The 205097-nt window shown below is 47.9% G+C and overlaps 5 protein-coding genes across 10 annotated transcripts; 3 read left to right on the top strand and 2 right to left on the bottom strand.

Annotated features, from left to right (window-relative positions):
* Window positions 1-3006: 3006 nt before the first annotated feature.
* Window positions 3007-8028, bottom strand: LOC122371527 (galactosylgalactosylxylosylprotein 3-beta-glucuronosyltransferase 1-like; the record flags this gene model as incomplete). The annotated part of the gene is made up of 3 exons (XM_043347905.1): window positions 7890-8028; window positions 4647-5018; window positions 3007-3173 (listed from the first exon to the last, which is right to left on the bottom strand). Coding segments are annotated over exons 2-3 (537 nt in total), but the record flags the coding sequence as incomplete, so codon positions are not given.
* Window positions 8029-8307: 279 nt separating this feature from the next.
* On the top strand, window positions 8308-33194 carry LOC122371526 (chondroitin sulfate N-acetylgalactosaminyltransferase 1-like). Of its 2 annotated transcripts, none has more exons than XM_043347903.1 (4): window positions 8308-8427; window positions 28188-28275; window positions 30493-30595; window positions 31185-33194. In XM_043347903.1, exons 2-4 carry the CDS (start codon window positions 28191-28193, stop codon window positions 32371-32373), a joined length of 1377 nt encoding a protein of 458 aa, XP_043203838.1. In that variant the 5' UTR covers window positions 8308-8427; window positions 28188-28190; the 3' UTR covers window positions 32374-33194. The 2 variants fall into 2 exon arrangements, with proteins under 2 accessions (XP_043203838.1, XP_043203837.1); XM_043347902.1 differs by lacking the exon at window positions 8308-8427 and adding an exon at window positions 22570-23111.
* A 2521-nt stretch (window positions 33195-35715) lies between these two features.
* LOC122371528 (protein FAM13A-like) lies at window positions 35716-182045 on the top strand. 5 transcript variants are annotated; one of them, XM_043347907.1, is made up of 20 exons: window positions 35716-36030; window positions 70219-71384; window positions 74583-74664; window positions 76305-76449; window positions 76928-77034; window positions 78307-78409; window positions 86336-86459; window positions 87478-87625; window positions 89914-89966; window positions 91349-91408; window positions 147287-147487; window positions 160373-160538; window positions 166016-166135; window positions 167780-167905; window positions 168820-168975; window positions 179223-179395; window positions 179666-179957; window positions 180326-180541; window positions 180778-181068; window positions 181377-182045. In XM_043347907.1, the coding sequence occupies exons 3-20, from the start codon at window positions 74593-74595 to the stop codon at window positions 181497-181499; spliced, it is 2676 nt and encodes an 891-aa protein (XP_043203842.1). In that variant the 5' UTR covers window positions 35716-36030; window positions 70219-71384; window positions 74583-74592; the 3' UTR covers window positions 181500-182045. The 5 variants fall into 5 exon arrangements, with proteins under 5 accessions (XP_043203842.1, XP_043203841.1, XP_043203843.1 ...); XM_043347906.1 differs by lacking the exon at window positions 35716-36030 and adding an exon at window positions 66474-66741; XM_043347908.1 differs by lacking the exon at window positions 35716-36030 and adding an exon at window positions 66498-66741 and having other exon boundaries at window positions 91352-91408.
* Window positions 40118-41062, bottom strand: LOC122371529 (galactoside alpha-(1,2)-fucosyltransferase 1-like). Its single transcript, XM_043347912.1, has one exon. It carries the CDS (start codon window positions 40994-40996, stop codon window positions 40166-40168), a length of 831 nt encoding a protein of 276 aa, XP_043203847.1. The 5' UTR covers window positions 40997-41062; the 3' UTR covers window positions 40118-40165.
* On the top strand, window positions 169897-175126 carry LOC122371530 (histidine-rich glycoprotein-like). Its single transcript, XM_043347913.1, has 2 exons — window positions 169897-170312; window positions 174327-175126. The coding sequence occupies exon 2, from the start codon at window positions 174335-174337 to the stop codon at window positions 174722-174724; it is 390 nt and encodes a 129-aa protein (XP_043203848.1). The 5' UTR covers window positions 169897-170312; window positions 174327-174334; the 3' UTR covers window positions 174725-175126.
* Window positions 182046-205097: the final 23052 nt, after the last annotated feature.

The raw sequence follows: 205097 nt of genomic DNA on the forward strand, positions 1-205097 counted from the left end.
GAGAGAGGAGAGGAGTCAAGTCCGAGCTAGGGTAAAACGGGCACAAGAATGGCATACGTCCTCGGTTTCTATGCAAGATTACTTTACTAATAGTCTTATGCACTTGTCCAGAGAAAGGAAGACAAATAGCAACAAGTAAAAACTAGCATGCACGTAACTTGTACGTGCGCACATAAAAGGGTAGGCCAATTGTTACGATGTTATCGAACTAGTTCGTATCTCCTGACAAATTTCGAATGATGTATTTACGACAGCGAGGCAGTGAATTTTAAATAAACAGCAAATGTGATATTCTGATTAGTATAACCATGGATGAGATAATAATGGATTGGTGTCTTCGCAGTTTTTGGCGACATTGAGCTCAGGCCTGCCATCTAGCGGGAGAATTATCGTAAGTTAGGAGCAAGCCGAGTGAACGCCGCTGATTAGCATTGTGACACACGGGAGTGTCGTGTAGTAGCAGGCTTGTTTTGCAATTTTTCAAAAGGTTATGTCTTTATATGTCAGCAAAAGCGAAGAAATTAGTAGATTTATGTGCAGGGTCAGTAATAAGATAAGCAGTTCCATGTTATTTCATCATTAAATCGTGAAACAGGGAGTTATTGGAGGCTTCGCCAGCACGTGTCGTTTTCGCTATTTTTCACATGAGTCTTTACTTGGCCTAAATCAAACAAATTGTCCGATCAAAGAACAAAATGAACGTAAGTACTATCTATAAGCCTAAGGAAAAAGTTAAACGGAATTGCTAACGTCATTGCCGCTCAATATGTCACTCAAGACGCTCTATGAAAAGGACCCAACCAGTGCTGCGTAGTCGATGAAATTTCAGTGACTTTGGCTCCAACTCCGACTCCGGTATCCAAATATCGACTCCGACTCCTTCGGGCAGAACTGTCGATTCACACAGACTCCGACTCTGACTCCGACTCTGCAGCCCTATAGTAAGTCTGTGGAGTCGATGACTTTTCGGTGATGTTCGACTCATACTCCGACTACAGTTTTTGATAATCAACCGACTCCGAGTCGGAACAGAACCGCTGGCTCTGACTACAACTCCGCAGCCCTGGCCCAAGATAGCCGCCAACAACTTTGATGTGTGATCTTCTTCGTACATTGTGAATGTTATTTTAAACAAGGAGTGGAAAAGGGAGACGAAGCCTTCACAAACAAGGATCTCCTGTTGCGGATCAATCAGCTGCTGGAACAGAAAGGCATAAACACCACGCATCTCATTTCATCGTTTTCCTAACGACTCCAATGTCAGCACTGATCAATGCAGGTGCGAGCATCGATGTGACATTTGTGTACCAAGTTTGAGTGTTATCCGCCCAGCCGTTCTTGAGATATGGAAGCGGCACCTCGCACGTGCGCACGTGCAGTAGCACCCCCATAGTGACACATTGAAATGCATTGGCCACTGGGTGCCTAACTATTGACGAAGTTTTACTGTAATGGGCCCAGCCATTGCGGAGTTACTTTATGTGGAACAATTTCGACACCCCTAAGTTGGCACGTGACACGTGCCGTAACATTAACTAAGATGAAGAAAATCGGGCGAAATTCGGAGAAGAAGGAATAAGCCTACCAAATGTGTATGACATATTGTCAAACTGCTGTATACCATTGTGAGTAAATGGCCATATAAAAGCTCGTACAAGCCGATGGGACTGGGCGTTTCAATACACACCGTCTTACGCATTTTATTTTCGTTATTACCTAAAGGCTGCTTGACGTTTTTGGCTTTCAAGCATTTAAGACATTTTTTTGTCGTCTCAGGTCCAGTAAGATTACCTCCAACTCGTGGGAATATGCACTTCGAGCCAACTAACACACCACACCCACGTGTGCCATAATGCTGAGAGATGGCGTTCACTCGGCTTGCTCCTAACTTACGATAATTCTCTCGCTAGATGGCAGGCCTGATCCCAATGTCGCGGATCCCAATGTTAATTTCCACGAGACACCAATCCAGTGTTATATCATCCATGGTATAACTGCATGCGCAGGAATAACAGTACACAGACACAGATCATTGTGGCATTTTGGCATATATCCTGCATCATACCGGGCTTCAGGACAGAAATGCCTGTGTAAGTCATATAATCAGGCAATAATGCAATAAATCAGTGCAATAAATCAGGCTCATCGTTCCATAAACCGGGTCGAATGGGCATAAATCAGGATAGAATCACGATTTCACCAGCACAGCGTGCCGGTCGTATTGAATGGACTGCAGGGACCCCATTGCGTTTTTAGCAAACTAAAGTTCTTATATTTTTGGTAGTGTTTTCAGCCGTGATGATTGTACTTAGCAATTGAAAATAGTCATTTGAAACGTCACACTTCTTTTCACACGTTTTCACACGTCACACTTCACGTCACCTGACCGAATCAATGTTTCCGCGTGCTCCCCATTGAATGCAGGCCGCTGAACTCCTGCAGTGACCCGGTTACTCCCAGTCACCCGGTTACTCCCAGTGACCCCGCGATTGTCTGGGGGGGGGGGGGGTTGGATTCGACATTCTCTCTATTTTTTTCTTGAATGACTCATGAACGACCGTTGTTTCTTGATATAACAGGGGAGGGGGTCGGATCCGACCCCGCAAACGGTCATGGGTACGGAAATAAATAGCCCTGGCGGTACCGGGGCAACACATAGATTCCCCACTGATCGTTAAGCTGACCCCATTGACCGACCCTGGCCGGCGTCATTGTTTTTCTTTCACTGTTTTGAGTTATATTTATTTATATTTGTTTATGACAGTTGTAAACGTTTTATTGTTTGATGGCGTCCGGATTTATCTCTATTTTAACAAAAACAGTTAAACTATTTAAAATACTACTTGACCTTTAACTAGTTGGTTTTATCATACTAAAATATGTCTTACGTTTAAAAAAAATTATAATATACGGAAGCTAAGCTTACCAATCCAAGTGCCTCACGCTGACCTCATCACAAAGTCACTGACCTCGACACACTCTGACATCGCCCTGACCTCCACTCACCTCTCTGAAGAGTCGTATGTCGTACGTATTATCATCGTCAGCAAAATAAACTACGCCGCTGGCGGCGTATTTTCGCAACCACCTCAGGCCAGTGTTGCGATTAGTGACGCCTCGCGGGATTCGGCCCCAGAAACGGGGCTTCTTGGCCGGAACGGGCGCTGGCTCGCCTGTGGAGAGACGTCAGAAAGACAGGTGAGAAAAAATGTGATAAAGTAGGTGACGATGTGAGCAAATGTGAGCTGCACGGTGAGATGCGTATAGCTTATACGCGGAGATAAGTAGGTACTTCAGGGGATAGAGGGTAGAGGGAGATTTAAGTATGCGTGGAGGCAAAAAAAAACATGATCACATATGTAGGTCTGTTGAGCAATATGTAAGTGTATTACCTGATGAGAGAACGGTACCTGCAAGGTCTATGCTTCTAATATCTAAACATGAATAAAAAGAAGTAGAACGTACAATTTCCTATACGGCTGTGTTTGTTGTGACTTTCTACATTCTATGGCAGCTTGGTAGTGACAGGGATGGTAGCACAATTGAATACTAAGTAGGGCTGAACTGAGAGGACAGATTCCTACATAACATACGTCACATGACCCTGGAAGTCTTCCTTATTGCCACTTATTGTATTCTTATTGCCATTAGTGAATGCTCGCTTATGTTTATTTTTATTGTGTTGTTTGGCGTTTTGATGTGCTGATGCTGAACATGTGTTGGACTTTACATCCGTGAACCGACTGATTTATTACCGAGGCGTTGACACTTACGTATAGTGGTGAGTGTGCCACCATGCACCACTCCCACAGGAGCTATGTCTATGTCCTACTATTGTCTATAATGGTCCATGGAGCTTCCTACACTGCCTGCGCTCTGCATTAATTTCATGGGGCTGTTACCTAAGTCTTACGATAACAGGTTCTAAGAGCCCGCTTGCAGTCGGCCATTTGCAGAGTGGGTTCGGCGTTTTACCATGCGCCGAGGTATGCCCACAGCATTAGCCCGAGCGTGTGATAAAAGCTTTGATTGAAATATATATTTATTACTACATATCTGAGGTGGGTGTGTCTGTCGTCTGTCCGTAATCGAGGTCACGACTATTTCACTGTGGTCCCGACATGGTGACGTTTAACGCAGGATACACAAGCCATGTAATATAAGATGATTTTAAATCCCTCGACCTCCGATCTCGTGCAGCAAACTCAACAAATTCCTCGGTCCTGAATGAAACTTACTACCGGCCTCGTGTGATATTAAATACGCTATTATCCCGCACCGTTTACAGCGTTTACAATTGCTTCACGTGATATGAGAGAAAATTATCAGATGTCGTGTAACTGATTCGTTAAACGTCTAGACGAATAACAAAGTGTTAAACGTCTAGAAGACATTTTTGCCATTTGACTGCCTCCAGTTATTTTCAGCAGTATGCGCAGTGAAACGCAATAAAACATCACTTTCTGTTTCTTTTTTAATTGTTTTTGGGACTTGTATACCGTAGACAATGTAGCACACTAGGGTACACTCGTTTCGTCAGTATTCGTCTTCAAGCACCCATCAAAGCCACCCACCACAAGTCCACACCACAAATACCACATCAAATCCTTCAAACCCAACCCCCTCAAATCCAAGTCCTTCCTTACCGAGTAGGTGAACATGACGCAGTCCTGACCGTTTCAGCAGCTGTGCCACCGCCGGGGTCCTCTTCGGCGCATCTTCCACCACAATCCAGTAGAGGAACGGCTTTGCGTGCATCAGGGTCTGAGACAACCTCACGAGATCGGCCTCCTGTTCCGGCCGTGGATAGGTCGCTGTGATGACATACACGGTACGAGAGTCGGGCTCTGGTTGTGAGACCTCCCGACGCACCCGACCGGCGTGGGGGCCCTCGATTGTGGCGGCGGCCTCGTCTTGAGGTGTATTCAGGCGGAAGATAGTTAGAGCTGATATAATCAGAAGCAGTAAAAGGAGGATGTTGAGTTGAATGTCCCGTCGTACGAGTCGCCGCCACATATCTGTGGAAAGGAAGCAGCAGAATGAGTCGGTTTATCAAAGAGCAAGTATTTATTAGCAATACGAAGGTATGAATGCTTTCAGAATAGTTAGCCCAGAATAACATGGTGGTTTGGATCGCAACAATTATATGGTCAACGTGTTCTAGAAGCAATATGCCATTGTGTGCTGTATCAGAGTAAAAGTTCACTCGGGCTCATGCAACTGTTGTGCTTTGTAAACAGATGAAATATGTCAGAAATTACCTGAAAAAAAAGAAGAACAAAGAGGTGAGGATGTCAATGTGGTGAGGGAGACGATACAAATTAATAATTATCCGACAGTTCTTGTCTCCCTGAGTGAAAGGTAATTTAATTTCGACAAAACCGATACAAAATAACCCGAAGAATAGTTATATGATCGATATTTCGCACGCGAAAATCATAACGCAAGATGCGCAACGCTGCACAGTCCACACCTGCCCTTGCCTGGTGTGGCAGCAATAAACTAAAGGTAAGCCAACCACCAAAACACAAAGACTTCCCTTACGTATATTTTCGCAGCCATTGCCACGCCTTCTCGAACTTTATGCAAAAGATAATTCCGAAATGAGAATATCTGCTACGCCGTGAGACCAGGGCTGTAATTAACAAGATAGCAAGCGTAGCGAGCGAAGGAGTTTGTATGTGGTTTATCGGACAAATCGGAGTATGAGCGGCCCGACCCGGCACGGCCCGGCCCAGCCCGTGATGCCTTTGAGAGGCTTATGCTCGTAACTCAGCAACCGCTCGACCAATCGACAAGCAGTCTTCTGCATCAGATAGGTCCACCCTTTAAACCATGAACTCAATTCCTTTCAGTGCATTTGGGTGGCTAGCACAGCACGTGCCACGTGCCAAGTCAGGGGTGTCAAAATTGCTCCGCTTGCGTATCGTTCCTGAGAGATCAGCAACCGCTAGGCCGATTGGTTTGCATTTTTTTTGCAGGATAGCCTCGTCCCTTCCACCAAATATCGGACTGCTGTCGATGCGTATGGCTGACTATCACTGCACGTGCCACGTGCAACATTAAGGGGTGTTAAGTTTGTGTCGATTACAATAGCTCGGCAATTCCTGGGCCGATTGTGCTGAAACTCCGCGTGTGGAAGGCTCCACCGGGTTATGCATATCCATGTATCATGTTTGGGGTGCTGCTGTACGTGCGTACGTGCAGGGGTCGCTTTGAGATCCCGAGAACGGCTGGGCCGACTGCGGTCAAGTTTGATACACTATGAGGGACCAGTTAAATGTTAATCCTCGCCGGCGGAGGGGGATGTAACCCCCTTAGGTTTTTCGCTAATAACTCGTGTAAAAAGCGGTTGATCGCAACAAAACTTTAAGCACCCTCGAGTTGGTCAATTCTACATCTACCCTGAAAATTGCATGATCCTGACCCAAATGGCCTTTGACCTGTGTTCCACTTTCCGAGACCATGTTTGGCCGGGAATCGCGATTCGGCGTATGTCGGCTCGCATTAGCCGCGCGTTTGCAGTCTTTTCGTGGTTTCAAGCGTTCAAACATGTGATTTGATGTGGCTCCCATGCATTAGGGTGTATGTCAGGGTCACTTGAAGGTCTGGACAGGTCATTGACCTTTGATGACCTCGGTTCACTTTTTCGAGTTTTAAATGTTTCCAGGCTAGTTTTTGGAGCTGCATTCGAATTTGGAACCATTTGAACATTTACGAAGTAGTTTTGGTGCCTCGTATCATGTTACGAAGTTGTCAGAGGCGGTTTGACACGTATTACGAATACCCGGCAAAACCCTTACTGGTTGACCTGACCTGACCTGACCCGACTTGGCCTAAATGCATGAAGACATCATCTGTGATCAAAAGTAACATGATATTTGTGATCAGCACCCCGAAAAAAACATAGCAGCCACACTTTACGACGTTCAAACAGGCCCCGATTTTCCCGACTTTAAGGTCAATGACCTGGCCTGGAAGATCAAGCAATGACCTAGGACCTTAAAATTGGGTATCATTGGCTTCCTCCAGTGACGGGCAACATGCTCGTTTATTTCGCGAAGCTCTAGCTCGATCAGGGGCCAAACGCAAGGGGGGTCGTACCCCCCTTGTGCCGTCGAAGGACGCGAAATGGCCTGTGCCGGCGAGGGTTATGGTGCCTCGCACAAGTCATTTGGCTCACGTTTGGCCCCTTCACACTTTTGCACCTGCAATGCTCACTGTCTCGCTCGCTCGCTTATCGCCACAAAAGTCGTCTTACCGGTATGTAAGCATGTAATTAAAGAAACGCTGATCGATAGTCGATACGGAACATTGTGATATGCCCACGGAAAATCAATATCGATTATTTCGATATAATTACTGGGATATACGGAGACACTATATAAAAAAGATAAGGAACGTTTCATATTGCCTCACGCATTTTGGTCCATGTCAATTCCAAGATGTTAGGAAAACCACAGCGACCTGATACCGATTGTCCGATTACCTATTTGAACCGTGACTTATGGTTTGCCTTATGGCCCGAAACGACTCTTTCAGTACAGCAACAGTAATTGCTTCTGACATAATGCCATCCGTAGAAATGTGGCCTGTTTGATGGTACGACATTACTGGCTACGCCTTCATTGCGAACATTATTTACATGTGCGGTTTCGTTGAGGGTATATTCACACGTGATTTGCGTAATCACTTGTCATGTTGTAGAATGTTGATTTATCATGTCATGGTCATGTATTCAAGTTATGATCCTTCCTCTCCTGTTATGAACTTAAACCGAAAAAGTTCAATGCTTTCTTCAACAATAAACAGTTAACTACCACTTACGAGAAAATTCAAAGCGAAACGATTTACTGCAAAATGCCAGAAAGCAACACGCGCTCACCTACCTTCCTTTCACTCCCTCTTCTTCTCTTCTCCGCACTTTCTGTCTCTCTGGTTCCCCGCTACCACCTTTCCGCCGTTCCCACCACTGCTCAACACTCGATTGATGGTTCCGTACCTGGCCCGTTCCGGCCGGGCTGCGCCTGTACGGCCAGACTGCCCCGCCGAGCCGCCGCGCCACCGCCGCGCCGCCACCGCTACCGTCGCTGCCGCCGCCGCCGCCGCCGCCGCCGCCGCCACCGCCGAGCCGCCGCCGCCGCCGCCGCCGCCGCCGCCGCCGCCGCCGCCGCCGCCGCCGCCGCCGCCGCCGCCGCCGCCGCCGCCGCCGCCGCCGCCGCCGCCGCCGCCGCCGCCGCCGCCGCCGCCGCCGCTGCCGCCGCCGCTGCTGCCGCCAACAGGTAGCCTTCGCTCAGGGTAGGAGGAGCCAAATTAAAACATGACGTCTGTGACGTATGCTGGAGGACAGAGGACAGGATGCAGAGTTGTGACTTGTGATGTGGTGATTGGAAGAGGAGGGAGAGACGTTTGGGACATGATGTTTCGGTAAGTTGGATATGCATGCAAAGTGCAAGCATTAATTTCTCCCTTATCCCGCGCCCGGGTGGGCCTCTCAGCCAACTTCGCCATGGTGGTGGTCGTGGTGTGTATGTGGGGGGGGGGGGCTTTTTGGCCACACCAGGTTATCTCGAAAAGTAAGCAAGCTAGAAAGACCCAGTAAAAAGCAGTAGATAGTTCGTTACAAGCTCTTCCAGAATTATAAAGGTCATTTTTATCAAGTCATCACTGAAGTCACTGGAGGTCACCAAAGGGATTTTTTACGATTTTTTGTTCCCGATTTTGACAACTTTTCACAAATTAGAGCATAATTCGGGAGGCAAAAGAGCTACAGCGTTGGGGAAAAGCGCATTCGATAGCTCTTTTAACCCGCGCCCGGCTTTTTTTCAACAATGTAACGTCTGTTTTACGTGTAGCATTTTCCAATTTCCTACAATGCAATATGCAAACAGCAAAATATTGAACAGCCGTGAGCCGTTTGTAAGTAAACCATGGAGGACCTATAGGGCACTTGTGGCATTTGCCCCTCCCGTAATGCTTGACATCGTCAATTATTTGCCTTTTTTGTATGAAAAGAAAACTTGTCAATGCTCAATAACTATACAGCACGTTTGCTCAAAGACGTACGCTCAGAGTAAAGCACGAGAGAGCGAAATGCGACGAGTGCTCGGAAATTAGAAGACGTTTTAAGAAATATGCCCTTGAGGCGTCTCAAACATCATTTCTACATCCGTCAGCGGGATTATACAATACACAGCCTCTTTTATATGCAAAGACGTCTCAGTTTTCACTCGTCACTCTGCAGTAATAAAACACGACAAAACTTCCACAGGCAATGCAAATACACATACACACTTCCGCATCCTGACCACAAAGGTCGTTTATTGATTAACACCTCAAAGCAACGCACACTCCAAAGCTAATGAATCACGTAAGCAGTCGGGTGTTTGCGTTATATACTCAAACATTTCCCTGCGGTTGTCTTTCTTCTTAGATCGTAAGCTTCTAGCTCTCTATGTGGAAGGAACGCTGTCTCTGATGTTTGCCCGCGTATGACGTGTGCGGGATTTTAGCGCTAGACTGTGGCATTGGATGCGCAGCTTACATGGTCCGTGCGCCGGCAAAGGAGCTCGGCATCTTTTGAAAGTGTTGGAGAGAGAGAGAGAGAGAGAGAGAGAGAGAGAGAGAGAGAGAGAGAGAGAGAGAGAGAGAGAGAGAGAGACCGAGCGACGACAGACAGACAGGCAGGCAGACAGAGACAGAGACAAAGAAATGTAGTGTAGTCAGAGTCGAACTGAGCGAAGAAATGAGTCAAGTACTTTCAAAAGCACTGGGTCCGGCATAAGTTTTGTCCTTTATAAGAAAAAAGTGCTTCGTAAGTTGCTATATAAAGGGTAGCGACTCTTTTATCATTCAATGTATTTCCCACGAACAGGGAGTTACGAACAAATGCAATTAGGTATGCTGGCAACATTCAACAAGGCTGCATTTACACAGGCACAGGTACATTGTACGGCACAGGTGGCTTGATTTTCGCCGGGCGCCGAGGCTGGTCGCCGCCTTCTGTTTGTCCAGGTCCTGCTGGACGACAACCCACAGCTCTTCGACCAGGATTAGGTCTAGATAGTAGCCTGCTAACACATCTTTTCTGCAGAAGTCCGTCAAGTTTGATTTGCACCACCGCTGGGCCTTGGCATAGCGATGAGCTGGCGCGCCGTCCTGCATGAAAATGCATGTCGACCTGTCATCGACCATGCGTCGACCCAGAACTGAGCCGCTGGAGGCGAAGTTGGCTACAACAATCACCCAGGAGCGAGTTTAAATATATACAGTAGTGCAGCATAAACTATCTTTGAGAGTCTCGAGATATTCACTAGATATCTGAGCAGGGATCATGAGGACTGAAGAGTCTTCCACACAAGCGTGTTTTAGCATTTGCGGCGTATTTTGATCTGAGAAGAGACCAGCATGATCTTCAGTGTATTTATTCAGTATGCCGACGGTGCGTCTGAGAAAATGCAATCGATTGATCTAAGACAAGGCAACTATGGTCCTCAGTAGGGCATGGCACCGCTGGGACTCTGAAATCAGAACTAGTGTTCTCTGTATAGGAGATATGGCGGGTCTAACGCACGCTTTACCTACTTTTAGTCTATACTGTACATACGTATATGTGCATGACAGGGCATTCTCGAAGAGGCTAACGGCGGGAGCATATTCACCCACGGAGCAGTAGTTTGTTGTTGGGAAGCGGATGTTTCATCATCAGTCATCACTAGGTATACTTTTAGCGTGTCTCAGCCAAAGCTGCATAAAAGCTAAATATTTCGATATGGTCAGCTTGTAAAATGTTTCACCATTTTCAGAAACCAACAACGTTTGTAACCATTCTCGTCAAAGGAAAAACGGAAGCCATCCCATGGAACAGACCTACCACAGAATGAGCAGTCGCCGCCACGCGGCTCAGGTTTTCACACTTGGGTGAGAATATGATCGTGATTTAAACGACAAACGTTTACTTGGTGGTCGGACATGATGTTTACTCGACCAGCTCAGCTGCGGAATATAACGGTGATAACGTCACTCTCACGCCGCTGAAATGGGACACAGGACTACCAGTGTGCTGATGTCTTACTGCGACATTGTCAGTCTTTGGAGTGTAATTGGTGTCATTTATCATAGTGTGTGCGCTTATTTATGCATATGATCAGTATCGCTAGTACGGCGCAAAATAAGAGACGCGCTGGGACAGTAATGGCGCGTCTGCGGCGCTGCTTTACTGTTCACCGCGTCACTGAGCGAACAAATAATAGATGTTCATTTCAGTGCATTTTATATAGGCCTCCCGTCGCGCTGCAGCTTTTGTTGCAACTGGGTCAATAACTTGCTTCGATGCCGCATGGTTGGATAGCTTAGCGGGATAGCTTGCAAGCTTTTGATGATTGTCATTTTTCCATCAGCTGCCAGAAGTTTTGTTCCGGCTCATATGTACTCTACCCTCGCTCTCTCCCCCAATCCAACAATCCCCTCCCCATCGGCCTCGCTAGGATTAAATGTGTTATTTATTTTACATCCCGTTTCACGTAAACGGCAATGACCCATGCATTGAAAAAATACAATTGGCCGTTGACATCTATGTGGGCACTGAATTACATGCAGGGCGTACATTATACAGTAGGTATAATATGCTACTGCGTTCACTATTCAACAGGTGTCTATGATCTAGTGCATTATTCATATATGAGGACTTTGAGGAGCCTTGGACAATGCCTCGGAATTATGTTAATCTTAAAGGGACTATCCCACCTTTAACATGGGGTTTGAGTTGAGATAGCCAAGTTTGCGGCGAGGTTCAGAAACCACTATCTATCTAGGTTGCAGCCCCCGCGGCCTCTTGGTGTTGAAGAAATTCGTTCCCTTCATTTGAAAATGGGCCTTGTACAAGGCCCTATCTTCAACATGGAGCGACCGTTAGTGTGACGTCACCTCGTTTAGTCATTCTGATTTAAATGGGTTTGTTCGTTGAAAAATCGCTTAAAACTTGGTCTGAACTTTGTTGTGGTGCCTACAGAGTAAAAAGAATCAGCTTTATGACAGTAATGTGGCCTGGGGAAGGAGGTAATTTTGGGCTGTGACGTCACATATTTGAAAGTTTGTGTTTGGAATATGGGAAGCCTAAGATGTTTAATGAAAAATAAATGCCAGAACCGTGTTTCTGGTCATCCAATCTATAAAGTCGGGCACAATTTAACTGGTTTTAACAACATTTTAGAAGGTAGGATAGTCCCTTTAAACGGCAGATCACTGAAACGGCATTAATATTATTTACCCAGTATCCATACCAATATTCTTTTTTTCCTCTATATACTAGTTATATCTGCTATCTGGTGCTCACGTGTCAAAATCTGTTTGATATTCGTGAATGTACCTACGACTAAACCATCTGTTGTGTCTCTGCTAAGTTTAGGGCTGCGACAGTAGGTAGCCAAGGCGTCTCACAGGGTCGAAAAGAAGAAGGAGAAGAAGAAGAAGAAGAAGAAGAAAAAGAAGAAGAAGAAGAAGATGAAGAGAGAGAGAGAGAGAAAGAGAAGAGAGAGAGGAGAGAGAGAGGAGAGAGAGAAGGAGAGAGAGAGAGAGAGAGAGAGAGAGAGAGAGAGAGAGAGAGAGAGAGAGAGAGAGAGAGAGAGAGAGGAGAGAGAGAGAGAGAGAGAGAGCTCAGTGTTGCTCCTGGGTGAAGAGTCGCATAGTTTTAGTGCTGATTGGGCGGTATTGAAACTGACCGACCCGCTGTTCGGCATTAACTCCGACCGCGCACTATCTTCTATCTATATTGATAGTGAGTGAGGAGAGGTGAGGAGGTGGTTATTGGGGCGACTCAGGCTACGGCAGCGGACGGCGGGCCACGCGGGCCGGTCCCTCGGCGGTGGGCGTTACATGGGCATCGTTTGGAGGTCGCCGGGCCCCTGTGGACAATCAATGGGGCGGCCGGGGTGACGTGTGTTACCGGCCACTGCTAGGAGACGGCTGCCGGCCCCGGACGCACCCCGGCCGCCACCAGCACAGTGAAGCCTCAGCACCGGGCGCACGAGCTGCAGGTGGGTCTGCCCACTCCCCGACCGGGCCGGCCCCCAACGGACCGGTGCAGGCCCGGACACAGCACCGGGTTGAATCTAGAACATATTATCGCCATCCCGTGTTATAGACGAATCCCAGTGAGATCACTCGATCCAGACTGGGATTTCCCGATAAGTTGTCATCATCGCGTGTGTCATGCCTCATGTTTCTCAAAGCGCCGGAACGGCGCCGCGTATCGACGTGAAATTTAGTGACCACAAACTTTGGGTAGGGCGGACCATCGTATCAAAAGATGGGCGCAATCACGGGCGTAGGAACGTCATGAAAAGTGGGTGGGCCACCTTGTCAAGGGGCCTCCTTTTCCAGGGGGACTCTTATTTTCAGGGGCCTCCAACTTTTGCCTCGTCCTGCTGGCTGCTTACAAGTATGACCTTCAAATCTAGCTTCTGAGATCGGGCAGATGTAAGTACCCAGGGGCGTAACCGCTTAAGCGAACATGGGAAAGTCCGCACCATTTTTAAAACTTATTTTCCCTCCAATTTTTTTTTTAGAATCTCTTTGCCGCAAACGGCGCATGACCCCTGAAAACCCTTACACAAATGTCTTCCTCGTTTCCCAGGTGCCCCCATTAGCTTCATAGGCGCCCGCTTTGGCATATAAGCGCCCTATGTATAGTCATCAGAGACATCCCTAAATGTCCCACAGTCCCACAGTTGTCGCATACAATGTGCGCTTATCATAGGCGTCTCTCTTTTATGGACACTTGAAGGCGCCTCTCTTTGCCATGCTGGCGCCCCTGTTTCTTATGGGTGTACCCCCATGGCATTGATCATAGACCCCTTTAAACATGGACTGTGCACTGGCTTAGCCTAATCGACATTTGAGGCAAAATTTTGCCTCCTATGTAAACAATGAATCTAGCATTACGTTTCTCAGTGCTTGTGCGAGGATCATATTAAAGCATTTTGATTAATCATTAATCAAAATCTAGCATTACATTCGATTCGGTGCTTTTTGTTGCGCTTTAGATATTTCATAATCACAATAGCTTTAAAAGAAACACAACTAACTTATTCTAAGGGACATGGCCAACGGAGAGGTCAGGGCGAGGGGGGCGACCCCTGCACTTTAATGATCGGGGATCGACTCCCGCATAAAGTTGCGTTTTCCTCGAAACTTGACGCTTAGTTAAACATCCCACCTTTCAAACGAAAACTATCAAATAATGCTGCGAGTAGTTTATTTTGTATTGTGCAAAAATACACATGCATGCCTTCCTATTTACTTCTCTCAGTAGTTTCCCACCCAACTCTGACCCGAAGTCTGAATGTACAGTCCACAGCAGAAGTAATGTGCGGTTTCAGTCATGGGTATGTTCTGCTTCTGAAGCTTAGGAACGATTAGCCAGACTACATTGAAACTTTGAATGTAGCTTATATGTATCGTCACCCTTGCAGCTGCAACTTTAGCTATTGACATCTTCTTTTCGATCACTCCGCATTAAACAATCGCCAGTCAAAGCCAACCGTTGAGATTGGTAAAACCCTACATTACTTTAGCGGTGGGCTGTACCTGAGAACCTGAGATCAGGTACCGGAGAACGTAGGCGTTCAAATGTTCACTCATTTCGATCCAGTCAGCTTTCGGATCTTGTCGGAATCCGAGTTTCTTCGACCAGCGCGTCCCTGTGCTTGCTTTGGCCTCTTCGGCGTGTGCTAGGCTGTTCAGGTCCTTGGCATGATTGGAGACGCAAGCGTTGAACAGCGCCCCCGCCATGGTGGGCAAGATGAGTTTGCTGAGTTTGTGACCAGCCGCGCACTCCAGCTGGGAGCCTTCTTTTTCTTCCAAGAGGTTCAGCGAGATCTCCTTAAACACTCTCCTGGGGTTTGTGCACCCAAACAAAGTGGCGCGGGTTTTAGTCTCAACTCTCAGGGACCTGAAGATGGAGCATATGTCCTCAGTGATTTTGAGACAAGTGGCAGATGGCTGGAGCCGGATGTCCGTGTGCCGCCGGTCGGTTGAGTACTGTCGAGGCGAACTCGCGGAACGAGCGCTGCCTGGCCTCCACCTCAGCGTCCGCAGCTCTCCGCTTCTTCTCCTTCCAGAGAGCCTGGTTCTCCGGAGTCGGGTCCACCTGGACGGCTGTTGACGGCTGTCGGACTTGGCAGTTGTGGCGGTATCTCCGGTTCTTGGCGCGCCGGCTGTTGCCGCCCCGGGGCACCCTCGGGCCACGGTCTCGCAGACCCCCGCCGTCGGGCCTCACGACGGGGGTGTCCGGCCTCACTTATCTACGCGGGCCGGGCCACGCCGGTGCCACACGGCGCGCCCGAACCCGCGGAGATGTGTAGATGATGGTGGTCTGGCAGGTGGGTGACGACGGCACCAGGGGGTTGCCAGTCCCCCGGCGCCACCGGAACGGCTGCGAGACGGCGGGGCCGCAGGGCGCCAGCACCACGGCATCCCGCACGTCGCGGGCAGTTCGGACTCCATTTGGTTTGCTTGTGCGGCTTGCGGGCCGCACATGCCTGGGGTCGGCCATGGCTGGCCTTCCCCCCACCGTCCACCGCGGGGAGGCGGAGTCCTCTGGACGGCTTGGAGAAGTTCGTTACGATTACTTAACATATTTTGAGGAAATGGTAGTTTCTCACATAAAAAATATAGTCAGGCACTTACTTGATGGGAAGCGTATATAGGTATGCTTGGAATTGCATCTGGTCTCAAACGCAGATTTTTTCGGTCAGTTCTTCTGGCTGTTAGTGCTTCCTCGCAAAAACTCTCCGTCGAGAAATGCAGCTCACACACTCCACTGTAGTCCAGAGATATTGGCTTCAGGGGCTTTAGTACCTCTATCCACTTATGACGACGGGTTTTCTCCACAGCGAATTTGAAAACAGACTTTTTCTGTTTATAACCAGATCTACACTTAAGAGCAGCACATTTACGTGCCATTTTAAAAATGTATGCCTACTTAAATCTACATATCAGCGAAGTGTTAACAATTAAAACATGAATAAACTTCCAATACACTTCAAAAACTGACAGATGGACAGCAAGATGGACAGAGATGTCCTTCGATGTGCATAACAACCATGTGATAGATTTTATTTTCCAAAATTTCGCTGCATGTCGCGTCACGTTTGTCGTCTTAAGTGACACTTCCGTTCGGTTGCATATTTTAATCCTGCAGTTGCGATAGAGAACAGAGTCTACAAAAGATCAATTTTATCCAAAAATATTTAATTGTTTATGATTATAGAACTTTCATTCAAAAGATGAAGGCCAGACGAATCTGTAGATAAATTTTCGCGGCCATTCTACCAATTTAAAGTGATTTAAGAAGCTTGTAAAATTTTGCCTCAAATGTCGATTAGGCTAAGCCAGTGCACAGTCCATGTTTAAAGGGGTCTATGCATTGATCAATTGCAATTTGCAGACCTCGATTGCATGTGGACGCCCATATATGTAGGCCTCAGAGGCGCCCCTCTTTCGCATTGAGGCTTCATATGGGCTTCATAGGCGCCCCTCTATTGCACGTAGGTGCCCTACTGTCTCAGAACCGCTCCCCTTTGGCATGCAGACGCCCATCTTTCGAACGGAGGAGCCGCTGTGGTTCTTAGAGACGGTGTGGTGCTCCCAGACGCAGATGCGGCTCTCGGAGTCGACAGTGTGGGACCTTCAGTCGCTGATGGGTGCCCGCCAGATGTGGACCCTCGGAGACGCCGATATGGGGCCCTCAGAGATGCCGGTATGTGGCCCTTAGAGACACCGGTGTGGAACCCTCAGATACTTTAGTGTGAAGCCCTTCCGAGGGCTTCCCATGGACTGCGACCTCACATTTTGAGCTATTTAGTTCCAGGCCGAGCTCTTGTAGCGTGCTGTTTTCGAATTCCCCTCGGCAAGATGTGATTTCCGTCGGTGCTTGTCGTCAAAGGTTCAATGGCCTGCCTGCCGAAGCCACCGATCGCATTTTGTCGAAAAATACCTGTAACGTTAACAAAACACGGTCGTATGCTTGAGTCATTTTCACAAAAGTTTATTGACTCTCCGATAATATTTTGGATGGATATTGGTCAGAAAAGAATGCTCTTTCCGAATATGTATAGGTTTCATAGCCAATGATCAGCGTTTTCAATACGTTTTGATGTTGTAAAAGACAACGCGCTCCGCGCGAGTGAAATTTTCAAATAAAAGTTTCATTATTAAGGAAATGGTACGGATCATCACTTTTTATCTGCTTTCCTCTGAGGCCTGTTTCACTAAAAACTTGCGATTACAAGTGTTTGAACATTACAATTCATAAGTATTTTTGCAAACTATGTAAAATCGGATTTCACTAAACTTCATCACCAGCGGCACCTCCGATAAAAAGAGTTGGTAAATAAACTTGTAAACAGTAAAATTGTTTTTAATCAAGAACTATAACATGTTACAGATGTTGCTTCTTTTTATCAACCTATGTCTAGTTTTCATGTCAGAAATTGCAGGAATAAATTAAAAATAATTATGCTGTTTCTGAATGGTATAAATGATAGTTCACAATATCTTATTATTGAAAGAAAATAGCACGTAAAGCATTTGACAGCAGAAGACTGTTGAATGCAATTATGGCGCGCGAATGACAAAACATGACGATATTTATTTATTGCTCGTAGCTGGTTTGTAGGGAATGTGCTAAGTGAAAAAGAGCATATAACGACTCAGCATATCATATTTGTTTTAAATAATTGATTGCTTTGCATCATTGCACAAAAAGTAATAAAATTCCAAGCGTAAGGGCCACTGGAATTTCGGGTTTGTAAGTACAACATTTTCTTTCAAGTTTTTGGTCTTCGTGAAACAGAAAGTTTGCGATTTCGAAGTTTCTTACAAACTTTTTTCTTGTAAAAAAGTTGGTAAATTTTAAACTCAAAATTCATGCCCGAAGGTTTCGTGAAATCCAAATTTCAAATGTTGGTAATTATTTCTTTTAAACTCAAGTTTTTTCTTCGTAATTACACACTTTATTTGTTAGTGAAACAGGCCTCTGATTGCACGTACATTTGCCTGCAAAATGGCACCACACCGATTTCATTCCGTCTAGCCGTTTTCCAGCGGCATCGGTTTTCTTCCCACAATTCACGAAATCGGTCATTTTTTTACAACCGGGGGTGCTGTCTTGCACGTGGCGCGTGCTATACTATGAAACCATATCAATACGCTAGTTCCATCTCTCCTCTATCCGGTGGTGACAACCGCTTCTCGCTGCGACACTCCGTTGCCGATTTATACAGCCGGGAAGCGGGCGCCGCAGGCCGGTTTTCGCCCGATCGTCGATTTGGCCGTTTCCCGTGTAAACCCTATGGCGCACGCGAGCGCGTGCTGACGGCGCACCCCCCGGTTGATCACCACTAAATTTTAATACCAAGGCCCCCCACGCCCACAGATTTGGCATGCCAAGTTTCACGCCGATACGCGGCGTTGTTCCGGCGCATTAAGACACATAAGGCATGACAGTCGCAGGCACGCACGGACAACTTATTGAATACCTGACCGGACAATTTGACTGAATAAACATGAATGACTGAATGAACATTTGCACTGAATTAACATAAAAAGCTGACCGCAAGGTAGCCTGGCAGAAAATAATAATGTTACATATCGGTCTGTGCTCATAATCGTATACAACATGCACTAATTTGTTGGAAAGATAAGTGTATTTCCTAGGCATTCTATAGAATGCCTGGTGGCTCAGGCAATCTAAATAATACCTAGAAATTCTATAGAATGCCTGGTCGGTCAGGCATTCTATAGAATGCCTATGCATTCTATAGAATGCATGATTCCACACATTGCCCGTAACATATACACCTATCTAACTATCAGCACGCAATATGTCCTGTATGAAGTAACATCTGGCATGAAGAACACAACCTAGTGAAAAATGGTAAGCTTAGGTTTCATTAGGTTAAGTAAGCTGGGATTAGGTTGGGCTAGGTGATGCTTTTTCACGACCATGCTCTTTTTATACTACATTTTAACATACGCCCTCCGCACTTAAAACCCGCGCCCCGTAGGGGGGGGGGGGGGCGAAACGCCCCCTGTCCTTTTCCGTCGATATCTCCTAAACGGCTGGATATATCGCCACCAAACTTTCAGGACCCCTCCGGACATCAATTTTACACATTGTGATCAATTTTTTTCCAAAGGCTATGATAGGTTGGCCACAAGTGACGTCAGAATGACGTCATGTTCTGTCATTTTCGACCGAAAAAGACCTTCGCGAGAATACCTGTCAGGCCTACAGCTTTAAAGATACAGAAAAATGATTGAACATAAATGGTGTAGAATTGACAGGGCTATAAAACTACCATCTCGGATTTTTGAAATTTTTGAGTTTTGACCCCCAAAAATCAAAAAAGATTTTCTTATATATTAGCCAAAAAATTCAAAAAGTTTTTTGAGTTTCGAAAAAAACGGAATATATGTGATAGTACCTACCGTCTTCTATCTACATACCAAATTTCAGATCGATCCCTCGTTTTTTTGCCAAGTTATAGCGAAAAAAAATATTCAAAAATGATGACGTCAAATTTTCAAACTCAATTTTTGGCAATTCTAGACCACGTACGGCAAAACAAAGACCACCATTAGACTCCCCGTGACGAGCTGCATCGCATCGATACCCATTTTATGCAAAAATATCAACTTAGAAATTTGACCTAATTTGACCTGACGTTGAACTGACCAAGATCCTGATCACGTTCACCTGATCACGTTCTTCACCAAAACGTGACCTAGGCTGGCCCCAAAGACTGCCTAACCCACATAATCGCATTTGTCATGTAAAATGGACCATAAAACATGCATCACACGACACTTTCATATTGTGACCCCCGGTGACCTGACCTCGCTGTGACCTGCCCTGGTATCAGTGACCTCAGATAGCAAAGTATGTGTTTGACGAACAATGTACCATCGATGGTTTTTAATAAATTACCAATTTACTCGATTTCACAACACATTTCTTGAAATGCCTGTGAACGGTGAAAATCCGGCCTTTGACCTGAGCTGTGACGTCATCAGTTTGACCTAGGTCAATGAAATTCGGTCACAAGGTAGTTCCCCGCTGGGGCTATCGAACGCCGTTTGAATTTTAAAAATCGGCCGATAAATTTCTGAGATCTTAGGGGGGCCGAAACGCCCCCCCCCCCTACGGATGGTAGGGTCCGCCGATAGCCCTACGGGGCGCGGGTTAATTATGACCCCAGGGAGTGGCCTCGCCAGGGAGAGTCTGTATTTGTTAGAAGTACGTACACTGATATGCCCCAGAGAAGGCTCAGTCTGGTAATCACCTCCTCAGCCCCGCCCGTTGCTTTCATGCACGATGCATCTCCCGACTTATGTGCCGTTTGTTGTTGTTGTTTGTTGCAGTTTGTGCCCGTCATGCTGTACCATTCTGTGTGGCCTACGACCGGAGAGGAGAGAAAGAGAGAGAGAGAGAGAGAGAGAGAGAGAGAGAGAGAGAGAGGGGGGAGGAACAGAGGCGCGACTGGCACCGCCATCTCCGGCTGGTTCTTCCCCGCTGATGATTGGACCCTTTGTTGAACAGAGTTGGTCTATTCTGAGACACCAGACGGTGGACGGCGATGACCAATACAAAAATGGAGATGAGAAGGTGATTGATGAATTGCTCTCATCCGTGACATCCATCGCCAAACGAATTGTTGTGCTTGTTATGTGACAGCTAAAGCAATGATGATATTTGATTCGTCTAACGTTGTGTCTAAATGTACTATTTTATATTCCAAATGGCTTCCTAAGGTGCGTCTGTCATAGGCGTCTGTTGCTTGCAAATTTTCCTGTGCCTCTGAGTTCTCAGTTCGTCATCCACTTGTATGACGTCATAGGTTCAACTTTCCTCACTGAGCCAGCGTTCTTTCCTTCAATCACAGCCCGTGATTGCGTTATATCCACATGCCTTCTGCAATGACTTCCCCGCTCGGCTAAAGATGCATCTCGTCATGCACAATTTTTCCTCCTGACTGAATTGCCAACTCATGTTCTGATAAAGAAGTAGAGGTCCCATGCTTCTGTCTAAATATAGACTATAATTACTACACGGGTTGTGAACGTCATGATGGACAGTTAGGTATTCCTAAGAAGTTGTACGTTCCTTTTTTACATACACGAAACACAGAAGTAACGTGGAAGTTATATTTCCTGTGAGCTGTTAGAAATGTCATATGCCCATCACTTTATTATATAACACGATTACATGCTCCAACTGATGCATAACATCCAATGAAATCTCTGTGGGGTATTAAAAAAGAATGAAAACAAATTTGGTTGTCGTCGACGACAAATTTGCAGACCTCCAGCTGCTCGGTACACCATGCTCTCAGCATTCGGAAGTAACTCCAGTGCCACCGATATTGTCACTTTACATACGAAGAAGCTGCTTACGATTCTCGAGTCGCACTGCTGGCTCACTCCGCCCGAATTTGTCCAACACCGGCCCTGTCACGACAGCATGCGTGATAATGCCTAGCTACAGCTGAAGTTGGTCAGGACGCTGCTTTGACAGGAATGCTATCATCATACCGGCAAGCGGGTCAGTGTGCCCGCGAAACAAAAGTCGATATACCTGAATGGGTGTGTTGCGATCCAGTTTGCATGGTGAAACTCACGGACTTGTGGCATGGTAGCCGTGACACGGCAAGCTCCCCTACCGTCTATCTACCGTTGTCGTACCGTACCGTCTACGTACCGTCCACCGTTGGTCTGTCGTTCTTTTTTTTATTCAGGCCTCCCTCCAACGGGCACTTGTAGCCTATTTACAGGAGGGCTCCTCCTCCTCCTGGCCCTTCTTCCCCCACCCCTCCAGGCTACGGCTGAAGTGGGAGCCTACCCCACACCTGGTGACACAGCCGGGGACGACGCCCGCGGAACGGGCGGAACCGGGAGTCGAACCCGAATCCGGCACCGCCCGCACCGCGGGTCGACGCCTTAACCGACTGCGCCACCAGGGCCGCCAATTCTTTTTGATCGTTCTTTTTGATCGTTAGACTTTTTGTAAATTCACCTTTCACGCATAATACCTTTTTGGGTGACTGGCGGCTTATTTTAAGCGAATTAGTTTTTCCGCGTTGCCTTTCGGCTGCTTACTTCATTCCGCACTCGCCAAATAGATCTTCGGTGTAGCGTCTGTAATGCTAATTATGTTTAAAATACCGAGAACAAATATAAAAACACACCTCTCCATATCTCCTGATCCTTGCGGTATGCCTTTTGCACTTGGCGAAACTCCTAGATTCAGCTCGCTGGATGATTTTTTTTCAGCCTCGCTGTGGAATAATGCCTGTCCTCTTCCTCGAATATAACCTCCTAAAGCTTTTTCACATCTGTTGTTGCATCTTCTATCGTATGTATGTCAGTGGCTAACCAATCACCAAACTCACTGTAGCTCCGCCTCAGACGAGCGGTGAAAAGCGCGCTTCATTGGCTGGTAAGTAGGTCTCTGGAATATGCACGCAGGAGCCGCCAGTATCGGGTAGCGGGGGCCGGTTGACCCGGTGCATGTTGACAGTGTGCGGCTGTAGGGACACCAGGCAGCTGCGAGACAGACAGACAGACAGACAGACAGACAGACCGACAGACCGACAGACCGACAGACCGACAGACCGACAGACCGACAGACCGACAGACAGACAGACAGACAGACAGACAGACAGACAGACAGACAGACAGACAGACAGACAGACAGACAGACAGACAGACAGACAGACAGACAGAGTTATGCATAAATAACACAGCCGGACAAGCAAGCCAGCTATCGTGACTTGACCTCTGCACCCTGGCATCTGGTGATCTGCCATGACCTCTGCCGATCTCTGACGAAGACTCTGGTGACCTCTGGCGACCTTTGACGACCTTTGACGACCTCTGAAGACTCTGGTGACCTCTGGCGACCTCTGAAGGCCTCTGACGTGACATCTGGGGACATCTGAAGACTTCTGGTGACCTCTAACGACATCTGGCGACCTCTAGTGAACTCTCGTGACCTCTCCGTCTGGTCACCGCCCATGCTTTTGCCGCTCAGCCGGCGCCGGGCTATTCAGGTAAGACGAATGATTTCTGACCGTTGGCCGCACCCTGTGACTGTTTGTTCTCTATACCCGGTCACAGGAGAGAGGGGGTGGGGTCGGTTCACGGGGCACGCCGTGACGAGGCAGAGAGCGCCATGGGTTCGTGATATTACAAATGGCACCTTGCTGATAGAGTATTCATGGCTCGAAGGGAGGTCGATGGTGGGGGATGGGTGCGTTGAGGACGGGAGAGGGGGTACGGTTAGTTCACGGAGGGCGAGAGAGGGGGTGGGATAGAAAGAAAGTAGAGAGAGAGAGAGAGAGAGAGAGAGAGAGAGAGAGAGAGAGAGAGAGAGAGGGAGAGAGAGAGAGAGGAGTGGATCGGGAGAGGGGGAAGGGATGTTCATTTTTCATCGGCCATCCGGCGATCAGTGGTGCCTAATGAGTGCAAGTTGTGGCCGGGTGCAGTGTTGGGTGTTGGCTGCGGCGACCAGTGCAGTGCTATGAAGAGTGCTGTGTTCTGGATGCATTGATGGACTGTGTGTGGAATACTTTGGTGATGTTTATGCATGAGCGCATCTTCTGTGGGTAGCGGTGTCACTTGTGTATTCATGCATCCATACTTTCTGTTACTCTGCACCGTCAGAAGGCATACCATTTGCTTGCAAGGCACGTACCATGACAAAGTGATTGATTGTTTGTCCTACAACCTATTTACTATATGCAGTTGACTGTTTTTCCCTGTTCGTTCCCAGTCACCGCAAATGCAATGCATAATAGGAAGGTATGCCAACAACATCTCAAGACTGTCTCTGCAAGCTCTATAAACTATCGATAGCTTTACATATTCGGTTGACACGAAAATGGCATTAAGTGCTGCAGCAATATTCGTAGGAATCACTTATATTTTTTAGGCTGCCACATGTCAGTGGCACCGGACACATAAAAATTACATAGACCGTAGAGGTAAGGCCTGCGACCGAAATCGCTTGTTCTTAGAATTCTAGAATGCTTATCTATATAGGTTTCCCCAGACTAACTAGGCACGTTGTGTATGTGCTTGATAACCTTTTAGAAATCACGCAAGGTTCTTGCTATCAGATGAAGCATGCCATGTTTGTGTTTGTAAATTGTGATAATTGGAAGGGTCAACTTCAGATGTAGCTAGCGCTAGCCGTCAGTCACCACACAATTGCCAAATGCACCTCAATTTACCAACTTGTGACGCTTCGATGGCGCCAAAATTATAATGAATCTGTTAGGAAAAGCTCATGCTAATCCGATGAGGACATAATAAGCTTCAACACAAGATTGAAAGCAGTAATTTTTCCTTCCTAATTGCATGTCTCTGATAATGAAGATGCTGATTGCTTCTAAATATAGCCATGATACTCTGATCAACTCATTGCTCGTGATGCAATACACAGTACACACACAGTCAGTAGAGGTGGGCGTTAGGGATAAATATAGTGCAATACATAATATTTACCTTTCCCGTCCTTCATGGCCACGGCTAAGGAATTTTGACTACCGGGACATCACAATGTGTCGTTTTCCAAGAATAAGGCAACCGAAGTGAAAGCATCGTTTGCGTAAGATGCATATTTCGTCCAGTTATATGTATCAACATTGTGACCAAGAGGATTGTGACAAAAGAAAACCGACTAAGGTGATGAAAATCGAAAATCACATCAGTCTTAACATTTAAATTTTGAACAGTGCGATCTTTTAGCCACCTTGGAAGTCCCTTTTTTGTTGGTGAGGGGTCTAAGAAATCAGCGTGGGCCCGACAGTCTTTTGGAGGCTCTCAGAGCTCATCGTTCCCCATCGTTTCAGGAGAGCCCTTAAAAGCTGAAGTAGAGGCCCCAGGAGCCCATGTTAGGCCAAAAGAGCCGAGCTGCGCGGCCGGAATGAATGAAGGGTATGATGATGATGGTATGAGTTTTAGGATGCCTCGGCGACAAGGGCCATTTGGCGTCCACAACTTCGTGTCCAATATCATAACTAGAAAAATAGTTGGCAGTAAGAAAATCAGTGAAGTTCATGCAGAAGAGAAAATATTCGATCAAGCTACGGGCTCAGAGCCAAGTAAGCCACTTTGGCGAGTCGGCGACGTTAGTCTCCAGAGAGTGCATAGACGGAATGGAGAGTAGCGATATCATGCAAGCGATATCATAATAGCTCCATTTTTTCAGTCCTTTGACCTTAACTTTGACGTTAAAATTTGACGTTGGCTAAAACGGTTCTCGATGAGTGGCTAGAACGTTGCACGGGCTACGTGTTGACTGCTGATGTCAAAATTTTAAAAATCTTGGGGCACTTTTGCCGCTCCCCGTCATTTGACCTTGACTTTGACCCTAAAATTTGATTTTGAGGGAAACGGATTTCGATGCCAAATCGCACTAAACGTGACCAAATGTGTGCCAAGTAACCTTCGGGAAACGACTATAGCCTAATTTTTAAGCCTGTCTAATCGTTTAAAGCGCTCTAATGAAAAGCCAACGCGAAACCTCCATGCCTTTGTTACTGGCCAGCTGAAAATTTCATCTAAATCTTGATTTTCTTTTGACTCTATTTCTTGCCATAGCTTGACCCGAGCCCTACTTATTTGTGCAATTAAAGCGACGAGACAGGCTTTAAAAAATCCTACTGTAATAAACCTATTGTGAAGCGGATCCATTCCGCTAATTCATTAGCTTAATCAAATGCGATCCTCTGCCATGCCTCCAGCTGTGCTGCTCCCGATGCAAACTTAAATAAAGCTTGCAAATCTACTTCCTCGTTCAATCTGTGACTACCAATGCCTACACTATTTGTTTCGACCTAACAAATGGCAACCACTGCCTACACCCCAGCCTCCGTGTCTCGAGTCGACACAAACTCGCGTGTCACTCCGAAGGTGACCTGACTGGTGTGTTATCCGCAATCCCGCCCTGGTCCCTGAGTCCACCGAGCCACTGACCTCAGGGGCGCTAGCTTGCGGACCTCGCCACCTTTACAGGTCATGCATCTCAAGATCAGTTTAGCATGATCGATCGTTGCTTCATGACGCTCTTCTCTAAGGCGCCGGGTCATAGGGTAGTCGGCTCGATAGGGCGTGTATGTTGATTAGAGGTCAGCACGGATGCGCTGACCCCTGGGGAGGGGGGGGGGGGGTCAGCTGAGTCTGACGGCCGAGTTCATACCTACGCCATTTTGTTGTGGATCCAATGACAGGTGCATTTTTATGCTGAGAAAATGTATGCTACACAGCAGCGCCGGCGACGTGGTTTTGCACGGAGCTGTGCACATGTCAAAGTATTGATCAGTGATCACACTGATCAGTGATAAAGTCAACCGAAGAGTGCTCTGCACTTTCCATGTGAGAGGAGGAAACATGACACATGCGACTAACGAAATATACGATGCGGGGTTTCCAGGTTTTCGGCGTTACATGCATGGCTATATATGCGGTCTAGCTGGTCTATGGCTCATATTTCTTATTGTGGTGATGTATCCGGGAGGTTGAATTTGAGGACATTCCAGAGAGACTGGGACTTGGGAGTGCTCAAACCAAGGATAACTTTCATGTCACTTTGTTTGGTTATCAGAGGCAAATAACAATAAATGTATGCGCCGAGTGGCTTATGATAAATAAAAGACGCAGCAGCTCCCACCTGGGTCCTTAACCCTTGCCCGCACACGGGGGGGGGGGGGGGTGGTTGCCACCCCAGGTAGTTTTTATGCTCTGCACTCAACATTTTTAGAGCTAGAAGCCTGATTTTTCGTATAGCTGCTCCTCTATGCTTTCTTGATGTCCACTGAAAATGTCAAGTTTCTGTGGTTTTTGGTTTCGGAGATATGGCCTTGTTTTTTCAGGTCATGTCATGACCCAAATGACCAAGTCTCAACATCTTTCGTTGGCTATGTGCCTTGTGAGCTTTTGACACCTTGATTTCGGCCTTTTTGCCAGTCTTAACTCTTATCTCCCACCTATCATGGAACATGTTGTTCGACGATGTACAGATGTCAAGGTCAGGGTCAAGGTCAACCTAGGTCATCTAAAATAATTGCGTTTTAGGCAAGCTTAATTTACTTTTCGTAAGGTTTTTTGACTGCATTTTTGGTAAAAGCTTCTCAGATCATGATTTCATGTAATATGAACACCTAAACAATCGGTGCACACATCAGTATACACACAGAAACACACAGACATACAAACACATATCATTGACCTTGACCTAACTTAACCTGAAATGACCTCAGCAGCAAAAACCTGGTCGGGTAGTGTGACAAAGAGGTTCTAGCTGGCTTGGCACCAGAAAACGGCATCGTCATCGGTATGTGATAAGCAGCGCACTTCATATCCAACGGTGACCCCAAAACAGCAACAATTTTTAGTTTGACCTGACCTGGAAGGTCAATGACTGACCTGAGAAGGTAAAACTGGGTATCATTGGATTCCTTCCCAAAGAATCTTTTTGGTCGTTACCGCGAAGCTCTATCTCCAACAGGAACGAAATGGCGGGGGTGGCAACCCCCCCCCCCCATGTGCGTTCTAGGATGGGAAAATGGCATGTGCGGGCGAGGGTTCAGTTAATCATGGATTAATTAGACAGTTTCTAGCTCTACAGATGTCGATCCATCGGCATCCACAAGCATCACCCACTGACGAAATGCGACTCATTTCAATCCTTATCGCCGAATGAGGTATGCACCTTGGTGATCATAAGGTTAGACACCCTGCTCCGACCGAGAGGTCAGCAGGTTTTGCGGGCCATCTGATCTGGGTGCATTGGGATGATGCTACCGTTGCGGTTAACTCTGGTGTAATGTGACTGTAGCAGAAATCTGATGCTAAGTGTTGTTTATTAGCTGTAAGTGTTCCTATTGTTATTTATTAGAAACTGGAAGCTATAGGCTCTCATAATGCTGTCACTCGAAAGCCTAGGTAGCCCTTCCTATATCTCTCCGAAGATACTTTTTGGCAGATTTCACTTTTGTTGCAATCATAGCCGCTATTCACACAAGAATGTGTGTGTCGGTGTTGTTGTTTTTTTTGTGTGTGTTTATCGTGACCATCGTTGGATTCACTGTTTATTGACTTGTTTTTTTGGTCTTTTGTTCCAGACTATGAAATATTCGAAGCACATTGTTGTATGGCTGGCTCTCATCACGCTCATAAAGATCCACGTTAGTTCGGAAACACCACACAAAGGTCAGAAAAAGTTCCAGATAACCTAAAATAACAACTGGCTTTTCCACACAGAAATGACCCGGGAATTGAACTCCGGCAGGTTTAGGGGTACGGACCTGCTCTGCTCCTTCCTTTCTTCGATTCGTTGATATACTCGAGGGTACAGCTTCACTTCATGTCCCGTAGCAGTTTGAGCCCTCCGACTCAACGGGCCCTCCGACCATAGGCGTCGCCAGAGATTTTCGGTTGGGGGGGCAAAATCAACTTTTGTGTTAAATCTTGCCTTCCTCCAGTCGTTACTCATTCATTTTACATATCATTCAACGCGCAATGGTACGAGGAATACGATGGTGACAAGGTTTTCCTTGTAGCTATGACTTGCCATTTTTTTTTTTAAAGAAAATTCATTTTCTTTTTAAATTTTTGAACAAAAACGACCGGTAGAATCACAATGGCTGCGCTTGCCGACGCACTCTGGAGAGCCCCTGTGCAGACGCTCGTCGCTCATGATCATAAAAAAGGTTAAACGCTCAGCTTAATCGAATCACCTTGCTGAAACTTTCATTCACGCATGCATGCAGAGGTTCTACGTAAAATGCATAGGGCTTATCCCAGCCGCCGATTGAAGCTAAGTTGGGCTTTCGGCGGAGAGTGAATGTCGAAAGTGTGAATCGGAGGTACCTACCTAATTCATCTTTGCTCCAGTGAGAGGAGGTATTTTGTTCACACGAGAGTGTGAACAAAAAGTTTCTCGTTTTTCGTGTGTAGGGAAGCGCTGCAAATGCGAAGAAAAGATGTTAAACGGAACCAAAATTTCGCACGGCATAGCGGCAAAGGACCCCTTGGCGACAGGCTTGGGACTTCCAGGCCATTTTAGGCCACTCAGGGTCAGTGTGAGCTCTCAGAGGCCTGCTTAGATTCCTGAAGATCGGTGTTGGTCACCCCAAATAGTTACGTGTATGTGGTGCTTTAGGGCTTTCCGAGCCCAAGGTGGGGCCCTCAGAAGCCAGTGTGGGCGGCGCCGCGGGCGCTAAGAGACCAGGCCTAGGGTGAGCAGGGAGCCCTCAAATAGCAGTGTGAACCTGGAGGTCTGTGTCGAATCCCTAAGGACCCTACATAGGGACATAAGAAACATGTGCTGGGACCCTCAGAGGCACACCTGAGTCGTGGCCCCTAAGCTGCAGGCTTGGGCTCAGCAAAATCTGTCGCCTAAAAAACTCGGCTGAGCTATCAGAGGCCTAAGGTTCTCAGAAATATTTGAAAGTATCCTCAAAGATCCGTGTGGCCCTTCAGAGGTCCACGCATGTGTAAGGTCCTCAAAGATCCCTGTATGGGCCCTCAGAGAATATGAACACCAGTGGGACTCTCAGAGGCTTTGGGCCCTCTGATGGCTTCTTAGAGCTCAGTGGAGCTCCTTCGGAGCCTGTGTGAAAAGCAAGCAGTCATGAGCCCTGTGGCACTTGAACGGTACTTGAGTCTGTCGCAGACATTTGACGAGAGTTGAGAAAGGCCCGAAGATTGTGTCACGCTTTGAACGCAAATTTTGTATCAGCACTTCAAAAGTTATGAAAATCAGCTATAAAATGTAATAAACAACCAACGAGGAACATGAAATGAATCACAGTATTGACACTTCCGAGTCTGGAGTCGGTGTCTTGACGATGTTGGCGACTGCGACTCCGACTCTGGCTTGAACGAGTCTGACCTCACAGGCATTCTCAGAAAGGTACCCCCACCCATTTTTCCCGACTCCAAAATCTCATCGGATCTGTATCGATCTCAGGGGGTGCCCGGTCCGAGGTTGGGGGGGGGGGGGCAAGCTGCCCCGCTTGCCCCCCCGTGGCGACGCTAATGCCTCCGACTCACCGGGACCGAGAAATCGGGATAGAAGCAGTGCACCAGTGCCACCTGGGGACTGTTGTAGGAAGCGCACAGTCGAGACTGTCCCGCTTGGCTAAAAACGCGGTGTACTGTGGGTATAGGCATTTTGTAGCGTGTACTGGCTACTGACTTCTGTTAGACTGCTTTGTTTATAAATTATAAGTGTAGTAGTGTTGGCAAAACCACGGTGTGCGTGTGTCCGCTCTTAACGATAAAAAGTCGTCTCGGACACAAACAATTACGAAGTGTAGGTAGGCATTGTGTAATTGTACTCATTTGGGCCATGAAACAAGGAAAACTTTGGGCTCCTTCGGAAGCTATCTGCTATCATGACATGTGTGTATCGTTTTTCTTCAGCTGCTCTCGTTTGGGACTATGAACGCACCACGAAATCGGTGGTTTCGACCACCACGACTACAACGACTCGGCAAACGACCACACCTTGGGCCGGCGAAGAAGCGTGAGTAAGAACGTCGTGCCGTTCTCTGTGATTCTGTCCAGTTAAGATGAGAATCACGAGGCATGTAACTTCATCTGTGGTCCTCAGACTTCGGCCAACAGCCCTCCCCATTATCCTTCAACCATAAATGGTTCATTTTGAGTCATTAAAACCTCTGTCCTGCGTAGGCGCTTGAACTTTGTTGTCGTCCAGACTGGCTATACGATTCCTTTACTTTAGTGAAAGCCAATTTTATCTTGATGTCTCATAGGCCGGCGAAATAAATAGAGGCGATTTCAATCAAATTCTCATGATTTGGTAACGTATGTCGTATACCAATTTTTAATATTTTTTCCGAGTGATATTGGTATTTTGTTGGGAGAATTCACTATTAAGCCTCATTTGTGTCAGGATGCTTTGAATTTGGCACAAAGGTGGTTTTAACTTTTATCTGCATCTTTCAAAACGGCCTTGCTTTTTATCATATTACCCTGGCTTTGGTTGGTAGTTTAGTTTCATGTCGGGACAGTGTTCCCATTTGTGTATAATCAAGATCACTGGTGCGAAGTCTATGCTCTGATTCGTTTTGCTTGTTCTCTTCTGTCCCCAGTCCGGAGCTGATTCCCTGGCAGCTGTTCAACTCCCGATCTCTCTGGGACATTGGACACCAGTCTCCTCAACAGACCCTCTCCGGTCCCCTTCTCTACGACGTCCGCTCCGCCGTGGATGCTGCCATCGCCCGACTGAACCAGGGGCTCTCGACGCCAGTCAGTCATGAAAATCGCAAACCCTACACGAGGGCTGACTTACTGGACGGAAGGCACAGATATCTGCCCGGTCTCGGGTCCGAGTATGTGATCAACTTCGTCGGCAGGGGGTCGGCGAGAACGGAGACAGTACGACTGAAGCGGCCGGTGGGTCAGCTGATGTCTACGAAATCGAAGAGCGGCTCTGGGGAGGTTATAAGACTTGTTGTACCCTACTATCACGAGCCGAAGACTTTCGGCGCGTTCTTGGCTAACCTGGCGCACCTGATTTTAGAAAAGAACGAACCCCTTGAGCTGCTCCTCATCTTTTACTGGCGTGGATCTCCGGCAGCAGAAGCCTCTGAAGTCTTGCGCGACAGGAAACGCGTCGGGGCGGCTCTCGACAAACTGAACCACCACGCCGGCCGCACTGTGGCGCGTTTGGTCGACGAAAAGAGACTATTCTCTCGCGGCCATGCCCTGCTGCGAGGCGCCGAACAGCCCGGTGCTAACGGAGGTGACGTCCTGCTCTTCTTCTGTGACGTCGATATGTTCATCAGTACTGACACGCTGCGACGCTGTCGCACCAACGCCATACCGGGAAAGAGTGTGTACTACCCAATCGTCTTCAGCACGTATAACCCGTCGCTGCGCGCCATGGCCTGGGACAAACCTCTCGAATCTCCCTGGAAGTATCATCCCGTCACACGAGATGTAGGTTTCTGGAGAGACTTTGGATACGGCATGACGTGCCAGTATCGCTCCGATTTCCGTCGCGCGGCAGGGAAATATCTCATCTCTAACACATGGGGTGGTGAAGATGTGCACCTCTTCAAACACCACCGCCGAACGGGGATCGAGGTGGTGCGTGCACCAGACCCCGGACTGGTGCACGTGCACCATCGTGCCAGGTGTGACATCAGTCTGACACCAGGTGGTGCGGGATGGTGCGGCGGCTCGCAACTACTCACCGAGGCCTCGTCGGGCACATGGGCACGATGGGTACACAAAATGCAACAGGGACGTATGAGTCTGGTAGTGCCTGAGGAGTAAATGTCGCTGAATAAAAGGAGATTGATGCTTGTCCTGTAATGCGAGTTTCAATCGTTGAAATTCGCACGTTGACGAGTGGTTTCATGCAACTCCGTCAGATGCTATCTGCTTTATATGAAACCGTCACATTGCTTTGTTGAAGCCTGACATTGTACAGGATAAAGCTTTGAAAAAGTATAATATTTGTTATGACCTTTTCCTCGAATTAAGAAATGTGAAAATTCGAAAGTGACGTAGGTATTCTAATGGTTGAAATTTCGCCCACAGGGCATCGTCAGAGACAAGCAAATAGCATCGTGCAAACATGTACAAATCAAATATCTTGCAATTGCCGAGCCATAAATGTCACATAAATGGCTCGGCAACAGCAAGATATTTGATTTGCACATGTTTCCTCAATGCTATTTGCTTGTCTGACGATGTCCTGTGGGCGAAAATTCACCCAACCAATAGAATACGTCACTTTCGACTTTTTACATTTCTTAATTCGAGGAAAAGGTCATAACAAATATTATACTTTATTATAACAAGATGTTACTCGCGAGAGCACTCAACAACCTATCAGGGTAAAGCTTATATAACTCTAATAAAATCCGTTGGTATGTGTCAAAAAGGCTGTATTTTCAATAGATCATGCGATGCGCGATACGATACGATGCTTTGTTGTAACTAAATACCCCAGTCTTTTTTGTGGTTGCTACTTGTTATTGTTGTTGTTGTAGCTTCTTTTCAAGGTGGCACACGCAGTAAGGTGATATTTCACGTCTTTGCTGCTGTGTTGCTTCGTGATATTACTAATAATATATTTCAATGGATGCTGGTGGGATCATTTTCTCTTTACGTTACTTTGCAGCGCGTAGCATGTCTGCAGTTGATTTTCGACGCCTAACACGTGTGGCAGGTTTTTTTTTTCAAATAAGGAAAGGTATTTATTGCAAATTTTCATTTGCGCGTGTCTGTACTGTTTCTATTTCCATCGTGACGTATCAGATTCAGACTGCTATCTGACGAAAGTGTTCCCCATAATATGCTGCATTGTCTGCTCAATAACACGCATCTGCATGCTCACTTGTGTAGGTATCCGCAACACGCACAACACTCGCGGAGCAGAACACTTCACTCTTCCTCGCATCAGAACAGAGTCCTACCTCTGCTACCGCGGTGTGATGTGGCTGAACAAGTCGCGCATACCTGTCGGTGACAGGCATTTTCGTCGGAAACTTAAGCGACACATATTGTCCAGGCGTTGAGTGAGTGTGCGTGTGTTGTATGCATTATGTATCACGTGCTGACTGAGATGTGGTGAGCGAATGTGCGTGAGCTGTATGCATGCATGATGTGCGTATGGACACGACACATGCATTAGTCGATTTAATAGCCTACCCATGTACATGACGTGCAAATGAGAATAGCCACCTAGTTTGTGGACATATTGCGAAATATATCTGAATCTGAATCTGAATCTATCCTACGATTAGGTACCAAATATGTGATCGAATAGATACCCTTTGTTCTCGTGTGATGCCTTCACAATAAACGTTGAAAATGTTTCCCTACAATAAAGGGAACATAAATTATATCAAATACCACTGTTATTTTTGATGCTGCAACTGGGGAAACACTTTGGAAACACTGCAAAAATACAACTAGGGAAAGACCAAAATCTCCATATTAGTAGAAGAAGTATAGTAAGTGGCAGCATTGCGGCATTCAGTAAGAAGGGGGCAGTCATTTCGCTTTACCATGAATGTTTTGGTAACATATTACATCGTAACGATAAATGATAATATGCACGTAAGTAGTACATATAAGGCCTTGGGTTGGTATGTTTTCATGTCGCACTCGCAAAAGGTCATCACATACCTATGCCAATTAATCATTTTAATGCTAAGAAACAACAATGCGACATTGGTAAAGACAGGACAAACAATAACATTCACTTTTCACTGAACTGAAGGCAGCGGACGCTGAATTCAGGCAGAAGGGCAGCACAATTTCCCTCGATTTAGGTCTAGAGCTGTGCACTACCTACGCAGGACCACGAACCTGATACCGATGTCCACCTATCCGCTTGTCCATTCGCAAATCACGCTTGTCCCCGGACCAATGTTTTGGTTAATACGACATATAGGAAGCTGCAGTTTCTTCAGGCCTTTTCTTTATCCCAGTTCGAAACCTGATGTTAAAGGTAGTGTGCCACCTTTGAAAGATTTCCCGTTTTATTTTTCCTAGGATAAGAAGCTTCTGTTTTTACCTAATATCGCAAAAAAAATCAAAAATGGGCCTGGAATAGTGCCTTTTTCGCCTAAAAGTTTATCGGTTTTTAGATATGTATAACAACTGTAGTGGGCTCACCTGCAAACAGGCGTCGGGCAACAATCGCGAATGCGGCGCACTTGTGACAATAAGCAAAGGTCATTATAGTGTTACGACCATACGACGTACGGGAATGAGTTATCAGCTGACTAATCGTAGACAACACAATGTCGAGCCTTAAACTGTAAGCCTGTATTGGTATTGTTTCTTAAATTTGGCTGTCGAACATTAATTTGTGGTTTGAAATATGATTTTATGTAAAATAATTGATATGAAACAGCCGTCTCTTAAGTTATGACCCCATTACACCACACGCAAGTGGCAGAAATGACAATGATCAGCTGACGCATTTTTCTTGGCCGAAGTCAGAGCGCGCGGCCCGACGCACCACGCGTATTTGGAAATTCCGACCTCGACGAGCATCAGAAGCCACCTAACAGGCGTGTTCGAAACCGCAGGAGATGATGATGAACGGGTTTATCGAAACTTGATTGGATGAGCCTATCGGTAATAGCGATTTTAGTGTGTGCATTTATTGTTCATAGTGGTGTGAAATGTGGTTGGGGTACGACCGACAACCCGTCGGGGCGAATTTCGCACTGGGGTACTCAAAATTTGAAGAATTTAAGACGTTTCCATAAGTTTTGAAGGTATGGATAAGTTCTAAAAATCCGGTTCTCCTTATCCGGGTCATTAACTCCATATGGTCCAAGAAAGCTGGCACACTACCTTTAAAAGAATATTCCATTGACGTTCATTGATACATTTATTAATTTGGCTCATAATGATAAGCTAGCCGAGGCGCCCCTCAATATACATTGAGGCGCTCCGCCCCTCCCCCTCCCCCCACGCAGCCCGCGGCATCTGCCCACCCCCTTCCCCTACCACCCCCTCCCCCCCATCAGGCACGCGCTCGAGAGGCACAGACGCCCGACTCGAACCAATCAGAAGCTAGGACACAGACGGCGTACGCGTTATCTCCCAATCAGCACGACCCTTACAGAATACACTTGATTCTGCGTCAAATCAAAATGCAGAGCACCGAAACGAAAGTTGTTGATTGTTGCGTGATTGTTGAATCCGTGTGAGGTGACTGGTTGTAGCAAGTGACATTTATCTTTTAGTGAAATTACAATATTGGAAGACACAACGTACATCGGTGTTCACGCCTTACCGTAACAGTGCAAGTGGGACTCATTCTAATTTGCGCTTTTTGTGTGACGCTAGCACGATCCGGTGAGCCAAACATGGCTGCCCTGAGGCAGCGGCCTTCTCGTCTTGTATGCCAAAGCCAGACACTCAGCTGCATGGTCTCGGTACGGGTCGGCCACCCAGCATTTGGTGAGTACCAACCGCGGGCCTCAGAGGAATAGCCGGGAATATTGTCATATTTGCTCTTATCATTTCATCTGAACCCTGAGTTTGAGTTGACCCTCCGCGACTTCCCCTTTCCCTGCCCCCCTCCCCCACACACCCCAAGTGAGCGCCCCGCAAACCGTCAGCAGTCGGGTGACGGCCGGTTTACGTCGGTTCGTTCGTTGTTAAATGTTCCTACAGGTGACGCTACCATGCTCAGATGCCCAATGACAAGATGGCGCTGGTGTGAGTGACGGCTCTCACCTTTTGGCTCTCACAAACAGGATTGTAGTTTTATGATTGTTTCAAGAAGCCCTTTGACCTGGGTATCGCTGTTTTTCGCTTCGATATAAACACAGCATACGACGACTTTGATGCTTTGGAAGGTAACCAACCCTCAATAAATACTTATGTATCCGTGTTGATTAAAGGGACTATCCCACCTTTAACAAAAGGTAGTGTGCCAGCTTTCTTGGACCGTATGGAGTTAATGGCCCAGATAAGGAGAACCGGATTTTTAGAACTTATCCATACCTTCAAAACTCATGGAAACGTCTTAAATTCTTCAAATTTTGAGTACCCCAGTGCGAAATTCGCCCCGACGGGTTGTCGGTCGTACCCCAACCACATTTCACACCACTATGAACAATAAATGCACACACTGAAATCGCTATTACCGATATGCTCATCCAATCAAGTTTCGATAAACCCGTTCATCATCAGCTCCTGCGGTTTCGAACACGCCTGTTAGGTGGTGCGGTAGACCACGCCCAAAGCCAGGGCCCCGGTAACGTGAGGTAGCCGAGTCAGGGCAGCGTGCGCTGACCCAAGCCGGAGCCGCGCGTCCTCCCGGTGTCATGTGATAGCCCGGGGCTGCCCGCGGGGATGCGGTAGACCGCGCCCAAAGCTGCGGCCCCGGCTTGGGTCAGCGCACGCTGCCTCGACTCGGCTACCTCACGTTACCGGGGCCCTGGCTTTGGGCGCGGCTTCTGCTCATACTTTGTGGTGCAGTGGTGGTGCGTCGGGCTGCGCGCTCTGACTTCGGCCAAGAAAAATGCGTCAGCTGATCATTGTCATTTCTGCCACTTGCGTGTGGTGAAATGGGGTCATAACTTATAAGACGGCTTTTTCATATCAATTATTTTACATAAAATCATATTTCAAACCATAAATAATGTTCGACAGCCAAATAAAAGAAACAATACCAATACGGGCTTACAGTTTAAGGCTCGACATTGTGTTGTCTACGATTAGACAGCTGATAACTCATTCCCGTACGTCGTATGGTCGTAACACTATAATGACCTTTGCTTATTGTCACAAGTGCGCCGCATTCGCGATTGTTGCCCGACGCCTGTTTGCAGGTGAGCCCACTACATTTGTTATACATATCTAAAAACCGATAAACTTTTAGGCGAAAAAGGCACTATTCCAGGCCCATTTTTGATTTTTTTTTGCGATATTAGGTAAAAAAAGAAGCTTCTTATCCTAGGAAAAATAAAATGGGAAATCTTTCAAAGGTGGCACACTACCTTTAAGTTGAGATAGCCAAGTTTGCGGCGAGGTTCAGAAACCACTATTTATCTAGGTTGCAACCCCCGCGGCCTCTTGGTGTTGAAGAAATTCGTTCCCTTCATTTGAAAATGGGCCTTGTACAAGGCCCTATCTTCAACACGGAGCGACCGTTAGTGTGACGTCACCTCGTTTAGTCATTCTGATTTAAATGGGTTTGTTCGTTGAAAAATCGCTTAAAACTTGGTCTCAACTTTGTTGTGGTCAGGGGCGGATCCAGAAAATCTCCAAGGGAGGGGCCATTAGAAACCAGGAGGCCCCCCCCCATAATCCCACCTGTTGGAGGCCCCATCTTCCCACTTGTTGGGCCCCCCCCCAAAAAAAACTGCGTCTATTGAGCTTATCTAGCTGTTCAGGCAACATCTCAACATCTGTGCAGGCTTGGAGGCCCTCTGTGCAGGTTAGGAGGCCCTGTAAAAGTGGTCATCTCTGTGAGTATAAGAGACCTCCAAGTTATGAAAAGCTTTACCAATCTTCTAACAAAGAAGTCTTCTCAGCTAGTCTTCTAAGAAATAACTAAGTGGGTAGGTTAAAAAAAAAACTCATCGGATTTCGGCCACTTTATTTTCAGGAGGCCCCCTTTTCAGCTTTTTAACTTTTTAACTTTTTATTTTATTTTTGAAAAAAAATCGGCCAAGGGGGGGTCATGGCCCCCATGGCCCCCCCCCCTTGTATCCGCGCCTGGTTGTGGTGCCTACAGAGTAAAAAGAATCAGCTTTATGACAGTAATGTGGCCTGGGGAAGGAGGTAATTTTGGGCTGTGACGTCACATATTTGAATGTTTGCGTTTGGAATATGAGAAGCCTAAGATGTTAAATGAAAAATAAATGCCAGAACCGTGTTCCTGGTCATCCAATCTATAAAGTCGGGCACAATTTAACTGGTTTTAACAACATTTTAGAAGGTGGGATAGTCCTCAAATGATTTACACGTATTTGCATTGCCGGGAATAAGGGATGAATAATGTAGGTACAGAACGAGACATGATGCATCTATGTATAATACATAGTTATATAAGTAAGTTTGTGGCACATACGTTATGAAAAAAATGCATTTATGGGTAAGAATTCTGAATGGCGATCTATACCCATTTATTTATACGTAACGCCGCGCAAGGTAAGTGTAACGAGCTGAGAGGATGGAGCGTCTACATTCGCATCTATAGATGGCCTTGATTCACAATTCCTTTCTAGATGGCAGCTCAGCGAATGGATCTGACAATTCACCATTAGATCACCACAGCAGCGATCGGTGGGGGTTGTAGAGATGCCGCTAGCATGGGGCCTGCAGATGGCTGCTTATTTGTTAGCTTCGCTGGCAGCGAGCTCCATTGGCCATTGCAGTGCCATAGGTGATATGATGGGATGGGACTATATGATATCACACGGGGCCGGTAAAATGTTTCATTCAGGACCAGGTGAGCCTTTTGCGTTAGACAATGATCCGTCCGTATGCCATTTTAGATCAAATGAGGTCATGACGGGCAGCGCTCGTGATATTCCAATGGTGACCTTAAACAGTAACAGTTTTTAGTTTCACTTGATGACCTGAGGAGTTAAAATTGGGCACCATTAGATTTGTCTTTTACCAATGAGTCTGATTTTTGTTGTAAATCCCTATCGCCACCAGAAACCTACTAGGCACGGCTGGTGAAGGAGGTAGTACCCCCGAGAGCTATCGAATTCATATAAACATTAATGGTGCCAGGAATTGTTTTCAATATAATCCAACATATTCGAGTACAATAATTTTATATTAAAGATACCAACGGTAGTGTAAACAACAACAACAATAACGATAACAATTCATGATAGATAATAACAACAACAAACCATTCCCTAGCGTAACATGTTTCGCCCGTTTCATTTAGCAATCTGTAAAATGATTTAAAGCAATCGCTGGCAAGCGCATTGCGCATAATTAATTTGTAACTGTTTGTGTAAGTAAGTAATTATAGGTACCCATACCTTCGTGGTTGTTTTTTTTAACGCAATATACGCGATTTCAGATAATAAACCTCTTGTAGTAAAGAGCAAGTAGCATACGAATATATTCAAGTAGCAATTACATATAAATACGCGTATTTATATGTAATTGCTACTTGAATATATTCGTATGCTACTTGCTCTTTACTACATACCTGTCCAATATATCTACAAATAAACCTCTTGTTGAACCTATTTTATGTTGGGAACATACGTTTGCTAAAAGTTATTTAATTTCCCTCTGTCCTTTTTTAGTTTCTATGTGTGCTTAGCTGAGCACACTCCATGAGCAACTGCGCCTTTTCACATCGATTGAATCAGATTCACAGCCAATGCTTAATTAAAACAAGATTGATTCAATTAATGATAAACCAATTTTACCTTAGAAAGTGCAGCCTTTTTTATCGCATAACAGCATTTAAGACAGACAGGAAACCTTTGGTAATACATTACTTTGAAGTCTTTTGTTAAAGACTAAATACGACTTTTCTATGAGAGATTCCCTTGCTTTGAACTATCGTAAAAACAAGCACTTCGCGTATTATTTTCGTCTATAGAATAGATCACGAAGTCATTCTCCTGAGCCCGTTCACACGTACGACCTTCGTGGTCGGCGGAGCAGTGAAGGCCGGTATTCTCGTCCAGTTGAGGCCGGCTTTACCGACATTAGTCTCCACACCAGTCCTCCGTTTTCCGTACTGTGTGGGTGCCACCACCTCACCTCCCGCCATATAGGCCCCCCAGAACCCAAACGTGCCGTGTGTGAGTATAGTGTGATTACAGGCAGCCAACAGAGCCAGATCCGTGCCCGGTTTAGATTGGACACCGTCACCAGCCAGAACGATATCAGTAGAGTTGGATCGGGATATCAGTTCGTTTTTACACCACTCCAGGTCGTCGGAAACAACCACGAATAATGCGTCGCGGTGGCGACTTCGCATCAGTGCCAGAGCACGCTCTAAGTAGTCCCTGTCCACCAGCCGACCCTCGACCATTTTAGGCAGCCACGTGGCATAGTCGGTGCGACGCACGTGCACGCCAATGAAGGTCGGTGAGGTCACGTTAGCCCGACGGGCCAGTTCGGTCAGCCGCCGGTCAGCAGACAGGGTCAGCTCGGATCGGAAGGTGAGCTCCCGCAGCACCCGGTCACGAATTGGGTGAAAGAAATGCACCGCCGTCGGGTAGCCACCGATAAGGTAATCCCGATCCTCTTTTGCGTCTTTGATTAGCGCATCCACGCTAATCTCGGTCCAGTTGTAGTTACATCCAACGGGTAGCGGGCGTGTTGATAGTGGTTCGAAGTACTCCTCGAGGGTTTCGGCCATCTTTGGTAGCAGCCAGACTGGTCGATGAAGGATGTGACTGGCCCCCAGCAGCGTGGCGTATTCAAACATGATGTTACCGAGTCGACCACCCTTTGCGGCAGAGAGTAGGCGTCCCGACGGTGGGCAGTTCAGAACTGCGGGCCTCTCCGCCGGTGGAACACTCTCGGGCCTGGAGATCCTCTCAGGTGGAACCCTCTCCGACTGGGCCATCTCAGAGTGTGGAATCCTCTCCGGCAGTTGGGTCCTCTCCGATATGACTCTCTCCGATGTGACCCTCTCCGGCTGGAACTTCGGGTGCGGGACCCTCGCCGGGGGGTCGCAAGGCTCTCCGCGAGGCCGGAGCTGACCCCTGGAGTTGACGAGCAGCAGTAGTAGTGTGAAACAGCATATCGACACCAGGAATGTTGAAAGAGCTCTGTGTGAAAAGCTGGCCTGCCAGCGCAATGTCCGGAGTCCGGCGGTCATGGGATCCGGACCTCCGGGCCCACGAGGGTGGAGCAGTACCAGCAGTCTGAAAAGAAAAAAAATGGCCAGTAGTCATGATCAATAGCAATGATGATCAGTAATCATTGTGTTGACCAAAAAGCAATGATGATCAGTAATCATTGTGTTGACCAAAAAGCAATGATGATCAGTAATCATTGTGTTGACCAAAAAGCAATGATGATCAGTAATCATTGTGTTGACCAAAAACCAGTACCAACGCTGTGTATTCATTATCTATGTCGTAGATCGTATTGTATTCGTAAAGGTAGGTTAGGTACTGTGGTAATCTTAATGTAATGCATGACAATATCAAGCATCAAATACAACCGACATGTAGAGCGTGATATCTTCGACACTTCGTTCACTTGGGCCTTTAATTTGAATACGCTCAATTGTGGCCTCCCACTTGTCACAAATTAACTGTCACATGACCTTATAAATATAATTCAGATGCCAAAGTTGTTTCGAATGCGCCTCGGCTAGACCTTTCAGACGCCGCCTCGTGCGCCTTGATACAGTGTTGTGCCCCGTTTGACAACCGTTATTCCTCATTATATTTACATATATAAAAATCAAAACGTCCGTATGTATGTATGTATGTATGTATGTATGTATGTATGTATGTGACGCGTCAGTCACACTTGGCGGGCTATTGCTCCGGAACGGTGCGGGCTACGGGGGTGAAATTTTGGGCGCAAGTCGGACGCGTGCATCTGTTTGTCGTATCAACTTTTCGAGGGGGTGCGCTCGCCGGTTTGCACGTGGCGGGCGCATCTTTGCGGGATTTTGGGCCGCGGTCGGCTTCGAGCAGAGAACACGCGCATTATCCTCAGTTTCTTCGCTTGCAAAACTGAGCGAAATCAGAGCCGGAAGGTCACTGACCTTTGGCAATGAACACCGGCGCAAGGCACCACCGGCCAAGAGGAGACGTCAAATTTATTCTGGCAATAACTCGGCCACTACTGGGCCGATTTTAAAGAAAATTAATTTATTACGCTGCGCGTAATGCTGTCCCTCTAGTCATGCATTAAAAAAAAAATGCAGCTCCCGAATATTTGGAAAAAGTGGGCACAAACATTGTCAAGCCTTCTGAAGGGCAAGGTGGCCCACAACGTGATCTGAAGACTGCTCCGTTTCAGTATGGAAGAGACTAATTACATATAATATTGTAGAGCATGTGTGCACCGTGCATACAGCGAATAGGCGCAAAGTACATGGGGCAGTTCATGGAAGAACATACAGCTTCTCACCCCTGGTATCACGCATGGGCATAAATGCAGTCATGGGAATGGAGTGGTGGGTAAATTTAGAACATTTGCCTTGCGCTTGCAGTCAGAACAGCATAGTTTGCGAGCAACAAATAACCGATGCGGTAGCTTGTGAAATGATAGCTATCAACACTTAAACGGCTGCACTGTTCCGGTTGAGTGCCGCAAAATGTCGTTAATGTCTCGAGAAAGGGATTCATGTATGGGAGGTTTCCTGTGAGGGATACGTAAACACCGCGCATTAATTTCACAAAAAGCTGCGCTTCGCTTGACCGCGATCTCTGGCCGCTCCAAACATTTGTGATGTCTCTTGACAGAACATTTGTGAAGTCTCTTGATAGCTTACGTTAGCAGCGAGGACACGGGATGAAACGGTGATGTTCATCAGTAGTCATGATGCGTAGGCTGTACGATTTCAGTTGCATAGAATCAGCATCGCATTGTTTTCGAGCGGGCGCTCATATTATGTAAATGCTAACAATGTTGAATAATTTATTGTAGTATATGCCGAAGTCCTGCCACATATCTGATATCTTAGTTGATGAAGAGTTGGATTCCCAACAGCGAGGGGAGTCTTATCGATTCGAGCTCCATATATGAGACTCCTAACGGCTAACGGGAATGGTCCGCGGTTAGTGAGAGCATCCGCGGCCAGTTGAAGTCGGTCGCTTTGACCATGCTTTGACGAGCACGCTTGGCATTTACACATATTTTTCAGTTACTCGGAATTTCAGTATGGGACGGTAAAAGTCGGGGCTTATACAACGAGAGCTGCTTGGCGTGGGCTCTAGTTTTGTCAGTCCGTCCATTCAAACATGCGAGCTTAATTTATTTAAAAAGGCTGCTAAAATTTTGGAGAGCGCTGTTTGCGGTTGTCTGTAGATGGTCAGTGACACGTTATCTCACGTGAGTCCGGCTTGTCACAATTGAAACCAGGGCTGCGGAGTCGGTGGTTTTTCGGGGACTGACCTTCACTCCGACTCCGGCTTTCAAAGATCGACTCCGAATCCGGATAAAACTGTCGACTCCGAACGACTCCGGCTACGACTTCGCAGCCTGGCAGGTCTGCAGAGTCCATGCATTTTTGGTGACTCCGACTCCCACTCCAACTTCGGCTTCCAAAAATCAACTCCAATACCGACTCCAACTAAAAAAAACTGTCGACTCTGACCGACTCCGACTCCGACTCCGCAGCCCTGATTGAAACAGCGATGAGCGATCTCCTCCCCTCCCGCGATAGATAGATTTCCCGCCGATAGATTTCGTCGTAATATTGTTTATAGATGATGGATACACTAGATGCCTAATGTAAAGCTCAGGTCATGACCGAGTTTCACCTCTACGCTGCTCACTGCTCATTCTTATATAATTGAACAGGTGATGTCTAAAACCCTTATAAACATTGCTGAGTCGGAGCGAAGACAGCTTGATCAACTCCGACTCTTGGCTCGTTGCGACATCTGGAAACTTCGGCTGTGAGGGTGGAACGAAACTCCGCTCGGCTTTTCGCGAATAACTCGTGCAAAAAAAAGCTGCCGTTTCGTGATAACATTTTCAGTACCCTTGACTTGATCAATTTTGCATCTACCCTTAACATTTCATAACCCTGGTTCGAATGACGTTTGACATGTGACCTGTTTCTTTAGATAATGTCAGGTCGGAATTTCGCGATTCGGCATATATTAGCTCACATTTTCCAACATGTGAAATGTGTTTGTCCCATGTATTATGGTGGGTGGCAAGGTCACATTAAGGGAAAATCCGTTGACCTAAGATGAATGTGGTTGATTTATTGAGCTTTGCATGTTGTCAGGGCAGTTTTTGGAGCTGATTTCTAATTAAACACCCATTTGAATATTTGAGTGGTTTTGGTGCCTATGTAACATGCTATGAAGCTGTCAGTGGTTGTTAACACCTATACTTTGGGTAGCCGGCAAGATGCTTACTGGCTGACCTGACCTGACCTGACCTGCCCTGCCATCACCTGACCTGACCTGACCTACCCAAATGCATCAATACATCATCGTTGATGGAGATTTGCATGAAATCTGTAATCAGAACCCCGAAAAAAAACCATAACATTTCTTTACGAAGTGCTAGGAGTTCCCGATTTCCCCGAATTTTGGGTCATTGGCCTAGCCTGGGAGGTCAGCCAATGGCCTAGGACCTGAAAATGGGGTATCATCGGCTTCCGCGCGTCACGGGCTACGGCTTGTTATTCCGCGAAGATCTAGCTCCACCAGGGGCCAGACGGCTGTGGGGTCCTGCTGATCCCCTCTTCTACGGTAGGCATACGCTGTAAAAAGGCAAATCCGGGCGAGGTTTGGGATAACACTTGTTTTCATGCACGATATGACGCAAAAACACATGGCTATGAAACGGTTGTTTTGGATACAGAAACGTTTCGAAGTTGTTGAAAGTATAAATATTTAAATTGCATAATATAATTTTGCTTTTCTACCCTAATATTTTGGTTTTTGGAGAGATAAAAACATGTGTGATAGCCTTTTCACTAGGCCGACTAGGCTATTGTACAATTTCCACTGGAAAAATTTCCACCGTTACGAATAGTTGATTGCGATTTTCAGAAACTTCTTGACGTTCCACATAAAAATTGTATCATGCAATTTATGAAGTCAAGCTGCATTTATTAAACACTTTTTGCGAATATTCCTACATTTGAAGCTACATGTTTTACCTGGATGTGACCCGTCCCTAATTGCAAACTATTCAAAATGACCTCGGACGGCATATCTTTTTTTATTCTACAGCGTGTCACGTACGTACTTGGGGGTGTGATCTGACTTGACCTGACCCGACCCGACCCGACTAACCCGACCCCACTGCACTGGCATGACTTGACTGGACGTGACTTGACCTGAACGAACCCGACTCGGCACCACACATTATCTGACCTGACCCGGCCCAAACTTGCCCCCACCTGACTTTTCACGACCTGACCCGATCCGCCCACTATTCAAAAGCCGTTTTCACGACGGCCATCTGATACACATTTGGGGCGGATAAGGAGCAGATTTGGTGCAGATTTGGTGAAATTAGGCTCATTTTCTTAACCCTCGCCCGTATTGGGGGGGGGCGAAGATCCCCTTCGTTTTTTCTCCAATAACTCGCGTAAAAAGCGGCCGATTGCAACGAAACCTAGAGTATCCTCGCGATGAGCAATTTTACACCTACCCTGAAAATTTCTGATCATGACCCAAATGACCTTTAGCCTATGACCTACTTTTCCGAGACCATGTTTGACCGGAATCGCGATTCGGCGTATGTCGGCTCGCATTTGCCGCGCGTTTGCACTCTTTTCGTGGTTTCAAGCGTTCAGACATGTGATATGATGCTGGTACCATGTATTAGGGTCGGTGCCAAGGTCACCTGAAGGCCAGGTCAGGTCATTGACCTTTGATGACCTCGGTTCATTTTTTTCGAGTTTTACATGTTTCTAGACTAGTTTTTTTGTTTAGCTGAATTCGAATTTAGAAACCCTTTGAACATTTACGAAGTAGTTTTGGCGCCTTCGTAACATGTTACGAAGCTGTCAGAGGCGGTTGACACATACTACGAATATCCGGCAGGACCCCTACTGGTTGACCTGACCTAACCTGATCCGACCTGGCCTAAATGCATGGAGACATCATATGTGATATAAAATAACATGATATTCATGATTGGCACTCCGAAAACCCCATAGCAGCCACACTTTACGACGTTCTAACAGGTCTCGATTTTCCCGACTTTTGGATCATTGACCTGACCTGGAAGGTCAACCAATTACCTAGGACCTTAAAATTGGGTATCATCGGCTTCCTCTTGTCACGGGCAACATGCTTGTTTTTTTCCGCGAAGCTCTGGCTCGATCAGGGGCGAAACGGCACGGGGGGGGGTCCAACGGACCCCCGCTGATACGTTCGCGGCTGGCCAAATACCAATACTGGCGACTGGCGAGGATGACAAGTTGCCAGTTTGGGTTGTACAGATGTTTGTGGACGTCATTGGCCAAATTATCAATATTATTTTCGATTAAAACTTTGAAATAAATTCAGAATATGAAGATATTTGTTGTAAAAGATATTTGGTGTTGAGTTGTAATGTGACGATTATTTCATAAATATGCAAGATATTACAACAAAAATTACCCGACGTTTCGTTTATTATAATATATGACTCCGGCAACCCCGGAGTTACCCTTGAAAAAGTTATAATAAACGAAACGTCGGGTAATTTTTGTTGTAATATTTGGTGTTGATTTTGTCAAAGTAGGTGCATATACTGTATAGTGTATACGCCAGATAGCCCGTCGTGAAAATGGCTAATAATAGCCAGAATACTAATATGTGGATCAGTAGACACTTGCCGTTTTCACGATAGGTTATCTGGCAACTGCACGAAAATTGACCAAATCTGCACCAAGTCGAAGTCTGAATCCCACAAGAGAATGCATAGGACATGTTTTCAGTTTATGAATTTATTTCAATGGGATAAAAGGAAATAATAGCCGTTTTCACGACGGCCATCCGGTACACATTTGGTGCATATCTGGTGCAGATTAGGCGCAGATTTGGTCAAATCAGGTTCAGTGTGTCTCTTATTAGCTACCAGCTAGGGTTGCACTATTTGCTTATTTGCCTGGTTTGTCATATTATCAGATAGTATCATCGATTAACCCGCGCGGGGCTGGGGGGTAAATTTTACCCACCCTCGCGAATTTTTGCAATAACTCAAAAACGGCGGCGCGCAGCGCCGCCAAACTTTCAGTACCTTTTCTTACATCAATTTGACACGTACCCTGAAAATTTGAGCGAAATCCGTCGGATTTTTTTTTGAGAAATTGACGTTTTAGTGACGTTATGTTCGCCATTTTCGCCTAAAAAACGGCAAAATTTCAAACGCCGCTAACATCTTCATTTTTAAAGGAATCAAGACGTAACAAAAAAGGTTATACGTAATTCTACTTTGTCTATCAAATGGCCATCTCGGTTTTTTGAAAATTTTGGATTTTCGCCAAACTTTTCAAAAAACTGACTTTTTTGGGAAAATAATTATAAAATCAAAAATTTTGAGTGTATCGAAAAAACCGGAATTTATGTCAGAGACGTGGTCTATGTGCACCTACATACCAATTTTTAGAAGAATCGGTTCAAAAATGTGGGAGTTATTAGAAATTTCATGACGTCACGACACACAAAAATTTTGAAAAATGAATTTTTGGGAAGTTCTAGACCTCGTACGGAAACAAAAATAGCACCATTCGATTCGCCGTGAAAAACTGCATCAGATAGACACCTTTTTAGGCCTTAACAACCAACTTCAAAATTTGACCTTACTTGACCTGACCTTGACCTGACCTCGACCTAAAATTCATCCAGATGTGGTCCATATCACCTATTGAGTGTGCCCATTGAATTCTATGAATAAAATGACCCATAAAGCATGTGTCGCACATGCCCTTTTCTATATTTTGTTTTTGGTGACCTGACCTGACCTGACCTGACCTTGACCTTGACCTCTGAATGATATTGTATGCAGCGAATATTGTCTTGGTAGCCTAAGAACACGTTTTGGGCAATCAGTCTCAGTCCATTCTTCGGCAACTACGGTGCAAGGCCGATACTGTAGAAACTTGCAATTTGTACCCTTGACCTGACCTTGACCTTGACCTCAAGGCTCAAACTTTAAATTAAGTACATGTTTTTAGTTGTTCGTGATGAGATCTTTCGATTGGCGTTTGAATTTTCCAAATCGGACCATTAGTTCGGGAGATAACAGGGGGGGGGGGGTAAAATTTACCCACCCCCAGCCCCGCGCGTTCGGCTGGAGACCCCAGCCCCGCGCGGGTTAAAACACTGAAATAAATTCACAAAATAAAGATATTTGCTGTAAAAGAGATTAGGTGCAGATTTGGTCAAATTAGGTGCACTCGCCGGATAGCCCGTCGTGAAAACGGCTAGAATCAACTATGAACCTATTTTACCAAACCGCACCCGGCACCAAGTGTGAACCAATTAAAAAATGTGAATCAAAGATATGTCCGATTTAACCGTCGTGAAAACGGCTCATACTATCCACACTACACAGCACATATACCCAAGGCCGTATAAGAGCATATACCTATACATAGTGCGGTCTGACCTACCGTACCGCGCGGCTGCCGCTGACTTCTCGCGTGCTGCCGCTGGACTCCCTGCCTTTATAGACTCGGGTCTCGCGGGTACTGAGCGGTGTGCTCTGTTCCACTGACCGGGCCAGGTTGGCCGGCGCTGGGAGGGATGCGTTGAAATGTGTAGCGCCTCAGATGTGTGTTGCATTGTTTATATTTGCTATATAACGAGGGTGCTGGTAGGTCATGCAAGGAAATGGCTTGGTGCGTTGGAGTTTGGATGTCAGAAGTAGAGATGTCCATTGGATACCAACTTTGTGGTATACCGATACCATGGGATACCAAACCGATACAAACTTGGTATTTGGTATTTGAAACCTGATGCATTTGGTATTTTGATAGTATTATGAGGCATCACTATTGTATGAGATCCTCCATTTGGTAAAAACTTGGTATTTCTATTCATTTTACAAGTTAGTTTGTTTTTAGGTATATTTTCTCATTGTGTTAGTTGGTATTTGGTTTGGTATCGGTTTCAAAATTTTCTCTATTCGACATCATTAGTCAGAAGTCTCGCGTGTGCTGTCGGTTGAGGAATGGTATCGTCACTCGGATGCCGTATTACATTCACATTTTACGGTTACTGGGAGGTCTGACACTGCACATTAAATAGATTCCACAGTAGTTCCTTACTCAATTTTAAAGCCATAGGGATGTAAATAATTAACGGATTAGTACAGATCAAACATATTCAAAAACACACATGTGTTTATGAAAATATTTGAGTTGTACTAATTGGTTTATTACATGGTCTATAGATCATGATCTATAGATCATGAGGGATCTATAGTTTCATGAGGGATCTATAGATTCATGAGGGATCTATAGATTCATGAGGGATCTATAGATCCCTCACTAGGGATCTATAAATCCTTCCAGGCACTATAGTGCCCGGAAATGTTGGGGTCATGGTCCAGCCCGACCAAGAATCTGGCCCGCGGTGGCCCCCTGTCTGCACGATTAGGCGATTTGTGATGGAATCAGCCACCATTCGTTATGGGATATTCTACTTCGTGATTTGTTAACTGAGTTACAAGGTGGGAGAATCGTATGCTCGGCTGTAACCAACCAGCAATTTGCACGCTTGTGCAAGAAAATGAACAGGCAGGTTTGAGGGAGGTTATACGTTTTATTAGTTTTATCCAGTCTTGTGATGCTATTATCTACGATTACTGAAGAACTGTATCAATAGATATCAACCGATATATTAGCAATTTATAAACCGACATGACATAAACATAATACGTATAATGAACGGTGTGAAGTCGGAATTAATTACGGAAATATTAACCACTCTAAGAAGAAGAATAAAAAACACTGGGGACTTGCCACCAAAGCGGAAAAGTCACGGCTAAGGATTATTATGATTGTGTCAATATGTCTATATGTCGTCGTAAATTGCCACCTTCTGTTGCTGACATGACAAAACATTTGTCGATCGGTCGAAACACCGAATCAGCGAATCAGCTGTTCAATTAGTTTCGTTAATGTAATTTGGCTATAAGTTTCTGTATTTCGTCCAGTGTATATTGCTTGTTTGTTAAGTTTGGTTCGGCTCGTTTAGTCCGTTGGTTTCGTAAAGTTCCGTACGGTTCGGAAGTTAATCTCGTTTGTATAGTTCGGTTCATTCGTATAATTTGGTTCGTTCGCATACCTCGGTTCCTAGAGTATATAGATTGGCTTGGTTCGTAGTTTGCTTCGCTGAACGTTTCGGGCATAGATAACATGAATCATGGACCCAATCTTACCAAATGCCTTGAATGCGCATTCACGGCATTTGGTAACACTCATAATTGTTCAACCATTCATTTATTCATTCAGGCAATATTCATAATCGTTCACGCCATTAACCTCATTCGGCGAGACTACCTGGACGTACGTCATACATGAAAATAAAACATTTCATATTATTTGTTGGAGGTGAGCTATGGTTAGTTTGAGCATAATTATGAATATTATGCTAGAAAATGACCTTATGCTCATGATTCAAAGAAATGATAGTGAAATAAGTCAAAAAAGTAGAATAAAGTAAAAAGTATTTTCTAACATCATAATATTTCATATTATTGGCGGTAACTCCGGCCATTGTTGCCAAATCCTATTCACGGCATTGATAAGATGGTTTCTATCGCTCGTGTAATTCAGTTCGTAACGTATTTCATCCGTAAAAATAGGCTGGTTTATATAGTAGTTTGCCTCTCTATATAGTAGTTTGCAACTCTAGTTTCGCATAGTCACTCTGTGCCGAACTCTTGGAAGCTGGCCTTAGTGCATCCTATTCAGAAGACGCCGAAATCTACCGATGTGTCCAATTTTAGACCAATCTCTATTCTGCCAACCATCGCCAAAGCCACTGAACGGGTCATGTATGAACACTGAACAGCTTTTTAGTTACTTCACCACACATCACTTATTTTCATCTATGTCAGCATGGTTTTAGGTATCACTCCACTGACACCGCTCTTCTTACTGTAACAGATAGAATATTTGAGGCCATGGACAACAGAGAGATCAGCATTTTATACCTGTTAGACCTGTCTAAATGTTTCAACGTTGTTTCGCACGATGGTCTGTTGAAAAAGCTCAAGGCTTACAACGTGGACACTCGGTGGTTTGCCAGCTACCTTGCTGATCACTATCAGCAGGTCGTCATTCAAGGCCAGAGTGGCTAGCGCGCCCTTTCTGCGCCACTTCCAAACCCTATCGGTTCTTACCAGGGGTCAGTGCTCGGGCCGCTGTTGTACAGCATTTATGCGAATGACCTTCCGCTACATGCTGATGACTCGTGTATCGTTCAGTACGCAGACGACACTCAGTTTCTCGTGAATGGGAGGCCCGGAGACATTGGCGTCCTTATTAAAGGGACCCTCCCACCTTCAAAAAAGTTTATGAATTGGCATGAAAGTGATGTCGCTCGGTTCAGAAAGAGCGAAAACGAATATCTACCAAATTTCACCGAAAAATATTCACCGGTTTTCAAGATATTAGACTTTTACTTTTGTTTACTTTTTTGGGATCTCCGCTGTTTCTAGCGACTTTATTTTAGAAGTGCGGCGTTTGCGGCAGATGTTGTGCGCAAATAGCATATACCACCGCGTGCTACAAAACGTTTTAATCAAACATTTAAAAATCGTTAGATATCTGCGCTGACGTCACACATTCAGAGGGGTATTCCTAAGCATTAGCCCCTCTGAATCAAAATGCTGCAATTTTGAAATTCAATATTTCCGATTTAAGACATTTCTCGATGTTGTGAGTGCCGAAACCGGTAATTGTGAGCCAGGGACCCCATTTTGGCTATCTCAACTCAAATATAATGTTATGGTGGGAGGGTCCCTTTAAGTTCCATGGAACGAAATTTAACTGAAATTTTCTCACTGGTTCGGCAAAAAAAATGACATGAAAATCAACGCTAAAAAAGATAACCTATAGCTCTCGGTACCCGGCAAAATCTTCGACAGCTACCAACCATTTTCATCAAATTCATGGGCGCCACTGTCTCCGGTTCTCTCACGGTGCGAAACCTGGGTGTCGTATTTGACCAATGCATGACTTTTGCCGCCCACACTGATAATGTAGTATGGCGCTGCACTGGTATTTTAATTGGTTTGAGTCACTGCCGTCATAGTTTACCTCGTGCGACACTCACAACACTAGTCCAAGCGCTCTAGTCATATCACTCATCCGTTACTGTATAAGCATTTACGGAACAGGCAAGCCACACAAACTGGGCGACTCCAGAATGTGTTAATTTTTGCCACACTGCTCGGGGCGTCGTAAATTTGATCGCTTGAGTGAGGTCCTTCGTGAACTTGAGTGGCTTTCAGCCCACAACTTGCATGTCTTTCACGCTCTGACATTGTTGAAGCGCACGCTATCCACTGCACAACCCGGACGCTCTCCGCCAGCCTTGTGCAGAGGGGCCATGTCCGTCAGCGTACAACACGACAGGATGATATGCTGAATGTTCCCACCATTCGGAACGGAATCAGGCAGGAGGCACTTTTTATATTCCGCTGTAACAGCTTTTAGTGATATGCCACAAATCATTCGTGACAAGAACACACGGTTATTCAAAGGAGAGCTGCGGAGTTATACAGGGTGGGGCAGAAAGATTTACCTGTTTGTTTTCAGCCCATTGCTCAAAAAGTTTTGGACGGATTTTAGTGAAATTTTGCATGCGGTTCCCAACTGACTCGTGTATAATTTTTATGATCGTTTTTAATTTCGTCATGGTTGTTGATGAGCTATGGCGGAGATTGCAAGAAGAGCCCAAATTGCGGCGCCGATGCAGGCTGGCCAAAGCGTCCGAAGCGTTCCCAAACAGCTAGGTGTTGCCATAACAACTGCTAACAGTATAAAGAAATGCCTTAAAGGGACAGGTACGGTGTCGAGGAAGCCCATCCCAGGCAGAACAAGACATGTCCGCGCCAAAGAGCTGGTTGATATCGTGCACAAGATGGTGGCTCGAACTCCTTGGCGAAACATGCGCAAACTGGCAAAGGACCTCGATTTTTCGCCTAAAACGATCAGGAGAATCATAAACGACGATTTGGGCCTTGAGTCATACACGATGGAACGTCGACACCTAATTTCGGCGGCATCCAAGGAGAAGCGGCTTCACATGGCCCAAAAGATATTGGAGGAAATCAGAAGCACCGGTAGCAGGGTCTTCCTCTGATCTGATAAAAAGATTTCCACGGTTGAGCCCCAGATGAGCTCTTAAGGCGTCAGAATCTTGGCAGATGGTACATCCAGCATTGATCCTGCTATCCAGGCCAGTTTTGGTCGCTAAAGCCCTGCTGGTGTCATGGTTTGAGCTGCCGTCGCATCCGACGGCTCAAAAGGACCCTTGATCTTCATCGAAGCGGGTGTGAAAGTCAGTTCACACGTTAATGTCCATCTGCTGGAGTAACATGCTCTGCCTTGGATCACTCAGTCGTTCTGAGACGGATACGTCGTCGTCCAGGACGTTGCGTCGTCTCAGACGGCCAACTTCACTCAACAGTGGTGCAAGACCCACATGCCTGGATTCTGGGACAAGGACATGTGGCCACCATCAAGTCCAGACCTGAACCCGATGGACTTCACCACCTGGGCCATCCTGGAGAGGGAGAAGTGTGCAACACCACACAGCAGCATCGCCGCTCTGAAGCTGGCACTCGAGACGGCATGGTCGAATTTCGACGAGGACACCGTGCGGCGCTCGTGCCACTCCGCAGGGAGAGGTTTCGGGGCAGGGGTGAAGACCAAAGGTGGTCAAATTGGTTCATAATGCCGTTGCTGAGATGTGTACATGCTACTGAATACGTGTACCAAAAATCATTTGAATATCTTCGTTCTGGACCGAAATATTTTCAAAAATCAAGAGGTAAATCTTTCTGCCCCACCCTGTATGCTCCAGCGGCAGCTGCCTGCCAGTGGCGTCGGCTCGTGACGACCCCATTTCTGGGGGCGTGTGATTGAGTCTGTGCTGGTGCGTGTGCTTTTACGTAAGTAATCACTCGATACGCTTTTTAATGTGACTCTGGTCCTGGAATAGCCACACCTGTGTGGATGGGACCTCTAACGAGAAATAAGTAAATAAATAAATAGTTCGATGGTATATTTCAGTTCGTTTGTATAGTTCGATTGGTTCGTGTAATTCGGTTCGGGTCGATCCATCGGAGATGTCCGGCAGTTTTTATTGCAGGCAGAACCGCTTACGGCAGAGTCGGTGAAGTTGCATCAGTGTCATGCACAATGATGCGACAGCATTGTGCACTGCAACACTCGAGACGCACTCAATTGGCTTTATGTATCTGTATGTACATATCTCTGTGGACTTAGCCTGTATAGGTAGGACCAAAAAGACCTGTTTGATTTGCCAATGCGGATGTGCATTGTGATGAGAGACGATCATAGATGATCTTACATCGAATGATGTTTTAATGCTGTTTTCAAATTATTTTGATGCCCTACCACTCTGTGCCCCGCCATTGCACGAGTTCAGTATTTCGCCATTAAATGTCATTGCAGCGATTGCTTTTAAACTTTGTGAAAGGTCATGACATTTGCAAAAGGTCATGACAGCACTCTATATATTTGTTGATGCAGTACAGCTCAGTTCACGAGGCTGAGGGCAGCGTAAAAAATGCCGACTGACGGCTGATCTGAGCCTGGTATGGCCGATGATTGGTGCTTGCTCCCGCTCAAGTAAATTGTTTGACTTTGAACCGTGTGTTTACTGTTTACTCGCTCCTCCATCAAAGTGCCCATTTGCCTTTGTCCAGACTAAAGAAACGGTGCGCCGAGCATTGGTAATGATGACGAAAATCATGCACAGGGATGTTTTTTATGTCTTTTAAAAATCAAATTGCACAGAAAATAGTATATTTAATAAAGTGCCCACTACCCACGATGCAAAAACAGAGTTCACCCGCGCCGTGCTGGGGGAGGCGTTTTTTTACGCCCCCTCAGGTTTTTCGCAAATATCTCAATAACGGCAGCGCGCAAGTTTTTGGTACGCCTGTTCCTGCATCTTTTCCGCACACGTTTTTAAATTTTAGACCCCGGTCATTTAAGGTCAGGTCACCAGGTTACGTCAAGTGACCTTACCTCAGAAAAAGTTCAACGGCTTTCTGTAGGTAGATCGACTAAACGATCGATTTGGAACTTTCAGCGATTGATAAGGGTAACAGTATGTATGAATTTTGTACCTCGGAATTTTGATATTTGTGACCTAAGGTCAAGTCAATTTTGCGACCTCTCCATTAAAGGTCAATGGGAGTAAATTGAAATGCGCCTCTTTTGGACAAATGCCGTTCTAAATCCTCTCACACATCGGTTCATAGGTAAACATGACCCAGTGAATAGGAAAATTGCACTTGTGACCCCTCTGTGTGCCCCTGAGGTCATCTCAGGTCATGAAAGGTCTTCAGCAGTTTTTTTACCAAAACCTTTGACAAAGAGGCGCTAGAGCGGTGAAAACACGTCAGATGTGTTCAACTTGATGATACGGATCGACTGATATGCAACATGACCCTTTCCGGTCAGGTCATGACCTTGACCTGAGGTCAAATTTTCGAAATGACCTTTCAAGGTCAAATTAGAGTTCATTCGACGCATCTTGACGAGGTGAATACAATACGATGCTGGCAAAAGTAATGTCGTGGCTCTCCCGAGTCAAAAGTTATTAAAAAAACATTTTTCGTGAAAAGGGGCTATTTTTAGGGTTTTTGCCCTCTGGAGGCTAAACTGTTGATCTGAGGTCAATTCTGAGGACATGATTGCGAAAGAGGCGTTAAAAGAGCTATCTAAAATAATAAAGAGCTATACGGTGGTATTTTATGTTGTTTTATTTTATATTGTATATTGTACAGGTATATGTTTATATTGTTACGGGGTTTATTCAGCGATATTTTCGGCCAGCCCGAAGCATCATTGCACCCGAGTTTCGCCCTCAAACATCAACAACATCCTCTCCTACATCTTCTTCAGCTTGACCAGCTCTCTGCTCATACCATCAGAAAGTACGAGCCCAGTACATACAGAGCAACCACTGCCACCTCAGCCACGAAGGCCAGCGTCTGACCGCCGACTGTGTTGCACAGATCTGTTGTGCAGTAGCAGACCGTGTTGTGGCACTCATCCTTATCCAGAATGAAGCAGGTTCTGACCCGATTGGTTGGATCCTCAGGATCGGCGATGTCAGCGCAGGAGCGATCATACGCTGCGCAGGTCTGCTTGAACTTATCTGACGGCCCCTCCTTTTCCATGACGTCACAGGTCGGGAACTTGGCCAGTTTCTGAAGCATATGCGGCGCCAGAACCACACCCTGGATGTCTCTGTTCATGCGACAGGCGTAGCACTCGAGCGCTGATGACGGTACGCTGACGACCATCAGCGTCAGCATCAGCACGGCGGCGGCGGCGACACGCATTCTGATGATAAACTCGCGAGGCGGTGATATCACGGATGGAATCACGGATGTCCTCGTGAACCTCTTCAAGAACTTCCTTTACGAGAAGAGCACCGCGATTCAGAAGGACAGGCTAAGTCCCAAAGCAGGCGGGGGCCGACCTAACGCCGGCGGCGGAGGATGAGCAACTGGCTACAAGATGACCCTCCCTGGGTTGTATCAAAACCCGGCTGATTCTGGATTGTATCAAAACCCGGCCGATCAGATGTCAGAGTGGGCGGAGTCTATAGTGTTTCGAGAATGACGTCACAGATCGGCAGGAGCTACTCCCCAAAGACCAATCAATCTGGGACTGTTTGGACGACTTTAGAACCGTGGCAGTGGCTGGTGCTGAATCGATATGTGCTTGTGGATCTGTGCGACTAGCATCTCTGCCTATCGCTCTACTTATGCATCGATATCGCCCCTGGATCTCGAACAAACGTTTTTTAATCGATAATGCATGTACTTTGATCAATATGAGAGCTGTCACATGCTGTACCTATGCCTATGCCTATGCCACATGGCAATCGGTCTGGCGTTTCTCGAGAAATCCAGTTTCCGGGGGGACCGAATGCCCCCCCCCCCGCCCTGTATGTCAACGTTTAATATTGACCCGGTTTCCATGTTCCATGTTCCGTGGGTGGCTCTCTCAGGAGCTGCGGTGCGCTCCAAGGAAGCAGCCCGCATGGGATAAAACTGCCTGTCCATGGGATAAAACTGCCTGTCCAGCCCGGAACAGGGTTGGGGCGTGGGAAAAGGGATTTCAGTATTTTGAGGATAGATACGACGGAACGGATGTTGTAAGCCCTTACCTTGTACCGGTTTTTGTAACCTGGTAAGTTGGTAACCTGTCCTGTAAGTAATGACTGTGACGTGAACTTTTCAGGTGATGTGCCATTGTACCAAAAGGATGCCCCAGAGTTGTACGGTATTTACGAAAAGTTTAGGGGTTGAGGGTCTGGGGGTGTCAATCAACCCCCCCCCCCCTCCCCGTCGCCGGACGATGGATAATGGTTTGCATTTTGCAATACATTCAGCAATTAGCTGGTATAATGTAGCCCATGCAATCTTGGCCCATATGACCAACTCGCTTCGCTGCGATCGAAGCGCCACGGGTACTGTAGCGGCAGCTGTCGAAAGCTGAGCTACCTGACTCCGACTGGTGTTCGAGTGACGAGATATAGCTTACGGCGCGCTCGCTAGGTGTCGTACGTATCGACTTAATTTCGTGCTGATGGTGAGGATGCATAAGCATTGCGACTTCGGACTTGCGGACTTGGGGAATATAGTGTTTGACCTGGATGCTCGCCCGATCGCGGGGAGCGTGTCTAGGGATATTGCATGTTCTCGTCCAAAGATTCGAAATTGTCAAAGAGTCAATCAAAGATCCCAAAGAGTCAAAGACTCCTAAATCAATTTTGTATTTGTTATAGATATTTAGACTGGAACCCTCACCTATCCGTGCTTCTATCCTCAGAATACTGAAATCCTTCTCCTCCACGCCACAACCCCCTTCCGGGCTGGACAGGCAACTTTATCTCATGCGGGCTGCTCCCTTGGAGCGGCACCGTTGCTCCCGAGGGAGCGCACCCCGTAGCCGGGTGCAGTGAGTGCCTTGGGGCGGGGTGGCCTGTTCTCTGGACGGGCTCAGCCCCGGCGACTCACTAGGGTGCCTGCCCAGACCAATGTCTCCCCCTAATTCCTATCATCCTTCCGGCTCTGCAATGGTCTTGTCGACCGAAAGGGCCTAACCCAACAAAACAAACAAACAAACAAACTGGAACCCTCACCTTTCCGTGCTTCTATCCTCAGGATACAGAAATCCTTCTCCTCCACGCCACAACCCCCTTCCGGGTTGGGCAGGCAACTTTATCTCATGCGGGCTGCTCCCTTGGAGCGGCACCGCTGCTCCCGAGGGAGCGCACCCCGTAGCCGGGTGGCGGGTGCAGTGAGTGCCTTGGGGCTGGGTGGCCTGTCCTTTGGACGGGCTCAGCCCCGGCGACTCACTAGGATGCCTGCCCAGACCAATGTCTCCCCCTATATCCTATCATCCTCCCGGCTCTGAAATGGTCTTGTCAGACCGAAAGGGCCTAACCCAACAAAACAAACAAACTGGAACCCTCCACAGTCCACAGTCCACAGACCACAGGTCAGGCACGTAGCCAGAATTTTGCTGAGGGAGAGGCCACACGTCGCGGTCTAGTGTCGTACCTACTCCCTCCAAAAAGGAAAACTTCTCGGATTTGGCCCACTATAGGTATTTGGGGGTGTTTGCGCACCAATTATATTCATTTTTATTTCTTATTTTATTTCATTTTATTTTCTTTTTTTATTTTATTTTTTTATTTTATTTTATTTTATTTTATTTTATTTTATTTTATTTTATTTTTCGCCGTCATGGGGGGGGGGGGCATGGCCCCGTGGCCCCCTTGGCTACGTCCCTGCTACAGGCTGCTATTATGGGTCCAACATGGCAAGACATTGGGAACACAAGCCAACACACATTTGCATACTCACAATATGACATACGAGTAGACACGTACAGGAGTTATTACGCCTGTTCTCATGAGATCGTCGTGTCTTATTATCATAAGACACGACGGCCTCAGCCCCGGCAACGTACCAGGGTTGCCACCCAGACTAATGCCTCCCTTTATCTTTATCATCATTCCCGTCTCTACTTAGTTCTTTGATCTTTCCAAACACTATCATAGATGTAATATTATAAGCCAGGCATTTTGTTGAGTTCATGTGTCTTAATAGGAAATCATGACTGAAGCATCTGAATCAGGATCCCAATGAGCTCCTGCAGCCGTCTGTGTTCTTATGGATGATATCCACCAGTATAACGCCTTTTGGGGCGACTAACGGAGCGAGCGAGAGGGTGAGCCTTGCACGTGCGAAATTTCGAGGGGGTACCTCCAACTGACTTGTGCACGGCACCCTACTAACCGGTCTCTAGCGATGTGCCAAATTTGAGCACAATCGGCCCAGCCGTTCTCGAGATCTGGAAGCGGCACCCTGCACGTGCGCACGTGCAAAATGGGTCCCAACTGACTTGTGCACGGCACCCTACTAACCGGTCCCTAACCGTGTACCAAATTTGAGCGCCATCGGTCCAGCCGTTCTCGAGATCTGGAATCGACCCCTGCACGTGCGCACGTGCAGCAGCACCCCAACTCTGGCACATGGATATGCAGTGCCTAGTGGGTGCCTACCTACATGCCAACTTTCAGCGCAATCGGCCAAGTAGTTACCGAGATATTGCAACAATTACAAAAGTGACACCTCTTCGTTTTGCACGTGGCACGTGCACGTGCATAAGGGGTCATCCACATGCATCGGGAATAGTCCAATACTTGGTAGAAGGAATGATGCTACCCTACAAAAATTACCGCATGTAAATCGGTCAAGTGGTTGCTGAGATATAAGCGTCGCAGAATCGTGACCACGGCCGGCCGGCCGGCCGGCGCACACTGGTCGGAAACGCTCCAGCGAGAGGCCAGCGGCCTTTCCGCAAAAGTTTTTTGCTTGTTATTCCACAACTAGTGAAGCAAACTTCATAAAACTTTGCATACCTTCTCTGTCATATGTAAGCTATCATTTGGATGTCAAGCACTAAATATATAACGTCAATCTGTTAAGTTATGACGTCATAATTGAGTATAATACAGGATCTAGCACCACTTTAAGTCAACAAGGGAAATTGGGAGCTGCTATTCGAGCACCGGGAATGGTTTCATGCACTCCTTGCAAGGTCCAGTGCTTCACTTAAACATTGTTGACTTTGCGTGACGTCATTTATGACGTCACTAAGGCCATATAAGTTTTTCGTCAATAACTCCTGATCAGATGGAGCTAGAGAGTCGGGAAAGCCGCCATTGGACTCAGGAAGACCTGCCAAATCGAATGAATGCGATATGACCTCCTTCAACCATTTTCGTGACCTGAGGGGCTCCGACCCGACCTGACCTTGACCCGAGGTTAACACCTTAAGTTGACTTCACCCGAACACCAAGTATAGCATTCAACGCGCCTGAGCTAGACAAACACGATGATGCCAAAATCGCGGCAGTGCGACCATTTCTGGCAAAGTAATTAACCTAAAACCGAGCCCGTGCCTTGTGGCACTTACCTGACCTAAGAGGTCACTGGCTGACCTAAGACCTTAAAATCGGGTAGTACCTAATTGTTGCGTCTTATAACGGCACACAAGCTCGTTTTTTTCGCAAGGCTCTAGCTCATTTAGAGGCGAAACGGCGAGGGAGTTGTACCAACCCTCCCCGGTCAATATAAAAAACCAATCGGTCCGGCCAGGGTTAAATACCGGAATTGTGATCTAATGTAAAAAGACGGCCCAAGGTAACCCGACGTCAGTGACAGGTGTCCTATATTTGCAGCGTCTTATATTCACGAAGGTTTTAATTTCCACTTTCTTCAGCCGAGTGATGGTTGTCAATAGGGGCATTCCACGATAGATCGTACCAGGCCCGTCACCCTCATCTCTCAGATTTTAATGAAAATCGGTCCTAGGGGTAAACATAGGCCCCAAAGACGCCTGGCAAAATATCAGACTTCTCAGATCAAAACTTTTTGAGTTATATTGCATTACATTTTTTTAACTTCGGTATGTAACGGTGAGTTTGATGGCTTATAACTCAAAAACGGGTTAAGCAACCAACAAAAAGTAAACAACACTAAGCTTGCGATGAATCAAAAATTAATATTACTATTTAAAAATTCCAAAGAAAAAATTTCATTGTTGAGCAAAAACCTTAATCTTTTTTCATTTGTCTCTAATGATTTTTGGAACCAAAATTTTTCACATTTTTATTTTTTCAAAATAAACTTCATGTCATTGCAAATCGACATGCAAAAAATTAGAAAGGTGTTCTTTCTATAAGTTCCTCATTTTCCCGCAAACAAAATGGGTTTCGGAGGGGTTGATACGACCCCAGCACGCCGTTTCGCTTCTAATAGAGCTAGAGCCTCGCGGAAAAAACGAGCGTGTGTGCCGTTACAAGTCGCAGCGATTGGTACCCGATTTTAAGGTCTCAGGTTAACCGGTAGCGTCTGAGGTCAGGTCACGTGACTGAAGTTACGGGTTCGGTTTTTAGTAAATAACTTTGCAAAAAATAGCCGCAGAGCCGCGATTTTGGCATCATTGTGTTCGCCTAGATCAGGTGCATCGAATGGTATACTTTTTGCTAGGGTGAGGTCAACTTAAGTAGTTGACCTCGGGTCAAGGTCAGGTCAGAGCCCCTCAGGTCACGAAGCTGGGCAAAGGATGTCATATGGCATATCATTCGATTCGGAAGGTCTTCCCGAGTCCATTGGTGGCTTTCCCGACTCTCTAGCTCCATTTGATCGGGAGTTATTGACGAAAAACTCGTACGACCCTAGTGACGTCATAAATGACGTCACGCAAGGTTAACAATGCAAAAGTAAAGCATTGGACTTTGCGAGGAGTGCATGAAATCACGATACCATGTACGTGGGATAGTTTTAGATCATTTTCGGCGCCAAAATAACAGTTTTTATATTATCCCATTGATTTGTAACAGTGATGTCACGTGACTGACCTGACCTCGTGTAACCTTGAAAAATTCCCAGATATACAAGTTGTGAGACCTCTGGAGGACACCATGTATGCGTCCTGTAACTTTTATCTCGGACAGCTATGGTCATTGGCGTCCAAAACAATGTCAGAACCAAACAGCCTTTTTCACCCTCGCGCTTATAGGAAAGAGGGTTGGATGAACCCTCTTTTCACTTTTTTTCAGATGACTCAGACTTAAATTGAACTTTCAGTAACCCGTGATGTCACTAGGCAGCTTTACCACGCCATTTGTAAGCTCCCCTCCCGAAATCACTATTCTAAACCGTTATCGTGACGTAAAATAAATACATTTATAGAAAGAACACCTTCCTAATTTTTTGCTTACTTCTTAACAATGAGCCAAATATTTTTTTAAAGAAATAAAAATTCAAAAAAATTTGGTCCCAAAGTCCAAAAAATACAAATGAAAGAAAACTCGATATGTCATATATCAAAAATAGCGTATTTTTCGAAATTTCAAAAATACATATTAATCTCTGTTTCATTGCAAGTTCAATGTTATATAACATTTGGCATTTGAATAATCCGTCTTAGAGTTACAGCCCGCCAAACTTAGCGCTGCAAAGCAAGATCCAAAAAATGTTATACACCATAACTCAAAAAACACTTATCTGATAAGCCTGAAATTGTTACAGGTGGATTCAGAGCCCCTGATTACCCCTGAGACCAATTCTCATCAAATTCCGAGAGATGAGGGTGTCAAATTGGAAAAAAGTGGTACGATCTATCGTGGAATGCCCCAATAGCAAGGCTCTCTAAATGCAAGCCGTAATCGCCACGCAATATGTGGAAGGCTTTTGATGTCAATACATACATAAATGCATACATAAAACGCGCTTTTCACAAAATTCATAAACTCAAGCGCATCTGTTTTTAATGATCAGTCAACTACGCATGGATGCGTGCAGGCCACACAGGTCAGCGTAAGCCGGGCGCGGCGGCCGAGCCGAAACTGGGGCGGGGCGGGCGGTAGTTGGGTAGGAAGAGCGGCTCCTGCAAATTTTGCGCAAATATGCGCAGTTAGCTTTTATGTTGCCCTGGTGTAAATTTAAATCCTGCTTCATCTCACAAAAAATCAGAGTGGAACTAGATGGGACTACCTGTTGTTTCCTTACCTAAACTTTGCAGTTATATTCCAGAATCACTGTAGGAGAGCCTTCATAAAAAAGCTACAGTAAATCTTAGTTAGGGAAAAAGCATACCAAAAATTTTGCACTGACCAGTCGGCAACTTCATAACGAACATTTTGATGCATAATATGTGGGATTTCAATTTGGTGTCTATCAGCAATAAGACTGAATATCCGGCTCAAGAAACCACTTGCTCCGCGTCAGTTTCCGAGTTCTGGGATACCCCATCTTCGGGGGCTGATTACAGTTATTTTTGGCCACCCGGATTAGTTTTTTTTTGGCCTAAGTATAATAATTTGATCAATTTCAAATCGATCTATATAAAAAATAATCCAAAACTCCGGAATCGCCCGTGGCCTCTCGTGAGGGCGTTTCCGACCAGTGTGCGGCGGGCCGCTCATACTCAGAAATTTCCGTTATTCTACGTAAGACTCCGCTCGCTTCGCTCGCTCCGTAATGAGTATTGCGATTCGAACGCAGCGTGCATTGATCAGATTGAGAAAAATTGATTATTGCGGGTAAAGAAAAGAATGGAACTTGTCGTGTTCCTTATCCGATCTTTTCATTCGTTGACGGTAGATTATTGCTTTAATGGGCATGTCGACTGTCCAGGTCATCCGGTTTGTGATAGCTACACTACAATGGTAATAAATTAGATCTCTTGGGGCGCATCAGCTTACGAGACTATGCAACTATTTTATATTGTTTTCTAGCAAGCTATCATTATGAAGATCATTGTTTTCCATCATGAACGCTGCAACCTGACCAATAGAGGCTTCTATGACTACTGAATACTGATGGCTGATGCACTGTTCCTTGTTTATCACATGCAGAACAACAGAATATCACTATCACCTCTATCGCCTTTCCGCGGGCACCACCGGTGGACCCGGTATGTTTTAGGGCCTTAGGTTGACCCACTCCCCCGGGCCCAACGGCTTGTTGCCAGGTGATCATTTGCACGTTGCCACAAGACCTTGAGCGGTCCGACAGTGACCTAGGGGAGGAGGTCGTTCGGTAGTTGCTATGGCAATATGTCGTGGGTGGAGGCATTGTAGCATGCTGTGCCCAAGGCAGCTCCTTGAAGTATATAAATACTGAGAACACCGGTGTGCTTGAAGAATGGATTCCAACGGTAATGTATCGATGGAATGGTAGGATAATGATAGATATTTTATCCATCAATCCAAATAGATGATAATTCCAAATGGATCACTCACACGCTATTTCTGGGCAGTTGCTTCTAATTTTTTTATGTGTGCTCCGCGTTAAGTTTATCCTCGCGGGCCCGGGGTTGGGGGGGGGGCGTTTTTGCCCACCCCTCTGGCGAATATTGGCGATAGCTCCCGAACGATTAGGTATAGGAAAGCGAAACATTCAATACCTTTTCCCCCATCAATTTGACATCTTCTGAGCTAAAAGTTTTTAACAGCTCCTTTGATCACGTCACAGGGTCGATTTTTTATAGATTTTCACAGCACAGCACAGCACAGCACAGCACAGCAAACTTCGGCGCCAGAGACGTGAACTCCAAACAGGTGCCAAAAATATAGTTTTAAAGATAAAGGCAAATTACGAGCATGGTTGTGTAGTGTTTGACCTAGGAATATTACAAGGAATAGTTTTGATGATCTGAGTTCAGAGGTCAGGTCAGCGACCCCAAGCTGGGGTTTTATCGCAAATAACTCATCTACAAAAATGGTCCTGTCCTGGAGCTACAACGGCGCGGTGGTACTATCGCATTCTTCTTGTCAAGCCGCGTCGAATGATATGTATTTTGTTTGGAAAAGGCCAAGTTTTATGTTCACCTCATGTAACCTCGAATGACCTTTGGTTGACCTTGACACATGAAAGGTCATGTAAGATAGACTCGTAGCTGCTGATCACAAATTTTGCATCCATTTTGCTCTAACCATTCATTTAGAGCCTCAGGATGGCAGAAATGTGTTGATTGTTATGTCCGACTTGAATCAGTGAAATAGCCTCTAACAAGGATACTCTTCCGTGACTTTGACCTTGGAGCAGCCTTGTATCGTAAGGTAAACCAAAAGTAGGGACCTGGCAAGCTTCAAAACATTTCAAAACATCTTGAAATTTACTATATAAGATATACGAAAAAGTGAAAAGTTTGAGGTCAATTTTGAGCGTGAGCTGGACTTTGACCTTGAATGTTGGGCACGTCATTAGAATCCTCAGATTCTCTTCTTTTGTTTAACACCCATTTTTGCCGTTTTATGCATCCCTCCGTCCTCTGAAAGACTTGCTTTGATATCACTACACATATGCTGTTTTTTGCCTTTGACCTTTATCTCTGACCTTGAAAATCGACCTGAGGTCGACAATTATGTGTGCTTTACAATCGCCTCGTAAAGACCTTTCGGTTGGTACCACTTTTATCTTCGTAGCTCCCTTCTTATGGAGTTAGACGGTGGGGGGGGGGGGGGACGCCGCCCCCTGAGCTGCGGTGTTGGGGATTACCCCCGGGCCCGGCCGAAGTGTCGATGTTTTTGGAGGACGGGAATTGGGAAGCTTGAATGAACGAAGCGTAAGAGGGTAACTCCTTAGCTTATTAGCTACGAACCAATTGAAAGCGCCTTTGCTACCATACATCAGACGACCGACGCGATGGCTGTCAGCACACCTCTCCCGTCCCAACCCATGACAACAAACTCACATCGGCCAATTGTTTTACCTCCTTGGACTGCCACCAACATTGAGCGCCTTCTCCCATGGGAGCCGACCCGAGTCGTCCGACTCTGAGACGGCTGGGGACTGCCGCCCAGCTGCGCTAAGCACCAAGCGGCCCCGAGCTGCGCCCCGCGCTGCGCAAAGCTCGCCCCGAGCTTCGCCCGAGCTGCGCGCCGCGCTGCGCAGAGCTGCGGGGCGGCGCGAGCAGCCAACTCCGTCGGCGGCGGCGCGGCGGTGCCAGCCCGGGGCGGGGCGGGGCGGGCGGGGAGGAGGGAGGGCGACCTACACCGGCCAGTCGGCCGTCGGAGCGGGGCCGGGCGGGAGCTGCCGCCGCTCACCGCACCAGTCATCTCCGTCCCTCTGTCTGTCTCCCTCTCTTCCTCTCTCCTTCTGACCGCTCCGCCCGTGTAGTGGTCGCTGAGGGGAGTGGTGGGCGCGTGGTGCGGCGCGGCGGGTGCAAGGAGGCGCGCTACTGCGTTGTTGTGCTCTTATCGAACACCGGAAAGGGTAAGAGAGTGATAATTGTGCATGTTACATGTCGTGATAACTTTGGGGTTTTCCTGAGCCTGCCAGGAGTTGTTTATGCAAGTGTTTGGCGTGGAACTGTTGAGTGGTGCTGCTAATTTTTACTAGTCTTCCTTCCCGCTGTTCGTAATGGCGAATCCACGGGATGGGCGGGGCATATTGGAGTAACCTGTCTCTCCCCATGGTGCTTGATGCTGCGAAAACGTGCTCTCCTCTGCATAGAACGATGGATGTCTCCTGTAATGGAGGAATGCTGATTTTGAATGACGCATTAGGTATGGAATGATACAAAGGCAAACTATGACTGGTGAAACGTTTTTGGAGCGGTGCCTCTCAGTTCTCCCGCTGCTTCCGATGGTCTCTTCGGATATTTGCACGTGCACTCGGGGTCATTCGAGTTCCGACACGTGATCCTGAAGTCGCAATGGCTCTCATAAGCAGGACCATGAGCTTCAATGCCTTCTAATTTCGAATTTGCATATCCCTCCAACATCAGCTAATGTTATTCTGTGTCGTGTCTGTGTGCGAAGACTCTCGACAGTGATAAATGCATGTGACAACACTATCTTCAGCGTACTCAGCGCCGCATGGGACATTTCTGGTGCATTTATAACACCGGAGCTTGCAGTTCAAACAGCGATGGTTGTCATATCAACCTTCGGAGATTGTGAGAATGTGAGATTCTCCATCATCTTAAGAAGTTTGTAAAGCATCTCCTCCTGGGATCAAATGTGAAAGGAGACCTTTCACGTTCATTAGCCACTACGTGGAAGAATTCTAATAAACGCTTATGGCTTATGGCTATGGCATCAAAGTTCTTGACCTATTTAAGACTCGGTTTCGTTTATATTCGCCATCCTAAAACTATCTACCGGCGGGCGAATTAGTTTCTTCCTGTCCAGTGTCCATCTGACCCACTGTTAAACCCAGCCATCCGGCTCTGCAGCTCCCGGCACCATTATTTCAGCCATATATCTGCCGGTGGCGGAAGTCCATTGCCGTTTGTGAGGCGCCCCTGTCAGCCCTGGATAACTATTAACTATAGCGTGGTCACGTGTCTTTTATGACCACCTTACAGTGGAGGCGTCACCCGCAGCCTTGTTTGTCACGTGACTGGCCATTTTTCAGTGGAGGTGTCTCCGGCAGGCCGGGATAACAGACTATGGTGGATCACGTGCCTCTTCTCGCTGTTCTCCTGTGGAGATGTCTCCGACAGCCCTGGATAGCCATAGCTGGGTCACGTGTCTCTTATACTGACCCTGTCACGAAGCGCTGGCCAAGTATATCGTTGTCACGTGACCAGTATCTTGTTGATCAATTGTCGGCGATGCATCAGTACCTGGGTGATTTGTATAGGGATGATGTAAGTCGTAGGCTAGACACACAGGGTGCCTATGGAAGATGAAGACCGTCACAGTTCACATGCATTGGGAATCTGGGCTTATTATGTGATATTTTACGGTGTGTAGTGGGTTTCGTTTTGGAAGGAACCAACATATCACCCACATCCTTCTCATTTCGCCGACGTAACGCTTCCTTCCCTCCACTCCCATATCCTCTATCCTCACCGACAGAGAAGTGTTTGCCCCTCATTTACTTACCAATCAGTCCCCAAAGCCCCTCAGGAAGCTGCAATGTGTCTTACTCATTTCATCCTTCCCGGCGTCCTTCATCTCCCCATGTAGACCCAGAAGAAGCGGGCAAACTGATCTGAATGCCAGGGGACGTTTGGGGGAGATCATTGTCTTCGTGAGCAGACTTCCTGCTTTGCCCACGCTTGTGGAGCACGTTACGATGGCGTGCCGCTCTCAAGGGTGTGGTTGGGTTGGATGGTTGTAGGACGCTTCGTAACGATCTCGCCTCGTGGGACTCGTGGTGGCTCTAACTCTTGCCGAGTATGCGATTGTTCTGAAGCTTAGAAGCTGTTCGTGCTCGCTTGGTATTCGTCATTCGGGATGGTTCTAGAACCCTGCTGAACTCTCGGGATCGACTGCCCCGGAAATTTCTGTGGCTATGGCGTATCTGAACTGTGTCGTCATCAGAGCACCCAGATGACTGAGGCGCGAGTTAAGGCGCGAGTCTTATCAAATGTGGGGCTGCCGGCCGGCGGATGCGTCACCAAGGGTCACATCACGTGCTTCTGACACCGGACTCCTCAGGATGCCGGGGGGCTCGGTACGGGAGCTTCCAGACGGAGCCCCAGGGGCGGGGGGAGTTTGGGTCAGGTGACCGAGGGAGGGGGATTTGGGTCGATTGGCCGCGGGAATCGGCGAAGAGGGAAGGGAAGACTGGTTAGTTGTGTCAGTCAGCGGCGAAGGTGATTAGATGGTGGGTCTATAACGAAACTATTCAAAAGTTAGGAAAACAAAAACTTAGGGACTAAATGGTATGAGTAGTTCGAGATCGTTGATGTTGCGATCTCCCCCGCCGAAATGTTTAACAAAGCTACACTTGCCAGTTGTAGTCATGTGATTATTCTCTAGGGCACTGGTGGATCCGAGGGATTTCATCAAAGACGGCTAAGTACCTATGCCTAATGGAATCAGTCTTGTTGAGCTAATTCTGAACTAGTTATCAGTGCCAGAAATGCAGAATTAGCGAGAATCTCGTCTCACTGAAGATCTCCTTGATGTAGTTTCCGCTAATTTATTTAGAATCCTCTGTGAAGGACTTCCCAAGAATCCCTTTCATCCCACTGAAGATCAACTTGGTGCAGCTTTCGGCAATCGATTTAGGCTCTCGAAAGACTCCAAGAATCCCTCTCGGCTAATTACGAACTCACTGGGCGCAGCAAGACCGCCAGCTCTGACCACCTCTCATTGTGGCGGTTGGTCGGTGGAACGCTCAATTGGTTCCATTGTCGAGACCGGCGCCAGGACCAATCAGTGGCGGTCGTTGATAAGAGCGCTGCCTCCGGCCATTGATCCGGTCCTCTGTGGTATTAGGTGGAAGCTCTCGGCAGAGCACCGGTTGACCAACTATCCGGGAGCGGGTCAATAGCAAACTCCGTTCTAGAATGCTGCTACGAAAAAGATCTTGGTCGGCATTGCTTTTTAACTTTACCTAAACCTTACCTTAAGCAGTTGATGTTTTTGATAACTAGATAACGTTTCCTGTTTTTTTTTTTTTTTGTATCTTCATTGGTTCTAATTGGCGTCTGAATTATTAGCTTAACCTCACTGTGGCAAGCTAGTGCAACCACACCTCTGACCTCCCCCTTCGCGGTATGGCTTTTCTTCCTCCTTCGGCATATGCCCCTCATATCTAGCCTTTTCTGCTGCCCTTCTTACTCCACATCCTCATGTGCTAACGCCTCGCCTTTCCAGGTGGAGATGTGGGGTGCGGATGAGTGCGTACCCCCACTTGCGGATCTTCACTTGCGGATCCCCTGTGGATCCTCCACGTGATTATCCCCTTCTCACCGACATGGCCCACGCTGACCTCCCCCTCTCCCGACAGGGTTTCGTCTTCGCCCCTCGGATGTCGGGCCGCGACAGGCTCTCAGCCCAATGTTGACATGGCAGATCATCTCCACGAGGTCCCTGAAGCAGCCATAGTCTATCTGTGAACGTCAACCATGTACCGCCAGCGTGACTTCAATCCGCGCACCCAGCGCCCGGCACCTTCGTAAACGCAAAAGCGCTAGTTTCGGGGACGCTACGTGCTTCAGTGCTGTCTGCGAGACTTTGTCGTGGTTGAACTGGGGACGTGGTGTCGTGGTTGACGTAAGAAGGACCTGACTTGGTGAGGAATTTGGATCGTGACACAAACTAAGTCGGTTTTGGACAACCGTTTGCCCAATGAACGGTCATTGCTGTTGACCCGTATTTGTATTTTAACTGTGGCGTATTTATGGCTAAGTGACAGCTGAATTTTGACGTACGTTGGTGTACCTTAAGCTAAGAGCGGATTAAGTTAAGCGCAGTAAGCTGGACCTGATATAACTCAACCGCGCACTGCGCTCGCGAGAATCCTTTTGTTTGTGCCCTGTCAGTACCTGTCTAGCGGCTAGTGTTAGCTTGCCTCCAGATCAAAGCAAGGCCAGTGCAAGCCAGTACCAAGCCTGGCGGATAAGTTCAGTGCTTAAACTGCTTGGCCAAGACCTGGTCAGTACCTGAAAGAGCTCAGGACTCTATCGATGTCCCGCGATTGTGGGCGTCTTGCTAAGTGCTCAAGACGAAGTGCTTAATTAGGAGTTAGGACATCCTGACCAGCAAGTTACCGCGACTCACCTTTCATCTGGTTTCGTTGTGGAAAAAGCTGTGACGGTTTGATGTTGGCAAAGTGACGGTGGCCGCGGCCGCCCTGTGACGACTTTCGTTACGGCTTCCGTGACGAAGCCGGCTATAGACGCTCTGCGTTGGAACTGGGGGCATTGTGGACAGAACAGTGGTGGGCCCCATAAGCGTAAGACCGAAACCACCTTCTCACTGAGAAGGTAACTGAAGTCCTCATCAGTGAGGATACGAGAAGGACGCCGAAACTTCTCGGAAGCGCGAAGAGACTTCTTCAGGAAGCTAATCGAGAGTCGAAGAGGAGGACAGGACCTTGCAGAAGCGAAGACGCTTTCTGGAGGTCGAATAATCTACGAGATCACACACAGTGAGCCGACCGATACATCAAAGGTGAGTGGACATGGGGTGTTTGGGAACGAGCTGCTGGGAGTTTTAGTTTAATAGGACTTTTGATGTTACTATTGTTTCTGTTTGAAGTTGTATTACCAGTTCAGCGCGTTGCTTTTTGGCTCATTTCCATCATTTTGGTGAATCATTAGTGAGGTAAATTTAGAAAGGAGCTACATTTTTGTGGATTACTTGTTACAATTCCCTGACTGCGCATTTGGAATCGCAATTTGTTGAGTTTGATTCTTCCTACAATGCTGCTAGGCATTGTGTTGCAGTTTGACTTATTCGTTTCCAATATAGGTAGCTTTTACGCTCGTATTCGTCCAATCGCTATGCATTTTCTTAAAAAAACATCTCATACAATGTTACCGCCTCATGTAAAACTTAACTAACACATGGACCAAGCGGTTGCCAGCAAGGCCAAGTTATAAGTTTTTTTTTGTGGCATGCCTCCACCCATGAATTTTATGTGACCTTCGGGACAAGATGATATCAGGAAAATAACAGACGTTTAGCAATATCTGCGGAAGAAAATCAGCGTTCAAGCTAGAAATGGTATGGTGCTCTGGTCCCGATCACCTATCTTCAGACTGACGAGAAAATTGCAGTTCGGTTCAAATGCGAAGGTTCCAAGTCGTTTGACAGTTGACCTGTTAGATCGGCACGTTATTTCAGCATTAATTCGATAAGAAGGCTGAAGCGACCCATTTTAAGGCAGGACACGTTTTAATATAGTTGAACATCCCTCATCGGGGCCCATACGCCTGCTTTGTTGATGAATGTCTGCGAGGAATTTGGGAAATATTTCGTTTATTGTCATACCGATGGGTTTTCATATTCCCTTGCAATTTTCTGGAAAAGCTATTATCGCGGAATTGCGTGCAATGATTGAAGGCATGTGCCTGAAGGAATTCGGTATTGCATTCTAACCTCCTCATTTCAAGATCGGATGCAATTGCATTGATGTAGTGCGATGTTTATGTTTTATACTCATTCCACGCGGTACTACGCTGTACGCATCGGACATATCGCGGTCTACCGCTCAGCCACTTAACATACCATTCCGTCCCAGCTCTACAGCCTAAGGAACACTTGGCTATATCCCTCTTCCTCCCCTCCCCTCTGCTCTCTTCCCTGAAGGCTACACAAACCTTCAATCAGGACCGTCCAATTGTCTAGTCTCCAAGTTTCTACTCTCGCTTAGTGATGTGGGGTTGATCCCCCCTCCCCCTCCCCCTCACTGCTTGAGCCTGAGCGGTTGGACTTCGCTGTAGGTTGCCCGTTTCGGGCCCCGGGGGGCCCAGAGAAATTGCGTCGCATCGTGGTGGGTAGGGGGTGGGGATGGGGTGGGGCGAGGGGCATCCGACCTTGCCGGGGGCGACTCATTGTCTGAGCGGGGATGGGGGGGGGGGCTCTGGAATGGCACTCCGGCTGGGGCATTGTACTTGAAGTGGGGGAGATTCCATACGACGGTCGAACAAACTTCATATAATTGGAATGGATGGAGTGTGAATATTTTGGATAATGTAGGTATTTTGGTAGTCATTATTTTTTTTTTGTTGAGGATATGGAGGACTAAAAGTGAAAAAAGCATTCGCTATGATTGAACAAAGGGCAGGACGAGAGAAATCATGATTTCAGGCATCACCATGCCAGCAGACGGTAGGCTATCGCTATCGTACCGATGAGGTAGCGGATTCATCTGGCTGAGTCTGTCTGCTCTAAAATGCCCTAGCTTCGTAGTTCCTGGTTTGGTTTTCATTAAAAACGTCTAACGAGGCACTGGCGCCCACTAATGTGCTTGGTTTTTAATTTTGGGCAATGCACTTGTCGAGGAACCTTGTATATTCGTGGACCCCTTCATGCTCAATTAATCTGATGTCTTGAAGAATTATGAAACCTAAATTCACCAAATTTAACATGACATCTGAATGCGACGCAATTTTCCTCCGTTCGTCCAGTGAAAACACGTAAGTGCCAGACACGTCAGCCTGGGACACTAATCTATCGATTCTGGCAGCGGCTCCAGCCATTATTGATTAGGACTGGCTGAGTCAGATCTGGTGATTTCTGACCCATCGTCGATCAGTCCTGACCAGAGGGTTGGACAAACTGTTGGAGCCGTGCCCTCACACGGTTAGCGGCGTCTTACTTCCCATGTGATGCGACACATATTCATCTCGATATGCTCGTGTCTCAATATGTTCTCGATATGTTCGATATGTTCATTTTCTGATTCGAATAAGTTATGTTTTGCGAGCGAATATTCAATAGTACGTAGCTTTTAAAGGGTTTACACAGACTAGGTAGTAGATACTAAAGATCTATTTCAAAAGCCAATTTTTTATGTAAAGTTTGTTATTTCTTTGAGTGTTTTGTTTTGATTTATTTGGTTATATATGCTCTTAATGGGTTTATTTTTGGCGCTGTGGCATCATCGTTCAGCATCGCGGTCATCGCAGCCCATTAAATGACTAATATCTTCAAAACTGCTAAAGTCAACCCGGGACAAATAGTATATTTGGAAATTAACCAAAATATACCAGGGCCAAACATAACGTCCCGGGACTATTGAATCTAAACATATGACCCCCACACGACCGCTAACCCGTGACCGTTCAGTGACCTTGAAAATAATCCCCCACGCTTCGCCCGCTGAACATCTCACTTCCATGGACGTCTTTTTCCATTATTCCCCTGATAGCTCACTGATGGATGGGCGTTGGGAGCGCCCGCGTGATGTGATAATCACCAATGAGCCGCTCAGAAGGCCCGTGGTGTGAACGGGCGGCGATAGACTCTGGCAGAAGGTGGAAAAGAGTAGTAAAGTAATCTTGGAAAAACCTTCTGTTTTATGGCCTCTGGTTATATTTTTTGGACGTGTGTTTGGGGGGGGGGGGCGAGGGAGTTGAATGAAAATGATGCATGTATTATTTCATACAGTTTCCCGCATTGTCTCTTGATTTATTTACATTTTACTATTATTTTGACAAAATAAATGTGAAAGCACCACGGCAAGATATTTTGCCTTAGTCATGAGGTTTATGCACCAGTAAAGAAATTGCTTTGTTTTCTACATTTCTTTAAAAATGATTTATGAACCTTACTGAATAAACTTCGTATTTGCACCGGTCACGTCCCTCTACATAGCGCATAATTCGCCATAACACCGCGTTACAGCCTAGTTTGTGCCTCCAGGTTTGGAGCAATGGGACATCAGGAGTCTCCCTTCTCACCGTTCGCCGAGGCACCTCCGTCTAGGAAGGAAACATCCAAAAAGGTGGGTTGTGGTAACTACAAGTACACACTAAACAGATGCTAATCTGAGGCGGTGTCCGTTGTGGCACGCACTTCCGCGTGGAGTTTTCGAGGAAGCCAAGGTCAAGGTGCTTTTGTTCAGGTCGTAACTGATCACAGCCCCGAGGGCATTTGGTGATCTTTCGACCGTATTTGATTTGCTACTCATTGGCAGTGTCTTATCATCTAAGCATGTTATGCTTTGAAGTTGTTGGAGCTTCATTTTCTATTTCTTTTTCTGTTTTTTTTTTCTTCAAACATTGGCTAACAAGCAACAAGCAAAACGAAGCAGCTCGCCGAAGCCACATGTGTGGTAAAGTGGCGCGCCACTTTAAAGCATTAGCCAGCTAAGAAATCCTCCTTTTATCGGACTTGTAAAGGCCTCTGGCGACCTCGCATGACTTCCTTTCGACTGCACGAAACGATGTTATTCATAGGAAATGGCCTGGTGTCAACCTGTGAGAGGCCTCTTCCGTATCGCGGGAGACGCCACCACTAGGTCACGTTCTTGGCTTAGTGCCAGTCAAGCCTGACATTCTATTAGTTTCCTTGAAATGATAAACGTCAAAGAACTCTCAGCATTTTGTTTCCGACGAATTTAGCGCAGATATAACGCATTAACGAACTATTCTGTTTTATTTATCGAATTTCTTCAAATTGACTAAATTCTGAGTCGCCAACTTCCTATATCTTCCTGAGAATTCTCGATCAGCATCCCTAATCACCCATCTAAAAACATAATCAAGTCGAAAAAACCTCAACCACGTACACATCCGAGCGCAATCGAAGACGACAACACGCTCCGCGAAGTTCCAAGCAGGTGCCCCAGTCTCCTGAGTCGCGATGCGGTCTCCTTGCTCGGTGAAGGTCAGTGCTACTTCCTGCTTATATCGCCAGCTGGCGACCTCGCCCTGGCCACCACCGCGTGAGAGAGCACAGCTGTTTGAAGAGCCGCCACGGGGTACCTATGGGTATGCTTGGAGCCCTGCCATGCTTGTCGATGTCGATAGGTGGATGAAAACAATATCGGTTTGTTGTGATCGAATGTTGGCACGCTAGATATTTTAACTGCAGTCATGTGCGCAGAAACCGCGGGGAGGTGTTTTTCACATTTTAGCTGAACCTTTCGCTAAGGTCCACGTTTTCAAGGGTCTTTTGAAGGCTGGAAACAGCGCTATGTAACACGACACATTTAGACAAACTCACACAATACATATAATCACTCCGCATTATCGCAGGACAGCATAACGATGTCTACTGATTTATCCACTGTCTTACGCGTCTAGGCAGTGTCCAAAATCACTCTAGAAATAGCTTCTGGTAACGATACCATACGGTGTTCGTAAGTGCCAGAAAATATTCTGTAAAATGACTGAGTTCCACTGTGGCGCTAAATGCCTCTTTGTGTCTGTTAGAGTGCGTCTATGAGGACTTACATCCCTGAGTGTCTTAATGAGTGCCCTATGAATGGCTACATATGACCTGTGTGCGTCCTTATACCTACGTACTCGTACCTCCTTGAGTGCCTTTCATATTGCTCCTATGAGTGCCTGCATGATGTGGCCTATGAGTGAGTCAGAGTGCCTCTATAAGATGACCGACATCCCCTCCACACTTCCACAGTCTGGCGCTCAATACAGCCGCGACAGTGTACCCGTAACGGGCGCCAAACGGGTGTACGGAGTGCCTCTGGAACAGCTGGTCATCGCCGGACACTCCGGAGTGCCCCGAGTGGTCGCCCGACTCTGCCACTTCATAGAGAGACATGGTGAGTGCTCACGGACGAAGGGAGTGTTGGGTTGGTATTTTAGTGGCGGAATGGGTGTCTTCACTGCTCAACAAGTCTTGTTTAAACTAAAGTTGGTGGTGTACTGCGATATTTTTATCAGTTTCTTTTTAATGGTATGTCTCAGCGCACCATTTACAAAACTGGAAACATGTCTCGGCATTAAATAAATGTTCATCGCAAATGTATTACACCACTATCATGGATACACTCCTTGTCGTAAAGTAAATAGACAAATAATAAATATTATTTATTCTACACCGAGCTCGATCACAAAATTGCTGTTCGCGTTGTTCCAGCCAGTTACGACCGCCGTTACGAGTCCCCGAGTCCCGCACGCTACAGGTCAAACCCACGCGGGCTCGCGAATGCTTCCTTACTAGCTCAAACCAACCCCTCGAGAGACCCATTCGGGGCCTGCTTCGACCGCAATCTGACTTCGTTGTGTATTTGTCTGCAGGAATGCAGACGGATGGGCTATTCAGGACACCGGGAAACCAGCGTTCGATTGCCAAAATCCGAGCGGATTTTGACATGTATGGAGACAGCAACCTGGAAAGATATAAGGTAATTGGAAAGATCATGGAGGGGATTGCTGGAAAGATCATAGAGGGGATATCGGAGTGAGCGCGTTTGTAAAAAAGCATACCTATCATGCTGATGTTTTAGTCCTTCTTAGATAAATGACATTTCTGCCTCTCATAAGTGACGTTGAGGAAGAAGCACTTGCGCAAATTTATTTTGGGTGTGGCATTGGGTCTATGCATTTTCGTCAGACTTCTCGCTTCGTGAGCTCTTAAATGCTCAGGATAGCGCCTAAACGCCAGCACTTGCTGCTTGTGTTATGCAGATGAAGTGGTTAAGTTTGGAAGCACTTTGGGATGTTCTCTGTGACTTTATTCTCCTGACGTCACAAAGATCCGTGTGGATTTTAGACAAGGATGACGCTGTTTCTGGAGTACCCGAGGGCTGCTAAAGTGTTCGGTGCAGTCCGGTATTGTTAGGGGTTGTGTCAGTTTGCGTGTACGTTCTTCGAACTGCGTAATTGAGATTCAGTTGATCACTCGTTTTTGTAACCAACGCAGCTTTTTATTGCAACTAACAACAAATGAGTTTTTCATAACCAAAGCTCAACAACAGCTATTTATTCCTCTATTTCATTCAAGACCCTTGGTAATAACTACTATGCTGTATTCGCTATTTCATTTATATTATATTCATGAGAACGTTTAAATCATCACTTCAATTTTCCAACGCTGTCACATTTCAGAGAGCAGGCTGAGACTGTGGATTTATGAGGTCATTCCGTCGACTACTTTTGGCTCTCCTGTCTCCACGGCCAAATGACACACCCACGTCACCATGGCTGTCGCCAAAACTGAGCCAAGAAATGTCACTTTATATTTGGTGTCGATTTATGTACGCTGATGGACTAGTAGGATGAGTGTTGCATGCTTTGTGGATTTACTTTCCAAAGATCTTTACCTTTCTCAGACTAATGGGTGACTTGACTATGACATGCCTTGAATGTGACTGACTCGAATATGACAGACTCGAATATGACAGACTCGAATATGACAGACTCGAATATGACAGACTCGAATATGACAGACTTGGATATGACAGACTCGAATATGACAGACTCGAATATGACAGACTTGAATGTGACTGACTCGAATATGACAGACTTGGATATGACTGACTTTGATACGTCTGACTTATACGACAGAATTGAATACACCTTAGTTGAGACAATACCTGACCATGGCTAGCAACATCTGTCTGCGATCATCCAACCAATACCATGTCTGACCTGACATCACATGTTCTCTCTCACAGGACGTGGCGGCGGCGGCCGGATGTCTGAAGATGTTCCTCCGCGAACTGCCAGAGGCGGTCGTTCCTACTCGCTTCACTGAAGACTTCGTAGCTGCCCTGCGTGGTAAGTGGCCGCTGGGTGAATAAGAAATTCGTAGGTGCATAAACCTCTGTATATTGCTATGCGAGACAGTTTACAGTTCACGATAAAAAAGACCGTTCTGGTTTTTAACAACACCTTACACCCAATATCACAAATCACGATAGGCCGCTGGCTAGAGTTGTCCGTGCAGAATGTGCGCCGGCCGGTGTGACTACACAGGGCCCGAACCTCACACAGGAACATAAGGGACACAGGAACCTCATAAGGGACACAGGAACCTCTGTAGGCATACCGTCTATCTATGGCTGATGGTAATTAAAAGTCTAGGGGAGTGGAGTTTTGAAGGCTTGGAGTTTCCCATCAGTATATGGAGGGCCGGTTGAATTGTTGGAGGGACTGGAGACTGACCAAAGCTGCTTACGAGTATGCGTGCCTTTCCATGCGCTTTTAAGGCTAAGTGCTGGAAATATTGGGGGCGGGCGACCTCTTCGTCCTTTCCTCGAATTTACAACTGCAGTGTGGAGACTGACCTGTGCAAAAGCTCTGACCACCGCGGCTTTCGCTGACCTTATGGGTAGCCAGCTGCAATGGTTCTACAACTGTGACATTTCTCTTCTCTGGAGTCTTATTGCATGGTCGGCGCAAGTTTTAGACGATGGGTATTTTTTTTTTTTGCTTCTGAACGCAAACAGTCTTATATCCACGCATCAGTATAGCAATTTCATTCCCACAGCGTAAATAAAATTGGATACAATTATTTTCGCATGAAAAACTCTAAACGCCATACAAGCTTATCAAAACCGTCGCCCTAAAACACAACATTCATAAACACAGCTGTCAGCTACCTACCTAGTTAGAATGTCAGGAACACAGTTCCTTGCCCAGACTACACACAAGACGTGTTCAGACTGTCACAAACAGTTTATCCATCCCGCTCCCCGCCAGCAGTGACGTCTTTTTCTGAGAACTGTGTTTGACACAACCTAACCCCTGCGGCGGTTGTCAAGGTCACGTCACGACAGGGTCGGGCCGCTGCCATGCTTACTTCAAATTCGATCCTTGTGTTGGCTTACCGCCAGGACTGGGGGGAGGGGAGGGGAGGGGCGCCTCTCACGCTCTCCCACAACGTCAGAGGCTATTTCGAGATCGAGTTGGGGTCCGTGACCTTGACCTGACCTCTAGCCGGGAGCGGCGGCGGCGCCCGGCGCCTCGTGCGATGGCCCGGGCGAGCTGAACTTGTTGCAGCCTGAACTGCCGTCGTTGGCTGTGTGGGGTTGGTTTGGAGGCCTGGGACGGATCGATCATGACTGGGGGTGGGGGGGGGAAGGGGGGTCACGTGCCCGGGGGGAGGGTCATGGGCCGAGCGGTGGAGAGAGTGATGGAGGGGAGAGAGGGGCTAGCAACAACGATAGAGGTGGCGAAGTGTGGCCAGGTGAGGTCTGTGTGGGCGGAAGGAGGGGAACTGGGAAAGCGACAGAACAATGGAGGAATGGAGAGAGGAGAAAAGAGAGAAGAATGAAGAAGGATGCGTGTGTCTATGGAAAAAAGGAGGATGAGTTCGTGATTCATTCAAGCTCTTACTGCTAAGAATAATTACCAATTTGTTAATGATGACCCATTAGTGGATACTTAATGGTAAATTATATCGCTGTGTGCTAAGTAAATTATGAAAACTATATTCGGATCGTTAAGGGTTTCATCATCCGATCGCTTCCATGACTTGATCGATTAAACTACGGGCTTCTCATCATGAAAGATATTTCTAGCGCCATGATGCCTTGGGCCGATAACCTCAGAAATAATCTTGCTGCCATCATTTGACTGTTGAAGTTGTTCTTCAAAGTCAATGAATATTCGACTCAGTTTTGGTATTGTGCCGCGATATTTCATCTAGACTTTCGACTTTCCAAAAGTCTTATATGATGTTAAGTAGCCTTATCGCTCTTTTGTTAAGTTGCTAATTCAATAGCTTTTCCAGTGTCAAAGAGCATACGGATTTTCCTGAAACCCATCACGTTTTGTGGTATTCAATGACTTTATTTTCTGCCACTTTGGTAGTCCTCATGATTTTGTTCGCCTTCAAGTTATTTGCACGAAATGCTTTCAGTTCCACTGTGCAAACAGGCGAATGTGCTTCCATCCCTCCTCTCTTAAACTGCCTCTTCACTACTGCAAACCCCGACCGGAAAACACCGTTTGAGGTGCTGTGATCTGCACCGAGCTGCGATCTATGCCTAGCTGCGATCTGCGAGCTACGATCTCGAGCTGCGATCCGCCGAGCTGCGATCTGCTGCGATCTGTGTCACGACCCAGCGGCTGCGATCTGCCCCGCCTCCAGCCGCCGCCACCGCGATAACATGCCTGGCCACGGCGACGGCGGCGGCGGGATCGATCCTCCTGACTGTGCCTCCCACCCCCAGCTCCCAGCCCCGCCCCACCCGACGACCGGCGCGCCGCCCCCTCCCTCCCCACTGCACGGCGCCGCCGCCTGGCTGCCCCGCCCCCTTACCCAGTCGGCTGCCCCACCCCCCTTACGGCCAGGAGCGAACCTCTGTATGGGCCGGGTAGGGGGGAGGGGTAGCAGATCAAGGCATGGGTTGGGTGGATTCCACAATCCACAGCTTTGCAAGCTATCTCAATTGAGGTCCAACGGCTCACGTCAGGGGCTGGGTGGATTCCACACTCCACAGCTCTTTCGAAACAACCACAATTCAGGCTTGGGAGGGTCGAGCAGCTCAAGGCACGAGGTAGGCAGATTCCACAGCTTGCAAGGGGAAGAGGGTGGTCAGGACTCCGGAGTAAGAGCCGAGGTGTTCATTAGGTCGTCTTTTGCGCATACAGGCTTGGGGAAGCTACTGGGGGTTTGCGAGATGTGCATGATAAAAATGAGGTTGGGTCTGGTAATTTAGTTTTCATCAAATGTGGTTTATTTATGAATTTTGCGTGAAACAGTTCGGGGTGGGGGGGATGAAGGCATCGGCTCTAAGTCTTATTTCTTGGGGTTTAGAGTTGTTGGGAGTTAGTTGAACGAGCTTGTGTAAAGTGTATTTTAGATGGAAAGACAGTCGCTTCTATACCGTGCAAAGTCGAAGTTCACCCGTTAACTTTTTCCCAATAATGGTTTGTACACAGAGGCTACACACGGTTCTTTTAAAGCACGTTTGCTATACATTTTCCGTGATCATTTGTTCAGCCGGAAATTTGAATGCATCATTTCCTTCATTTATTTCTTTCTTCCTTCCATCCAACGTTTTCCTATTTGTCGTAATGTTCATGTGCGCTTCCTCCGCTTTTCAGAGAAATCCGTCTTTAGGTCATGTCCGGTCGTAAGGTGGTTGCCGAACTTATCTACATGTCAATGATGTCATTTGTAAATGGCGTATATTTCAGAGGAAATACATTTGCTATTGCCAGTCATGAATCGATGCGAGCGTGGGATATGAAAAGCTCTATGTCCGGTTGCATCATAGTCCACAGGAGATGTATTGCGCGGTTTCTATTTTGGTATAAGAAACATTCCATCAACGATTGAATGCACAAACTGCATGGAGTGCCTCATTCCGAGCGAGCATTGCAGACCAGTGCAGGGGAGATGCATTAAATGTTGTGGCCCTAAAAAGCATGCTCCGGTGTAAAACTGCCGGTGGGATTCTGAAAAAAATCCGTATACTACAGATTCTCATGCTTTACGTTAACGTTTTTGCTGGGGAACGAGCGCGTGCCCTTGGTAGCCGGTTTCATGTTATGCTCATCGCATTGTAGCTGTCTGCCACTACCACTGCCTGCCACTGCCTAACTGCCACTGTCTAACTGCCACTGCCTGCCTGTCAATGCCTACCTGCCATTGCCTGCCTGTCACTTCCGCTATCCTTGCTGCGTTCTGTTCTGGTTCGTATATGTTTTTTTTTCTGGCCAATCAGGGCTCTGCCATTCGCGGATCGTTATCCACGCTTAGCCTCTGATGTCTGGCTGCACGCTAGGCGGGCATTACTGACCGGAGATGTTAGCTGATTGGTCACGGTCTTCCTACCTGTGTGTGCGTGACCCGTGTTCTCAAGCAGACGCCAAGGCTAAAAGCACTATATTTTTTGGGAAATTTGGCCAATGAAGTTTGGTCATGTTGATGGCGTTTTTTTAATTTATGGAACTTATTCGGCTGATCCTATTCTGTATTTTCTGCCATTTTTCTATTATTCATTTCATCCCATTTATTGATAGAAATAAGGAATTTTTGCTCGGTTTCGTAGATTGAATTTAAACGAATTTGAAGGATTTGTTCTGATAGAATTAGATAAAATTTCCCACGAATTATGACAGCGGTATAGCGACCTTTGGGCCGTAACTTGGCTACCCCACCTAGCTACCTAGAACGCAGTCGTGGGCTGAACATTCTAGAGAGCAAAACAATGCCAAACAATTTGAAGGCCGTTATCTGACCCATCAACCAGACCGTGCCGTGACGCTGAACCCCGCCACCTGACGTCACAGTGACGTCACGCAGACCCACGTCACGGCGCTCTCGACTGGGACGGCTGGCCGTCAGCGGTCAGCCATAGGTCAGCGGTCAGCCCGGTCAGCTGATATTCCGCTGACACGGGCCGCCCGGTGCCAGCATATCTGACAGTGCCGATGTTATTACCATCGCACCACGCCAGCGGACGGCCAAAGCCAAAGGTCGTGAATATTTTCGTGTTTGTGGAAACGAAATAAATAACCAACAAAACCAAGGAAATAGTAAAAGGAACCACCAATGAAGCAGTTTGAGTTCGAATGTTATTTTGCTGGTGGGAAGGATCTTTTAGTTATCTACATGAGCTAACTTACAATCAACGCAAACTATCACTGCTTACATCAACTGATACTGTTGACTTTTTGTGGTTGCGTATTGCGTAACACAAGTTTTGTATTGTGTGAGGACGTAGTCATAAATTACTGATTCCCATAAGATATTCTTTCTGAAAGCCCTGTTGAGCTATCAAACATCTGCATGTTAGGTAAGCTTCTGAAAATTTAAAGGTTTCGTGCGGCGCTGTCCTACATAGAAGGAATGTCACTGGCGCTACTGAGAGACTTTGTAGTGCCTTTAATATCGAACGAATTCCTGTTAGTAGCGACTTCGGAAGTGAACTACCAATAAAAATTAACCTAGCTGCTGGAATATTTACTCAAACTCAAGGAAATATCAACACACATTGCTGAGTTATCTATGACTTCCAGATACACACACACACTGAAGTCTGATCATTACCTGGCATATCCTTTGCTTTCATCGTTTATCTTTCCCAATATCCCCCAATATTGTAAAACATGCCTTCACACATGTATCCCGCGGTATATAACTACCAATGGTCGACACTCGTAAGCGTCGTACCCCGTCTTCTCCCTCATTATCTGCCTCTGTTTATTCATCCATGACTGAGTTATGCGTCTCCTTTCATTTCTATACCCACACCTATCCTGAACCGGACTCCACCTGTCGCGTCCTCTCCTAATTCTTCATAATCTTCCTCCGATCTCCCCTAATCCGACAGGGTGGGACCGATTTGAATCGTAGGGTGGCCAAACTGGTTTCAGAAGCGACCGAGCACGTGCCAAAACACGTGACTTGGCCTGGTGGGAGCAGCTTAGTGGGATCAGTCATAACGGATGTCTATGTTTTCAGGTTTTTTTGTGTGTGTATTTCATCAGCGTAGGGGACCTGCCAGCGTGGGTTTTTATTTGATATTTAGTGATGGAATGATGGATGCTGTTCTTGTTCTTCAGCTTTTTTCTTTTGCTTAGTTCTAACAGATTGCGCTTTGGGCTTCCTAGCAAATGTCTACCGGATATGATAGAAATGCCCCTCGCTTCCAGGCGACCAGGCGTTATTCTTTCCACGCCCCTCCCCCTCCCCCATCTACCTTGATTATTGCGTCACGTAGTGACTAATGGTCAGTGACACTCAGAAGGTCAGCATCGCCTCACCCACACCCGGCTGCGTTGGCCCGATGGACGGAGCCGTGAATAGCTGGAACTGTACACTGGTGACTCGGCACTCGGCAGTCGCACGGCGCTGGAAGTGTCTTGTCAGCACCACTGTGCACATTTTGGGAGGGTCGTGTGTTCAGCCTGGTGACCAAGCCCATCACCACGTGGCCAGAAGTGTTTAGTTTGGTGAGATGGTGAAACACCAGACTTCCCTGCTGTTTTGGATCCGGCCAGAGTTGGTATTCGGCTCGAATGGGGTCGGTCTGAATGTCCTTAGGACGCGCTTGTGGACTGAGTTGTGATAGCGATTCCTTTTGAGATGAATGGAATTTTGCTACTCTCGGCCCCATGACCGATAGCTCCGCTACCTTGAGTTCCACCGCCACTAATGACTTTGCTACCCCCGGTTTCACCGCCAAACGGCTTTGCTTTCTTTAGCCGCACATTCCCTCTAAGGCTCCATAGTCCACACTCCACGGCCGTTGGCTGTGCTGCTTGGCTCTTCAGCTGATGATTCTGCTGAACCCAGTTTACCCTTAAGAGCTTACTGAGAGATGCTATCCGATACATCCGGTCAGTCTTCACAGATCACTCTAGCTGTATCGACCTGCTCCCGACTTTTCCTTTTTCGTCTTAAGTTATTCGTCTTTCCGTCCTTGTGATCAGCCTGTCCTGCCTCTATGATCTATCCGTTGCAATTCATTTTTGTTTATCTGTCATTACAACGTTGACCGATTCGTCCCACGGAAATCTGTCCGAACCGATGAACTGTCTTCCCGTCGGTCACGGTTGTCAATGGTCGATCAAGAGCCAGCAGTGTTCAGGCTCACTCCCAATACGTGTGGTTGCATCACATGACATTCCCTATAGCCCCAAACAATGACACTTATGACGAAGTTCTGTGTCGAGTCGGGTCGGAGCTGCAGGATGACCTTTGACATTCAGCCTTTAGCACGTAGGACAAAGAGGCTCCTCACGTGACCTTGACTCTCGGATCGATGACCTTACAACGTCACACTTGTAATGTCGACCAAAGTTGGTGTTCGTATTTAAACTGACAGGCAAGGCGATCGTATATGAGGTAGGAAGACCGGTGTTTTTGAATGGCGTCTGCGTATCCACGCTCTCCCCCCCCCCCCCCCCCCCGCCTCTATAGGTTTTCCACAAAAAGTGGTATACCGACCGGTAAACTCATGAGAACGAGTGGGGAGGGCGGGAGTGCGATGGTTTTTTAGTGAGGATTAGGAAGCTTCGCATACCTGGCTAGTGAAGAAAACCTTGCCATGCGGAAGTTATTCCTTGGAAAAGGTTGAATGTATGAGGGTTGTTATAACGCCGTGCAAAAATGCAACGTGGTGATAATGTGTGCTATGGCTCATAACTGATTTTTTTCTGACCTAACGACTGTGGTTAACAGTGGCACCATACTGGCTCATTACTTTTTTCACTGGTGTTATCTCGTTACCCATCGCGTCGCCGTATCCCATTCCTCATTATCTTTCCGTCCGCGGCGTCTGTTGCCGCCACATTCTGCCCATAATGATCATTTGATCCGTAAAGGTGGACAGAATCTCGGAAAACTAACTGGCGTCATACACCTGGACGAGGTGTCAAATGAACGCTAGGTAGATAGGCTGTCTTTGGTCTGGCGCGTAGGCTTACTTTTCTGTAACGATAGTGTATCGAACCACTGAGGATTTTGTTTCACTCTTGGCGTTTCGTATTCATCAAATTGTAATAAATGTGCTGGCTCGAATAACGTGTGTCGTTCAACAATGCGCTAATTTGTCACTTGGTGATCAATATAATGTCCTATGTAGAAATGTGTAATATTTGACATCAGGCATGTTGGTAAAATTAAATGCCTGTCTTGATGGACTGTGTTACCTGTGTCTGATTCGCTCGCTGGCCACTCACTCACTCACTCACTCACTCACTCACCCCCTCACTCACCGTTACCCCGCCTCTCTCCGTTTACAGAGGAGGGGAGCCCGCCCCGGCGCTGTGAGCTGCTCTCTGCGCTAGTTCACTCTCTCCCGCCGGCTCACTACGCTCTGCTCCGGTTCCTCTGCTCTTTCCTGCGCCGGGTCACCAACTTCCACAGGTGGGTAGAGTAGGGAGGTGAGAGGATAGGTCAGAGGTCAGGGTCAGAGGTTGTGGTTTTTGCTGGGGGAGTAGGTATCTCTTACCTGTAGAAGATCGTGAGATCAATTACTAGCAACCATATCACGCCAGAGTAAATATTAGATCAAAGGTGCTGGACGTGTTTCTTTTTTTGTAAGACAGGTGAAAGAGTGCGAGGTCTGAGTTAGAGCCGAATGTAGATTATCCAAGCAGCTTTTTTGCAAAGGCTTTTATGCCGTGTTTTATGTGCGAGCTGCCAGTTTCCTTCGGTGACTGAGATACCTACAACTTACATTGCATGAAGAGGCCAATCTACGATTCAACATCCGAGCATTGCAGGTGCTCGCATGCAGCACCTGTGCCCCGTTGCTATCAATGTGACTCATCTTATCACCGGATCAATATTGGCCGGGAACGTGCGATGGGCAGGGTTAGCTTTACGAGCGCTGAGCTCCACCCGGGAGGCTAGCGTTGTCCGGTGCTGACACCTATCGACATAGCTGGAATCTCGGCTGTGTGGTCGCATGTAGGTGTCGCTGGGCGGCCATAGCGTAGGACGGTCTGAAAACGCAGAGGGATTGGCGATTGCAACATTGCAACAACATTTTGCAACCAACTTTGTGATGGTGGGCGGTGGTTGGTAGTATTGCTTCGTACTCTTGGTGGCTGCTCTAAATTTTGTGACTGATTTGGTGCTCATATAGCGTGTTGTAGCGTGTTAATGATCGCCCGTATTAGGTTACTTTGCATCTTATCGTTAGCGAGTTGCCAGTTCTCCCTTCCTATCGCGCCATTGGCAAAGTAGAATTAAAAGGGGCAGTTTATCATATATAGCAATTGGAAACCAATGTTTCGTCGGTCGGAATAATCGGATACCAATTTGTCGTGTACCTTATCAAGCTTAGAATGCTTGATGCTTTATTGTTATATGTCCTCCCGTGATTTTTCTGAGTTTCTGCCCTTTCTCATCCCCCTCTCCTTCCCCTGTATCGTTGCAGCGCTGTCCATATGTCAGCCGACACACTGGGCATCATATTCGCCCCCAATGTGTTTCGTCTCTCTGCAAGGGAAGGGGGCGCCCCCTGTCTGGAGCAACAGGCTGCCATCAACCGAATACTGGCCCAGCTCATACACAACTACGACAGAGTAAGTACGACTCGACAGAGTGAGTACGATAAGATGATCAGCATTTTGTGAGGGTGCCCCATGCCTAAAGCAACACGTCATACTGATATACCATGCCACTTATATACCTGGCCCATCTCATACACACATACGACGGAAGAAGTACGGCTAATTTTTGAATGTTCAATGTGCATTCACTGGCCCCTGCATGTAGCAAAGCATTGTGTTGTCAGCATTACGGCAGCTGGCATCGTTATAGAGAAAAAACTTATGCAATGGCGACGTTGCCGCTTGACATATGTCTATGATGTGAATAGGATTGTGTGTAGTGTGCATTAATGCGATTTGCAACTACATATAAAGTCGAACAGACAATCCTACACAAAGACACAGGTAGACTGACAATTACGCAGACATACATACAAACTACAGACACAGAGACACACAGGCATTAACGCGGCGCTGCAGCGGAACTATCACTGGATCTTTACAGAGCGGCTTTCATTCCGTCAATGTCACCGAGCCTGTATTTCACCCGTGAAAGGATCGCCTGCGTCAGTGGGCCCCTTGTAATCTGAACTGAAGCCTTTTTCTCTTGGGGCGTCTTTTTTCCATACCAAACACATTGAGTGAGCTTGGCCATGAGTCTGAGCCATGTTAAACGTTACTTTCGAATATGTGTTTAACGTGAATTCCTCCGACCTTGCCCGAAATTCCCTAACCGTTACACAATCCGCTTGTCGTGCTTACCTTATTTCTTGTTCTTTTTATGACAAGGACATGCATCTTGATATGTTTTTAAGTGTAATGGACGAAGTGGCTTGGTTACTTTCACGTTATGTTAGAGACTGTAGTGTATATTTGACCAATTTTATGTGTGTTGTGCTAAAATATGACACATGCCCTCACAAGATATGTTGTGGAAGATTCGGAGTGGAATGAGCAATTAGAAGAGAGAAACCTCGCGCACTTTGTAGTTTGCGAAGCTACTTCTTAATACAATTATTCTATACAATATTCTAAATATTTTGATTCCTAATATACATTATAACGACTTTGCGCCGTTCACGCATGTTAAAAAAGTATGGTTAAATCTTGATAGCACAAGTATTTTTCGCAGCATCGGAGGACTGTCTCTAAACGCGCGCGTGATTTCAGTTTTTTAAGTAAAACGTCGGTATAACAGAAATTAATCCCGGGAATAATATTGTTAATCATACTTTTTCTTTCCGTGGTGGAGCCCGAATGGTTTCACAAGAATGGTTTCAAGCTGCTCGCTGAAAAAAAGAATATTGGCCTGCATTGAGATTGAATGTTAAGTGCACCGAAGGCAACACAGAGCTAAATCAAATTCAGAGAGAGCTTTGAGACGCCTTCTTAACTTTTTTTTATAATCTGATAGGCCCACTGCTTTGTCCGATCACTCAAAGGTGGTGCTCGTAATGCAGAAAATGGATACGAATGGTACAGACAGCGAGAAAAAAACTGCAGTTTGCTCTCCCAAGAGCTGGCGAACAGAGAAGCAGAAGGTGTTCCAACCAACACAAGGAAGACCCAGAATGGGCTGTAGCCACTTATCGTGATAGGAGCAGCGCAGGCCAAGTGTCTGATTGGTATACCCAGGCACACATGATACAGAGATGATGGAATAGATCAGAGCTTGTAAATACGCGTTTTCAGAATAAGGTTCTCACAGAAGGCGGCCCTGGGTGCTTAAGTTCTTTACAAGTGCTGCAAGAGGGCCTGCATATGAATATAAGAGACTGACCGAGACATTGCAGTCCACTTATTCCACTATTGCATTTCCTAATTGGCGCTATTAATATGATTAATTAGTACACACTTCGTTATTAACAAATGTTCCCCGAAAACAAAACCAAGCCCCGTTTCTTTTCCCAATCCCTCAATGTAGCCCTTTTAAATAGACGAGCTGAGCAACGAACGGCGCAAAGTCGTTATAATAAATGTAATCGGACCGCCTCCTCGGTACACCAGGCATTATTCGGTGTGCCTTGCCAAGAGTGTTTATATTTAATGCACTCGCAGGCTCGTGCATTAAATACAAAAATAACACTCATTTCATTCGTGTTATTTTTGAAAATATTAACCTCACTTCGTTCGGTTAATATTTTAGAAAAAATAACGCCCTCACTCCGTTCGGGCATTATTTAAAACACCCTTGGCTAGGCACACCGAATAATACCTGGTATATCGAGGAGGCGGTCCGATTAAATATATAGTATTCAGCCACAGTCTGTCTCGTTTACCTATAGTTTCCACCTTATTATCACCGTTGTGTTTTGTTTCAGATCTTTAACGACCTCGGACAGCGTCATCGGCCGGGCTCCAGCGAACCCCCCAGGTAAGGCCTCCCCCCCCCTGATTCGGGTGGCGACCCTTCCCCCAGGTAAGGTCGGGTCGCTCAGAAAACCACCTATTTCAGCCCTCCTTCCCCGGTTCAAGCACCCAAATGAGGCACCGATCGGTACATGTTATGGTCGTGGAATGTGCGGAATGTGGAATAAATTGCACACTTTCGATATATAAGAATCACGCCATTCTGAAGAAAAACAACAAGAACCCGAGATATAAAGGACACTAATGTATGATCAAACATAATTAAGGATGAATAACAGTGTTGATAATTTGCTTCTCTTAGCTTCATGTCCGTGCCATTTCCCTCTACCGTTCAAGGCGTGGCTAGCGGGACGCACAATGGTTCCACTGCTTGACCAATGTCCACACATTCTTCACACTCTTATTTGTCCCGATAAGAGACAGTTACGTCTGGGTAAGTGTCTAATGACGTCAGTACTGAGTTTGCTCATCCATCGACCAGCACTTACCTGCACTTGAGTCGGTTTCTTATACTAGAGTCGGCCAGGCCTCTTGCACTTGGTGTGGCCACTCCCGTCATTGTCGTAGTGCTTATCAAGAGGGGCCCCTCTTGTCCTCTTGACCGCTGGAGGAGGGGGACAGAGGTCTCGGTGATCGCTGCCACCATTCAATCTTTCATCAGCTCCCATACTATTTAAGTTTTTGGGTGTTTTAGGAACATTTTTGTTTATAACTCTTTCAATTATCGTTCACCATTTATATACATCCGGCTTTGATTTATTTTTATATGAAGTTGGGATGTTGTCTGGTTAAAAAAGTACATGCAAGCAATGGGATGATGGCATTCGGGTTGCGGGCTCACCTTTGACGTTTCGCCCATGACTTTCTCGCACCCCGTCCTTGGCGTGCATCTTTCCCCCATTGCCAATGCCGGAATGCCAATCGCCATACCAAATTGTCGCCGGGCTGGGCCCCACACACGGGCTTTTGACGTCCGGGAAACTCGGGCACCAGACACCGTGACACTGAAATGGCATGTGATGACGGAACTCATATCGACTGCGACACGACGGGGTTTGGTGCGGATTTTTAGTCGGTGATGGGTGATTGGGGAATGGGTGGGGCCAGGTGAAGGCTATAGGAGCTGATCAGAGTGAACTTGTGTAACCTTGAAGTGAGACTGCGTCGTGTATTCATTGAAAGTTGTGCGCCTTTTCACCTTTTAAAAGCTTTCAACTTCTGAAATCTAAAAAAAGATGCTTCTTATGTCTTTATTTCCACTTGTTCGATGCTCATGTTCAACGTATTCTTACTCCCAAGTTTTCAACACAAACTAAGCTTTAGTCAATAGCCATCGAGCTGACCGCTGCATGTTTGTATCTTCATTTATTTCTATCCGCTTTTCAGCAGCGGCAGAGAGCGTGGCGACGAGAGCGACGCCAGCGCCCCTAGCGGAGACATCCAGAAGTGAGTACCGAACCGCCTCGAGGCGTGCTGTGCGTTGTCCATGTGCGTGTTTTCAGTTTTGGATTGAATTTTACACACCGGATTCCTAACTAGTAGTGTTAGAATGGAACACCTGCAAAAGGTGGCAAGGAAATCGACAAACTTTTTTCATGTTTTTAGTTTTATCGTGAGGAGGCTTCGGCAGTGGAACGCCTGGCAACATTTGTTCGTCTTTTATGTAATTCAGTTATTATGGCTAAATTCACCTTATCAGAGGCCATTGCACTCTCAAATGCATTGGTTAACAGCAAAAACTCGCAGTTACCGGGACAATTAACCGGAAAATTAACGCACAAAGTAAGTTGACGCCTGTAGTCAGCTGTAAAATGAATGAACAAACGATGACTTATAAGGTCAAATAAAATTCTCCAAATCCACACGACTAATTTGTGACGCTTGTAAGAGCGTGAGCGCCTGCCTCCTGTTCATATTTCCTGCTGCTACCCTTGACAACGATGGTGTAAGACCCATGAAAGACAGCTCGCCAAAGGTGCCTCACACGGATGCTTGAACATTTTTGGATTGACACAGACTGCTATCTGCGTTGTTTCGACGAGTTTTGTCGTAGTGGGAGACCTGGCAACACCGCCTCACGTGACAGATTTTGTCGTCATCGTTCGCCGGTTTGGAAGCTGCTTTTTACCAGTTTGTGTCACGAGCGATGGTTCGCTGCTTTTATGGCAGTGGGTTAGGTCTTTAGAAGGATCTGATGCGACGTTGATTGTCGGACTTGTCCAGGGCCTGATTGTCTGTTACTGGGCTGAACTAGTTTGATCAATTATTTTGTTAATGTTAGTGGAATCATTGGTTTAAAAAAACTTATTTCTTAGACACTTTTTGTCATTTGTTGATATTTTGTCATTAGCCATGCTGCTTTTGCGTAGCGTTCTTGTCATGCAAAAATGGTCTAACTGTCAAATCCGAAACGTTTTTGATTTTGCATAAATTATCTTTCAAAAGGGCTCACTTATGACATTTGGATGTCGTGAATAGGTACATGGGAATTATATGAAAAGCGACATTCACCATTCAGTCAGTTATAGCCTTCCATGCGTTCGGCCCTGTCCTATACACGCAGGAGTAGAGCAATGAAATGTTTAATATCGGTCAAGGTACTCCCGTGTCTGATTTTAAGTCACCCCGCATATAATGTGCATCTCTCTTGTAGTCACGCAACTCACACAGATGTGTCATGGCCGCTGCGAATTATAAACTGCGTCACACAGCTTTTACACATAAACCCAGACTCCACACACTAACAATATCCGCTGTACGCCACGGCTAATCCATTTCCTGTCTGGCAGGTCCCATGAACATTGTGCGTTGAACTGGTAAAATCCGGTTAGAGCCAGAACAGCTGACGATTAGCTGGCAAACAGCTGACCAGTGGCTAAGTGTAATCCCTGGGGTCACGGCCGAGCATTGGTGCAGCTTTTCCCATGGTTTGTTGTATGGTTGCCAGTTTTAAAAGGCTCAGTCTGTCTGGCGCCATAGGTGTTTTGGTTTCTATGGTAACGAAGCATGATGAAAGGATCGGTCATTGGTCAAATTAAGGGCTTCTTATCAACTACAAATACGAATACAAATATGTTTTGTGCACCTCACGATGATGCTTTGTGTTGAGACGCTTTACTCCGTTTTAGACCAGTCGGGAGGCAACCGGGTTACCGGTGCTGCTTTGAATTTTACGCCCAGTTGGTTGCTTGCCTGTGTGGTGGACAAGCCTTAGAAACATACGCTAGGTAATAATCGTTTTCTTGCTAAAAACATTTCAAAAACGTATTCCATCATAATTTTTTATCTCGATGACTTATCAATATACAAGGTTTTAGGACAAACAGTAATCAGCGTGCATTGCATACTGCGAAGTGCGTATACTTAGCGTTAGTGAGATCTATATTACTATTTGAGGAGGGTGCGTCTGTCCGTTACCGAGGTCCCGACTTGGTGGTGCTTTGCGTGGACTACAGGCCAGACCGTTGCACCTAGCCCGGTGAAATTTGCACAACTTATAGATCAAGGATGCGCGACGTGCCTTTGAGGGGTCTCAGCTCGATCGGATTGATAGGGAGCGCGTAGCGCGTGCTCAAAAAGTGCAAATTCACGTCATAGACTTTACATGTATAAATCGGCGTGCGAAATCGGGCGAAAACGGCTAATTTTGGCCGACACGGGTCCAGTTCCCGTGCAATATCTTGGTGACCAGGGGTCCGACCGGCACGGGGAAAACAGCATCGTGTACAGAATTGAACGGGCTATTGAATGGTGTGCAATGCAGAGGATAGCTCGCGTCACGTGCACCGGAGAGGGCACTTTTATTTGAAAAATTGCGGTTTTTGAGGGATTTTGGAATTAATTTTATTTTTAGGTGACCGTTAAATGGAGCGAGTTGAATCAACGCCTATTTGCAAGAGGAAGGTACCGCCTCTCATATAAAAATTGTGAAAAGCTGATTGATCCAAATCAAGGTGGTGCAAATCACAGGAGAAAATGGTGTTTGTCAATTTTGTGCCACTTTGTTAATCACACGGGGTTTGCTGCATAACCTGATACCTTTGGCAATTGAATATGGTACCATTGGATAGAGCATTCAATTCTGTCCAATATTCACTCTTCATTTTTGCATGATTAGCAACAGTATCCTTAAAAATGTAAATGTTCCAAACCATTACATTGTCATTTTTAGCGAAATTCATCGATGGCCCTCAAAAGACTTCACGCCAGTTTTCGAATCATTCTAAAGTAGAACGCATGATAATACGACACGGGCACCTCGATGCGATGTATCTTTTTGTTTTCTTACAAAATGCTTGGCCGTCAAAAAGCAATCGAACGAAATGGATATCTACCAACCAAATCGACACAGACCAACCCAATACCCGCGGGTCAAAAAATCCCCCCTTCGCGTTGCGGAGCACGCGGGTAACCCTAGTTCTGAACCATGCACGTTGATTATGACTTTGCGGTTTATTATCTTTCCGGATCTGTAGGTATTGATACGACTGCATTATCTTAGCGTACTACTTACTGGATAGATACGGCAATCTGGAGAATCCCAGCTTAATGTGAGGTGATGTTTTGAACCTGGGACAGCCTCAGTATTTCATTTTCGCTGCGTAGGTAAGGGAATCGGCACTTTGCAGTGCGCCCCTGCAATAGAATTAATCCTGTTACATGATTGCTCCTACTTCAGACTGAAACCTGAGTAGCTACTCGAGTGAGCTTGCGACAGCAAGAGCACTGTTATCCACTTTACTCAGCCACTCGACTGAACTGCGTTTCGCCGTTTCACGTAACGATGTGGACTGTGGAGCGCTTGGTTCGAGTGCTTGACACAAACACCCAACAAAGGATTGTGTCCATCAACCAGCCTTATATCAGCTTCATTCCATAATGATATGTATACTCCTTTTTACTCACGTATTTTGAATGTGGAATGAGGCATCAGAGAACACAAACTTTTCCGTCAAGTGCTTGAACCATGCTGCACATATAACCATGGCCGATATTACCTCGCTGTCGACTGGCTCTAAAACTCCAACAAACAAGCTGCAACCCTCGCCGATATTACCGATTTCTAATAACTGACATGCTATCGATATGGTAACAGTTTATGGTGATCGTAGTTAGCAAATGACAAACACGTGCGTCGCAGAATCATCTCATCATTCGCTCCGCTTCCTTGTTTGTGGGCGATGACTGGTGACCTGACCTGTCACCTGTCACCTCAGCTGTCAAAAAGGCTGACAATTGACTTGCCACGACCACAAGTTGTAATTGGTGTGACATTTTCTGGCACACGTGGTGTCGAGCTGTTGGTCTGGACTGCCTCTGCCTCTTGTTGCTGCCTGCCTCTAATGCCTTTTCTAGAGACGTAGCCTTTCCGTAATGCATATGCTATGTAATGTATTCTGGTATGCTGAATGTTTGTTTGGAAAAGGGTGTTCCACTATCGTCTAAGTTCTCCAAGTTTGTCCTTCATCTATCTAATGTCTGCCGATCGAAGCGTTTGTTTCCGGCATTGATGCCTCTCTCACCTGTTTTCCTATCGTCTCCGCTGGAAGTAGGGTAAGGTGCCTAATTAGCGACCCTTTCCGATTTGCGACCTACCTCCCTTCAGAAAAACTGGCAGGAGAAAACGGGGTAAAAACATCGTCAAAAGGTCAGCCATACTTTGGTTGTCAAATTAAATTATTTTCCGGTTGTCGATGTTTCTGGTGGGACGTTTCAGGTGAGTTTAGATAAAAATGACGAATTTCTTATCCAAAATGTGTGTGTTTGGGCCCTCTCTGATGAAAAGCGATGCACATTAGGATGATGCACCTTTTTTATTCTGAATCGACATTCCTTTCTTAATTGATTGCCGTTTTCCCATAGTGAATCGCTCAACTGTGCACAGCATGGCGGTCAAAAATGTGTCGCAACTCATATTTCCTATTTGCGCCTGACATGGTCGCAAATAGCTCAAGAAGGGAAAGAAAGGGGAAAAGAGAGAAATGAAAATGAGGTGTTGCTGAAGCTTGCAATGTGTGGCAGGGGATGCCAAATGTCGTCACCGACTGCAGGGGTACCGAATTCAGCGCGGACCTCAAATACCATACAAGATAGCCCGCAAAATTAGGGTTTCCGCCTTCTTTTCGCCTTCGGTGCATCACGTGATCAGTTTTTACTTACGTAAATGTGTTGAATAAACGTTCCTGTTCGAGGGATTAAGTGCTTTGCGTAATAGGTTGCCTTTTTGAGATCATATTTCATCTTTTCAGGCATCGCATTTTTTGCCATTTTTAATATGGGGAAACCCATAGACTTATTAGCGACCCTCCCCGGTAGCTAATGGGGACGAGTTCCCTATTAGCGTTTTTTGCAAGGGTTTGCCAAAATGCTCAGTGCAAACAAATTAGTGGGTATTGGGGCAGAAAATGAATGGATTTTAATAGAAAAATGAACGATCTCTCCGAAAATCAAGCCAGTAACACAGTGGCACCCACAGAGCGTGAGCAATGACGGTTCAAATTAAGTGGGTCGCTAATTAGGCACCTTACCCTAATCACCGGAAATGCTTGTTTCCGGTGTCAATAAAACTCAGCAGACGTCCGCCAGCGCGCTGATCACGCAGCGGAAATCAGCTGGAAACTGTCTGATTGGAAACAAGTTGAGAACAGACCGGGTGGAAGTTCAAAAGCTTCTTAGGTCAAGTTTATGTGCTCCAAGTTTGATTGTTTGGTGGCTGACGGAACTAAGTTTAACCACGGTGGAATACGGTTGGGACTGTGTTCTACTAATAACTTGGATCTTGGTAGTAAAATGAGTTTAAAGGCACAAAACTGTAAGATAAAAGGTGATCTGCATGTCGCTAGCTGATCTGAGATCTGTTACAATATGACATTTTTGTGCTTGACAAATATTAACGGCAAGTGAATCAGCTATGGCAATAGCCAATCCTCAGCCATTTTTGCACCCTTTTCATAAAGATAATGAATAGGCAAAAGGTGTAGCCACTTGCATACACATGGCTATTCACTTTGATCCTGAATGTCGCGTTGTCTTATGATACCTTGGGACGATTGTCTGTCGACCTCCGGCTACCCTCTCCGTCCAGCGCACGTGGCGCGATGGGGCTGGACGGCACTGGGCGGGGATTGGTCTGTCTGTGCCCATGGCAGCGCGGGCCCATTCCACGCCCACATAGCCCGCCAGTGAGTGACCGTTTTCTGGGCCAGCAGGGCCGGCGACCTGTGGTTACTTTCACTGACTGCAGTCCGCCGCCGCGGGCTCTGGCCTTCCGTTTAGTGACGCCCCCTGGCAGCCCAGAGAGACTTGGAGGCATAGGCGGGAGCCGGATGTCCATAACCAATGTTGTAGGTTTTGTTTCATAAAACGCAAGTAGAAACCTCGTCCTGTGGTCAAGCAACGGCTAGTGATCGTGTTCTGACCGACATTCAAGGACGAATGAAATAATGCTCAAGTTTTTTTTTCTCTGAAAATATGTGTCTTTGTATGTTTTTGTTTCCGTCCCACCCATATTATCAAAATCCAATATTTTCCACTAACTTCTACCTAGGTAATAATAATTAAATCCATCCTGTCACTTTTTTTGTTAAATTGCACTGGCAATGCCAACTTACCCTCTGTATTTTGCTTTTCCTTGTGAGCAAATACAGCGTTTCGTTCCTACAAACCCAGTTCGTCTCCGCAGCAGTCTTGCCGCGTTTGGCGCCCTCTCCATTCGTTGAAGCGGCTCGGTCCCAGTCACGTGATCGCCCCAGGGGAGTGGCACGATCGTTTCTCATCTCTGATTGGTCACCTCTGGATGCTTTGCTGGACTGGCAACCTCAGGGTCCGACGCGTCGAAATGGACTCTGAAGTCTGATGACGACGTGGGAATTTGGAAGGATGTTTGGGCCGGGTGGACAGAATATCCGGTGACTTGTCGATGGTTTATTGTAGGTGTTGAATTCAGGGTCGAATGTCTGCCGAGTTGAGATGCATCGCTTGGATTGCGACTGTGGTTATCCATAGAGGCTGAGGACGTAACTGATTTAACGGAGTAATTAACCTGAAATTAGGCTTGTTTCATTTCTTGTGTGATGTATAATTAAGCAAGCAGTTTTGCTTGAAACTTGTTAAGCCGTCTAGAAAGACGCAAGCATAATGCATATCGCAGAAGACGCATATTTATCAACAATCCACCATACTTCCTCGAATTATTCAAACGTCCATGTCCTTTGCTCCAAGTTCTTTTTTCGACTTGTTACTAACGGGCGCATGAAACGACCGGCGCTATCGGATGGGATACCCATTGAAAATCCTGAACGGTAGCGCTGCATGTTCTCACACTGATTCTGCATATACTTGGCACAGGTGTGTGACGTTAGTGTATTTGCTTGAATGAAATTTCTGGTTTATTTTGTTTATTTTGGCGCGAGCGTTTCCGGACGGGCGATTTACATCGGCCTTACATTTATCTCATGTATTGTGGAGAGGACCCACCACGCTGCATAAATATAAATAACCCCACGGCAGGAGTGTACCCTTTGACCCCGTGTCCTCCCGCCACTCTCGCTCTCTCTCTCTCTCTCTCCCCTCTCCCTCTCGCCGCCAGCTTTCCGTCACTAACATATGAGTCACCGCCCACCATTTGGCATTCCTACCGGGTGCTTCACGGCAGTAACCCGTTCTTCTGCGCAGTTACGCTTCCGTCTGGGCTGGGTAACGATTTCGATGACAAAATCAGTGAACAGGCCCTGGGTCTGATGGCCACCGGAAAGAATCGGGGAGGGGGGAGGGAAGGGGGAATGGTCACCCGGGGGAGGGTCAGCAGGGGGGGGGGGCAGGGGGTCAATATCGCCGGAAATGGCAGGGAGCTCAATGGAAATAATGGAATGAAAGGGTCCTTTTATCGGTCGGACAATGAATGGTGTCAATAGTGGAAGGAAGTCTGGTACTTGAGCAAATGGGGAATAGGTGGCGGTGGTGGTAGGCTGGTTTTTCATCTTCCTGTGCTGCTGCATGCCACCAGCAGGATATTGGTGGAATAAATGTGAACCCAGCGCAGACAAAAGACCGAGATGTTTATGATGAAATTTGCCTTAGTGCTTCGATGTGTTAGCCTCATATTGTATTGTATGCTGGCTTAACATTCTATATAAAATCGTTTTTATTTAGTTTTTAATTGAAGTTGATATTAAAGCTAGTTAATAGTTATTTTCTAATTGTGTAAGTTTATTATCTATCTTTTACTAAAACTATTTATATGACAGTATGCTACTTTCAACTATACGATTTACTCGATATCTTTCAGCTAAATTTTATTGTTTGTGTTGCTGTTTTCCCATTACCTATTTTTAGCCACGGAAAATCAATCGTTTTTCATCCGACTTTTCTCTGCATCACTGAAATCCAAACAAGTTCCACGGCTGACCTCTCCCAAGAAATAAGTGTAAATGTTATTAAACGATCTGTTTGTTTGGTCTGGTATTTCGGCACCATTCCATAGCAGATTGGAGCTGGACAGACACGTGGTTTGGATATTCAGCTCAAATAACAGATGTAGATCGGTTTCACTGAAAACTAAAATGATTCCGGGGGGGTGATATTAGGAGAATGGTCTAAAACGAAACCCCAATTATTCCCGTAATATACTTCAAGTAGCACCTTTTTGGCCTGAGATACTCCCAATATCCCAACATTATTACCCTAATATGCCTGTTGGATGGCTAAGTGGAATCAAAATGATTATCTGGTTATGCCTCCATTATTCTTACGAAATGCCTAATGTATTCCCCCCTGATTCTCCTCTATGCCCCTTTGATGCCCCCTAGCATAGTTCGGATGCTCCGTCTAAACCCGATCTATGCTCCTTTGATGCTATCTATATACCCCATTGATGCTCCTTTGATGCTTGCCATAAACCCCATTGATGCTCCTTTGATGCTCTCTATATACCCCATTGATGCTCCTTTGATGCTCTCTACATACCCCATTGATGCTCTCTATATACTCCATTGATGCTGATTTGATGCTCTCTATACACCACACTGATGCTCCTTTGATGCTCTCTATATACCCCATTGATGCTTCGTTCCGCAGTGGCGGATCAAGGGATGGGCTCGCGGGGTCATGCTATTCATCGTGAGATCCCCATGAGATACCTAGCGCACTGATTTTTTTTCCCACACAAAGGTAAGAGACCCCATTTATGTAACCACCTTCGCCCTTCCTCTGAATTTCCTGGATCAGCCCATGCCATCGACGCTCAGCCACACCAACAGCAACCACGATACGCTTGTGTGTATAAGAAAAACGTACTGTATTGATTGGAAAGACAACTGCCTCTGCATTCATTTCAAAATCACAGCTTCCTAGTTGCCAAGAGACATTCAATTTGTACTATCCATATTAAACATACGTCACGCACACGCCTCATATAACAAATGCCATATCACACGTTGAGATCCAGGCTGTAAAAAACACATGACACACGAGAAGCGCCGCTGGCTCTTCTACGATGACCGTTCCCTCTTACGAAGGAGTCGCAAAACAGCCGGTGCCCCTTCAAATGACGTGGTCTTTCCCACCTTTGCTACACAACGAAAGTTGAGCGTGTGGCTCCTACGAGTTCCCCTCCCTGACCTCAAGAAAGTCCGACAACGTAGCCCAGGGGCTGCCACAGGATGTCAACAGGCCCGCCCATGCCGCTTGTGACCCCTTTCCCTGTGGGGCGGGCCATCACGTCCGTCTCCATCATCTCCGTCCATCACTCCGTCTCCACTCCGCCCCTGGGCTTACCTCACTGCGCGGGCACACTATGCTGTCAGCACCGACAGATTTTTCAGCGCGTCCGCCGTCGCTGTTGACTCTGCCGGCAGCCCCATGATGTCGTGGACGATGAACCACATCGTGGAGCGCGATGCACGGGACACTTTCTGGCTGAAGACGTAGTTGGCAACCCCGAAGAGAAGAGATCCAAGCATTTCATCGTCATATGAGTTCCTGCTAAGGATGGTACTCACCCTCAATAAGGCTCAATTCCAGCCTAAAAATGGCACCACTCGCAACCATACAGCACCCAACACCGCTCTTCACTGATCACCGGAAATGGCGGAGAAAATGGCGGACCTTTGGCGCGTTCCTGATGCTTCCAACGAAGAATCATTGAGGAATAATATGGTTCTACTCGGGTGATATCAAGAGTATTTTGAAAGAATCAGGCAAAGGAAGCATAACAGAAGAATATGAAAGCATCTCAAGGGAATATGAGCCTCCCTGTGATTCCGGCAAGATACCCTCTGGGCAATGAAAGGGTATATTGCAAGAATAGATAGAGAATCATAAAGGCATAACTATCAGCGACTGGGGTATCAACAGCATCCTATACGCGCGGAATCATGCAGAATCATTTGGGGTATCAATAGCATAATATGGTTCTCACAGGGTGATATCAAGAGCTTATTAAGAGAATCAATAATTCATGGAGGACGAGGGAATATCATGGGAATATGAAGCCAATTGCGATTCCATGAATATACCCCATAGGTATAATGAAGAGATCAAAAGGGAATAATTGGGGTATAGACTTCAATGATCAGGGCATCAGGAGATTCATTTTGGTTTTCAGTGTTATAGATCGGTGTCTGTAGTCCGCAATCCGCATCCTGTTACTGCATTCATTTGTACGCAATGTGAGTGTGAGATGTTTCACATTCTTTAGACGCTGTTGAAAGAACTCCACGAAGTGACCTGTTTGAACCGCAAAATGTGCCTCAGGAGTCAGGACTTTTTACAGTGCTGCTTTTAGCGTCTTTGGAAAAGGCTAGCCTATAATTGACATAGCAAAGGTTTTAAAGGGCCTCAAGAATTTTCACTGCGTGTTTTAGTGAGTGGATTTTGAGAACGCATCTGCTCTTCGCTTCTCCCATTCAAGTCGAGAACTATCTGACAGTGTTTCCGTTCAGAATGTCTAATGATGTTTTTTTTCTAATGCGGAAAACCGCGAAATGCTGTCAATTTAGGGCGCTGCGGTGGGAATATATTGCCCTAGATCTCCCATTGGAACCACCAGTATGCATAACAATGGCTTGTATGCCTCTTTTACACTGCGATAACTTGGTTCTCAGCTGTACCAATGTCCTTGCACCCACAAAGAAAATTTCACATTCCGCAGTGAAGCTTCTCAAGGTGCACTGACTGTTCCACTCTCACTGCTTGCAGCCTTGCAGTGCAGTGTTTTGACAAAACGCACAGCTGCGTACTTCCGTGCACGTACTGCGTAGTTCTGCTCATCGTCCTCTTTGTAAAAGAGTCAGACTGGCAGGCATGCGTGATTGCGTTACTCTCCATTGCTCAGTGCTCGTTTGCAGCGGCCTTCCGTTAAACAGAGAGAAGAGAGGTCATTGTGTGGTGAGTCAGCGGCGGCGTCTTATCACGATGGACGGTGGAAACGTACGGTCAGCAGATTTCTGCGTGACGTGGAAAACGGGAGTACTTACTTACTCCACTTCGCAGAGTACGGGAGAACCACTCAGTGTTGAAGTGAGAGGTTTCCGGGAATGTCTGCGGCGAATTTTTACTGCGTATGTTTCACTTTAGGACAGGTGATCAGGCGATGCGTCTCGGTTTGAAATTGTCAGAAATAATTACTCAATGGTGGTAAAAAGGACAGAGACCGACACCGCTAAACTTCGAGCATCCCTCGCTTTGGTTTTTCGGTTTTGGGTATGACGTTTTGTTTTCATTAAACGTTGGTGCATGTTAAGTTTTACTTATTCATCTGACAATCTGGATATTTTTCAATAATTTCTCTTCCTGATTCCTTTGCGTCTATTTTCACAAAATCGTATAAACGAAGTCACGTTTTCTATCTCCCTGCATAAACACGGCCGAAATGACCTGGATCCCCGCGGGTCTGTTTCTCTTCACTGCGCTCTGTCTCTCGTCCCGTCCCTGGTGTCCAGGGACTCTTCCCTGACAAATTCCACCGCCTTCGGCCGTGCAGTCGGCGACTAAACACAGCCTCTCTCCGGCTCCCAAGCCGGCTCCCCGAGGACAAAGGTCATCGGGTACGTCAGGCCGGTTTGCCAGACAGCCCGGCTCCGTGGGCGTCGGAGGATATACAGTGATACTTCAAGCCCCCCCCCCCCGAACCCCCGGGGGCTGACACCGCCCACCGACCTCGAACCCTCCCTCTCCTCTCCTTACCCGACCCCACCTCTGCCCACTCCCCGACTGCACGATCTCGTTCTATTTTACGGCGTTTGACCTCGCAGACCCCCCTGGTCGCCGAGTGGCCCTCATGATTTGACCGAGACGGCACGACTGAAGTTAGTGGGGGGCACAGGGGGTTTCGAGTGATTATGGTGATTCGGGAAAAGAGTGTGTTGTGTGCTGGTCGCTGGACAGTGGACAGTCTGTCCAATTAACAGTGGACACTCGGGCGGATTGCAGTGGATACTGGACACTGAACAGCCTGTAGAATCCTAGGTATTTTGGTTAGATGGAATGTCATCTGGTCGGCGTACTGGCATGTGCGAAGTGTCTGACAGGACTGAGCCATGTTAGAGGGAGAGGCAGAGGGAGAGAGAGGTAGAGAGGGAGAGGGGGGACCGAGACGGATGACATACCGCCTGTCTGGCCGTAGACAGCGCGGCGCCAGTAGGTATTTGGGACAGCCGTCGTCTCATGTCTGCTGGGTCACTCAGTCCTCTGCACCGACGACGGTGTCTGATGTGTCTGATTGATGGATTGTCTGAACGTCGTAAATCGGCGTTTTTCCAATGCATTTTCAGTACAGGTGTATTTGTGCCTACACAAAATTGTAACGCCATATTGTTTGACATTGACGCTGACCGCATGAATGCTTTCAGGCTTCGACGAAAATTTACATATTTATTTCTGTTTTGAATTGGTAATGCTGTAAATTACCACATATTTCTCTCCTGACTTAACCCGTTCCCATTCCCCCATCGTTATCCAGAACCTGCTGCGTATGACGCCCCGGCTATAACCCTGCCTGTTGCACAACTCGCTACCCTTGCTGCGCCTCTGGGAGTTTCCATGCTGCGCCGTGTAACCCGGGTCGGAGTCCCGGCGCTACGCCGTGCTGACACGGTCATACATGGAACGGAACTCGTGATCACGGGCTGCCAGATGGTGCCAGAGTGCTGCCAACTGGCGGTCGGCACGTGCCAGAAAGAGGGGGAGGGGTACATTGAGATGGTCAGGTGGAGATTTGCACAAGTGTGGGAGGCTTTGTGGATGAATTTGTTTTATGGAGTCGGTTATTGGAAGATGTGGGTTCATCTACCTTCAGGACTTTACCACCACAAGAATTTGTGTGCTCCCAGTGTTTAGATTGTATCTGTTTTCCTCTGTAGGATTTGGGAAGGGTGTTCCCAACACACATCTGTTGATGTCATATTTCACAAAACATGCATGACAGGGCACCAATAACTGTTTGCAAGTTCAAACTGAAGAGGGCTTGGCTAGTGAAGTCAATTCATTTGGATGACTTTCCTCTCAAATGTTTGCTCTCTGATATTTTTCAGAGTGTTGATTTGTGGGGTTGGTGATCCGAAGCTTTATCTCAGGTGTTGATTCTCTGACGTCCGCTGACCGCTATGCTGTTGAGTGTGATACCTACTCCTTGTCTGCTTCTTGATGAACGCTCTCTGTTTTACTCCCTGATTTCTGAAGCTCCTTGTCTCTGATGTCTGCTCTCTGATGAATTCCTTCTTCGGTCTTCTTCAGACGTCTCCCTCAACTATCAGTTCTCTGGCTGATCTCTGACTGATCAGCGATGGCGTTGATCAACACTTGATGACGATATCCTGACGACTTGAGATGTCAATCAGATGCCAATTTTTTGGTATCTTACCGATACCCCACCGATATTGATGGTATTATGAATCCTCACTAACGTGCAATAGGTTGTGAGTTTGGTAAAAAGTTGACTTTTCCCTGATATTCTCAAGTTAGCTCGGTTACGGTATTTTTCCGTGGTTTCGGTCGGTATTTGGTCTGGCATTGGTATCCCGATTTTATGTAATTGGCATCACTACTGACGGCACTTCCGTGACTGGCCCTACCAGTGTCCCGCCCCTGTGACTCATCTCTGTCCAGCAACTCGCCCAGTCAAACCAGAGACCGCTATCTGCGTCTAATGCGGTCCAGCCGACCCGAACTCTCACTCACAACTGCGCAGCGCACGGCCAGACTGCATGTCTGCAGCGGCCCGCGGCTTCAAGCAGACCCTTCACCACAACTGACTCATCCCTAAGAAACGTGCACAGTGGAATATTCCAACATAGATGACTGACCGGGCTGGGTTAATCGGTAGAGTTGAGGTTTCTGCGTCGCTGTCGGACCCTCAGGTCATGAACGAACGATGCGGGGCCGGTCGGCGTCCGGTCATGGCCTAGTCAGAGGTCAGTGTCGGCGACCCAGGCTGACGGCGAGGTACTGCGTTGTTTCGTGATAGTTGTGCGCGGTCAGTGACGTGGAAAGTATCCGGTGTGTGCCGGTACGGTGAACGGGTGTAGCCGTGACCCAGACTGCAGCGAACTGTCGGCACTTTCGACGTCGAAGGATGTGCGTTGTAACTTGAAGATGTGGTAGAATGATCTAGAGAAGGGAACTTGGAACTATGCCGAAAGTAAATATTGAATTTGCACCGTAAATAGTCATGATAATAGTGAATGATTAGGAACTTAATTATTTTTTAGGCATAACGAAAAAAATGTTTCGTTTTCAAGATAATCTTGAAAACGATAGGAAATAACCATCTGAAGGCTTTTTGATTCTTAACCTCAGTCAGTCTCGGTAAGTAAAATTTGGTCTACCTTTTTATGAAATATGCTGAAATTTTATTACCTATTTTTTTTCTGTTTTTCATTCTTTGTCATTATTTTTGTTCTATTACTTTGTTTTATTATTTTGTTTCAAATTAATTAAAGTTCCCTGGTTCTTCTCACGGTCAAAAGTTGAATTTGTAGCTCACGTAAGCCCTAGGCACAACATCGGCCTTTTCATGACTGAAAACTTATGGAAAATTGTCATGCTGTGATTATCCGGTTATGATAACCAACAAAATAATACGCTGACCAGCTCAGTGTTGTCATGAATAGTGCTGCGATTTTGGATTTTTTTTTTTTTGTCAGCAGCAGATAACGTTACTATAAATGTACACAAAAAGAATGGTCGCACTGATTAACTTCCTGCGTGGATAACTTTTCGCTTCGTTGTTTGGAAAAAGTCATAGATGCTCACCAGAAAGTCCATCAAATGTCGCTCTGCTAACATCATGAAATCATTCATGCCTGATTTCCTGGCCACCGCATCTGCGGAAATTTTCCACTGTGCCGCGGCGGCGGAGTGTTCCTGGAAATATGCTGGTGAGACGGCACTCTGTCCAGCCAGACAGCTCTCCCCTCCCTCTCCTCTCCTCCCCGCCCCTCGCCATTCCTCCGTGCACCGGATGGGGGCGGTCCCAATGGAAGGCTTGACCGAGGTCAAACTATTGCGCAGCGAAAACCGGTGAAGCCATCGGTTATATAACCTAATGACACTTTCTCATGAGTCAATTTATGGATATTGTTTGGAAGAAGAAATTTTACAGTTTTTCCTTCCATTTCCGTTTCCAAAAGCATTGTTGTCCTAAACAATGTTTTGCAGTTTCTGGATTTCGCTTTCTTGAAATACTGACCTGGAAACGATTTCGGGAATAAGCAGTTTTGCCTTTCGTTGGATTGGGCGGAAAACGCAGGCGGGGATTTCTTCCCGTCTGTTCAAGTGCAGGCAGTTTGTCAGCTTCAGACAACTGCGCATATCTGTTCAGACCAGCACCTGTCCACCTTTGAAGCCGCCGCCGCCACCGGTGGCTGATCTGGATTCCGTATTACCATAACCCGGTGTGACCCGGCCCTAATCCCAGTCAGCGACCGCGCGAGTGGAGCGCGTGTCAGAAGGTGGAATTTTACCACGGAGAGGCGGAGGAGCCTTGAACTCGACGCCGCGAGGACGAGTCGTCCATTCACTTTCCTGTTGCTCTGTGCAGCTCTGTGTTTGTTTTGCTTGATTTCCGGCTATTGTGTGATCTGAGCAGGCAAATATTTGCGAATGTAATGCACCCGATTAGTTTAATGGCAGATTGATAAAATCGCTTCATATTTTTTGGCTTTATTATTGATTATCTTTGTATTTTAGGCATTTGGTTTTATATTTTTCGGGGCGATAAAGCTGCTTTGTGCTAATTAAAATGGTTGTTATAAACCTTTTGAAGCTGGGTTGGGTACAAAACGCCTTCAATTCCCCTAGACTGACCATGGGCACACATCTTTGCAACTCAGCGGGCACTTGCCACAACAAGCCTGACCAGCTTGCTTTGATACATTTCTACACTGAAGTCTTCACTTGACGAATTTTCATCAGCGCTGCATTGCAGTTTGTCCAAGTTAAAATATTACTTTCCAAAGACGCCATTGCTGAGTCATTTGGTCGTGTCCCGTCTGGTATTGATTGATATTTGACCTCAGACGCCATCGACTCCCTTTTAGTGCATTGCTGCAGGCTATGTCGTCAGCCCATGGCCACCCAAGCGGAATGTTCAGAGCTCGCCAAAGACGCACGCCGTGTCATTCTTGGCAGTCCTTAGTACGCAGTTAATCTTTTCACCAAACATTTTATCACTGTAGCAGGCCTGTCATGCTTCGTGCGTTTCTTTGCCAGCGTTTCCTGGCTACAGCATTTCTGGCCCGGCTATTGATCTGCGAGTGCTTTCGTGTCGCTACCGTATTGGTTTGTTTGCCTACCTGCGGACACGCTGCGTTCCTATGCGTCTGCGTATGCGTGCGTCGGCGGTCCCGTTATTTTGACCAGACGTCGGTCGTCCTTGGGCCAAGGTCACGCCTCCGCCCGGGGGGAGGGGGAGGGGTGTTTACCGCAGCCCTGCTATTGGTCGGTGTAGGATGCGCGCGTACCGCGGTGTTTGCCAGAGGCAGAATACAGAGCTGATAGGGGGAAAGGGGAGGGGCTGTCTGCACGCTGCAGCCACGGGGCGACCACGTGGTGTAAACATGTTACAGGGAGGATTTCTACATCGTGTTCACAGCCTCTTGCTCAAATTCTCACTGCTAATGCTTGGAAAGCACTTATCGGTCGCAAGACTCGTAACTGACTGACCTTAGATCCGGAAAATTACGACTGATTTCTATTTTGATTCAAATTGTCATTACCTTCATCTGCTATAGGCTCGGTCTCTCAAATGATAAGTTAGCACTGGCGCTGACCTAGCTAAATCAATAAAACGATGGATGTTTGGCGTTTGCTCATATTTGCTCTCATGATTTAAATTTCACTATGTACCGTCGCTAAATGGCCCACACCCTGAAAAAACGAACTCACTGTATAGAGCTCCAAAGTACCCCGGGCTCTGAGTTGAGCTGGATTCCGTAAGGACGCCATTTAATTGCGTCCCAGAAAAGCTATTTCTGGCACCTAAAAGCTGACTCGCCCCAAAATTGGTCCTCAGCACCTATTTGGTGGATACCAGCACCAATCATGGAAAATGACCTTAATTAGCTGTTTCTGGCACCTATTCATCGGTACGCCTTACTCTTTTTTTCTGAATCTGGCACCTAAATGCTGAGCGTAGCACCAATCTAGTAGAAAAATGAACTACTGGCTGGTAGAATCATGTTGTTCTGGACTCTGGTATAGTGACCCCTGGAGTCTAGCCTAAAGGTTGCCAGTGCAGCTACACTCTAAGACAGCCCCGTAGTGATCTCAGCATTGTATATGACGTTTAAGTAAGCAAATAATATTAATTTGTTTGAAAAAAACAATGTCATTTAAATATTTAAAAGTATTTATTTGTAATGCTTAAAGGGAAACATTTTTTGTGAGTAATTGTCTCGATTTTGACCATTAAAACGGGTATTGTATTTTTTGACGTCATCAAATAGCTCCAAAAAAGAAATGTAATGTTTTCATTCCGTTCAAGGCCGCTGAAGAAACGCGGGATCTTGCGTGGGACAATTGTCCGTTGTTTGCCGCGCAGAGTTGTGCCGTGGTTGTGCCTTTTTCATCCGTTTCTTACGTATGGCATATGTGTGCATGAAGCTTTGATTTTGTTTTTGGTTATTGTGTGGCCGGTGAGTCAAACGCCCCTGTAGAAACCGGATGCTGCCTTTGATCGAGATGGAGTCAGACGATGATTGCAGAAAGCTGATAATATTGAAAAGAGGGCCGGTTGCGTGGCATGTCTGTTCAGAGTTGACATTTTGCTTTACTCCAGTTTATGACCTGAGAGCCTGGCTGGAAGTGACGGATCCAAACTTTTCACGTTAAAATGGCTGAGGGTGCAATAATCTCTTAGTCTCTACATAGCGGGCTGGTATAGGAGCGTCTTGCTACGCTGCACCATAGCTGGCTCGTGATTCTCTTTTGGCTACAAATGGCATTAATCATTATCTCCACTGGCGAAAATGGCACTTGACATCACCGAATGCAACGTTCATGTTGTTAGGATACATAAAATCAGGAAGATTACGCGAATTAGGTAGGCAAACGTGGAATAAAATAGGTGCTGGATGTTTTGGTTTTGGTGCTGAATCAGCAAACAGCAAATACGGAGTTCAACTAGACGATCTGGCAACTTTAGGCTGTGTGGAAGCAATTAGGTGCCAGATTCAGATATTAGGGTCGAATAAGCATTTTGGGGCTGATCAGCAATTAGGTGCCAGAAACAGCTTTTTAGGGACCAGAAACAAATATTCCCCATTCCGTAACTGGTCTGGTCTCAGGGTCCATTTGCAGTTACGGACAGCCCTGCATCTGCGACTGGGGGCGTCCATTTAGAGTCGAGGTCAGCCAGGCGGCAGGCGCCGATCAATGGCTGGGGTCATTGGGGACAGGTCACCAGCGGCGCACAGAACCCGGTGGCGGCGGTTGAGATGGCCTGGAGCGGCGGTATGGGGGTTTCAGTTGATGGGATTTCAGCTGGCATGCTCTTGCTGCCAGAAACAATTTATTAACCTGCGTTTTCATGCTAAAAGACTCGTAGTACGGAGCTCAACCGACAACCTATTTTGTTCGGATACACTGATTCCTCTACACTTAAAGCTTCTGATCTAACATTAGTCAAAAAGTGATTGGTAACTGCAGGAGAAACGTTTCTTATCGATGTCACTGCCAGTGATTGTAATTTTATATTTACCAGCTTATTCTGATATGAACCCTTCGTGCAAACTGCAATCAATCGCATCGCTGCTGAATTTAGCGTCTTGTGCTGTAGGTTTAACTCTTCCGAAGTTCCGGCGCTTCCGACCTACCCCGTCCCCAATCCACCCTCTCGCCGCCCCGCCCGTCCAGACAGGGAGTAACGGACCAGCTGTGACCGCCCCGGGCGCCGGGCGCCTATTGGAGGCCACCTTTGACGTCAATGGTGACCTCCCGAGTGCCGCCATCGGAGGATCTCGAGACGCCATTGGTGGATGGGGCGCTGGGTCATGGCATGTTCAGGTGTAACAAGCGAGGTCGACCTTGAGGATGAAATGAGCGTGGAAGGACTGAATGTGGCAAGGGCAAGGCGAACTTGTGTATCAATCCTGTTAATGAGTTCGATAGATGGTGGTTTAAGATCTGCACTGCAATGCGCAGCATGCAACTAAGTTACAGCCTTGAAGGGGTTGAAGTAGGTATGTGTACTGCGTACGCCTTTAGACGATAGATAGTTTCAGTTGCTAACTGAAAGTGTTTGGCCTTGTCTGACAAGACAAATGCTTTCATATTTTATTTACAGTTGGGGAAAACCAAATAAGACGTTGTTCATTTTTTCAAACTTGTTTCTCCATATCTTTGTTATGTAACTGCTTGTTTTGGTGGACACAGTATATGACTCAGGCTGTTGATCTTTCCGCACGCTATAGGCTGAAGCTGGACCTTGCAGCGTCAGTGCAGAAAGTGAACCGAGCTCTGAGTCATCGTAACCTTGGACAGGGTTGATGATGAAGCGCATACCTATGTGGGCTGTGCGGAGATGAGAAATGTGTGTGAAGGCTGATCCTATATTGACAGGCAGGCGACGTACGCTTGTGGTTATTTACATGTTGAAGCGATCTTGGTTTTTACTTGGTTTCAAATTCGCCTAGATAAGTGCCTTTGGTGGATGAAGGTTAATGATCGTATCACAGGGTTCAGGGAACACTCTTCTGCTATTTTCCCTATGCCGCTCTGGCCGGCTGAAATCCTCACTAAATGTCAGAGCACTATAAAGTAGCCAGAATAAAGGAATACTCTTTGTTGATGTGATGCAAAATAAATTTCCTTATGCACCGTTCTGTCCTTTCACCGTTTTGTTGCTTCAATGTAGCCTTGTAGCCCCAATGCAGCCCTTTGTCCCCACTATTTTTGAAGCTTTGTGTAATTCAGCCTGTAAATCTTTTATTGGTAAAAACGATTGCTACATAATATAACTTCTGATAAATTTCAGTTCGACATTCGACGTGTATAAGGGAACTTAAACAGTATATTCATCAAATGTACCTGGTACATTTTTACAAAAGTCACATGAGCTTTGACAAGTTTCCGGACATTCTACTTACAATTGCACCGCACTGATTTACCTCAAGTCCTTTCCAATCGCCCCATTCAAGGGCATTGAGATGATTGACGTCCAAATTGATTACGCTGTTACCTAGTTGTAGTTCTGTGTAGCCTGCGCAGCAGTCAGTTATCTTTAACTCAGGAAATGCCCAGTTCAGGGAAGCGGAATGGGGGAAGGGTATATTGCTGCAGCCTCCGGCAACGGTCTTCATTGCTTCCACGGAAAGGGGAGATGTGAGCCTCAGTGAATCCTTTGCATTAAGGATTTTGTATGCAGTGGATGTTGTTGTCTGTGACTAAGTACGTTGGGAGTGAAAATTGGATCGTTTCTGCATTTTTGATGGTCATAAAATTGAATTGAAAATTGAATGAAGACGACCGTTCGACACGGTACGAACGGTGCTCAGACAATACGTCTACACATGTTTTTGTGTGATGCTCCAATTTTTCTTGTCGTGGTTCATGTGTTGCAAGTAAGACTGATTCCGACACCTAAAGACGCAATAGGGGCATTCCTTGTCAAATCAAACACCGAAATCCGTCATCCCCTTCGATTTTTCTGAAAATTTGTAGGCAGACTGGGCATGGTTCAAAACTGAGTTACGTATAATATTTTCGAAATTTGATAACGTATCGCCGAGATATAGGTCATCGAATATAGCCAAAAATGCCACACATCATTTTTTTAAATGCTTATAACTCTGGTTCCTTTTCTGGTATCAAAATGATATTAACAGGGTCTTGTAGGCAATTGATAAGGCTTTGATTTTTAATTATAAAATTAAATTGAAGTGACCTTGAAATGCATTTGACCTTGAATTAAAACAGAAAAATTTAAATAGCAAAAAACACGCCACCTTCGATTTGAGTAATTTTTACATAATATGTCCGTCACAATGTTCCTAACCATCTGTGAAAAAATTGGAGTGGGCCATTCATAACTTTCGCGGCAAACGCCGTTTTCATGCATCAACATCACGCAACCGCGCGTGACCTTGAAAGACAGAGTCAAGACATGCTTGCTTGTGTACACTTTCTGAAATGAATGATTGCTGATTAGTGATATCCCAAACTCTGCGAGAATGGAAATGGATAGTCATCGTAGTCAAGCATTCACGTTCCATTGTAAAAGTGTCTCAGGCAAACGGTATTTTGCGGTGAATTTTGAGCCGTGTGGAAATGCATCATGAAATAAATTAAACGAAAACATTATTACGCAACGATATCTTCACGTCTTTTGATCTTCACTATACGAAAGAACATACATTTTTGAGTATGTATGGGAAATTTCTAGTTAATCCGATAATAAATATGGCAGTTAGAGTCCTGCTAAGAGTAACATGTCGCCGGCTGAGGCGGGATCGGCCGACGCGGGAAACGCAGCAGTCACAATTTTGTGTTTACACGTTCATATTTCAATTGTTTACCAACCTATTTTCAGAATTCTTTCACCATAAGATTGCCTGTACATTTCTTAGTCTTCTCACAAAATTTGACGCGAATCGAACGTAATCAGCGGTAAGGAGCGCGATGTAAAGACGGAACCGTTCCGTTCCGTCCCGGCACAGTCTACAATTCAGGCGGCGCGTAGCGGTCGGCGCCGGCTGCCGAGTCGCCGCGTCGCCGCGGCGACAGGATGTTCACTTTACACCGCTATTACTAGAACAGTTGTGAACCGATTTTCTTATTGCTTGCACGATGAGATGTGCAATTCAATTCTGGACAGGTAGCCATAAGTAATTTCGCATCAATATTATGAGATATTGGCGAAAAACAGGAGGGGTGGGGCGAAATTCACTCTTCCCCCTCCACTGCGCGTGCTAACATAAGTTTGCATATGTGCCATTTTCTTCAAAACTTATGAATGGCCCACTCTAATTTTTTCACAGGTTGTTAAGAATATGGTAGGCAATAAAATATATGAAAATGAGCCAAATCGAAGGTGGCGTGTTTTTTGCTATTTCAATTTTTGTGCTTAAGAACAGAGTTAAGCAAATTTCAAGGTCATATATTTAAGTCGATGCAATTCTAAACAAATGCTTAAGAAATTACCTAAACAGTAAGGTTTATTTCATTCAAATCAAACAAGTACAACCAAAGTTATGGTCGTTCAAAAATATAAAGATGCAACATTTTGTAAAAATTTGATGCCCTATATTTAGAAGACCTGTGGTCAGAATGTGTAAAAAACATCAATGTAATGTCCGGGGCGACACAGGAACTCGCTCACAAATTTATAATGAAATCGCTGATGGTAAGGTGCAAAACAGCCGATTTTTGTTCGATTTGACGTGGAATGCCCCAATAGCATCTTCAGTTGCCGACACTTGACATCAAAACCTAAAAAAAATTCGTCACCCTCACGGGTCTTCCGTGTCCGTGAAACGTATGATATTTACGTCACCTGCTTCGCTCGTGAGTTCGTCCCTCCCCCGCCCCTCCATGTTGACCTCAGAAGGCATTCCATAGCCCATATCCAGTATTATCCAGCTCATACCGGCCAGGCGGCCCTTGAGGCGCCCTCTCGAGCAGGGTTGTGCTCGACTAAAAAAAATTGCCGACTCGACTCATCGTTCAACTTCAGAAAGCCCTGACTCAGCTCTGACTCAAACAAGGAGCTGATTTTTTTCCTTGACTCGACTCATGACTCAAGCGGCTCAATGAAAATATGAGTTGACTCAAACTTGACTCAAATTTTTGTGGTGAGTCAAGTGTGTTGACTCAAAATTGACTCAAATAAAAAAGTTGTTGAGCGGGGGGGGGGGGGTGAAAAAAATCCGGCAGCAGGGCCAGGCCTAACTTGTTAAGCGGGGCGAGAATGAAAAGCTTATATATTGTTTCTAGAAAGATATGTCAGCTGACTCATGTTCCTAAATGTTTTTGACTCAACTAAATGTCAAAAGTTATTTTACTGACTCAAATCTGACTCAACTCAACACCTTAATATTTATGTCTGACTCAACTCTGACTCAACTCAACAGCTCAACATTTTATCCGACTCGACTCAAACCTGACTCATCTGAGTCAGAGTTGAGTCAAATCTCTGACTCGACTCATGAGTCAAGCACAACCCTGCTCTCGAGTGGCTGTGGCCCATCTGACATCTCACGCACGCACAGACACGCGCTCGAGGGCTGGCGATCTCTCTCTCTCTCTCTCTCTCTCTCTCTCTCTCTCTCTCTCTCTCCCCCTCTCTCCCTCTCCCTTTCCTTCTCCCTCTCCCTCTCCCTCTCCCTCTCCCCTTCCCTCTCCCTCTCCCTCTCCCTCTCCCTCTCCCTCTCTCTCTCTCTCTCTCTCTCTCTCTCTCTCTCTCTCTCTCTCTCTCCCTCTCCCTCTCCCTCTCCCTCTCCCTCTCCCTCTCCCTCTCCCTCTCCCTCTTCCCTCCTTCCTTCACGTACTGTCCTCGCCATTCTTGGAATCAGACAACGAACAAACAACCCCTCCTGTGATACCACACTGCCGCTTTCCACCCTCCGGATGTGCGTGCCTGATGACGTCATCACGTGCCAGAGATGACGTCACCGCCGCCGGGCACGGATCTTCCCTGACAAACAAGCGGGGGTGGCGATAATGACGAATGAGCTGGAAAAATATTATCGGAGCAGTAGCACGACCGCGGTGCATGTTGGAACGTGCTTTGAAAACAAGTCTTAGCCCGATAATAGGTATATGGTCTGGCTACAGTAATGGTGAATTTGGTGCGATAAGTGTATTGAGAAATTGTACTTATGAATTTTCTTTTGACCTCTCTCTCTCTCTCTCTCTCTCTCTCTCTCTCTCTCTCTCTCTCTCTCTCTCTCTCTCTCTCTCTCTCTCTCTCTCTCTCTCTCTCTCTCTCTCTCTCTCGACTACCCTTACCATTTTTTTTTTCAAAGCACATGCTGTCATTTCTAAAAACATAGCGTCTTTTGATTTCACATTGCACTTGCTTGTGGTAGAATGATAAAGCCAGCCACATAATTATACAAAAGTACATAACATCACATTTGAAGTGGTTGGTAAAAACTGATATTCGTTTATTTGTTGGCATCCTCTGAAGTAGCCCTGCCGTTATCCCTGTTTTGTAGACAATAGACATCAAGGGCGCGCCTCCAGTTGTTTTGCTCCTGATTTGCTACGAGATTGTCGCCAGGGTAGTGCTTTTTGCGAGCAAATAAACCTGAAGTGTTTGTCCGTCGCATGATGCGTGGATAAATAGTCGTTTTATTGTATGCGATTGGTATTCTTCCTTGTTGATTGGTGCTGTTTGTGACGCTGCTCGAGATTTGGAACAATCTCAGTACCTATATAAAGGTATCACGAATAGATATCGCTTGCTCAAGGCTGACTTCAAGGTTCACGTTCAAGATCTCAAACGATTCACGCTTCGCTTTTTTGGAAGGGGGAGTCAAGTTTCTTTGCCTATATCATGCAAGCAGAACAAACGGTTGGCTGCTAAACAATGCAATCTTGAAGATTTTATGGGCAAAGAACAATGTCCTATGTTATGTAAGTGACGGCTATATCACTCGTATTTATTCGTTGCATTGTCATTGTCCTTGGCTATTTCCAATAACTTTCAGTGGACTTGTTGTTGATTTCGAGTTGCGAGTACGCATCGAATATTCCTTTCTATAGTGAACAACTTGGTTACCTTCATTTAGAAAGGTCTTGTCCACGTTTTCCTATGATAAATCAAATCACTTCCGGCCACTTCCGGCTTCCCCACAGCCATGATGAGTTATTACACTGTTTATGCTACTCAGCATTATTTTCCTTTTGATTATTGTCAGGAATGCAAGAATCACTCTTGCTCCTTTCATATAGTTCGTTACTGTTCGATACCTTTTTTTCGTTACCGCATATCTTCAAGCAATTTCAGCAGACTACTGTCATCAGTACTATATGCCTAATTGCCTTGCTGTTGTATGTACAAGGCACATCCTCACTCACGAACCTACTCGTAACGGCACACCTCGCTGATTATTATCATTCTTCATTCAGCGCCTCCCACGTGAGCCTCCCTGACCCACGTTATTGCGTTCCGCTGCGTGCTTTTTGCTCTCTTCCTGGCCACTGGCCTCTGGCAGTGCCTTTCTCAGACCGACGCTATCTGCCCTGGGGATCGGTCTAGCCTTGATCACTGGCCTGAGGCACGGCTGCAAAAACTACCGTCGCGCAGCTTCGGAGCTGCTTCAACTGCTTTGGAGTGGAGGAGATTGTGAAACAAAAAAGGGGCGAGATTCTTACCAGCGACCTTCGGTTCCGGTATAGGATGAGTTGTGGCTGGCCGATGGAAAACGGTTTCTCTAAAGAGGTGAGCTGTTTGGGACAGGGTCTTGGGGGGGGGGGGGGGGGGGCTTGGAATGCCGGCGTACGTTCTTTACGATTGAAGCTCAATGAAATTTCTACTGGACTTAGAGGCGGCTCCGTATGTGTGTCTCGTGGATAGATGTGTGGTCAAATATTGATGTGGCAACTGGCAAGTATCACTCACTCCACTTTCTCCAACAATATCAGCCCCAAGGCTGTCGTTTGTAGTTAGTTCGCACCCCGATGCATCCATGCCATGGCAAATGTTTCTCATCGGTACTCGTCTGGGACGGTGAGAATTTCTACCCCCCCCCCCCCCATCTTATAGCAACACCGCGTGCACGCTTCCCCCCCCCCCTCCCGCATCAGACTCACAGGTAGAGCCATGTGACCTCTCCCCCTCCAGCGCTCCCCCCCCCCCCCACACACACACGCCGGCCGTAAGTGAGCACCTATTACGGACGGGGACGCAGCTGGACATCAGCCCGAATGATCAGCTGTGTGTTCAAGTTTCGTCAGCGTGAACAGCTATACACGTGGAGGTAGTTAGGGGCTGGGATGGTGCAGGTGGAGTCTAGAAAATACGCATGATGTTTGTTGTTGACTGGCTACGTCAGGGGTGAACGCAAAAATGGCAGTGGAGCTATGTTTTTTTTTTTTTTAATTGATTCAATCACAGACTTTTCTATATGCAAAGAAACATGCAGTTTGTTATTTTGCTTCTCTGATACAAGATCTTGCGGTGGGATGGGGATGACCTAAGAGGCGGTGATTAACTGAAAGATTAGCGAGTATCAGACAGTTAGCACATGGGGCGGCCAACAGCCAACAGAGCTCTCCCCCTCCCCCACCCCACACATTGACCTGACAGGACAGAACTGACTACATATATGCACCTGAGATCTGCTGGTGCCAGTCCGATAGTGACTGATACCAGCACCACTGGTGGTGTCTTATTTCCTGCAGACACCGCCAGTGGTGCTCAGGGATTTCCTGGGGGTTTCGTGTTACGAATGAATTGTTACGATGGGACGAAAAACTCTTTGGAAGAATCCAAAGACAGAGGGGTTGAAATTACGTCCAACAAATTACGGGGGTAGAAAAACTAAGATGCGACGATTTTTATAAGCCGGAATAAAATTGGCTTTCATGGGCAACTCTAAGTGCTCTGCAAATACAGGATTGAAATACCGCTTACATTGCGTTTCGTATATAGATTGACTTCGGGGAAAGGACAAGCTTGTGGGTAAACCCGTCACTTGAAATGTTCTGCATAAGGAGGGAATCTAATTGACCCCTGCTCATTTCCAGATTTCTGTATATTTGTCTCAGCGACACGGTTCACTGAACCCGATTTCTACCGTTTGACGTCACACATGCCAGCTGATAATGGGTTTTTGATGGATCGGCCACATCTTAATTGACTGATTAAGCCATCACAATTTTTCCATGGTGGTTCCAAAGCGTTTGGCGTCCTTGAAGTGACACATCGATTTAAGGTGTGTTAGAAATGTGTTTTTATTCATCGCAGTCCTACAAATATCTCGTGTTATAATCACATTTCTCCTCTGTTTCGCTACCTGGGGAGAGCTCTATTTTCTCCATCATGTTAGCAGCAGGAACTGAAGCCACCAAAATAACCGCCAAAACCCTCGCTGCGTCTACCTTACTACCACCTTCCACCTCTACATAGTCCTGTGTCGAAGCAATCAATCCTTCCCTCGCCGAGCCGAGTTTTTTTTTCATCCAGCGTGCCTCACCGCCCGGGGCGATCACGTGACCTCACCTCGTGGTATCGATTCGGGCTGCCGGCTTCTGCGTCGCGCCGGGCCGCTTGACGGTCAAGGTCAACCAATGGACATCCGTCGCTCTGTCGGTCGCTCCGGTACTCTACCTTGGGGCGCCGCCGGCCGCGGATGAGGGTGGAACAGAACGCGAGCTATGCCACTTGAGGTGAAGAGCGGGGTTCAAGTGGGTGGTATGATTTTGTGGGATTAACTGCGCTGTGGGAATTTTAACGATGCTGGGTAGTAGATTGATAAAAACGAATGCGCATTTCTTTTTAAAAAATCGTACGCTTTGACTCTAAAACCCCCAGTAGTAAGGCGTAAGCACTAAGCAGTAAGCATGTTTGTTTTTCGAGACCAAAAAATATGCATGAAGTAAGCATTAAGCATGCGGGTAACGTGTCTTATCATGCATTGCCTAAAATATGGCTGTAAATGTGCTCGTTATTCGCTTACATTTCCCCACAGCCTTGAAGCCGGCTGTTGGGTGTACCCGCGTTGCGTGCTCGAACGCGGAAATCTCTCACCCTATGGATTTTCTGTCGGATCACTGATCACCCGTTATTGTCCAAGGCTTGTGAAAGGCCGTGGGCGACCAGCGATTCAATATACCTACTGCGCATGAGGCCAAATTAGGTTTGGCTCGGCGGGAACATGTCAGGTGCGCTGCGCTGCGTTGTTCCGTGATAGCAATAAGTCTTGAGAGCTGTCGAGAGCATCTTTCTGTAGCGGCTGTTGTGCGGAAGTTCTCAATAGTTTGGCGTGTCTGCAGGTAATGCGTTCGTAGAAAAGAGACAATGCCATGGACTTATTGAAAGCTAGTAGAAAGCTTTGTCTAAGAGATTTTTCAAGCCACCAAATGGTGGACTTGTGATTCCGGATGAACATTGTTGATATTGATGTCTTCGTCATTCATCAATTATTATCCCACCTAATATCGTGCAGTTTATTGCATCGTTGCACTGCGACCCGCTCGGAATTTCAGGCGTTCTGCTGCAATGTTTTGGTCGTGTTTGCATTGCATTGTGTCTCGTGTTTCGTGTGGTTATGTCACAAACGGCACATTGCTGGTTCTGCTGGCATTGAACAATGCACTGTGTAACATTTAGCTTGTCTGTTACCCTTGTCTGACTCCGTCATTGCTTTGTTCTTTCTGCGTGTCATTTTGGTATGCGGTTGTTACCATTGTAACCATTTGGCTATCACATTTCGTTACCTCATGGCATTTGTCGCAGCTATTGTTTTGAATGTTCAGCGTATTGCCATTGTCAATTATCTAGCCTCTGTGAAGCTGCGCAAATTGCAAGCTCCGCTGCAGCTTGCATTTTATGCATGCATGACTGCTGGCCAGTGGTCACGAGATTTAAAGATGAAAGCATTATTTGCCTTTTGCGACACATTGACAAATCGATCTAATAGCTTTATTTCCTTTAGACTCATGATTCTTCTTTGCATTACAAAGATCTTCCCATTCTTCCCTAACGGTACACAACGCAGATGTAACATTTATTACGCTATTATTGTTGTTATTTTATCCTATATTGCACCTATCACTGTTTACTGCCACGCCCTATGTCAACACATCCCGGGGAAGACCCATTACTGCCTACATCACCCAGAACGGTGCGCAACAGGCTGTCTGTCTGCATGTCTGTCTGTCTGTCTGTTGGCCAGTCAGCTGGCCTGGCTCGCCGGAAGCTGGATGCTTCCGGCCCTCTCCGGTCCCCACTCGACTGCGCAGTGGCGGGGGTTGGGGCGGCTGGTCAAAGTTGACCGGGTGGACACTGGACAAACTTGTCAGTGATTCAAACTGGTTGGTGACTCAGTGCGCCGTTCTCAATGCCATAAAAGGGAGACCGGTACATGTGATGGCACGATATGTGATGTCACTTTAACTCAGTGTTTACAAGTGGGGTGAATTTTATTTTTATTACCATTATTATTACCATATAGGTCTGTCAAATGTTTTCCATCCAGTTGCGCTATCTCGAACTGACGTTACGCTGTCGCTTTCACGGACTGTTTCAGGATATATTTTATTTGCTTACGTCTCACAATTTTGTCTCAATCTCGTCCGCCTACATAACCGGCTTATCAGCAACAAGGAAGGATTTCGCCCGGGGGCTCGAATGCCTCAGCCCTCAACATTGCATGATGATAATGACTAATGAGCCTTCACTGAAAACTAAAATGATTCCGGGGGGGTGATATTAGGAGAATGGTCTAAAACGAAACCCCAATTATTCCCGTAATATACTTCAAGTAGCACCTTTTTGGCCTTAGATACCCCCAATATCCCAACATTATTACCCTAATATGCCTGTTGGATGGCTAAGTGGAATCAAAATGATTATCTGGTTATGCCTCCATTATTCTTACGAAATGCCTAGTGTATTCCCCCTGATTCTCCTCTATGCCCCTTTGATGCCCCCTAGCATAGTTCGGATGCTCCGTCTAAACCCGGTCTATGCTCCTTTGATGCTATCTATATACCCCATTGATGCTCCTTTGATGCTTGCTATAAACCCCATTGATGCTCCTTTGATGCTCTCTATATACCCCATTGATGCTTCGTTCCGCAGTGGCGGATCAAGGGATGGGCTCGCGGGGTCATGCTATTCCTCGTGAGATCCCCATGAGATACCTAGCGCACTGATTTCTTTACCCACACAAAGGTAAGAGCCGCCATTTATGTAACCACCTTCGCCCTTCCTCTGATTTTCCTGGATCCGCCCATGCCATCGACGCTCAGCTACACCAACAGCAACCACGATACGCTTGTGTGTTGTGTATAAGAAAAACGTACTGTATTGATTGGAAAGACAACTGCCTCTGCATTCATTTCAAAATCACAGCTTTCTAGTTGCCAAGAGACATTTAATTTGTACTATCCATATTAAACATACGTCACGCACACGCCTCATATAACAAATGCCATATCACATGTTGAGATCAAGGCTGTAAAAAACACCTGACACACGAGAAGCGCCGCTGGCTCTTCTACGATGACCGTTCCCTCTTACGAAGGAGTCGCAAAACAACCGGTGCCCCTTCAAATGGCGTGGTTTTTCCCACCTTTGCTACACAACGAAAGTTGAGCGTGTGGCTCCTACGAGTTCCCCCTCCCTGACCTCAAGAAAGTCCGACAACGTAGCCCAGGGGCTGCCACAGGATGTCAACAGGCCCGCCCATGCCGCTTGTGACCCTTTTCCCTGTGGGGCGGGCCATCACGTCCGTCTCCATCATCTCCGTCCATCACTCCGTCTCCACTCCGCCCCTGGGCTTACCTCACTGCGCGGGCACACTATGCTGTCAGCACCGACAGATTTTTCAGCGCGTCCGTCGTCGCTGTTGACTCTGCCGGCAGCCCCATGATGTCGTGGACGATGAACCACATCGTGGAGCGCGATGCACGGGACACTTTGTGGTTGAAGACGTAGTAGGCGACCCCGAAGAGAAGGAGTGCCTATTCAAGGCACTGGGCGCTGGCCACCACTGTTTCTTCGACCACGATGTCGAAACTCGTCTCCCACTCGTGTATCAGGGGACGTGTCATCGTCGCCGCTGGCGCTTCCATGACGACTGTTCCCTCCTCACCCAGAAGGCGCAGCAGTGCCAGCGCCGCGTCCTCTGTGGATCAGGCAAGGAGGACGACGGACATATCACTTACTCATTTGAGAATATTTTTTATTAACACTGACGGGTCCAGGGATGCTCACCCATACTCAAGAGTATGAGGCAATCCCCCCCCCCCCCCAATGCATTTTGTATAAGATTGGTTGAACAGGTTCGCTTATACTCGATATGTAAGAAGTTAACATTGTATCAGAACAACGATGTTCAACTGTTGGGTACCTACCTATTTCAACAAATATAATGCTGTATAGTAATGATCTCATTTAGACATCAGAAGCACAAGTACACGCAACCTTAGAAGAACACTACATATGAAAAATCAAGGGCCTACGTCAATCCAAGCATTTCATCGTCATATGAGTTCCTGCTAAGGATGGTACTCACCCTCAATAAGGCTCAATTCCAGCCTAAAAATGGCACCACTCGCAACCACACAGCACCCAACACCGCTCTTCACTGATCACCGGAAATGGCGGAGAAAAATGGCGGACCTTTGGCGCGTTCCTGATGCCTCCAACGAAGAATCATTGAGGAATAATATGGTTCTACTCGGGTGATATCAAGAGTATTTTGAAAGAATCAGGCAAAGGAAGCATAACAGAAGAATATGAAAGCATCTCAAGGGAATATGAGCCTCCCTGTGATTCCGTCAAGATACCCTCTGGGCAATGAAAAGGTATATTGCGAGAATAGATAGAGAATCATAAAGGCATAACTATCAGCGACTGGGGTATCAACAGCATCTTATACGCACGGAATCATGCAGAATCATTTGGGGTATCAATGGCATAATATGGTTCTCACAGGGTGATATCAAGAGCTTATTAAGAGAATCAATAATTCATGGAGGACGAGGGAATATCATGGGAATATGAAGCCAATTGCGATTCCATGAATATACCCCATAGGTATAATGAAGAGATCAAAAGGGAATAATTGGGGTATAGACTTCAATGAGCAGGGCATCAGGAGATTCATTTTGGTTTTCAGTGTTTCAATTATTCATGTCTGTTGACGATGAACCAAGTTAGATAAGTATAGTGACTCATGGACTACTTGTCTGTCGGCTTGGCAACCCCTGCTGCTCGTGCAAGCATGATCAAATATGGCCTCTTTGAAAACCATGTGGTACCAGATGTATTGAAAATTATAGGAAATAATTTCATTGGCTCCAATTCCCTTTTGAAAACCGTCATGAATACAAGACTTGGTGACCACTGACCACTAGCATGAAACTTTTTTCCTTTTGTGCTGACTGCTGACTTAAAATGACTGAACTTTTGGCACGTTCTTATGCACAAAGGCCGATTGGATGTTTCCCGCCGTTTCACAACTCCGCCATCTTGTCGATCCAAGTAAAGGACAGCTCGGGGTGGAACCCCGATCTTCAATATCTGGTTACGCAGCAGCGAGCAGACAGGACGAAAACAACTCACAGTTAGACATACGGAACTGGGACGCTATGTTGCAACCGCTTAGGGTGAATAACCCAGCCGGAACTGTGCGTTAGGTGGTATACGCAGTCTTGGAGAAGAAAGTGGCGTGTTGGGGTTATCATGCAGATCTGTCGATTTGACTTGTTTTCAGTGAGAGGGAGATCTCGGATTACAATGTGCGGAGAAAGTGACTAAGCTGGTTTTTATCATGATGTTTGTTACAGCTCCGTTGCTTCAAGCATGTAGCATTTTCAAGCATATTTTTATGCGTTTTTGCAAAATGTGATATGGTGTTGCTCGGTGTGCATCATATTTTTGTTTAATCCTTTATGGTTAAAAGTGTAATTTCCTCTGCTTAAGTTCTTAGTTTCTCATTTAATATTTTTTTTTCCGCTTCCGTCCTTCCCTCCGTCCTCTCCTGCACTTTTGATAGTGAATGCAGAATTGATAAGTAATTTCAATGTCACCAATCACCGTCATCTCCAGCTTATGTGCGCACTGCGCATCATCTGGAGAAGACGTGACCCTGGAATTTGATTTTATTTACAGAAGAACTCCGCCAGAGGCCTTTAACAGGAAAGTGGCTGAGCTCGAGTACTATGGCGTGACTTAGCTCGTCCTTTTCAAGTGGTGTGTGACTTTTGAATGTCACCGAGCTATGTTGTGCGTCACATCTGGTAGTGGTGTTGATATCAGTCCCAGAGGTCACCAGAACAGTGCTTGATGGTGCCCTGAGCAGAACAGGGAGATGTATGTACTTCAAGGAGGGCTACTTGACCGGACAGAGGCCTTCGTCCTTCTCAGTGGGGGGGGGGGGGGAAATGTCGAGGACAATTACCGGAGGACAAGGACGACGATGATAAAAAGATGACATTTTTTTCTCAGGCATCTGAGATCTCAGTGAGGATTTCGCGATTTTCCTGGAGTGATAACTTTCTACCGGACTGCCAGTCAGGCTAACATGAAAAATTGATGAGAATTTCGGTTTCTTTCTCGATGATTTACGGCGACATGGTGGTCCCACGGAATGTTTAATGCCGTGCCATCAGTGGGAACTAACTTCATGGTGAATCACACCTACATAAAGACAAAGCTGGCCTTGGTTTCCCTGCACTGGCGTGCATCGTGAAGTGGATTGATCACTTTCCACGGGGCTTAGAGCGGCGAGTGGTCTACGTCGCATGTTTGGCCTTGCCAATGCCTTGGTCCTTGAGTAAGATGGTATTGACGGCTACTGTGGTGCAGTCAAGTGCGACGCTTACGGTAAATCGCTGGTGAAGGAGCAAACAGTGGATTTACAGTCTGAACCTCTGGTGGTTTACCGGCGGACGGCTTTGCAGTTTTATGCAGTTCCACTATTAGTTATTGAAAGAAGGAGGTTATAATAAATACCTGGGCAATGTGCCTCTTCTCTCCCGTTAATTTGTGATATTTCCCTCTCATGCATTGTATCCATTTGAACTTTTTCGATTACTATGTAAGCTCTTAGCTCATTCACTATACCCTTCTCCACTTAAAACGCCCTTGTCACCTGCAATTAGCAACAGCGCCTCTGCTGCCTCTCACCACACACAATACCGTGTCGTGTGCCGTGAGGCGGTTCGCCCATGCTCCGGGTATAGTCTCTCTTGAAAGTATCGCGTCCTGGGCTGCGGCGGCTCAGCGAACTATTCCATTCAGTTTGAGGACCCCAGTAGGGAGGTCATGGCCTGTATCATAAAAAGTACGCTGTAGCACGATTTCACGCCAGCGGTAGAAGGAAATCTGCTTTATGACGCAGGCCCCAGCGGCTGACAACTGGGTCAAAACAGTCGGAGGCCGGCCAAAGGTCATGCTCGTATCGCTCTCTTTTGACCCCGTCCACCGCCCCAGGCGGATACCGGTGCCTCTTGGGCTCACCAGCCGGGCGCTCATTGGTGTGCCCAAGGGCCAAGGGTGTGCCTTACTGGGCGCTAATCACTCAGTGTGCGTGACGCGTAAAATCACAACGAAGCGAAGTTCCGCCATAACCCTAACTGTGATGAGGCCTTCTGAATGACGTAAACAGGTCATGCGGGGGGAAGCCTGGCATCAAATAAGTTTTAAAAAGAACATGACTGAACAGCACTTCTTTTCTTTTCTGTCGCCGTTCACTAACCGGCTCATTAAAAAGAGAGAACTTCAAATACAGGACTAAATGGCTAGACAGCGAATTGGCGCACTGGCTAGAGAGATAATTCTTGTTTTTGAAACCGCTTACGAGTGCATGTGCAAGCACGGATGCATTCTGTTAGCGGGTGCAACTGATGATTTTTTGGGTATATGCGCACGAGTTTCCGGATTTTACCCCCCCCCCCTCCCCAGAAAAATATGACAGTCGTGCCGATGACGAGTCAAATTGCTAACTTTGCAATGAAACAAATCTAAACAAATCCTCTGCGAGTAGGGTGCTTCCGTTGACCACATGCTTAGCTGCCACCACAAGTTACCGGATGGCGACTGCCACCTCCCCCTATCCCTCCGCAATCCGCATTCCGCAACCACTCCCCTCGCCCCGCCGCGCCGGCTGCCTCCGCGTGTCAGACTTCGGTCAGTGCTACCAGCGGCTCTCAAACCTTTCCGCTCAACCGCGGCTGGGACAGGTGGCGCCTTCCCTCAGAGTCGCGATACTTTCAAGAGAGACTATACATACACGGGTACCAAAGTACCCCAGGTGAAGTGGCGCCTCTCGTCCTTTGACCCGGCTGGATGACACTGGCCCTGCGCGCCCGCCTTGTTTGACCTCGGACAGACAGATAGGAGAGCTAGGTGATAACGCGGTCCCTGTGGGTTAGTAGGAGGGCACAGGTACCTGTCAGTCGGCTGTGGTCTTGACGTCAGTCAACATTGTGTTCGGAGCGGTTCGGACTGAGGCGAACAAGCCTGCCTTGTTTCGGTTTGCAAGAGTCAAGATACGAAGCGTTCGTCGGCTTTCTTTGCCGTTCGAGATAATCACTTTTGGTTGTCAATTATTCCAAAAGTTGCACCGTTTGACTTGAAGTCAGTGAACCCCTCGGTGACCTGGTCAGATTGGTGGACTATCATTTGCCTTTCATTGACCTGAACTCTGGTGACTACGAACCTTGGTGACAGTCACTGAGCACCAGTACTTCACTAAGACTGGCCTCCTTTGGTGACCTCTGGCGCCCCTTTGGTGACCTCTGGTGACCTTGTGGTGGAGGTTACCAGTGTTATGCGTCTGTCAGGTGAAATCGAACTTCCTTGCTACGAGATGTGCCGTGATCAGTCCAGGTTAGTGCTGGGGTGATTCAAACATTTGTTGATGAATGTCCAGCTCAATATGTGGTTCAATGGTGATGTCTACATTGATTTTTGGAAGTAATTACGTGTCTTTATATTCGGGACCAAACTTGTTGGACTAAATTTGGTGCAATATAATAGGGAACTGCATAGCTTCTTCTAAACTTGGTGCAATGCAATAGGGAACTGCATTGCTTATTATTCGGCTTTTGTAATTTCTGATGACCGGTTGGTCAGTTAGCCTTTGGGTGCTGAATTGGTATTTAAATCTTATGCGTGCAAGTTACATAGCATCATTGGCTGGATCATAAGTCTTTTTGCGCAGTCGCCCTGCTTAAAGCGGTATTTCATAATCAGTGACGTATAAGACATATTTTTGGGAACTCACGGTTGCATCAGACGGCTTGGCGTCAGTCAGGCTCGACACGTCTAAGATCTGAGCAGAGGGGCTGCGCACTCAAATTAAAGGACGGAGGGACGGGCGGAGGGCACGTTTTCACCATTATGGACGGGGTCTGAAGCTGCAGCTGGGTGTCGGTCAGTGCCAGCTGGCGCAGGATCAGAGCTGGCAGCGGGGAAACACGTCCATCGTGGAATAGGTTGGCCGTGACGCCCCCGGACGTCTCCGCGAAGGGATGATGAAATTACGGTATAAATGTCTGGCAAGGAGTCGGGAGAGGATATCTAGCATGATGAATTATTTACGTACCCGTTGGGTTGAGCAATATGCACAATTATTTTATAATTATTCTTGAAAATCCCTACATCATTGACATTGCCCCTGTAATCTTACTTTTTAAAAATGGTAACTTATCAGGAATATGGTTATAGTTTCTGCGTGATAAATATCAGTCACCTTCAACTGGGCCTTTTTGGAAAGCGGTATCAACCACGCTTTATGCCTTGACGTCCTCTGGTCATTCCGGGCGTGCGGATCTCAAATATCAAAGGCTTTGAGCGTTGACCCAAAGCCCGACGTCCAGACGTTTGGGTGACCCGAGATGTTAACGTTCGCTGGTCGTAGTCGCGGTTTCCGGGATATTTTCGCTGCAGTTGTTTGGGTTGGCTGGGCGTCTTCTCACGTGAGCGGTGCTTTCTGGCGGTAACGGTGACGCTGGAAATGCGTAGATAGCGGTCCTAGGAGATCCTGTTGTTTTTGTTTTAGTTAATTAATACGATGGCACATATACCCACAGCGCTACAGGCAATTATGATTCAAGAATGAATCATATTTGCCCATTATATGCCGGTTTTATATCGAGGCACAATATTATTTGGATAGCATGGCTATGTCGATGCAATCAAAACTCAAAGCCTTCCCATATGCATACTTTTTGAAGTTGTAAAACTGTTTCCACACGTATGTAATCATGTCTCAAAACAAGCTGGCGATCAAAAGACACGGCTGGCGTACAATATTTTTTATTATTAAAGGGACTATCCCACCTTTGCATTAGTTCTGAGTTGAGATAGCCAAGTTGGCGGCCAGGTTCAGAAACCACTATATATCCCTGGTCGCAATATCCTCAGTTTCGTGGTGTTAAAGAAATTCGTTCCCTTCATTTGAAAAGTGGGCCTTAGCTAAGGCCCTATCTCTTAACTATTAACGGCCATTTGATGACGTCATTTGCATTTTGAACGCCTGTCACCATTGACCTCTATTAGTACCATATTATATTATAGAGGTATTATACATAGAGGTCAATGCCTGTCACGCATGTGCAGTTTCACTTGATTTGCGAATAAGCTAATCAGAGACACTTGTTATTGTATGAGCCGCGTCATATTTGAGAGCAAATACCTATATTTGCTGCCAAATTTCCCCCACATTGACATGAAGTAAATCCTTCATTACGTCACAGATCCGATCTTAATGACGTCACGATGAAATATAAAAATCGCAATATCTCAAAAAGTATACAATGAAAACGCGTAAAAACTTGCAGAACTCGTCACAATATCATGAGTAGGTATCATTTCCGAATCCTAAATGGTACTTTTTTGAAGGTGGGACATGTCCCTTTTAAGAAGTTGCAACTGTGCTGCCTGAACTGGGCTGCGAACGGACACAGGAAGATACGCTGCTTTGTTGCATCAATCAGCTACTGGTCGCATCCTCGACTTCTGTCTTATTTCTCTTCAACTCGACTGGGACAAATTGAGCCAGCACTGACACCCGAACCAAATTAGTTGTATTGGATGCCAACACCTGAACCCGGTTAGCTGCCGGCCGAAGAGGAACTAATTGCTTGCAGCCAGTCAGTCGGGCGCACCGTTATTAGTTTTCTGGTTTCTTGAGTTTCGTCTTTCAGCGGAAGTAAATGACATCGTTCCAAAGTGAGAGGGCAATTATTTGCTTAGCAATAAGGCGTTGCTTTTCAACATTTTTTAGTGCTTGTCGCGGTATGAATTTTCCTTATTATCATAGCCATTAGGCTCCAAAGCAACTGTTTTTATGGAAGGCTGGCGACGATTTTTTTGCAGCCCAGGCGGCGGGCGCCTTGCAACCCCAAATTTCACCGTCATCATTGAACGGGAATGGCTATTCGCTTTTGTGCTTCAGTTTCTGGCGTGTCATGAATCTGTAGTTACAGCATTCAGCTTTCAGCCAAGCTTTATTTGTCAGCAGTCATGATCAAATCTGCAAGACGCTGTCGGATTACATCCTGCGCTTGTTTTCACAATCCGCTTATCCTTTACTAAACATGCAACGTACAAACCATGCAACGCCGATTCTCACATCGTAAACGCCTCCTTCGGGAAAGCAGTGGGGTCCATAGGCCATTAGCATAGAGATCTTATATACATATGTACATTGTACATATACATATGCACATGTATATAAGATCTTTATGGCCATTAGTATTTCAATCTGGCGTCTTTAGTGCTCCCTGCTCGGCCCCGTCGGCAGAGACACGTCTGTCTGTCATTGGTAGATGATGCAAGCTCAGCTCTGCTGAAGCCTGACAGCCTGCATCTGAATGAGTTCAAGCGGCTCGGCGACCTCAGGGTCTGCTGGATCCAATCAGTTTGCCCCGAAGACCGATGAAGTCCTGGTATGTCCTTGTGAGGTTGTCGGGTTCAGGAAGGTCTTCCTGCACCTGTCGGCTTGAACCAGAGCAGTTTCTCCGAGAAGTCTGATGGAGCGATGACCCTTCCAGTGCTTCGGAATATTTTATGCCCGACGTGTTGAATAAGGAACGCTCGTTCTACATTTGGCATCCGAATGACGTTTGATTTTATTGTTTTCCGCGATAGCTTTTCCTGTTCTCCTTCTAGTCGTAATGTTTCCCAGTACCTAGCCCTCCGTATTTTACTCATGCCCATGTGGTTTGTGGACAGTGTACCCAACGTCCTTTGATGCGGTGATACGCCAGCCTTATGCGGCGCCTCTTTCCATTATGGGGCGGACGAACATCAGAGGTGGCAGTAACAATCACCTCTTTCCTGCGTCGTTGAACAGATACCCTGTGCTGTCTCACCTGAGTTCCATCAGTGCCCAATACTTTAGAATAATATCATGAATAGACGTCTGCACGCGCACAAAGAATAAGCTTATACGCAGGTGCCAGGTGTATGCTTGGGGAAGTAACATCTTTGAGAACCATTGAAAGCATGGCTAAGTGTCCGACTCCACCGAAGTAGAGCTACTTTTACCAATATGCCCTATTTTATATTGTGATTAGCATTGCAAACCATTTGTTATCCTTACGTATTCAATTTCCTCCGCATCCCCGCCAACAGTGGCGATCTTTCTTTCTTTCTTTCTTTCTTTCTTTCTTTCTTTCTTTCTTTCTTTCTTTTTCTTTTCCCTCTCTCCCTCTCCTCTCTCTCTCTCTCTCTTTCTCTCTTCCTTTCTCTCTCTCTCTCTCTCTCTCTCTCTCTCTCTCTCTCTCTCCCTCTCTCTCTCTCTCTCTCTCTCTCTCTCTCTCTCTCTCTCTCTCTCTCTCTCTCTCTCTCTCTCTCTCTCTCTCTCTCTCTCTCTCTCTCTCTCTCTCTCTCTCTCTCTCTCTCTCTCTCTCTCTCTCTCTCTCTCTCTCTCTCTCTCTCTCTCTCTCTCTCTCTCTCTCTCTCTCTCTCTCTCTCTCTCTCTCTCTCTCTCTCTCTCTCTCTCTCTCTCTCTCTCTCTCTCTCAGCTCACGTAGCTGTCTTGAAATAATACAATTAAAATAAGTCTGGACTCTGGTTCCTCCCATGAGTCACGTGTTAGAAAACGTGCTTTGAGGCCCATATAAGGCTTCAACTCTTATCACCAGGCTAAATCAGAGAACTTTGCTCCGACGAATAGAAATGGTCAGTGCCAAGTATGTAATTCGGACACCTGAACTCAGTACAAGTAGGCGATGTACGCTGTGTGAGTGGTCAAAGTACGCAGGGACAGGTCTGATGTAATGGCGAGTTCACTAGTCAGCAGTTACCATGGGTCTTGGCACAATTGTTCTTTGTTGAGGCATATGTGTGTTGTGTATTTGCTTGGTGATTGGTGAGCAATATCTGACCTCTGACGTCTTTGCCACTTCATGGTGTTAGGAAAATATTTGGTTCATGCACATTAATTGCGATGTAAGTCGCCTCGATTGGATGGTAAGGTTGATTTATTCAGAATTGTTTTTCTACGCTTCGTTCGAGCTCGCAAAGGCGTTGTTGTGATTATGGGTCTATGTATTGTGCACTCCAACAATGCCTTTGGGTGAGGAAAAGCCCAAAATACATAGCCGAAGACGAGGGTATGTACATTGCACAACGCATCAAGCATGTATGCGAAGCTGCACAATTACACGAATGATAAAATACAGTCGCGTCGGTGGCGGAGGGGAGGTGGATGGCGAAAAGCAGGAAGCGCCGCGCTCAGCCCACGGCTCAGTGGCTGACTGCTCTCGGCGGCGCTGCGAGCGCGAATGACCCGGGCTCGGGTCATGCGGACCTGACGAGCGGGCGGTATGACGCAATCACATGGGCGGCGCTCGCCCTCACCGCGGAGAAAAAACATTATCAGTTGACTTATAATGTTACATTTCTACGCTTCGTTCGAGCTCGCAAAGGCGTTGTTGTGATTATGGGTCTATGTATTGTGCACTCCAACAATGCCTTTGGGTGAGGAAAAGCCCATTACCCCCACGAACCCGAGAACGATGCGTAGGCAGGTAAGCTTAGCAAAATTAAGTGCAGATAAAAATTTGCATAAAAGTAAAACAAATGCATTCACCCGGCGCATGTCCGGCACACAACATACAATAGCCGCAAACGGTAAGTGAGGAGCGCGTGAGACGCAGCTCGCGTCGACACCAGCACATGGTCCGCAACACACACAGCGTGCTTGCAAATTAGCAAAACTACATCTGCTGCATACACGGAAGCCCCAGCGAGTTACATTACGTTGAGAGTAATGCGCTGCTGTAGCACGGGGGAGATCAGCAGAACAGGGACTACAGAACATTCGTGTCGCGAATTTCGGCTGGCGTAACTGGCACCAAACTTGGACCAGCGCGCAGCTGCATGAGCGGTGTAGCGGGGTAACTGGCACCAATCTTGGACCAGCGCACGGCTGAGCATTACAACGAAAAATCGGCCGGCGTAACTGGCACCAATCTTGGACCAGCGCACGGCTGAGCAGTGTAGCGGCGAGACTGGCACCTTTCTTGGACCAGCGTACGGCTGAGCAGTGCAATGAAAAATCGGCCGGCGAAACTGGCACCAATCTTGGACCAGCGCACGGCTGAGCAGTGCAACGAAAAATCGGCCGGCGTAACTGGCACCAATCTTGGACCAGCGCACGGCTGAGCAGTGTAGCGGCGAGACTGGCACCTTTCTTGGACCAGCGTACGGCTGAGCAGTGCAATGAAAAATCGGCCGGCGAAACTGGCACCAATCTTGGACCAGCGCACGGCTGAGCAGTGCAACGAAAAATCGGCCAGCGTAACTGGCACCAGCGCACAGCTGAGCAGTGCAACGAAAAATCGGCCGGCGTAACTGGCACCAATCTTGGACCAGCGCACGGCTGAACAGTGCAAAGAGAAAGTTCGGCTGGCGGAACTGGCAACCTTTCCTTTCGGACCAGTGCACGGCAAGAGAGCCAGGAGAATCACTTACATGAATCCTCTGGCCAAACTGGCACAACGACCAACGCTCAGTGGAGCATGGCGACTAACACGCACCGGAAAGAGAGCACGGGAAGAAGCACGGAATACTACAACTGCGTCGTGGCCAGGACTCTATGGCACTGCAAGTGCACCAGTATGTTCCTGTAGCCCGCAACGGACCATTTCGCCGCGACGGAGAGGGGCAAAAAAAACAGCGTGAAAATGGCATGGAACGTTGAGCAATTTGAACGAAACATGGTGACTTGCCGGCGAGCGTTACATAGCTGTCCCAGCTCTAGCAAAAGCATTGCAGTACGCAAAACTCTGCTTGGCCAAGGTTGTCAACATTTGTGACGCTGACTAGAAACAGGCTGTCAGAAGCCGACTCCCGAGGAAAGTTCTGCTCCTTTCAGACAGCGTGATAGGCTCGTGTCGTAGCAGGAGCTAGCGCCACTGCCATGAACACTTCTATGGATTACGGGGACGTGGTAGCCCCAGTCCCATGGCCTGGGCAAAAAGGACCAACATCATCGGCCATGCCCTGAGATCCAAACGTGCTGTCTTTCTGACCGCCATGCGATGGTACGGACGGAACGTGCCTTGGTGCAGATCATACGTTCGGCGTAGGAAAACACTCCCAAGGCCGATCCACCCACGCACGCAAGTTATGAAACCAATGTAAGATTTGAACGTCGCGATAGGGGAGATTTTTAAGCGTTAATAGCGAGCCTAATCCGTCCTACCCCGGTGATCACACTGGAGCTTCACTTTCTGCCCGCTGGACGCACTCATGCTGATGTATCTACAGTACTCATTAAGAACTTGGAATGTCGTCCGAGAGGATTGTCTATGAGTCAGCTATATTTGGGGGTCGTTATTTCTAAGTGTCTGTGTTCTAACTTATAAGGTGGGGATAAATTCATTAACAGATCGGCCTCCGGAAGGGAGAGGTAGCGGTTAAAGTGTTACATCCCCGGCGTTTTCGGGAATAAGTCTGCTCGGGAAAAACGTTCTTATCCATTGACTGCTTGAGGAAGCAGGACCGGCAATGCGACCCGCGCGTCTATCGCAATTGACATATGCATCCACTATAATGGGCGACGGATCACACGAATGAAAATAGATTTGGCCGCTTGCTACTGAGAGCAGCCCCCAAACATCCAATTATGAAGCAGTTTTCGAAGTCTTACACCAACATAGGGCGCAAGAAATAAGTTATAGCTACTAAGAAGCTCACGAAGAACGACATGTGGCACGCTGATGGCGAGCATTCTGCCAACGGGTAGTCTGCTATTCCCGAGGAGCGAGTAGGGCGGCGTGAGGGGTGACCGGCCGCTGGCTGCGAATGGCGTTGCGGCGGGGGCAGCGGAGAGCGCCGTGGTTTCCGCGGCAGACACGCCAGGAGTGGCTGTAGTGGCAGCGACCGTGCGTGCATCCACCGGAAACACAGGAGTTGAGAACTCCGCACCCCGAACGCCCCAGCTCCTACCTTGCTGGTACGCTGGTGAGTGGTGATGCCGCGGCCAGTGGAGTTGAGCCAGATTGGCGAAATAGCATCAGATTCGCCCCACTTTGTACACTGTACAGGTGTGGAGGGAGCTCACTAGCGCGTGTTAACCACTTGTCATATTCCCTCCAGGAGAGCCCCATGCCGGGAGCTGAGAGAAAGCTGACTTGACGCATCCCGACGACGTGTGCTGCGTAGATGGGACGGGGATGACAGCTGGTGCAGCGGCCGCGACTGGCTGCCTGAACCATCCCGACGACTATCCCGTGCAGCTGCTTTGTGCTGATCGCGATGGTATCGGCAGGGGCTGCTGGTGTAGCGGACGAGTGTAGCTGGGCACTGAGCAGTCCTCAGAGATGTTACTGCGTCAGCCAGTGCAGGGACTGGAGAACGTCGGGGCATAGCGGCGACGGAGTTGCCTCTGGGCGCTGTGCAGCCCCTGAGGGCGCCCCTTGTGCTCTGCGGAGCGACGCTGGACGAGGTGTGCTTGTCAGGCCGGCTGCTGCGTGTTGACGCCGAGGCTTTGGGTGTGTCGATCAGGCGGACTCGTGGCAGGCATGAAAAAGACAGAAATCATGCTCACATCATATGTTCCACATCATGCGCACTGCAACACACCTCACGAAAGTAGCACACACTGCTCACTGTCATGTTCCTCTGCTAGCTCATTGCCTGTGCCCAATCTTAAATTCAACAAGGGATATAGGTAAGAACGCTTCCAGAGCCCTTCGCCCCATATCTTCGAAGGGTGGACACCATCCCGCCCCAGAGAAACAGGCCCGGGGGTAAAAGCGCGAGCGTTCCGAAGATTGTCTCTGAGCATGACGGGGTATACGCGAACTATATAACTGATTCAGCTCATATAGCAATTACAGCCATGCAGAGCTCCTCAACCTGCTGCAGAGGAGCTCAAGCTGCTGGAATACCCTGCGTGCGATATCGTTGCCGCCGATGAACAGGGCGACCTGTTGTGTCTGGCGCCGCAGGAGACAGTGGAAACGCTCATCACCGACACGTTCGCTTGTTCCGCTTTGCCCTGCAATTATGCCCTAAGCGGAGCGGTATAATGCGTTATGCAACAGCGTTGACTATGCAAGGTCATAAGCCAGTCGATACTAAGACGACCGGACTAGGTGCAAAGCCATAAGCAGACCATACCGGAGACGACCGGACTATACATATTTACAAGGCCATAAGCATCGGCGACATCGGAGACGACCGATTTAGGTGCAAGGCCATAGGTGCAAGGCCATAAGTTTCCGATGATTGACCAGTAATGCGCATTTGACACAGGCTTGGGTGATACCGGAGACGACCGGACTATGCAAGGCCATGAGCAGGCGATAATGGAGACGACCAGACTATGCAAGGCCATAAGCAGGCGATACCGGAGACGACCGGACTATGCAAGGCCATGAGCAGGCAATACCGGAGACGACCGGACTATGCAAGGCTATGAGCAGGCGATACCGGAGACGACCGGACTATGCAAGGCCATGAGCAGGCGATAATGGAGACGACCGGACTATGCAAGGCCATAAGCAGGCAATACCGGAGACGACCGGACTATGCAAAGGCCATGAGCAGGCGATACCGGAGACGACCGGACTATGCAAGGCCATGAGCAGGCGATACCGGAGACGACCGGACTATGCAAGGTCATAAGCAGGCAATACCGGAGACGACCGGATTATGCAAAGGCCATGAGCAGGCAATACCGGAGACGACCGGACTATGCAAAGGCCATAAGCAGGCAATACCGGAGACGACCGGACTATGCAAAGGCCATGAGCAGGCGATACCGGAGACGACCGGACTATGCAAGGCCATGAGCAGGCGAACCGGACCGGAGACGACCGGCTCATAATCAAGCTCTGCATTGAGACGACAGCCTCATTGAGACAATTGTTATTAAACTTAAGATAAAAGCCAGTTTGACTCAGCAGGTTTAAGTCGGTATTACTGGGGTAAGACATAAGCGGAAAGCAGCTCCGTATATCATTGCCTTCGTAACGTTGTCTTCGTATACGAAGACAACGATTGCATTGCTAGAGGCGTGACGCAAAAATCGTCAAGTGACACACCCGGATAATGCATGTAGTTTGAGAGATAACTCTGTCTGGGGGCTCAAACATAGCTCTGGTATTGCAGCCGGCATTCGGCAGTACCGGGAACGACGGGAGCATAAGCGAGCTATATATACTGAGCTGATGAGTTACTGAATTTGAGAGATGCTATGCTTTACTGGACATTTCATTACTTCAATAATTTGTTTGAGATATTTAAGATATCGAGTGCAAATTATCCTATGTGCTTCTAACCAGGTATTACGCATTGGGCTATGGAAACGGCCGGGAGATACCTGCGTACTAATTTCTCCGACGGCTGCACCGGAGACGACCGGAGCCGAGACTGCACTAAGCCGACAACGCAGCTGTGAAATGTGTTACGGAAATTTGACCAGTAGTACGTATTTTATTGGTTTGCCATTAACAATAGCGGCAGCACCGGAGTCGACCGGAGCCTATGCTAGCTCGACCCTGAGACGACAACGCTTTGAACGCGCGCTCGACTCAAACGCAGCGCTAGCTGAATATGCTACTGAAATTTGACCAGTATTTTACTGGTTTGCCATTAACAAGGCGGCAGCACCGGACTCGGGTGCGACCGTAGCATAAACAAGTTATTCATAGACGGCGACGCAGTGTGAAATGCGTGCTAATAAATTCCAGAAAACGCAGTTTTGCACGTGTTCATCTAAAACGCAGCACCGGAGACGACCAGAGCCGAGACTGGCTATGCACTGAGCCGATAACGCAGCTGTGATGCCTATAAACGACGGAAAAGTCGCAAATAGTGCAGACTTTTCTTTACATAGTCTGCCGTTTAATACGAAGAACCGGCAATGCCGATAAAACGACCGGACAAACAAGCCAACTTGTGTTACCTAAAAATGTGGCATGTGGCGTGCCAACATGGCGTACTCTAAGTAATAGCCGGTAACACTTGGCATGGCCGGAGAAAAATCCAACATGTCCTGAGCCAGTGCAATTGAGAGGCCTTTATGCTACTGTCTCATGCCAGAAAACGCAGCATTTAATGCGTCAGGCTGCCCTGTGTGCCGGAGACAACCGGAACTTGACTACTAATGGAATAATATTGCCAAGTGACGCGTACTTCTGCTCATTTCGTTAGAGAAAAAAGCAAACCATAGACGCACGGGGCACGCGTTAAGCGAGCCCTGTACTGAGGCAGCAATGCATAATGAGTCGTGTTACCAAAGGCTACTTTGTGTTACCAGAGTTTTATTATTTTTTTTTCATTTTGCAAAACGCCCGGAGACGACCGAGGTTGAGGCAAGCGATGCACTGAGACGCCAATGCAGCGGTGGAAAAGCTCATATGTACTAATCCATCGCAAAAATTTTCATGCCAGGCTGCTGTAATAGCTGTAGTGATGTAGCTGTAAGTTATTTGTCCATCACTCACTTATGTATCTGCGTCCGAATCTGGTCAATGCGAATCGCCCCATGCGGGAGAGAGGTCAGTAGGTCAATGCCCCGGGGGCCCAGTGGGCAGGTCGGCCGGACTAGTGTCCGGGCCGCGCCGGCCAGGCACCAGACGCCGATAAATGCCCCGAGGCATGAGCAGCTGATGCGGCTGGCGACCGTCCACGGCACAGACGGGGAAGGAAACCGGTAGGCGGGGACGGAATTAGACCGTCCCATGCAGCTCAAAACTCAGCGAGAAGTTAGTTTTGCTTGATTGGTGCTACCTATAGGTACTTAGGTAATTTACAAACGAGCCTCCTAAAATGCGAAAATCATGCTGCTAGACCGGAGGTTGACGAGGGCCGAGAATATTGCGCGCACAGCACAGACTGTCAAGCTCGCACGTAACGCGAAACATTAAGATGTCATCAGCGATGAGACCAGTCAGACTTGGAAAGTCCAAGCAAAGAATCTGCTGATCAATAATGCAATATCTGCTGATCGGCAATGCGGCCGCAAAGGTATCGACATAGTTATCACTAATGCGATCTCCAAGACACCTCACCTCCAGTGCTGTCAAGCAGCAGCAGTGTCGAAAAAAAAACACGACACGTCACGAAAAGCAGGAAGCGCCGCGCTCAGCCCACGGCTCAGTGGCTGACTGCTCTCGGCGGCGCTGCGAGCGCGAATGACCCGGGCTCGGGTCATGCGGACCTGACGAGCGGGCGGTATGACGCAATCACATGGGCGGCGCTCGCCCTCACCGCGGAGAAAAAACATTATCAGTTGACTTATAATGTTACATTTCACACTACAATGATTGCTGATATACAGCGTCTGTGGCACATTCGGCTAATTTTAGCCCTCACATAGGTATCTTACATGGTTTCTCCATTTAGAAGGCTTCTGCAATCTGCGCAGTTAGGTGAGTTGCTTAGCTGGGGATTCGCTTACAGGCTTCACTTTTCCATGTCTAGCCAGGAGTGCCACAGGGCTAAATGCCTTCAAAATCAATAGACAACAGTTGTTTGCTGCCCGCTCTCTAGAACTTTTGATGGCTCACACGCTCCTGCAGACAACATAAACCGTAGTATTTGAAATGGCAACATTGTAACTGCAATATTAACTGATTGCGCCTCATTTTTCATGATCATACACGGTGATGGGCTGCCTATCAGCTTTATTTATAGATTGCCCGTACTATCGCTGACGGTTATTTAAGTATTACCCCAACTGATATCGGGGGATTGTTCATCTAAGGATTATTGCCCTATCGAAGCTGTGTCGAGCTGCCATGACACATGAGATAAGATGCAACTGCGTATATCGACAGGCCAGGTTACCAACGTAAGGTCAAGGTGTGGGATTCCGATTTTGTAGCTTCGTTGAACCAGTCGTCTTTCATCATTGATTTCCGTCTATTTAATCGTCCTTTAAAAGGCCACCCGTACTGCGTACCAGCCATCAACGGAACTGTGTCGTTTTTGTCGACCCTGAAAACACCTGACTCCTCCCACCACTATCATACTCCCACGCCCCCCCCCCCCTCCCCCCTCCGGTCGATGTCTCACCGGCACGCGCTAGACCCCGGGTGTTTTCGCCCGTCGCCTGCGCACGCCCCCCCCCCTCCCCCCGCCCCACTGCGCCGTCACCCCGCTGAGAGCCCGAGCCCCACGCGGCTGGCTGGGCGGCTCGAGGCTCGGCCCGGGCCAGCGCGCGCTGTTGCATCAGCCGGCGGCACCAGGGCGGCTGCGCGGACCGGGGCGTCGTCGATTGTCGAGGCTGCCCGGCCGCGTGGCTTGTGCCAGTTGGATAGTGAGAGTATTGGGGGCGGACGTATACCCAAGACGGTCTGAAGATTTCGGAGGGAGAAGGTTTGAGAGGACTTCTGAAGTGTTGGACAGTGCGTTGGGAGACCGAGGAGTGAAGAGTGTTGTGAGACTCCATATCGGTGGGTTTTTGAAGGCATCGATAGACCTTGCTGATCAAACTTGTGACTGTGTGGCTGTAGAAAAGACATCTCAGCTCCGTGAGAGAGCCCGCGAAGCCGTGGTCGCAGCTCTCTGAGGTCGCTCAGGTCACAGAGCTCTCTGAGGTCACTCAGGTCGCTCAGGTCGCCGCTATCTGAGGTCGCTGAGGGGCGGCCCGGACATGTGCCCAATCTGTGGCCGGCAGCAGTCTGCGCTGACTGCCGAAATGGAGGGCGTCCTCGACCCGCAGGGCCTGGAGCAGGCTCTGGAGCAGCTCGACCTCGGACCCAGCCTGTCGTTTGATATGCTGTTCGTCGATGAGACGGTGCCATATGTACTGGAAAGGTAAGTAGAGTGGTGGATCAGTGGCGGATTCAGGGAGTGGGAATGGAGGGGTGATGCTCTGTCTCGGGAGGTTGAGGTTGAAATGTTTGTGGCAGTGCTCTGAAAGAAGGGAATTGTTTGTCCTAAAACGTTTGGTTGTGTCCCTTTATGAATGGGTCCACGAGGTTCAGTTTGTTGTTCTTTGGCAGAACTTTTTGGCCACGGCATTCGGACGTTCGCTGGTGTTTACTAGCATTTCTTTTGCCAAGACGGTATAAGATATACATATGTGGGTATATTGCGTAGAAATAGGGATTTTCAACCCACGAGCCACGTATAGGCATGCAAAATAACCACGTGCAAGCCCTACAAACAGGTCAGCCTGATATTCTATCCGTCTCAGCCGTGCTTACCTGTTTCGTCACTCAGCTCGTGCAGAGAATAACAAGTATTCAAAACAGGCTGTAAGCAGGTTCCGATCCGGTTTTCTGCGAAACCAGCGACCTCGGGAAGCGACAGCTGAAGTAGTTCTCGTGCCCGCCCCTGTCTCCCCCCCCCCTCCCTCCCCATCCCCCGCTACTGCTGTCACGCCTGATAGAGCCCAGCCTTGGGTAACGTGCTGTGCTGAGGAAGCGGCAAAACGGCTGGCGACCTCTTTCGCCTGGCGTTTTTTTCTTATACACGCGTGTGAAGATGATGAAATATTTGGTACAGGCTGATGTGATTTGTCACTCAACTAGACTCATGCTTTTTGTATGAGTGACCAGAATGAGCACAGATTAAAGTGTGATGTTGCATCATGTTGGCAGCGGACTTGCATCAGTATCATAGCCTGCTGCATCATTTTTTCATGCTCTTAGCTTTGGAGCGACTAGCGATGACAGGTTTTTCGTTTCAGTGAAGGTTTCGGTGGCCTTGTAGCTTGCAGCGTGGTTTTTATGGGAACTTGGCTGCAGACGTTTTCCGTACTGTCCTTGACATTGTCTCTGTCCCTTGTCCTGGTTTGAAGATAAGGAGCGGGTCTAAACGGCCACTTTGATGGATTTGTTTGCCTTGATTTGTCATTGTTGATGGGGAAGGTATGTCTGTTATTAGCTTGAAGGACTATTGAAGAGATCATCCTACATCAATGCATTGCCTATGCATGCAGAGTTCTCACATGCGGGCACTCTGCATGTGCCGCTTGCCTTTTGCGCTATGGCTGCCGAAGCGATGGACTAAACGAACCGTAACCTGAGACTCTAAACTCACTGTTCTAAAGTTTCCTCGATACGATCTTTTTTTTTACCTTCGGCCTTCGTCGCTATCAATATCAGCTACGCAGCCCCCCCCCCCCCGTTCGCCCAGGATAATAATGCGACGGAGACGCGTTTTTGGCCAGTCAGAGGCAGGCTGATGCAACTGTAGGGAGAGGGAGGGAGGGGAGGGGGACGCACCTGGGTGACCCAGTGCACAGTGTCCCGCTGCCCACGGAACGTCCTTGGGGAGAGGGGAGGGGAGGGGGTGACCTGCCGTCCTGGCTAGAGCTCGGCATATAGGGGCGCTGGCAGAGAATGATGATGTCGCGTTATCTTTCCGTTTTTTTTTTATCTGTAATTAATAAGATAGATATTTTCTTTTACTGATATGTTTCTTGATGTGTTTGTTATTTTCAGCAGATGTGGTTAAATTTAACTTTGAGATTAGTTTGTTTCAGAAACTGCATACTAAAACGTTCAATATTTAAAGTTGGTCTTAATAAAGCTTCGCTTCACCAGTTTGGATGGGCAGATTTACAAAGTTTGAGGTCTAGTTGAGCCGAACTTGTTGCGTCAGCCTTGACCTCTCTCGTCGGATGCGGAAATCCCAGGTCACTGAGAGACTTAACAAAGCAAAGTTTGCGTGCTCAAAGTGCCGGATACGGCCCGTCCCACTCAACGAACCACAAGTGGTCGCGGCTGCTCCCACGAACCCCAGAACATCCCCGTCCTGAGTAGTTTTATAATCATATATCGAGCTATAGGGGCATCTAACTGGCTTAGCTAGGATGGAAATGTGACATCCAAAAATAAGAAATCTTATTGTGAGCGCCAATGGATAGTTAAAGACGTACATATAAATCTTGACAGTTTATTATCATTCTGCCTTTTGTAAGGTTATTCAAAATACATTTAGCCTGAACCTTTTGCATGGAAGACCTCACAAGGACAGAGCCACCGTAAAAAAGATGTATGTACTTATTTCCAAAGTCATCCAAGAAATAGACAAGCCTGTTCTATCATTAAGCACTCTGATCTGTAACTGTTACGGAACATCGCTTTGATGCAGCTTTAGTCCACGTAACATCACGATCGCATGCTTGTAACGACCTCATCAACACACGTATATGTTGTCCGTGGTCTGCTGCGCAAAAGATGAATCACCTGCCGCCAAACGGCCAATGGTTCGTTCTCACAAAGCTTGTCGATCGATGCGCATCATTGCGTTGCACTACGGCCTCAGTCATGTTGCACTGTTGCAGTGATATAATGTCTAATGTACTGCCACCCGTATAGTACTTTTGCCAGGTGATATAAGTTTGCAGCGATTCCTTCGTCATCGGATAAGTTTGTAGTGATTCCTTTGTCATAAGATATGTTTGCAGTGATTTTTTTGTCATTGCGTCCTTGGAGTGTTTGCCAAACTAAAAGGCTAATGTGAAAACAATGGAGAATATTCATCTTCCTTGTTCTATCATTGCCTGTAAATGTTTCTATTTCTGTCGTAGTACACCTCCTATTACGGTATGATTGATCGATTGAAGGGATGCTGTGTGGTTGCATAGTTTCTCGTTTTCCACTGGCTGATGGCATTCCTGTTTGTTAGTATTTTTTTTTCTGACGAGTTGACCAACTTGTATGGTCATTCATCCATGTCTGAGGGTCATTCGGTCATCTTCTGTGTCCCCGGTACCCGGACAGGGGTGTTCTAAGTTGCATCGGCTGGACCAAATCCCCAATAATGTTGCATTGGAACGCCCCAGCTCTGATTTATTATGCATGTGCATCGTGATGTCTTTGTGTCCACTGTCCATCACTACCTCCTGGGCAGAACCAGCGGCTCTTTGACGTGGCAGCTGCACATTTCACTTCCGTGCTGTGTTGTGACAGGTGTGAATGCGGGCTGAACAATATCGTTCAATGCGATTGAATTAGCATAGCTTGCAACCATTCCAAGTATTGCAGCGCTCCTTTTCAAATGAATTTCAAATATTCGTGGCTAGTCGAAATGGGATAAATATAGGCATTGTCAAGGCTGATGCCATTTAGCATTGTTCTTTCACAAAGCGAACAATGTCCAATGATGATAAAGAATCTTTGATTGAAAAGAATATTTTTCGCTAGGTTCTGGTCAATGTGCAGTTCAAGTGCGACCTTATAACATCACTACCGTACCTGTCTAAGGTCACCCTACCTGGCTGGCTGGCCGCAGCCCCTGAACTTTCCGTGACCTTTGCACTCTGCTGCGCGCTGCAACGGTGCCCATATCCCGGGCCGCTCCAGCCCGGGACACCTGCCTGGCTTTGGAGACCCAGTGTACCAGGGTTTACTGGCCTTTGGAAGCCACTGAGGTCTGGTTCACATGGGAAATGTATCCAGGCGGTTCCGAGAAAGGCTTATCGCTTTACTTGAGAACTGATGTGCCGTGATCAAATAGTCTGCAGTTAAGAACTTGTTCCTGGTGCCTTTGAGATTCAGAGGATGAACGCATTGCTGTTTCGTTATATTGAATATTTATGAGTTTCGGAGCATTTTTATGTGGAAATTGATGCTATAAGGGAGTGTTGTTTCATAATGAATTGTGTACATGCAGTGATTTTCTTTTAAAATCACGGACGCTAGGCTTTAAGCATTTGATGTTCCATACATCAGCATTTGCTGTTCCTGAATCGCATACCGTAAGGTGGGGCTATTTGAGACAGTGGGGCTATTTGAGACAGTAATTAAAACTGTTATAAAATAAAAACCGTTTGAAATTTATGCTTAATTTTTGCTCAGGCGATTTACTGCTTGATTTCACACCTTCCTGAACAAAAATATCATATAAAAATCAAACGCTCTTCATTTTATAGCGATTTTAAATACTGTCTCAAATAGCCCCACTGTCTCAAATAGCCCCCACTTTACGGTACCTTTTGACGCGTTCGTAATTTGTGTGCCCTTCATGCCTCTACCCGATAACTTATCACCGCCATAGACATCTTTCGTGGGGTTTACCGGTCCGTTTCCTGTATCCCATTGCGGTTGTGATTTCAACGTGGTCGCCAGTCGGCATTCTTTAAAGAATGCCGACATGCATAACATGCATAAATTTATGCATGTCTCTATTTTGCCTCGCAGCTGCTGGCAGTTCCCGTTGAAAACCACGGGGCTGTGGCTGCGGGTGTAATCTTATTCGCTGCTTCGGTGGAAGCTAGGCACCTACTTTTGACAACGCCATTGGTGCAGTTCGCTGCGCTAAGTCGATATACATCTTCGTGTCAATGCACCAGAATGTTACTACTAGCACGGGACTATGTGGATGCCAGTCAGTGAGCATGGTGAGTCCATGTGCGAAGCACTGCCATGCAACCTGGCAATATCTTTCCTTCCAGCAATAACTCGGACGAGAGTGCCTCCGCGCTCCCCTTTCCAAGGCCCTGCAGCTGCAGCTGCGGGGCTGCTCCAGCCAAACTCGCTCCAGCCAAACTCGCCTGCTATTTGGACCGACCTTGATCGCCAAGGTCGCCCACAATGCTTCGCCGAGTGCTCAGGGCCATCGTCTAAACGAGTCGGCCTTGAAGAGGGGTGCCGAGGGTTGGGGTGGGGGTACTAGAGCCTCAAACGATGCCTTTGGCTGCCACCGTTGTGGGGGTGTAGGAACTGGCTACTGCTCATCCGCCGTCAATCAACTACGGGCCTCTGTGGAATTCGAGGCCAAGGTCTAAGCCGACTAAGCCTAACGTCTAACGACCGTCTGGCCATGCACTGGCGTTCCGTTATTGTGAGGGTCGCGGCTCCTCGATGCCCCAGATGGAGAGATTTGCTATGTGTTGTTGTTGGAGCTCTGTCTAGAACTGTCCGGTGATAAGTTGCGGCTCCTGGCGTCCTGCCGGACCCCGTGGGCGTTTCAGAGGCGGCGGCGGCTGTCAAGTCTGTCCGCCAGCCACCGTGGAGTTGTCGGATCGATATACTGGGCGTTGGAGCGGTCGCCAGCACCGCCGTCGCCGGCGCGGTCATGGAAGGCGTGCGCGAGCGGTACTTTTCCATTCCCCAGCGCGAGCCCCTGGAAAAGTACGCAGGAACGACCCTGATCGTTGAAGATGAAAGTAGGCGCCGAGGAATGCGGCTGCCCCATTGAGAAAGACGGTATTGCAAGTCAGTGACCGGTAACGGGGCTGGGTCTGGCTGTGGACGCTGCGCAGACGGATAATAGGCCGTGCGTGGCTGCGGTTGAGGTTATTGTAATCTTCCACTGACCGAGTTGGACTCGCGCTATCTTGAGAGAAGAGTTGAAGGACCTCGAGATCCTATTTTGGTTCATGGAGTGGACCTTTTACCATGTGCGACGAATTTGATCCGAAATTAGAACTGGGAGGGCTTCTTTCTCTAGAGCATTGCTTGTTGATGAAACCTTTGGAGGAAACCATCAAATGATTAATATTTAATAAACCGTTTTTTTTTTTTGGGGGGGGGGGGAATGTATGACCACGCATTTGCTGGTGTCTAATAATGCCAACTTCCGCTTGCGAGAAGCTGTCCTCCTCCTCTCCCTCTTCGCTATCTCACTGTTTGTCTCAGGTCAGGTGATACATGTGACCCAGATCGTCCCCGTTGTTTGCACGACCTCCCGGCCAAGTTCGATCGCCCCGGGCTAGGTCGATTGACCCCGCTCTAGCCCGGGGCGTTCGGGGTACCCAGAAAGGTCATGACCTTCCGAGTAATCGTGTTAGCTGTATGGGTCGGGTCACTGAATGTATGGGTGATACCGTCGGAGGCTGCTCTTACCGAACTGCACTCGGTGCATCTGGGGACTACTGGAGGCGGATTAGGTGTCTATTTTGGGAGCGAGAAGCGCGTTAAACGACGGTAATTCTGAGACTACAAGACATGAGCATTGAGCATCAACTATTGGGCACTGCGCCAGAGCCGAGCCAACCTTCAGCAATCGGATGTAGACATGAGTAAAGGGCCCATGGGATCCATTTACACGGATTGAGCGCTGGGTACGCATGTTGGGGTGAATGACCCGCTTCGATGAATGAATGTTTATGTAAGATGTATCTCAAATGAGTCGCTTACCTTGATTTGGTGATTTAAGTTTGTATAGTAATATTCATCTTTATTGTTGACATGATTTAGGATTCGTTGAAAGTCTTGTTCGATACTTCAAAATCATCGAAGCCACGAACTTTCTTTTGAGTTCCCGAGTGTGGCGTGCTGCTTTCGAGACCACGTTGTTAGTAGGCGGTATAATTGTGGACCGTATCACATGGTTATGGGCTTAGGTCGCCAAAACCGCTCATTAGCTACAGGAATGAGCCCCATCAAAATGATTTCGAGGCAGACTTTCGTGATTAAAGCAATCAATGGATCTGGTTAGTATGATTGAACCCAGACTAATCACAATTAGCGGGACAAAGCGCTAAGTAATTTCACTAATGCATTAGTGCATTTTGGAATCACTTTAGTCTGCGATGACTATCGGATTAAATCAACAGAAAATCTGAAACATAAGAATCTGGCCTTGCACCCAGGGTCCGGGCACATATGTTACAGAACAGGCAACTTTTTTCATTGTTTACCGGCTGTCCTGTCCGCAGCCACACACATTACCCATAGCAATGAAAAGGCGCTATGTCCGTTCGTCTTAACCAAGTCAATCCATTCATTCGGAATTCATTCGGGCCTCTCATCTAACCATAATCTTTTCGTTTGTTTCAGACGTGTCGACAAATCAATCCAGTCTGCTGTGACCTCTCACCTGCTCGGTTCAGTACACGCCGGTGGCATTGTCGACCCCCGGCGAGAGGCTGGCGACCGTAATGAAGAGCCACCCTGCAAGAGGCTAGAGGGGGAACGCTTTGCCGAGGGTCGCGCGGCTAGCTTTGAGAGTCTGGGTCGGACGCATCACACGTCGTCAAGGTAGGTGGCTGGGTCTTGGGGATGCCTGGTGGGATGGGTGGGGATGGAGGTGGGTATAGGGATGCTTGATTATTGACTACAGTGGTAGAGATCTGTCCTGCCTCTTGTGATTATGTTTTGTTCGTTCTTTTGTCTTCTCCCAATACGTGAAAGATTGCAATGCCGCGTTCAAGATGGTCTTAGTTGTGTCCACTATTTGGAATGTGGAATTAAATGTTGTGACCGGTGTACCTGCACGTGACCTGTTTTTTTGCCGTTTTGTCTTCTGTGGTCTGTCGATGTCTGCTGTCTATGTAGTTTGGGTTTTCCCGAAGACGGTGTGCATTCCTCCGTGGTAGTGACCCCGCCCCCCTGTGACATCACAGACATCACAGACAGGACATTGGCGTTAGCCATAGGCATCTGTGATGACAAGGGGGGCAGCTCAGAATCCTTGTCGTTTATTATGGTTTTTAGAATGTTTGCTTATGGATAGACCTTACGATACCAGTCTCACGGGTACATTTTTTTTTAAACTTTTGTTGAACCCGTGTCATTCGTAAAATCCTCACTAAGGACGAGCTGATTCTTTGCCCCCTCCCGAGACGTTTCCGCTGGTGCCGCCCCTGCGCACACGCCACGTGTTTGGTGTGTTGTGGCCGAGTGCAGGTGTACTCGGCGCCGCCCCGCCCCTCCCCCTCCCCTCCCTGTGTGGTCCCGGGCGGGCGGACCGCGCGCCGGGGTCACCTTGAGCGTACGGTGCCAGCCGGCGCTCCGCCCCTCTCTCCATCCGCTCCCACACTCTCTCTACACGGGACGCTTCCGCCTCCACGTCGCGTGCCGCTAATGACGAATGGAGGAACCAGACAGGGAGAGAAATAAAATAACTTTTAAAATTGAATAGAACAGAAGCCTTGGGGATTGATGCTACGCTCCACTTGGTGATCATATACGAGTATGATCATTGATCATTCCACTATTCTAGCATATATGCTCAAGTCTCGATGAGGGAGATGCCCTGTCAAGCGTGGTTGTCTCGCCTAAAAGCCGAGATCTCTGTACCCATGCTACACTTCCCCTTTCGACCGTTTTGGTCGCACGGGGTCACAGACACTGCGAGCTACGCAGTACGCAGTGCGCATGCCGCCGCACCTGCACGCACAGGCGTTACACGTTACACAGCCACGCGTGTGTCTCGCTATGGATCGATGAGTCAGTCCCGTTTACCCAGACTGGCTTGTGTAAAATCCTGCTCGCTTTTGGCACATGTCTAGAACAGTATTATAGTGTTTGGAAGGGATGTGGTGTAATCGAGCGCTAATAATAATATCTTGGATAAAAAGTAGTGGTAGCGCCACGATTTTCCCACGCTAAATGCTTTCTGTCGTCTCGTGACATTTGGTTTGAACTCAATAGGACCCATTGTAAAATTTTGCTTGGGTGTTCTTTTGTCTACGGAGCATGACCTGAGCGCAGTAAGCAAACATCTGAGGTCAGTGCCCGGGTCAGGTCACTGGCCTTTGCCAGACAAATCAAACAGGTCAGGGCATTGACACCACCGTAATCGCTGACGCTAATATGACATGACCATGAAGGTCATGACCTGTCTGTAATACAGCCTGATCGACCTAAAAATTGGATATGCTGATTCGGGAATATTGAAGACCAGAGTTGGTGTTTTATGAACTGAAGTTTGAAATGTGGCATGAGCGGCTGGTTTTGGGTCGTTTAAATTTGTCCTTGGACGGCGACATTCGTCTGCGTTAGTTAATGGCTTGCTTTGACAAATCGGTGTCATGATTGTAATTTAGGTTCAGAATTTATAGCGGCTCCTTGTCAAAGTTAATTTACAGCAAGAGTTTGGCGTTAAATTGGCTTTATATCGTAGTTCAGCGAAGGACCACGACAACTTTTCACATTTCATCCATTAAATCACCTTTAACATTACAAAGATGATCAAGGTCGTTCTGAAAACTAGCAGCCTTTCAGTTTCAAAGACTTTCTCTTTTATTCATTGCAGACGTCCGACATTTCGTTCTGTCCAGCATGAGCGATGTGGCATTACAAATCGATACCCATGTGTCACTGCTGCCACCGCCCCCCCCCCCCTCTCCGTCCCCCCTACTTCCCCACCCACGCCGGCGGGGGTTCTGCGCAGTAAAGCGGCCCGTCATGACAGGACGTTGGCCTAGGCTACGGGCGTGGCCGGCTGCGCGGAGCTGCGCTAAATTATTGGCAACTGTGCGTGTGTGCGTGCTGCTGCGTAGATGCGTGACCTCTTTGGCGTGGCGCCACGGTGGTGTGACCAGTACACTCGATAAGAGGATTGATTTACATCAAGGACGGGACGAAGTTCATGAGCTTGCGTTGTTGGTGTTTTTAGAAGTTGCGATATCGTGATTACTGATTACGCCGTACTACGTCATAAGAATCACGTGTCTTTGATGGACTCTGTCAACTTGCGCTCTAACATTCACTTATAGAAAAAGGCAGATATCACCCAATCAATACACAATTACACATACTTCTGTAGTTCATGCTACAAGCGACATAACTGCGTAAAGTACGTGTGACGCACTCGGTATCAGTATCACGCTAAATACCAGAGCACGTTACGCTACATATTACTCCCATTACTTTTTCCCACGCGACAGCTCTGTCGGAAAAGAAACATGCTATTTGCCATTGCCTCATTCCGGACTTGTGTTACTGACATTTCTGAGAGCTTCTACACTATTATACTGCACGTTCCGTCTGGCTTTCTGAAGAGGCGATCGATTACGACTTAGCAGTTGTGACAATTCCTATGACATTTCTAGGTACTTCGCTACACGTGTGTCAGAGTATTTCTGTCAGTACGTCTGCCTGGGCCACTCCTTTGCGTGTTTGCGGAAACAAGTGTTCGAAAAACCTGACAGGTTCTGCGTACGTTTCTGTACGTATGTCAGTATGTGTGTACAACCTTCACGTCTTTGATTGGGGGGGAGGGGGGGGGGGGTCGAGAGGGCTTTGGGAAGACGAACGCTTCCTGGTTGGCAGCGTTCCTTGGTCGATGCTCTGGCGTGCAGGCCGTGCCCTCGCTACGCCCTTGGCGGCGTGCTTTTGTCGTTCTCGGCGTGCTCTCGCGACGTGCTGGGATCACCTTCAGTGTCTGCTGATGTAAACATGGTGCGTGGTGCGTATGCGGAAAGAAAAGGCAAGGGTAGTGAGGATTGAAATAAGCGGATATGAGACTTCGCGGGGAAAACAGGTGGAAAACAGGTGTTTTATACGGCTGTGCTGGGAGTAGGGTTCATTTTAAGATGATCGTCTGTTATTGAAGGAAAATGAGAAAAGATGGATGAAAGATTATTGATTTGGAGTTATCTCCTCTCGTATTTTCTCGGATTGATCGGTACTATTTCGCTTACTTCTTACTTGTTTTCAAAATCATACTCTTGAGTTTTAATTGCGCATGGCAGGTATACTGTATTTGTTTGCAATCTCCCCTTGAAACCCTAGTTACAAGCCCAATCCTTATTTTTTTCTTTTCCTAACCGAATTACGCTTCCCTTCTTCTTTTATGAAACCTTTGACCAAACCTCGGGACGAGCTCTCCTCTCTGAAGGCACGGCTTTGAGTGCGTGGGGTCGCTCCTCCGCCGGGCGGCGCGCAGAGCTCTGATCAATGTTTGGAGGTGACCGGGCCGGCCGCCGGCCCTCGACCGACCGCCGGGCAGGGCCGGGACACTTTGGGGGCGGATCGATCCCACCCACCCACCCACCCACTGCAGAGTTCAGACGGCTGGTGGAATGGCGGCGTGGCTGCCCCCGCATGGCATGGTGGCTCGAACATGTTGGCTTCGTTGCAAAGGATCCATTTATTCCGTTCAGTTTGTTAATGAAATGTTTGTTGTGCTGTTGCTTTGACGTATGTTTAGATTTGACTATCACTCATTGATTGGAAAAGTATGAAGTGGGCTCCAGTTAAAATTCAAATTAAGCGTAGGCCTCGAAGACACGCCGTCTCTTCTTTTATCAGTTTTATCAGTAGGTGCACCATGTAACCCTCTTGAGGGACACTTTGCTATAAATTATTAATTAAATTTTCCAATCAGTCACATGACTTTCCTTTTGGCAGAGTTTCAGTCAAACTGACCGTAACCGGCTCTAGCCCATCCGTGACCCCTGCGGGCTGGCAGCAGTGCCATTAGGGGCGACTTTGGCTCTCGTCGAGCGGCTTTGGCTCTGGTCTGGTCGGCTGCCCTCTGGCGGCCCGTAGAGGTCGCTGCGGTCGCCTCGCCGGGCGGCGGTCAGCTGGCTACTACGCAGTTCCACAGGCGGGCCCCGGATGTCACTAATGTCATCGTGATGAGGGGGGGGGGGGAGTGTAGGGGGATGTGATCCGATGGGAGTGTAGCGGTCAGAAAGGGGTGGGTTGTGTAGTTGTGGATCATGGTCACGGGCCAACTAGTCATGAAAACCTGGGAAGAATGAATAATGTATTAGAATTGGTCTCTATACTTGTTTTTCTTCATTTTCTTATGCTTATTTCAGATTTGCTTAAAAGTTCGGCTGTAAAATCAAGCCAATGAAAAGTTATAGGACAGCATTAGCTGTAATTATCGCTTGTACGTTCATATAATGAATGGTACGTTACTAAGACTGACGCAATACCCAGTCTCCTCGAGACAATTTTTTTCAACTAATACACTGAAACCATTAACGTGGCCTGGTACAATTGGTCGGCCGGATTCAGTGTCTGTCTAGACAGCTGAGCCTTCGTCACGAAGATTGCCTTCCCGCCGCTGCTTTCACGGTGTAATTGTCGGACAGAAAGGCTCCCTCACACACAGAAATATTGAGCGATGTCAAGTTCAATATACTCGTAAATAGTTCAATTAGCTTCAAAGTTCTGCTTCACTTAGTAAAATATCTTTAGTTTAAGTATTTTCGTGATAAATAAGCAAGGTATCCGTCGCACAACGCCATAATATGTAAAGGCATCAAGAATAAGTTTGTTTTTATACGACGTTTATTGGTTATCTAACAAACATCGGCAGTTTTATTACACCACACAAGCATCTTTACGCAAAACAGGATAATGTAACAGCATAATAGATGTTCAAATACCTAACTGATATGTTTCCATGCAAAGCAAGTGTATCCATACGCGAATGAGTGTTGTGTCGCACTGGTAATTGCGGTACACATCCAGAGCACCGTTCGTTTACGTCAACCAGTGTAAATTTAGCGAAATTTTGAGCTATATGCTGACGGCGGCGGCGCCATTTTCGCAATCTGTCAGTTGTGCGCCGGGGACCGCGGGGGCCGGCGGGGGAGTGTTGTGGCTGCAGTGCGCAGAGTGGGTTTGCCCATTCTTGTGCGATCAGTGAGATAAAACAGTGCTGTGGTGTTTATCTAGTTCGATAATAAGCTGAGTAATGAGTGACTAAGTGAATAATAAGTGAAATACTGCATTGTGGTCATCGTCCGATAACTGCAATCAAGACCGAGTCTGAAATCTGAAGCGGAGCGACATTGGAGGAGCTGCTGGAAATTATCCAGCTTTGTCGGAGTGCTAAGGTGGGCTTGTAATTTTTCAACTGAGCTGCTGTCGTGTTATGAAAATAATGGATGCACTTTCATGCTTTTCTAGGGTTAATTAGGTATAGGTATGCTAATATTTTACCAGATAGGCAACAGAGAGCCGATGGCTAATTAAATGAACGATAATTTTGGCACAGTGAAGTAGTGCGTACAGATGATATATTTTCTATTTATTAATTAATTACGGGCAGTTGACGGGAGACTGGCGGTGGCTGCGACCTGTAGCGGCGCCCATGCGTTGTGAAATATCAGCTTATATATAGATAAGGTATATACGCTAATCTAACTTTTATTTCCGTCAGATGTGATGTCGATTCTTAACAATAAACGACAAACAAACAAACGTGTTTGCAGCATGGGGTAGGCATTGAGCATCACAATGTTTCGTTGCATTTAGCTAGGCTCGCGGCTGGCGACAACGTCCCGCCGCGTGTCGCTTGCGTTACAAATTTTGCGGGCCCAACATTAGCTTTACCAGAAAAAATCGTTATAATAACCGTCATATTTGTGTAAATTTACCGTCATGAATTTGTGTACGATTACCACGCGAGTGTTCCTTTTGGTACTTTTTACCAAAAACACATATTTGTGCGTAAATGTAACGCGAGATCCGCGGTAAAGTTACACTGAAAGCGGTTCTCCTACACAATAGTGAAGCACTCCGAAGCTAGCAAAACACACATATAAGTGTTCTTTTACCCTGAAAACAGAGTAATTTTACACCAAAAAAATGTTCCTTTTGGTACTTTCAATTACACCGTTTTTCCGCTCAATATTTCTGTGTGTGCTGGTGACTCTGTTTGCATGGCAACAGCAACCAGGATGTGGTGGCCCTCCCCCCCTCTCTCTCTCTCTCTCTCTCTCTCTCTCTCTCCTCCTCTCCTCTCTTCTCCTCTTCCCTCCCTGGTCTGGTTAAGTCCAACTTGTATCGTGTAATTAACTCTCTGTTGTGACTGCTCCGTGGTTATAATCTGGGCGCCACTGTATGCATCTCTATGTTAGGGGGATTATCAGTCACGCTACACCCCCGCTAATCCTAAAGCCACACCCGTGGGATGCACGTGTGAACTGTCCCAAGTGACCGTGAACCGGGATGACCTGAAATCCCGGTAATCCTCCCCAATCCTGGCCTGGTTACATCAGCTGGCTTGGTCACCGGGTTCGCTGGCTGGCTGTCTAGACGATCTATCCTAAGCCCACCGCGGCCGGTACAGACCTGCCCTGCGATTGTTGCTTGCGCCATTGTCTTCAGCGTTTCCCTTTAGAATCGATGGCCAATCTTTTCTTCGTAAATTTCGTTCGCCGTTTTTGAACGCTGAATTTAATTTTCAGTTTTATATTTTGTAATCCATATACAGTGACTGTTGTTTCGAGTCGGTTCTTCCGTTCGACCTTAGTATGTCCTAATCTGATCCCATATTTCCCTTTTTCCGAAAACGATGTCTTATCATGGGCCACATCAGTCGTCCCCTTATTAGCATGCTGGTTCGATCGAACCCATTAGTTCACTGAATATGGATTCGAGGGCTTCTGATGTCCTCGATACCCTTGACTTTATCCTGTCTTTAAAAAATGTGACGATATCTCGAATCTCCACTGAAATGGATTTTAGACATAGGTATAGGTCTAGGACTAGGTGTAAAATAAACCTCAGCGAGGCGGTATCTCCACAAAGCTGCATTCAAATTTCACACTCGCATTCTCTTCTTTGTTGGGCTGTTTTTCGTCTTGTGGTTATTCAGCGATATCGAAGTTCTTTGAGAAAACCTGGCTGTGAATTCAGAGACTGCACTTGTTTATTGAATTTGTGTCCTGGACATCACACATTGCGGCTGATTTCCCTGAACCAAACGTTGGAGCGACCGCCTGTTCAGAGAATCGCTACTTCATCGATATTTCACACGTTTCATCACTGATTGAACAGCCGAATCCGATGCTAGTGGTGTTTGGTTTGGCTTCTCGGCCGGTGGTGATCTAACGCTTTATCTTGCACTGTCTCAAGAACACCTCACGTGCTACTGCTGGGGTGTTCCATGTTTTGACGTCAGTACCAGAAGATTCTAGCCAAGTTCTGGGTGTAACTGCAGAGGAAGTCCATTACAAACATGATATTGGAGACGTTCAACTTCAATTTCGTTGGCGGTGCTTGACCTCCGGGATGCGTTCCTTGAAATTGAGATAAGTCGTCGTACTCGTAAGTGATGAAATCTGGCGCACGGGACGAAATCGAACAAAGATTGGGGTTTCTCCACACAGTATCTTGCGACGTAGTTGATTTCGGCCCTCCAGGGATTTTCAGGAAGATTGCTGATCAGATGTTGAGTAGCACTGCTGTTCAGCTTTGCAAGTACACAGGGTGGTTGAAAGCTATACAAATAACACTTTTCACATTCTTTTCATCTTCTGATAAACGAATGCAAAAAAGATCAAATAATTTCCAATCCTCTGGAAGCACGTTCTCATTCTGTCTGAGTCCTCTCCAAGGAGGCTCAAGTGGCCCAAGCCGGTGTGTCTGAAGTGGTCTTCACCCTTGTCTCTATGGGCTATGTCTGAAAAGGTTTTTGCGACCACCTCCCCAAAGGATTTCGCCCTTCGTCGAGTGGAATTCTCCACTGGACTGGACCGGTTTCATGAAATCGAGTAGCGGATTATCCAAGTCACATATGGGGTTCTTATGAGTAAGCTCATGTCCCAAATGTTTTTATGGCATTGCTTCCCTTGGTGACTGGCAATTGGAATTACGAAAGCTTTATTTGATGCATCACCTGCCTAAAGAAGAGAAAGAATGGTAAGACCTTTTCAACGAGATGAGAATCTGCTTATTTTTTGTAAGAGGTTAGTCACTTCATCTAAAGAGCTCCAGATAATTGCTGGTACTGAACAAGTGAGCAATTTCTACCTGTTGATAGAATGCCCTGTGGTGGGAAACCTGGTCACTTCGTTCGGGACCATGAAATGGATGCGGGTCAATTTCACGCCGTGAGAACATGCTCACTGCGGTGAGAAGCTCTGGAGCGCCCTCCTCTGACCAGCCACCGACCACCTGCCGAGCTGGGGCGCCGTGCCGCGCTCTGATTGGTCAGTTCGGCGGTGACGTCATGTCGACAGCAGCTAACGGAAGGGCCGGACAGCACGGCGCGCCGGCCGTCAGTTTACATCGGGAGCTCGTCTGGTGTGGTATTGTGACGCTCCAGTTGAATTGTGCCGGTGATCTGACTCTTGGACTTGGGCGGCGAGCAGCCGAGGAAGATTTTGAAGAGTGGGGGTCTCAAGAAGTTCACCTATCAGAAAGAAGATATGATTGATCTACTGGGATTTACATTTAGTGGCGACTTTTGGTGAGTGCCGATCACTTAACCTAATTGTATTGACTCTTCACATGTTCTCGTTCTTTCATCTCCAACTGCATTTTTATTTTGTGTATAACTTCCTTATAAAATCGTCTCTGGTATCCGGAGTCTATTGAACGTCTCGCCCACATATGACTCAGTCGGGTGCTCAATTCAGTCCGTTAATTGCCCGGGTCAACGGGTCCGCTTATGTAAGTGCACTGTACTTTTCCATGTCGCTATTAACCTTTTGTGCTGTCGGCGATTTTTACCCGGTGATGAAACGCATCTTGATCCCATTCATTCCTCTGTCAGAAAATGAAAGGTTTCCTAAGTCATTCGTTGGCCACGCATTTTTCCCGTTTCTGTGATGTAACCTTTTTAATCTACCTGGTATCGTGGTCAAACGTCTCTTCCAATGTGTGTCACTGCAGTCTAGTCTCCATTGTCTGCATATCATGTCTGTGATCTTACAAAGCCACGCGCTTTGTCAGTGTTGCCACTTGCCATCACTGACATCACTGACAATGACATCACGTGTCTGACGTCAGTGTTCTGATGTCAGTGCGAACTGGGAGAGACCTGCGGTCTGCACGTGTGTATTACTCACCCCTCACTGTCAAATGTCACAGTCTCGCCGCCCCCGTGCCTGTCCCGGCCGAGTTGCTAGGCGGAGCTACCTTCCCCCGCGGCGGCGCCGTACTAAGTCATGTGCGGTTGCATAGTGCAATGGTGCAGAGGCGCGGGCTCGCCGCCACACCCAGACCCTTCTCTGCAGTCTGCGGGAGAGTAGCTAATTTGGCAGAGGCGGGTCAAGGTAGAGAGCTGGGGAGGGAGGTCACGGATGTCGGATCGTAATAAATTGACTATGAGCTGAATTTTCAGTTCGTCGCGCCAAAGTTATACGATAGGTACTAGTTACGCAGTATCTATGGTTGCCAAAAATACATAATCTGACAAGAATACCTTCCGTACTAATAAGCTCATTCCAAATTTCATGCATCCGTCGAAGCACGGTCAAGGAGAGCACCTCCTGCTACCACCCGCCTCAGGATCTTGCTCCAACCCAGCAGAGCCTCATCAAAGTTCTTTCCATGCACCACCGCCGCTGCCAATACCGCAGGGTGCTCCTCTGGCGGTGGTCAGAGGTGCCAAGTCATGCGGTCAGAGGCTTGGAGGGGTTTCTCTCGCCGAGCTCCGGCTCCGGCCGCCGTCTCGTCGCTGGCGGCGGCGGCGGCGGCCGGGAGGCGTTCTGGAATGTTCTGTGGTCGGTGAAGGTGCTGCTGGGGCCTGGGCTGGGTCCAGGCTGGTGGGCGAGGCCGGTGCTGGGCTGGGTGCAGCCGTCCGGTGACTTTTTATGGTAGGAATGAATGTTTGTGGCGAGCTGAGATTTGACACTAAAGAGGGGGGAGGGTTGCTGTTGTGTTGTAGGAATTGAAGAGAAGCAAGGTTAGAAAGCTACACGCTTCGGTGTCACGTGCTAAGAAAGTAATGCAGACCACCCGGTCCCATTGTTACCTGACGGTTATGTCATATGTGCAATCGGCTGTTTTTATTGACTCGTTTCACTAAAAGCAACTGTTGTAATTTTGAAAGCTGATTTGGACGATTCCTGTAAATCGTGTGCTTCAGCGTTACAGTTTTATTGTTTACAATTAAGCACGCCCAGCTTGAATGTGCTTCGAAATGCAACTCTGATTTCTTTAGCCAGCATTATTTGATGTGGTAATCCGTTTCAATGTCAGGTAATGGGTAATCCCTTTCCTTATTTAGACCCCCAAATCCACTGGTATAATGGTTGATACCTACCTATTCAGGGAGTGGCCAATAACGACCGAGACGGTGTCGCGTGTCACCTGCATCAGTCTCTGTCTCAGCCGGCCAATGCTCTAGTGCCACATCTGATCACTGAGCCGCTCTCTGGAGGCTCCAGGCAGACCCAGATGGAACGTTCCAGAGTCGCCCGAGGTGGGAAGGCTCCAGAGCTGACCTGGACCGGGAGCTGGAAGCCTGCGGTATAGGGGTGGCTGAGGGAGGGGGATGTATTGGAGAATGCCGGGCGGCGGGTGGGATGGGGAGGTAGATGCGGGTTGAAGGATTTTGCAGGCAGTACCTAATGGCAGCAGGAGAAGTGTGCCTCGTTTGTAAATGCCCTGATGTTCCAGGAGAATGGAGGGCGAGCTATCATGCTTACTATAGAGCTGGTACAAAATAGCTTCTGCGCTGTGTGTCGGATATTTACGTCTTCCGAGACTGGTATCGTGCATTTCCTTCCTTTGCGAGTTTTGCATTCACGTGACTTGAAGCAGTTTCCTTTGCACTCAAGAAACAATCTTTTGTCGCATAGCAAAAATAGAATCATGAAGTCTCCTCAGTGAACGCCCTCCGAAATATGAATGGAATCTGAGGCAGCGTTTGTGGTGGTTCTCGGCTACTTTGCGTAGTTTGCACTGCACATCCGATACGAGTTTCAGCCGTTGAGCTTGGGGTTCTAAGAATATGCCGGTGCTATTTTGAGTTCAAACTTAGCCCGGATTTTCACTCAAATATCTTCTCGCTATCAACAGTTAACGCAACAACATTGAAAAGCATCAATCCCAGGAACGAAGCTTTCGCTTCAAAGGAATGTTGGTCGCTTGCTAAAGCCGGAATTCAGATCCACATTTAGACCAATGCAGAATTCAGACCAATATTCACCACCAAAGATGTAGCTCCATGATAACAATACCGTACATTATATGAAAAGTGGGAAGTTCGTCGTACTTTATTTCTAACATACCTACCACATAACATGAAACATACATCGATATGTTTGGCAAGGGTCTGTTACCGTGCACGTTTTTATACAATTAATCGCTGTCCTTCGAAGACATTTCCTGTTAACATTGAACCGAACTCTGTCCGGCTGACGGAATGCAGTGCCGAACTTTTGTTTACATTCAGATCAGGCTTTCGTTGGCGAGACGCCTGCAGTGGCTCAGTTTTGACACCCTCTGTACGCTGTCCTTGGTTGGTTCCGTTGACCTGCCCCGGGTATGTGCACTCTGCAGACCAATGTTGATCCATGTGGTCGCCGTGCTTTGCTTCGAGCTGAGAAGTTTATTTAATTGAAGCGATCTCTGACGGGTGACCTCCACATGGATAGGTCAGAGATCATCAGTTGACCTCGCCCCGCGACTCCCAGTTCAGAGTGACACTTCGGGGGGGGGGGGGAGGGGCTGCTGCTACTGTCGGGTGATGAAATCTATGTTTACCATTGTGTGCCTTGTCCTTGTCAGTCTGTATAGTGTATACTGTCTCTGCGCCAGACAGTTAAACCATCTGCTGTTGCTACTAGTGGTGTCAATTTCAGAAAACGTATGTTTAATGTCCGTCCAATGTCCAATACTTACGTCGACTGTCCGTCCAAAAATGTCCTAGCCAGCCATTTGTCCAAAGATGTCCGACATCTACGCAATAGTTTACACTCAACACCGTTATTTAATTCGCTTTAAATGTATCGTTACCAGCTCAAAAGTGTTGATCATATGGAAAACTGAGCTTTCTAATGGCCAATCAATGTTAAACACGATTACTTTATATAAAAAAAATTGAGGTGTAGCAAGCGATTGTCCAAAGTTGTCCAAAGCCTGCTGTCATTGTCCAACCAAATTCCGAATTGGACATTGGACAAAATCGGAATTCCGAAGATTCAAGTTCCGATTGACACCACTAGTTGCTACGCTGTCCTACTTGTCTCAAGTGTCTCAGCCTCACAGTATGCCTCCCTCCAGACGGTGGTTTTTCCGGCCGTGGAAATGCTGTATCCCCGGTATGTGTCTCATTTGTCTCATTTGTCGCACCGGATGTCCCTCGCCCTGTCTGTGTCTCACGTGTCTCAGCTTGCGTTGCCCGTATATTGTCTCCCTCGGGCGGTTTTCGCACCAGCCGTCCCCCTCCTGTGTCTCAATTGTCTCTCTTGTCTCACCCCATGTCTCTATCTCCCTCAGGCGGTCCTCGCACCAGCCGTGGCCAGCCACACCCCTTCAGGACTGCGTGCGACGCGCCAACAACCACGATGACGTCACGACCAATGAGCGCGAGCCGGCAGCTGTCACGTGGCCGCCCTCGGTCGAGACGGAGCCAATCACCGTGCCCAGCTCGGAGCGGTCACAGGTGCGTGCGCTGGGCGGGGTCAGAGGTCACGGACGGGGGTCACGTGGGGTATAAATGTCAGACGTCTAACAGATCGACGGGTTTTAGGGTTTTGTCAAAGGGTTGTGAGAATTATAGGGGCACATGGGTCAGAAAGATCACATATTGGTATGAAAGGTCCACCGACTCTTAGTGCCCTGGGTCCACCTTTGAGGAATGACAGGTAACGGGTATTCAGCGGATAGAGATCGGCATTAGCGGACTCAAGGGACCGTCAGAAAGGACACACTATTTTGAACAATTGTGAAATGATCGCCACCGTTACGAACCAGAACCAGGTAATGTCTTACCAACTGAACACATCCTTGTGCGTAATGCGTCTCATTAAAACGCCAACGCACCGGGCTCTTAGATAAGTTGTTGTTGAACTTACCAAACTATTTCGCTTCCGGGTGCTGGCGGCTGCTATTGTTTTCGCAGTTTGGTCCGGCCAGGTATTTTGCAAGTCGATTCGCTCCTTCGCTCACGTGTCGGCAGATTGCTCTGTGATACGACTAACCGGTTGCGTACGCATGTGGTGCGTGAAAATCTCGCTACTCGGTATTCTACCTGCTTGGACGGGGCGAATAACACACGTGTGTCCCTCGCACCGAGTCGGTATTGTGACGTCAATCGCACAAAAGGTGCACGTGTACTGGAAACGAGATCATCTGGCTTTGATGGTGCTATGTGCGAAGTAGAGGTGTCAATTTCAGAATTTTTTTGTCCGATGTCCGTCCAAAGTCCAAAATCCTAGCTCACTTTTGTCCGAAAAATGTCCAAGGCATGGATTTGTCCGAAAACTGTCCGAAAGCTGGATATGGAAGGAGAGGATGGGGGAATTGATCTATATTAGGTATATGTTATTATGTACCACATGATAACTAAATAACAGATATCCGCCATCTGGTTTTGAGTGCAAAATATTGCCAACTAAAAATGTTGAAGCAATATCATATGCAGTAGGGAATGGGCATTTGGGCAAAAGGCCTAATCTGATATACCTACAACACAAACACAGCATATTGAGACAATTAGCCTATTCTGCTTTAAAATGTGCTACAGCCTACAACTGAAGCTGAGTAAGGAGGAATAATGCAAAAGATTGCCTTATCCCTCAAACTTGCGATCTCAAATATTGACTTCTTGCCGCATCCCTTTGACACTAAGCCACTTGATGATGAATTAATACAGCAATAATGCAAGAAGCTAGTCACTTACAATAATGCATATCTTTATCTTGTATCACACTGGCTGACATGTAAAGTAGAACACGTCTTGCAAAAGCAAAATAGTTCAAGTTCATGTAAAAAGAAACATGTGAGATAGGTAGATACATCTGGAAGAAACGTGCTCTTCACTGAGCAACACATCTCTGAATATCGAAACAAAATAAGCGATCACAAAAATAAAAAAAACTTGCTATGATTTAACACAAATTCACTGAAATTCACAAGCAAAAGGAAGTTGTAATACTTGGTAGAATGGAAAACACATTTCGTGCTACCATTCTCGGTAGAATGGAACATGGTATCCGGCTTTGAGTCGATGATGTGAAAGTAAATCAGTAATATGACGTCATTATCAGATAATTTGTCCTATTGGAGTACATTTACCATTAGTTGTTTGACTTTAATATAATATGCAGTGCGAAATATGATTTTTTTTTTCAAAAATTATTCTATTGTTAAGCAAATTGACTGTATTTATTATTTAAGACGTCATTTTTTGTCTCCTCTGATTCTCATCCGGGGGCCATCTTTCCTCAGGTGACATTTATGACGCTTTCGCCGCATTTCATCATCTTTTGGTAATCATTTTATTTGGATAGGCTCTCGGCATAATGTAGCATTTATTCGATATTTCGGCACGGATATTTTTTGGGGGGAAGGGGTGGAAGGGGAAGATTTTATGATAGGGGGTTCTAGGTAAGACTCTTGTGCTACTTGGCACACCTTGATGTTTGCAATTTTCTTCAGCCTCTTCTGTTAACTTTCAAGTGAGGCAAGTCTATTTTTGGATTTCCTACTTTACTGCTTGGGTGTCTAGTGCTTCCCACAGGTCAATGATTGTACTTACATCATATTCATAACTGTGTTATCTAATGATGGGCTTGCTGACAACAATGTCACCTATTGGCTATTGCCATTCGTAAACACATTTTCAAATTTAGTTAAAAGTTGTCACAGTATAGGTGGGTATATATTTGACTCAGAGCTACCTGCTACATGCAATTATGTTGATGTTCATCTTGCACTATAATTATGAATGATGTATGAACCACCTATCCCCTGCCAATTTTGATGACATGTTTTGCAATTTGCATATTCATAATGGAATTAAGCTTGAACTTTAACTTATTTAAGAAATTTGTAATTTTCAACTAGTTTTCCGAATATGTCCGATGTGTTTGTCACTTGTCCGTCCGATTTCCGAATCGGAATTCGGAAATTTTCGGAATTCCAAAATTTTCGGTTCCGATTGACACCTCTAGTGCGAAGTGGCGAGAAAACTAGTGTAGCCGGTATTAGTTATTTAGGCTGGGGTTGTCTGATTCCTATCAACAAGGAAGTGACAATCTTCAAGGACGATACCCGAGCCAGAAGAGAGACGATTTCCGGTTTATGACGGCTGTGTCGTAACGATACGGGCCACTGCTATCTTACACCTATCCATTGTTTTATTAGACGTTGTCGGATGTTCTCTACACCGTTATCCGTCGTTGTTTCGAATGAGGCGCAGAAAAACGTGTTTGTTTATCGAGTAAATACGAGCTCGAATGTGCTCAGCGGTTGAAGTATCGACTGTTGAAAAACAGGTGGTGACGGAGTGTGCTGAGTGGTGCCACATCACCATTTGGTGACGATTGCGCCCCATCTCTGGAGAGGAAGGGGAGGGGGTCTGCGACACGTCCTTGAATTGGAGGGGAGCAGGAATGCTGATGCGCATTTGGAACTAGTCCTTATCACCATAGAGCTCATTTTGTTGCTTATTTGTGTCACATCAAAAATGATTACGGAGCGAGCGAAGCGAGCGGAGTCTTTCCTTAGATTAACGGAAATTTCTGAGTATGAGCGGCCGGCCGGCCGGCCGGCCGGCCGTGCGGACGCTTTTGCGAGGCTTATATCTCAGCAACCACTTGACCGATTTACACGCGGTAATTTTTGTAGGGTAGCTTCATTCCTTCTACCAAGTATTGGACTATTCCCGATACATGTGGGTGACCCCTTAGGCACGTGCCACGTGCAAAACGAAGAGGTGTCAGTTTCGTTATTGTTGCAATATCTCGGTAACTACTTGGCCGATTGCGCTGAAAGTTGGCATGTAGGTAGGCACCCACTAGGCACTGCATATCCATGTGCCAGAGTTGGGGTGCTGCTGCACGTGCGCACGTGCAGGGGTCGTTTCCAGATCTCGAGAACGGCTCGACCGATTGCGCTCAAATTTGGTACACAGTTAGGGACCGATCAGTAGGGTGCCGTGCACAAGTCAGTTGGGGCCCATTTTGCACGTGCGCACGTGCAGGGTGCCGCTTCCAGATCTCGAGAACGGCTGGGCCGATTGTGCCCAAATTTGGCACATCGCTAGAGACCGGTTAGTAGGGTGCCGTGCACAAGTCAGTTGGAGGTACCCCTCGCAATTTCGCACGTGCAGGGCCCACCCTCTCGCTCGCTCCGTTAGTCGCCCCAAAAGGCGTTATACTGGTTTGTAGTTAACGTTTTTTCCTTACACTCAATAAATCAATTGGGGAATTAATGACAACAAAATCCCCTCAATAAGTTTACCTAGCAATTAACACCGTAAATTAACAGTCGTTTATTTACATTCTACATACATTGACTTTTGGCTAGCATAGTCTGTTCCCATTGAAATCAATTCCTGTATCGACCCTGCCCAACCCTGTGGGTAATTTCATTCGGCGGCCTCTGTAGCCACGCCGTCGTGGGGGGTCGCTATCGTCTGGAACCTGTCCGCACACGTGGGTCAAGGGTCACCGAGCGTGACCGGCCCCCTGTTTTGGAACAATCAATTCCAGTTGTCATGTGCCGTTCGTCGCGCCCCCGCTGGGTCGTGAGGGTGGGCGCAGGAATGTCGTCACCCCTCCCCTTCCTGTCCCTCCCCCTTCCTGTCTCCTCCCCAGTGGAAATTCCTGACCCTGCGGGTGGTGTGATCACGCACAGTACCGAGGGGAGAGAGGGACATGTTGTGACACGTTCCTAGGGGGCATGCTGTCATCTTATGACCCCGTGACCGTTTTAGCCGGAATGTCCAGGAAACCTATACGTTTCCGTCGGGAAAAATAAAGTGATATCACATCGGTCATAATTGGCATTTTTTACTTCTGGGTATGATTTCAAGCATGTTTCACTCTCTCTGGTATTCCTGGTGATATAATGTTACGTCACTTGGTGACTGGGGATGCACACCTGTTTATCCCAGCTTTGTTCTGTGTGTCACCACAACGGACTTCCTGAGGATGTGTGAAGGATTTTCAGCATGACGACATTCTTTGGACATTTCTTAGGTGTCAATTTGAGACATGAAAGAATGAGGTGAGGGTTTTTCAAAAAAAGTTTCGCACAATTTCAACAGTATGATGCAACACAATGAACACGGGTCTCTCGCTGTCTTACGATTCATCGCACGTTAGCAAGACTTTGAATCGCACGGGCAAGTCTTGCTGTATCAGTTGTTGCCAACCGAAGCAAGCTGTCGTCATCCAGCTTCCAGGCGACCTCGGTTTATGCTTTGACTCGTCACCATGACACCACCCATGACAGAGTCATAATGACTCTAATGACGTCACTCGGGGTGGTGACGTCATGTAGTGCCGCCGGCGAGTTGGAGCGGGTCTACCCCTACCGACAGCGGTCGGGACGGTCGGGGCGGTCGGAGCGGTCGGAGCGGTCGGATGGACGGTCAGTCGGTCGGAGGCCGGGGTCGGGGTCGGTCGGTCGGACGGTCGTGGTCGGGCTTTCCGTGTTGGACTCCGTGTCAGGACTTGTGTCAGTGTCAGAGTCAGTGTCGGGCTGATCGGTTTCTGATTAGGTGTCGTACTCGATCAAGCCAGTGGAGTATCTCTCTAAGTTCAGTTGACTGATTAGGGACGCAATTAAGAGAATATGGCGATCGGTAAAATGCTGGTAGAGTTTGTGGAAGAACCTAGGAGATATCAGGTAAGATGATAACCCCCTTATATGTGTATTTCCGCTCTCACGTGGGTATATTGACACTTGTGGTGCAGGTATGCCGGAGTTATGTCAGATGTTTGCCAGTTATCCGTTTCTGCGTGGCATTTATTAGTCAACAGTTGGCTGTCATGATTTGATCACAAAGGTATCCCAATTTCTACTCTGTCGAAAATCGTATATTGCTGCCTCTCTGTTTCGCTCATTTCCGTTTTACCAACGTGCCCTCGTGGGTGACCCCTAGCTGACCTGACCTCTGCTCCTTTTCAGGGGTACGACCTGCCGACGCCGTGGTCGCCCGTCTACACAGACGAGGTCATTGACGAGTCGTCCCCCACCTCCAGCAGCGGCAGTGACTGCGCCGACACGCCGCCGGCCATCATGCAACAGGTAGGTCGGTGGTTCGATTCCCGACGGGGGGGCTGTATTTTTATTTTGATGTTAGTTTGTAAAATGGTTTTATTTTTTTCAATAGTTATTATTTCGATGTGTACGACATACCTAATTCAGATTTCACGACATATCTTTTCGTTTCGCGCTTGTTTTGATAAATTGAAATGCTGCTAGTTTGAAGTTTGGTCTTGAAATAGCGGCGCATTTCACGAACTTCACCTAATGAATAATGGATTTGTCGACGGTCATCCGTTGATCGACCTTCATCCTGCCATGACTTCTCGATGCGTCATCGGCCGAGTCTAATCTTAGCAGCCTGAATCAATGACCCCAGTAGTGTTGAGCGCGAAAATCCTCTCTGGTGGGTGCTCGCTGCGAGTGGCACCCACCCAACCCCGCACCGCTACGTCACTGGATCACTAAATCCGGACGGTGGGGAGTTGTGGTCAACCTAATTCCGGACACTCCGGCCGGATGACGCACCGGATGACGTACTGGCGTCATCACGTCATCTACGTCACCATCAGCTGATCATCACAGCTGAGCGTCATTAGGGAAAATCCGACTAAACGGGTTGAGATTTGATTGCAGGCTATCTCAGCAGACATGCACGGTGGGAGTTTCGTATGTAAGATCGGTTAGCCTTCGGTTTTGCCTTAGTCGACGTTGTGTTCGCTCTGTCAGCGTAAAAAAACGACCCCGCCAACAAAGTTGTAGGTAGTCGCGACTGCCAAGAATGTGCCGTCTCTTCAAGTCGGGTTCGTAGTCTGCTAGATTTTAGCTTAGGTGGTGAAATTCGACCCACTGGTTTAAAGAAACGGCTTAAAAACTAGCGACAGTGTCGAGTTAAAAACGTCGTCGCCTCATACCCCAAGGGCAGCCAGCAAACTTTGTCCTTAGTATATTTTCGTATCAGTCTCTGAGTGTCCTGTCGGCCTACATAAACACTTTTCGACTGGAGTCGCCCGTGGGTGCATTCCTGGTCCTATGACGTCATTGGGACGAGGTGCCAGCTCTGTCACTTCTCGGCACGCCGCACAAAAGACGAGTGTCGTGCCCCGAGCGGGGTGACTGCAACGCCCGGTGCCAACGCCCACCGCCGAAAACCGGTATGGACCGGACCTGGTCCCACTCGACTCCTCAGGGACTAGGCGGTATACCAATGGCACCGTCATGATTATGAAGGTGGCTTTTTGAGTGTCATCTAGCCGGAGGGCAGGTGGTATGCTTTGCGGGTCGGTATACCTGTCCAGGCGGCGGCGGCGGGCTGGAGATGAGTGGAGACGGCGAGATGTGCTGTGCGGTACAGTCTATCCGCCAGGCGCTCTAGCCGACGTGTGTTGCGGGTCAGGCTACCCGTTCAGTGATGGCTCCGAATCGCCCGCATAGAGCTCGTTAAAACGGAAATACGAGTGGATTTAACAACCAGAAGGATGAATTAGATTTTACCCAATGTTAAGAACGTTGAATAGACGACGGCAAAGTCCACTGTAATATCTCAGTAAGCCTACGACAATAAAGTCTCAATCACCGATCAAAATACTTCGCACCAATTCCTATCTCAAACAACCTCCCCCGTCCAATTTCGACACTGTATCTCTTCAATTGACATCTAACGAACTATCTATCTCTCTTCCACAGATCATGTGTCGTCACGAGCAGCAGCGTGAGTCTGAGCGGCTGGCCACGTTCCCCCGCTCCAGGGATAAGGCGGTGCGGCCGTCGAGGGAAGTCCGCCGCCGACGCCACAGCCGTGGGGATGGAAAGGTTAGTGGGCTGCGTTTAGTACGTCCCATAGTACTAACTATGGGACGTTAGTTTAGTACGGCATGCTTGGTTAGCTACAGGTGTTCCTTTGAGTTGTATTTTTACATTTCAGACATTTTTCGGACTTTCTTTAAAGAATTCTTACTGTGTAAACCCGCCAACGTAATATCCATTCAGAATAGTTGTGCTTGTGGATAGTCGATTTGTTTGCGTGAGATGGCGTTTCCAAAGAAAGCGTTTATCCATGACCCGTCCAGTTTTATCAAAGTGAGGACGTCTGTACGGTTTGCGTGTGTGTGGGTCTGTCCATGTTTGTGTGACGATCGCGTGAGAAACAAGATCAGCGGAGGGCGCCTTGTTTTCGCGCTATCCTACTCAGCTATCGATGTATGCCCGGGGGCTATCAGTGTGGGTCTAAATTTAGCCGGATCTCGTGACATCTATGGCGCTGGATGGCCCGCGTTGAAGATTATCGGGTATCACGTAACTGGCTCAGTAAAGCGACTGTTAAATATACCATCAGTCAGCTAAAAATACCCGCCAAATAGCTATTATCACGCCGGATTCGGTCTAAATATATCTAGAAGGGCTAAATTTAGAACGTAATGTTCGAAAATTGCGCCGGGTGGCTAGATTGGCTGCTAGATGAATAGCCTGAACGTATAAGGACTTGATCTAAATGAAGTAACTGTACTTATCTGAGCTTGAACTCATTTAAATTTACTTGAATTACTGGACGTTTTCAACCGAGCCTCTTGCATCTAAAATCTAATAAGTTTTTTTCTGGTATATTCATTCCTTCCTGACGGCGAATGCATTTCTTCTATCCTGTGAGAGCGAATGTATTGTTCTATGCCATGACTGCGTCTGTATTCCTCCCACCCTGACGGCGGTCCTCCTGCCTCCTCCCCCAGGACTCCTCTGTGAGCAGCAGTCAGCCGGAGGACGCCGAGGAGGAGTTTGAGGAGGAGGAGGAGCTCTCCGACTCGGAGGGAATTCCTCCGCTGGATCTGGACAGTATGGCCGGATCGGAGCCCATCCCCAGCTCTGTGCTGAAGGGCAGGCAGCTGGTGAGTGCGGGGAGAGAGAGGATGAGTGGGTAGAGGGAAGGAGGGGGTAGGGAGAGAAAGAGTGAGAGAGAAAGAGAGAGAGAGGGGGGACAGAAAGAAGAGGAAGAGAGGACAGGGAGAGTGGGGTAGTGAGATAGGCAGGGTAGAGAATAGAGATGAATAAGTCGAATGGTCTACAAGAGAGGAAAGAGGGCATTTATTAGTCCCGGGGTATAAGGCTTTCCAGTTCCACGTTTGATGGCACATCAAGTAAATTAATTAGGAAGTGGCAAGATTGAGAATGACCGCCCGGCCTAGCCTCAGTACATGCATTTTATTTGGACCTAAAGCAACACGTGACACAAATCAAGCAAAATTGCTATTTCGTCCGTGATATACGCTACGCTAAATCGGTCTCCCGCTGAAGGAGACCTACTTGGTAGACCTCAGCTCTCACACTCCCAGACATGTGTGAAAGGAGATTAATTCCATCAGAAATGTGTGAATGAATGGAAGTGCCCACCATTCAGCAGTGATCATTGATGTGGTCGGTCAGGCCCAGTTCCGTGCCGTTTTTAGACGTACCATTCACCCCAGGCAGGGGCGCCGCCACCACTACGTACAGTACGTACACTGTACGTAGTGCAATTTTTGACTTGGAAATCCACTACGTACAGTACGTACTGCTCAAAATGTGAAAAAAATAGTTTTTTTTAAAGTTTTTAATTACGTTTTTTTGAAAAGTTTTTTTAATTGAAAAAAAAATCACCAAACTTCAGTTTGTTTTGACCAGTTTTGACATACCAAAATTACATTTGTCATTTTGAACTGTTAAAAAAAAAATAAGGTACGCTCTTGTTGCCATAACAACTAGGAAGCTTGGCGGCTTGGCTCAACCTTGGCTCAACCATGGGAATGCACCGCGCCGAGCAAGCGCCGAGCCAAGCGCCGAGCGTGATGTAGAGTTTTAGGGCCTTGGTGTAGAGGCCTTTTGTGAGTGATTGGTTGCTCATAATGATATAGGGCTTAGGTGGTAGCAAGATCAGCAAGGTGGTAGTGATCTCAGATCTGCAGAGTAGAAGAGTGGAGTGCTATAGTCTGTTCCATATCAAGCTTGCAGTCGGAGTTTCTTCGGCAGATCGCTCCTCCGCTCAATAATTTGCGTCTTAAAATGTAATAGCTGTATATACAGAAATCACGCACTGCTTTCAGCAGGGCACTTCGGCTGCAAGCTTGGAACGGAACAGAGTATAGAAGTTGTTTATTTCGACGCGTCCGTTGACTGCTGTAAGGAGAATGAAGAAACGGAAGCTGCAGGGTCCAATGGACCACTTTCTCAGACTGGCAGCTAAGAAAAGGTAAGGAGTAAGGACTGCTTACCGGGCTCAGAGGTACGTACGGTCCTTCTCCAATCCAAAGGCTAGGCTAGCCCGTGCCGGGCCGGGGGGTGTTTGAACACCCCCCCTGCGGTTTTTCGCAGATATCTCAAAAACGGCGGCGCGGAGCGCCGCCGTTCTTGGCACACCTGTTCGTGCATCTTTTCCGCACATGTTGTGAAAATTTCAGACCTAGGTCGCATTAGGTTAGGTCACCAGGTCACGCCAAGTGACCTCACCTCAGAAAAAATAAGAATGCTCGTCGTAGCTACACCGATTGATCGATTGCCTTGAAACTTTCAGCGATTGGTTAGAGCAACATTATCTATAAAATGTATATCTCGGAATTTTGATATCGGTGACCTAAGTTCAGGTCAATTTTGCGGCCCCTCCATTATAAGTCAATGGGAGAAAATTGAAAAGCGTCTGTTTTGCACGAACGCTATTCTAGACACTCTCAAACATCGAGATGTAGGTAAAATTGACACACTGAACCGGAAAATGGCAACCGTGACCCCTCGTTATGTCCCAGAGGTCATCTCAGGTCACGAACAGAATCTAACCGTTTTTCGCTAATAACTTCTGATAGAGGCGTGCTAGAGCGCTGAAAACGCCTTAGATGTGTTCGGCTCGACGTTGCGGATCGACTGATATGCAACATGACCTTTTCCGGTCAGGTCATGACCTTGACCTGAGGTCAAATTTTCAAGTGGACCTTTCAAGGTCAAATTATAGTTCATTCGACGTGTCTCGACGAGAGGAACACGATGCTGGCAAAAGAAATGTCATGGCTCTTTCGAGTCAAAAGTTATTGCAGGAAAAACGCTTTTCGTAAAACGGCTATTTTTGGAGTTTTTGCCCTCTGGAGGCTAAACCGTTGACCTGAGGTCAAATCTGAGGGCATTACCCAGAAAGGTCTGTAAAAGGGCTATCGAATGAGTATTTCGGCGGCGCTGTAGCTCTATCGGTTCCTGAGATAGCCGTTGGCAGTTTACAAAATGTTGAAATAGTCAACATTTAACCTTTGATGACCTCTGGTGACCTGACCTTTGACCTGACCCAAAAAATGACTGAAGTGTTTTCTTCCTTATTTTGGACGTTCTTTCGATTGCCGCTTACCGCGTGTCGCTACGTGGCCCAGGAGCCGAGTTAGAAGGGGGTGTTCAGACCCCCCCCCCGGCCCGGCGCGGAATCTCAGAGCACCGGCCCGGCGGCGTATTCGCCAATTGTATTACACGAATCGGCCGACCAATAGCGTGCCTCTTGAGTGACGTCAGCGTGGCGTCATACTTTCGGTCCTCGCCCTTGGTGGCGTCTATTGAAGCTAGGTTTTAAGTTAAAGGAAATAGTTCACTTTCGCGAAATTATTTTTTTGCAACGGATTTATGATTTTTTATGTTCAAAATAATCAGCAAAGAAAATAAAACCTTTTTATAACAAAAGATTATTTTCTATATTTTGATATAGGAAGAACTTTTCAGTTTCTGTAAGGCACACGCGATCCAGTATGAAAAGAGCATGGGTCCCGAAAATTCTTCAGAAACAGAGAAATTATCGCAGCCACCGGCATTTGGGCGATCTGCTCGATCTGATAATGTTCCCCTGAATGTCCTAATTGATCAGTACGAGAATTTCTCTAGAGTTCTCGTAGATAATTTCTCTAGTTTCTGAATAATTTTCGGGACCCATGCTCTTTTCATACTGGATGGAAATATATGCAAGGCACACATCCTCAACGCAAGACACCTTTTTCGGGACGAGAAATAGAATATCTTTGCCTAGGGTGATCGTTGGGCTGTAAAAGCTCCTGATTTATGCTCGTCTCAGCCCAAGCTACGGAACTGCTATTCCAGTTCAAAACCCATGTTAAAAAGTGAACTATTTCCTTTAATGACATTTAAGCTATTTGGATCATGTTGACGCCGTGGCGAAGTGGTAAGAGTATCGGACTGGTGATTCAGAGGTAGGTGGTTCGAATCCACTCGGCGACTTCGATTTTCGTGTCATCTGTCATTGTGCGTTTTTTATACATTTGCAACGGCGTGCACCTAAGAAATCAGACGTAGGCATTCTTCTAATGAATATGTTGCATAAGATAGATATTTGCAGTCCAACCGATTGGTTCGGTTTCGGTATTTTCCAATGGTCTTTGTTTGTATTTGGTTTGGTAGCGGTGTTCTGATTTTCTGTGATTCACATCACTAATGCATAGTGCGTACAGCATACTATGCGAACGTAGCCAATGGAAAGACAAATGGTGCTGGGCGATGGCCATTCATTGATCAATATTTCTCGCTGCTAATGGGTGATAGCACGCAGCATTGACAGGGGCGGCGCTGACCTTTTGAAAGTAGGTGGGCACTTGGCAAGGTGAAGTACCTAAAAGTAGCGAAAACTAAGATGAAAAGTAAAAATCGCACGCTGGTAAGCATAGCTTTTCGTGTAAGAATCACCATGCACAAAAAGTTCGGCATAGCTGTTAGCGTAATCACGGGACGAGATTATGTTTCCAGCCGTCAGAGCGTCATCTATAGGAGCTATGCCCTAACTATAATTCTTACATTTCAGCCGCCAGGGGATACCTAAGTCCCCTTACTTGGAATCTAGTTAAAGTCAAAAGAGACCTTTATGAAGATAACTTGGGACTGGTTGTTAAGATGCATGCTCACGGCGGGCTGTTATCAATTTATCTCTATACATGTCTTATCTGATCGATGAAATAATACAGGAATCCGTTGTCATTCGAGTGTGTTTCATAATAGCTCTTCCGACTTTGACGAATATCGACAGTGCCGTAACAAAATTGGTAGTTCAGGTATAGACTGCAACTGCAGTTCTTTTGCAACTTATTCCTTAATCAGATGAATACTTGTCAGAGATTTATTGGACGTACGATATTGGCGTGCGAACGTAGGGGCCAAAAATGCGCGTCTACGACCGACTTCTTTTTAAGAGAAAAGAACCGCTAAAGCAAGAATCGATCCACCGACCTTTCGTCCACCACACCGAGACTCCAACCACCCGGCTACTGCGACACATACATGTTTGATAGCCATATAAAATTTGAAAAAAAGTCTCAACTCAAATCTAGCCTCAATGCATGCATTGTCGCGGCGGATGGCTATGACGTCGCACTAGAGATGTCGCTAGTTGATGGGCCGATTCGTGTAATACAATTGGCGAATACGCGGCCCGGCGCGGGCTAGGCTAGGTGTAGAAGAAAAAAGTAGGTACCGGGAAATTCTTATTCACCCTGACTAACCACGTTTTTTCTACCGTTTTTGGCCGTTTTTGCCAATTTTATCGTAGCTATGCAGGATGAATAAGAATTTTCCGGTACTTTTTTCTTCTGCACCTAGCCTTTGCTGCTCCAGGAAACGGAGAGCCAAAACTGCACCGTGACCTGTAGTCTGCGAGACTCCGTATCACTCATGTATGATTTTATGCAATATTTCCGACCTTCCTCCCATTGGCTTTCCATAGTAAACGTTCTGAAACTTTCGTCACCCTGCGCGACCTGAAGATATGCACTTAGAGGTCTAAAATTTTGGCCTGGTTACTTTTTAGTGCATTGAAATCGATTGTGGGGTTGCGCATCGTAATCCGGAAAATTTCGAGTTTATTGAAACACCCTAGTCTCCATAAGAAGAACGTGAATTTATCGCGTGCGATACTTTTTTCTACTCCGAGTCACTGGTGGTGGACGGTGGTCATTTGACCGTTTGAGACACGGTCAAGTCGGGGGGGGGGGGGTAATGCCTGGACTCCAATGACTTAGGTAAATGAGATAGTTGGCTTAACTAAATTTGTTCCCCACCTAAATTTGATCCGCGCTCAACACAATTCTTCTCATCTCACTCTACCGTATGCACTTCTTGATCATGTAAAATATATACTTGTACATATGGATCATTTTGTTCGCATTTTAACGCGAATCCCATTGCTCCTTTAACCGGTTCCCGGTCTCCTCCGGATCCCATCGATCCTGTCCCTCAGGCACTCTGATGCAGTCGAGCCGACGAATTCTGCTGGTCCGACACAATCCTCTGCCGAGCCGACACGCTCTGGGCAGCACGCCGAGCCGATACGGTCCGGGCAGCACGCCGAGCCGACACTGTCCGGGCAGCCCGCCGAGCCGACACGGTCCGGGCAGCCCGCCGAACCACGCTCTGGGCAGCCCGCCGAGCCGACACTGTCCGGGCAGCCCGCCGAGCCGACACTGTCTGGGCAGCTCGCCGAGCCGACACTGTCTGGGCAGCCCGCCGAGCCGACACTGTCCGGGCAGCCCGCCGAGCCGACACGCTCTGGGCAGCCCGCCGAGCCGACACGGCCAGGGCAGCTCGCCGAGCCGACACGTCCCGCTCCAGTCCACGGGCATCTCTCCGCTGAGCTGAGAGAACCAGCCACCGCACAAGGTGAGCGGGCAAGTAGCTCCGGGGCCGGTGCGATGCCGTTTCCATGTAATCATCCAGCCACATCCTCAATTCCGAAGAAGACCATGTGCGGGAGAAGCTACGGCTTTGTGAGCGCGTGGTACGAAAAGTACCCGTGGATAGACGTCAGCAAAGAGAATCAGACAGTGTTCTGCGTGATATGCAGAACTTTCGAGCAACAGCACCCGGATGCACCATGCCTGCAACGGGCGTTCACGCGTGATGGTTTTGGCAATTGGAAAGACGGAGCCAAGCTGCTGAAGGGACACCAGCTCTCCAGGTATCACAGGGACGCTTTCACCGCTCTTGTCAAGCAAAAGCCGATCCTTACCGCCATGAACTCAGCCACTCGCAAGTCCCAGGCAGAAGCTGCGGAGGCACTCCAGAAGATCATCGCCAGCATAATGCTGCTAGCTCGACAGGGGCTAGCGCTGCGCGGCCACGAGTCTCATGAAGGTAACTTGCGGGAGCTACTGGAGCTGCGCGCAGATGACTCTGATATTATCAGAGAATGGCTGAAGCGAAGCAGGAACTACCTTCACTCGGACATTCAGAATGAGCTACTGGGGCTGATGAGCCACCATGTGCTGCGTGACATCATCAAGGAGATGACAGCGGGTGGACCCACGCCGTTCGCCTTGATCGTGGATGGAAGTCAGGACGTTTCTGGCGTCGAGCAGCAGGCCATCTGCGCCCGATATGTGACCCCAAACCTGGATGTGCTCGAAGAGTTCATAGGGTTCTACGAACCACCATCGACGACTGGCGAGGCCCTGGCAAAAATGATGAAAGATGCGATGCTGCGCTTGGGTCTCTCCATTGACCACCTCCGTGGACTGGCCTTTGATGGAGCAGCAAATATGAAGGGCCAGTTCAGGGGCGCCCAGGCACTCCTGCGGGCCGAACAGCCTCTGGCACTATATGTACATTGCGGGGCCCACTGCCTCAATCTCGTTGTAAAAGACAGTGCCGAGGCATCAGCTGTGATCCGAAATGCACTGCATGCGGTAAATGAGCTCGGTGTTCTCTTCACCGAGTCCATAAAACTGCGTTCCAAATTTGAGGACATATGCAGTCAGTCAGGCGGCGTCTCACCGACCAAGCTGCGCCCACTCTGCCCGACCCGCTGGACCGTCCGCCTACAGGCTGTGTCTGCCGTCCTTGACCAGTACCCAGAAGTGTTGAGTGCGCTGCAAGAAACAAGTGAGTCACAGGGGCATGTCGCTGCCCGAGCGCACGGACTTCTACAAATCTTCTCGAAGAGCAGCACCTACGTGGCGCTGGGGTTGTCACGCTCCGTGCTGGAGCCCCTGCAGAAGGCGACAGTGAAGGCGCAGCGGACAACCTGCACGGTGACCGAGCTGGTCGAGATGGTGGACGCAACCATCTCCGTTTTTCAGACGATCCGTGACAATGCGGATGAGCGGATCGAGACCCTGCTAAAGAAAGCAAGTTCAGTGTCTCTGGAAGCTCCTGAAACCCCTCGGATGAAGAAGCCACCGAAGCGCTTCACCGGACCGGCCAGTGCATACCAGGCACAGTCTCCCGAAGAGTGGCTGCGAACCGAGTACTTGGCGTTCCTGGACACCACATCTGCCGGTCTCCGGGAGAGATTCAAGCAGGGATGCGGAGCCGGAGCCGGAGTCGGAGCCGGAGCCGCCGGAGCCGGCATATTTTGCCCGGAGCCGGAGCCGGAGCCGGAGCCGTGAAACAATATAGCCCGGAGCCGGAGCCGGAGCCGGAGCCGCCAAAAAAGGGGGCGACTCCGGCTCCTTTATATTTTTTGAAGAGGAAAAAAATAATTGACCTAGTTCGGTTTGACAGTACAAGGCAGTAAAACATATGGTACTTACGTCATGGGCCATCAAGTAAATGAAAAAATCCGAATATCCCCAGTATCCCACAGTACGCAAACAACTTCCTGTTTGCTCTTCCCCCCCCCCACGTCTACTGCATCCCCAGAACATGAGGACCAGCCATCAGGTGACGGCCATTGTTTTCAAACCAGTGCAGTGGACTGCGACTTCCAGCACCGTCTCATCCCACACACCCCCCACCCCTCACCCCCCAATGCAGCCGAGACGGGTGTCAGCTTACGATGGTTCACTGAACTCCGATTCGCGGCGACTGCGTTTCCAATGCCATCGCTTCCTAGCCCTTTGTTCTGCCAGTTCTCTCCGAGGTGCGTTTGCGCGGGGACGCGGTGAGCCGGTCATGGCAAAGAGTAACGCGTATAACCAATCCAATTTTTCTTCCACCCGTATTTAATTGATTGCGTAGGGGATGTACTGAGTCGGAGCCGGAGCCGCCGGAGCCGGACCATTTTACTCGGAGCCGGAGCCGGAGCCGCCATAACATTTCACCCGGAGCCGGAGCCGGAGCCGGAGCCGATTTTTTTCTCCGGAGCCGGAGCCGGAGCCGGAGCCGTCTGAAATTTCCACGGCTCCGCATCCCTGGATTCAAGGGTGATGGTATCGCCAAGTACAAGGTGTTGGAGAGTCTGGTGCTCCAGGAGACACCGCAGTCAAGATGCGTCGAAGACGCGCGCCGCTGCATGGATCAGTGGCCGCCGGAGCTGGACGAAGGTTTGGCTTCGGAGCTTCAGGTGTTCCTGCGTGACCGTAGGTTCCAGTCCCTACCAGAGGTGGTCAGCGCCTTCCGCGAGCTGAATGGCGGAGCCCGGTCGCTTCTTCCTAACGTGGAACGTCTCCTGCGTCTCCTGCTGGTCCTGCCTGCGAGCTCGGCCACAGCTGAGCGATCATTCAGCTCCCTCCGACGCCTGAAGACATGGATGCGATCAAGCATGACGCAGCGGCGGCTTAATGATGTGGCAGTCCTCCACGTCCACAAGGATCGGGCTGCCAATGTCAACCCACGTGCCGTTGCCGCAGAGTTCGTGGCGTTGAATCCGACTCGTGCCAGCACCTTCGGAAAGATGTAGGACTTAGCAGGGACCAGTGCTACCTGATTGGGACGTTGGTCGAGTAGGCTGTAGTGAGTGTAGTGGCCTTCATGTTATGCGCGGGCGGTGACACCGAAATATATTTTTTTTTCATAAGCAGAGCCAGAGGCAAGGTATATCCCGGTATGTACCTACTGAGGGTATATTCATACCAATTCATACCTAGATGTAACTCGACGTTGCATAGGTAACATGAAAATACACAGTCTGAATCTGAGTTGCTTTGTTTTGTTTATTGTATTCAAGCCATTTCGACTAAACAGACAAAAGGATTAAGTAGGACTTCGGATTAATCTGACTACAGAATAGTTGTACAAATGTTTTCAAATAACAGTCGAAATTGCTATTTATGAAGGTGGTCCCGAAGAAAATTTTCACTATCACAAACTCTCCGGCTGGAAAAGCATGCTTCTGCCCCAGGCCCCCATAGTGTAAGTGCAACTGTAACTACATACATCATTCTGCAGACTGCAATCGGTTCGAAGCCAAGGGAGGGACGGAAGGGACAGCCGTCTTTCCCTTGGTCAGCTGGGTGTTTATTAGATCATTCGTTTTACTCATTTTGTATTATTTTTAATGAAAATGTTGACTTCTCGGCAATCAGTGGGACGAATCCGGAGAGTTTTCAGGTTTTGGTGATGTTATAAATAGGCACCTTGGAACTTGGGAAAATTTTCATCCCACCCTGGGTGTCGTGCCTGAGCCTACCACTAACCTGCATGCGGGTGTACGTAGTGCTCATAAAAGCGTGGCGGCGCCCCTGACCCCAGGTGTCGATCAAGTATCGCGACTGCTGCGTAGTGGCTCTCTTGATCGGCGCGATTTCATTTGCAGTTGAGTGGAATATTGAGAGCTATTTTGGAGTGGCTGCGTGGAGGGGAGAACTGCGTAGCAAAGTGGCGTCAATGATTGATGATTTTGTGGGCAGTGAATGGAACTATTTTTAGAGCACATGCGTGGGATGTGTAAATGATAACTTGCTGGGATGGCTAAAATAGGAACCCAATGACAGCTGAAGTCCGAAGCAACCGACTTCGGCGAAGTTGGAGATGTTGAAGTACCGTTTTGGGCCTCCTGTCTGTCATATCGGTCTATCTGTGGTTTCATTCTATCTAGGGTCTTTGCCCTTGGGTTTTTGACCGTTGTGATGCGCCTTAGAAAACAAAGATGATTATATTAAATTAACTACGCTTGTGGTTCTCACATCTGACCATTTCGTGGAAATTCCCTTACTATCACGGGCATTCGTGCTTCTCATGAGAATCGCATGCATCTTAAGCGCCATGGAAATTCCGAAATGAAGGGACTGGAAAGCGATGTAAGAATGTGCCGTTATTTAGTGTATTCAAATGTCTTCAATGTCTTTTTGTGGGCGCCATGTCTTCACATACTCTTGTTCGTGAACACCTCTTATCATTGTCGTGTCATCATATTTAACTCTGACCATTGCTATGTCCTCTTTCAAGTTATATAACCAGTGTCTCCCCCTCTCCACAGACTGAGGACGAAGCCATTCTCTCCCCTCGCAATTCGTTCGTTCTGCCGGATGCCGAGTTCACGGAGCAGCAGGCCAAGCTGTGCTCGCGCTTCAACGAGCGCCTGCCGGCTTCACCCGGGGCCTCGAGCCCCTCGGAGCCTCGCTCCCATCAGCTGCGTCAGACCATCGCCAGGTAAGAGATGCTGTTGTTGTTGCTGCTGCTGCTGTTGCTGTTGTTGTCGTTGTTTTGCTTGGGTCACCGTTACCCAGGAGCTGTAGCCAGCATGTCTGACAATGCGTACCATAGTGTATACCGTATAAATAAGCTAAAATCCTGGCAATGCGATGCTAGTCGTTGATGGTAAACTGACACCTTGTGCATATGAATTGACACATACACATTTTGACACCTAGACACTGACACCCGACACTATTTAACGCTTCCTCGTCTCTTTTTCCACAGTGCCAAGCGGAAAATCCGCGCCTACGAGGAGTCCTTCGAGCGTCGCTTCGGCTACCGGCCTTCGCACGCCGACAGAGCCAAAGACCGCGAGGTCAAGCGCTGTCTCTCTGAGCTGAGCAAGGCCAGACGCGACCTGAAGGCTCTGAAGCAGGACCCCACGCCGACTCCCGCCAGGCCGGTGGAGCGGGTCGACACAACGCTCGCCGGAAAGGAGAACCGCTCGCCGCCCGAGGGCGAGGGAGAGGGAGAGGGCGAGCGGACTCTGCAGCAGACTGTGGCCGATGTGACCAGGGTGAGTACAACTGGGAGTCTTAGGGCGAAGTGGGTGATTCAAATCCTCATAGCGAGAGGTATTGAAGTTCCAACCAAGCGTGGTCACTTTATTTTATGGGCGGCTCGAAGTAATATTCCGTTAGTGACTTTGGAGGGATGAGTTTGTGTCGCTCTTTTGTCATTTGCTCTTATTAGTTCCCTAGCGCTATTAGCGGTCTTTCTATGTATAGCGCCAACTTGTTCGACGGTTTTTGAACACCAAACTGCTTACCCCCTCACCCTGTGGTCTATTTGTGATTTGTGTTTGTCCTACATTGTAGGTACCCTGTGTAGTGTGTATACTGTATATCTTCTGTCTCAATTATAACCTTCCCCCTTCTTCCTCAGCGCCTGACTGAGAAACGCGAGACCGCCGGCCGTCCCACTGAGCCCGACCGTATGTCCCGCGAGCAAGTTCTGGCTGAGAAGCTGGCCCTGCAGAAGGCGCTGCTGTGCCTCGAGGAGCGTCACGGCCGGCCCGCTCACAAACGGGACAGGGACATGGTGCGCCCGCTGTACGAGAGGTACCGGCTCGTGAAGAGGCTGGCCATCAAGTCGGGATCGGTGAGTGGATGACGGGGCACTGTGGGAATTTGATTTACTTGTTAGGGTATTATTTCGTTTTTGAATGGCTTACTTAGTGTTGGTGTTCAAATGAGAATGTATGGATAATGATGCTCGATTGATTGGCATTTGTAAATTAATGCATAACTTTTATTTTATCTCTTATGGGCTGAGGTCGTTTTGAATTTGGCGAGTTCAAGGCTAGTACTGACGAGTTTCTCGCCTCTTTTCCACAGCCGAAGCTGCGCGACTCGATTGGCGAGCTCACCCCGATTCTGGAGCACGAGACCATGAGCTTCACGGCCGCCGACCGGCCCGCCATCTGTGAGCGCGACGACGAACTAGAGCCTAGCGGCGGCCGGTCGCCAGGCGGCGTTACCGATCGCCTGCAACTGGACGACAACCTTCACAACCTGCCTGTCTCCGAGCTCCGCAACCTGCTCGGAAAAGCCAAAGAGGATAAGAGGAGGATCCGAGGACTCCTGCTGGTGTTCGAGGAAGACTTCCGCTCCAATGTTGGCCGGAAGGTGAGCAGAGACTGGTGAAACAAGAGAAGGTTGACGGCGATGATGTGATATGGACGATTAAACGAGCAAATATGGCTCGCTTTGAGCTGTCATTGTTATTTAAGTAATGAAGTCTTCTGTGGCGAACATTCTGAGGATTAAGAGTTCCATTTTAATACTGATGAGGGCGAGGCGAAATTTTGTCTTTGCATTCTTGCTGTGTCCTTCAATATCGTCGCAAACTAAGAGCGTTAGACATAGAAGACCCCAAGCAACCCTTGATACACAACCATGTGCCTGACGACAAAACCCGTCTTTTGTGTTCACAGGTTCAGAAGGACGACCGGGGCGAGATGGACGACATGTACTCCGAATACAAACGGGCCAAAGCCAAAGTCAAGCTACTCGAAGTTCTCGTGGCCAAGCACCGTTCCCGAGCCTACACCATGTGAACTGATAGACCGGACGATTTGGTGGCAGTGGAGCGGCTGCTTGTGCTGCCATCTATTGACACCCATGACGAACTAAACTGTGGACATCTAGCGGCGAGGTGACGAACTGAAGCTGTATTGTGTGGCGCCAGATGGAACTGAGTGCGGGCGGGGAGAGTGGGCCACTGCTATCGACAAGAGCTGTACATATATATTTGAGCTGTGAGCTCGCAGAGCTGTGATTGTGAGGGCCCGAGGGTGGGCGATGCAATTGTTGTTCAGCGTTTCAGGGGATCGAGGCTTATCGGCTCTACTTGAATGTTGGCGTCTCGTTGGACCTTATGATCGCGGCGCTGTTTTGGACGTTTCGAGCGTCGCTGTTGTGGTTGGTAGACGGAACGAAGAGCAGCTGTTATGTATCGGCAAAGTGTGCCGTATGTCTAGTGGTGTATGCGTATTATTTATTACATACGGACGCTCCCAAACCAGTGGGAATATGGCGGGCCAGCGGCACCGGCCACTGAAAACAAATATCGCGACAAATATACGCAGAGTTGTCGTAGATAATACTTGTTTTGACGGAATAGTGGACTGTAGGTGACCAAACACACCAAACACTCAAGTGACCAAACACTGGTAACTCAGCGACAGTAGAAACACTTCAAGGAGATGCTTGCAGTTCGAGGAAGCGAGATAAAGGAACATCAAGCTTCCTAAAGGAACGGAACTGAATAGGAACTAGTTAGCCGATCGATCGACGGAATGGTTAATGGAATCCATAGCTGTCACTGTGTAGAAAACGAACATAAAGTTAAGTAAGAAACAGAAACCGTTAGCGTGGCTTATGTTTCATCTCTCGACTTACGTCTAGCATCTGTTATAGCAAACACGCCAAACTCGAATGCAGTTTTGGAAAACTGCGCCGCCGCTCGAGTGATGATGCTTTTTTGCGCTCCGTGACTCCAGCTGGCGGAACGCGCAGACCGCGAGTGGTATCGACTCATTATCGACTGGTAGGCCATACGCATGCGCGGTGGTTCAGTCAATCCCCCCCCCCTCCCATGGGGGATGGGGTGGGGATAATCGTTATAGCGATTATCGGCTTTGTGGGCGCTGGCGACACGATGGGGAGGGGGGGAGGGGAGATAGTGACAACAACACGATACGCATGCGGGGCCGCGGGCACAACGTACAGGCCTGGCTACACTATGCGTTTTCTGCGTGCGTTTTTGCGAGTGTGCGTGTTTTGCGTAATAACGTTCTAAGGAAAAAAAAAACGATATTATGTTATCGAGGTGTTTTATATTAAATTTTAGTTACATATTAAAGGGATATTAACTTTGGTATATAACTAATCAACAACTAATATTAAAGACTAAAGTTTTATTATTTTTAACTTTTTCTAGAATGATATTACGCAAAAAAAACGCGCGCAGAACACGCATAGTGTAGCCAGGCCTTACTTAAAAGGTAGTTAACGCCGTATTTTGGTGTAGGAGAAGCTTTGAAACTGCACTCTGGCCAAGCATCTTTTTGCTACATAGGTATTTCCAGCTGCCGGACATTGGTCACGTGACCACATTTTCCGTGTGACCTTGAGTTGGCACCAGATTTTGTCGACAGACGTGGCGCAGCTTATTTTACTGCATTATTTTAGATACTAAATATTTAGGCGTGTGGTGGTAAATGATACCGTGCAAATAATATTGAATCATCGGTGACATAGTTACCATTGATACTTGAATAGCATCAATAAAATGCAATTAATCTATTATTACTCTTCCATTGATTTTATTGTTTGCAGGCATAAGTAGAAACTGAAAAGCTGAGCCTGCAGCTTACAGTTGTTCTATACAGTAGCGGCGGAACACCTTCAATTAAGGGGGGGGGGGCACTGCCGACTTTCGGTCCGATTCTTTCCATGCAACGCCCATAGGGCTAATGTTAAAATGCCAAAATTATAGGGGGCACGGTGCCCCGGTGCCCTCCCCGTTCCGCCGCCTATGGTTCTATAACTCATGCATAAATCAATGCTACTGAGGGCTGCAAATTTGTTTTTTACCTATCTTTAATAACTGATGCCCTACCTTCATCTACCATTATCTGTAAGAATCTTGCATCAATCATCACCAGACTTCTTAGTTTTTTTTTTTTTACATACCTACGCCCCAGCCGCGAGAGTGGGCGGGTACGACTCCCTCGCCTTAATTGAGCTAGCCTCACGGGAAAAACGAGCATGTGTGCCGTTACGGGACCGGGGACGCAGCGATTGATGCACGGTTTAAAAGTCTCAGGTCAACTGATGCCCTCTGAGGGTCAGGTCAAGTGCCCCGAGGGCCAAAATACGATTTCGGGTTTTGAAAAATAACTTTGTCAAAAAAACGGCGCAGAGTCGCTATTTTAGTACCATCATGTTTGTCATGCTCCGGTGCGTCAAAATGGTACACTTTTGTTTGGGTGGGGTCAACATAAGGTGTTCACATTAGATCAAAGCCAGGTCAGAGAAACGATCAGGTCACGAACTTGGTCGGAGGAGGTTATATCGCATATCATTCGATTCGGTAAGTCTTCCCGAGTCTATTGGCGACTTTTCCGACTTGCCAGCTCATTTTTATCAGGAGTTATTGACGAAAAAACTTGTGACATTTGTGACGTCATGAATGACGTCACGCGAGGTTAAAGATGCAAAAGTGAAGCATTGGACATTGCAAGAATTGCATGAAATTGCGATTCCATGTGCTTGAGCTAGGTTTAGATCATTCTCGGCGTCAAAATTACAGTTTCCATATTTTCCCCCATTGACTTGTAATGGTGATGTCGCGCGATCGGCCTGACCTCATGTGACCTCTAGGAGAAATCTGAGATATACAAGTTTTGAGACTCCTAGAGGATACTAGGTCCTGTAAGTATCATCTCGCTGTGACAGCTCCTCTGGCACCGAGGGCATTGCGAAGTTTCGGTATTTTGGGACTATTGCAGAGGTTCACGTGTGACGTCATAAGTCAGTGACCTGACCTGAGACGGAAATGCAATTGGTTTCCAAAGATGCGTATGGAAGCAAAGATAAGGTGTGCCAAATAGCAGCCCTCTAGCTGTAAGGTGTTTTGAGCTAGCGCCAATAGTCGTGAGTGGAGCGCTACTGACTCCTCCGGTCGGCCGCCGGGGGTAAGGAGGCGTGCAGGGTATCGGAAAACCACCTGGTACTTTGCGAATTTTGCCGATAAAAATACGGTTCTTATGTCAACTTGTAGCCAAAAGACTACTGAATCTCAAACCAGTCGTATCCTTGCACTAAATGGCTTGGTTTAGACACGATAGGTCTGAAAAGAAAAGGTCCCATGTATTCTCTATGGGCGCCGCGAGGCCGTTGGCACCAGAGTTTCGGGAAGTGCCCTCGCCACAACCGCACGTGCAGATTTGGTCACGTGACCAAGCGCATTTGCCGCCACTGTATTTATATACACTGTGGGTATTTCAAGTTTTTAAGGTCAATTTATTAGGCAATACCTCAGATTTAGGTAGGTATATCACTATATCATGCACATTGCTCAACTTAAATGTTGAAGGCCAGAAAGAAGTGTGTTAACGTTCAAAAGAACAAGTGTACCATTTTTGCAAGTCCTCTCGTTCATATGATGTTCCGGGACGCGAACATGGGAGGGGCTGCGACTTGCGAGCCCCCTAACCTCTACCTCTTGGTAACTGGCAGGGTGGATGGGGGGAGAGAGAGAGAGAGAGAGAGAGAGAGAGAGAGAGAGAGAGGGAGAGAGAGAGAGAGAGGGAGAGAGAGAGAGAGAGAGAGAGAGAGAGAGAGAGAGAGAGAGAGAGAGAGAGAGAGAGAGAGAGAGAGAGAGAGAGAGAGAGAGAGAGAGAGAGAGAGAGAGAGAGAGAGAGAGAGAGAGAGAGAGAGAGAGAGAAAGCTAAGAACAAGTAGAACGGCGGATTGAAATTTGAAAGATGGAAAGAGAGGAAGAGAAAGGAAAAGGTCCACTATACAAACTTAAGAGCGAGAGAGGAGATATTCACAAAAGCCGAGAAAGTTGCAAGGAGCGCCAGCCGACTGGGAGGTAGGTAAGATGGAAAAAAGTAGGTATTTTTATAACCTTGGTTGTACATTTATATTTGCGTCTTGACATTTCACCTGATCTAGCCTGGCTACCTAGTACCTGTTAGTTGGTGTGTCGGCCGTTCAGATCGCGGCTACAACACCGGAGCTCAGCGACCATCCTCCACATTCATATTAACGCTAATAAAACTACGCCCATTGTCTTCAGTTCGCAGTGCAGGAAATGTTTAAATTATGCTGATGCTACTCATTTCCCTGATATACTGCAATTGCAATAGTAGGCATATCTCTAGCTACTACCTCATCATTCATTTTCAGCTGTAAACCGTAGATAAGTCATGATTATCCACGCGCTTACCCACGTGATACCTACTAGTGGTGTCAATCGGAACTTGAATCTTCGGAATTCCGATTTGTCCAATGTCCAATTCGGAATTTGGTTGGACAATGACAGCAGGCTTTGGACAACTTTGGACAATCGCTTGCTACACCTCAACATTTTTAGAAAGTAATCGTGTTTAACATTGATTGGCTATTAGAAAGCTCAGCTTTCGATATGGTTAACACTTTTGAGCTGGTAACGATACATTAAAAGCAAATTAAATAACGGTGTTGAGTGTAAACTATTGCGTAGATGTTGGACATCTTTGGACAAATGGCTGGCTTGGACATTTTGTTGTTGTTGTTGTTGTTCCTCCCGGGCGACCTCTAGGGTCGCCCGTCAGCCAGTGGCTCCAGATGGCGCCTGAAGCCGCGGGCCAAGGCCGCGACGACGTCGCCGTCGCGCAGCTGCGCAGGGTCCACGTGTATGTTGCCGAGCAACCGAAGACGGAGTCCGGCGAGGCTCGGGCACCGGAGCAGCACATGCTCCGGTGTGTCCGCCTCCTCCTTGCACACGATACAGCGTGCCGCAGGGCAGTCCTTCTCGGGGCAGCCGGGGCACGAGTTCGTCGGAAGGCGGCCGATACGGTGGAGATACTGGCGGGCCATTCCCCAGTGACCGGCCCTCAGTTGGTGTACGTCCACCGCCTCACTCCTGCTCACGCCGGAGACCGGGCTCGGCATCCGGTCTCCCCAAATTCGCCGGAAGAAAGAATCCGGCCACGACTTGCGCCATGCCTCTGCAGCCGTCCTGGCCACGGCGCTCGTGATGGTGCGGACATCCGCTGGCGCCTCCTGCTGGAGGCCGGCTGCTTCTCTCGCCAGCTCGTCCGCCTTTTCATTACCGGGGATACCGCAGTGCGCTGGTACCCACTGCAGCATCACCTCTTGGCCTCTGGCGGAGATGCAGAGCAGCAGGGCCCAGATCGCCGCGCCCATCGGGGTGGTCTGCGATCCCGCCCCCCCGGCCAGCAGGGACAGCGCCGCCCGGGAGTCGGTACACAGGACCACGGGTCCCTCTGCCTCGGCACCTGATAGGTTGCTGACCTCCTCCAGCGCCGCTTTGATAGCGCACAATTCGGCGCGGGTGCTGGAGCACAGGCGTCCTGCGGCGACCCTGATCTTCCTGGTCTCCCCATTCCTGAGTATGAGGAGGGCGCCGCCGCCGCCGTTCGTCGTGCCGCCCTCCGCCGAGCCATCGCTCCAGATCCAGGTAGCGGCTTCTGGGAAGGTGGCGAGGTAGTTCTCGGCGGTCTGGCGGCGAACCGCGGCGGGGGCGTCCCGGCCAGCGGCCCCGCTCATGTTCGGGGATATCCTGATGGTGCCCGGGTCAGACCACGGGGGGAGCATCACCTGCAGGCGCTCCTCCACCGGCACATCCTCCAGGTGGCATGCTCGGAGGGCCTCTCTCCCTAGGCGTCTCCATCCAGTGGTCGACTTCAGTCGGCGAGGGGGGTCTTGGTCGGCGATCACTCGCAGCGGGTCGTCTTCAGGTAGCGATCTCGCCAGGCAGAGCATCCTGGCGGCCAGAGTGCCTCGCCTGACCTGAGCGGCTGGTAGTCCGGCCTCTGCCATGAGCGGTGCTACCGGGGTTGAGCGTGTGCAGCCGGTCACCACGCGAGCCACCGAACGTAGCTCACGGTCCAGCTGCTCGACATGTCCGGGGGGCGTGGCGGGTAGCCACGCCGATGCCGCATACTCGAGGGCTCCTCTGATGTAGCCATTGGCCACCGTCCGGAGCTGCTGTTCCTGCAGTCCCCACGACCGGTTCGTCATGGAGCGCAGGTGGGCGATCCGGGGTTTGGTTTTTCTCCTCACACTGGCACAGTGCTCGCCGAAGTGAAGAAGCCTGTCTATCGTGATGCCGAGGAGCTTCAGGTGGGGACTTCCCTTGACTTCGGCACCATCAACCTTGAGCTTGAAGTCAGTGGCATCCTTGCTCCACTGAGAGAGGACGAGGGCTTGTGTTTTTTGGCCGGCGATCTTCATTTTCCAGCGGCGCGCCCACCCCGCTAGGGTGTCCGCTGCCTGCTGCGCTCTGGCCTTTGCTTCGGGCATCGATGCTCCTGCGCTCAGTGTCGCCGTATCGTCTGCATATGCGAAGACTGACGTCCTCGAGACGCGGCCGAGGTCCTCGATGAGGTCGGCGGACCAGAGGGTGAAGAGGGTGGGGGCCAGGACCGACCCCTGTGGCAGGCCCGCTCGAAAGGGGCGCTCCGAGCTGCGCACCCCATTCACCTCTGCTCTGGCTCGGCGGTCCCTCAGGAAGCCGAACACCCACGTGGCCATGCACCTCGGGAGGTGACGGAGGAGTTTTGAGTAGAGCATCCGGTGGTCCACTGTATCATAGGCGCGGCTAAAATCGAAGGCCAGCAGGACGAACTTGTCAGCGGTAGATCCGTCTACCGGGCGTCCCCGTGGCTTCGGCCGGTTCCAGCCGTCCTGTACTGTCTGGATCAGTCTGGCAAGGCTCTCCTCTGCGCCTCGGCCTCGTCGGAAACCAACCTGTTCGGGCGGTACCAGGCGCTTCTTATCCGCCACGTAGGTTAGTCTGGCGGCGACCATCCGTTCAGCCAGCTTCGCCAGGTGGCTGGTGAGACTGATGGGACGGTAGCCGCTCACCGAGCCCGGGTTCTTGCCTGCTTTAGGAATTGGGATAATGGTTGCCCTTCTCCAGGTCGAGGGGATGAAGGCAGTATCCCAGGAGCGGTTGATGAGGGAGAGGATGACTCCCCGCGCCGTAGAGCCCAGGTGTGACAGGTGCTCGGCGCAGATATCGTCTGGGCCGGGGGCCTTCCTCATCTTCAGTTTTCTGAGCTGAGCCTCCATCTCCTCTTCCGAGAAGGGTTGACACGCGTCGGTTTTTTGGCCCTCACATGAACACGGGCGCGACTTCGCTTCGACGATTTCCGCTTTGACCGCACGGTCCCGGTGTCGTAGGCGTACGTTCCTGCTCACGTTTGCGTAACTTGAGATGAATGCCTCGGCCTTGGCACGGTCCTCCACAGCCAGCTGGCCGCGGTCCCCGTTGATCGCCTGGCCGGGGCATGCACTCTGTACGGCACCCTCCATCTTCTTCAGGATCTTGGACACCTTCCCGATAGAGGTCGTGCGGTTTAGTTCGTTGGAGGCGAAGTCCTGAAATGCCTTCCTTCTTGCGGCAGATTCTTGTTCCGCTGCTCTTGTTTTGGCAGCTTTCCATCGGGCTCTTGTTTCCTCCGAGGGGGCCCGTTGGAGTTCCGCTCTCGCTTCCCGCCTTTCCGATATTGCGTCCACCAGGTCAGGGTCGGCGGCCCACGGCTTCGGATCGGAGCGCGCACCCCGGGGGACCCAGTTCCGGCTGGCCTCGGCGATGACAGCAGTCACCCTCACTGCCAGGGCCTCCACGCTGAGATCTCCGGCCGGAATCCTGGCCATCTCCTGCTCGCATTCCGCTTTAAACGCGGTCCAGTTTGCCTTATTGAAGGCCCACTTGGGTTTCCTGACGCGACGTGGGAGGTGTCCAGTCATTGTGGCAGTGACGACCTGAGGGAGATGGTCGCTCCCCAGGTCTGTCCCGATGTTCCATGTACATCGCCCCGCGAGGGTCCTGTGAGCCAGCGCCACATCCGGTGCAGTGAGACGTGAGCCCTCTCCGTAGCCAGCACGGGTGGGCGCCCCGGTGTTGAGCACCCTCCAGTCCGCGGCCCGCGACCACTCGTAGATGTTGCGCCCCACCTCGTCCGGGTCCGAGCAGGAGGCATCCCAGGAGGGGTGGTGCGCGTTGATGTCCCCAACGATTAGAGTGCAGTCTGATGTGGGGAAGGCGTTCGGGTCGAAGCGGTCAACCCTGTTGTCGTCCTCGCCGGTCCGGATAGGCGGTCGGTATATGTTGAAGAAATCGAGATGAGGTTGACTAGAAGGTTGACTAGAAGACTGCGGCGAGCGGGTGAAGATCCTCACCGCGCACCATTCGGTGGTGTCGTCGACCGGCAGTACGGGAGACTGTGTCAGGAGGGCGAAGTTGATGCCGTTCCTCACCAGGATCACCACGTCTCCTCCCTTCACAGGACCTCCATCCCTCCTGCCGCGCGCCCTTCTGGAAACCGCAGCGAGCTGGTACCCAGGGACGGAGATGGTTCCTCCGGCCAGCTGTGCTTCTTGCACTGCCACAGCGTCCACCTTATTTTCCGAGAGCCAGCGGCCGAACTCCGGGAGTTTAGTCCGTAGTCCTTCCGCGTTCCACCCGACCAGCGTGAGGCGGCTTCGGATTCGGCGGTTGTGCCTGTAGCGGCGGTTCTTCGCACGCCGGCTTCGCCCGCCCCTGGGGCCCCGCGCGCCGTGCTCCACCGTGCCCCCGCTGGCGGCGCTCACAGCGGGGGGCGTAGGGTTCACTTATCTACGCGGGCCGGGTCGTGCAACGTGCACGCCCGGCCCGCGGAGGTTGGTTGGTGATTGATGTTGATGGTGTTGCCCGGTGACGCTGGGCTGAGATGGCGCAGCTGCGCGACAGCAGCGCGCGGGCGTCGGCCCGCGGCGACCGCCATCGGGGAGGCTTGGACATTTTCGGACGGGCAGTCGACGTAAGTATTGGACATTGGACGGACATTGATTGGACATACTTTTTATGAAATTGACACCTCTAATACCTACATAGGCAGCGGAACGGGGAGGGCACCGGGGCAGCGTGCCCCCCTTTGATTTTGGCATTTTAACATCAGCCCTATAGGCGGTGCATGGAAAGAATGGGACCAAAAGTCGGCATTGCCCCCCCCCCCTTAATTGAAGGTGTTCCGCCGCTACTGACGTGATACGGGCCAAAGCCGCTGAAAGCATTGCACGTCTTTGTAAAAAATCGACCTTATTGGCACAAGTTCTCTGCCGCCGGCCGAGCGCCGCCAGCTGACCACCCTTCCCCTCCCCTCCCTCCTCCCCTCCCCCACCCCAGCCGCTCGGCAAATAATCTTCTGCTTAGGAGACGTTTCTAAGCAACCCGGGAACATTTCCTTTACGCAATCCAGATTCAGAGTAAAAAGTAGGCGAAGGAAGACTATTCACTATTCTTCAATTGAAACACCAAAATAATGTGTTGATCTTCGCACAAAATCTTTGCACTGTGATGCATGTTTCATGCTTTATTTCGTTCGTCAAAGGCTGTGCCCCTAGCGGCAGCTTGATGAACTAAGCACTGGGGGGACTTCAGCGGCCCATGAGATGTTTGAGTTGAGGATATCGCGTATGATGGGTCGGGGTCAGGTTATGATGGAATTGTGAACTTCCTGCGTCTGGTGATTAGCGTTGAAGTGATTTTTTAAGTGGAAGTGAAGTGATTAGTGCTGCGTTGGTGCCAATTAGTAAAGTAATCTTAGGTGCCGACCAGTGCTCGACGGTGGCCACTGGGCCGTGAGAAGCGAACTTCTCGTGCGACTGCGATCCGGAAGATTACTTTGCGAATTTGGGTGAATTATCGAGTAGTCAGTTAGTGATGTGAGTTTGAGTGAGAATAGTGTGTGAGCGTCGGTCGCCTGCCACCAGGAATGAAAAACTTCAACCGACACCACTTTTCGTCTGGGAATCTTCTACGAGATACGTGGAGCCTCGGATCCAGAATGGTCAGTCCGTTCCAGTTCCACAATGGAACGGTATTCCATTATCTATCGTGTGCTCTGTTTCAGTTTTTTCATATCTGATGACGGATAATTGCATGACCCACCCATTTTGTGTCTATCCAGGAACCACAATTGATCCTGAGGGACCAATGACTTTCAATCAAAAGTTCTCTTTCATATGAAGGAAAAGCTCAAAGCTAATATGAGTCGGCTTTATTTTAACCCACCTGAATCCACCTGTGACATGCCTCGTTCTAACCGTGTGTCGTTGCGAGTCGTGCTAGTTGCTACTCGATGCTAAGTAATTATATAGCACCGGGCCATTCTGGACGGCTGCCCTGCCCCGCCTCCCTCCCTCCCGGCGCCTCCCGGCCGCCGCGGGCAGTGCTCACCCGAGTCAGGTCAACAGCTGACCGCTGACCGGCCGGCAAAGGTCAACGAAGGTCAGCTCACTACGCACAACATTCTTAATTGATCACGGGCCAGGGCCAGACACAAGGATTTGTCTGTGATATTATTTGTGGAAGGCAGTGCAATTAGGCAGTAAATGCAGCTTATTTTTCCTCTCTTTCAATACATTTTATAAATCTAAATGTATTAAACTGGTATCAGGCATTTTTGTGGGAAATGCCCGCTAGGCCGACATTTTTTCCTCAAAATGAATAAAAATGTTATCCAATGTCTACGGCAAACAGACATTAAATCTCTTTTCCCAAGTTCCTTTGACATGACGGCGATAGCCTGTGGAAAGCTTATCTTGAAGCACTGTAAGAAATATGTATACGTAAGTACAAGCCTCTCAAAGCAATATATTTCAATCAATTTTACAAAATCTATAATTCTAACAAATTCTAATCCAATATAACGAGGCTTGAAATGATCTCACGCATGTCAAAGTTGTAACGTGCGTCTCTTTTAGTGGGTTTAGGATTAAATAGTTTGTAGTTCGATTTTACCTGCGTGGTGGCCCTATTTCAATTAGGCATTTTTAACGTTCATTACTCCACTGTATCTCTGCCGTGCGGGGCCGACTTTGCCGAGACCCCACACGCCGCTGCGCTGCCGTGCCGCCGCGCCGCCGCCCAGCCGTGGCGCCGCGCCGCCGCCCAAAGCCGGTTCGTCACGGTGTCACGCATGTCCATCTTCTGAGGATTTAGCGGCGCGCGCTATTCAACTATCTCGGCTCTGCCCTGTACTTAACAAAGCTTTAGATCTACCGTTTACATACTTGTCCATCATAGTTTAGTCACACTTAGTCAGTACCGGGTGAGCCTCGGGCAGTGCATCTCCCACCTCCGACGAGGTAGTGACCAATCGCAAACTGTGTAACCATATATGAGATGCTCTCCTGGCCAATAGTAAGCTGCCACGTAGGCTAGAGGGCTACGCCCTAAGAGTAGGATAGCTTTGCTGAAGTCTCCCGATCGGGGGGGGACTGGCAGAAGACCCCCGGAGGCCACTGAGGCCGGACGTGTACCTGCATCGGTCTCGACCGACACTGTAGCTGACCACCTCGCTCTGTGTTGTGCTCGACAATACATCTGGACCGGCAGAACATCTCTCTGGCAAGGGCTGACTACAACACCGGCGCGCCCCGCCCTGGGCACGAGAAAACGCCGTGTTACATTGGTGCCGCTGACGTCGGATCGAACCTGCCGAAGAAGCCGTCTTCTCACTTCCATCTGCTTCTTCGTGCGCCGATTCTATTCTTCAGTCCGAACTCTGCCGCTGACGAACTCTGCCGCTGACAAACTCTGTCGGTGACAAGTACCTGGTCATCGTTGCTGAACGACAGCTGCTACTAGCCAGCTCTCACGGCCACTACATCTGCCGATACTTCACAGTGAGCCGCTGAACAAACTGCTCCAAAGTGAGTACGCTAAAGCTCGACATCGGTTATCTTCACCGGTGTCAGTCTAAGGTACAAGTACCTGTACCAGTACCAGTCATAAAGGGCTCTGAAATCAGAACTGTACCAGACAGGCCCCAATCTGCCCGAGTTATACGGCAGTTATCACAACCAGCGCACGACCTAAGCCGCTGACAACTTTAACCGACTGTCTCTCGTCATCGAGACAAAAGTTAACAGGAAAGAGAGTTCAACTCGCGCTCTCCAACGAGGTCAACTGACGTCATCAGAGAGGTCAACTGACGCTCTTCTTCTTCGAGGCATCTTCATCGAGTGACTTCAAAGGCGCTCCACACCCAGCGCTACAACCAGACTCTCTCGCGCGTAATCGAAACAATCCGTCCCGGTGCGTAGTGAAAGTGATAGTGGAGTGATAGTTAACGAGTGAACGACCCATCTTCGGTGTCACCAACAAAGGTACGTCTCGACATCTCCCGAGTGGCATTTGATTTTTTTTTTCTGTTAATATCAACGTAACGCTTATCCATTCTATCTTTGATATTTCTGGCTCTTTGTCGCTTCAAGGATGGCTCAAAACGAATCGTCTCGCTCGCATGCTCCCGCTTCTGCTTCCTCAAGCCAAATGATCAATGCAATGATGCACGGTTTCGGTGTTCTAAAGAACCAACTTATGACTAACCAGTCGGTGTCGGGCAAACATCATTTCGATGGCACAAGTGGTGAGCATTTTATCAAATGGCTTGCTGAAATGGACAACTTATACCTAGCACTGAAAGGCGACGAGGAACAAACTCTTTGGGCTGCTAGTCAAACACTTAAAGGCACAGCTCTTGATTACTTCCATGAGGTATCTCCGTCTATTGATTCTTGGGCACGATTCAAAACTCTCATGACCCAACGTTACCACTACCTAGACGATGCGGATACAGCGAAACAAAAACTACAGAATTTCGTACAGAGGCCGAATGAATCAATACCTCACTACGCAGAGCGACTCCAGGCGCTCTCCCGTCAGGCCTACAAGGAAAAGATAGATGAATCCGGTGTGGTAGAGGCAATTACTAGGACTTTTATCAACGGAATCACAGACAGAAAATTGCAAGAACGCATAGCGACTCGCCGACCTAAAAGCCCGAAAGAAGCATATCACATAGCCATGGACCAGATTAAGCTAATGACAGAACTAGCTACTTACCGTGATCACTCGAAAGGAAAACCAGAGCCAATGGACTGCAACGCTGTGACACCTGCTCCCGAGCCCCCTGCGCAAAATAGCGACCTGTCTGAGGTCAGAGATCTACTAGAAGTTCTAGTCAGGCGCAGTGACGATTCTTTCCAAGTCAGACCGCAGGTTCATCAGAGCTATCAACAACCGAGCCCTTATCAGGGATATCCACCACCAGTCAATCAACCGCCCCCGGGCCAGTTCTTCCAACGACAGCCCACTCAGCCGGGCCAACAGCGTCAGAACCCTGGTAATTTTAAACAGAACCCTAGGCCAAAACCGGTCTATCAATGGACGTCCGACCAACGGCCGATCTGCTACTACTGCGGCCTGATAGGCCATGTACAGGGTGTTTCACAATTACCGTTACAAGAGTTCCCACTCAACTTTGGTGCACTTAAAGGTGGTTTTTCTGAAAACACTATACACCATTGGAAAGAGCACATAATTCTGGTCCTGGTTAATTGCATTTTGAATGCCCTTTGGACAGATAATGGGTGTAGCAGATGAAAGACTGATTCAAATGAGGTCCGAGTCTGCGATTATCTCGAATAACAGGATTAGAGCCTGTGTGATAAGCTTGTTGCTCGCGGACCTGTTTGAAGACGGCTGTACATGGCTGCGTGGTGTAGTCAACAGGTATCTATTACGCACCTCCTGTATGAATTTCCAGTCTTCAACGCACAGGCTTCAATGGCAATGACGTCATTTCCTACCTCGTGTCAGAAAGGTGACTTGCGTGCCGGCCGGCGAGCCGACCTGGCGGCTGGAATGTGTGGGTGGATTAACGCGTGCCCCCTGCGGCCCGCCGCGATGCGGATCGGGGGCACTAGTGCATGAAACTCCGTAACAGCTGTCGGTCGCCAGGGGGCACAGACCTTGACCCTCCTTGAAGTCTAGAGGTCATTCGAGTCCAGTACCTTCGCGCCGCCACACAAGTCCACACCCGCGCCTGAAGATGAAAGTCGCCGTTGGTTTTTGTGCCCGAGGGCGTAAAAATCAACACGGAAACCTACATCGAGACCATCCTTGAACAGACGCTGAAGCCGTGGGCCAAGAAGACGTACGGAAACAAGGGCTGGACTTTTCAGCAGGACGGCGCAACAAGCCACACCGCGCACGTCACCCAACAGTGGTGCGAAGACAACTGCCCAGGCTTCATCACCAAGGACCAGTGGCCCCCATCATCCCCAGATCTGAATCCGATGGATTACACGATGTGGTCCGTGCTCGAAAAGGAAGCCTGCTCCAAACCGCACAAGAAGATCGACGATCTCAAGCGATCTCTGATCAGCGCCTGGCAGAAGATCCCCGACGCGGTTGTGCGTGCCGCAGTCCGTGACTTCAGGAGACGGTTGGCTGCCGCTGTGAAGGCTGGAGGCGGCCACTTCGAGTAGGACTTAAGGATGTTGGTCTCTGTGGTTTTGGGTGCATATGGTGCAATTTTGACGGAAATAAAGTCATTATGCCCAGAGATATTGAGCTTTGATCTTGTAACGTTAATTGTGAAACACCCTGTACAACGTGTCTGCCGAAAGCGACAGGCAGCGAACGCTTCCGCTCAGCGTCCGCAAAACCAACCGCAAAACCAACAGCAAGGTAGGCCAAACAGAGGTCAACCGCAGCCGGGAAACATGTAAAGCCTCACACCGATTCAGCGACAGGCGGTACAGAGACCGCTCAAATTTTGAAAATTAACGAGAACTGCCCGTATGTCGACATTTCTATTGGGACGCACCCCTTTCATACACTTTTGGATACCGGCTCGCAACTCTCGCTCGTCAGTGGAAAATTCGTGGAATTACTGGAACCGTCGCTGGTGAGACCAGCCGAAAAACAAAAAGTTACCCTCGTGTCAGCTTCTGGACACAAACTGAAACCAACCAGATCGGTCAAAATACGAATCACTCTCGGAAAGGTGCGCATGTATCATGATTTTGTTGTAGTAGACGGCTTCAACCATGATATGATTTTGGGTATCGATTTCTTGAACGCTAGGAAAGCGCTGCTAGACTTTGAGAACCAAACCATGATCATAGGAAGGTATGTGTACCCGCTCAAAACGAAACAAGGAAAGAGTGCTAGTAAAGAAACAAATTTAGTGAGACTCGCGGAGGACGTAGACGTCTTCCCTCGTTCGGACTTACAGGTCAAATGTGCGATCACAAAGAAAAATAAACCAGGTGAAGGCTTCGTCGTTACTCAGCTCCCCTCGTCTCCGTGTTTCGAAAACGAACCAGGTATTCTCCTACCAAACGCCGTTGTGAAGCTCTCGAAAAATCGCCATATCCCCTGGGCAATTGTGAACGAAACGGGAAGGTATTTGCATTTCAGAAAAGGACAAGTTATTGGAGTAGCTACAAAAATTGCCGATTCAGAACTTGAACCAAGCATTTCATCAATATCTAAATCAGAGGAGAACGTGGAAGAGACCTCAGATGATAAAATTCGTTCATTCAAGTTAGATCACATCCCAGACGATCAAAGAGACCAATTGAAAACGCTTCTACTTGGTAACATGGACATATTTGTTGAAAAAGATACAGAGTTGACCATGACCAATGTGACCGAAATGAGAATCAATACGCAAGATCATCAACCAACATACCAGGCCCCAAGGCGACCGCCACTCGCTTATCGAGAGGCGTTAGAAAAACAAATTCAGGACATGCTAGCTGCCAATGTCATCCGCCGGAGCAATTCACCGTGGATGTCACCTGTTCTGTTGGTCCCCAAAAAGGATGGCTCTCTCAGACTTTGTGTAGACTTTCGAAAATTGAATGCTATTACGGTCAGGCCAGCTGCAAGCATCCCGTCGGCTGACGACATATTCTTCGCGCTCGGAAAATCAAAGTTCCGCACTTGTCTGGATATGAAGCAAGGTTTTTGGCAAATCCCTATTAGAGAAGAGGACAAAGAAAAGACGGCTTTTGGCACAGATGCAGGCATTTTCGAATATAATCGGATGGCTTTTGGTCTTTCTGGCTCGCCAGCTGTTTTTCAAAATTGCATGAATGCTGTTCTAGGAGATATCCGTCATTCTGCCCTAGCGTTTGTAGATGACATCATAGTATTCAGTGAAACACTTGAGGATCATCTGAAGCACCTAGATGAAGTATTCGCCAGGCTGCGAAAAGCCAACCTAAAATTAAAAATTTCCAAATGTGAATTTATCAAGGACAAGCTCAACTATTTAGGTCATATCATTTCAAATGATGGAATTTCGGTCGACCCCCAAAAAGTCTCAGCGATGCAAAACATGCAACCTCCCCAGAATGTGCGAGATGTCAGAAGTTTCCTAGGCATGGCGTCATACTACAGAAAGTTTGTTCCAAATTTCAGTAAATTAGCAAAACCTTTAAATTCACTGACAAAGAAACATGCCAGATTCCACTGGACGCCCGGAGCACAAAGCGCATTCGAGTCAATCAAACAAGCACTTCTCCAGGCCCCGATCTTGGCTTTCCCAGACATAGCTAAACCTTTCAAATTGTACACCGATGCTTCTCAGTACGCCTTAGGCGCAGTTTTGATGCAAGAACATGACGGTCAAAATCGGGTCATTCAATACATTTCGCACCAGTTTTCGGAGCAAAAACTCAAATGGCCTACTATCGAACGCGAGGCGTTTGCTATCGTCTATAGTTTGGAAAAACTTCGACCGATTATCATTGGTACCGATATAACCGTTTACACTGATCACAAGCCGCTCAAGCATTTGTTCACCAGTGAAATGAAAAACCCTCGCATCCAAAGATGGGCTATTATCCTCGGTGAATACGGTTGCAAAATCGAGTACATTTCCGGCCCTCAGAACGTAGCAGCCGACATGCTGTCGCGATTGCACAATACCCCAGTAGCAGGTGAATTGAACGACAATGAGCACCTCGACTGGCAAGGAGAGTCGATGAATGTCAATGTCGTCGACAACCAGGTACAAATTGATGCAGATGAAAATGATGTCAACCAAAAACCACTAGACTATCACGGTATCGACGCAGATTCATTACGAAAAGCACAACGGAACGACCCAGAATTGAAACAAATTATAGCGGACCTTCAGTCAAACGATGAAAGCAACCCAAATAGCCAGAGGTATTGTTTAGACGACGGACTCCTTTATCACATAGAGAAAAGCACGAAAACCCGGCCACTTACTAAACTACAACTTGTTTTGCCACCTGAGTTTAGGAAAATAGTCCTTCAGAGTGCTCATGACGGTTATTTTGGAGGCCATTTGGGAATCGAGAAAACGACTGACAAAGTGCTCAAATCATACTACTGGCCCTCGATGCTGAAAGACGTCATGCAATATGTCTCGTCATGCGACACGTGCAACAGAAAAAGGCTCAACAAAGAAAGACGGCCAATGCAGGACATGCCTATGCCTTCAGCTCCCATGGAAATCATCGGTATAGACACGTTTGGTCCATTTCCCGTCTCAGACAAAGGGAACAAATATGTATGCACGATTGTTGATCACTTTAGCGGATGGCCAGAAGCATGGGCTATTCCGGACAAGTCGGCAAATACCATTGCAAAATTACTCTTGGAAGAGTTTATCCCGAGGCACGGCTGCCCACGAACTATCATTAGTGATCAAGGTACAGAATATTGCAATGCGCTCCTGGATCTAGTCAATCGCGAATTAGGAATTTCACGAGTCAGAACGTCCAGCTATCACCCCCAGTCAAACGGAAAGACTGAGCGATTCCATAGGTGTATGAACGACATGATTAGGAAACAAATTAGTGAAGATCAAACGAAATGGGATGAAGTTTTGCAACCATGTTTAGGCGCTTACAGGGTGAGCAAGAATGAGTCTACTAAATACTCGCCCTACTTTATCATGTACGGTAGAGATCCCGTTCTACCAGTCGACACGCTCCTGCAACCTAGATTACGGTACTTTGGCGAGGACTACGTCCCAGTCATGTTCGAGCATTTGCATAATGCTTACGCACATGTTGTTGAAAACATGCAGGAAGCTAGAGATCGCAACAAAGCTCAGATTGCACAAAACGCAACCCCTTCAGACTTTGCACCCGGTGACCTTGTTTACTATTTTGACCCTTCAGTGCAACCGGGCGATACTCCTAAATTCACGTTACCATGGAAAAACCATTTTCGAGTAGTTTCTAAATCAGGCCCGGAGAACTACTGCATCAAGAACATGTTAACGGGCAAATCAAAAGTAGTACATTCCGAGAACCTACGTCGGAAAGACGAATCTGATGTTTGGGATAGAGTTTACGATGTAGTGAAACGTCCCCTACAGGTAGGTATCCGTCCGGAAGAGGAGCCTATTCGTCAGCAACCACTCCGTGCCGCCCGGTTACCGTTAGGTGACCAACCCTGGTTTGCTTCCATGAGCACACCAAACCCCACAGATGAACCAAGAGAAGGCACTCCAGATATCCAGGAAGAGGGCAACGGTCCTCTCCCTGAGAACCCTTCAGTAGCATTAGGTGACCCCACTGTAATCTCCCCACCGTTACCGGACAGTGGAGAGCTTGGTCAGTTGCCGCCGCTACCACAGAGGCTACATGGATACAACCTCAGGTCTCGAGCTCAAACGAACGAGCCTCTAGAAGGGTATGAGTACGTACGAAGACCTTACGTAAGGAAACGAAATGACAGTTTTGATGAGTGCCCGCCAGACAAAAGGCCTAAGGTCCAATCGGGAACTGACTGCCTGGCAGTGATAGCTAGCAGCCCAAATGATGTTGAAGTTCAGCAACCATTTGCCGAGATGACTCACCATGATCGCAGTGAATCATCAGGTTGGATCCGAAAGCTCTTTTGTTTAAAGTTTATGCATTGAGTATGGCTCTCCTCAGCTCAATGTAATAAACGGTCGTTGTGTTTCAGACCTTGGCTGTCACAACGATGCTGAGTCGATGGCTGCTGCTGCTCACGGTAACAAACGTGATTGATATTGCTTATTGCGCCGCTCTCCCTACTGACCCCGGACATCTCTTCATACCGCTTGGAAAGACTTACCCAAGTTATAGCTCATGGGCTATCACCCTGTCAATAAGCATGAAACCCTATCGCCAAGATGTCCGTAGAATCAATGATGCTACCGACCAAATATTCCGCACTGCGCGAACGCTAATCGCTAATCACCCACCGCCTGCTAACGCCACCACCGCTGACCCCGCTCATGCCTCACTAACTCTATCGCTCAGGCATCTGTCTCACTCCATTCATCAGCTGCAGACGGAGGAGAACCATCTCGCTGACACGTTTCGTGACCTACTGTCCATTCCTGAGGCACACAGCTCTGCACGCTCGACCAACTCCATTCGTCGGACTGGCCGTTCTAAACGTGTTAAGCGAGGACTGATTGATGGCATCGGAAGCGTAATGTCATCTTTGTTTGGAACTGCTACTGAAAGCGAAATCAAACACTTGGATCATAATGTTCAGCTTATCAATGCCAAGGAGGTCGCTATGGCTCACGCATTTAATGGTACCCTTCACGTCATCAACTCTACTAGAGTCGCTAGTACGCAAAATCGTAAAGCTCTTCGTACTCTACAATCAGCGATGAGCTCAATGAGCGCATCACACTTACAGTTGATGAGGGCTGCCGACAATGCAGACAAACTCATAACAGTATCGCTTCGAGTAGCCGACCTAGCTGAAAATGTAGGACAAGTTACTAGGAGCCTCAATCACCTTTATACTTCGTTGGTATCGCTCTCTAGCAAACTCGCTCTGGCCCAAGTGGGAATCCTCCACGCGGACCTTATTCATTCACGTGACCTCAACCGTGTCCTTCGTAAGGTGAGCAAAAGCCTTCCGGCACATTTTGCGCTGCCTTCCCCGCCTTCGGCTACTCGCGACTACGTTCGCATTGTCAAAACCAAGCTAATTCCAGTCGATGATGCTTTTCACGTCCTTTTCTACATTCCGCTGCTCCATACGCTCCATGCGTTTGACGTTTATCGCTTCTTCCCCTACCAGGTTCCGCTTCACGGCCATAACATTTCTCTTCTCTACGTTCCCAACGAACCCCGCTATTTGGTTATATCAGAGAACAGACAGCAATACATCCAGCCTGTCGACTCTGAGATCGAAGCTTGTCTTCTGATCAAACAACCTTTCTGCCCTCTTCACGAGCCTGCCTACTCAACGGCAAACGCGGATTCGTGTGTCGTGGCTCTTTTCCGTCAGGACGAGCACGCCATTTCTCGTCTCTGTGCTCCAATTGTCCGCCCTACGAACGATGCTCCCAAAGCTCATTACCTTTCCCGAGGCACGTGGCTAATAGTCTCTCGCCCGCCTCTGTCCATCACCATCGTCTGCCCGTACAATAGTACTACGCTATCCATTTCGTCGCCAGTTCGCCTCCTAACCTTGCCCATGGAATGTTCCGCTTCTAGTGACTCTCTATATCTTCCTCCTTATTACGCTAGTGAGACTCACCTCGACTTCCCCGATTTTGATGATTTGTTTACAGTCTCCAATGATTCTTCCCTGATCCCAATCTGGCGTTCGCACTGGGCCACTGCTATCCCAACCGCGCTGCAGTCCAACGTCTCGGTTATACCCAAGCTTCATGTAGACGGTATGCCGGCTGATGACTACTTTAATCGCGTCGAAGCCCTTCCCCTTGAACAGGTTATTGACGATACACCATCCGCATTCTCATATACTTGGCTACTAATTATCATCATCAGCGTTCTTGCCGCTTGCTGCATGTGCTTCTGCATTAAACACTGCTGCCCACGCTCCATGGCTACCTACCGCTTACCCCGCTTTGTCCCCGCTTCTGCTACTCGAGACTTTCGTGAGCCAGCCATTGAACTCGACGAGCGTCATCCTGTGCTCGGCCCGCCAGCAGCCCCACCGGGCAGCCAGCAGAGCCTGCAAATGGGACCTGTAGACGATGCACCGGCATCACTCAGCGCTCAGCCTAGTGCCACAACGGATATGCCGCGACGGGCCGCATATGGCCACCGACCGACGCCGTCTCTGCGGCTGTCGCCAGAGGTGTAGGTGTGTAACGTGCGTCTCTTTTAGTGGGTTTAGGATTAAATAGTTTGTAGTTCGATTTTACCTGCGTGGTGGCCCTATTTCAATTAGGCATTTTCAACGTTCATTACTCCACTGTATCTCTGCCGTGCGGGGCCGACTTTGCCGAGACCCCACACGCCGCTGCGCTGCCGTGCCGCCGCGCCGCCGCCCAGCCGTGGCGCCGCGCCGCCGCCCAAAGCCGGTTCGTCACGGTGTCACGCATGTCCATCTTCTGAGGATTTAGCGGCGCGCGCTATTCAACTATCTCGGCTCTGCCCTGTACTTAACAAAGCTTTAGATCTACCGTTTACATACTTGTCCATCATAGTTTAGTCACACTTAGTCAGTACCGGGTGAGCCTCGGGCAGTGCATCTCCCACCTCCGACGAGGTAGTGACCAATCGCAAACTGTGTAACCATATATGAGATGCTCTCCTGGCCAATAGTAAGCTGCCACGTAGGCTAGAGGGCTACGCCCTAAGAGTAGGATAGCTTTGCTGAAGTCTCCCGATCGGGGGGGACTGGCAGAAGACCCCCGGAGGCCACTGAGGCCGGACGTGTACCTGCATCGGTCTCGACCGACACTGTAGCTGACCACCTCGCTCTGTGTTGTGCTCGACAATACATCTGGACCGGCAGAACATCTCTCTGGCAAGGGCTGACTACAACACCGGCGCGCCCCGCCCTGGGCACGAGAAAACGCCGTGTTACAAAGTGTTTAATAATCATGTCATCCATTCTCGCCCACATAAAAAATTCTAATCCTACCCAAAAACATTAGTCACGTTCACTCTCATGGAATATCAGTGTGATTACGAGCGAGCGAGCGCAGCGAGCGAAGTGAGCCTTTTCAATATAACGGAAAAATCTCAGTATGAGCGGCCCGGCCCGGCCCGGCCTGTAACGCTTTTGAGAGGCTTATATCTCAGCAACCGCTGGACCGATTGGCCTGCGGTCTTTTTTGTTGGGTAGCCCCATCCCTTCTACCCCGTAATTGACTACTTTTGATACATCTCAGTGACCGTCTTGGCACGTGCCACGTGAAAAGTCAAGGGTGTTCAAGCTGTTTTGCAAAAGTAGTGATTTTGAGAGGCTCATATCTCAGCAGCCGCTTGGGCGATTGACTTGCGGTAATTTTTATAGGGTAGCAGCATCCCTTCTACCCAAAATAGGATACTCTCGATGCATGTGGGTCACCCCCAGTGCACGTGCAAAATACAACAATAAGAGGTGCCAAATTTGTTCCCATTTCAGTAACTCGGTAATTACTGGGGCGATTTCGCTGAAACTTGGCATACAGGTAGGCACCCACCAGCCAATGCATTCCCATGTGTTGCGGTTAGGGTGCTACTGCACGTGCGCACGTGCAAGGGGCGTTTCCAGATCTCGAGAACGGCTGGGCCGATTGCGCTCAAATTTGGTACACGGTTGGGGACCAGGGTGCCGTGCAAAAGTCATTTTGGACCCCGTTTGCACGTGCGCACGTGCAGAATGCCGCTTCCAGATCTCAGGAACGGCTGGGCCGATTGCGTTCAAATTTGGCACACCGCTAGCGACCAGTTAGAAGGGTGCTTTGCGCAAGCCCGTTGGAAGCACCCTCTCACCCTTCCGCACGTGCAGGGCTCACTATCTCGCTCGCTCGTTCTTCGCCCAAAAGGCGTTTTACTGGTAATAACGGAAAAATCTCAGTATGAGCTGCCCGGCCCGGCCCGGCCCGGCCTGTAACGCTTTTGAGAGGTTTATATCTCAGCAACCGCTGGACCGATTGGCCTGCGGTCTTTCTTGTTGGGTAGCCCCATCCCTTCTACCCCGTAATTGACTACTTTTGATACATCTCAGTGACCGTCGTGGCACGTGCCACGTGAAAAGTCAAGGGTGTTCAAGCTGTTTTGCAAAAGTAGTGATTTTGAGAGGCTCATATCTCAGCAGCCGCTTGGGCGATTGACTTGCGGTAATTTTAGTAGGGTAGCAGCATCCCTTCTACCAAAAATAGGATACTCTCGATGCATGTGGGTCACCCCCAGTGCACGTGCAAAATACAACAATAAGAGGTGCCAAATTTGTTCCCATTTCAGTAACTCGGTAATTACTGGGGCGATTTCGCTGAAACTTGGCATACAGGTAGGCACCCACCAGGCAATACATTCCCATGTGTTGCGGTTAGGGTGCTACTGCACGTGCGCACGTGCAGGGGGCGTTTCCCGATCTCGAGAACGGCTGGGCCGATTGCGCTCAAATTTGGTACACGGGGGGACCAGTTAGTAGGGTGCCGTGCCAAAGTCATTTGGACCCCGTTTGCACGTGCACACGTGCGAATGCCGCTTCCAGATCTCAGGAACGGCTGGGCCGATTGCGTTCAATTTGGCACACCGCTAGCGACCAGTTAGAAGGGTGCTTTGCGCAAGCCGTTGGAAGCACCCTTCGCCCTTCCGCACGTGCAGGGCTCCACTATCTCGCTCGCTCG

This window comes from Amphibalanus amphitrite, unplaced genomic scaffold, assembly GCF_019059575.1.
Source record: "Amphibalanus amphitrite isolate SeventyFive unplaced genomic scaffold, NRLGWU_Aamphi_draft 001253F_arrow, whole genome shotgun sequence".
NCBI classification, from domain to species: domain Eukaryota; kingdom Metazoa; phylum Arthropoda; class Thecostraca; order Balanomorpha; family Balanidae; genus Amphibalanus; species Amphibalanus amphitrite.

Coding starts and splice junctions, on each gene's coding strand:
- LOC122371530 (XM_043347913.1), top strand. CDS start 174,335: ATGCAGTCGAGCCGACGAATTCTGCTGGTCCGACACAATCCTCTGCCG.
- LOC122371528 (XM_043347907.1), top strand. CDS start 74,593: ATGGGACATCAGGAGTCTCCCTTCTCACCGTTCGCCGAGGCACCTCCG. Junction 168,976..179,222: donor TGCTGAAGGGCAGGCAGCTG/GTGAGTGCGGGG, acceptor CCCTCTCCACAG/ACTGAGGACGAAGCCATTCT. Junction 179,958..180,325: donor CTGTGGCCGATGTGACCAGG/GTGAGTACAACT, acceptor CTTCTTCCTCAG/CGCCTGACTGAGAAACGCGA.
- LOC122371526 (XM_043347902.1), top strand. CDS start 23,076: ATGCTTTTGCCGCTCAGCCGGCGCCGGGCTATTCAG. Junction 23,112..28,187: donor GCCGGCGCCGGGCTATTCAG/GTAAGACGAATG, acceptor CTTTTGTTCCAG/ACTATGAAATATTCGAAGCA. Junction 30,596..31,184: donor CCTTGGGCCGGCGAAGAAGC/GTGAGTAAGAAC, acceptor TTCTGTCCCCAG/TCCGGAGCTGATTCCCTGGC.
- LOC122371529 (XM_043347912.1), bottom strand. CDS start 40,996: ATGTTTGAATACGCCACGCTGCTGGGGGCCAGTCACATCCTTCATCGA.